A 277398-nucleotide genomic window follows, 5' to 3' on the forward strand; every position below is an offset into this window, starting at 1 on the left:
ACCCATTCAATGCCCTTTAGCAAGACTTTCAATTCACAAGGGGATCATCCCACCCTCATCAGTTTCTATTACCCCAGTCGGTTTCAGAATACTGACAGAGAAAAACAGAGGGACGATGGGGAAAATAGAGCTAATGCAATAGTATAGACGGGCATAAATATTTCTTAGTGCTGAAGGCTCTGCTGAGGGCATTTATAAAATATTTAGAAATGAAACTTCCTTTGTAGATGGGGTAGGTCACCTGGGGTTCAAAATGAAAGCAAAAGAATCTGGCAACAGTTAAAACTTTTTGAAAATCTTTCTTCTCCAAAGTTTTAAGGGAAGTTTAAACTAATCATGCCCACAGTTAGGTGGGCAACTTATAAGTAACTCTAAGAAAATCCCTCATTATTTTTAATTTTGCTTTACTAGAACATATTAAAGGAATTGAGAATCGAGAAGAAAGTGAGTTATTATGGAAAATATTTCCCCTCAGTCCTTAAAATCACTGGGTTTGGGTTATTAACTTAGAAGTTCTACTATAATCAAGTTTTTCATCAGAAGAGAAGCAATTTTAGCCACTGAAATCTAAGCGGCCTTTCTTCAATGCTACCCAGCAGGAAAGAAAAAAACGAAAAAGAGAAGAGCCCTCTTGCGTTTGAAAAGTTATTAGTCTTAAATGAAAGATACAGTATTACCTTCCAAAAACAAGAGTAAAGGCTGACTAGTTCATGAAACCCAGGGTTGAGGTTTCCAAGGCCCTTTTATTAGGGGAACTTCCCCTTTATAGCACAAGAGTTCACATGTGTATTGACAACAATCAGATGAGTTCCTAAAAATTATGGGGAAAAAGGGAAAAACAAAACAGATGCAATTTGTATACACATATACTGAACATAATTAAAAGAATTTATAAAATGGTCACCTTTCTTACAGAATAAATGCAGACTGAATTATGAATGCACCTCCAGGTTTAAGTTGTTTGAGTTGTTTTTGTTTCATTTTCCAGTAATAAATAAATAAAATTTGTTCTAAGTTTTAGATCCGCCTGGGTCACAGCAGGACCTTGAGTCATTACTGGGCTTTCTTCCCCTGGTCACTCCTGTGCGTAGCATTTGTATGTACAGGGGTTACCGATTTCACTGGCCCATCAGGGTGTATGCCATCTTTTCGGGGTGGCATGCGCTCATTAATTCGGTCCAGACCTCGGGCTTCTTCAAAACTCCGGATCTTGTGCTGAAGCGAAAACCCTCTGATGGCTACAGAAAAACAGGAAAAGGGGATGGGGAGTGCTCAATTAGGCAGCAAAGTAACAAGCTTAAAAAAGTTTCTTAGCACACAGCAACTTCCTAGGGAAAAATAGAAAGGTGGCAAAGGAGCACGTGTCTGGTGAAGGTAAAAGCAATATTTGATTGAATCAGCCTTGTCTGAAGCTACTGACTGCTTCTTTAAGGCAACCAAATGGTGGCTGAAACTGTAAAAATAGTTTTCATAAAAGTTCAGTATAAGTTATCATGGCAAAAATATACCTGACAAAAAGCTAACATGTTCTTATTTAGTCCCAATATATTTAAGTTTCTTATGGGCCAGAAACATGCTCGATGCTAGGAAAAAGGCAACACTAGGATAATAGAACAAGTTAAACACAGAGTAGTTGCTTTAAGTACAAACACCACATTAACCACACAAAAGTAATAAAAGAGCTAATCATTTTGTTTAGGACAGCATTTCATCTTGCACAACCAGGAGCTGTAAGTTAGAAACCGTCAAAATAGCTTCTAGATATTTTCCTTCTGATTCAACTTTTTTTTTTTTTTTGGTGGCTGGTTGGTTAGGGGATCTGAACCCTTGGCCTTGGTGTTACTAGTATCAAGTCTGATTCAACTTTTATAGAATCAAGGAAAGGCATTCCCAGTTTGAACCACCCTACTTAATAAAAATTAAATTTATAACAGATTTATTAATTACAATGGTTTTTATCCACAAATTCACAGGTAATATTACTTAAAATATGTTTCCACAGAAACAAAGATAATTTGGTTTGACTCCCTTAGGGCAACCTCAGAAATGAATCAAACTAAATTCCAGTCAACTTTCGCCTCTGCTTTTGATATCCCTTAGTAATTAGATAAAGAGGCTGACCTGTCTGAATCTCTTGTAATCAAACGGATGTCTCTTGTATATGGAAGGGATATAGGATTAAAGCCACTTGATTCTCATGACCAGTTGCTTAAGCTTCGGCCATTGCATTAAAACTGAGCCCAGAAAGGACTTTAGTTGTGGTGAAGGTCACTTAAATTAATACAAGTACAGGACACAAAGAAACACTTGCTTTGTGAACACGCCTAGAAATATCTATTCCTTTTCTCACTGTTACAGTTCTGGTGATGCAATAACAAAATATTTGAAATGTTTATAAAGCTTTTGAAACTAGTAGACAGACACATGATCACATCTATCACAGCAACATGGCCATACCTTCCCGGGCCTCTACTGCTTCTACTGTGGCTGTAAGAGGGCAGCAGCGGTGGCATGCAAAAATGAAGACAGAAAAAGAGTGAGTAATCCACCCGCAGTGCTGCCAGTACAGACATCCCAGGGTCCCCCTGCTAGCCTATCCCTTCCATAATAAAAGCTGACTAGTCAAAGAAGCAAGAGGATTATTGCAAGAAACTAAATCAGGAGGGGTGTCTGTGGATATGAAGTGGGGAGGATTAACAAGAAACTAAATTGGGGGGGAATATGAGGTGGGGAGAGTTTCTAATATTTTTAGCTTTTTAAGTGGTGTAGGCACATTGCTCTCTTCATTTTAAACAGCAAACTGATAGTTTATGTCTTGACATACACATATCAAAATAGCTTGTCAAATTAAATAACATCACCCCCATTCTTTAGTTTGTAATAGCTCAGACAGTATTAAGTGAGCTGCTGCTGGGTCCTATTCAAAAAGCAAATTTAAAACTACTTACTGTTCTCAAGCAACTTATGTGGGGTCCCTCTGTATTTTAAATTACTTGATAAAAAAGAGTGACTTTTGAATAGGAGACTGATATTTGGAAGGAGAGAAAAATGGGTTACAAGTAAGGGGTCATTTCTTGTTCAGGGAAAAGACATTGAACTACTCAATTCCCAGTGCAAATTCATGTACCCATCTGGAATTAGAGATACGGCAGAGGCAAAAGTTTCTAACCCATACGGCAGCTTCCATTCAGTGTTCAAGAGAGCAAGCTAATTACCGTACTAAGAAAGCCCTCTTCTCCCTTAGAGATGAAAAAGGAAGCAATTTAAAAATTAGTTCCAATAGGTAAACTTCCTTGCATCTTCTTTCTCACACGGTAAAACCCCTAATATATGAAAAGGTTATAGGCTGTAGGAATAAAGATCCTGTTAGCAGAACCCTGTCAGTTCCTCCAATACCAATTTTCTAAAAGAAGGCAGGGAAGAATAATGGACAGTAACAGTTTGCTGTTCCCAAGGCTTTACATATCAGTAAGAGTGGAGAATATGAAAAAAATTGCAAAGTTAACTTCCTAACACAATGTTAAAAATGGATATTTGGAATCAACTTATCAAGTGCTTATTTTGTCAACCATATGTAGGCATGTGTTAAAGCAACATCACACCCTCTCTAATCTTAAATAGAGCAAATACACTTCACAAGAAAACTATAGTGCCTTCTAACAGTACATCACTGATGCACTGATAGAAGTTGGAGAACAAAGCTTTGCCTGAAAGTGCTGGTCTAATTAGAGATTAAAAACTACGTGGTGAAACGTGTACTAGTATTACCTTGTTTGGGGCCCTTTTTATTTTATATTGCTTTTTGCACTGGGTATTAAGATAGCAACCTGCATTGAGGAACATTATAAGAAACAGTCATATAAAACTAACTGAACAATTTTTTTCTTTTTAACGTCTTTACTGAAATATAACTCACATATACCATAAAATTCACTTGTTTCAAGTATACAAGCCAACAACTTTAATATAGAGTTGTGCAACCATCACCACAATCTGTGTTTAGAATATTCTCATCACCCCAAAGAAGAATCCCCTAATCATTAGCAGTCACTTCCCATTTCCCTCTCTCCCCTTTCCCCTGAGCCCTAGTCAGCCATGAATCTACTTTCTGTCTCTATAGATTTGCCTGTTCTAGACATTTCAGGTGAATGGAGTCATATAATACCTAGTCTGAATTCTTTCATTTAGCACAGGTTTCAAAGTTCACTCATGCTGAAGCATGTACCTGTACACTTCATTCCTTTTCATGGCTGAAGAGTATTCCATTGCATAAACCACATTTTGTTTATCCAGTTGATGAATATTTGGGTTGTTTCCACTTTTTGGCTATTATGAAGAATGCCATTTGTGTACAAATTTTTGTGTGGACATATTTTCATTTCTCTGGGGGTAAATAACTACGACTGAAATTGCTGAGTTGTATGGTAACTCTACATTTAATTGTTTAAACAACTGCTAGAATGTTTTCCAAAGCAGCTGCACCATTTTATATTCGCTCCAGCAGTAGTGTATCAGGGTCCCAATTTCTCCACATTCTCAACATTCTCATCAACATTTCTTCCTTTTTTTTTTTTTTTTTTTTGTGGCAGCTGGCAGTATGAGGAACCGAATCCTTGACCTTGGTGTTACACGGCTGCCCTCTAACCAACTGGCTTAACCAGCCAGCATAACACCTCTTATTAATTGTCTTTTTTAACACAGCCATCCTAGTGGGTATAAAATGGTATCGCGTTGCAGTTTTGATTTGCATTTCCTGAATGTGTAATGATGTTGAACATCTTTTCATTTGCCATTTGTATGTCTTCATTGGGAAAATGTCAATTCAAATTCTTTACCCATTTTTAAATTGTATTGTCTTTTTTATCACTCAGTTGTAGGAATCCTTTATATTTTCTGGATACCAGTTCCTTACAAGATATATGATTTGCAAATATTTTCATCCATTCTGTGGGTTGTCTTTTCACTTCCTTGATGTGGCACAAAAGTATTTAATTTTGATGTAGTCCAGTCTATAACTGATCTTTATCTTATTGTCTTTGTGAATCTTGCTTTGTTCTTGGCTTTCCTCTTTATTTTTGCTACCGGGAAATTTGGAGTCAAATTTATGGCTTACTATTGGCTTTACTTTTGTTCTCCTTTGTGCTCCAATTTCCAAGCATATTTATTTTACTTCACTGTGTTTTATGTATACTGTACCTCACTCAAATCCTTCTTGGAATAAGGTGGGACATAAATAAATGTACGTTATAAGGCCATATGGGATATTGTTGGTTGAAAACTCTCCAAGTAAAGTTATAAGAACAATAAAAGGTCTTTTTTAGCTAATGCTCCAGTTTTCTAATGAACCTGTGGAACTGAGGCCCTGATGTGAAGAGCACAAAATAAACTCACTTCCTGTCAATCTATAAGGGAGAATAAGAAGCTCAAAAAGTTGGCTCCAACTTTAATTTTGTTTGTCTCACACATTCCTAAAGATTTCTATCAATTTCAGAAGTGTCAATAAATAGTCCTATATTGATTAAAGCATTCATACTCAAATCAAGAATAAAGAGAAACTGGATACATTGGAACTGAGTCCAAGAATTATTAACAAACAAATTCCCAAATAATAAGTCTGTGAAATTCTCTCATTTACCTATCCCTGATTTGCAAATTTGCTCTTCCAAGGTCTAGAACAACAGAAAATTTTCAAAACTTTTCAAGTAAGGATGCTATAGAACATTCCTGTTTTTCTTTATTCATGTTTCTTCCTATCACTCTAAAATACCCTTGTCAGAGATGTTCTCAGAATATCTCACATGACTAATTACCAAGCAAAGCAATGATGAAAATGTATTTTGCTTACCAAAAAAACTGCACATTTATTTGAGGGAAAAAAAAATCCTCAATCTGAAATACCTTATTGTTTCTTTTCATGAAATTAAAGAATTAAGAAAATAAACTGCATACATCCAAGGAGAAAATGTCCAGTCTTCCTAAACTAGTCTAGCTAAACTCTAATATTTCAGTATTCAATTTTAAAGAGGAAAAATTCTTCAATTCCATAAAAAGAAAAAAAAAATAGATTTGTTCCTATTAGTCAAAAGCAGTGAAATTTCCAGAAAAGGAAAAATACTCCAGTAAGTGGCAGGATGACAAGAAAAAAAACAAACAAAACTTAAGTTTAAGATATTAATACTTCAACTCGTTTTCATGACCAGAATTAGTCACCAACGATGTGATCTCCTGTCTCTTCCCCTATTTGACCAGATCTGTGTTTATTCCGATAAATATCAACCATTTCATTCCAGGATTCCATAAAGCCCTCTCCTTAGAAGTCAGCTCCCTGATAATTTTTAGAACTGAAACTCTGACAAGGTGACGGTGGAACTGCAGTAGAATATGGCCTCAGGCAAACTCCATCTCTGATTGAGATACTAACCCCCACACTTGTTTTCATTAAGGTATAAAATATACATTGGGCATATCGTGTACACAAATCTGAAGTGTACAGCTCAATACATTTTTATATACATCTACATGTGTATAACTACTACCTAGATAGTGATACAGAACATTCCCAACACTCCAGAAGTTCTCTGTGCCTCTTCTGGGTCAATACTATCCCACCAGAGGAAGCACCATTCTGACTTCCATTATCACTGATTAGTCTGCCTGTTCTTAAACAACATACAAATCAGACTGTCTGTACTCTTTTGTGTCTGGCTTTTTTAGCTTACCATAACATCTGTGAGATTCAACCATGTTGTTGCACGTATCCATAATATGTTATTTTTCCACTGCTGAGGAGTATTCTATTGTATAAATAGAACTCAATTTATTTATCTATTCTACTACCAACAGACATTTAGGTTGTCTCCAGTTTTGGACTATTATGAATAAAGCTACAGTGAACATTCTTATGCACATCCTTTGGTGGACATACTAATTTCTCTTGGATATATACCAGGCGTAGAATTGCTGGGTGATATCGGGTAGGCATATGTTTAGCTTTATTGCTAACAGTTTGCCAAAGTGGTTGAATCAGTTTATAAGCCCACCAGTAATGTATCTAGTTCTAGTTCTCCACAAACACACCAATACTTGGTATTGTTAGACTTTCTAATTTTAGCTATTCTAAGGCGTATGAAGTGGTACCTCACTGTGGTTTTAATATCCATTTCCCAGATGAATAGCTATAACTATATTAAGCATCTTTTCATATGCTTACTGGCCATTTTGAGAGCTTGTTTGGAGGTTCTAGCAGGGGAGCGCAGCTACTTGTATACCCTTGACCAAAGAACGGTCCTCTCCTCTATCGGGGAAGGTTGTCCTCTTCGACCCAAGCCCGCAGCTTCGGGAGGGACGCACATGGAGTGGTGAGGGAGGAAGGGGACACCCGCCTAGCCAGCCAGATCAGCCGAATCAACTCTGGCGATCAATGGGGTGACAGATGTCGCAGCCAGATCGCCCTCACATCCATTATTGGCCATTCTGAAGTGCCTGTTAAAATCATTTATTTATCTATCTATTTACGGCAGCTGGCTGGTATGGGGATCCAAAACCATGAGTTTGGTGTTATAAGGTTGCACACTAACCAATTGAGCTAACTGGCCAGGTCATTAACCATTTTTATAATTTCCTTTTTAATTTGTAGTTCTTTGTGTATTTTTTTTTGTGACCGGTAAGGGGATCACAACCCTTGGTGTGGTGTCGCCCGCACCGCACTCAGCCAGTGAGCGCACCGGCCATTCCTATATAGGATCCGAACTCGCGGCAGGAGCGCCTCTGCGCTCCCAGTGCCGCACTCTCCCGAGTGAGCCACGGGGTCAGCCCGATTCTTTGTGTATTCTGACTAAAGTCCTTTGTGAGAAATATGTATTGCAAAAATCTCCCAGTTTGTGGCTTGCCTTTTCTATTAATTATATATTTTAATAAAGAGAATTTCTTAATTTTAATGAAATTCAATTTATTAATTTTTTTTCTTGTAAGGTTAGTACTTTTTGTATCCTACTTAAGAACTCTTTGCCTACCCCAATGTCTACTCTCCATACTTTCTCCTAGGACCTTTACTGTTTTACCTTTTACATTTACATTATAAACCATTTTGAGTTGTGTGTATAGAGGGAAGTAAAGGTCAAGATTCATTTTTCCCCCAGATGGATATCCAATTGCTTTAGTACCATTTACTGAAAGAAACCCCAATTTTTAACTTTACTGTGGCCACTGGGTAATGGGAGCACACCATCTGTGAGAAGAGCATTCTCATACTCACCCGTCTCAATAGTCTGCTTTCCTCCTGAGAGGACACCAAGAGGGAGTGTACCTGTAGGAGTCAGGCCCTTGAGAGTCAGCACACTCTCGCTCTCTTCCCTGCAAAGGAAGTTCAAAGCCCTGGGTTAATGCCAGGGAGTCCACCATTCAGCAATTCAAAGATTCTTTAAGGAAATCAAGAAAAAAAGCATAGAGAGGGAAGACAGGTTTTCCTACCTCTGACCCCTTCCCTGACTCAAAAAAAGGGATTTTTTTTTTGTAAATATTCCAATTTTCAAAAATCGCCCAGTTCTTGTTTTTCAATTAGAGGCACTGAATAGCCAGGCACTGTACTGTTGGCCATACATTATCCCATTTAATCCACTTAACAACCTTGTGAGGTAGGTCCTATTTTTATCTCTATTTTATAGACAAGGAAACTGAGGCACAGAGATTAAACACAAGATCAGATCACACAGTTAAAAAGAAGTAAATCCAGAATTTGAACACAGGCAATCTGTCTCGAAAATCCACTCTAAACCGTAACATTCACCATATCTAAGCCAGTACCAAATGAATGTTTGCAGGATATGTTTAATCACTATAAGATGTGGGTCTGATTCAATGTGCACTCAGTTTGAGGACTTGTAGTTCCAATACCAAATTCTAATTCTGAAAAAACTGTTCTGAAATCAACTTTTAACTTATTCTCAAAATGCCTTTATCCCACACTGTAATGACAGATTTCTCCTTACCGAAGAATTGAGAAGACCCGTGCCATCTTCCCAATGGCTCTGATTTTATTCTTGATGATCTCCTTACGAACTGTAGTGCTTCCTTCAAGAATACGAAGAATACAAAGAAGTAAGTTAAAGGAATGTGTTAACAGGTTGGCTTTAAAAAATGCAGGATGAAGTGACTTTCTTATTTAAGTTACAGAAACTGTTGTATCAAAAAAAGAAATCAAGGCCTAAGTTTGTTTAAACAAACAAAAATCCCAGTAAGTTCTAAGGAGCAAGAAAAAAACCCAGAAGAGAAAAAGATGAAGTAAAAAATGGAGGAGCCACCAAAAAGACAGACTGGATGGATCTACGAGAGGTAGAAAATTATTTGTGGTTCTGAAATGTAGTACACAGTGAAGAATGAAACACACACACATAAACAAACCTCACAAAGACAGTTGCTACAGCAAAGATCTCTTTTGAGAGTGCTGAGGGCCACCTTAGGGTGCAGGATTTGACTTGCCAAATGGCAAGTGATCATGTGAGCATTTGTCTTCTGCATGTAAACACAATGTCCAGCTAGCTCTCCTGAACTTAGTGAGGGCTGCTTTCATTCTGTAATCTTCACTTACAACAGTAGGTTATTTCCTCACAGTACTATTTGACAACTGTGCAGTACGAATTACAAGGATGGGTAATGTATTTTAAAAAGCAACATCAAAAAAATTAATGTAAGACTTTATGGCTTTTTCTCAACTAAGATTCAGGAAATAGCCCACACATGAGAAGCCAAGGTCCAGGCATGCACCAGGTGACAACATTCAAAAGTCAGAAAAAGAAACACGGTCTCTCCTTCCTCACCTCCAGCTCTCAACATCCTGCCAGATCATGCAGCAGGTCCAGAGAAAACATATACATTAAAACTGAAAGGGAGAATGGAGAGCCTGTCTGAAATTATTCAACTACCAATTAAAAATGTCTAACCAAAACATTATGGTGGGACAGACAGCGAGTATTAAGCTCTTAGCACATTTCAGTCAGATACCTTTCTGATAGCTTGAAATGTAGTGATCTTCGGGGAGAAGAGACACCAAGAAACAAGGAGATGAAGATAGAAATATGAGAAGAGAAATTTAAGTTTACATGGAAGAGAGAAAAAAAAAAAACAAAGTGAAATGCAATGAGAGAAGCAGGCTATTTATCCTTATCAGCTCATAAGAGACATCCTTGGTATCATGACAGAACATTAAATTACAGATTTCGTCAGCAGTTTCTTCCATTTCTTAAAGGTTTATAGTTTTACATTAATTCACATCTATTATTATCCAACATTTCCTATCCCAACAACTCATGAAAATAACATTAGACAGAGAAAAAGATATCATTTGGGGAAAAAATGATGCTGAAAACAAAGAACAAAAACAACGCACAGAACAGTTTACAAATCTCTTAATAAGAACATTACGTTTCTGTTTAATCGATTCAATACCTTCTCTTATCTTTCAGGGGATATTATAGTTCTCCTTTTTAAGGTTTTAAACGTTCCTCAGAATTTCAAGTTTATTCAAGTTGGTTTTTGCTGTTTTTACTGATGATGTTTGTCTCTTAGAGATCTTCCTTAGGTGTCTGATAATCCTGGGTGTATATTCATGATTAAGAGTGAGGAACTAAAAAGCTTTCAGAGTTGGTGGATGGAGATTGTCAACTTTCAGCTTTACACTGAGTGATCAGGATGGGCCTTTTTTAAGGAACTGAGTATGCGTATTGTCACTGAATTCATCTGTTTTGGGCAAGGTACTGATGTCCTCAATTATATCCCCATTCCAGAAAGCCGTTGGTTTACACTGTTTAGAGATTAGCCTCCAGACTTGGAGAGGAGGCAGCTGCCCAGTGGCAACCAGGACTTTAACTGTCTTTCAAACAGCTTCCACCCAGTCTACTTATGTTAGCTCACAATCCCTTCCCCGCCGACTCCCTCCCCCTTCCCACAGTTCCCACTTCTAGCAACTGATGCTGCCAATTCCTTTATTTTTTGAGGCTCCTGTGCTGGAATTCAGCATTCCCTATTGCTAAGCTGGGCTTCAGCTCTTCAGCTTTCCTCAATCAGGTAAGTCAATAAAACTAACACATTTGTGTTTCAGTTTACAAAAATGCCTACCAAAATTTCCCCATTTTTGTAAGTGTATAAATTTTTTTTTCACTTCTTTTTACTACAAAGTGTGATAAACACACAGAAAAGTACATAAAAACAAATGTATAAGTCAATGATTTATTAAAAAATAAACACCCATATAACCACCACTCAGGTCAATAAGCAGAATATTGCCAGTATCCCAGAAGCCTCTCTTAGATCCCTCTTAATATATCCTTATAGTCTCTCTCCTCCCCAAAGAAAATCATTCTCTTGACTTCCACTGAAATCATTTTCTTGCTGTTCTTTATAGTTTTACCATGCAAGCATGTATCCACATGCACTATAGTTTTCATTGTTTTTGAATTTTATGAAATTGAAATAATCGAGCATGTACTTTTTTGGTCTGGCTTCTTTTGCTCAACATTATGCTTGCAAGATTATCCATGTTTTTCCTGTTGCTATTAACTATGGCATATTCATGTTTTAAAATTTATTGGTATAAATTTATTCTCTTGTTTTCTTCTTAATGTCTATAGGATTTATAGTGATGTCTCCTTTTTCAGTGCTGGCATTGGTTATTTTGTCTCCTCTTTTTTACTTAATCCTATCAGGGGTTTACCAATTTTATTTGCCTTTTCAAAAGCACATATTTTGGTTTTGCTGATCCTTTATATTGCATTTTATTTGCTGTGTTCTTAATACCACACTTAACTTTTTATTTCATTCTTTTTCTATTTATTTAGGTTTAAAGTGCTATTTATACTTTGTTAACTTCTTGAGATGAGTGCTGATTTTCTGCCTTTCTTCTTTTCCAATGTATGCATTAAGGCTATAAATATTCCTCTAAGCATGCCTTTAGATGCATCCCACAAGTTTTAATATGTACTGCTTTTTATTTCCACTCAGTTCAAAATATTTTCTAATTTTCAATGTGGTTTGTTACTTGACCCATGGGTTAAGTATATTTTAAAATTTCCTAAAATAAGAAGGCACTCTACTTATCTTTTTGTTATTGATTTATATTGTAATTTCATATAATCATAGAGCACAGTTGTTATGATTTTAATCCTTTGACACCCCAAACTTGCCTTTAGCCCAGGATATAATCAATTTTTGTAGATATTCATATATATTTGAAAAGGAGGTATACTCCACACTAGTTGGGTGCAGTGCTGTTTATATGTCCATTAGGTCAAGTTCATTAATTGCGTTGGTCTAATCTTCCCGATTTTGTTTGCTTATTCTATCAATTACCATGAACTATTTATTAAATTCTTGCACTACCATTGTGGATCTATTTCTCATGGTACTTCTATCAACTTTCACTTTACATATTATGAAGGCATGATATTAATTGCACACAAACTTAAAGTTGTTAAATCTTTATTTTTCAGGTTTACTTTATGTAATATTAATCTATCTATATGAGCTTTTCTTTGGTTAATGTTTGCATCATATATTTACTCATGTCCTTTTACTTTCAAACTTTCTGTATATGTATGCCTTAGATCTGTCTGTTATAAAACATCATAAAGTTTTTTTATCCTACCTATCTACCTTTTATCCATTTACATTTAATAATATTGCTAATATAGTTACTATCATTGTTTATTAGATCTGTCCTATGATATGTACTGTCCTTCCTTTCTTGCCTTGTTCTGGATCATCTTTCATCATTCCATTTCTTTCCTATATCTTAAAAGTTACATAATTGAAACTTTTCTTACAGGATATCCTCGTGATTACAACATGCATCTCTTATCAAAGTATGATGTTAATGGGTACTTCCATTTGTTCCCAGATAATGTACAGCCCTCACACCTTTTAACTCTACTTATCCCATTATTATTGTCATATATTTTGATTCTTTTAAATCCAGCAAAACATTATTATTATTGTTCAATAAAATCTACATTCATTTGATTTACCCAGATATTTTCTGCTATTTTTACTTTTTATTCCTTCCTGAATCTCTAAGCTTCCCTGTGGTATTTTCCTCATGTTTCAATAATATCCTTTAGAATTTCACTTAGTGTGTGTTTCCTGATAATTCTATTAGTTAAAATTTTAAGGGGTGGTGCATAAAAAATGCTACGTCACCTTCATTCTTGAAGGGTATTTCTGCTAAGTATAAAAGTCTAAGTTATCAGTTATTGTCTTTCAGCACTTTGAATATGTTACTCCATTGTTTCCTGTTTCCATTGCTTCCATGAAGAATCAACTGTCAGTTTAACTGTTCTCTTTTGAAAGTAATCTCTTTTTTTGTGTGGCTGCTTTAAGATTTCTTTCATTGTCTTTTGTCTTAAGCACTTTTACTATGATGTACTTAGGTGTGTTTTCTTTGTATTTATTCTGCTTTGTGTTTATAGGACTTCTTCAATCTATGACTTGTTGTCTTACCAGTTTTAGAAAATTTTTATCCATTATCTTTTCAAATAGTGCTTCTATCTCATTCTCTCTCTCTCTCCTCTTCTCTGGGATTCCAAACACACATGAGGTAGGCCTAGTCATTGTATCCTCTATGTCTCTTACACTTTTGTGTGTGTGTGTGTATTTACCTTTTTTCTCTTTATGCTTCACTCTAGATCTATCTTCCAGTTCACTTATTCTATGTTTAGCTTTACTGAATCTGCTATTAATTCTTTTGTTGAGCTTTTTAATTTGTTATTTTATTTTTCAGTCCCAGAACTTTCTTTTGGTGCTTTATCAAATCTGCTATATCCCCTTTTATAATTCACGGTTCTCTGCCAAAATTCTCAGTCTAGTCTCTTAGGTTCTTGAACATAGTAAGCATAGTTTTGTTTTGTTTTTTTAGCAGTTATTTGTTTGTTTGTTTGTGTTTTGGAAGGGCAGCTGGCCAGATATAGGAATCCAAACTCATGACCTTGGTGTTATATGCTCTAACCAACTGAGCTAACAGGCCAGCATTAGCATAGTTATTTTAGAGTCTGATCTGATAAAAGCAATATCTGGAGAACCTGGGGGTCTGTTTTTATTTTTTGCTATTTCTGATGGTTCTCATTCATGTTGTTATATCTCTTCATATGCCTGGTTATTTTTATTTTTGGTTGTGAGCAACATATTATATTTGAAAGACTGCCAAAATCATTTAAGTTCCTACATGATGTTATCTTAGTCTAGAGAGTTTGCTTTTTTTTGGTGGCTGGCTGGTATGGGGATCCCAAGAGAGGTTTGCTTTTGTGAGGTGCCTGGGACAACCTTATTTAAGTTTCAGAGATTAAAATGATGTAAAGGTAGGCTATATTCCCTTCCAGAGCTATTTCTAGCTTACCCTTACTCTTACACAGATATAACCTCTGAGGGTCCCAAACCAATGAACAGAAGCTTCCTAGTATTCACATCATCTCTGGCAACTCTGAACCCCAATTTTTTTTAGCTTAGCCACACAAGGCTATCAAGAGGGCTGCTCAACCTCTTAGCCCTCTCTTTTGAAATTCACGGATGTCCTCTGCAGAGAAATGGCCCCAAATGTTGATCTCACCTCTCAAGATTTCTGCCTTGTTCCAGGTCTCAATCTGGTAATTCTTTACTATTTTGTTAGCTTTCTGATGCCTTTAAAGCACATTCAAAAAATGTTTATTCTAGCTTTTCTAGTTGTCTTAACAGTCAGGGTTGATCTAACCTATCTAGTCTGTCATTGTTGAAGCAGAAATCCTGGATTTATGTAGCTGAAGAAAAAAAAAAACTAAACTTTTATGGAGGTTTTAGGAGAGAATGGAATTAGAAGTGTCTTCAATTTACCATCTTAACCTAAAAGATCCTTTTTTGTTTCTTTTTGGGGAAAAAAAAAATACCAAACATATATCAGCTTATATCAACACACCATGGAAAAAAAATAGAAATGAAAGAATTCTATCCATTTACTTTTGCACTTAACAATATCTAACAGATTTTCCATATCAGCTCCTTTAGCCCTACTTAATTATTTTTTTAAAAAAAATAGATGCACTTCATATCATTCAATTTAATCTACCTCAAAAAATATTTACCTACCATGCTTATCACACTATACTTGGTTTTAGGTCTATAATGGTGAGCAACAACCAATTTTGTCCCAGAACTCAGAGAGTTTACAGTTGAGTGAGGCTACTGTAATGATATAAGTAAATGTACAACTCTAACAAATGCTAAGGAGAAGCACCTGGTGATACAATACAAGAGAGCATAAAAGGGCACAGGATCTAGTCAGAAAGGTTAGAAATGTCTTCCATAAGGAAGTAACAATAAACTGAATAGGAGCAAGCTAGAAGACAAGAGAAGAAAGGAGGCTTGCATAAGATAAGTAATATTCTAGGTAGAAAATCTACCATATGGATATATCACAATTGATTTACCCAGCTCTCCAATAAGGGAAATTTAGATTTTTTTGAACATTTTGCTATTAGCGACAATACTTCAATAAATATTCCCATATAAATTTTTTGGCATATTTTTGTAAGTATATCCTAATGGTAATCAAGAATTATTTGTTAACATATATTATTACCTGTTTTCATAATAATTTCCATTTCCATTTAGATTTAAATATAAATTTTACTATATCTGTTCCTTATATATTTCATTTTACTCTAACTTAAATTCTTTATTTTATTTTATTTCTACTTGGCTGCACTAATTCCTCAATAAGAACTGGTTCCTTGTAGTGATCTCTTGTTTTATAAATAAAAGTGCTCATAAGCTATGTTCTATCTGCTCTTGACCTTCAATGTGTAATCTGAAGCACAAATATGTATAGAATCTCCTTTAGACTCCCAAAGTGAGCTAGGCTTTCCCCACTAGGAAGATAGTTTATCCTAACAGTTAAGTGAGTCACCTAATAGCACAGAGCCTGGAGAGAATGAGACAGTCAGAGGTTTGTGCTCAGATGATTACAATCTTTCCAGAATCTCCTGCATTCTCAGACAAGTTAGGACCTACATTTAAAATCAAACCTCCCCCAACACACTAGGAAAAAAATACTTGGCTACATATATAACAAAATGTTACTACATAAAGATCCCTCATACACCAATAAGGAAAAAAAAAAACATGCACATAACCCAGCAGAAAAATGGATAGAAGATATGAATTGACACGTCACAAAAGAAAAATAAACATGGCAAATAAACACAAGAAAAAAAGTTCTTTAGTCATCATAAAAGTACAAATTAAAATGAAAACAAACATCAGACTATAACAATTATAATAAAACAGTACTGGGGAGAGTACTGTGAACTATGCACCACACACACAATCAGTAAACTGGTACAGCCTTTCTAGAGGCTATCTGTATCAAATTTAAAATTTTAAGCACTAATCAACACAGTTATTCAATTTCTAGAAATTCATCCTATGGAAATAATAAAAAATGTTATTCTTCATTTTCTAATATTGTTTAATTTTCTTTTATAATATATATCCCCTTTTGACTTATATGTATTCATTGTTTGTCTTCCCTACACTAGAATATAAGCTTATTGAGAGCAAGGACCTAAACAATACTTGGCATGTATCGGGAACATAATAAGTACCGGTTGTTGACAGAATGTACAAAGATTTATCTACATGAATTTTCAAAATAGTAGGGGGTTTAAAAGCAAAACTTAGAAAAAATTCAATATGCAACAGCATGGGATTGGTTAAAATGAAGAATGACCAACATAGACAACTATGTAACCGTCAGAAATTAGTCTACAAAAAAAAGCCACAAAAAAACCCAGTAAATGTTTATGATACCATTACATGATCTCATCTTTGTTAAGAAGAAAAAAAGAGGAAAAAACATGCGCAAAAGATAAAAGCTAACAACACATCAAGATGTTAACAGTGGATATCTATGAGATGGTAGGATTATGGGTCACTTTTTTTTCTTATTTATGGTTCCCTGTATTTTTCAAATTTTATTTTTCTACAATGAAAACAATTCTTTTTTGATAATACAGAGAAAATTATTCAAAATAAGCTAAAACCAAAACAAAAACTTCTCCTTAGTTTCTAGTTCAAATAAGGAAAAGCTTACCTTCTGCTTCATCATCTGAAATCAGTTCATCATCAGAGCATATGTTGAGAATGTTAACCAGCATCTCTGTGACTATATGATAAGACAAAATAATCCAAACTTTACACAATAAGGTACTGTCTCTAAAATAATGCATTTATCTAAATAAACATACATGTTAAATAATCATAGACAAAATTATTTATCACTATATATTAAGAATAGTGATAAAGAGTAGTAGTAAATGAAGATCTGTAGGTTTAAAAAGAATTTGAGTAGATTACTTGCTCCAGTAAAAGTATGGAGACTGAAGATTCTGTTGCATAATTATTTGATTTTATTACAATGCTGTTCAGAACCTTTTCCTCACCAATATGCACATAAACAAATTTATTCCCATTTTACAAACAAATTAAACCAACAGACCTATGTCCAACAGGCTTATTTTATATTTGCATGGCTTACTTGTGTAGTTGTACAAATAAAATTCTAAGAACAATAAATCCGGTTTAAATCTCTTTAACACTCAAGAAATCATTTGAAGGAAAGGTACAGTGACTACGTTATTTTAATATCATAGTAGGACAGCTACTTAAAACTGATATTTAGAATAAGAAAACCATAATAGACTAGAACTAAAATTTAAGAGCCAATTAAGTGCCATTTAAGAATCTTTGTAGAGAACAAAATGATTAAGATTTGTAATAATGAACATGCTAATTACCCTGATTTGGTCATTACACATTGTATATATGAATTGAATTCAACAATGTACCCTACAACTATGTATAATCAATACGTTTCAATTAAAAAAAATCTTTATAGAGAACAAACAAAACTAGAAAACATTCCTGACAGGGGCCGGCCCATGGCACACTCAGGAGAGTATGGTGCTGATAACACCAAGGCCACGGGTTCGGATCCTATATAGGGATGGCCGGTTGGCTCACTAGCTGAGCGTGGTGTTGACAACACCAAGCCAAGGGTTGAGATCCCCTTACCGGTCATCTTTTGAAAAAAAAAAAAAGAAAGAAAGAAAGCATTCCTGATAACTTTAAGAAAGAAAAATATCTCTGAACCATTAGGGGCTCATGCAAATACAAAGATGTGCTCAGTTACTAGTCAAGACAACTGACAATCCAGATGCTTTAGTTCTCTTACCTTTTTCTCCAACAAAGGGCAAAGACCATGTAAAAACATCCATAAAGTTGGGAAGCCAGTAGGGGTGTGGGGAACAGTTAAACTGCCTTATATTCATGACATTATTTTCATATTTCAGCACAGCAGCTAAAAAGGAAAAAGTGAGAAACCCTGGCATAGAGGAACATGACATGGCAACTGGTATGCTTTGTACACCTACTATACAAAATTCAGAAACTACTACACAATTCAGGAACTTACTTTCCACTTGAAAATTCAGGACTAGGTGAAGGGCAGATGGAAAACTTTAAAGCATTTATATAGTTAATTCTCTTAAAAATTATACCAAAGAACAAAGTTACCTGAAGAAATTACATAATAAAAGTACAAAAGAAACTGAGCTCTGAAACTTCAAAGAGTTACTGCAGAGTAACTATCTATAGAAACCTCAGGTTTCCACATGGGAAAAATTTCCCTACAATTTCCTTTTATAGGCTAAATGGTTACAATCACAACTCTCCTTTGAGGGCAAATATTACTGATTAAATGGATACAGCCTGTTTTGCTAAGTCATTGCCAGATTTAAAATTTTAATAAGCTCTCTGAGTAATAGCAGTAATCAATTCATAGTGGGGGATACAAATGGTAAATAGCAGTAATCAATTCATAGTGGGGGATTCAAATAGTAAACGTGAGTAATTCACAATTAATGTTAAAAAGTAGATTAAATCATCTCTGCAAACAATATAACAAATTTAAAAGACATCTATCTCTTTTACTCACAGTGAGTATATTGCCAGTACGCTATAAATGTTTAATATTAACCAGTTCATATAGTTGTACACATACTTTTATGCTAAATTAATTTTTCTTTATATTTTTAAAAGTTTTAAAATCTAATTCCTTGGTCTTCATCACCAGAAATGTTGTTTGTACTATTGTCTTAATTATTCTTACTGCGGTCATAAAACTGAATAAGGTATAACAGTTATCTACAAACAACAGATATAGGTCATATCGTGGCTCCTGTTCCTTTGTTATAGGATAGCCTAATCTTCTCAATTTTAAGTGTCAAAAATGTACACCATAGAGTATAAAGAAAATACATGAAAACAGAATTTGTTGCTCTTAAAAACTGGCTACAATGTACATGTCCCACTATTTTCATGTATACATATTTTATTTAGGGTAGGTGAATACATCTTTATTCAACAATTCCCTCAATCTATACAGGAAAAAGAAGTGGGAAGTGGGTTTCAACAATGGATAATTAGAGACAAGAGCTTGAAAAACTGCTTTTGGGTATGTTCTCGGTGAACGGAAAAAAACAGGAATAAGAATCTTTAAAAATCATGACTTGAAGGTCTTTCATGCAACCAGGGGAACTAAGAAATACCTGTAGGTACCAGTAAGTCTAAAGAATATGCAAGAAAGAAAAGCAACAGTAGAAGAAAGGGAAGAAAAGGGCAATAGAGTTGCCTTTTTCAAGAAAAGAGGTACTTGTATGGGGAGTAATTGAATACCACCAGGGAGTGTTTCAGAGGCCACATTTTCTGCCTTTTTCCTAAAAAAATGCTTAAGAAACAATGAAGGGAAATAAAATTATTTTGAAATAAAGTTTCCAATTATGTCAAAGCTGACAGAAAACTCAGGTAGAATGAACTGTAACTTAAAAAGTTTATTAAAGGAATAATCAAAAACAAAACCAGATTACAACAGGATGAAAAAATGAGCTGGCAGTAAGCTGTACACTGGTTGCTGATTTAGGTGGCTTAGCAACCTGATAAATCCATTGGGCAACCAATAGATGCTCTTAATAATGAAGTTTAAAAAGGGGATGAGAAGGGAAGGTCTTCATTATAAATAAGAGGCCTAGGGCCACTAAGGGTCCTTGAACATGTTTAACAACAAAAGCAGTGCATACTATTGATAAGGGAGGAAGCAAGAATAATACTAAGTTGCTCGTATATTGGAAATATTAGGAAAAAGGAAATAAGAAAGAATGGACTTAGGGAGAAGCAGAGCACTGTATTATAGCTATGGCTTAAGAGAAGAATGACAAGAAGTAAAGCAAACAAACAAACAAATCATAAAGCCAGGAGAGAACTTAAGTCAAAGAAATCCTTTTTAAAAATGAACAAGTCACTGAAGGGCACACTGAAATGACTGACCCAAATCAGATTTAAATGAGATGTGCCGGTCCATAGTTTACTTTTTTTTTTTATTTTTTGGCGGCTGGCCAGTACAGGGATCAAGCCCTGGACCCTGGTTTTGTCAGCACCACGCACTAATCAACTGAGCTAACCAGCCCATAGTTTACTTTTAATAGAGTAAATACCAAATATATTGTGGACCTCTTTGAAACTTCTCTCCCCCACCTGTACATGCAAGGTGTGACTATAAAGTAATGAGACTTAAGAAACTGCCAACTGCAAACACACCAGACCTTATATATCAGATGAGTATGGTCCTTTGATGTTATCACATCAGGCACAGCAACAGTAAAATGTTAAAGTATTACAGCAGTTTATACTTTCAACAACGCTTTAATATTCATTTTCATTATTCCAACTTATCTTCAACAACTCTATATGACAGGTATTTTACAGATAAACTGAGGCTCAGAGATGTTAAGTATCTTGTTAAATGTGACACACTTAAAAATGAAGCAGGTCTAGACTAGGAATTCTGACTCCTAGCTTAGTGCTCTTTTCAACACAACTTGCTGCCTTACCATATAATTAATCCAAAGATACTGCCATTACTCAAAACATTTTTGGAACTCCTCCTTTGGAATTGCCTCTAGAGCCACTGTATAGGCAACACGAGAAAAACCAGTCTCATTACCTTATAATCATACCTTGTTTCTGACCCCAAATGGTTATCATCTACCTTGATCACTCACCTTATTTATCAGTCTTGACTCCGAATGACTTTTGGCTGTCCAAAAATCAAATCCACCCTCAAAGGACGATGATTTCCCATCATTGAGGATAATCAAAAGAATGTGTCGCAGACTCTGAAGGCAATGCCAAAAGAGGAGTTCCAAAAATGTTTTTGAACAATGACAGCATTGTTGGAATACACGGATAGCCTCCTAAAGCAACTGCTTTAAAGGGACAGTACTCATTTGGATATATTTGTTCTGGCATGTTTGTTAAAACAGTCCTATTATTTTATAGTCATACTTTATAAACAATAAAACAGTTACAGAGACACGAAGAAGGATGAGTGATATAAAAGTTTTAAATTTAAAAAAAGACTTTAACAGGATGAAGTCTTAGAAGTAGAATTTCTGGAACAAAAGGCATGTGCATATCCAATCCTCTTTTTTTATATGGGAAACTGAGGTTTAGAAAGATTACATGACTTACACAAAGTCACACTGTTAGTTTCTAACAGAGTTTGGACTAAAGTAAAGATTTTTTCTAACTTTTTGTAACTATTTACTCTACTGGTAATGTATCCCAAGAAGAGCAAAAACAGCTTAATAAATCACAAACAATAAAACTCTGAATGGTGACCTTTTTTTGAGAAACTGTTATAAGCAAATTAAATTCACCAAAACCAATAATTTATGCTAACTGTCCTAACATGAACCTAAAGTAATTTATTCTTTTATACTTTGATTCAGTAGTACAAATCAGACCTCTTATGATCATTATTATAGTCACAAAGAGCCCAATAAATCCTTAGGAGATGAAGACTGAGCAACAACACAAATTTTAAATTTCTTGGCCTTGTTTCAATTAAGACCTCCTTTTTTCTTATTTAAAACTTATATTTCAAAATAATGTACACACACACAGATAATTAAACTACAGTTCACATTTACTCACAAATTGAAACTCAAATATTGCTGGACTCCTTTACCTTTATTGTTATAGACATCTAGGTAATTGGGGGCAGAGAAAATTGTAATAAGTGATGGAAAGCCTGTTATTTGGCTCTTCCTGTACATTCGATACCTGGAAGAGAGATGACAGCCTGTCTGTTTTGATATTAAAAGTAAAAACAATGCAGTGATATTTGGTACAGTTTTAATATAACTTACCCAGCATCCTGGGCTTCGTGGGCTCTGATTATTGATAATAAATTATTGTTCTGCAAAAATTCACAAACTGCAGGGTAACTGAAAAAGAAAATTCGAAAACACAAATCCAAAAAAAGGTAAACACAAATCCAGAATTAAAAATTTATTTTCAAACAGGAGGAAGGAAAAAAGTCAAGATGACACGAGTTGATTTTGTTTCAAGATTACTGGTATTACACACCACTGAAATTTTATTAATAGCTTAGTAATCATCAATCTGTTGTTCCACTTCACTAACATACCTCATTACAGATCTAACATCAAGATAACAGACAATCATAGAATAGAAAGAGCCCCCCTTCTTTTAATTTTTTTCTTAACCCATAACAATAATAATACAACACCAAAACTTTTCTTGGTATCTTGACATAAAAAAGTACTATAGTAGTGTATGTGTGTGTGTGTGTGTACAGTAGCTGCTAAAAACTGAACACATAATTTTCTTCAGCCATCAAATTATCAAATTGTTAGAAAAGCAAAAGAACCTATTTACAGCTTCCCAGATAATATCAATACCATAACAATATTATGCAGTAATATTTCAGGAGTAGATATAAATATTCTAGTCAACCATATTCTAATAAAAGGAATGATATTTGCATATACTCCTAAAATATTCTTTTAGTACTATTACCTTTATGAATGAGAAATACCTGATAGGAAGAACCAGAGAATGCAAAATTAGCCTGGAACTATCCAGGAGTTAATTATCCAGTTTATGCTTATTAGAAAAAAATTACTTTTAAAATAGATTGCAGTGATGTTAGCAAGATGAAAGAAGATCCCCAGCCCTTGTCCCCCTACAACAATTATGCAGCCATCCACAGATATAAGTGCCTTCATTAAAGCCTTGGGACAAAGGTAGGAGGTTGAGAAACCTTAGTGGATCCCAAGACTAAGGAGGGCCACTTTGAGAAGGCAAGCCCACATACCCTGGTCCCAGCTACAGACCCAGAAGCAGCTCATCCCTTGTTGACATGGCTCCAGTCCCACTTGTCTTCAATCCTGCCACCAGCCCTATCCACCTAGGGACCTGGGAGGAGCCACATCCATAGGCTCCCTTGGTAACAGATCTGCCAACTGGACCCAACTGTGGACCCAAAGCAGCACTTTGACCTGGCTCCAGCTCCACTCCGTGGCAGTCCAGTGGCAGTCCTGCCTTCCCAGAGACCTGGTAAAAGCCACACCTGTCCAGACCTGTGGTGATAGGGCTGTTGACTGGACCCAAATGCAGACCTGAACCAGACCTGTGACCCAGCTCAAGTCTCACTCTATGAGTTCCAGAGGCAGTCCCCTCCACCCATGACAGGAGACTCACCTACACATGCTCCCAGTAGCATGCCTGCCAACCATGGACCCTACTGCAGCCCTGTGACCCAGCTCCAGCCCTGCTCAACCACAATCTCATAGGCAATCCCATCAGTTCAGGGACCCAGCAGGAGAAGGTATTAACTTGATGAAACCAGTCTGTAAGGACTGAAAGAGGTTCTGCTCCTTCAAATGCACAGACACAAATGCAAGGCTACGTGGATAATGAAGAATCAGGCAAACATGACACCACCAAATAATAAAGCTCCGGTAACTGACCCTAAAGAAATGGAGATCCATGAACTATATGACAAAGAATTAAAAATAATCATCTTAAAGAAGCTCAATGAGCTACTACAGAACACAAATAAACAACTAAATGAAATCAGAGAAACAATGTATGAACAAACCGAGATGTTTAATAAAGAAACAGAAACTGTAATAAAGAACCAAACAGAAACTTTGGAGCTGAAAAATACAATGACTGAACTAAAAATTTCAACTTAGAGCTTCAGCAGCAGACTCAGTTTTGCACAAGAAAAGAAGAAGAAAGTTAGCTCAAAGAAAGGTCATTTGAAATTATCGAGTTAGAGAAACAAAAAGAAAAAAGAATAAAAAAAGAGTGTAGCTCGTATACAAGCCTTATGGGACAACATCAAGCAAAATAATATTAGCATTATGGGAGTTCAAGAAGGAGAAGAGGTCAAAGATTCATATCTCTGTACTGGCAAGCTGCCGGAAAAAAAAAAAAAGAAGAAGAAGAGAGGGACAGAAAGCTTATTCATTACTGATTATTTATTGAGAAATCCCCAAATCTAGGGAGGGAAATAGACATCTCAATTCATAAGTCCAAAGGTCTCCAAATAAGTTAAACCCAAAGAGCTCTACACAAAGATGCATTATAATTATTTTGTCTTTTTGTGACTGGCCGCACCACGCTCAGCCAGTGAGCGCACTGGCCATCCTTATATAGGATCTGAACCTGCGGTGGGAGCACTGCTGCGCTCCCAGCGCCGCACTCTCCCGAGTGCGCCACGGGGTCGGCCCAAGATGCATTATAATTAAATTATCAAAAACAAAGAATTTTGAAAACAGCAAGAGAAAAGGAAATTGTCATATATAAGGGAGCTCCCATAAGATGATCAGGGGATTTCTCAACCAAAACCTTGAAGGCCAGGAGACAGAAAAACAATATATTCAAAGTACTAAAAGAAAAAAACCTGCCAACCAAGAATACTTTACCTGGGAAAACTGTCCTTTAAGAATGAAGGAGAGATAAAGACTTTGCCAGACAGACAAAAACTGAGTGAGTTTGTCACCACTATACCTGCTTTATGATAACTGCTAAAGGTAGTTCTTCAAGTTGAAACAAAAAGATGCTCAAAAACAACACAAAAGCATATGAAAGTATAAATCTCATTGCTAAAGGTAAATATAATGACAAACAGAATACTGCAGTACTGCAACAGTGGTACATAAATCACTTTTAAAAGTAGTATAAAACTTATTTACTTAGAAAAGCAATAAGAATAACTATAGCCACAGATATCTGTTAATGGAAACACATTATAGAAAGAAGTTAAATCTGACATTAATTACATTAAATGTGTGTGTGAGAAGGGAGTAAAGTGTAGAGTTTCTGTATGTGATTGAAGTTATATTCCTCTCAGCTTAAGATAAACTGCTATAACCATAAAAATGTTTGATACAAACCCCATGTTAATATATATATAATATATATATATATGTATACACACACACACACAGTATATGCACACAAGATAAAGAGAAAAGAACCAAAATGCACCACTATAAAAATCGTCAAACCACAAAGAAAGGCAAGAGTAAAAGAGAGGAACAGGAGAACCATAAAATAGAAAATAATTAACAAAATGGCAGTTGTAAGCCTTTAGCAATTAATAATTACTTTAACTCCCCAATCAAAAGACATAAAGTGACTAAATGGATTAAAAAAACAAAAACAAAAAACCCCCCCCACAAGACATAACTAAATGCTATCTACAAGAGACTCACTTTAGATTTAAGGATACACATAAGCTGAAAGAGAAGGGGTAGAGAAAGATATTCCACGCAAATGGTAACCAAAACACATCAGGGATACCTATACTTCCATAAGACAAAATAGATATTTTCACAAGACACAAAAAAAGTCATTATATAATGATAAAAGGGTCAATTCAACAGGAAGATATAAAAATTATATATGCACCAACATCAAAGCACCCAAATATATAAAGCAAACAATGACACATCTGAAGGGAGAAACAGACAACAATACAATAATAGTAGGAGACTTTTATACCCCATTCTCTATAATGGATAAATATCCAAACAGAAATCATTAAGCAAACAGCACAACATTTTTATGGTTATAGCAGTTCATCTTAAGCTGAGAAGAACATAACTTCAATCACATGCAGAAACTCTATACTTTACTCCCTCCTCACATATGCATTTAATGTAGTTAATGTCAGATTTAACTTCTTTCTATAGTGTGTTTCCATTAACATATTTCTGTGGTTATATTCTTATTGCTTTTCTAAGTAAATAAGTTTTATACTAGTTTTAAAAGTGATTTATGTGCCACCATCACAGTATTACAGTATTCTGTTTGTCATTATACTTACCATTAGTGAAAGTATAAATCTCATTGCTAAAGATCAAACGGACCTAACAGACATACACAGAACTTTCCAACCAACAGCAAAAGAACAAGATGCCCCTCAACTAATGATGGGGTTATGTCCTGATAAACCCAACATAAACTTAAAATATCATAAGTCAAAAATGCATTTAATAACCTATTCTACTGAACATTATAGCTTAGCCTAGCCTACCTAAAACATGCTCAGAACACTGACGTTAGCCTATAGTTGGCCAAAATCATCTAATGCATAGCCTATTTTACAATAAAGTGCTGAATATCTCATGTAATTTACTGAATACTGTACTAAAAGTGAAAAACAGAATGGTTTTATCACTTTCACACCATTGTAAAGTCAAAAAATCATAAGTCTAATGATCGTTAAGTGGGGACCATCTGTATAATTCTTCCCAAGTGCACATGGAACATTCTCCAGGATAGGTCAAATGTTTGGTCACAAAACAAGTCTTAACAAACTTAAGAAGATTTAAACCATTCCAAATATCTTTTGCTACCACTATGGAATAAAACTAGAAATCAATAATAATAAGAAAACAAGAAAATCCACAAATACCTAGAAACTATATAACATACTCTTGAACAACCTCTGGGCCAAAGAGGAAATCACAATGGAATTTTTAAAATATCTAAAGATAAACAAAAACTAAAATACAACATACCAAAACATAGGAGATGCAGCAAAAGCTGTACTAAGTGAGAAGTTTATAGTAATAAATGTCTATGTTAAAAAAAAAAAGATCTTATATAAACAACTTAACTTTCTACCTCAAGATACTCTAGAACAAACTAAGCCCGAAGTTAACAGAAGGAGGGAAATGATAAAGGTTAGAGCAGAAATAAATCAAATAGAGAAAAGAAAAACAATAGAAAAAATTCAACAGAACTAAGAGCTGGTATTGAAAAAATAAAAGCAAAATTGGTAAAACCTTAGCTAGACTAACTAAGAAAAAAAGAGAGAAGACTCATATAAATAAAATCAAAAGTAGGGCTGGCTAGGCCAGCCCGTGGCTCACTCGGGGGGGTGTGGTGCTGATAACACCAAGGCCACGGGTTCGGATCCCATATAGGGATGGCCAGTTAGCTCACTGGGAGAGCATGGTGCCTACAACACCAAGTCAAGGGTTAAGATCCCCTTACCGGTCATCTTTTTTGAAAAAAAAAATAGGGCTGGCCAGTTAGCTCAGCTTGTTAGAGTGCAACCTTATAATACCAAGGTCATGGTTCAGATCCCTGTACTGGCCAGTTGCCTAAATGAATAAATAAATAAAATCAAAAATGAAAACAAAAAACAAACAAACAAAAAATGACATTACAATAAATGCCTCAGAATAAAAAGGATTATAAATGACTAGTACAGATCAATATCCCTGATGAACACAGATACAAAACTCCTTAATTAAATACTAGGAAACCAAATTCAACAACATATTCAACACCATGTGTTCATGATTAAACACCATGATTAAATGGGATTTACCCCTGAGGTGCAAAGATGGTTCAATACATGCAAATCACCTTATAACACCAAGGTCATGGGTTTAGATCCTGGTACTGGCCAACTGCCAAACACACACACACACACACACACACACACACACACATGCAAATCAACTACTGTGATAAACCGTATTAACAGAATGAAAGATAGAAACTACATGACCATCTCAATAGATGCAAAAAAGCATTTGACAAAATTCAGCATTCACTCATGACAAAAACTCTCCACAAAATAGGTGTAGAAGGAACTACCTCAACACAATAAAGACCACATATGAAAAACCCACAGTTGACATCATAATTAAAGGGGAAAAACTGAAAGATTTTCCTCTAAGATCCACTTCCATTCAACATAGTACTGGAATTACTATGCCAGAGCACTTAGACAAGAAAAGGAATAAAAGGCATTCAAATCAGAAAGGAAGAAGCAAAATCATCTCTTTTTGCAGACAACATGATCATACGTGTAGATCAACAAAAAAAGCTGTTATAACTAATAAACAAATTCAGTAGAGTTGCAGGATACAAAATCAACATACAAAAATCAGTGTGTTTTTATACACAAACAACAAACTATCTGAAAAAGAAATTAAGAAAATAATCCCATTTACAATAGCACAAAAAGGATAAAATACTTGGGAATAAACTAAACTAAAGAGGTGAAAGATTTGTACACAAAAAATTATAAAACTTTGATGAAGGAAATTGAAGCAAACACAAAGAAATAGAAGACATCCTGTGTTCATGGACTGAAGAATTAATATTGTCAACATGTCCATACTACCCCAAATCATCTACAGATTCAATGCAATCCCTATCAAAATCCCAATGACATTCTTCACAGAAATAGAAACCACATCCTAAAATTCACATGGAACTATAAGACACCAAGAAGCCAAAGCAATCTTCATCAAGAAGGACAAAGCTGGAGGCATCACATTTCCTGATTTCCAAGTATATTACAAAGCTACAATAATCAAACTAGTATGATTCTGCCATAAAAACCATCATAGACCAATAGAATAGACTAGAGAACCCATAACTAAATCTACATTTTTACAGTCAATTGATCTTCAACAAGGGTACCATGAACACACAATGGGAAAATGATACTTTTCAATAAATGGTGCTCAGAAAACTGGATATTCACATGAAGAATGAAATTTGACTATTCTCACACCATATACAAAACAACTCAAAATGGATTAAAGACTTAAATGTAAGACCTGAAATAGTAAAACAACTAAAAGAAAACAAAGGGAAAAGCTTCTTGACATTGGTCTAGGCAATGATTTTTTTGGATATGCCTCCAAAAGTACAGGCAACAAAAGCAAAAATAGACAAAGGTGCTGCATCAAACTAAAAGGCTTCTGCACAGTAAAAGAAACAATCAACAGAATGAAAAGGCAACCTATGAAATGGGAGAAAATATTTGCAAACTATGTATCTGATAAGGGGTTCACTGCCAAAATATATAAGGAACTCAAAAAACTAAAAGCAAAAATCCCTAAAAAACCTGATTAAAAACTGGGCAAAGGACCTGAACAGACGTTTCTCAAAAGAAGACACACAAATAACCAACCAGTATATGAAAAATTGCCCAACATCACTAATCATCAGAGAAATGCAAAAACCACAATGAGATATCAACTCATACCTGTTAGAGTAGATATTATTAAAAAGACAAAAGAAAAATGTTTGGTGAGGATGTGGAGAAAAGGGAAACCTTGTGTACTATTGGTAAGAATGTAAGTTAGTACAGCCATTACAGAAAAAGTATGAAGATTCCTCAAAAAATTAAAAATAGAATATGATCCAGTAAATCCTACTTCTGGGTATATATCCAAAGGAAATGAAATCAGTTTCTCAAAGAGATATCTGAACTCCCATATTCACCGCAACATTATTCACAATAATGGAATATTCAGCCTTAAAAGAAGGAAATCCTAGCATGTGCAACATTGATGAACCTAGAGGACATTATGCAAAGTAAAATAAGCCAGACACTGAGAGATACAAACTGTATATGACCTCAGTTATATGTAGAATCTAAAATAATTGAACTCATGGAAGCACAGAGTAGAATCATGTTAGCTTGGGTTGGGGAAAATGGGGAAATGTTAGCCAAAAGGTACAAAGTTTCAGTTATACAAGATGAATAAGTTCTGGCAATCTAATGTATACATGGTGATTATAGTTAACAAATGCTGTACTGTATACTTGAAATTTGCTAAGAGGGTAGATCTTAAGTATTCTCACGACATACACAAAAAATATGCTAACTATGTGAAGTGATGAATGTGTTAATTAGGTTGATTATGGTGATCGCTTCACAATGTATATGTGCATCAAAATATCCAGTTGTACACCTTAAATGCAAGAGTACTTCAAAAAGTTCATGGAAAAATAGAATTAAAACATAACATGAATTTTTCCATTAACTTTGAAGACCACTCATACATATAATTTCTATCTGTCAATCATACTTCAATAAAGCTAAAAAATAAAATAAGCTGTATACTAACATGGTATCGAATTAAAAGATAGAAAAGGGTATACAATGAAATACTTCCTTCGTACCCCTGTCTTCCAGCTACCCTGAAAGCCACCAATGTTCTTGATTTCCTCGGTACACTTTCAGAGATGTTCCATTCATTTTCTAGCAATTATACACACACACATCTACACCCCTTTTCTCCTCCTTTTTTTAGAAATGTTAGCAGATGTTACACATAGTTCTGTACTATGTCTTTTTTTTTCAGTTTATAATAGTGATTACTACATATCAGCACATAAAGAATTGTTTTTTTTTTTTTTCTTTTTTTTTTTTGTCTTTTTCGTGACCAGCACTCAGCCAGTGAGCACACTGGTCATTCCTATATGGGATCCGAACCCGCGGCGGGAGAGTCGCCGCGCTCCCAGCGCAGCACTCTACCAAGTGCGCCACGGGCTCGGCCCTTTTTTTTTCATTTTAAAAAAAAAAAAAACCTGCCTCATAGTATTCTATTGTCTGGATGTACCATAATTTATCTATCCAGTCTTCTACTGAACATTCAGGTTACCTCCAATCTTTTATCATAAATAATTCAGCAACCGTTTATATACATTTCATACATTTGCAAGTAGTGATGAGTCTCATTCACAGTAGCTATGTTCTATAACGTTGCTAGGAAAACTGAAATTAGTGAATAATAAATCATTACATAGGAGAAATACAGGATTAGGTTCCTGTGAGCCTCTGGTCATAACATTTTCATCAACCAGTTAATACATAACCTTGTTTCAGATGTGCTTTTGTGTAAATACACTTAATGTACAGTCATGCACTGCATAATGACATTTTGGTCAAGTACAGACTGAATATACAATGGTCGTCCCATAAGATAATAGCTATACCATAGAGCCTAAGTGTGTAGTGGGCTATATCATCTAGGTTTCTGTAAGTACACTCTATAATGTTCACATGACGAAATCGCCTAAGGATACAGTTCTCAGAATGTGCCCCCATCATTAAACTACGCATGACTGCATACTGTTGATTCATTAACATTAACAGACAACACTATCATACATCATGCCTGAACAAAGCTTATATCTAATACAGTACACACATATTTTCTCTGTAAGGCACACCACGACCTTTTTGTGCTTAGGAACACTAGACAGCACTTTAGGACTACACTTTGGGGCCATTTTAAACAGCGAAACCACTAACAAAAAGCACAAAAACATAAAAAACATTACACTAAATAGACCACAAAAAGAATACTTGAGACTTGAAACAAGAAGACAGAGCATCATCACCTTGTCCAACATGCTGAGAACATGTGTGTGGGCGACTCAAATTTTTTGTTGCTCTGTACAGTGCATATCTGTGAATGATTGTGAAAGATCTGTGAGTATTGATTTGGAGATTACAAATAAATCTTAGTGAACAGGGGAATTCACAAATATGGAATCTGCAAATAATGAGGATCAACTGTATACCTACAGGATTAGGTGTTAGAAGTAGAATATCTGGATCAGAGGCCATGTGCATTTATAATTGAGAGAGATTGCCAAATTGACCTCCAAAGAAATTGTTCATTTTCTGCCAACATTAAATAAGTACGATGCTCTTTATTTTAAGCGAAAGAACGTAAAAGAAGTAAAAGTTAAATGATTTCACTATATCAGTCACTGGGAAAGTTGTCAGGGAGGAATGAAAAAAGGTTGTTTAGAAGAATGCTAAAACTAACAGCAAAATAGAAGCTCTTTTGTGTGTGTGTATTTCATTTAATGAATGCATTATCTTACCCAATTAACAGAAATTTTTAGTGGACTAAATATATGTATTATTTCTCATAATAAAATATTGGGATTAAAAATAATTTAGATTTCAAACTTTCCTATATCTTCCTATTTTTAAGTGGCAAACCACAATGAAAGCTCACATGTAAGATTTAAAACAGCCAACTTCCAGGAAATGTCCTGGGCTTAGTTCACAATGTCCTGTTCTTTTTATATCTTTGTCCACACCAGTTGTTCCAAAAGCTGGAAAGCTTTTAAAAACATAGCAGGATTCCCCTGTCTAAGACCTACTAAATCAGAATCTCTGGGGAAAGAGCCAAGAAATCTTTATTCTTTTTTTTTTTTTTTGGCGGCTGGCCCAGTACAGGGATCTGAACCCTTGATCTTGATGTTATAACACTGTTCCCTAACCAAGTGAGCTAATCGGCCAGTCAGAAATCTTTATTCTTAAAAAAGTATATAGGGCTGTTTGGTTAGTTCACGTGGGGAGAGTGTGGGGCTGATAATACCAAGGTCAAGGATTTTAATCCTTATACCAGCCAGCCACCCGGAAAAAAATAAGTATGCAGATGATATTTAGGAACAAATAATCTAGATCACTCAGAGTCAGACAACAATATCAAAGTGTTGCAAGATGTCCAATCATATTTGGTTTATTATCAGATAGGAGATGCTCGGTTCCCCTGGGATCAGGTTTCTGGCCACTCCCCTGGGACCCAAACCACTCTTTTAGGACCCAAGCTCCAGCCCTGAGTCCTAAGCTACAGGTAGACTGTAACATCTATTTCTGGCACCAGCATATGGAGATTGAGAAGTTAGAGGGCAGACTTATGCAAATCCAGTGGCTGAGCATGCTCAGTAGAGAAGAGTTTATCCAGAGTTACATAATCCTAATGGCTGAGCATGCTCAGTAAAGTGGAAGGTACCCTTTAAATGACCTTCCACTGGAGGCATTAGAGAGCACAGAATATGTTTGAATATATTCAGTGCATGTGGTAGAGTTGGACCAATGAGCATGCTCTAAAGGAGATCAACTGAGCATGTGCAAGACTAGGTGACATAACTGGGAACCACCCCCTTAACTGAATATTCATTAGATATCATGAATATGTATTAGACAGCAAAACTATAGAAGTTGAATCCCAGCAAAAGGTGGGGCTGCTGCTCACTCTCCTAGATCCAGCCTGCACTTCACCTAAGGTGTGTATTTCTTTCTTTTGGTATCAAACTTGCCTTTGGCAGGCTGCTGTTCACTCTAGAACCAGCTTGAACTTTGTCTGTGAATGTACATTTCTTACTTTTGTATTAAACTTGGTGTAGGCCCTGCTCAGTCTCTGGAGGTAGGTTGCACTTTCTCTGTGAAGTCTGTATCTCTTATTTGTTACATTAAACCTGTTCTCACCTTCTACTGTGATTCTGCTTTTGAATTCTTTCTTGTGGGAGTAAAGAACCTAGTAAGAGGACAGGGTGGGTTGAGGCCAGCTATCAGACCTACCCAGACCCTCTCCTCCAGTATAAATTACACTTCCTAGGGAATAATACCTAACAAAATATAAAAAACAAAACAATCAAGCAAACAAGAGGTTTCTGCTTTTTATTAATTGAAAAATTAAACAAAAGTCCCTATACTACACATGTTAGAAATATAAAATGCTTAAAAATAATTTGATAAGGGCTGGCTAGACAGCTCAGTTGGTTAAGAGCACAGTGCTGATAACAACAAGGTCAAGGGTTTGGATCCCCATATCAGCCAGCCACACACACAAAAAAACTTTGATAAAATGTATTGCAGTTTCCTTTCATAATTTTCACTTTGAGGATTAGCTTACCTGTAAAAATAAGAGCATCCTCGGACAGTGTTGTGGGTATAGTGCTCTAAGGTCTTTTCATTGCCATAATCCTCTGAGGGATCAGACCAAAGCAAGTCACACACTGGCCCAAAGGCGGGAGGTTCAGTAAACCTGTCTAACTAGAAGACATGCAAAAGTCAAAAGGAAAAAAATCAGGAAAGCAAAATGGCTCTTAGAAATTGGTATGAATCAAATACCCCCTTCCACCCACAAGAATATATTAGGAAAGAAGGCAGTAAGCCCCTAAAGGAATTTCCTGAAAGAAAAGGAACATTTAACAAATTTAGATGTACAATTTTTTATTATTTTTCTGTAATAAATTTTTGTAAATATCTCTGTCATCTTACCACACTGTAGAAAAGGACCCCCTTACATCCTCATCTTAAAGCAGAATTCGTTTAATTCAAATGTGAGATCAACTGTTAGGTCCCTGGAACTGAAAACCTGACTTCTAGAAAGCCCCCACCCTTCTGTTTCATTTCTCTAAGTTTCATTCCTCTAAATTTCTATCTCCCTAAGTCTCTGTTCCCAGGAGCAGGTTGAGCAGGCTGCACCCAGAGTGTAACATTGTAACTACTTCCCCTAGCTAGCTCAAGGTTTCTGTCTCCCCAAGTCTCCTTTCCCATGAACAGGCTGTGTCCATAAACACTGTGACCGTCTTCCTAGGCCAGGCCAGATGCCAATCTTAACCCTATAAAAGAAGACACCCAACTGCCTCTCAGTGCTGACGTCATTTTTCAGCTTAGCCCAGCAGGTCCACCTGCTGCTTGCTAATAAAATCTTTTCTTCCTTTACCTAGCTAGCATCTCCTTCTTCAGCGACCTTACATCAACCACTATAGAGATATACTATTTCAGAACGACTATGTAAAGTTAATTTCAATTGTCTAGGTGAGCCGATATTACCATGAGATCAGGAAAGTTTCATGATGGTTCTATTTATTGTTTACCTCATTCCAATGTAGATTTCTTTATTTTAAAGAATGTTAGTTTTATTTTGTAAAGGGCTTTTATCCTTTCCATTTTATGCAGTGGAAGCATTTCAATATAAGTAATTAACTTAAGCCCTTAGTCACTGCTGCTTTAGTGAAAATTATAAAAACCAAAAGAAAACAACTAGAATAGCTGAGTGCCAAGAAGAGGACTTCTACTAAGTGAAAGGGGAGCTTTTCATTTCTACAATTGATCTGGAATTGTAAAATTCAAGATTACTTTGTAAAAGAGAAATTCTAGTTATTTAAAAATCCAAGGGCCGAGCCCGTGGTGCACTCGGGAGAGTGCGGCCCTGGGAGCGCGGCGACGCTTCCACCGCGGGTTCAGATCCTATATGGGAATGGCCGGTGCACTCACTGGCTGAGTACCGGTCACAAAAAAGACAAAAAAAAAAAAAAAAAAAAAAATCCAATAAAGCAGCAGAAAAGGCATATCCTCTTATACTGAGGACACTTACTTTAATTCAGAGAAAACAGCTTTATGAAAGAAAAATCTTTAGTTTCAATAACTTTTCAGTAAAAGAAAAGAAGATTATCAAATAGAATAATATAAGTAAAAAAAGACTGGTCATCTTTTTTCAATCATGAAGATACAGCATCTTGGAAGTGATAATCACCCCATAAGGCAAGTGCAGCAATTAAACTATACTATACCGTCTAAAATGTCAAAGTCAATGAATTTCAGAGCTGGCATCCATTCCAACTTCCTCATTTCACAGAGAAGAAAACATGACTAAGAGGTTAAATGATTTGGTCAAGGTTACACAATTAATGGCAGGACTGGGATTAGAACCTTGGTTTCTTTCCTTCCACACTGTGACACAATTTAAGATTTCAAAGCTATACTTTAAGAATGTTGGTAAAAGCACAGATTTCGTAAAAAATCACAGAAAATTTCTGGTAGATACCCATCAAAATGTTAACAGTAGTTATTTTACAATGCTGAGATCACAGGCAATTTCCACTGTCTTACTTTTGATTATCTGTATTTAAATATTTTGGCTAGAGGCTTCCAAAAAAAAAAAAAAATTCGGCTAAAGAGCTGGCCAGTTAGCTAAGTTGGTTAGAGTACAATGTCATAACACCAAGGTCAAAGGTTCAGATCCCTGTACCAGCCAGCCACCAAAAAAAAAAAAAAAATTTTTTTTTTAAATTTTCAGTTAAAGATATATTGGTTGGCTGCAATAAAAAAAAACAAAAATTTAAAAACATATTCTATGAGAATAATAAAAAATTACTTACTTTCCTAATGTCATCTAAAGAAGTAATTTCAGGTGACATTCCTCCATGAACACAGAGAAACTGCTGGTTTAAGAGGGCAGCAAGAGGAAGACAGTCAAATGTATCCATACACGCATCATACACCTGTTCAGAATATTTGATTCGACCTACCAAAAAACAGAAACAGTCAAAGGAAGAAAAGCTAAAAAGCATCATATATGAAAATGGAGATAGGCCAGAAGAATATGAAGCTATTTCAAAGCCATTTATTTCAGGCAAACTTGAAAACACAGTCATCTTCGTAAAACCTTGCTATAACCAACCGAGCATAATCATCTTTATAAAAATATTTTTGAGCTCTCTCAATGTGGTCTTGTACTCACAGGCTGCCCTGCCATTTTCCATCATGAGTAGAAGCAGCCTGCACCAGATGCTGCTGTCCGAGAATTGTGAGCCAAATAAACCTTTTTTCTTCATAAAAAACCAAACATTTTTCAAAAGTCGTGGATAAAGGGTTAACAAACCCCCCTGCTTCTCTAAAGACAAGTGCATGCCTTGGATTAACTTTGTAGCACTGTTGCCTGGAAACCTGATAAAGTGTTATTAGGCAACATTGCTGATGATAAAAATTACCCAACTATCTGGCAGGAAGCTATAGCTTCGGGCTCCTCTGAGGGCGGTGACTCAAAACTGTTATGTCCCTTGGGGGACCCTAGAAGATATGCCAATAAAGCTTTTACAAGAGATATTTGTGTCTGTGATGCATGAGGCTTCTAAACTACGTGGCTCCCTAATCTGCCCAATGTGAATTTGTTTCCTTGCACCTGAGCTGTGACTTAGGCAGGGAGATAGATGAGCCAAAAGAGGCAGAAAGCCTCTGGACTTGCTGTCTGCACTCCTGTGAGCACTACTCCACTGAAAACAAATACTTGGTGCTGCCCTTCCTAACCTGCATCCCTTTAAGTAGATGGATGCCAAGTATGGCCCCTGGTAGTCTTCTGAGTCTAAATATTTTATTGGGTCTTTAAAGATCCCCTGGGGGTGCTGAAGATATAACTGGAAACTGGAGTTTTCTTTTCTGTTTTTTTTTTGGCAGCTGGCCAGTACAGGGATCTGAACCTGTGATCTTGGTGTTATGAGGCTGTGTGCTCTATCCAACTGAGCAAACAGGCCAGTCCTGGAAGCTGGCGTTTTAAAAGACATCAATAAAATGTCAATAATCTTTTTGCTCATGATTTTTAAGGTCTATAAGCAAATTCTATTGATTCTATTTTACGTAAAAATGTTTGGCTTAATTGTACTTTGATGTGGTTGTCAAGTTGGGGCTACCGAACAAAGAACTACTCCAGTGGGTAGAAGGTGGGGTCTCCACAATTCTCTAGGAAAGAAAGGCCATGAAATAATAGATGGGAAATTGGAAGATGGGCTTTAGTTTAAGCAAAAAGGAACATTTTCTTCTTCTTTGGCCTTGGGTTTCTAGTCAAGCTTGGGGTATGTGTTCATAGAGAAGGCAGGCAGCTCTACAGAACTGGGAGCTCCTTTTACTCTTCCAAGGTTCTGTGAAGATGAAATGGCCTTCAGGACCAAGACAACAAAGCTGTATCTAGTGAGTCAGATTATCTAGTTGGTAATTATTTATTTTCTTTTTTGTAATCTCCAAGCTTTTAGAAAAGACATGTTTCAGTAACAGAACCTGGGCTTGGCAAGGCTTCAGGGAATAAACTGAAGGATGATGGGTCCAGATTTGGGCCAAAGTGCAGTATAAGAGTGGCAGGAATGATCAGAGAGATATCCCTAAGGGGAAGGTGTAAACCACTGGCCCACACTTGAGATTATAAGGCCTTCCATTCCTGAATGTGAAGATTCTCCTTTTATTGCCAATACTGGGTGATCAGGGTTTGAGTTTATTAAGAGAATCTGTGGTTTCCTTTGAAACTTTCAGAGCATTTTGTATTACATGATAGCAGTTAAGATCATCAATTTCACAACATATGCTAACTTTATTATGACCTCAGAGTTAACAAGAGCCAAGTCTTATGTATCTTTGTATCTCCTTACAGTTATATCCTTATATTCTGCTTTGTATTAAAACACTATAAATTTTGGCTATTTCAAAAGTAAATCCAGCACTGGTCATAAAGTCTGTTGGAAGCAAAAAACAAACCAAAAAATAAAAATAAAACTTTAATTTGTGGCCAGTGATTGACCTTTTCTCCTGAAAATCCTAGGAGCCAGAGTTCCCTCTGTTGCCAATTTATTAAGAAATTCCTTTATAAATACATTCAGGAATTTAAATTACTTACTAACTCGTGCTCCATCTTACATTGATAAAATGCCTTTCAATCCTAAGAATGACTCAAAAGAATTCCTTAGCCTACTTCCAAAAAGGACGCCAACTCTGGAAAAAGATGGCAAGTAATGTAGTATATTAAGACATTTTGTAAATTAAAACATTAATAAGACAAAATTTTCAATAAAATTCTTTGAAAACAAATTTGAGGTCAAAAATCAAACTGAGCAAAAAGAAGCTCATGTTATATTAATATGTGAGTAAATTGGTTACAAAATGTTACCATTTTTATTTTTTCAAAGTATATGAATCTGCATATATAATTACCTACATTTAATTTTCTGAGGGGTTGGATTAAAGCTGGTATCTACATCGTCTTCTTTACATAGTTTAGCGGCATTTTCTTAATTTTCTATGATGAATATATCATCTTTATATAATAATATTTATTATTATATTACCTTTATTATTAAAATTTGTTTAAGGCTTACAATGTGCTGGTCAGTGAGCTAAGTGTTTGACACAACATGGTGGTCAAGGGAATGGAGTCTGGAACCTGACTGCCTCAGTTTGAACCTCAGCTCCACCACTTATTACCTATGGGAACTTGGACAAATTTCTTATCCCTCTATGCCTTGGTTTCCTCATCAACAAGGGTATTTCAAAAAGTTCATGGAAAGATTTGTATTACCTTTTAATTCTATATTTCCACGAACTTTTCGAAGTACCCTCGTATAAAATGGGTATAATAATAATACCTACCTAGAATTCAGCGTTGCTGTGAGGATTAAATAAATTCAAATATGTAAAATGTGTTGAATAATGTCTAGCACATAGTAGGTACTTTGTGTGAACTGATAAAATTATTTAATCCTCACAGAAACACTATGAAGTAGGTAGTATTACTATCTTCATTTAAAAGCTAGGGAAATTGGGCTTACTTACTCAAAATCGCAAGCTAGTAAGTGGCAGAACTGGAACTTAAACCTGTTCATGCTCTTAACCACTCTCTAATACTCCTCCTAATCATTATTTTTAAATAAAATATTTACTAGGAGAATCTAAATAGCCAAATATTTAATTTTCAAACACTGATCTGCTGATTCAATTGCTTTATTTTCATGACAAATTTTAAGATCCCATAAAACAATTATTTCTATAAGGATGAGAAAATACACCACAGACATCAGATCACACTGATATAAGTTTTGGTTTTTGCCTTTTTTTTTTTTTTTTTTGGCTGCTGGTGGATACGGGATCTGAATGCTTGATCTTGGTGTTATCAATATCATGCTCTAAGCAACTGAGCTAACTGGCCAACCCAAGTTTTGACTAGTATCAATATTACAATGTTAATAAAACAAAACTTTCAACAAAATTCTTTGAAAACAAATTTGAGAATCAGCATTATTTCTAAGGAACCACAACCTGGTCTAGCCATTGATTATATACATGTGTCAATTTGCGTTGGTTTTCATTAAAAAAAAAAAATAGGTAATACATTTACATGTTCCAAAATTAAATAGCTACAAAAGGGTATACAGTGCCTCCTATCCCCTGTCAATATTACTAGTCTCCTGGGTGTCTTTAAAAAGAGAGCCTATGTGTACACATGCATATATATGTATTTATTCTCTTTTCACAACCTCCTTTTATTTTTTACATAAATGGAGTATATATACACTATTCTGCACTTGCTTTTTGTACTTAATAACATATTTTGGAGATCATGGCACGTTTATATAAAGAACAAAAGAAGTTAAGAATATGCCATTTAAAAGCAAAAAAAAAAAAAAAAAAAGAATATGTCACCCCAAAATATGCCACTCTGGCACATTGACTATTTTGTGTTAAAGGCACTTGAAAAACAGCAGGTGTAAGAAGTTCACTCTGACCTTCATGTTGTTACATGTTTCCCACATGAAAAATGCCCTCCCTATACAAGAGGGAAAATAACATTATCATCAAGGATGGGAAGCTGAGGCCAAGAAAATTCTGTACAGACTTTAATAAAATTCCTCTTATCTTCTAGCATCCCCATATATTTTAGTTACTTTTTCACAACTTACTACTCTTTGTCCAATTCAGTATATAAGTGTTTAACTATAACTGAGTCTTTGGGTCTTCATTTCTTTATTATAAGGGCTCCTGTGTCATGTAAACTTGTATTAAATAAATCTGTATGCTTTTCTCCTGTTGATCTGTCTTATATCAATTTAATTCTCAGACCTAGCCAAAAAGCCTTAAGAGGGCAAAGATAAATTTTGTCTCCCCTGCAAGAGCTTTGCAATTATTTTTTTTTAACATCTGCGTAATATTTCACTTCATGGATGTACCACATTCTAATGAGACCAATCTTTTGCTACTATAAATAATGCCGCAATGAACAATGACAAACAATATTTGTTTATTTAGAAAAAATCAACTTGTCCTAACAATACTAAATTATAGGAGTTTCTGGAATGTCAGTAAGCTGTTTAACTACATATCAAAAACTGGCTCATAGAAATAAGAAATTAAGGGCCAGCCCGCTCCCTTGGGAGAGTGTGGTGCTGATTACACAAAGGCCATGGGTTCAGGTCCCTATATAGATAGGGATGGCCGGTTGCTCACTTGGGAGAGCATGGTGCTGACAACACCAAGTCAAGGGTTAAGATCCCCTTACCAGTCATCTTTAAAAAAAAAAAAAGAAACAAGAAATTAGTTTACTTTAGAAACCTGGACCCAGAGCTACAAGATGGAGTCATAAAAACACTAGGTTTCTTGCTTTTCAAGTATATAACAATAAGGAAATATTTTGCAAAGACAAATTCACAGTTACACTTTGCTACTAAAATTATCTCCAGATTTGAACAAAGATGAGAATATTAAAAAAACAAAAATCTCTGCATTATAAAGCAATTTAAGAATTGATATTATGTAAAACATTAACAAGATCGCAGCTGCACAATCTGGAACTAAGTACCACTTAGCAGTAATTAGAAGGTGCTGATTCTAAAAGCCACAGTGGCCCTTTAAGAGAGATCGGTTTATCGGTAAAAATACCCATTACCCATGCGAAGCAGCATATATGCTCTTTCCTTATATAAGATTAAACTTTAAAATTTGTACTTGAATTTGTGTGTTTGTTCCAAGATTTATTTACATTTCAGATGTAATGATGGTATGAAACAGAAATATCTTGGGAGACAGGAGAAAAAGCAATCGGGTTTAACTACAGATAAAACATGTGAAAAGCAAATAAGAAGCTCAGATAAGAAATTCTCTGCAAAATGACACATTTAAAAATATTTCCTAAACCTATTGTTCCATCTTCCGAAAACAGCCTGAACCAATTATACTTGTCAAAAAAATAATGCTGATAAAATAGAGGAAGAATTAGATAAAATGTCATCTAAACAAAACTGAACCTTAATTCAGAACAGAAGCATCCACAGGCAGCTTTCTTCACTATTTATCTACTCCTAAATAATAAAAAGAGCTCACTTTTATCAAGCAGGGCTCTTTTTATTCAGGGCTTTTGTTAACTGCTTTATATGCATTATTTAATTTTTCCAGGTAAGAAAAAGAGGTGTTTATTAACTAAACCAATATTTGATTTAGAAAACAGTGCAAAACATTTCAAATTTTTAAAGTATTTGGTAAAGTGGTTCCCAAATAACAAACAGTAGAAACTTTCCAAAGACTGTGAAGCAGACATTTTTAACCAACAGCATGCTGCAGAATTACTAGTAGTACCTTAAAAAGCCTATTAACTGTTTGGGCCCCAATTGGGTAATTTTTAAATTACCAGTTAAAAAAAAACAAAAAAACTATAAAAGTAGTACATAGTGATGGTGAAAAATAATTCGAACAGTACTAGAGAAGATATAAAATTAAAAGCATAAGTCCTCCTGATCCAACTCCCCAGAGGTAATCACTGCTAACGATTTCTTCTGTATATTATATTTTTTTAATTTACAAAGTAGGTCACAGTATACATGCTCTACAAATGGCTTCTCTCACCTAACAATATATCTGAGCATCCCTACACATACATATCAGATCCACCTTGGTCTTTCAATAGCTGCCCAGTATTTCATTTTTTAAAAATGTATTATCACTTAATCAGTCCCTTATTGACATTTAGATTGTCTTTTGTTGTTGTTATTACAATTTAATACTGCAATGAATATTCTTAAACATCCATATTTATTATCTTTTTGTGAGTATATCTGTGTGATAGGCAGAATTTTAAAATGACCTGCAATGGCCTACACCTTTGTATAAACTCCCCTTTGAGGGGCTGGAAACTGTGAATATGATGAGACTCCCATAATTATGTTCCATTATATGGTAAAAGGGAGATTATCCTGGGTGGGCCTGACCTAATCAGGTGGGCCTTTTAAAAGTAGAGGGTTTTCTCCATCTGGCTGATCTCAGAAGAGGAAGTCAGAGAGATGCATTTGGGTTGGCCTGGAAGAAAGCAAACATCCATGTTGGGAACTACTCATGGGGGTCACATGTCAAGGAACTGCAAGCAGTCTCTAGAAGCTGAGAATCATCCCTGGCCAACAGCTAACAGGAAAATGGGGACCTTAATCCTACAACTGCAAGGACTCCCAACAGCTATGACCTTGGAAAAAGACCCCAAGCCCCAGATGAGAATGGCAGCCTTCGCAACACCTTGATTTCAGCTCAGTGAGACCCTGAGCAGAGAATCCAGCCACACTGTGGCTGGGCTTCTGACGTACAGGATAATAAACGTGCTCTTTTAAGCCACTAAATTTGTGGTAATTTGTTAGGCAGCATTAAAAACAAATACAATCTGCAAAATAAATTCCTACAAGTCAAACTACTCAATCAAGGGGATGTACACTTAAAATTTTTATAGGTATTGCAAAACTGCCCTTCGAATACTTTACACCAATTTAAACACCCAACCATAGCAGATCTAATTTTTTAAAAACTTCCTGGTAATTATCTGCTGATTCAAGTGTTTATTCCAGTAAGTATCCAAGGGCTGGAATGATCTGCTATCTTGCCTAATTGTAGCTGACTTTTCTGTCAGAGGGATTTTTTAAAAGTCTTCATACTCTAAAATTTCTTTTAGTAACAATGACTTCCCCTTGCAGACTCTGCTAGGAGGGAATACAACTATCATCTCGGAAGTAGGAACCTACTGATAACAAGAATTAATATGAGCATATGAAACACTATCAAATTGTGATCTACATCTGTAGTAAAGGGATTTGTGGGGGTTGAGTAAGATTTGAGTCTCTGAAAACAAATTTAAAAGTTTTTTTTTTTTTTTTTTTTTTTTACTTTGAATATCTTGGGGTGGGAATAAAACTTTAAAGATTTTATAATATATTCCTCCAAGATAATAATCTGATGAGAAATCTGAATCAAAGGATCAGGATATGCCATGGATCAAGTACCATGATCAAAACATCAGCTATATAAACACTGAAGTGTTTTTACATATTCAGGATTATTTGGGGAAAGGGGTAGATTTTAGAGCCAGACAAGACACAAGAGATTAATATTAGCTTCCTTATTTTGTAGTGAATATGTAAAAATTTTAGAAATCAAAATAGGTATAATTCTGCTTTTATTTCAGTATTTTCCTTTTATTACACAAATACAAAATTCCTTGAAGTATATATTGATATATATATATATTTGAAGGGCCAATTGGAGTATGTATCAAAAGTCTTTAGAATGCGCATGCCCTCTAACCTAGTAATTCTCTTCTGAAAGTTCATTCTGAAGATACGAATCATACATTCAAATTAATTCAAGCAATATTTATTAAGCATATCTTATGAGCAACTAGATACTGTTTTGGTGTTGGAAAAACAACAGTGAACACAACATGTCCTCACTGTCATGGAGCTTACATTCTGGTGGGAGAGAAAAACAGGAAACAAATAAATACATAAAAATCTCAGGTGGTGATAAATACTATTTTTTTAAAAAAGCAGGATATGAGGGTAAAATTATGAGGTTTTAATTTAGAAAAGCAACCAGAGAAGAAAATCTCTGAAGAAATGACATGAACAAAGTAGGCTGTAGACCTTATAAACAGAGAGATATCTGGGAAAAAAAGAAATAAATGCACATGCCCTGGGGCATGAGCTCTCAAACATCCCAAAGTAGTCACTATCATACCAAATAGTAGTTAAGAGCCAATTATATGGACCTTGATTTTGGTCAAAGAAATTTGTGAATTTGTTGTTTTTTAAATCAGCTAGTAAAAGGTTGACTTTCAAAAAAATTCTACCTTTTCATTAAACTTTTTTTACTATTACAGTAGTATTTATAGTTGGAAACAATCTAAATGTCCTACAGTTGCTACTAAATTGGTTCCAAACATAATAGTGCATTCATAAGATGAAATACTTAAAAAACATTAAAAGAACATTTTAAAATCATGTTTCCAAAAATATTGAATGATATGAAAAAAACACTATTATGTTAAGTGAAAAGAGCAATTTATTAAACAGTACATATAAGATGAGCCCAATTTTAGTTTAAACATATATACAGATAAATATATATACTTGAACTATTTCATAATAGGTTTTATATACACAGAAACATTCAAGACTATATACCAAATAGTGAGATACTAGTGATTATCTCTAAATGGTGTAATTATGGATAATTTTATCTATTTTGGACTTCTTTATGTTTTTCAAATACCCCAGATTTATTATTTTATCAACATGTGTTGAATCCAAAAGTTATTTTCAAAATAAATGTCCTAAAAGGTGAAATATTAGTTCTTACCAGGGGGTGGTGGAGAATAGAACAGGAAGGATTTGAGTTCCATTAGTTTCTTTTTTCTTTATATTTGATTCACTTTGGGACAGGCTAAAAGGATAACTAACAGGTTCAGGAGAAATAAGATTATACTTACATTCCTGTTTGAAGGTGAAATAGTCTGTAAGATGTCTGCATTCATGATTTCCTCGAAGCAGAAACAATGTTTTGGGATGATTAATCTTTAAACTCCATAAATACAGCACACACTACAAGACAAATTCAAGGGTAAAATTTTCTTTGTGACCGTGACAATGCATAAAGATATTTTACATAAATTCAAATGACATAAATACAAACTCAAATGATAATAATGACATATCTCATTGCTATTCCCAAGTTGAAATATGAAACCTTCCAGCTTTTAAATGTGATGTGTTTGTTGCCCTAGAATTTGACAGAGTACAGAGAGTAGCCTTCATAGAAAACTCTCCTTAATTCTGCTCCCATGTTCTATCTAAATATCTGGAACTCTCTGAGTACCTAGATTCTGGTCAAAGAAATTGATAAGTTGTTGTTTGTTTTTAAAATCAGCTAGTAACATGTCGACTTTAAAAAATTTTTTACTTTTATGGTAAACTCTGACAAAGCTACCCACACACATATGTATCTTAGTCCTAAAACTTTTATTTTATATAATGGAGAAACAGTAGAGGCATTTCCAGGAACAAGGCAAGAATGTTCACTCTCTCTGCTACTATTCAGCATTGCAGTAGAGCCAATGGATTAGAGAAAAGAAATCAATTAGAGGCTTAAGAATGGGTAAAGAAAAAATAAAATGATCTTTATTTGCAGATGGTATATTATGATGGTATACCTAAAAAAAAAATCAACAATAAAACCAATTCAAATAATTAGGGTGATTAGAGGGGGGAGGGAAAGGGGGATGGGAGGGATTGGACAAGGGGCATAAAGAATAATTACAATTTGTAACAATATATATGCTAGTAATATTGATTTGATCAACATATCTCAATGTTGAACCCCCAAAATATGTATAATCAATTTTGATTCAATAAAAATTTAAAAAAACTAATTCAAATAAAAGAATTTAGTAAAGTAGCAGGATATAAAATTGACATATAAAATCAATAGCCTTTTATATACAAACAATAAACAGGATACCATGGTAGGGAAACCCCATTTATAATAGCATCAAAGAAGCCTAAATACATAGTAATAAATTTAAAAGTGCAAAATCTATACACGGAAAATGTTAAAACACTCCTGAAAGACACAAAAGTAGACATGAACTAATGGAAAGACATCCCCTGTTCTTGGATAGGATGACTTAAAATTAAAACATTCTGATTCTCCAATTTAATTTATAAAATCATTGAAATTCCAATAAAAATACCAACAAACTATTTTATAGAGTTAGACAAGCTGATACTAAAATTTACATGAAAAAATTAACATGCAAGGATAGCCAGAAAAACACTGAAAAAGAGAAACTACAAGAGCAGACTAGCCCTACTAGATATTAAAATATACTATAAAGTTTCTATAATCAAAACCATGATACTAGCACATATATAGATAAATATACCAGTAGAATATATTAGCATTATAATATTATTATATAATATAATATTACCATTATATTAACAATATAATATATTACCATTATATTAATATTATATAATATTACCATTATATTAATATTATATAATATTAATATTAATATTAAAAAATCCAAGTGTAAGAGCCCACCACAGCAAATAGTCATAGATAATTAGCCTTAGAGAGAGGCACTTTGTAGAATACAGCTTCAAGCAGAATGCTAGCCATATAGAAGTTTTTTTGTAACCTTGGCCCACAAATAGGTCATGAGAAAATGCTGCAGAACTCAGTGAATGCTTGGGAAAAGACAATAGGAGCTAATCAGTAACTTGCAGAACTAACCAATCCTCCTTTGGAGTCACAGCTGTCCAGGAACAAGACAGCATCCAGCTTGTGGAAGCCAGATAATGCCTGCAACTCAAGAACGAGTTGAAGAGTTACAAGACTGACCATGAAATAACAAAAGCACAGTCTTCAAGATTGCACGTAGCAGCCCCTCAATGGGAATAACCTCCCCCCATTTCTCATACTTTTCAAATTAAAAACCCTGCTGATGTTCCTGAGCCTTTGAGATAGTTCAGCCTAGCTAACTCCTAGACTGCACTTCCTGAATAAAGCCTCCAAACCTTGCATCAACATCGGACTCCCAAGTCCTTTGACACTGGCAAGAGGGCAGCCAGCCAAACTTGTTGCCTGTAACAGCTTGTCAAGCCAGCCAGCAGAGTGTGGGCCCCCAGGCAGTCTGGGCTTTCCCCAGATTCCAACAGTTGGAGCAATTGGCTGTGGAAGTGCGCTAAGGCTGATACAACCACGCTTCTGCGGGACTGCCTTGTGTTGTTTGGGGATACTGCTGCTCTTGGCAATCAGGCCCTGTGGCAGAGATTTCGGGACTTCCCCAAGCAGTCACCAGGACCTTTTGTCCTGGGGATTCTCCCTAATTCTCAGACGCAGCACTGGCTGCCGGTTTCACTTTATCAGTGAAGGAGGAAGCCTTAGGAAAGGACTGACAAGTCCCAAAGTCACATAATTCTGTAACTGGTGTGCACACTGGGGGTCCTCTGTCTGCTCCGTCTGTTAGATCTGTGGCCATAGGCATGAGATAAGACTTTCAGGGACCTCTACTGACCGGGAACATTCCACCTGAGTACTCTGCCGGAAGTCCTCTGTCTGTGCCATCTGTTAGAAAAAGGTACCACTGGTGCAGGACAGGACTTTTGTGAAATTAATCAACCTTTTGCTTGGTGAAGCACTTCAATTAGGGTGTATGAGTGAGCTACCTGTGTGTCTATTTTCTGTCCTATGTTGTCCACTCTGCCTGCTCTTAATGCTACTATTTGGGAGGAATTCAGACCCTCTCCTCCCCGATGTGTGTTAACTTTGAGAACTCTTAGATGACCTTTGGTCCCCTTTAAAACTCTCCAAGCCCATTGTGGGTTTGTCTTTGGGATAGTTAACTGTCTTTGGGAATTGTGTCACACTTCTTGGGAAGATTTTGCTGTCTTAGTACTTTTGCAACAAAAGATCTAGTAATTGGGCAGTCAGTGCTAAATCTGTTAGAATAATGGCTTTTCTTTTTTTTTGCAATGCTGCCTGGCCGATGTATGTGTTAGATTCCAAAGTTTTGTATTTGTTAAAATGGGTAATGACTCCTCCATGTCCCTGCTGGATGCATCCTATAGAAATGGCCCAAGTTTCTCTTGGCAAGCTTAAGAAACAGAAACTAGGGTCCAGAAGGCTATAATTGGCTAAGTCTCTGGACAAAATTTGTATATCTGTGTGTACTTGCTGACTTTCCTGCAAGTGTTAAAACAAAAGCTCACTCTTTACGGCATTTCAGCCAAGATAAGGAAGAAAAGGAACCGATTACTTGAAAATTCAAGGCGACTTGGAAATTATACCCTAAACTCACTTGAAACTGAAACTGAAGCCAGGGAGAAAGGATATAAGGTCTTTTCTTTGAAAATCAGGCTTATATGAAAATTGCTCTACCTAAGATCTGGTCCACAGCCTTTATAAGATTACCTGTCAGGACAAATAAAGTTTAGCTATGTGAACAGGCTCCATTTTGTCTGAAGCATAACTTGGATTCAATTGTCTTTTATTAACTGGTGAGTTTATATTACTACCTCATGACTAAAATGAAAGCTATAAAAATGTATGTATATAGGTGCATTTACACATATATACATGTAATTATGCTGTACATTGTATCTACATAGTAAACTCTGGCATAATCAGCAAGAAATGCCTTTTTAGTTTATATGACTTAAATAAATCTTTAATAAATAAACTGGTTTTAAATTGATTGATAAAATTAAAATAGAAATGTCTTCAGAATTGTCAACATACATTTTTGCCTGGGTTACTGGTCAGACAGAATTACAACTGACATTTATGTTTATATTTTCTTGTTAATTTCTTATGCTTACCAAGAGCCACATCTTCCCCCAAAGTAAAACAAATACTTTATCATTTAGTCGTGGTCTATCCTTTGCCTTCTTCATGTCAACTAAAATTTTAATTTGCCAGTTAAACAGCAGATATTCCTAGAGCAACCAAAACAACAAATCAAGATCCAGAAAAATGTTATCTACTAGAGATGAACATTCAACAAAAAGATACAGAAAACACACCTGCATGCATGCATACATGTGCACGCACACACTAAAAGGCCAAAGCAATAATTTTTATATCAAATGAAACTGAAAGGAAAAAACTTCATACAGAACAAAGGATACTATTCACTGGTTAAAGGCACAACAGATCATGAAGACAAAGTCAATTCTCAATATTCACAGTAGCCAAGTTCTATAACGTTGTTAGGAAAACTGAATTAGCAAATAACTGAACCATTGCTCCTAGGAGAAATACAAGGTTAGGTTCCTGTAAGCTTCTGTCACAACATTTTTGTCAACTGTTCACTACATAATCTTGTTTTATGTGTGCTTCTATTTAAAGACTCCTTATTTAATACAGTTGGCCCCTGAACAACACAGGGGTTAGGGGCGCTGACACTGCACAGTAGAAAATCCACATAACTTTTGACTCCCACAAAACTTATCTACCTAACTTATACTTATGTACTTTGAGTGCTTTTCCGCCTCCCCTCTTAGGGCACCAAACTATGGGTATGAAGGGTGGGGGTAGGGTGGCCTACTTGGCTTAGGTATGTCATGAATGCATTTTTTCCAATATATTTATTGGAAAATTTTCCAATATATTTATTGAAAAAAATCCACATATAAGTGGACTTGTGCAGTTCAAATCCATGTTGTTCAAGGGTTCACTGTATATGCTGATTCATTAAAACTGAGCTCATGGCCAACAACGCTATCACTCATGTCTGAACAATGCTTATCTAGCACACACATTTTCTCCGTGAGGCACATCGTGGCTTTCTGTGCTTAGGAATACTAAACAGCACTTCAACACTACACCTGAGGAAACAGTAAAATCACTAACAAAAAGCATAAAAATGCAAAAAATGTGGCATTAAATAAACCATGAAAAGGATACTTGTTTATAATACAAGAACTAAAAAAAGAAGGCAGAGTGTCACCTGGGAAAATGTACATTGAAAGACTCCAGTTTTTCACTGCTCTGCACATGTACAAGAATGATAGCAAAAGCACTGCCAGTATTGATTTTGGGGTTACAAATAAATTTTAGCAAGGAAGCATATTCATACAGAATCTGACTGTATATGCAAATCAAAAAATATAGATATCTCACATAGAGTCTCAAAACACAAGCAACAACTGAGATTCCTATGGTGAGAAACACATGAATCAACAATTGTAGTTGGAGACTTCGACACAATCTTGAAAGTAACTGATAGTTCAAGGAGACAAAAAATAATCAGAGTTATAGAGAATGATTCTATGAATAGAGAATATACATTATTTTCAAGTACATATGGAACAGTCACAAAAATCTACTCTGTAGTGCATCACAAAAGGAGTATCAAATAAATTTCAAAGAATAAACATTATTCGGATCATGTTCTCCAATCGAATTTCGAATTTCGTTAAATTAGAAATCAGTAACAAAAGGGCCGACCCTGTGGCTCACTTGGGAGAGTGAGGCGCTGGGAGCGCAGCGGTGCTGGGAGCGCCGAGGCCGCGGGTTCGGATCCTATATAGGACTGGCCAGTGCGCTCACTGGCTGAGCGCGATGCAGGCGACACCAAGCCAAGGGTTACGATCCCCTTACCGGTCACAAAAAAAAAAAAAAAAAAAAGAAGAAGAAATCAGTAACAAAATACTAGCTCTTAAAAAAAACTCACAGGACTGGAAACAAAAAGCATACTACTTTATTATCCTAGGGTTAAATAAAGAGAATTCTTAAAATATAAACTGCTGAATGATACTAAATACAATACAAGTGAACATCTGTGGGACCCAGATAAAGCAGCACTTAAAGGGCAATATATAATGATAAGTACATTTATTTTTTAAGAAATAGATAGGCAAATATGCTTGTATATGTTTAATCTATCTCTGAAAAGTTGTATAAGAAACTCCAAACAGTGATTGTAAGAGTTGAACGGCTAACATATGAGATGCTCAATTTCATTAAGAAATATTAACAAAAACAATAAGATTACCATTGTATTAATAAATATTAGAAAATGAGATAAAATCAAATTCTAGAGGAAGGGATATGAAGCAATGTGAACTCTTAGGTGTTACTGGTAAGAATACAGACTGGTACAGCCATTCTGAAGAGTCATCTGGCATCAAGCATGAATGCATACACCCCTTTTCCTAACAATCTCACTCTTGTTAACAAACCACAGAGAAACTAAAACATGAGTCCATAAGTGGATTTATATGAGGGTGTTCATGACAGCAGTGTTCACTGCAGAAAGAAATTAGAGGCAACCTAGGTATCCACTGATGAGAATACAGAACCAAAATGTCATAGATATACTCATATACTATGGAATACTACACAGCATGCAGAAAATGATGAACTAGAGGCACACATAGCAACCTGGATAGATCTTAAAAACACAGTGGTAAGTGGGAAAAAAATCAACAGAAACAGAGTTATAGCAGTAGTTCTGAAAGTATAGTCACATTCATATCAAAGGGTGGTGCAGCAGGACCACCTGGCAACATGTAAAAAATATAGATTGTCAGGCTCTACCCCAGACCTAATAAATTGAAACTGAGGTGGGGCCCAGCAACCTGAGTTTGCACAAGACTTCCAGGTAATTATGATGTATGCTAAAGTTTGAGGACCACTGAACATGATCTGAGGAGCTTAATTAATTCAACTGAGATTTTCCCCCCTTTCCAGAAAGGAAAGACTTCAAAATCCTGAATCCAAATGCTCCTTGTTAGTTCATTTCTATTGCTTATAACAAAACACAAAGAACTGGGTAATTTGTAAGAAAATGAAATTTATTGCTCACAGTTTTGGAAGCTGGGAAGACCAAAGTCCAGGGAATACATCTGGTGAGGGTCTTGCTGGTGACAACAGTGACCCAGGGGTCTCCCATGGCAGAAAATGGTGGAGCAGAGAGAGAGAGAGATTCTCACATGCTCTCCTTTTAAAGACCCCAGAATCATGCCCCTGACCACCTATTAATCCATTCACTACATCATGGTCCTACATTGTAATAATCTCTTCAAGGCCCCAACTTTCAATTACCATAATAGGATTTCCCAACCTCTTTACATTGTCACAGTGGGGACTGTTTTGGGGGGACATTCAATCCAAGGCACTTCTCAATATGCCTAATATAAGGACCAACATCATTTGTCCATATTACTGGATTAGATTACTAACTGGTCTCCCTGCATCCACTTTTGGGTTCCAACGGTTAATTCACCACATAACAGCCACAGTAATTATTTTAAATCATAAATGTGAATATGTCACTCCCCTGTTCAAAAAAAGAAAAATCCTCCTATGTCTTTCTACCACATTCAGAATAAAATCCAAATTCTCTGCTATGGTTTATAAGGCCTGGCATCATCTAACCTCTGCTTATCTGCTACATCTCCTACATCCTCCCCTTTCACATTATTCTGTCTACCTGGCTAGCCTTGTTACTATTTCTGGACTGCCCTGGGCTTGCTCCTGCCTCTGAGCTTTTATATTGGTTGTGTCCTCTGCCTGGAATGTACTTTCCCCTGATCTATGCATAGCTTGTTTCCACAGGTCACTCAAGTTTCCGTTCAAATGTTACCTCCTCAGAAAGGCATGCCCTGATCACTCTATCTAAACTAGCTGCTCATGTTCTCCTTTAGCCCATTACTTTGGTTTGATTTTCACAGCTAGTAAACAAATATACGGTGCTGTCCCTCTCACTAGAAAATACAGTGAAGGACTTTGCTTTGCTTGTTCATCTCCATATTCCCAGTATAAATTCTGAAAAATGAAATTGTTGGATCACAGTATACATACCTTTTATTTGAGATGGACATCACAAAACAACCATTATAAAACTTAAATATATAGACACATACAAACATACCTACTGGGCTTTTTTCTTTTGGGGGATTGAATTTCATCATCAATATATAAATTTACACAAAATGTTCCAAGGAAAAACTACATTAAATCTATATATAAATTTAGAAAGCACTTTCTCTTTGCAATATTTACCTTTCCCAACCAAGAACGTAATATATATTTTTATTTATTTGGGTCTTTATTTCTACCTTATGAACAGACCAACTCACCTTTTTGAAGTAATGAGATATACAAAAGTACAATCCATAGCCACAATAAAACGTAATTGGTCTTGGCCTCTAATTTCAAGTTTTATTTCCTTATTTTATACATCAGGATGCAACTATACAATTGTCTTTTATAATTCAATTGCAAGATCATGATTATCAGAAGATTTGTTTAGTCAATTACTTCTCCACTTCCATGTGAACAGAATTTTTACTCCACATAAAAATCATTTCTGTGTGTCAACAACTTTTTATTACTTGGTCATCTGATAACATTTTCTCTTTGGTGGCTCCTGTACATGTAGCACAACATATCCTATGCAGAAAACATCCCCTTTAATACTTTCTTTTCTCATAAAAATCAATAAAGGAAACTAAAATTTAGCTTCCGCTACCATGGAGGAAGCACCTTATAAAGGGTATAAATAAAGAAGGAACATCAAAAGGCTCAAAGAAAAGTGAAATTTTACTATTCTGTTTTATCAGTGACATTTGGATCAGTCTGTGGTATATTAATTAAAGCCCACTCTGCTTCAGATTAATGCTCACTCTCATCATGCCTTGATTTTCTTATACAGGTTGAAGGTAAAAAAAAATCAGTATATAAAAAGAAAATAAAATGAAAAAAGATTCTGTAAAAAGCAATTTGGCAATACATACAAAAGTCTTAAAAAATGTTTAACTCTTTGGTCCAGTTACTTCACTTATAAGAATCTGATCTAAGGAAATATCAGAAATGCCATCAAAGATGTATTCAATAAAAAAGAATGAAATTCTCCCATTTGCAACATGGAGGAGCTTGGAGAAACTTACGCTGAGTGAAATAAGCAAAGCACGGAGGGATAAATATCGCATGTACTCACTTATAAGTGGGAGCTAAGAGAGAAAGAAGAAAGGAAAGTCAGTCCACAGTGGAGCGTGGACTTGCACAGGGAGAGAACATACCTTGGGACACAAAGTGGAGTGGGGGGTAAGGGGGAGGGGGAGGAAGGTTGGGAATAATTGGGTGGGGTACAAAAACAATTTGTGGTAATGCACATGCTGCCAGTAAGGATCTGGCCTTCTCATCTTGGGCATGAGGGGTGACAATCAGCTTTGTATCTCAAGAATATTCATAAGCAATAATTTTTTTAAAAGATATATTAAAAAAGATGTTAACTTCAGCAATATACAGAACAGAAATAATTGGAAAACCACCTTGTACCACTTACAGTACAAGTAATACAAAATCCAATTAATTGTTGCACAAGCCATAAATACATTTAAATTTCTCAAAAAACAAGAAGTCTGGAGATGAGATGTCTAGGTTTGGTGTACCAGCTCAACACTGTCACCAAGAAACTAGGCCCTCTCTACCTCTTTGATCTGTGATTCACAGCAGGTCAGCTTTTCATCCTTCATCATACCACCACCTCATAGTCACAAAATGGCAGCTACAGTACACACATCCACATTTAAAGTGATATGGTGGAATGCGGATGTGAAAACCTTCACCTTATAAGGGTCTTTTCATCCAGAAAGAATGTTTCCAAAAACCAAAGCAAAATAAGCAATACCCAGTAGAGTTCCCCTCATATATTACTGGGCAAAAGAAGATACCATGTTTGCCCCCAAACCAATCACTGGTGACAGGAAATGTATTGCCTTGATTAGTTCAGACAAACCACAATTCATTCTATAGGGCAGGGATAAGGGCCTTCCTTCTCTGAGATCAAAAGTTCTCCTGCAACCCCAATCTCATTTATCTGAATAAAATAGGAATTTTGTTAATAAGGAAGAAGGAGGGAAAAGGTAGGCTAACAGTACCTGCTACAAACCTATTTATAAAACAGTAGAGGAATAGTGAAATATATTATGGTATTTACACCATTATCTACACTTTTGCAGAAGTTTTAATCATAAAGAAAAATACTTTTAAAACAATGTTTAGTGAGAAAAGAAGATTTAAAAAGAAATACACAAAATGATCCCAATTATCTTTAAAAACAAAATATGGGGCCAGCCCCATGGCTCACTCAGGAGAGTGCGGCGCTGGTAGCAACGAGGCAGTGGGTTCAGATCCTATATAGGGATGGCTGGTGCGCTCACTGGCTAAGCGTGGTGCAGACCACACCATGCCAGGGGTTGTGATCCCCTTATCACTCAAAAAAATATATATATATATGCACAAACGTAAAAGAAGAAAAATGACTGCAAGGAAATATACTAAAATGTGATTATCTAATTTGTAGAAAGTCTCTGTTTTCTTAGATTCTACATTTCCCAATTTTTCTATAAAAAATAAACTATTTATAACAAAAAAATTTAATAAGATTCCATGACCTTATTTTCATCTATTTGATAAAAACATCACATTCATGGTTATTAAGGACATTGATAAAAATTATTTTTCAAGTGTATACTTGCATCATGTTGGACTAAGGTGTAGCCTATAGAAGTTTATAATATCAGTGATTTATAAAGAAATGACTTTATATATATCCCACAGTTCAATTTTAAAAGTGGTATAAAATAACATTGTCACCTGAGAGTTTTGATTCATCTCAAGTTATTACAGAAAAACCCTTTAAGTTAGCAAACATCAAACAACAGGATAAAACCAAGTACAAACTACGATTTATTAATATTCATTTGTTCAACAAATATTAATTGAGCCTCTACTAGCGTCAGGCACCATGCTAGGCCCTAATATGATGAATACTGCTGATAATTAAATAAGCACTTTCTGTACTATACTGAAAGATCTACTCATAAGTTTATCTTTTCTATTAGACTGTCAACTCCCACCGAGAGCATGAATCTTATCCTTGATTTTATTCTCATACTCTGCCATAAAGTTGGCACTCAGGAAACTTTGTTGATGAGTGAGGAAAAAAATGCATAACAAAATATTCCAAATATGGTATATGTGTACAAAAAGCACTGTAGATTTTTTGTATGTGCTTTATTGAATGTATTAATGAAATAAAACTATTTTTAAATGATTTTTAAATTATATGAGTTAACAATCAGAAGATAGTTTGGTGTGATATTTCTTTTTTTATTTAGTTTTTTATTTTTGTTTTCTTTTTTTTTTAAAGATGACTGGTAAGGGGATCTTAACCCTTGACTTGGTATTGTCAGCACCACACTCTCCCAAGTGAGCCACGGGCCAGCCCTTATTTTTCTTTGGTTTGCTTTTATTTATATTTATCTTTAAAAAGTTGTTTCATTAAATAAAATGACTAAATAAAAAGGAGGAATTGTTAAAGGGACATGGAAATCAACTATACTGTATATGGATAAATTAAAATTTTAAAAAAGGATTTCATAACAACAACAACAAAAATTCAGTAAATTCTTTATTTTTCTCTTCAGCCTCTAAAACCTCCTCATGTTAGCAAACACACAAAGAAATAAACATTCAATTTGTCTTTCAAACATCTGTACTTTTACTTACTGTCAAAATGGATGAGAACACCAGTAGGGAAGTTTTTCAATGATACTGTCAGAAGGGAAATGAGCAGAAGGGAAAAGGCGCTTATTTTTCCAGTTTATACTAACTTTTGTTCTTGCATTTGGCACTAAATGAATTTTAGGCACTAGCAGACAACACTGAACTTTTCTGATTGATGAATTTATATTGCCTATCTACAAAAAGAGTAAAAGCTATTTATTTTGTTAAATTTTCCTGCTTCAGGTGAGATAGTTGACCCGCATGTGGGAGTGATGCTGCATGAACAATAAACCTTAGTCACAAGAAACACACTTAGTATAGTGAGGGAAAGGCAGGACTAAAGACAGCAAAAACAGCAGGCAGACTCAATTTCTCACCTCATGCTTATTCTGGGGCACATTACAAATATGATTACTCACACTATTTCGAAAGTTATTTCTCTTTTATTTGCCAAGCATGTAGAGTTGAATCAATGGACATTAAATATGAACATGCTGTGGTTCCACTCTACTCAAGTCCTTGCATTAGGTTCTAAAACAGTTTTATCTTTTACACATAAAAGCTTATATTTGTTTTTTTTTTTTTTTGTCGTTTTTTCGTGACCGGCACTCAGCCAGTGAGTGCACCGGTCAGTCCTATATAGGATCCGAACCCGCGGCGGGAGCGTCGCCGCGCTCCCAGCGCAGCACTCTACCAAGTGCGCCACGGGCTCGGCCCCTTATATTTGTTTTTAATTCCAACCATGTTCCTATCATTTAATTTTCAAAATATATAAAAGTAAGTTATGAGTTTTCATTAACTGCAATTCATGTTTTCCCTTCGATGTACATTTATTAAACTTACTATGTGCAACAGTACCAGAAATTATTCCTACAGTAAGCTAAGTGCTTGCTTATTTACCATTGGCAGTTAATCTAAGAGTTAATTGTAGCTTAGCAGTTTATGGTCTTATAATTAAGGTCAGCTAATCCAAACCTTATTTAGTGTGAATAGTAACTTATGTCATTTATATATAGCCTATAAATTATCTTTAAAGAAGAAAGGCTAACGAGCATTTAATTTACTTGCAAAGCTGGGTTAATATAGCCTTCTACCTGTTAGATTTTCCATGGTTGAAAAAAAAGAAATAGATTTTTCATGTTAATTAAAACATTTCTCTGTTATTATTATTATTATTATTATTATTATTATTTTTGGCAGCAGGCCAGTAAGGGGATCTGAGACCTTGACCTTGGTGTTATAAAGCCACACTCTAACCAACAGAGCTAACTCACCAGCCCTTCTCTGTTATTTTAATTGTTGAAAGTAACAAAGTATATCAATTCTACCAGTGTTCTCATTTTAATTTCTTCTACTGAAGAATGAAAAGTAAATCTTTTTATAAAGACAATATGGTAGTTCCAACATATCCAGTTTAATTTTTACCTCTATACTGAAATAGCCTCTGTCCACATAGTCACCCAGAAAGAGGTAGCGTGTATTACTAGGTGATCCTCCAACTTCAAACAACTTCATCAGGTCAAAGAATTGTCCATGAATGTCACCACACACTAGGAAAAAAAAGGTATAAGGTGAGATGAGAAATTATGTCTTAGAAGAAAAAGGTCATTATACCAACAGGGATCACAGTTTAACTTTGAACTTAAATTACTTTAGCTTTTGATTGGATTGCTACATAATTGTAGGCAATCTATTGATACTAAATGGCCATACTGGAAATATTAGACATTTAAAATTATATTTCTTCAATGAACAAAATATCCTAAACAATCCTAAGGCTGTCTCATAATTCCTAGAAAAATTATCACACATTTTAGTTGGTTATTTGCAATCATTTCTCAAAATTAGCTCAGATCTAAGTGCCATCATGCAAATACTTTTCATACCTGTGATTGGAGCATCCACTTCTATCATTGTCTTCTCTTGTCTCAGGATGGCAGCCCCATCATTGATTATTTTTAAGGCTACTTCCTCCTCCACCCGTCCTTCCTTTACCAAATGGTTTTTCAAAACATCAGTTTTAGGTTTCCCATTCTCAAATACTTGCTTCAAAGTAAGCCGTTGGCTTGGAGGAAAGGGGACAGCTAGAAAGAGAAAAAAAGATAGTTTAAAATACTTAAATGTGTACAGAACAATCATGAACACACTCTTGTATATGACAAATTAAACCTAATAAATTGCCATGATTTCAGATCCACAGGGCCAGATATATGTGGGGAAAAAATTTCCAACATACTGTATATCATAAATAATCAATTCTAACAAAAGGTCACAGTTAAAGTTACAGTCATTTGAAAGACATGTACATGTGTATATAAATTATAATGTTTTATATAAAAACATGACAGACTTGAAGCTGATTCAAGGAACAAGCTAATAGTGAAACAAGGGACTAAATGATATGAATATCTTTAACATTCTATCTATAGAAAAGGTGTTAAAAATGAAATTGTGGTTAAAGAAAATGGAAGAAAAGAAAGCACAACACTAAAGTGGCATTTATTTCTTCCACAGAACTGACCTAATAAAACCATATGTTTTAGAAGTCTGACTTTAGTTCCTGATCGAGGAATCATGGATGTATACTTTATTATTAAAAGTTGGATGCTTAAGGGGCCGAGCCCGTGGCACACTCGGGAGAGTGCGGCGCTGGGAGCGCGGCGACGCTCCCGCTGCAGGTTCGGATCCTATATAGGAATGGCCGGTGCACTCACTGGCTGAGTACCGGTCAAGAAACAGACCAAAAAAAAAAAAAAAAAAAAAAAAGGTGGATGCTTAATGTACTTTATTACTGATAACAACAAGAACACTACTAATAGGATGGAGCTACGTCTGATAATAATTTGCTGTAGTAACAGCATAAACTTGAGAAGAACAGATATGAGAAGTACAGTTATGTTTTCTAATCTGGAAATGTTAACAACTACCTTTAATTTACACTGGATACAAAGTTTATATGTATATAAGAGAGGACTTCAAAAAATTTGTGGAAAAATGAAATTAAAAAATAAAAACAAAAATATGAATTTTATTTGTCAACATAAGCTCCAACAAGTTTAAGACATTTTTGTGAAGCAATGATACTAGCCCTTTAGTCCATCCCTAAATAACTGAAAGTACTGGGAATTTAACCAGGTCGATGCAGTTTTTTTTACATTATTAACTGAAGAAAAATGAGACAGAGCTGAGCCAGGAAGACTAAGAATTATGATTGATTTGGGACAACATGCACAACGGAAAGTTCCAGAAGAGTCCTGAGTTTTTAGGTTAGGGCAAATAAAAGCAATATCCTTCAAATCAGGGAAAAAGAATCTCCAACTTTAAAGGAGTGGGTCCCACCTCCCTCTAGTTGCTCCTAGTTATGTTCAGAAGCCTTACAATTCCATCTCCCTTCTTTTACGAGATAGTCCTATACACACTACAGTTGAGGTTGATTCATAGTAGAGTGGGAACAGCAACAACCCTGAGAAGGCTAAAGGAAATGCACCTAAGTTCAGTCATGAAAGGAAATGGCAGGAAACTTCAAATTAAACTTTAAATCACCATTTTCTTAAAATGTGCCCCAGACAGAGTTACCATACATCCTTGTGTGCCTATTGAGATATTTCCAGTTTATTTCTTTTGTCCCAATTAAATTATTAATAGTGCCTCCTTTTACTCTCAAGTATCCTGATTTAAATGACCTATCCAGGAACAACAGTCATCAGGATCAACAGAGATATTTGTTTAACATGTATATTATTGGGCCCCAGACATGTAGAATGAGAATCTTTGGGGATCTGTTCAGGAATCTGCATTTGTAACAAATTCCCCATATAATTCTTGTGCACAGTAAAATGTGTGTTAAGAGTGAAGCAGGGCTAGTCAGTTGGCTCATTTGATTAGAGCACAGCCTTGTAATATCAAGGTCAAGGGTTCAGATCCCCATACTGGCCAGCTGCCAAAAAATAAATAAATAATAAAAGAGTCCTTCACACACACACACACACACACACACACACACACACACACACAAGAGTGAAGCAGAAAAGTAGTTAAAGTAGTTAAAGGCAATTCTAAGTAAAAACACAGCTAATCTCAAATAACCAGCAACATCACTCACCAGCCATCACTTGGTTATGTTTTATTAGTCTTCACTTCCTTTCCCCTAGTCTCTACTGTTCAAATCCAAAAAAAACCTCAAGAAAGTACTGTAGTTTATAAGCCCCTGAATTATCACATTTCTGGATAAGTAACTTTTAGTTCATAGCTTTTTCGTTGTTGTTTTTAACTCTGTGCTGGAGTTCTGAGACCTTTTAATCCCTCTGTTCACCCTACTTTCTGGTTGGTAAGAGTTGTAGTTTATAAAATAACAAACTTGTATTAAATATGAAGGGAGAACTGCCCCACCCAAACAATGATATAATACAACCAATAAAACACTAAATTGGTGTTTCACTTCATTCCACTCAATTGTCTGCTCAACTGTTACTTCTTTAGAGATCTCTTCCCTGACCATTTTATCTAAACAAAACAGAAACTTACCCCTTCCCTCACCGCTGTCCAGAAGAACAGGTTTGGTTCTTTATCAATTTCTAAATAAACACTTTGAAGTACTTATTTACTATAAGTACTTATAGATTATATGCACGGTCACTGTTGAGACATATAGAAACTAAGTCTGAACCAGATAAAAATTGTTGAATTCTAAAATTATGCTACCAAATGTTCATTTCAGACATAGTAGACTCCTGCTCAACCTTTGATCCTAAAATTCTTTACTACTCAAATTATGCTCTAGGGATCAACAGTACCAAAGTCTAAATACAGAATATCTAGCCGTAGCTCAGACCTACTAAAATCAGAATCTGCGTTTTATTTTAACAAGATCTCCTGGTGCAAATTAGGTCTAAGGAGCACTACTATGATTTGCTGATTCTTAACCCTAATCACCCATTAGAACAACCAAGGGAGCTTTTGAAAATATAATGCCCTCATTCCATTTTTAGAAATTCTGATCCAATAGGTTTTAGATCAGTGACCCAGAAATTGGTATTTCTAAAAAGCTTCCCAGGTGATTCTAATGTAGAGATTATTGCTCTAATTTATCATTTAATTTATCTAATTTAATTGTTGCTCTAACTTAATCACGATAAATGCAATTTCCCCCCTAATTTCTTATGATTCTAAATTCTTATATTTTTCTCAACTCATTCCTTCTTAAACTCTAGATCTGCACTGATAGTTATCAGTCACATGTGGCAATTTAAATTTAAATTAATTAAAATTAAATAAAATTTAAAGTTTAGTTCCTCAGTCACAGTAGGCATGTCAAGTGCTCAATAGCCTCAAGTACCTAGTAACTACCATACTGATGAGTGCAAATACAGAACACTTCCTTTACTGCAGAAAGTTCTAAAAGTTTCTTGGGCAGAAAACAGCCATCTTTGGGTTAACTAAAACCAAGCAGAAAGTTTCAGTTAGCCGTTACCTCATGAACTGATAATCATCGATTCTTTGAGGATAGCAGAGGAATTGAGAAACTGACCATATGGCTGAAACTGCCCAGAGATGAAATCATGCCCCAAAAGGATCCTTCTGAAAAGTTTATTCCTGTTTATCTCCCGTTACACCGTCTTATGTTGACTTACTTTAGATGTTGTGCATCTAAAATTAAAAACTGAAACTAAGTTTTCTTGCTTTTCTTACCTTTCCTAATCAACTGCAAACAAAGGAATTCCAAGGGAAAGGCAAAATACCCTAGCTGACTATTAACTCATCTTCTTGCTTAAAGAAAAATTGCATCCAATCCACATTAGTTAGAGGTACAAGTCAGGTATTTCTATGTTCCAGTGATGCTTGACTGAGGTTACTGTCTTTGAACTCTCCCTAAGAGATAAAGGTTCCAACCCTGAAGTAACAGCAAGGGTTTGAAGCTGACCAGTCCACCAACTGCAGACGCCATTACGCCAAAGGACCTAGTCCATCATGGGACCCTGATATCTGACTCAGACACTGCTGATCCCATGACCAGCCTCCCCCTTTGCCTGTAGGACAAAAACTTTACCTCACTTTCCTGCCTCCTCCCCTTTATAAACCTCATCAGAAAGGATGCGGGCATCAGAAGGCGGGGTGATTTTAGCCTGGTCATCCCCCAGATGCTGGTATCTGAATAAAGCTTCCAATCCTTGCACCAACTTTTAGACTTTTCAGTTATTTGTTTGGTGCGAGACGGCAAGCCAAGCCTGTTGTCAGTAACAGTTCTATTAGACAGCACTGCTCAAAAAACACAACAGCATTAAAAAGTTAATCTGGGCTGGCCGGTTAGCTCAGTTGGTTAGCGTGCAGTGTTATAACACCAAGAACAAGGCTTCGGATCCCCATACCAGCCTGCTGTCAATAAATAAACAAATAAATAAACAAACAAACAAACAAATAAATAAATAGAAACTTAATGTGAGCAAGGTTAATTAGTATAGGGAGTCAAAAAATAAGAGAGTAAAAGCACTATTCAAATAGTAAACTAAAGTATAAGACTGTATAAACAGTTAAGATTAATGAAGCTCAAGAATGATCTAGGAGTAAGGGAGTACTGAGGGCTGAATGCAGACAAAAAGTTGGCACTTTAACCATCTGTGCTCTGGGCAATCTGTGCAATGGTGTTTTCTTTTAGTCCTCCAAAACCAAACAGGTTTAAAGAGAAAAGTTTTTAAGAAATTTGAAACTAGTTTTAAAAGTTAGAAAATCGAGGGGTGGGATCCCCTACATTTCCATTAGCACCACATATTAAACTAAAAGTACATAGCTACATGCTAAGCATAACTGCATTAATAAAGCTAAGGGCAGCAAAACATACCACCAGATAAGCTTTCCAATTTGCGCTATTATGAATGAAGGTGCTATGAACATTCTTCTACTTGCCTTTTGGTGGACATAAGCATTCCTTTCTTTTGGTTATATGCCCAGGAATGGGACTGAAAGATTATGGGATGGGCATGGGTTTTGCCAAACAGTTCACAAAGTGATTATTCCATTTTACACTCATGCCAGTGAGTTATGAGGGTTCCAGTTACTCCATACTCTTACCAACACTTGATATTGCTCATCTGTTAAATTTTGTTAGGAATACCTACTGGTATCTCTTTATGATTCTGACTTGCACTTCTCTGCTGAGTAGTGATGTTGTGCATCTTTCCACTTGTTTATTAGCCATTTAGGTATCTTCTTTTGGGACATGCCTGTTCAATTCTTTTATCCATTTAAAACATGTAATATCTTTTTTTCATCGATTGAGAAAAGTTTTTACATATTCTGGGTACATGTCCTTTATCACATATACAGACTCTTTTGTTCTTAATCATCTTTATTTACATAAGCATACAATTCAATGAGTTTTGACAGTCATTATAACAGAACCAATTGTATAGCAATTCTTTAAACTTTCTTTTTGAAAATACAGACGCTCAGGGCTGATACATTAGCTCAGTTGGTTAGAGCACGGCACTGATAACACCAAGGTCCAGGTTTCAATCCCCTTACGAGTCGGCTGCCTATATATATATATATATATATATATATATATATATATATATATACACACGTATATATATGTATATATACGTATATATACACGTATATATGTGTATATATATGTATATATATATGTATATATATATAAACTATTCTTTAGGGAAATAATATCATAATTTCTTTAGGGGAATAATAAGATCATAATTTACATAATTTTCTTACTATTGGTTAGACTATTTTTTAAAAATTTATTTACTATTAAAAATTATACTGCAGTGAACATCCATGTATATATGTCTTTGTCCAAATCTTTGATTATTTCCCTATGACAGGTTTCTAAAAGTTATATGTATTAATTATCTATTGCTGTGTAACAAATTACCCAAAACTTTTAGTGGCTTAAAACAATAATAATTTATTATCTCTCATAGACTCTGTGGGTCATGAATTCCGGCAGGACACAGTAGGGCTGGCTTGTCTCTGCTCCACAACTTCTGGGGCCTCAGCTGGATACTTGACAGCCCGGGGCTGGAATCATCTGAAAACTAGCTAGCTTGCTCTCTCACTCGCTCACTCAATCACTCAATCACTCATACAGTGGTTAATGCTGGCTACAGGCTGAGACTTAGCTCAGATTTTTGATGAGAATAACTGCATGTGGCCAATTCATGTGACTGCGTTCGAAGGACAAGCATCCCAAGAGAAAAGGGTGAGGAGGAAGCTGTATCCTTTTTATATCATAGCCTCAGAAGTCACATCACATCATTTCTACCACAATCAATTGGCTGGAGCAGTCACAAGCCTGCCCAGCTTCAAGGGAGAGGAAATAGGTTCCACCTATTGATGGGGAGTGGTAAAATTCTGTGAGAGCATGTGAGACTAAAAATATCGCCATGGCTACTTCTTGAAAATAGAATATGTCATACTTTCTCTATTTAAAAGGGGGAAGCCAAGTCACCAATGCCTCCAACAATACCTTTAAATAAGAGCCCATTTTAAATGGGCCACCCTATATTTTCCAAGCCATTACCAAATGAGAATGTCTATTCAATTGCAGGCAAAACATTAAAGGAGATATATTCCCAAATGTTTCAGTAATTTAGGATGCCACGTTAGAAGCTGTACAAATATTTTCTCTAGTTTGCTAGCTGTTTTTTTAATTTTTTTATTTGTTTTATTTTTTTATTTTTTTAATTTTATTTTGTCGATATACATTGTGGCTGATTATTGCTCCCCATCACCAAAACCTCCCTCCCTTCTCCCTCCTCCCCTCCCCCCAACAATGTCCTTTCTGTTTGCTTGTCGTATCAACTTCAAATAATTGTGGTTGTTATATCTTCTCCCCCCCCCCCAGTTTGTGTGTGTGTGTGTGTGTGTGTGTGTGTGTGTGAATTTATATATTAATTTTTAGCTCCCACCAATAAGTGAGAACATGTGGTATTTCTCTTTCTGTGCCTGACTTGTTTCACTTAATATAATTCTCTCAAGGTCCATCCATGTTGTTGCAAATGGCAGTATTTCATTCGTTTTTATAGCTGAGTAGTATTCCATTGTGTAGATATACCACATTTTCCGTATCCACTCATCTGATGATGGGCATTTGGGCTGGTTCCAACTCTTGGCTATTGTAAAGAGTGCTGCGATGAACACTGGGGAACAGGTATACCTTCGACTTGATGATTTCCATTCCTCTGGGTATATTCCCAACAGTGGGATAGCTGGGTCGTATAGTAGATCTATCTGCAATTGTTTGAGGAACCTCCATACCATTTCCCATAGAGGCTGCACCATTTTGCAGTCCCACCAACAATGTATGAGAGTTCCTTTTTCTCCGCAGCCTCGCCAGCATTTATCGTTCATAGTCTTTTGGATTTTAGCCATCCTAACTGGGGTTAGATGGTATCTCAATGTGCTTTTGATTTGCATTTCCCGGATGCTGAGTGATGTTGAGCATTTTTTCATATGTCTGTTGGCCATTTGTATATCTTCCTTAGAGAAATGCCTACTTAGCTCTTTTGCCCATTTTTTAATTGGGTTGCTTGTTTTCTTCTTGTAAAGTTGTTTGAGTTCCTTATATATTCTGGATATTAATCCTTTGTCAGATGTATGTTTTGCAAATATTTTCTCCCACTCTGTTGGTTGTCTTTTAACTCTTTTAATTGTTTCTTTTGCTGTGCAGAAGCTTTTTAGTTTGATATAATCCCATTTGTTTATTTTTCTTTTGGTTGCCCGTGCTTTTGGGGTCGTATTCATGAAGTCTGTGTCCAGTCCTATTTCCTGAAGTGTTTCTCCTATGTTTTCTTTAAGAAGTTTTATTGTTTCAGGGTGTATATTTAAATCCTTAATCCATTTTGAGTTGATTTTAGTATACGGTGAGAGGTACGGATCTAGTTTCATTCTCCTGCATATGGATATCCAGTTATCCCAGCACCATTTGCTGAAGAGGCAGTCCCTTCCCCAGTGAATAGGCTTGGTGCCTTTGTCAAAGATCAGAAGGCAGTAAATGTGTGGGTTGATTTCTGGATTCTCTATTCTATCCCATTGATCAGTGTGTCTGTTTTTATGCCAGTACCATACTGTTTTGGTTATTATAGCTTTGTAGTATAGCTTAAAGTCAGGTAGTGTTATGCCTCCAGCTTTATTTTTTTTGCTCAGCATTGCTTTGGCTATGCGTGGTCTTTTATTGTTCCATATAAATGTCTGAATAGTTTTTTCCATTTCTGAGAAAAATGTCTTTGGAATTTTGATGGAGATTGCATTGAATTTGTATATCACTTTGGGTAGTATGGACATTTTCACTATGTTGATTCTTCCAATCCAAGAGCATGGGATATCTTTCCATCTTCTTGTATCCTCTCTAATTTCTCTCAGCAGTGGTTTGTAGTTCTCATTATAGAGATTTTTCACCTCCTTGGTTAACTCAATTCCTAAGTATTTTATTTTTTTGGTGGCTATTGTAAGTGGGCAGGCTTTCTTGATTTCTCGTTCTGCATGTTCACTATTGGAGAAAAGAAATGCTACTGATTTTTGTGTGTTGATTTTGTATCCTGCTACTGTGCTGAAATCATTTATCAATTCCAAGAGTTTTTTTGTAGAGGTTTTAGGCTGTTCGATATATAGGATCATGTCATCTGCAAACAGGGACAGTTTGACTTCATCTTTTCCAATCTGGATGCCCTTTATTTCCTTCTCTTCTCTGATTGCTCTGGCTAGTACTTCCAACACTATGTTGAAAAGGAGTTTCAGTAATTTAGGATGCCACGTTAGAAGCTGTACAAATATTTTCTCTAGTTTGCTAGCTGTTTTTTTTAAAAAAGAAACAAAAACTTCATGATTCTTCCTTCTAAATATCAACAGAAGGGATAAAAATAAACTACTGATGAAAAGCATACATTTTTTTAAATGTTTGATTCAAAATAAAATGTCAAGCTTCCAGTTTAAAATGACAAACAAACAACTGCTGATTCAATATCTCTTAATATCTGCTATGGTCTGAATGTTTGTGTCCCCCCACAAATTAATATGTTGAAACCTAATCCCTGATGTAGTAATTTTTTTTTTTTTTTAAGATGACCGGTAAAGGGATCTTAACCCTGACTTGGTGTTGTGAGCACCACACTCTCCCACATGAGCTAACCGGCCATCCCTATATAGGGATCCAAACCCGTGACCTTGGGGTTATCAGCACCACACTCCCAAGTGAGCCACGGGCTGGCCCTGATGTGGTAGTATTAAGAGGTGGGGCCTTTGGGGGATGATTAGATCATAAAGATTCTTCCCTTCATGAATGGGATTAGTATCTTTATGAGGACACATAAAAGGTACCACCTATGAGGAACAGGCTCTCACCAGACACTGAATCTACTGGCACATTGATTATAGACTTTTCAGCCTCTTTTCAGAACTGTAAGAAATAAATTTCTGTTGTTTATAAATTACCCAGTCTAAAGTTTTTTTTATAGCATCCCAAATGGTTTGCTTGTTTCTGGGTTGTTGGGGGTTTTTTTCTGGTTTTTTGTTTGTTTTTTGGCAGCTGGCCAGTAATGGGGACCTGAACCCTTGACCTTCATGTTACAAAGCTGCGCTGCAACCAACTGAGCTAACCGGCCAGCTCTTATAACATCCCAAATGGACTAAGACAACATCTAACCAAAATACACATGAAAATAAGGCACAGAACAAAATGAAAACTCTCACCATAAAAACTACAAATGATTGACAAGTATTCTCAAGGAATTCACCCCAGTAATTTTACTGAATTGCTACTATGTGTTAAGCACTGTTCTATGTGTTGATAAAGAAGTTTTAATCAAAACAAATACCTTAATGCATAAGCACATACATAGATACCTCTAAAATACTAAAATGTGTTCTCATAGGTAGATATCATAATTTACTTAACAAATCTCCAATTTCTGAAAATTTCAATTACTGTAAATATTTTGCTGTTACAATATCTGAGAAAATATTTGTACAGCTTCTTATGTAGTAGATTTTAGTTTCCAAAAATGGCTGCAACAATATATATATATTTTTTTTTTTGGTGGCTGGCTCGTATAGGGATCTGAACCCTTGACCTTGTGTTACAAGGCTGTGTTCTAACCAAATGAGCTAAGCAGCTAGCCCTGCAATGATATTTCTTTTTTTTTTTTTTTTCTAAAAAGATGACCAGTAAGGGGATCTTAACCCTTGACTTGGTGTTGTCAATACCATGCTCACCCAGTGAGCAACTGGCCATCCCTACATGGGATCCGAACCCGTAGCCTTGGTGTTATCAGCACCACACTCTCCTGAGTGAGCCACAGGCTGGCCCCTGCAATGATATTTCTTATCCCACATACTGTCTGCAATCTATCTTAGTCTGTTTTGTGTTGCTATAACAGAGTATCACAGACAAGGTAATTTACAATGAATGGAAATTTTTATGGCTCACACTGCAGGCTGGGAAGTCAAAGACTGAGGGTCCCCGCATCTGGTGAGGACCTTATTGCAGCATCAAACCATGGTGGAAGGGCAAAGAAAGTGAGAAAGGGAGCAAGAGATCCTTTTATAATCGGCATTAATCCATTCATAAGAGTAGACCCCTCATGACCTAAACACTCCCATTAGGCCCCCCTTCCAACACTGTTTCACTGGAGATTAAATTTCCAACACATACTTTCTTGGAGGACAAATTGAAACTACAGCAGTCACCTTGCCTCTCTCCTATCAGGAAGTGGAGTCTAACTCCTCTGCCCTAGAATCACAGCTAACCAGATCGCAGCGAAAGTTACCTTGCAGTTTCTGCTTTGGTCTCTTGTAATGCTTGTTGAGTAGAGTAGGTGCTTCAATCAATAATCCCAGTTGAGCCAAGCTTCAAGTGATCTCAGCCTAGGCATAACTCACTTCGTTCAAGCTTAAGTAAAGACTAAAAATATCTATAGGGTATTTGCTACATGCCAAACACTGAACAGGCTCTTGGGATCATCAGTCAAAAAAAAAAATTCTGCATAGAAAGGGAAAGAATACCATCCCAAAGACTGAATGGAAGAGCAAATCATTGAAAATGACAAGATCTAGATGACATATGTATGAAACTAACAAAAACAGAAAACAAAACATGGCCTTTGTGAAATAGAAACAGAAGGCAATAATGAGATGAAAGGAAGAATTGTTGAGATAAGTAAGAATTACTAGGAAAACTAAAACCAGATTAGCAAACTTAGAACCATACTGGAGAGAAAAAAAGCAGAAATCAAACTGCTAGAATATGTAATATAGAAGACAAACTAGAGAAGCTATTTTAGAATGCAAAGGGAAGGACAAATATGAAAATGAGAGGAGATAACATACGGAGAACAGATAATGGAGAGTCAGAATAAGAGTTAATGATATTCCTGAAGAAATAGGCTAGAACAAATGCAACAGGTAAAATACTCAAAATGAATTTGAAAACTTTTCTGAGCTATAGAAAGGTCTGCTTAAATACATTCAATTGGATCGCTGTGCTTCAGAAAAAGCTAACCAAAAGACATGTTCTCACAAAATTTTTGAATTTTAAGGATAAAGAAAAAACTTAAATCACGATGGTCTACAATTTTGGTTTTTTCCTGGAATATTAGATTTCTAGCATCACTGGAATAATACATATAGATCACTGATGGGACAAGGTTGTGACCTGTAAATTTTACACATGGCTAAACAATTTATATTATGTGTGAAGGCCACAGAAAGATACTAACAGAATCAAAGGGACTCAGAAAATACATCACCAACACAGCCTTCTTGAAAGAAAATTGTCTCAACACTTATTTTAGGTAATGTTCTATTTCTTGATTTGGATGCTGGTTACACAAGTAACCATACTTACGATTTGTCAAGTTTTGTATATTGTACTTGATAATTTTTAAAAACTTTTTAATACAAAAACTCTAGCTCTGGGATTTTCTCAGTCTAACTCTGTGTCTACTCTGAGCCTCCTGTACCTGCTTCATTCATGTTTTCAGATTATGAATATAATTCAACAAAGGGCATAATGTCACCAGGAAAAAATTTTGAATTACAAATGGCCTCTTGGAGAACTTTTAAGATGAACAAGACTTTGAGAGTTATCTTAAAACAATAAAGAAACAGGATTTTGAATATCCAGGGGTCCATAATCTTTAATTAACGTGAAGAGGCTTCCAAATATAATTTGAATTCTGAAATTGCCTCGCTAAAGGACTTCTCAAATCCCAGGGCAAAAAGGAGAAAATTTATTGAAGAAAAGACTTGTTTAGGAATCCCAAGCCTCTATCAAGTAGACTATATTTTGGTGTGCCTAGGAGATGCAAAACTTGGAAAAGGAAAAATCACCCAAATATTCTGTTAACTCTGTGCTTTTTGACATACTATTAAATCATATTTTTAAAACTTCCTCTCTTTTGGAAAAAAGGTAACATTCCTATAACAATCACTGTTACTTATTGCTGTGTTTTTTAAAATATTGCCTGTAACTATATGTTTCCTTTGGATATGCATGACTTATATTTTGGGATATAATTCTCTTTGATTTTTGTCTTTCCCAAATTCATAATAATAAAACTGTTACGATATCTTTCACACCTGCATCTTTAGGTTTATACTAAATAACTATAGGTAACACAAAGCTTTGGCCTTTTATCTTATTAAATTTTTTTTAAGGATTATAGAAATTACTAGCTTTGTTTGGCATTCTCCAAGTTTTAATTAACTCAAAACTATTGTGAGGGGCCGGCCTGTGGCTCACTCGGGAGAGTGCGGTGCTGATAACACCAAGGCCACGGGTTCGGATCCTATATACGGATGGCCGGTTCGCTCACTGGCTGAGCGTGGTGCTGACAACACCAAGTCAAGGGTTAAGATCCCCTTACCGGTCATCTTTAAAAAAAAAAAAAAAAAAAACTATTGTGAGAATACTGCTTTATTAAACTTGATAAAAAAAAACTGACAAATCAATAGAAAAGTTGAGCGTTCCTAAGTTAATCATGTAAAATAAGATGTGTTAAAAATAAACGTCTCAACATTTGGGTATCTTTCAGGTTAAAGAAAACATACATTCATGTACAAAGTCTGACACAACAGCTGTCCACAAAAAGATTTTATCTCTGTGTTTAAATCAGCTTGTACTGGTGAAATTCATAATACACTTTATAGGATAAATGAAAGGAAGGCCTGGAGATTTGTGAATATTCTCCCTGTTCAAAACACATTCTTACTTCCAGGATAATCAGTGACTAAATTCTTATAAAATTGATTATGTGTTTTACTATAATAGAAGATTACACTCTCTTCCATTCAATAATGCTGGCTAATCTAATAAATTAATTAAAGCCTATAGTCTCATCATCCACAAGAAGTTTCTGCTTCTTCCTTACATTCACCTTCCTGGCTATGAGCTGAAGATGAGGAATTAAGCTTTGTAGAAGACATATCAAAAGAATTTCTGTAAGTGCTTGTATTATGCACTTATTACTGATATTACAGAAAATTAATTATGTATATTTGCTGACATCATTGCTATGGACAGACACTGTGGCTGAGTCAGGATTTACAGAACTGTTTTGGTACAGAAACAGAAGACAAGGTGAATAGACTGTTTAAGTTCAAATTCATCAGAACACCATCTCCCAGGTGCCAGAAGCAACTGATTACCATGTAGTTTGCATAATTTTGTCCTTTATTCTCTTGGCTATTTTCTTCTCCCTCCACTGTTTCAAGATTCTAGACTGTCAATAGATAGCCTTTCCTTTACTGTTAGTACTATCAAGACTTTTATCCTCGGGCTGACCAGTTAGCTCACTTGGTTAGTGTATGTAATGCTGATAACACCAAGGTCAAGGGTTCAGATCTCAATACTGGGCAGCTGCCATAAAAACCAAAAAACAAACAAAAAAAACCCAGTTTTATCCTTGACAATCACCAAATATAAGACTACTTATTCAGATACTTGCAAAGGTAAACAATCCATATCCAAACTAAAAGAAAAAAATACCTGGTTACCAAAGAAAGAGCCGAATAAACTATGGGATACATGGGACATTATTTCAAACTTTAATAATAATTCTTGTCTGAGTTTCCATCTATTGCATATGCAAAATGTGTGATCTCCAGTCTTAAATGCTGCTGTGCAGCCACTATCACACCACATGATTCAGTTAATGACCATCCAAGGAAAAGAATAAAAGGGCCTGGTACTGCAGAGGTCAAAATGTATACCATCAAAAGCCTGATAAACACTCAAAACCTATCAAACAATAGTACAAATCTTGACTGATCACCACCCCTAAATGGTAAGTCCTCCAGTTTAGCTGAACAATGATAGAAAGCAGAGACTGAGAATTAAAACACAAACCACAAATTGTTCACAAATGCTCAGAAAAATACTGGACTTGCAAAACATAAACTGAGCCAAACCAAACTATAATGTACATCACAAACCATCTAAGCTCAAACCTTTTTTTTTTTTTTTTTTTTTTATGGCTGGCTGATATAGGGCTTCGAACCCATAACCTTGGTGTTATAAGGCTGCGCTCTAACCACTGGAATAACTGGCCAGCCCTCAAACTTTTTTTAATATCGGCTCACCCAGACCCATAGGTTCCAACACCACAGACAACTGATCTAACAGTAACTCCTCAGGGACTCATGTGTACTAAAGGCAAAATCACTGACTGCTCCAGCAAGTCATCTAATTACAGACTCTAGCCAATCCCTGCCCACACTGCTAACTTTAATCCTAACATCACTCTATGGCTAACCTCAACTCCTAAACATCTTCTTTTCTAACTATTCCCTCCTTTTGAGATGTCCCACAGCTCTTCTGGTGTATGTTACCCCTTCCTACAGCAAGCTACATAAAAGTAACTTATTTTTGACCACAGATGTCTTCCTAGCGATCTTTGGTGGTGGGCTTTAGCACTCCCAATGCAGGGAACTAGTAGTTGAGAATCTGGGTAGGAATGCTTTTTGCTACATACCTTTTAAATTTTTACACCATATTACTATATTACTTAATCAAAAATAAATAAAATTAGACTTTAGAAATTCATATAATTCTACTATAAATGAATCAATCAACAGTAATACTACCAATATCCAATCTGACTAGAACTCATCCAGGAATCAGAGTATTGCTGGATGTCATCAGACAGGAAAATTCACCACCCGTGTTTACAAGACTATAGAAAATCATCCAGCAGTCAGGGATGATAATAAGCTTTATATCTAATGTGAACAAATTTTTATTATACTTTGTATTTATTAAAATTAAGTTTAGAAAAGAAAAAAATGAATTAATAAAATCAAGTTTAAAGATCTTTTAATTTATCATTAAAAATAAACCTTGGCTGGCTGGTAAGCTCACTCAGTTACAGTGTAGTGCTGATAACACTAAGGTCAAAGGTTCAAATTCCCATACCCACCAGCCACTGGAAAAAAAAAAAATTCTGCTAATTTTTAAACTACTTTCTTTACAAGTACGTAAAGATTTCTCTAAATCAAAGATACTATATACTCAATGCAAAAGAATTTTTAAAAAACTAAAGAGCACCAAAAAAAAACCCCAATAATTACCACAAAAACGTATCTGTTAGAATCCCACAAGCCAAAGGTAACCACTGTTAAAACACTGGTGTATATCTTAATATTTTAATATTTAAATACACTATTTTATAAGTTATACTGTATAGACAATATTATAGTCTCTCTTTTTAATTTGTTGGTAAACTATTAAAATTTTCTAATGCCAATAAATATTCTTCTACAATATAATTTTCAGAGTTTGCATCATAGAGATAATATAATTCTCCTAACTAATCTATTACTAAACATTGCAGTTATTCTTTTTTTTTTTTTCTATTATGAATAATGTGGCAACAAACACCTCTGTTCATACACCTATAAGTTCATATTGAAATAGGAGATGCCCAGTTTTTCTACGGTCAGGTTTCAGGTCACTCCCTTGGGTCTCAAACCACTCCTCAAACCACTTCCCTAGGACTTAAGCCCCTCCTTTGAGTCCCGAGCTACTGTTGCTTGTTGCACCTATTTTTGGCACCAACATGTAGAGACAGCAGGAGGCAGACTTATGTAATTCCAGTAGCTGAGCATGCTCAGTAGAAAGCAGTTTATCCTATGACTCACCTTCCACTGGAGGCGCGAAAGAGCACCTAGCATATTTTAAGTGTATTTGGTGGAATTTGACCAATGAGCATGCTCCAAAGAGACCAACTGAGCATTTGCAAGGATATGTTACATAACCTGTTACACAACTGGGAACCACCCCCTTAGTTGAACTGTCATTAGATAACATGAATATGTACAGATAGCCAAACTATAAAAGTAGAACCCAGGAAGAAGGTAGGGCTGCTCACTCTCTGGAGCCAGCCCACACTTTGGTTTTGATGTGTGTATTTCTTACTTTTTGTGTTAAAATTGCCTTTAGCAGGCTGATGCTCACTCTCTCAAATCAGCCTGCACTGTATTTACAAAGTGTGTATTTCTTACTTTTGTATTAAATTTGCTGCGGCTGCTGCTTGCTCTCAGGAGGCAGCCCACACTTTTCCTGTGAAGTCTGTATTTCTTATTCTTTATATTAAACCTGCTTTCATTTCCTACTGTGACTCTGCTCTTGAATTTTTTCCTGTGGCAGAGTCAGGAGGAACCTAGAAAAGGACGGGATGGGTTGAGGTCGGCTATCCGACCTCCCCGGACCTTCTCTTCCAGTATCAATATGTTCATTGGCCATTTGAATTTATCCATTTATAAATGATCTATAAACATCATATCCTTTGCTTACTTTTCTTTTCACATTCATGTAATTTGCAGTTCTTTAAATATAAAAGATGGCTAAAAGTACATCCACTTATTAAAGCTAGCAGTAACTTCTATGCTGTGTATACTGGAAATATTTTTTCCCTAAAGCACGCTTTTTAAACGAAGGCATTTCAACTCCAAACAATATTTCAAAGCAAATTTTATCCTTCTAAAGCAACTATTGATCTCAGGGAGCTTCTGTTTATTTCCTTCTTTCAGACTTTCAATTAAATTTTGCAGTAGTCTATCAACCCACAAACTCTTTTTAGCCAGTCATTTGCACAAAATCCTGTCTTAATTTTACAGAATAGCCTCTGCAACTTTTTAAAAAATAAGCCTTATTGAGGTTTATTTAGGTACAATAAACTGCATCCAATAACGTGTACAATTTGGTGAGTTTTGACACATGTATACATATGTCACACCACCACCACAATCAAAATACACAACATTTCCATCACCCCTGAAATATCCTTCCCTCTGCCCCTAGCACCAGGCAACCACTGGTCTGCCTTCTGTCACTACAGTTTATTTGCACTTTCTAGAGTTTTATATTAATAGAACTGTCCAGCATGTAGTCTTTTGTGTCTGACTTTTTCACTAAGCCTAATGATTTTGTGATTCATCTGTGCTGTTGCATGTAGCAGTAGTTTGAATCATTTTCCGCTAAGTAGTATTCCATTGTAGGATATACCACATTATGGTTATGCGTTTACCTGTTGGATATTTCCTAGTTTGGGCTACAGTGATAAAAGCTGTTATAAACATCTGTGTATAAATCCTGTTTTCTTTTCTTTTGAGTAAATACCTAGGAATGGAATACCATGGTGGTATTAGAGGTGTATAATTAACATATTAGGAAACTGCCAGATGATTTTCCAAAGTCAATTTCACATTCTCACAAGCCGTGCATGAGAATTCCAGTCACTCCACATCTTTGCCAAAACTTAGTAATTACCTTTTTGATTTCAGCCATTCTAATGGTGTGCATTAGTATCTTGCGGTTTTAAGTAGCATTCCCCCAATAGCTGATGACACTGAATATTTTCTTGTATGCTGTTGGCCATTTGCACATCTTCATTTGTGACTTGTCCGTTCAAATCTTTTGCCTATTTTTTTTATTCTGCTGGTTGTCTTACCTATTAGTGAATCATAAATTCTTTACATGTTCTGGATATAAGTCCTTTGTAAGAAATATGTAGTGTAAATATTTTCTCCCAGTCTATGGCTTGCCTTTTCATTTTCTTAATGAAATATCTTTAAAAGAACAAAAGATTTTAATTTTGATGAAGTCCAATTATCAGTGTTTATGGTTCATGCTTTTCATGACCTAAGAAAATTTTGTCTACCCTTGGTCACAAAGATTTCTCCTATATTTTCTTCTAGAAATTTATAAAAACTTCACCTCCCCAAGGTCCCACCTTCTACTACCATCACCTTGAGGTTTAGGATTTCAACATATGAATTTTGGAGGTGACACACACATTCAGACCATAGCATCAAATATCTCTAATATTTTTTCTTAATACTTAAATCAAAGTAACATGTATGACATGGGCTAGAATGAAAATAAACTGTAGTGGCCTCTTAGAAATTAAGTCTAAACAACAAATACGTAGGCATAACATACAACAAACAACATTCATACATAAGATATACTCTCATGGAAACAAAAGGATTTTATACAATTCTTGATAAACTACCTATAAGTCTGTCTCTTTAAACACACACACATGCACACACCCCAAAGTGAATGACAGTGAAGTGGTTACTAGTGGTAACCTTGAATCCACTCTAATTCTTACCCAGACATACAAAATCATTCAAAAACTTCAGGACTTCAAATATTGTTAGTAACTATTTATTGTCAGTAACAAACTATTTATAACATACTTTACACCTGGACTGCACTAAGGAATAATAAGAAACTTACAGCTCTATTTTAAAAGAGGAGATTAAAAATAATAATAAATCACTAAATTTACACTTCTGGTGTCATCTTCAATGTGAAACATACAATGCCACATGCTAAACCTGTACTCTTCTTCATAACAATACAACATATTATTCTTGTATCATTCTACTTCCAGTTGATGACCTTAATTTGATAAAAAGCAGGAAACTGAAGAAATTCACTAACCACAATTAACACTACCTTTCTCTTTTCCTAATAACAAGAGCTAGGAAAGACTGTGTAGAAACTCTTCCTATTTCTCTAAGGAACTCAGACATTTCAGCTTCATCTCTAACACCCAAGAGAGATTTACAATTCAAGTCTAACTATCAAGTCTTTTTAAAGGTTGAAAGGCTGTACATTACTAATTGAAAAACAAAACATTCATTAACTGAATAGATCTAAGTTTCTATAGCTAGCCTTCCTAGAATCCTGGATAACAGTATTTGTTACAAGTGAAGTTCTGAACTCTATAGCAGACAAAGCGCTAGAAGGGTTCTTTGAGTAACATTCAAAAATGTTAGGAAAAAACACTAGGGAAATAACTATATCCTTGTTAAATAATTAAATATTTATCTGGTACCTACTACATGTTCACAATATGTGGGTAATGTATGAAATATACAAGTTTAACACATGGACTCCACCTTGAAGAATCTTGTATTCTAGTTAAGTAGAAAAAATAATTCACATAAAACAAGACATAATATAAACACAGAACAGTTAAACAATAAATTGTGCAGCACAGACTATAAGTATGGAAGATTATTGGGGGGAAATCAATGATGGCTACAGAAATCAAGGAAGGGCATAAGGAAGTTGAGACTTGGGCAGGGTCTTTTGGAAGTTCCAAAGCCACTTCCACATTTTTAGGTATTTGTTATAGCAGCATCCCACTCTTAGTGCCAAAATGAAATAAATAGAAGGTATATTAAAAGGGAGAAAAGAGGAAATTCCAGATACATATGTAATATGTGTGTAGATATTTTAAATGAAATATTTCAAAAAATATTATATAATTCTACATAAAATGATATAGGAAAAACAAATAACACAAATACCCACATACCTACCACCTAGATTTAAAATACTGTATTTAATATCTGTTTCACATTTTTTTTAAGAACCAAAATGTTACAGATATAATAGAAGAAACCCTCTATCTCTTTTCCTTCCTCTACAGAGGTAACTAATAACTTTAAGTAGTTGTGCATCCTTCCTATGTGTATAATTTTGTTACAAATGTATCTATGCACAATAGAGTATATTTTGCATTTTTACATAAATGTTATGTATCCTTTTGCAACTTGTGATTTTATATTCAACATTGCTTTCAAGATTAATCTTTAATGGGGCCAGGGTACCCTTTTTTTCTTCAAGGGTTTTTAAAACTCCACAGATGATTCTGTTTAGTAACCAGAGCTAAGAATCATCATTCTAAGCCTATTCTTCCAAGAAGGCTTTTAGTGCTCCCAAACCTAACTTTTTAACATATGTCAGTTGCCATTAGACTACATATATTTCAATAAAAATTATTTTACAAAGCTTCCAACTCAGAAGCAAAAATCCTAATCAAACTAGGTTTGCACATGATTCAAAGCAATCCCAACTATAAAACTGAGTTTCTGGTGGTGGAAGGGGATTGGTGTGGATACAAAAGAGAAGTAACATAAGAGAAGTCTTGTGGTAATGGCACTACTAAGTATCTTGACTGTGCTGGTAGGTACATAAGCCTACATATGTGAAATTGCATAAAGTTACACACACACACACACACACACACAGAAATACATGTATAACTGGTGAAATGGAATGTATCAATGTCAATTTCTTGGTTTTCGTATAGTACTGTGGTGGTATAGGAGGTTGACACTGTGGCAAAGAGGAGCTTGGAGGAAGGAGGGTGTATGGAACTTCCCTGTATATTTCTTTGCAACATCCTGTGAATCTGTAATTATCAAAATAAAAATTAAATACATTTTAAAAACTAAGTTTCTAAACTAAAGAACACTGAAGAAATTCTACAGCCTTTTCACGGTCAAATTCAATTCAGTATACTGCTACAATATACATTCACTACATAAACAATAAGTATTTTCAGGTAAATACAGTATAAGTAAAATCTGATGCAGATCTGCGTAAACAAGAAAAGGCCTCATTGGTGATGACCACTTTAATCCTGCAGTAAGTATGAAAGATAAAAGCCTTAAAAGTTTATTGGCCTATAAGCTATTATTTTTAGATTATTATGTGGTCTTACCCTCATGGGACATTGGGATTTACCTAAATAGCTATCTCTCTTCACTACAAATAACCCTGCTTTCATTCCTATTTTAAGCCAGCAGGCCTGCCCTACTTTTGCAGACTCATTTCCTAATCTACTCACCTGCCTTTCCAATCATGATTCAGTTAGATACCACTGAAGAGGTTATATTACTGAAAGTCATATGTGCCTTTCAGATCCTTACATAACTTATTAGAACAAGTCATTTTATTTCAATGATCTGATCAAGCTCTTGGGGATCATTCATTCTGTTCTTTGATAATCACAGAACTCATTTTCAAAGTATTACCTAAGAACTGGCCCTCCTAGAACCAATTAAATAATAACCACCATCAGTGATAGTCAACAGAAACAATAACTTCTTCAGTGACATCATATGTTTTCTACAAAACAGTGCACAATAGTCAAAAATAACCAACTTGCTCCCACGGATAAACCTGGTCAGTTAACTTTGTTACTTCAGCCATTCATGAAAACCACCCTCTTTTATTTTTAAACTTCCACAAAGCTTTAGGTCACAAGAAAAAAAATACACCTAGGCATACACACAAAAAAACACAGATTAAGTTTTACCTCTTAAGGCCACTTATCACAAAGTTTAAATTTTAAAGGATTATCAATATGTACAGTGAGGGAGCAAACATTTCACCCCAGATATATAGTCTGCAGTCTAGTCATTTGCTCTTTTTCCAGTGGTATTAGTCATAGGCAACTCCATAGTTCTAATTTCGAGTTACATTTTTGGGAGGCTATTGTATGCTCTACCGTGTGAGAAAATTTTCAAGCAGTATTTAAGCTTCTAAGTATAATCAGAAACTTGCTGCATGTAGTAAGAACTTATCAAATATTTGCTTATGAATACATTTCTAAAATTCTATCTATATTACAAAAAAGGTAAATTTCGCTATTTCACTGTTTTTCTTCTTAAGCATTCTAGATTTAAATCTTTTCAAAAGCTAAGGAAACGAAGGTTGGAAAATATAAAACATAATACTCTTAAATCTTCATTTCACACATGCCACTTAAAGTGAAACATATCTGCTGTCAAATCTCACCAAGATCCAAGATTAACTTATTTAATACATAATAGCTAAAATTTATTAAGCACCCACTACAGGCACTGTGCTAAGCACTTTACATACAACATAAAAGGTAATCTTTCAATTCTGAGGTAGGTACTACCTTCCATTTTAAACTTGAAGCAAGAATAAATAACAAAGGTCACATAGCTTGCAATTAGCAGAGCCTGTGCTCTTTCCTACACTGCCTACCATAAAATAAGCTTCTTAGGCCTGCGCTTACTTAAACATTTACTAAGCACCTAACCATGCACTACGCACTGTATTCAGCATTAAGGATAGACAGTTCTTGCCCTTGAAGAGAACAGTTTAGTGTGAATAAAAGACATGAAAATAAAGAAAAATGTACAGCAATAAGATTGTTTATGGGGGCTCACAGGAGGCAATGTCTAACTTTGATGTTAGTGATGATGACAATGACAATGACAACAGCTAACATGCAGGGAGCACTTACCATGTGCCCGTCACTATACTTTGTTAAGTTTATTTAATCCTTACAGTTATACTGTAAGCTAGGTTTTATTATCCCTCTTCTACATATAGGGAAACTGAGGTAAAGCAAGGTTAAGTGATTTGTCCAAGATCATGCAGCTACTGAAAGACAGAATTTGACTCCAAAATCCATGTTCTAAAACCATTACTCTTGGGGGCTGGCCAGTTAGCTCAGTTGTTTTGAGGGCAGTGTTATAACACCAAGGTCAAGGGTTCATATCCCCATGCCAGCCAGTCGCCAAAAAAAAAAAAAAGAGAAAACCATTACTCTTCTAGCAGAGAAGAAAAATCTTCTCAGAAATCCTCTTGGCTAAATCTTGAAAGATAAATATACAGGGACTAATGAAGTTGAGGGACAAGATTCCACACAGAAGTAATGCAAAGAGCCCATTCATGGATAAAAAATATTTTAGGGACTATAAGTAGTAGTAACATAGGTTGGGAATGGGGATGTAACATGAGGAGAAGGAAGCGGAACACAAGGTTAGAAAGACTTACTATGTAGGGTATTGATCATCAACAAAGTTAGTTTATCCCACATGCAGGAAGTGCTCATGAAGGATTTTTTAAGCACAAGAATTATGCAGCATGGAGAGTAAACAGCCCTAGCAAGAGGCTACTACAATTGTACAAGCAAGAGGTGAGAGAGGAGGATGAAGCATAAGATTATGTAGAAATCAAAAGTCCATAGTCTTTAGTCTGGTGGGACTGGACATGCAGTAAAAGGGAGAAGAAAAAGTCTGGCCTGACTCCCAGCCTCGTCTTCTGAACCAATGGCTGGCTAAATGGGTAACAGGGATGGGACACTAACTTAGGAAATCCTTTCTTTCTCCTCATTAGTGTGTTTAATATTTATTTTACCTTTTCTACCTCCTTTTTTTTTCACTTTCATTTCTCTAATAAAATAAAAACATGGCCGTTTCACTTTCCACATCATCTATTTGTATAATGTTCAAATTTTGTGTAATTTTGGATTAGGTTTATAAGCCTATTAGTTTTTGGAATTTTTTTAAAACACATGGCCATCAAAATAATCTTGTTGGGCTGGCCACTTAGCTCAGCTGGTTAGAGCGCAGTCTTGTAACACCAAGGTCAAGGGTTCAGATCCCCAAACTGGCCAGCTGCCAAAAAAAGCAAACAAACAAACAAACAAATAATCTTGCAGTTTTCTTAATGGAATCACTGTCAACTGCCCCAGCAGTTTTCAGCTATCCTTCATTTCCTCCTTTTCTTCATTTTCCCTCTTTCAATTCTCTGGCACTTCTGGTTTACCGATCTTCTCTCCACTTCTTTCTCACATATACCTTGTTTCTCCATCCTTACTTCTGTGTGTTTTCCCAAGCCCCATCATACAGGTGAAACAGCTTCTTTTTCTGCTAAACAAATTGCCTCCACTTCACATCAGCTATAATATACATTAAAACTCATTTTTTTCTTGTTAGCTTCCCCTCATTATAGAATCTTCGAACACAATGATATCCTTTCCCAAGCCTAGTTGTGTTGAGGCATTTCTTAATTGCACTTTTTTTCCTCACCCCAACTTTATACTTTGAAAAACTGAAATCTATAAGTGAAAGAATAGTAAAATGAATACTCATACATTCTTACCTAGATTCACCATAGTGAACATTTTGCCACTTTTGTTTTCTCTCCCTACAAATACATATTTTTTTTGAACCATTTGAAAGCAAACTGAAGACATCATGACATTTCAATGTAAATAGTTCATCAGTATTCCTAAGAATAAGATCGTGCTCCTGTATAACCACAATACCATATCATTACAACCAACATTTAACATTTAGCAATGTTAATCATTTAATATTGGTATAATATTGTCTAACTTATACTGCATATTCAAATTTCCCCAGTTGTCCCAAAATGTCCTCTATAGCTTTTTATTTTTCCAATCCAGTTTTGACACTGTACTTGATTGTCATTTCTTTTTCATCTAGAAGAGTCCCCCTGCCTTTTTCTGTTTGTTTGTTTGTTTTTCATGACTTTGACATTTTTGAAGAGTTCAGGCCAACTATCTTTTAAGAGTCCCATTCTGGATTTGTCTGATTGTCTACTATAACTAGATTCATGTTAAACACTTTTAGTAAGAATATTACATAGGTAATTCTTGAATAAATTCTTAAATTATCTCTCTGTGTTTATTTCATTTAGAGTGTCTCTTGGGCTTTCACTGTCTAGACACTGTACAAAAAACATCATGAATTGCTAGCATTCAAAAAATCTAATCATGATCATCAAAGATACACATGGTCTTGGCCAGCTAATCTGGCATATCTTTCTGTCACCCAATTTAGAGATCCTGGTTACCAAGTTATGCCCTCTTCTAACAATAAACAAAGACTCAAGAAACTAAAAGATTTCAGGATAATCTAGTTTGCCAATAAAACAAAACTGAATACAGGGAACTAAAAGTTCTCTGCATGCATCAGAATAATTAGATAGATTATAAAGATAAGTGAGATACCACTTAGGTTGGTTTGAAATTTTTAGACCTCAGTTTCAAAATTTAAAATGCAGCTAAATTTTAACACTAAAACCTTAAAACAGTATTATATTTGATTAATGATTATACCACCAAAAAAAAAAAAAAAAAGAATTACATCAAAGAATGGTAATGATTTGTAAGATACCCCTTTATTTCCATTAGTCATTTAGCAATTAAGTAGCAGTAAAGCTCCAAAATGACTACAAATGCCAGAATTAGCTGAATAATTTTCTCTCTCATAGATCAATGTCTAAAAATTAGCTTTTTCTAAAAATATCACCTTAAAGGAAAGATATTCTGTTCCTATTAACAAATACTGCTTAGGAAAATGTCTTTAACTAATTCTTTATTTCCCTTTATGTAATGTGTCCTTAGCATTTCTCTCTCAAATGATCCCATAACATTGTGGGGGTTTTTTTCCTTTACAATAAAATGTTACAGTATGTTACTTTACAAAGGAAAGCTTTATCATCAAATGTCTGAAATAAACAAAGCTTTGATCACAAATAATAACATATAGGTAAGAAAGAATACCTTATCCCTGCTCAAAAAAGAATTGTGTTTAAATTAAGATGTCCTTTCAGAGGCTTGAGACTTCCACGGAGAGGTATGAATCTCAAATAGCATCAACTTTTTTTTTTTTTTTAAAGGATGACTGGTAAGGGGATATTAACCCTTGGCTTGGTATTGTCAGCACCACGCTCTGCCAGTGAGCGAACCGACCATCCCTATATAGGATCGGAACCTGTGGCCTTGGTGTTATCAGCACCGCACTCTCCCGAGTGAGCCATGGGCCAGCCATACAAATAGCATCAACTTCTAATGTTTCAAAAGTTTGAAGCCTGTTAAGTACAATGGTAAACTAAGCCTGACAAATCCAGCTACTGCTGATAAATCCAGCAGATATATACTTTAAGACTTAATCACATTGAAAATTTATACTTGAAAATGTTCCTTCTGGATTTGAACTGTATCAAATGATTAGTGTACGCCCCACTGAAGATATAAAGAACTAAAATATGAACATAAGCACTTTCCAACAATTTTCATGCTGATTAGAACCATCATTCAAGTATTTAGGTAGAATTACAATATTTATGTTAAAAATAATATGAAATATTTGTAAAACAAAATCTTTATTGTGTACGATCCATTTTCCTTTGAATTCAAAATATACCAGCAGATGGAAATACAAGAAAGTATTAAAAATAGTTGTTTCTGAAGTTGTTTCTGGAAGGAATATATGAAATCTTTGTTTTCTTCCTTTTTCTGCCTTTCAAATTTTATAATTAGCAGGGTTAAGCTTATATTTAAGAAAAAAAAATTTATTAAACCCTCAATAAATCCATTCTCATGAAACAAAAAAGGGAGAGAGGGGGCAAGAGCTGTGGGAAAAAATGAAGTACAGGTACCAGAGACTGAAATGGGGTTCAGGGTATACTTGTAGAAATGTCAATTTTTGTCCACCCTACTCTTAAAATCTTTTAAGAAGGCTATAGCCACACTATTCCCAGTGCCAGGATATCAAAGAACCAGTAGCTATCTATGTGTGCTACAAATTGTACAGTCTCTGTGAATATACGGTGTATTTGAATTCCAAGAGAATGGGAGAAATGTATCAGCATCTCACTGAAAAGAAGTCCGACTTTTCTGTTAAATCCTGTTCGGCCACCAAATAAGAAATTTAGACAACGTGTTCTCCATATCTGTCATATAATTCCTACCGAAATTTCCTTGTTTCTAAAAAGATTCAGTCAGTCCAGAGGAATAAAGTGCTTTTATAAAAATCATTGTCAAAGAAAAAAACCTTCTTCAGACAGCCAAAGAAACTTGGAAACTGGTGGGGGGGTAGGAGAGGGATCAAGCTGAAAGAATTTCACAATGCAATCATCTGAGTTTCGAGTTCTCTCCTCCATATTCCAGTAGTGATGTCCCACTGCATATGGACTGCTCTAGAGGCTCACAGAAAAGTTTCAAAGCAAAGAAGTTCGGATCCCAAAACCAGCCATCCGCAAATCAATCAAGCTATCAATCAATCAAAGAAGAAACAAACGAGCACCTATTAGGGTACCTTGAAGATGGCAGTCAATAAACATTTAATGATGTGGTGCTGATAACACCAACGTCAAGGGTTCCCATTCCCTTACTGGCCGGCCACCAAAAAAAGCCAAAAACAAAACATATTTAATGAATGAGTGAAATCATAAGAGTTTTTAAACATAAAATAAACACTTTCACCTGCTAGAGAAGAAATCAGCTGCCAGAGAAGTACTAGACAGAACTGTGTTGGTCTCTTCACATTGTTACCAATGGGATGCCACCCAGATATCCTTTTTATTGCAGAATGGATATTTTCCTGACTAAAAACGGTTTCCTAACTTGTGTTATAATTTCACATACTTTCTAATTCTGATATTTTTCAAATGTTAACGATATCTCTACTAACCACTTATGTAGTAAGCAATCTATTATCAAACTATCATGTTTCATGATACTACCGTAAGTTTTTCACATGTCATTTGCAAGACCCAGACTTGACAAGAAAGGTACTATTAACCCTATTTTACAGATGAGCAAAAAAAGGTTAAGTAGAAAGATAAGGTGGGAAGAAAAAAGGCATGGTCACAAATCAGCTCCAGCAGCAGGAGTAAAACCTAGGTTGTCTAACCGTGTCATTCTTTTTCAGTTTGGGAAAGCTGCTGTTTAAAGGACACAAAAAATGAGGGTACTTCAAAAAGTTGATGGAAAGATTAGTATTATCTTTTAATTCTACTTTTCCATGAACTTCCTGAAGTACCGGAGTATGAATCACGCCTGTCCACCCACTCTTCTCCAAGATTTGTTCAAAGAAAACAATAAAGCAGACTTTAAAGTTTACAGGAAATGACAGAACCAAAAATAACTGAGGTGTGGTATCACCTCTGAAAAAGCTTTTGAGCTGTGAATAAATGCAGACAACTCTGACCAGACAAAATCGCATCAGACCAGGATTCAGTACCCAATACAATGGACCTTGGCTATGTACACATTGTAACCTTATTTTCTTAAAAGAAATTTCAACTGTTTCGAACTCTGGAAAACCCAGAAAAAAAGCAACATAGGTCACCAAGAAGCCAAAATTGCTGTGTTCAAGTTCTTATGCTTAAGTGCTTATATGAGATAAATCCACACATCCTCAGGGCCTGAAGTCATGTTTCATTTATTTAAGAGTAGTCGTAAAAGTACGCAACAAACAGTAATTTGTAATTTTGCTAAAGAACAAATTCGCATCATGCAGACTATGAAAGTGGTGTTCACTTTATAAACATGTCTAGTAATAAACCAGCACCTACATTTTAACAGTGTTTTGTTTTACTTCTATAAATAAATAAGTACTTTACTTCTATACTTAAAGGTATGAGAAGGTCATTTCAATATTTCTTGTATATCTTATGGCCTGTTATGCTGGAAATGATATGGTGCAATGGTGATCAGATTTTGAGATTCCTGAAGGTCTGAGTGAGGGCTGCCACGAAGCTTCACTCAGATCCTATTTATTTTGACTTGACACACAGTTCTGGTTTATCTGGTTTCCCTGCCTACTTCGGCTTAGAAGTGGCGGATTAGAAGACAGTAAGGACATATTCTGACAGAGAACAGTACTGGAGAGATAAACTAAAAACAGACAAAACAATAAAATGGTATAGCAGTAAGGGGTCATTTCTGTATAAGAGGCAAGTGCCAACACTCTTATACAGGGGAAAGCACCGGCCATATTAACACTACAGTACAGAAATAAATGTACACAATCATGACCTTGATTCATCAAAAAAGGTTATGTTTATTATATTCTGAATCTTAGGAGAGGTTATATACTCCTTATGGGTTATACAGGAGTACTATGAAGACTTACACTAAGATGGTCAAAATAATTTAGCTGTTAAAGAGATAATGTCAGTTATATGAACAATTCACTTAAATCCCTAATGATACAAATCTCAAAAATCCCATTATATTTACTAAATATTACGTAGTATACATTATCAATATTTATGATGCTGATGTTTCTAGGGGGAAAAAAAGAGCCTAAGTTACATGCTAAAATTTTTCCCCCTCCCTGAACATTCAATCTAGGCTCATCCCCTTCAAAAAATGTATTCTTGTCACCAATCTTAGTTTCCTTCCTCCTTCTAATACCAAAATGAAAAAGAAAAGTATTTTAATAGTTTTCCTCACTACAATGCTAAGCCATTCATCTAGAGGCCACTAACATCACTGGTCTAAGTATATTTCCTTCTTATTATCAAAACAGCGCTTTCAAACCGATTGTTAATACTTGAGAGAGAGAAGGGCTGTGCCTAAGTCTTAACCGCTGAACAAAAGCAGCACATAAATTAGTGGTTATGTTTAACCGGTCTTATTAGTTTACGGGCAGAAACAATAGAAGATTAGAAAAGAGCACTTTATGTTTTGTTCTTATAACAACAAAAATCTAATACAGGAGTACATCTGAATCAGGCAACATTATTCTCCAAATGTCTACAGCCAACGAGAAAATAAAAGACCAACATCATGTCAAGAGCTCCGTAAATCCCTTTCAAACCTCATAAAATAGATTTATTTCCATTTATTTCACCCTATTAAGTTTCTTTTAGTAACAGCAGTGATTTGCGAGGACCTAGCGAAAGTGGGCCAAAAGGAACATGGTATATGTCCTCAAAAAGGGTGGTATGGGGGAGAGTGTCAAGAAAGATCTGATCCTAAAGAAAGATCTGACTTGGAAGAGTCTACTCGATTCCCTCCCTACCCACACCATCCGAGATGGCTTCTCCAGATTAGAGACCAGCAAAGTGGGATCGTTTCTTTAAGAACAAAACGATGGGGATCCAGACCCTTTAGGGGTGGTGAAAGAAGTCGCCCCCACCCTGCTGGAAGTCAACCCTCCTGGAGGTTAATCCACCGATCTCCACCCAACTACCGGTCTAGGCACTACAGGAGATGCCGGGGTCCCCCTGGGGGATGCAGCTCCCTGGGAGATGCCCGTCCTCACCTCTCCCACACCCCTGCCGGAGCTCCTCGGGGGTGGTCGCAGCCTGGGCCCCAGCCTCCCTCCTACCCGCCCGCCCTCCCGAGCCGTCGCCCGGGGCCGTTTCCCGCAGGGCGCGGAGGGCCCGGCCTGCTCGGTACCTTTGATGGCGCGTTCGGTAGTGGAGAAGTGGTAGCGCTTCCCGGACATGGTCCCCTCGGCCTCCTCCCGGCTCCCGGAGACTGCCGGACGGGCTCCTCCGCTCGGCCGCCGCCTCCTTCTCCAGCGGCCTCAGCGACCCGGGGCCGTCAGCCCGCCCCGCCCGGCCCCGGCTCCTCAGGGCGGCCCAAGCACCAGAGGCCGCGACGGCGCCAGTCCCCGACTCCACCGACAGGATGCGGGCCCACCAGCCGGCCGCTCCCCCCTGAGACAGCAGCGGGGAACACGGCGTCCGGAGCGACCGTAAAAGCGGCTGAGGGAGGCGACCACGGCGGCCGCGGTTGTTCGCGGCCAGGCCCGCGTGCGCGCACGCGTGTCCCCCCCGCGCGCGCTTCCAACTTCCCCGCGGCCCCGCGCGCCGCCGCCGCTGCGCCGAGACCCAACGCGCGGCCCCGCAGCCCAGCCGGCCGGACCCCAGCCTTCCGCCCCCGGGCGCTCGCGGTCCTGAGGCTTTAGCCTTCCCCCGAGGCCGTGGGCCCGCGCCGCCGCCCTCCCCTCCGCCTCTGGGTCACTGCTCCCGACAGTCCCTTTTGCCTTCTCTCAGCCGCCTCTGCCCAGGCCTGTAGCGCGGGAGGGCCCGGCGAGGCAGCCGCCATCTTGAGGCCCGGCCGGGCGACCTCGCGGCTGCTCGGTGCAGCCCTACCCTCCCCGCCGCTCTCGGCCTGGGGCCACCTTGCAGAGAGCCCCTGTCCTCCCAGATCTTCCCCACGGGAGGCCTCCCTCCTTACTCCTGGGTCCCTCAGCCACTTTGTCTCTAGGAGTCCTTATGAATTCCACCACGCCCCTCCAGAGCTTACCTCCCTCATCCACAAAACCCAAACCTTGAAACCCTCTAATTTAATCTTTCATATTTGTTGAGTACTGTTAGTATAGTAAGAAGGACATGCGCGTCCATCCTAGTTCCAATCCAGTAGTTGAGGGGTCTCAGTTTCTGTGCTAGCCCCCCATTTCCCTTCTACATCCTAGAAAAGGAAGCCCCCCCACCCACCCACTCCTGGGACCCCCTGGGCCAGACTTCTTCTGTGAAAGGAAGTGATCATAAGCCCTGTGTGTCACCTGCCTAGCTAGAAGCTCCCTTCTTCCCTGTTGACACAGCGACACAGTACCTGCCTATTATGGAACACCATGGGCGAGTATCTATGGAGTCTTAACCTATTTCATCTCTAGGTTAAAAATTGACCTTTATCTCTCCTTACACTGTAAGCCTAGAATCGAAACTATCTTGCTATAACTCACTTTGCTCACCAAGTGTAATACCTGGCAAAGTCAAAAGTATTTGGACCAACTATGGAATATCGAAACTGATATTCAAGGAAGCATGTGCAAGTTATAGGCACACCAGTCTTAACAGTTACCACAATGGCCGATAAGTAGTCACATGTGGCTATATAAATTGAAATAAATTTAAATAACTCAGTTCCTCTAGTGTACTAACCACATATCAAGTGCTCAGAGCTGTGTGTGGCTGGTGGCTACCTTATTGGACATCGTAGAATAGGACATTTCCGTCATCATAGAATGTTCTATTGGACAGCTAGCTCCTAGCTAAAAGATTACAGGGGTTAAGCCTAAGTCTCCATTAATATAGATTTATGTACTAGGAGGAGGTCTGGGGATATACACTGGAATAAGACTTAATTATCCCTTGGAGTTTTGACTGCAGGCCTTTCATAGTAACCACAGGAGGCAGGAGCACTTTAGAGCTGAACAGAATTTGGTTCTGTTTTCATACATCTTGACTTCAGACTACCTGCAAGAGAATTGTTCAGATATCCTGAGGAAGTTCTTCATTTAAGAAGTAATCAAGGGTGTCAGGTTCAGCGAGGTGGAGAAAAGGGAGAGAGAGACAGGCGCCATTTCAGCCAAGAGGCTTTATTCCACCAACGTGGAGGGGAGACAGAGTCGGATCGGTTCCCCCGAACAAAGGAAAGCAGGGATTTATAAGCCTTTGAGGGTTCTGGCAGAATAATGGGCAATTTTGAAATCAGTGGTATGCAAAGTGACACAGCCCTTGTGATCTGCTAACATCTGGTTGGTTAGGGCATAGACTTATAATTAGTGTTGCCATTATATCGGTGCAAAGTGTTTCGGCCTGAAGCTGGCTAATGCAGCCCACAAGACACTCCTTTGATGATAATGGTCATGTTGCCCCTTCCCAGGAGAGGAATTTCGCTGACCATTTTCCAGAGCAGAAAAGGGAAAGAGAGGGGGAGAAGGGGGGAAATTTGCTTAACCTGGCTGTGCTGATGTTAAGCTAGCCATGAGGCCTAATCAAGGGATGGCTGGTTTGCTCAGTTGGTTAGAGCACAGCCTTGTAACATCAAGGTCACAAGTTCGGATTGCTGAATCAGCCAGCCACCAAAAATAAAGTAATCAGAACTCCATACTTCTGTCAAATCATATCTCTAAAGGTCAGATGCACCTAAAAGAACGTAAACAGGAGGGCTGGCTGGTTAGCTCACTCGGTAGAGCAGTTAGGGCTACTAACACAAAGGTCAAGAGTTTGAATCTCTGTATAGGCTGGCTACAAAAAAACCCAAAAAACAAAACCATAAACAGGATACCTGAAAATATGTGAAGGGATGGATTATTCAATAATAGTAGTGGAAAAGTCAACGGTTTGGATCTCAAGTTGGAGCCACCCCCATAACATCAAAATAAATGTAAACCTGGTTTAAAGAGTTCCATGTAGTTCAGTCTGGTCTCACAGCGAGCTCTGGAGCATGAGTTGTACCAGAAAGTTATTCTCACCTGTTGGTCAGCCATTGCCCCTAGTATTGGTATACGGGTGATAATTCAACCTAAGGCAATTCTCTGGAGAAGCGGCAGCAGTCAGCAGCCAGAGGAGTATCCGTGCCTAGTGAAGTTGATCTGGGCAGAGTGCCCCACCATCTAGTACAGGTGGGGATATTATTATTATTCCTATGTTACAAAAGAGGAAACCAAAGCCTGGGGAGGTGAAGGAATTTACCAATGCCCACAGCTGAAAGTGATGGCATCAAGGTCTGTTGGAGCCACTGTGGGTATCACTGGTTGCTAGAAATCATAGGCCTTTGCTCCCAGGCCACTGGGCCTCTCAGAAATGTAGGAGAAAAGGCAGACAGAGTCTGAGCTCTTATTTAAACAAAGGACTGCCAGGAACTTGCTGGATGGCAGAGCTACTGAGTAAATCTTATTGGAAAGGGGTAAAGATGTGAAGGGCCAGGGATGCAGGTAGCTTACATTTACTTTGATAAAGCCAAGCTACAGAACAATGTCTGGATTCTGGAAATTCAAGTGTACCCATGCTTGGGGACCCAACACCCCACATTCCATGTGGTGCTGTAGAAAAGGCTCAGGCACTGCAGCTCTCCTGACAATGATGGTGTTTATTAAGCTGCCTACCAGCTGTGTGACTTTGGGCAAGTTACAAGTCTCTGTGTATAGTTTCCTTATCTGTAAAATGGGGATGACTGTAGTACTTACTATATGGAGTTGTAGTGAGGATTAAATGCATTAGTATTTGTAAAGCATTTAGAACCATGCCCGGCACATAGTAAGCACTTCATTTGGTTTGTTAAACAAACAACAAAAAAAGCAAACAAGAATTTGTTGAATGAACAAATGAATGAGTAAGTGAAAGAATGAAAGGCCTGACAGACCTGTGTTCAAGTCCCAGCACTGCCATGTATATGCTATGCAGCCTAAACCCTTGGTACTCAAAGTATAGAACTGTCCCGGAAGCAGACTCTCAGGCCACAGCCCAGACCTAATGCCTCAAAATCTGCATTCTAGCAAGATGCCCAGGTGATATGTATGCAGATTGAAGTAGGAGACAGCAAGCCTCGTATCCAAAGCTGCTCCTAACAGTTCCCCTCACTTCCTGTCTCTGTGCCATGGAAGAGGGAGTTAGATGGATTTCTCAGGAAGGACACTTTCTGCATAAGCTGAGACCATCAGAAGCCTTCACCTCTCCCCTTGTGCCTTGCTTTCACATCCTCTCAGTTGAGGGTTTCAAAAGGCTTCATATTGTTTGGAACAGACACAGCCATGAGCAGGGGACATGGCTTGCTCTCTATGGGACTCCACTGCACGTGGTCCATAGAGAACCAGCTATTCTCAGGCATAAAGACTGGGAGTGAAAGGAGCTAACCCCCTGGCTCATTAGCCTCTTAACTGGTCCTTAAGTCTTTGGTCTTGACCCCCCCCAATCCATTCTCCACGTTGACCTCAGAGTCAGCTTTCTAGGACAAATCTGACATGGACTCTGCTCGTCTCCCTTCAGTAGCTCCAACTGCCCTTGAGATCAAGTTTAAGCCCCTTAGCCTGGCCCACCAGCTCCTTCCCAGCCTGACTTTAACCCATCTCTCCAGCCTCTCTCCCTCCATGACCTCTGAGACCTTTCAGGCCGGCCACATGAAGTCACTTGCTATGCTTTCAGGACTGTGGCCCTCCAAGGAAGGATAGGATTTGAAGAACAAGGAGGAGGGGAGGTGTCTGTCCTAGGCTGGGCAAAGCTGTACAGAGGCACAGGGTTGGGGCATGGTAGGTGTGGTCAGAACTCCAGACATTTGGATGTGTGGTCCTTATTGTCTGCAACACCCATCCTTCTCTACTTCCGACTGAAAACCTCAGCCATATCTTTAAGATCCAGTCCTGTTATAATCACTTCTCTGAAGCCTTTCTTAATCCATCCAAGTAGATGTAAAGGCTCCTTCCTTTGTGGACCAGGAGCATCTTGTGAACAGGTCAGCAACACCTAATGAATGGCAGAGTATCATTTACATGTGGCTGTTTTCCCCACCTAGACTATTGAGGCAAGGACTATATCCTCAGTCTCTATCTTGGTCCTTTTATATTCTGGGTGCTCAGTAAATGTTTGCTGAATTAGTACATCATCTCCTTTTCTTACGTGTAATAATTAAGTATGCCCCAGTAGACTGAGATTGACTCAAAGGATGACTGGAAAATCTTTGAGGTTGACTCAAAGGGCAAATGGAATATCTAAGAGGCCAAGGCCTAAGGATTCATATGGATCAACATCATTACATTACAGACAAGGAAAATGAGCCCAGAGATGGTAAGCAACTTACCCACTGTCACACAGGCAAATGAAACTAGAACTTGACCCAACTCTGCTCTTGGCCTTTTTATCTTTTCTTTTCAATATTTAAATGTGTTTTTAAAAAGTAACATATACCTATGGTTTAAAAAAATTAAATACTGTAAAAGTATGAACAGAAAAATTAAATTTTCACTCCTTTCCTTGATCCTCAGTCCCCCAGTTACCATCTTATAAGCAGTTCATTGCTATTCAAATATATGTATACATTTACGTACAAGAGTACTTTAAAAAGTTCATGGGAAGCACAGCCTTGTAACACCAAGGTCAAGGGTTCAGTTCCCCGTATTAGCCAGCCACCAAGAAAAAAAAAAATCATGGAAAGACTTATCTCTTAATTCTATTTTTCTATGAACTTTCTGAAGTACCTTCAAACACATACACTCCTACATTCGATGAATATATATTTACATGTATGATATTCAACACCTTTTACTTACACTAACAGTAACAAACATAGACCAGAGTTTTTCAAACTATGGATTGTGAGGCATTAATAGGTTATAAAATCTATTGGTTTGATCACTATAGGTGCAATCTTGTTTGCTTTATTTTGTAATCAAACAGAATGAAATCGAATGGATCAGAGTACGTCTTACATGGAGAGATCAAGTATTGTTTCAATAAAGTTTGTTTCAGTTTTTAAAAAATCAAGCTCAGGGGAAACGATAAAGAAACAATGAAAAAAATAAAAAATAAAATAAAAACTAAAAAATCCAGCTCCAGCTGGCTGGTTAGGTTAGTTGGTTAGAGAGTGGTGCTATAACACCAAAGTCAAGGGTTTATATCCCTGTACTGGCCAGCCACCAATAAATAAATAAATAAATAAATAAAAAATAAAAAATCAAGTTTATTGAGGTATATTTTACATATAATAAAATTTACCATTTGTAAGTGTAAAAAAAAAAAAAAAAAAACCAGTATATGTAAAATATAAAAGAAAAAATCTAGAAGAAAATGAAGAAGTTATCCTACTTAGATAATTGTGGTAATTCTAGCACTAATAGATGCCAATAGATGCTGACACCCCTCCCCCAGTGTGTGTATGTGTCAGGTCAAAACTAACTCAGTGAATTCAGATAAGGACTTTCTAACTACAAAAGTAATGAAAGGAATCACAGAAGAGTGCTGTGTTTGACTTCTTGAAAAAGATAATTAAAAGGCAGAAAATCAGGAAAATATTTGCATCTCATATTTCAGGGTAAAGAACTTTCCCTGTTCAATAAAAGAGCTCTATAACACAAGTAGGGGCAAAGACCATGAACATACAATTCATGAAATGATAAAATATAAGGCACTAAGAATCAAAAACTGTTCAACCTCATTAGTAATAAAATACAAATAAAATAACAAAAACACAAATTAAAACAAAATGCCATTTTTCCCGTAGCAAATTGGAAAATAGTTTTAGAATATTGGTTGAATTGTAAACTAGCACAACTTTTCTCGAAAGGGATTTGACAGTATCAATAAAATAAAATGTATGCATGGCCAGTGAAAAAGATTGTCAACATCATTAGTCATTAGGGAATGCAAAATAAACCATATTGAAATACAACTTCACTAGCCTACTAGAATAGCTAAAATTAAAGACTGTCAATAACAAATGTTGACAAGGATGGAAGCAAGTGGAACTCTCATACATAGCTGGTGGGAGAGCCTTTACATCTACCTGGATGGATTAAGAAAGGATTCAGAGAGGTGATTATAACAGGACTGGATCTTAAAGATATGGCTGAGGTTGTCAGAAGTAGAGAAGGATGGGTGTTGCAGACAGTAAGAACCACACATCCAAAGGTGTGGAATCCTGACCACATCCACCAGGCCCCAACCTCATGCCTCTGTACAGCTTTGCCCAGCTGAGGGCAAACTACAACTACTTTGGAAAACAGTTTGGAAGTTTCTTATAAATTTAAAAACAATCAACTCTATGACCCAGTAATTCTACTCCTACATATTTTACCCAACATTAATAATTATCCATACCAATAATTATCCAATAATTATCCATGGAATACTGCTCAGCTAATAAAAGAGAAATAATTACTGATACAGGCAGCAATATGGACAAAATCACAAAAACATTATGTTGGGCAAAAGTAGCAAGATAGAAAATAGTACATGCTATATGATATTGGATGAAACATGTATTTGGGAAATATATTTTATATTAGAATGATATTTGATAACATGAGTATAGCTTCAGGAGATACAGAAAAGTGAAAAAGCTAAAATATAACCATATATAGGATAGTCCTCATTTTGTTAACAAGCAAACATGCACAAAATAAGACTCCAAGAAAATATTAATTTATTCATTCATTCATTCAACCAGTATTAACTAGGTGTGGACTGTATGCCAGGCACTGTGATGGGTGCTAGGGATAGTAATAAATCAAAACTGACATACTCTCACTGAGCATAATCTGATGAGGAAAAAAATGTTAACAGTAGCCATCTCTTGGTGGTGTGAGAAAAAATAATTTTTGTGTCTTTCCAATATTTCTATTCTTCAAAATTTTCTAAAGTATTACTATTTAAATACATGAAAAAATTTTTAAAGTGCTCTTTTATTTTAAAGGCCTATTTCCAGGTGAATTAAACATTGATTTGTGAGACTTGCTCAATGACTTCTCCGATTAAAACAAAACATCTGGAGCCACTCAATGAGAATATAAAAACAAAAGTCTAATTAAGCTCCCTTCGCAAGCGATTTTTTCTATAATGAATAACGTAACTTCATTGGTTGTGTGGTGGTGTCTTGGGATTCATCACAGCAACAAGTGCAGAGCTCTATTTCATCCAGCTTGTAGACCTATCCACCTGACCACTTATCTAACTGGTGAATTTGGCATCTCTTTCCTTTTACTTTTTGCATGGTCAGAAGTGACATACATATTTGAAATAACCAAGGTTCATGTTTAACTGGCATTTCTACTAATTTCTTCAAATCTAGGTTTCCATCTTACAGGGCTTGAGAGATTTGGTATATTCCTTATGAAACTCCCTAAGCATTTCTACATCTTAATTAATGACCAGCCTCCTTTGAGGCTTAATTATGAATGCTTTTAATTTAACAAAAGCACAGGGGATCCTTGTTTCCACTGTTGTGAAAAGTAATCTGGCTGTAGTTTCTATTTATATGAAGCCATTAAAATTAAACTTCTGTGTTAAATGTAGGCAAGAGAACTGTAAATTATTTTTTAAATGAGTAAAATGAGCATTTCTAAAATAGCTGCACAGAACAAAAGGTATTTTATAGTGTATAATCTCCCATTTTATATAAAAATCACCACATACATGCTTTTATTATAACACATATTGTATGGACATCATATCTTATATTTTATTCGTATCTTCCTATGAGTACATTTGGTTTTCATTAAATTACCTTGGCATGGACCCCTCCCCCCACTGTCTTGAGGTCTATAAAAATTAGCAAGTCCAGATAAGAATATATATATTTTTGTAATTAGTAAAACATGGCCCAAGGCAACATCCTACCAATAGTAGCCTGATATCAAATTAATAAATTTTTTTTTTTTTTAAAGATGACTGATAAGGGGATCTCTCCCCTTGGCTTGGTGTTGTCAGCACCACGCTCAGCCAGTGAGCTAACCGGCCATCCCTATATAGGATCCAAACCCGTGGCTTTGGTGTTATCAGCACCACACTCTCCAGAGTGAGCCACGGGCCAGCCCAAATTAATATATTTCTTTAGATACTTGTAAGTAAAACATGCTAATGAAAGCTTTGCTGACTGGTAGGAAAAGTATATTTATAGGTTGATATTCAGGCCATTTCTTGGGTAGTGTGCAAACCCCTGAATGGTGTGTTATCCCACAGTCTTCCTGGGAGAACTCAATACTCTAAGAACGGTGACAAGGTTGGGAACCCCAAAGCTGCCATCATTTCCTATTACTGGTGTCTGCCTCATTATAGAGCAGTAGAAAATCATGGCAAGTCACTACAGAATATAATCCACTGTAGGAGAATAGAATTTAATACCTCTCTCACACCTGGGCTCCAGCATTCCACAGGTAAGACGCCACAGGTAAAGGGCACTGACATTCATCAAGTTGACTTGGCGAAAAATAAAGAATTGGGGATCCCTTTCCCTCACACAATGTATCCTGTCAATTTACTCCCCCTACAGCCCATTCTTCTATGCAGCAGATCTTTCTAAACAGAGCAATGATATTTGTCATTTCTGTGCTTAAAACCCTCAAATGTCTCCTCCTTTCCCAATGTGGTGGTTTAACTCCTGTCAACTTCTCTGAGCTCAGGTCCAATCTCTTCCCCCACATCCGCTACAGTTCAGACAGACTGGCCTTGTTCACGTTGTATATACTACATGTTACACACATGAGGACTGGCCTCAAACAGACCAGGCTTATTTCTGTCCTAGAGCTCTTGCATTTGCTTGCCCTTTTGCTTGGAACATTCTCCTAGATTCGCAAAGCTGTGGCTCAGCTCAAATGTCATCCGCTCTGAGCCTTTTCCTGACCACCATAGCTAAAGCTACACCTGTCCACCTGTTCTCCACCCCTTTACCCTATGTTAATTTACCTGTACCATGTTTTTGTTTTTGTCTCCTCCAACTCATTAAGAGGAGGACCTTTGTCTGTCTTGTTCACTGCTATGTCTGCTGTAACTGGCACAAAGTGGGAGCCCAAGAATTTGTTGGATGAATTAATATCATCTTACTCTTGTCTGGAGCAGAAGTTCTTAACCTGGGACATGGGTTTCAAGAGATCAATCCCTTCTCTGCCTCCTCTCTCCATCCTGCTCCCAACTGTAAGGTTTTGAGTATATTTATATGTGCTTTAGGGTGTGTATGAAAAATGTGTGGGAAAACATATTTTTCAGAATCTCAAAGGAATCCAAACAACAAACTGTTAACTGCTACTAGTAGTTTTAATTTATAAAGCACTTTCTCTTACATTTAGTTCTCATTATGCTTATAGAGACAGGTAGTACAGAAATTATTATTTCTACTTGATAGGTGAAGACATTGAGATGGAGAGGGGCTAAACTTACTATTAGTGATCACAGAGATAGTCAGTGATGGAATTGACACAAATCCATTCTTTTGGACTCAAAAAACTGCTTTCTGCTGAAAACAAAGACAGACTCTAGAACACTGGGGAAGCAGGTTTGCATTGGTCCTTGTTTATCCTCATTTGCTTCAAAAATCACCAAGCTTAAACACTCTCCCAAGGACTTTCTCATTTAAACTAGTTTATGAGGCTGAATTAAGTTTTTTAGTGAAAAAATATTACCATCAGCTGTATCAAGGCGGTCTTCCCATGCAGTCAGCCTGTTTTTAAACAAGATGTTAAAGTAATATATGAACCAAGGAACATAAAATAATCTTCTACTAAGCTAAGCATAGCATAATTAGAAAACAGATTTGTGGGAATAAATGTACCTTAAAGCCAGATGATGATGTTGAGACCTTTATGTTTAGATGGAACCCTTTTAGTTAGAACATATAATTGAACCATCTATACTGAAAAATCAATTTAATCTAATTTTTTAAAAAAACCAGCTTTCCAAGAAAAATCTAAATTCCTTCTCTCTCTCCTGTTTGCCCCATTTTCAAGAGAAGAGGGAAAAAACCCTACGTTATTTGGAGAGTTACTGTAATGCTTAAACTGTGTGAATTTGGCAGCAGAAGATATTTCTTCTCAAGGCAACCAGACATCAGCATCAGAAGAGCTTGTTTTATTAACCTCAAGTTATAGGGAAACATGACACTTGAAAGAATCTCCTACTCTGGGAGGATACTCAAGATCAAAAAGATGTTTTTTCTTCTTTACTAGCATCTATAATTAAAGACCTAATCCTTTAAGCAAAGACATATCCCCTCTGTTGAATTAGTTTCCCTTCTTAAAACTCACAGGTTGACATCATGTTCTTGGGAGGAATCTCCAATTAACTAGCTTGGGTGTCATTCTCAGATTTTTGACACACTTGAAACATTAGCCAAATGCAGGAGGAATATATTTTAAGAGAGCATTTCATTTAGAATTACTTTATCAAAAGATTCCTTGTCAAGGCCTCCACTGTGAATCTCCTAATGGCTTTGTGTTACATGTCTATAGTTGTGAAAATCTGGGGATAATTGCATAAATTTATTCTTAGGCAAGCTCAGTGTTACGAAGAACTGTAAGCAAACCACAGATACAGAAAAAACATAACAGGGCCTAGTAGAAGAAAGAACCACTTCTTGGCTTATGATTGCCAGGTTAGAACACTCTTGGGTTATTCCTTAACTATAATTGATGCTACCATCTCAGAATCCCACCCACTGCCAAAGTCAAAGATTGCTGTTATACAGGAAGGACAGTCTCTTTTAATTCCCTTCTTTCATTTAAAATAAACCCTGGACACAAATCTGGCAAGAAGGGGTTGTGATGTTGGAAAGAAAAATGTTTTTTGGCTGGCAGCTCTTAACATACTTAGCTGAAGGCTGATAAGGACCTTTGGATCATTCCCAACAGCTGATGTTTTCCACTATATATATATATATATATATATGTCATCTGAAAGAGCCACCTATCATGAGTGAAATGCAATTCAGTTTATTCCAGAAGGATGAAAGGGATTCACTTCTGCTGGAATTGGAACCTACCATTCTTCAGAAATCTAGGTATTTCACACTAGATTATGAAGAGTACAAAATCTTTAAAAACAGATGGGCATTTTGTTTTTCCACAGATCAAAAACTCTGTGCCTATATTAGTGTCTATTATTTCTTGAAATGGATTTTGCTCAAATCAGGTCTAAGCAGCACTGAATGGTAAATAAGAGTGTGCAGAAGGAATAAGATAGGAGAAAAGAGCACTAATACATAGCACCTTTTAAATTTTAGTGTGTTTCACCTTCCACAAAAAATATCCTAAATGGCTTAGCTGGTTAAGAGTATTACAAAGAGATGGCTACAGGCAAGGTTTTAATCTTCTTAGTGGCCTGTTTATTTTGCTTAGCTCTGTTCTGTGTGGGCACAGATTCATCTCTCTCAAACTTGGGTTTCTAAATAAAGGTAGACCAGGTGACAAGGCATGAACAAAACCATCACCAGTGAGAGGAAAACATAACTGGAAACTGCTTCTAATGGAAAAGGAGCATTTATGCAAACATAGACCTTAAAGGCATTTCCTTTGGTCTTTTCATTCATTCTTTCTGTGTGGCAGGTGCTGAGATCACAGAAAGAAACCAGATACAGCCTCTACCCAGAAGGAATTTGGTGTAAAAAGAATAGTGATGACAATGCAAGTCCTGTAACTGAGCTATGCAGAGAGACACCCAACACAATCTGGGAAGGCAGGAGGGAGGGTGGGCAGAAAAGGATTTCCAGAGAATGCGAGAGAAGCTGAAGGACAGAGTGAATGTCACCTTGAACAAATTCAGCAAATGGTGGAGTAGCTAGGTAATGCAAATTAAAAGACCAACATGCCACTTAAAAAAGAAAGGTAACTCAGTTGGTTAGAGTGTGGTGCTGATAACACCAAGGTCCAGGGTTTGATCCCTGTACCACCCAGCTGCCAAAAAATAAAATAAAAATAAAATAAAATAATAAAATATAATAGGGAAAGTAGAATGGAATAGGAGATCTAAAATAAGTAATACATAATAGAAAAATAAGTAAATAAATAATTTTTTTTTGGAAAAGTGGGAAGGACTGTGCAATAAGCATTTGGGAATCTCTAATGTATGTAAGATCAAATCAACTTTTACCTTACTACTCATTTCTGTGGTCAAAGAAAAACAACAGATCTTTGACCCCGTAACTAAACTGGAATGAAAATAGGTTTAGAATTTTAAGCCTCTGTAAAATAAATTATCTTTAAAAAAAAATTTTTTTTAAGTCTCATGACAGAGCACTTTCCCCCATAAGATATATAAGAGATGTGATTTAAATGAACTCAACCAGCTGTACAAGTTTCAAATTGTGGATTTACACAAGAGAAAACAGGGTGATAGAAAGCTCCTCTTAGGAAACACCACAGTTCTTTTATCAGGCAATATCAGTGAAGTCACAGCCTCCATAAAAGAGAAACTAATTATTTTTAAAATGAGCATATTATGACATATAATCCCATAGTCAAAATGTAAGCTGGATCTACTGAAAACAAAGCTTTGTAAGTCGCGAGACACCACTGCCACCCTGTGTTAAACAGCCTTCATTGCATTCATGTTATTGCCGCAAAAGATCACAGGTGGGATTCTCCACAATTACAGAATATAGCTTTATTTATAGAATCTTACAAACAAACATTTACAGTCCACATAAGTTATTTTATTTTTGAATTTCTTCTCATAACACCTGAGTTATTTTTAAAAATACTGTGATGGAATTGCAGAACTGTAAAGGGAAATACGAACAATAGAAACCTAAACTCTCTCTTTTGCAAAAATCTGACTTTTTTTTTCCCAAGCAGATTTCCAGCGTATTACCATCTCTTTGGAAGAGGACTTACTAAAAACAGGTATTAGGCTACCCAAACAGAGAGACCTTCTTTCTTAAACACAGGGTGAAGGACCATGAGGAATATCCCCAAGTTGACACCAGACACAAAATACCTTTGGAGGCAAGGACAGAAGGCAACCCACACGTCAGGGGCCAGGAGAGAAGTAGCAGAAGCCCTGTCCCTGGCTGACCAATCCTGCCTGTGACATATACTTTCCTTGCTAACGTGAACAGGAGCTGATCCTTCCAGAAGAAGAGAGGTTCAAGATGCTACTGCCAGGGGTAAAAAAGTCCTCAAGACAACTTGCTAATCCTTAGACTTCTAATATGTACAAATGCTTAAAACAGCAAGTTCAACACTTAAAAGTCAAAAAGAAATTGCCACATTTCCAACTCATGAGGCAAATCTGTTGCCAAGGGCAACTTACAATCAGTCGGACAATGAGCGTCTCCACCCCTCCTAAGCTCCAACTAGGACTGGCCTCGGCACCAACTACAGGTTCAAGATTTCCCTTTGAGGCAGCCATCTATTAAAGGAGAGTTCTTAATATAGGTGTGCATGAAAAGGGAAAGCACTCTACTATTTCCTACCTTATTTTTCAATTTGTTAAATATTATATTTTTGAGCGCCTCCCCTAAACTAGAAACCCACTAACTCTAATTTCATATTCTACTCCAAGACAGAGGGTATTTTTAAGGAATGACAGGATCTATAGGGAATGCTAAAATTATAAATTTAATACATCAATGTGAGCTAGCTAAAGCAAAATCTTCCAGAAACTTAAATTATGAGTGTTATTTTCTGCTAGCTCCTGAAAGCAGTTAGAGAAAAACAAAACAGAGAAGATAAAGAATCGCTTTAAAACAATAACCACAATAATAATGATAATATAAAAAGTTAGATTCCAACATTCTAATATTCAATTGGTTCTTTGGTAAAACTGGACCATAATCCTACCAGGAGTCAGTCCTGATATTTAATCTAGAGTCTTGATCATTGAAGTTTCCCTCCTTCGTCAGCCTATTCTCAAATCTATCAAAGTCAACAGGCAAGATAAGGAGGAAGTATCACCAGCAGTTTTCCCACTCAGGTTCTTTTCAAGATTATTCCTGGCTTGAGGGATGTTTCCCAAGAATAAGAAACAAAATAGATGCTGTTTTTAATTACTGTTAGTGGACAGTTTTTCTGTGTAAGAACAGAAAAACTCAGCTACTGGCAATGAACCAGTACTCGTCAGTTATGCAAATGAATCAGTTTGAAAATACCGCCCCTGGGCTGTGACTGTGGGCACCGTTAAGAAAGGCTTCTGGAGAGACTGGCTCCCCACAGTGGCTAAAGAATCTCACATTATCAATATGATAATAATAAATCAATTCACCTAGTGAACCTGGAGATTGAGCTCCCCTCGAAGCCAGAGTTCTGGGGTGAGGGCTCCACAGTGCCTGAGGCTGGTCTACAATTTCACAGACAAGTATATCCATCCATTCATTTTCTGGAGAGAATTAAAACAATGCATACTCAATTCAATACAGGGTTTAAACTTTTTGGTTTGGGGTGAGGGAGACAGCAGGAACCTCTCTGCAGCATAATCATTAGGGCCTCCGTTCTGCAAACATCTGCAGTGCCCCAACGCAAGTTTTTGACCTTATATTTCAGAGTCCCCTATTACTCATACTTTTATTTATGTAATTAGCAAATCTGAAATTTTGCCTGCACTGATCCCATTTCTGATTCCCCTTGTCTAAGTAGAACATAAACTGCCCTCCAGTCCTATAAGTCAACTTGACACTCTGCAGAAGTCTTGTCCACAGGAGCTAGGTTTGCACAGTCTCCCCTCTCGTCTAATACAAACTTCTTCAATGTGCTCAGAATGTGCTTCTAGGGAGTCTCTTAGAAGATGGCAGTGGGGAAGGGGAGGTGGAAATCACAGCAAAACCTATTGTTTTCTTGCAGATCTCCTGACTCTCCATTCTGTCAGTGTTAACATGAAAGAAGAAGAGGTCCAGGCAACTGAACCTCCAGAGTAGCTCACCTGGACAGCCAGGAAACATCAGGTGTGGCCACAGAATCAATATCCAGCATCCCAGCAGGAACAAATGAGCACCAGGACAAGACACACCTCATGGGTTCTACTTCCCTGCTCCCTCGGGATGATCCTTGCCTGTACTCTTGCTCTGCTCCTCTGTTCTGACTTCTAGTTCTCTTTGAAAGAAGTCATAGGCAACTGAACAGACTTTGAGAAAATAGGAAGGGTTCCTGTCTCCTGTCTCTTCTCGGTAAGAAAAGGTGAACCTATTTCAAAATGGGCCAGCTTGAGGTCCAGGGTTCACATGTTGATTCATGGGCCCCAAACTATGGATTCACCACCTGATATTTCTAACCACTGGTTATCTATTTGCATTACAGGGTAATGAATTCAAAATCTTTCAGCACTGGTTCCAAGAGAAAGAAAAAAGTTAGTCTTGTCTTGTAAGCTGCATTCAGGATCCAGGGTCACTGAGAAAACAGGGAGAGGTGAGGGTGAGAGGCACTACCTAGAGTCTGGTTACCAGGGTAGCTTATTCCTAAGGCAGAGCATCTTAAAAACAGCTGACATCTGAATGCAGGAATACAGTCTGTGTCCGTTTTTAACAGAACTGCCTCTTCCATGGTGCTTTGTGGATGCCGAGTCCTTGGGCTAGAGACAGGGCAGCCCAGCGCCCGACTTCCAGTGCCACTGGCTCTTGGCAGGGCCCTACCCGATCTGGATCTGTCCTGAATACATAGTGAGGACCAGCATGATGGTGAATCCGGTCAAGAGGCCCAGGTTCTGGATAACAAAGGGGATCAAGACGCTGCCCTTCCTTTCATCCTCCTGGCAGACCTCGTTCATCTCGGGAAACTGAGAAAGAAGAAAATAATTCCTTTCTTAATCTTGCAAGTCCAGGGCAATTCTGTGGTCGAGATATATATCAAATTGGTTGACAAAGAAAATTAACAACAATAGCAGCTAGAACTTGAATGTAAGAGCCTTACTTCCAAGGTTTACAACTATCTACTTACTATGTAGGTAAACAAAGTACTAAATATGCATGCAGCCCTGGATGTGTTTAGATGCTGGCTAAAAATAAATGCACCCTGATAAAAAATAATCTTCTTATTGTGGACTTTGAAAACACTTGAAAATATCTTTTTGCTACCAAATTGTTGTCACCTCTTTGGGAAATTGAGCATCTGTGTAAGGGGACAGAGAATGGAGCTACAACATGGCTATGATGTAAGGCCTCCTGCTGCTTGGCCAGCAAGCCAGGCCGAGGCAGGCCAGACAACTATGAGACCGTCAGGTAATGCCAAAAAAATCCTACCCATGAAGCAGGCTCCCCACAAGAAAGGAGAGAATCTAAAATGTTTCCATGGAATAAGGCTGGATCAAGGTGGTCAGTCTTATCACCTCATCAAAAACATTATTTTCGAAGGATATGAAAAAAGAATTCATGTGAACAGGTCAAAGACCATGTCATGCCAACAAGAAAAGGAAATCAACATCATTAGTTACACAAAAGATGCAACAGATCAGATATTTCACTAGTAAATTCAAACTACCTAAATGGTTAGCAAGAACAGTACAACGTACACTTTTACACACTGCTGATAACATACAAAGGTTAAGCTCTTTTAGAAGGCAACTTGGCAATACATATTAAAAGCCTAAAACCATGTGTCTGCCTTTTGAGGCAGCAATTCTAGTTCTGGAGTTAATATCTCATGTAATAATACCAGCCATTGAAAAGGATGTTTTCAAAGAATATGCAACATGGAAAAATGTCTATGATATATTAAGTAAAAAAAGAAATCAGGACATAAAATTGTATAGTCAGTGTGATTATAGTTATTTAAAAACAGATAAACACAATGTATTGAGATAAAAAAGAAACAAACCAAAGTGTTCATTATAATTGTTGTTTTGGGAGTAGAATGATTATGGAAAATTTTCTTTCCTTTCTTCCCTCTCACCCTCCTTCCTTCTTTTTATTTAATCTATATAAATCTATAATATTTAAGTAAAGACCCTAGTTTGAGTATGATCATTTTCTTTAATGACATATGCTAAGAGAAACATAAACTTTTCCTCCTTTAAAATCTAATGCCCCCCTAAAAACCACTGAATTGGATACCTTAAATAGGGGAATTGTGTGTTATGTGAAAGATATCTCAATAAAGCTATTATTAAAAAGAAACAAACTACCTAACGTTCCCTTAGCCATCCTCCCATCCAACAAATTTAATAATCTGGCTCAATTTTGCCTACATGGCATAAACTGTGGAAGGCTTACCATATCAGCCAGAGAAATATATAAGAACATGCCTCCAGCCAGTGCGAAGATCCAGTTGGCAGAAAAGTGGCTGCCAGCCAGGATGCCAAAGGCTAAACCCACGTAGCAGCAGCAGGCAGAGAGGAAGTTGAAGAAGAGAGCCTGCTGGATACTCATTCCAGCGTTGAGCAGGATGACGAAGTCTCCTGCAGGAGACAGAAACACTGATGACGTCAGACTGCTTAAACTATGGACAAAGTCTGGGAGAAAATCAACACAGCCCTGGACTAGAGACTGAAGTGACAAGACTCAGGCACCTTCATCTTCCTGAGCAGGAGCTGCCTCTACCTGCCAAACTTGTCATGCACTTCCAGCCTACAGGCTGAAAATAATTCATAGGATTTTTAAACTACATGATCAACTAACAATGGCCCCCTTTCTCTTTTGATGGATGGCGAAATAGGAGGAACTTCCTTCCTCATGAGTATAATGGATGGCACTTTTAGGAAACAAAATTGAGATGGAGAGAAGTTAAGTAATTTACACAAAGTCATAAGCCAATAAATGGCAAAGCCAGGATTTGACCTTGAGTCGTCTCTGAGCCCCAGAGCCCTGGCTTGTTACACTCTCTCCCTGATAAAACTAAGTACCTCCTAACGCCTGGCTCATCTACTTCCTCCACCTGCCAGCCTTGGGAAGATTAACAGGATAGAAGAGATAACCTTTACTGAGCACTTAGAATAGTGTGTGGCACATGGTAAGTCCTTTGCACCATTTGTTTCCCTTTAATCCTCACAATAATTCCATAAGGGAGGTACTATTATCAACCCCACTGCATAGGTGAGGAAACTGAGCCACAGCACATAAGGCTAAAGTGAAACGAACATCCCTGTTAACAAATAGTGGTTTGGGGCTGGCTGGTTGCTCATTCGGTAGAGTCAGTGTTGATAAAAAAAAAAGTGGTTAGATTTCGCACAGCTTAGGAAGTGTGTTAATTAATTATGATAAGCATTGTGAAGTGGGGGGGAGATGACAGAGTGGCAAGGAATCAGCCACATAAAGGGTGCCTGCACCAGTAACTGAGGCAGCACAGTGGAACGGGGCATGTGCGCTTACCTAACTCGTGGGGGAACTCCTCACAGAGGATGGCCACTGAGGTGCTGATGCCTTGGAAAACAGACACAGTGAAGGAAGCACCGATGGCCAGGCCATCGATGAAATTGTGAAGGCCGTCGCTCAGGGTGATCATCCAGGCCAGGGTGCCAATGTCAGAGTAGCGGACACCCTTTAGCCAGTAACAGGCGCTTTGGGAAGCTTGCAGGTCCTACAAGAAAGCACATTGCCACGGACCACAGAGTCAAAGTGTGCAGTACGCCTTAAAGGCAGGCCTGAGTCGACAAGGCCATCCCCTCCTAAAGGCTCCCACCAAGCAGCTGATGGCCCACTGACCTGCACAGACAGTGAGCCCACAACGACCTTCTCATCTGCCACAGGGGCCTTGCCATCCAGCTCACTGTTGCAGTGTTGAGGAATCATGTGGTCCAGATCCCCATTCTGCAGCTTCTCCATCACCCCCTCCTCCTGGTCCTTCTCGGAAGGAAGCGTCTCAGAGGCAAAATGGTTATGTCCATGATGATGCTGGAGGGGTGAAAGAAAGGGGGTCAGCATGACACTTACCAAAACCACAAACCTAACTGAGTGCCTACTCAGGGTAAGTGCTCCAAACACTGGGAAGACCTCATTCCTCCCATCAGAAAAAACACAAGCAGGTAACACGTGCAGAAACGTAGGAAAAGCTGTTGGTGTTAAACACCAAAGGACTCGGTGCTGGCAGACGATCATCCCAGTGAGGTGGCCACTGCTCAAAGTATTTAGAGCTCCTCCTTTGCAATGGCTGATTTTGTTCAATTCAGTAACTAGGGAATAACTATACGCCAGGCACTAAAGATAACTTTTTGGAACTACGCTACAATAATCAGTCCTATTTCATTGAGGTCATACTTTATACATGATGAATGTATACTACCATGCCCCTCTCCCACGTGTAAAGATATAAATAGTTATTAAGGAAATAATCTAGAACAAAACAAAAGAGGTAAAGTGCTTAGTAAAAGGCACATTGGCCAGATCTAGTTTCTGATCTGGCCTCACCCCCAGCTGATGTCCTCACAAGGGGAAGTAGGATTATCTCATGAATTTTGTGGTTTTTAATCCATGGCGGGAGGTTTTTAATCCACTGTAGGGAGTTTACAAAACATATCAACATTTTCAAAGATGGGTGCTTTCCTTAGAAGAACGTTTTACCAACAACCAGGCCTCACCTCATTTTTCTGCTTAAGAAGCATCTTCAAGATCTTCTCTGTGAAAAAGAAAAGATAAAAGCCCCCGAACACTACTGCAGACTTGGAGACATAATAATCTTCCAGAGGATTGAAACCAAAAGCCTGTGGACCCAGGAAAACAAAATGAGTTTAAGGAAAGAAAAAAAAAAAAAGCTGGTTCCCTCTCAGCTTATAACTACCTCCTTGACTCAGACATACTGGAGTAAGTGCCACCCACCTACTCTCTAGCAAAATCTAATCCTTGATGCTTCCCTGATGTCACATTACCAGACCTGGAAGGTTCTAATTTATTTTCTAATGCAAAAGACAGATCATCATCAGAATTTTAATCTCAGGAAGGTTAATGAGGACTCTGTCATAATTTCTCTTGGTGCTTTACATCAAAAGCATACTCTGTCAGCAAATTCCATATTTAAGGAGAAGACACTTGTGTTTATTTTCATGTTATCTAGTGTCCCTGGCTGATCTGCCTGTAAACACAGAGGGTGTAATTACACTTTCTAAAATGGGAAACCCATTCTCTGGTTTAAGAGTAAGAATTGCAGCCTCTTCCTGACCACAGGCCTCCCAGTGACCACAAAGCCAAGAAAGCAGACTGTTGCTGCAGGCGACAGTTTGGGGGGTTTTGAGTTCTTTCTAAAAACTTCACTTATTAAAGAGGGTTGGGGGAATCCACTGGGAAGAGGACAGGAGTAAAAATAGAATTCTGTTCTAAGTTAAGCTCCTGATTGATAGCGGGATCTGACCTGCTCCTCTATCTTCTGACAGGAATAAACTCCAGCCCTCTCATGAATAGGTCAAAGATAAAAGTGATCATAACCATAAGGAACTCTGGGCTATTTAAAAGGTAAGTGTTTTCCCTTTATGTTTTAAAGGGACCAAATTCAATCACTACCCCCTAGTGTAGTTTTCTAAGAGACACAAAGGCCAAGTTCTAGGGTAGACACAACACATTTAGGTCGATTTTCCAGGAGAGTCAGATCATCTTAGGGAAAACCAAAGTGTAAACAGGTAACTAAATCCTCTCCACAAAAAGCCATGAAGGATGGCAGAATACAAAAGCATGGCTTTAGGAATCATACAACCTGGAGGCTAGGCTCAGGGATATGTGCTTCTGCGCAGGCCAGATTCCAAAGGGCAAAATACTACTTGTACTATAGACATCACAGAGCTGATCTAAGATCAACTAGGAGAACACAAAACAGCATTTTGGAAAACACAAAATATTGTGAGAAGCATGTGCAGTCATCTTTTTGCTTCAATTAAGGCTTTGTCCAGGTCCATCAGACCACCTACAATGAACTGACTCATGCTTATTGTAATTAACGGTCTATGGAAGAGATTACACCAAATCAGATGAAACATCTCCAAGGTGATGCCAAACTTTACAAACACTAAGCTCTCCCTTCCTTTGCGGTGAATATCTTACTAACGTAGGCAAAGGGCAAAGGTACCGTCAATGTATGCAAAACTAGACTTTGTTTTATTTGGATTACCTTTGCCCCAAAACTCCCTACTGAGGAGAACTGATCTTTTTATTGAGACTGATGGATTCTGTTGGAGTGTTTTCTACTTCTCTATGCCAAAAGCCCCAATTTAAGAGCCCTGATATGATCTAGCTACACTCTTTATCTTTTAACTCCATAGTACTTTCCAGGCTCCAGGCACTAGATATTTCACGAATATTAGCTTCACGACAATACTGACCTCACAACAACATCTAGAGGTCAGTCCTACTGATTTCCCTATTTTACACATGGGGAAACAGAAATACAGAGAAGTGAGTGGCTTGGCCAAGGTTACACAATGTACAGATGGGAGAGCTGAGATCTGAACGCAGCCCTTCAACCTCTGCTATTGCTGCCTCTGCTAGCTCCTGCCTAAGTCCTAGCTTCACTTTCCAAAAGGGAAGGACCCCAGGGTCTCCTCTCTATGCCTTCCATCTAAGTGGAGGGGCATCCCACTGTGCCTGCTGTCCCCCCTGCCGGAGACTGGCATGCTCCTTCCTGCTCAGAATGCCCTGGCTTGTCATACCTCGGGGATGAGCTGGAAGAGGGCGTTGGAGTAGAGGGTTCCAATCGCTAGAGCTATGAAGTAGAGCAGCAGCCTCTTGTAAAAAGTCTTCTTCATGAAGGGCACCACGCTTGCCCCCATGAGCGAGCAGAGGGAGATGACGGTCACACAGAGGAGACCGTATCCCCACACTGCCATTGGGAGGGAGGGCCAGCCCCACCCAAGTCAGGAAGAAGGGCCAGTGCCCCATGGCACGGCAGCCACCATTTAGGGGAAAGAAGGTGGAGAGGGCGGGGCGGGGGCAACAAGGAAAGTTTTGGTGGATATTAACAAGGGGGAGAAAAAAAGGAAAATCAGAGAGAGACAAGTAGGGAGGGAGAGAGAAACAGAAAATTTATTAGTGATTTCAGTCTGATGAAATTTCCTTCAATCAGTTCAGAAGAAATGAAGAGGAATTCACGGTGGCCTTTGAACCTTGTGACTACCGCCCCTGCTGCCCTTGGTGGCTCCAGTCACACCTACCAGCCAGGGTGACTGGCGGGGTGGGGTGCTGCCTTGTCCCACCTCTGAGGTGTGTGCTCAGGCCTGTCACAGAGGCTGCCCAAGACAGACTTTGGACTCGAGGGCTGGCTCTCTTTTACAGTAAACAAAAGTGGAAAGAGACTGATCATCATGTCACTGTGTTTGCTTCCATACATCCCATCCACATTGTGTAGGCACACGGGACACTACCTGGACACAGATTGGTTTGTGCAAGACACAACAAAGTCAGATGTACAGGGCAGAAGGGACAAAGAACCTTTAAGACCTGATGCCTGTAAAATTTCTTAATTTCTCAGTTTTTGTTTGTTTGTTTGTTTCCATTTGCTTTCTGAGGGATTCAATCATATAGAACAGAGTTCCAGGATAAACCCGGTCATAAAAAATATTTCCTTTAGCATTTCCCAGTGTGCCACACTTTGGGCTATGGTCCAGGCCCAAAAGAGGGCAGGACAGAACTGTGCCAGGATGAGACACCCCCCAGCGAGCCACAGGGGCGGAGCGGGTATGATTATGGCATTTCCGTTCAAACAGGCACCGAGGCATTTTCCTTTCGAATCTTTACAAGATTAATAAATTCAATTTCTGGAGCTGAAAAAATAGCCCAAGATGAGGTCTCCCCTGAGAAGTGCTTGCTAGATCCACGCGGGATTCTGCGACAGCATCAAGATGGTGAGCCTTTGGCCAGATTTCTTCTCTCACTAAGAAGAAGAAGTGCAAGGCCTGGCTTCCCACCTGCTGTCTTTTCTGCATTAGTCTTTTGATTAGGAAAGGCTGGAAGCCACTGTCATGGTTCTTTTACATGAAAGGCAGCTTCCTCCATTCCCAAAGGGGTTTGACCCATGTCTGCACATTATCATGCCCATACAGCAGCGTCCTTGCCTGGGCTGAAAAGGTGGGCAGACTGTCACCTTGGGTCTTATTGTTATAGCTCCTCAGTGATAACAGTTAAAAACCAAATTAACAAACATATCAAAACAGTCAAGTAAGGGTACCAGGATGTCAGTCTTCTCAGGACAAAGTCAAGATGCAAGGCAGGAAGGATTGAGTGCCCCTTTCATTTATTTTGTATTTTTAATTTTGTTTGTTCTTGTTCAGTAGTCTTTGTTCCATGTTTGTTCTCTATGCTACCAATTATGGCCTGCTTAAAAATAAGTATCACTCACTTTTTAGGCCAATTGTACGTATCAGTTGGTAACCTCTTTTCCTTCCACCTCATTCCAGATGGATAATCTCTTGGTCCCCACACCTGAGTCCTGCCAGGCTTCTCCTTAGAACACAAGGCGTGTGTAACACCAAGGGCCTGGGCAGCACCCCCATGCTATGGCTCTCCTACAAATGGGGCATAGGAAAGGAGACTGACAGATGCCCAGCAGGGAGGGCAAATGCTAAGAGCCTTGCATCTGACATCCACTGAAGAGGCTGGAGGCAAACCTGGGTGCCCAGAGGAGTGAGAGAAGGCCCCTGAGATCCAGAGTTAGAAGTCACTTGTGGCCCGAGATAGGAGGGATAGGTCCATTTTTCAGGTGGCGGTTGTCAGATGCCTCAGGGTGCAGGGTGGGGGTAAACATCAGCCAGAGGGGGGCTTGGCTATGGCGCCCTGGGAAAGAGGACGTGCACGTGTCTGTTCTACTGCACCTCTGGAATGAGCTGGAAGAGCGCGTTAGAGAACAGCGTTCCAATGGACAGGGCGATGAAGTAAGTGAGCACACGTCTGAAAAACGGTTTCTCCATGCACGGCAGCACGAGGACTCCCAGGAGAGAGGCCAGGTTAATCAGCGAAACGCTGAGGAAACCAAAGCCCCACACTGGAGGAACAAGAGCAGATGGAGGGCCTCTGTTACTGAGGGTGGGGGCACTCTGAATTCAGGGTGATCGGGCAGACAGAGATCCACCTGCATCAGTAAACAGCTGTTGAGTCCATCTCTTACTGGGTTCTGTGGAGAAGCCTAAGAAAAATACATCAAAGTTGCTATCCAAAAGCAGTTTACCTTTTCAGTGGAGAAGCTGCAAACACCACAAAGGGGTAAATATCATATAAGTCAAACAACAACAACAGGAAACACTAGGAGACATAACACAGGCAGCACACACTGGGTACCAGGAAGCACGGAGCACACACCAGCACTACAGGGTTCCAGAAGGCCAGCAGGGGCCTCAGGAGCTGTGCACACTCACAGACCATGGCGAGTCCCCTGTGGCTACAGCAGAGCGGGCCAAAAGCAGACTCTGTGAGGTCTTCAAGGTTAAACTGAAAAACCAAAGCAGTGGTCCCCTTATGGTTTAACAAAAACCAAAACGAATAGTGGAAGGCTGGCCGGTTAGTGCAGTTGTCAGAGCACCGCCTGGTAACACCAAGGTCAAGGGTTTGGATTCCTGTACCAGCCAGCCACAGGAAAAAAAAAAAAAAAAAAGAAAGTAAACAAAAAAGGCATCCACAGGCTGGTCAAACAGTCCAACACTGTGCAAACTCCCCAGCCACACTGCCTGGGAGTCTGACAATGTGCTAGGAGTCTGGTGCATACTAAATGTATCAGTACAGACATCACTCCCAGCAAGCAGATGTCGGCTTGGCACGGCCCCGCAGCTCACGGGAGAGCAGGCTGCGGCCTGCCTCGCCTGGCTTACCTTCGATTGTGCTCGGCCTCCCCTCCTCTGTCTGCTCGTTCTCCTCGTTCTCCTGGTTCTCAGAGGTGCAGGCCCGGGAATCCAGCTGCTGGAGGATGGTGGGGCAGAACTCCTGGAACTCACTCCTCCCAATGTGTGACTCATTGCTGAAATTGTGCACAGCGAAGAGCTCTCCAGAATTAAAGCACTGAAACGGGGGAGGGGCAGAGAGCCTCTGAGAACCCAAGGTCATGCCTTGCCCAGGAAAGCCACAACCCACTTAGCTTTCCAAGAGGAAAAGAGAAGACAGAGGATGTCCAAATTTCAGGGAATTTGTAGATTCATCTCTAAGAATGAGAGCAAGGTAGTCCCTCAACTTGAAAAACTGATAAGTAATCTTAGAGATCAGCCACCCACAAAGCACACCTGTCTGTGTGACAAACAGCTGCCTGAGAAATTTTAGGAACCAGATTCCAATCATTGTGACCAAGGTGTGCATACCTGAAGATACAAGCTTCATCTAGATACCAAATCTGGCTGCATATCGCAATAGTCCAGGGAGCTATTATATTAAACTGCAGATTCCAGATGCTTCTCAGTACTGGCAGGTAGAGAGGTGGGGCTCCTCAGAAATTACAGATGACCCAATCAGACCAACAGTGGGGAGTATTAGTCCCCTCAATCATACAGTACTGTCTTCATCTTGAAGGATGTGTTGACAGAGGTTAGGGAAGGAAAATCTAAAGATTCAAAGCCAGCATGGAGCAAGCATGGGCTGGCCAGCGGAAACCTTGGGAGGTATCAGTTAAATGGTTCTCAGGCAACGTTCCTGTGAAACACTGCTGTTTTACTTCTCATTATACTTTATACACGTCGGTCCTTTTCCGAGTTTGGATTTACTAAGAGTCAGCCTCTGGGTGTGCTAACAAGATGAGTTTCTGAGTCTATAAAGCTGAGGGCTGGACTCCGGTGACCCCAGGATACTCCCTGCTGCAGCTCTGGCAGGCCCTGAGACCCTGGTGGAGGTCCTTGGGGGTCCAGCTGCAGCACTGACTCCAACACTGACCATGCTTGGGGGGTTCTGCACCGGCGCCACATGGTACAGTGTCCACTTTCTCTCTCCAAACTCTACTCACCCTTCAAATTGTAGCTCCAGGACACCTCGTCCAGGAAGCTTCCTCGATGATGCCAGCATGCACTCATCTCCCCCTCTCATCTCTGAATCCCACAATTACTGTCCAGCTCACCAAGTGTGATGCTTTATTTTAGTACTAGCTGACTTTGTCCTCTGCTGGTTGAGCTCCACATCCTGACAGTAAACTCCTTGAATATGACTCATTTTTCTCTATTTCTCACAACACTCAGTGCAGGGAACAAAGTAGATATATAAAGACTTTGTTGGGTGGCTTATATTTGGCTGCCACAAATAGCCTCAGACTCTGATTAGTCAAGATAATATGGAAGAAAGAACAGAGAACCAGGAACCAAAAGACCCGGGTTCTAGTTGTGAACCCTCTGGGAACTCACTGGGGACCCTCAGTGTTCTATCCTATAAAGAAGAGAATTCCACCTGCATCTAGACAGACTACAAGGCTCCCCTGGGATAGGATGCAAAGGGCTTTGTAAACTGTAAACTCTATTAGAAATGCTGTCCTGGGAGCTGCAGCTTACCAGCAGTTCTAGGTGATGCAAACACAGCTCTGAGGAAGAGTCTGGGCGGGTGAGAACCCCACTTCACAGCTACCTTTTTTTAAGGGCTTCAAAACACCATGGCAGGTGGCCCGGAGGCACTGCTGGAGACTGAGGATTTGCTGATCCAGACAATGAGTGAAAATAACTGACCTGTCTACTCTGTCATCAAGACCTGCCTGCCCCCCTCACCTATACCAGGCTGCTTCGCCACCCTGTGCCTGACTAGACAGGGACACGAAGCAGAGCTGTGGACATGGAAGGGAGCCCTACCGTTGAGAGGTTCCTCAGTCCCTGTGTGGGCTGGGTGGCGTTATACCTGCCCACTCCCACATCCAGGTGGTTGAGCAGGGCCTTAAGCTGCTGCAGAGTGAGGCTGTCACCCTCGCTGTAGCGGTGCATGAGATCCTGCAGGAACGAGGCAGCGCTGATGATGGGCATGCCTGGGGATGAGGCACAGGCCTCGGGGACAGCTCTCCATAAGCTGAGCAGGGCCAGCAGGAAGCAGCTATGGAAGGCGGGGCACGGCAGCTTCATGGTGACCAAATAAGCCTGCAAAAGCAAAGAGGCATGTGAAGGCGAGGGCTTCTTCCACGCCCCCCGTCTGTCAGCAACGGCGCCAGACCCCAGACACGAGAGGCCTCTCCTCCAACTCTGAAGGTGGTCGGTATCGACATCCGACTCTTCTCTCATTCCTCTGCCCAACCTTTGAGAAAAACCCTTCTTTTCAAAGGATAGAATAAAAATTGATAAAAAGGACACATTAAAGAGGTTTGGCTAAATTAAAAAATAAACAGGGATGTGGTTATGATTGTTTAAAAGGTCATCTTTTAGAGATACTGAAATAATCATGGATTAAATGATCTTATCTGGGATTTGCTTCAAAATAGTAAAGGAGGGGTATGTTCACGGGGGCGAGACAGCACTCGCCATTGTTGAAACTAAGCCCCAGGTTGATGGGACCACAGACTCTTCTGTCTACTTTTGTACATGTTTGAAACTCTACAAAATAAAATGTTATTAGAAAATAAATATTACAAATAAAAGAGGAAAAAATACAGACTGGCAAAAATATACACCATCAAAGATGACAAAAGTTTATTTCTATACTGTATAAATTAGTAAACAAACATGAAAAACACTCAGCTTCTCTACGATACTGAGAATACAAATTTAAAACTTGGCTGATATCATTTTGCTACTTATTAAAATAGCAAAATAGATTTTTCAGATATAACACGTCTTGTTAGTGAAGCTAAACAACAGAATAAGATACCACCCATGATTGAATTAATAGTTATAATAAAAATATTTAAATCCTTCAAATTAACAATTTTGCTTCTAGAACTTACCCTAATAGAAGTAATCCAAAAATAAAAAGGCTATATGCAAAAAGATGTGTTATGAACAAGTAAATTAAATCAATTTCATGGAGTTATTAAGAAGCTATAAAAAATGAGAGTCTTGGGTATAATGTTAAGAAAAAAAACCAACAACAACAGAACAATTAAGTAGCAGGATTAAGAAATGAGAAGGAAGACAGAAAAACAAAAGGTGAAGGTAGCAGACCGCTGATGATTTTTTCTTTGTAAATCGTTCCCCTTAGCATGGTTAAATATCAGGAGAGGGAAACAAGCCTCCTTCCTCCAGACCAGGGAGAATTCCATTGCAGGGGTCGCCTATCCCCAGTAGCTGGGGCTCCTGCACGAGTCCTCCCAGCACATCCCTCTACCTCTGGGTCTCTGCTCGTGGGGGGCAGGCTTGCCTGAATCCTGGCTCTGCCACCAACCAGCTGCGTCATCTCGGGCAAGTTGTTTAACCGGAGTCAACACTCTAGAATCACCCAGCACAGCAATGCAGCCTAGCACAGCCTTCAGCATCAGGCTGGCTTGACGTTACGCATGGCTGCTTACCAGGTCAGTGGCCATGGGCCAGTAATAGCCTCTCTCTAACTCAGTTTTCTCACCTATAGAGTTGGTGGTGCCCATCTCATTGGATTACTGAGATACACACACACACACTCACACACACACACGTGTGTGTGTGTGTGTGTGTATGTATGTATATATTTTTTATGGGCACAGGGACAGGGATCTGAACCCTTGACCTTGGTGTTAAAAGGCTGTGCTCTAACCATCTGAGCAAACCGGCCAGCCCTTCATTGGATTACTGTGAGGACTTAATGGCATCAGCTATGGCAAGGTCCCCGCTGAGTGCCTGAACTCAATAAAATGTGGCTACAGTTAGTAGGAGACTTACAATTACCACAGTTCCCAACTCCGACTCTCCCTCTGCCCAAACATTAAGCTGCTAGTGGCACTGTCAGGAAAACACTATGGCTAAATTTACTCTCCACTGAAACTCCCAATTTCTACCAATAAACACCCCAAATCCAGGCTTAAGATGCTCTGAAGAGCTGTGAGGGGGAATGTCTTGGGTATTTATGCCTTAGAGGCCAGACTAGCACAAAACAGTTCCCACGTCAGCTCTTATTTCTCAGATTTATCTGCAGCAACTTCAAAATACTGAAAAACACAAACAGAAAACCACTTCAAGTATGGGAGACCCAGGGTCATTTTGGCAGCTCTACCTGGATGGGCATTCATGTAGAAGTGAACCTTTACGACATATCTGCTCCTTGCCAACCCAGTGGCCCCTGCCCCTTCAGCATGGCTTCTCTGACAGCCTGGAGAGCTAGAGAAGAGCCATTTTTTCTCAGGTGACCTTTTCTCTCCCCTACCCCCCAGCACAGAGACTCTCTCCTCTAGGAAAGATCCTGCTTTGGGACACAGTGTCCTGGCTTTGGAGCCCACACCAGTCCCCACAGGATGGGTAGATTCAGCAAGCAGAGCCCTCCTGCCTGGCCCAGTACTTGAGACATGAACTCACCCCACAAAGGGTTAGGGGAGAGTCTACCACAACTAAAGAGCAGTACAATGTCTTGGTCCAGGAAACAGCTGCTGCTACGAACACACATCTTGTCCACCTCAGACACGATCGTGCCTAGGACGATACTTCAAATCCACGTGGCCCTGGCCTTTTGGCAGACATGTAAAGGGAGCTTTCTGCTCCAGTGGAGATTTTTTTTTCCTTTACTACAAGTTATTCTTAGGGGTAAAAAAAGTTTATGAAAGATCCTTTGGAAGAAAAAGAGAAGAGAAGAAGAAATCATACACAGCTCTTGACGTAGCCGGGATGGGGAGGCCGGGCAGGGGTCCTCCCTGCACAGCCCCTGCTGCCAGGGGAAACCCTGTCCCATGCTCCATGCATGGGTCCAGAGGAGCCACTCGAGGCCTCCCAGGGAGCTGAGCCAGCTGCCCTCAAGTAAGGAGGGCACCTTCCAGCAGTAGCAGCAGGTGGGGCAGGGTAAGAAGAGAAGACGGAAAGACAAAGACTGGAGTGTGCTGGTGGCTCGGAGGACCAGGTTCTTCCCACTAAAGAGACGCTGGGGCTCCTTTGTTCCCTTGGCACAGGTTAGAGAAGTAAGTTATTTTAGTGCCTCAGGGATGTCTCCAAAGTGCCAACCCTCCCAGGGGAAAATGAAAGACACAGGAGAAAGTCAATAAGAAACATTTGTTCTGGAACCTTCTGCAGAAGTGTAGAAATTCTTTTACCATCGGAGGCTCCTAAATTGAAATTCCACCTACTGTCACCCCTTCACTTGGTCCAGAGTGTCTCACCCTAGAAGCAGCCTGTCTGCTCTGTGGACGTACTTTATGATTATATTTACCACACTGCTTCTTTCTATGCCTACTCCGCTCTTGGAGAGCAGCAAACTTGTGCCACTCTCTGAGGGGCTTGGTCAGAGGCTGGGCACTGATGTGAAAAGGCTGGGCAACAGAAACCTGCAGGGCCTGCGGCTGCCAGGCCCCCAAACACTCCCGCCCTTCCCTGCCCACCAGCTGGCCAGATAGCCCACCACTCCAGGCACAGAAACAAAACATGAAAACAAAGATCAAGTGCTCCAGAGACAAATTTGGCCAAGACACCAAGATGTGGATTTGTAACCATACCCCCTTATGCCTACTCCATGTCCCCTTAAAGTATGGGCTGGAGGGAGCACAGTACATTGCAAGAGTAAAACTCAAGCTGGGGTCTTCACTGCCGGCCCAAGGGTAGCAGTCAGTTTGGGGGCAAGTCTGAACTGGGGTTGTTTACAAAGCATTTTACTTAAAATTGAAAAAAGTTGGATTGTCCACATGAAAGAAAGACCATGGGGAAGGAAGGGTGGGTCAGAGGTGTAGCAGGTGGGGGAAGTAGAAGAAACTATACTGATAGATGTTATGTTCCCCAGAGCTCTCGGTTCCACTACTGACTGGCCTTAGTAAATCATCTTCAGCTTTTCCCCCAACTGTCTTCTCGTCACCTGAAATTCAAAGGATGTAAAACAAGATGTCTGGTTCCTCTCGGGGACAGAGAGGCAGGGGAGTCTGTGGGTGCCTGTGGTCTCAGCACATCATGCAGGGTTATGAGCATCAATGACCCAACCAACTACTAAACGGCAGCTTCCACCATCGTCCTGGGGTTCTCTCCCAGTGAGCAGCTCATTTCTGCAGAAGACTTTATAGTAGACTAGGCTTTCTCCAGGCTCCCACCCTCGCCCATTCTAGGGTTGTGAACTGTCAGCCTGATAGAAATGAATCTGCTAGAGGTTAACTATTAAAATGGGCAACACATAATCAAGCAGCTCTGGGTGGGTCAAGGGACATTTTTGAGCCTCGACTAGGGAAGGCATAGGAAAATCCTGAAACTTGCAGACAAAAGACAAAAGCCAGGCCTCAGGGTGGATGGTGAAGGTCTTCTGGAATCAAAAAACCCAGTATTTGTATTTAGTACCTTGGGTGCTAGTAACCAGGGCAGGACCACCGGCGAGGAGTCAGAAGTCCAATTTACAGTGAGACTCCAAGCAAGTCATTGATCCCACCAAGGCTGTTTCCTTTGTTTTTCTTCTTCTTCCAATTCCTCTTCCTCTTCAATTGCGGAGCAGTGGGGAAAGCTATAGGGAAACAGAAAAAGTAAAACTAGAACAAGAGCAATAGGCTGGCTCTCTTGGAGGGAAAGAAGGGTTCCAAGGTCACATACTGAACTGAGGAAATGATCCGATTCCAGTGAGAATTCCTCTCCTTCCAACGCAAGTGGAATACACCTCCCAAACACATGGGCTGAACCCCACTACAGGGACTGCCAACAAAATCCCAGAGGAAAGGGAGATCCCTCTCCCCCACCTCACCTCCACACTTACCACCCATCAGGCCACAGGCAACAGCATACACACACCCAGCCCTTAGCACTGCTGTGGTTGAGGTGGGGAACAAATCCGCCTCAACCTGGTGGGAGGAAAGTTACATTCTTATTTCAAATTCAGCAAAACATTCAAGCAGAACAGCACTAGCACGAAGAGGATGAAAAGAAACTGCAGGCAAACCCACCCAAAGGCAAAAATGTCAACCTAAAGTAAAATGTAACTCCAGGGAAAGCCAATGCCTTACAATTGCTTTGCACTGTAGAATAACTTAATTAGGATGTTAATTCAACAAAACAAGAGCTCAAAGATGAGAATGGAAAACAAAATGAGATAAAAGGAGATGCAGGCTTACTAAAAAAAGGGGGAACAAAACAACATTACGGAAGAACTAATAAATAAATTATAAGAATAGAGAACAAAATTCTGCCAGTAATTTAAAATAGAAATACCGACAAAGGCAAGTTTGAAACAACCACAGTGAATGCAAATGGAAAAGACAAATTAAAGCAAAGAGTAAGACAAAGATACAGCATATGGATAATTGGTGTCCCCCCCCAAAGAAAAGAAGCCAAGATTAGAATGGAAGATACGTTCAAAGATAACATGAGATTTCCCCGAAATGAAATGAAAAACAGAATTTGAAGCCTGAAATAAAGCACTGTATGAGGTATCTTCAAAAAGTTCTTGGAAAGATTCATATTAACTTTTTTTTTTTTTTTTTTTTTTTGCAGCCCCTTCACCCAGACCCTGGCTTCCCATATTAACTTTTAATTCAACTTTTCTATGACCTTTTTGAAGTACCCTCATATTACACAAATGTTCAATACTGAGACATTGCCTCATTCAGCTATGAACTTTAAAGACAAGACTTTTCAATTTTTCTTGAAAAGAGCTTATGAAAATTGTGAAACACACTAAAACTCCTCTTAAGTGGTAGAAAATGCAGACTGGCCTCATCTTCCCCTATAACAACATTCAGTAATAGAAGAGAATGCAAGAAAGTCACATAATTCTGAAAGAAAGAAGATATGAACCGAGAATATTATCCTCAGCCAAGATACCATACAAATTTGGTAAAGACAACAGAGAGAAATTCTTGAGCATGGAAGAAGTCAGAGAATACAGTCTCCTTCCTAAGGGGAGAAAATGACCTAATAATGAAATACACCTAATTAATACAGAAATATAAAATAAAGAGATCAGAAATACAGAAACCATGATAAGTGGATTGGTGGTAAGCATTAAAACCCTTTAAGTAAGAAATAATAAAAAATCATGGGGATTATGGCTATAAGACAAAATCTAAATGTTATAAAAATGGGCTATTTAATAATATAATTAACACAATCAGGACATAAAAAAAGGAGACGAGAAAAAATGTGCAAATTCTAATGTCCTTATTTTGCATTGCAAAGAGTCAACTGTCTAAATGGAAACAAGTAATCATACATATGACTCACTGCACCTTTCTTTTGGTCCTGGGGGTCTCAGAAGGCAGGAGTAGCCTCTGCCAGGAATCCCTCAGGGAGCAGGGCCTCGTGCAGCCCTGCCAAGAGAGTGCAGTAAGGTGAATTGCTCAAAGCATGCCTTGAGCTAGGGGCTGCCACCTGGGGAGGTGGTCAACCACAGACCAATCACAAAGTTCTGGGGCTTAGCGCACACACTAAGCAACTTTATTGGGTAAATGCATGTCTTACATATGTTTTAGCCAGCTGTAAACCCCTCCCCTACCTCCCCATCTCCAAGGCAACTCAATAGGAAGTCTGTGGTTTGCGGTTAAGCTTGCGAATTTTTGCTGACCCAGTCTTTTTGCATTTCTGCTGTCAGTCTACATCCTGGAGAGCAAGAGTGCCTCCATCTTTAACAGGTGATCTCCTTCATTTTCCCCCAACTCACAAGCCATTTTCTTGACTTTATTGGACTCTTTTAGTAAATTATCTCTTTTGTGAAAAGCACATTTCTTTAAAGCTTAATAATTCACTTTATTTTACTGCAGTTTCTTTTTCTTTTGTTACATTCAGAGAAATTTTAATACTTTTATGGTTTTTTTTTCTTTTATATTATTATTATTATTTTTTTTTTTTTTTTTGTCTTTTTCATGACCGGCACTCAGCCAGTGAGTGCACCGGCCAGTCCTATATAGGATCCGAACATGTGGCGGGAGCGTCGCCGCGCTCCCAGCGCCGCACTCACCCGAGTGCACCACGGGGGCTTGGCTTTTTAGTTTGATATAATCCCATTTGTTTATTTTTCCTTTGGTTGCCCGTGCTTTTGGGGTCGTATTCATGAAGTCTGTGTCCAGTCCTATTTCCTGAAGTGTTTCTCCTATGTTTTCTTTAAGAAGTTTTATTGTTTCAGGGTGTATATTTAATTCTTTAATCCATTTTGAATTGAGTTTAGTGTATGGTGAAAGGTATGGGTCTAGTTTCATTCTCCTGCATATGGATATCCAGTTCTCCCAGCACCATTTGCTAAAGAGGTAGTCTCTTCCCCAGTGTATAGGCTTGGTGCTTTTGTCAAAGATCAGATGGCTGTAGGTGTGTGGGTTGATTTCTGGATTCTCTATTCTGTTCCATTGATCAGTGTGTCTGTTTTTATGCCAGTACCATATTGTTTTGGTTGTTATAGCTTTGTAGTATAGTTTAAAGTCAGGTAGTGTTATGCCTCCAGTTTTATTTTTTTTACTCAGCGTTGCTTTGGCTATGCGTGGTCTTTTGTTATTCCATATAAATGTCTGGATAGCTCTTTCCATTTCTGAGTAAAATGTCATTGGAATTTTGATGGAGATTGCATTGAATTTGTATATCACTTTGGGTAGTATGGACATTTTCACTATGTTGATTCTTCCAGTCCAAGAGCATGGGATATCTTTCCATCTTCTTGTATCCTCTCTAATTTCTCTCAGCAGTGGTTTGTAGTTCTCATTATAGAGGTTTTTCACCTCCTTGGTTATCTCAATTCCTAAGTATTTTATTTTTTTGGTGGCTATTGTAAGTGGGCAGGCTTTCTTGATTTCTCGTTCTGCATGTTCACTATTGGAGAATAGAAATGCTACTGATTTTTGTGTGTTGATTTTGTATCCTGCTACTGTGCTGAAATCATTTATCACCTCCAAGAGTTTTTTTGTAGAGGCTTTAGGCTGATCGATATATAGGATCATGTCATCTGCAAACAGGGACAGTTTGACTTCATCTTTTCCAATCTGGATGCCCTTTATTTCCTTCTCTTCTGATTGCTCTGGCTAGTACTTCCAACACTATGTTGAATAGGAGTGGTGAGAGTGGGCATCCTTGTCTAGTTCCTGTTCTTAAAGGAAAAGCTTTCAGCTTTTCCCCATTTAGGATGATATTGGCAGTGGGTTTATCATATATGGCTTTGATTATGTTGAGATACTTTCCCTCTATACCTAACTTATAGAGGGTCTTTGTCATGAATGAGTGTTGAATTTTATCAAATGCTTTTTCAGCATCTATAGAGATGATCATATGGTCCTTGTGTTTGATTTTATTAATATGGTGTATCACATTTATTGATTTGCGTATGTTGAACCAACCTTGCATCCCTGGGATGAATCCCACTTGATCGTGATGAATAATTTTACTTATGTGTTGCTGTATTCTGTTTGCTAGTATTTTATTGAGGATTTTTGCATCTATATTCATCAAGGATATCGGCCTGTAGTTTTCTTTTTTGGTTATATTTTTACCTGGTTTTGGTATCAGGATGATGTTTGCTTCATAGAATGAGTTTGGGAGATTTGCGTCTGTTTCAATCTTTTGGGATAGTTTGTAAAGAATCGGTGTCAATTCCTCTTTGAATGTTTAGTAAAATTCTGCTGTGAATCCATCTGGTCCTGGGCTTTTCTTTGTTGGGAGCTTTCTGATAACAGCTTCAATCTCCTTTACTGTTATTGGTCTGTTCAGATTTTCTACGTCTTCATGGCTCAGTTTTGGGAGCTTGTGTGTGTCCAGAAATTTATCCATTTCCTCCAGATTTTCAAACTTGTTGGCATATAATTGTTTATAGTAGTCCCGAATGATTCCTTGTATTTCAGATGAATCAGTTGTAATATCACCTTTTTCATCTCTAATTTTTGTTATTTGAATCTTCTCTCTTCTTTTTTTTGTTAGCCATGGTAATGGTTTGTCAATTTTATTTATCTTTAAAAAAAAACAACTTTTTGATTCTTTGATCTTTTGTATTGTTTTTTGGGTTTCAATTTCATTAAGTTCTGCTCTGATCTTAATGATTTCTTTCCGTCTGCTAACTTTAGGTTTGGATTGTTCTTGTTTTTCTAGATCTTTAAGCTGAAGTGTTAGGTTGTTCACTTGCCATCTTTCCATTCTTCTGAGGTGAGCATTTAATGCAATAAATTTCCCCCTTAATACTGCTTTTGCAGTATCCCACAGGTTTTGGTATGATGTATCATTATTTTCATTAGTTTCAATAAATTTTTTGATTTCCTGCTTCATTTCTTCTTGGACCCATATGTCATTAAGTAGAATGCTGTTTAATTTCCATGTGTTCGTATAGTTTCCAGAATTTCGTTTGTTATTGATTTCTAGTTTTAATCCATTATGGTCTGAGAAAATACATGGGATAATTCCAATTTTTTTGAATTTGTTGAGACTTGATTTGTGACCTAATATGTGATCTATCCTGGAGAATGACCCATGTGCTGATGAGAAGAATGAATATTCTGAGGTTGTTGGATGGAATGTTCTGTCGATATCTGCCATGTCCAATTGGTCTAGAGTATTGTTTAGATCTTGTGTTTCTCTGCTGATTCTCTGCCTAGATGATCTGTCCAATATTGACAGTGGGTGTTCAGGTCCCCTGCTATTATGGTATTAGTGTCTATTTCCCTCTTTAGGTCTAATAGAGTTTGTTCTATAAATCTGGCTGCTCCAACATTGGGTGCGTACATATTTATGATTGTTATGTCTTCTTGATGGATCAGTCCTTTTATCATTATGTAGTGTCCCTCATTGTCTCTTTTTATGGTTTTTAGTTTAAAGTCTACTTTGTCAGATATAAGAATAGCTACTCCAGCTCGTTTTTCTTTTCTGTTTGCATGGTAAATATTTTTCCATCCTTTCACTCTTAGTCTATGTGAGTCTTTATGAGTGAGGTAGGTCTCTTGAAGGCAGCATATAGTTGGGTCCTCCTTTTTAATCCAGTCAGCCAGTCTGTGTCTTTTGATTGGGGAATTTAAGCCTTTTACATTAAGAGTTGTTATTGAAAACTGTTGACTTATTCCTAGCATTTTATTGATTGTTGTTTGGTTGTCTTAGGTGTCTTTTGTTCCTTGTTTCTGATTTACTGTTTGTTTTCTGTGTTTGTTGGTTTCTTAGGTTGTAGATAGCCTTTTTGTTTGTTTGTTTTCTCTTCATGAATGCCATTTTTATTATACTAGTGGGTTTAGATTTTTCTTGGGTTTTTATGGCAGTGGTAGTTATTTTTCAGAAACCAAACCCAGTACTCCCTTGAGAATTTCTTGTAAGGGTGGTCGTGTGGTAGTAAACTCCCGCAGTTTTTGTTTCTCTGAGAAATATACTATTTGCCCTTCATTTCAGAAGGATAGCCTTGCAGGGTAGAGTATTCTTGGCTGACAATCTCTGTCTTTTGGTATTTTGAATATATCATCCCATTCCTTTCTGGCTTTTAGGGTTTGTGATGAAAAGTCTGGTGTTAGCCTGATTGGGGCTCCCTTATAGGTGATTTGACGCTTCTCTCTTGCAGCTTTTAAGATTTTCTCTGTCTTTGAGTTTTGCCAATTTGACTATAACATGTCTTGGAGAAGACCTTTTTGGGTTGAATACGTTTGGAGATTGTTGAGCTTCCTGGATCTGAAGATCTGTTATTTTTCCTATACCTGGGAAGTTTTCTGCCACTATTTTGTTGAATATGTTTTCAATGCAATCTCCTTTTTCCTCCCCTTCTGGAATACCCATGACTCGGATATTTGAGCGCTTAACGTTGTCTGATATCTCTCTCAGATTTTCTTCAATGCTTTTGATTCTTTTTTCTTTTTTTTTTTTTGTCTGCTTGTGTTATTTCAAACAGCCCATCTTCAAGTACAGAAGTTCTCTCTTCAACTTCCACAAGCCTGCTGATTAAACTCTCTGCTGTGTTTTTTATTCCGCTGAATAACTTCTTCAGTTCAGAAAGTTCTGCTACATTTTTTTTCAGGACATTGATTTCCTTGTATATTTCCTCTTTCAGGTCCTGTATACTTTTCCTCGTTTCATCATGATGTCTAGCTGAGTTTTCTTGTATCTCATTCAGTTTCCTTAGAATTATCACTCGAAATTCCTTGTCAGTCATTTCAAGGGCTTCTTGTTCTATAGGATCTAGAGCTTGAGATTTATTATCTTTGGGTGGTGTACTTTATTGATTTTTCGTATTTCTGGTATCTTTTCTTTGATGTTTATTCATTGTGGCAGGGGGTTTCACAGTCCACAGGTTTGACACTATTGACTGACTAAGATGTTGCTGTGGTTGCCAATTTGGTATGGCTACCTCAGTGACTACTCACTTGGCCACTAGTGCCTTGCATGTGTGGTTGCCTCGGGTCTTGGGCCTCTCCGGGGAGCCACCTCTCTGGTCAGCTTGGACTCTGCCGGGCTGCTGGGTGATAGGGCGGTACCACAGGGTGTTGCTCCTGCCGCCACCGCTGCCACCGCTCCCGCCACTGCCACCGGCACCACTGCTGCTGGCTCTGCTGCCACCGGCTCCGCTGCTGCCAGCTCCACTGCCACTGCTTCCCCTGCTCCCGCTCTCGCTGCTGCTACCGCTGGTGCCGCTTCCCCTGCTGCTGCTGCTGGTGTCGCTACCGCTGGTGCCACTTACGCTGCTGCCGCCAGCTCCTCTGCTGGCTGCTGCCGCCGCCGCCGCTGCCGCTACTGCTGCTGTTGAGGGCACTGCTGCCGCTCCTGCCGCTGCCGCCGGCTCCTCCGCTGCTGCCGTTGCCGCTGGCTCTGCTGCTGCCGCTGCCACTTCCGCGGGCAGGCGCAGAGTCGCGCGGTCACCGACTGCAAGCGGCGGCGGCTCCAACCTTTCTAGGGGCCCGCTCTGGGGTTGGGCTTGGGCAAGTCGCTACCTGTTCTTCTTTCCAAGTAGGCATTGTGATTTCTTCCAGACCTTGGGGCCCCCGAGTCTTGAGTTTCCACCGCTGCCATTGCCTTCATACTGCCATCTTGCCCAATTTTAATACTTTTATATAGGAGTATATACATCTATTTCTATCTGTTTATCTGTGAGTTTGCATTGAGGAATATCTGGAGTAATGTTCACCTAATTTTAATGATGGCTATTTCTGAGTGGTAGGATTTAGAATGTTTTTTGTTTATTTGTTTGTTTATTTTTATTTTTAAAATTATTTTTAAATTTTTTCCTTATTTTTTATTTAAATTCAACCCATTGACATGTCCCAGTCAGTGGCAGGGGTACAGCAATAAGAAAATATTAGTGACTGTTTTTAAATCAAAGAGTTAGGAAGAACTTTCTAAGTATGGCACAAAACCTAGAACCCACTGATGCAATCAATACATCTGACTACAAAAACTGCCAAGTGTTCTACAAATACTTAAGTTAGCATACTCTCAATAATCATGGTCAAACTAACAGTCATCTGTGTAAGTTCCTGTATATGCAATCAGTAGTCTTGCAGCTTGGTACCCAAGTAAATACTGTCCTAGAAGCTTCTCTGGGATACAAAGAGCTTTGAGAAAAATTATCCAGCCCGTGGCCCTCCCCACACACTAAATGAACATTGTTGGAGAGGCCATTCTCTGCTGGGACAAACTGTCCTAGGCTGAAACCTTTGCCCAAGTAAAGAGCACGTATTACAGATTGCAAACCAACCTTTACTTGGCCAAACAGCCTAGGGACTCAATTGGCCCATTCTTGTCCTGCCTCCTTCTGCCCATCACCTAATCGCTCTCCCACATACCCTAAAAGGATGTGTTCTCTTCTTCCAGCTCCCAAACCCAGCAGCTTAGCCTCAAACTTTGGCACAGCCAAAGGCCACCCAGGGTGGGAGATTTCCCAGACAGTGCAGGAGGGCTGTGGGTGGCGAGGGAGCAGTGGAGCCTTAAGGCAGTGCCCATGTACTCTCCCCATGAACAGCTGCTGGGCAGGGCAGGATTGGAAAACTTTAAAAAAAAATCAGTGGCGACCCAGAAGCAGGGAACAAAATCAGAGTCAGCAGCCTGCTGCTCATCGACCAATATTTACTGATCCCCACTGTGTGTGTCGGCACCCGTGGGAGGAGGTGGTGAGGGCAAAGACATGGCCAGGCTTGGCAGCCAGCAGACAGACAGAAGATGGCTTATTTCGCCCCTGAGTGACAGCCAGGACTAGGGGTTGGAGCCAGGAGGGAAGGAGTGCATTTGCCAGGCTCCCCGGCTCCATGCCAGCCCATCCCAGCTGGAGCCAGAGCCTGGGCTGGACAAAGCAAAGACAACTTCCAAAACTAATGGAGTCAGGCAGGCAGCAGCCGATAGGGAGAGGGCTCACAAGAGCCAGCCAGGGCTCCCCCACCCAGGCCATCCCCACCAGAGGCCAGGGCAAGAGTCACCCCTGTTCTCCTCATTTATCTATCAACATTTCCCAGACATTCAATTGCAAAATTCAGGCCTGTTGTCCTGTGAAATTCACTCCTGTTTGTCAGACCATGGGGACTGGCATGTGGCTTAGGAAACACAGCACTCACATCCACCACTTGCATCACCAAAACTCCCCAATTTGTTATCCAAGGTTAAATAAATAAATAAAAAGCATGATCTAGTGGCTCAGCCATCAGGCACCATAACACATCACACGGACCTGGGTTCAAATTTCAGGCCTGCTAACTCACCATGTGTCTCCAGCAAAAATTAAACTAAAACCACCAAGTTCAAAAGGACACTCTGATAAGTAAGAGAACTTAACACAGCACAGCACTTCAGCCAGTCCCTTCCAGTCCCCTGTCTTCTGAGTTCTCAGGAGAGAACTCACCTAGACCTGCATTCTGCTTATTCTCAGAGGTCAGCTCAATTACTTCTTCTTCCAGGAAGCCTCTGTCAACCACTCTTTTAATACTTTAGGAATCCTAACTATTTTGTCTCCAAGGGAGCCTCCCCAACTAGATTTTTGTTCCTTGAAGTCAGGGGAGGTCCTCGCCACTATTACTTCTATGTGCCCCAGCCCTCCCCAGTGCCTGGTACAGTGCTGGACACACAGGGGCTAGAAGCAGAGAATTTCTGCTGGAAGAAGAGAAGTTTAACCTCCCTTCTTACTGATGTCTGTCTGCATTGCCCCTACAGCATGATGAAGAACAGGGAGCTCAGCACCTCCTTTCACACACATTCTATCTGCCTGGGGCTTCCAGACCAAGTTTAACCCAGACCATCTGAAGTCAGCTGTCCCCACCACATACAACTCTTTTCTCTAAATAACTCCCTTACCTTGAATTTCATTTATATTAACTGAATAGAAAGCTGGCTTATACCTACTGGACTTTTAAAACTCAGATGAAGAGTTCACTCATACAATGAATATTCATTGCCTACTGCTTACATGCTAGGAATTACGCTAGGTCCTGGTGATGCAAAGGATTCACCTAGCACCTGCCCTCACACAGCAGGGAAAGCAAACAATTCCATGAGTAACTTACCAGAACAATGATGACAGGGTGATGTGTAGACCAGGGTTCACTTAAGCAATTAAAGCAGAAAGGAACTTTGTACAGGACATTAAACGGTTTAGAGACTCATTGGCAGAGCTGAAGTAACAGACACTAGGCTGAGCTCCCAGGAACTACTCCCCAAAATCATACTGCAGAACTGGGCAGCCAAGGAGCTGCTGCCTCTGCTGCCATCAGGTAGTTATGGCAGAAAAAAGCTGCCTGCTCTGGGATTATGCCACCCCTGCCATGATCCACACCAGCAAAATGGATGTCCCAGGGTCCATCCTGAGGAAAGGGCTGTCTAACCTCCTTCCACATTTTCCACCTCTTTACACATTAAGGACTGAGTGCATCTATCGGTGACATCTAAATCACACCGAGAATCCACACCATCCCCCACAGAGTAGGGTGGGGCTGTGCATAGGAAGCCAAGGAGAACACAGCAGGGCAAGCAAATCTAGTGTGAGAGGTCAGGGAAGGCTCCCCAAAGGAACAGCATTTTAGCTGAGACCTGCAGGACATGCAAAAGTGAGCCAGGTAGGGATGGGTGGGAAACATTCCAGATAGATGCAGCTACATTTGGAGACTTGGGGAAGGTGGCACATCTACTAAGAACTTAAGAGTCCAGTGTGGCTAGGGTGTACATGAGGGGATGTGACAGGGGAGAGAAGAATGAGCTGCAGAGGTGGCAGGGACAGCTGTGTAAGTCACACTAAGGTGGCTAGACTTTATTCACAGGGCAGTGGGAACCACAACTGTCCAGGTGAGAGAACACAGCATCTAGTGTGGTCTGAAGAGCAAGGCTTCTTCCTCCATGGGATGCTCCCCCTCTTCTCTTGAGGAATTGAATAGGCTCCTCTTTAGAGGCTACAAGCAGATAAACAGGCCCCTCCACCGTCCTCACCACCAAACTGTATGTATCAGCCTGAGTTAGAAAAACCGAGCCTACCCCCACCACCTTCTAAATGGGGTTGTGACCTGTCTGCTTAAGTCTCTTGCTGAGCAGTAGGGTCATTTATAAATGCTAACCCCAACTCTCTGGCAACAGCATTCTGTGGGCAAAATGTGCCGCCAAAGGCCTCTCACAAGACACAAATCTCCCTTCCTCTCCAAATAGGTAAGAGGAGTCCTTGAGCCCCAGGCTCCCTCTGGGAGATGAGGTGGGCCAGGCCCTTCCCAGACAGTGAGCCTTTGGGTTCTACTGGGGTTAATTCTATCTTATGGTAACTCAGCTACCACCGCAGAGACAGGCTTGGCTCCCCTAGAACAGCACATCTCCACTAGAAGCCAGGCTCCAGGCAGCTCCACTGCTCGGCCTGCAGTCAAGACTATCTGCCCCACCAGCCTGCCCACCCTTAGGTCCTCCTGCCCCACTACCTCTTCCTTTACAACCTCCCATTCTTTAAGCCAGCATAAGCCCCCGACTCCCCCTCAACGACTCTGGCCATGCCAGTCTCTACAGCTGAGATGCCCTGCTGTGTGTGGTCATTTCTCTTGGACAGTGGTTCTCAAAGTGTAGTCCCTGAAACAGCAATATCACCATCACCATCATCCGGGAACTCACTGGAAGTGCAAATTCTCAGCCCCTTCCCCAAACTAAAAAAATTAGAAACTTTGGGGGTAGGGCCCAGCAATTTTTTTTTTCTTGACAGTATGGGATCCGAAACCTTGGTCTTGGTGTTATAACACTTAGCTCTAACCAACTGAGCTAACCAGCCAGCCCCAGTTTGGGTTTTAATAAGTGCTCCAGGTGATCATGACACATCCCAAAGTCTGAGGACTGCTACTCTCAGAGGAAGAGCCAGAGTGTTCATTTGACTTCCAGATTTCTTAACCCAAGGCGGTAAGGAGAGCTGCTGTCTGCTGCCCACGCCTTCCTGCCCAGCACACGGTCCTCCCGCATTGTTTGCTCACAAGTGTATGACCAGGGACCCCGCAGGAAGGCAGGGCCTGCATCTTGGACTTTTGATTTCTCAGTAAGGCAAATGCTTATCAACAGATTAATAAATGAGCCCAGTTTTCATGGGAAACAGGATTTTTTTGGGGGGAGAAGAAATAAAAAGCCCATATTTCCAAATTGGGTGAGAACAGTAGCAGTCGTGGGGAGATTGAGTAATTCCATTCATGAATCATAATTCCTCCACTCTCCCTCCCACTGTCCAAACCTCCCACACAGCACATTCTCTGGCCCAAGGTCACAGACAGCCACCATACAATTATGGAGGCAAAAAGCCTCCCCATATCCTCCCCACAGGGCTTGCTGTGCACCAGGACATCCTGCTTCTTAAGATCCCAGGCTCCCAAATGGGCCGCTCGGTCCCTCTCCTCCAGTCCATTCCTGCCCCACGCTCATCACATCACCCCTGCTCAAGTAAAGACCACTCACTACTGCCTCTACCCAGTAACACATTGGAGCTCCTCTGCCTACTAGTCAGGGGTCTCCCAACTAGGCTCCTGCCTGGGCCCTGGGTTCCATCCTGAATGTTCCACCTTCCTACCTCCTTCACCCCTGCACCTTCCTGCCTCCACACCTTCCTACAGGACAGGATGTCCTATGAAGGTCTGTCAGAAAGCTGAACTCAGTCTGCGCATGTTTCATGCACTGCATGTAATAAGACAGGACACACTGCAGGAAAAACGCCATCTCTGTCCCACCCCATGCTGGAAGCATCTTCAGGGTCACACTGTCTGAGAATGACAGTCCTCACATTTAAAGTTGACTGTTTTAGGTGTTTCCTAGGGAGTATGTAAATGCAAACGCGTATGTAAACAGACATGACCTTGCTGTCCCTGGAGATCAGAAGGGCTGAGACCGACTTCACTGCAGATGCATTATTTAGGGCCATGGGGTCAAGTGTCTTCTCAAAGCTCCCTGTCAAAGGTGCAAAGAGCAGGAGGACCCTGGCCCTCTGCCCAGCCAGAGCTCTAGAGAGAGGCTGTCAGATTCCAGAGCAAAGGCAACCAGGTTTCTGGTTCATGTCACACACAGACACGGTGATGAGGGCCAGCAGAAGACCCACCCAGACAAATCTCCCAATCCTCAGGTTACAAAAACCTCAAGGCTGACATCGGCGGTCTCCAAGTACTAAGGTACAAAAGACCAAACACACGAAAAATCACAGCATAATTGCTTGTGCATATATTTCCACTCCCCTACCTCCTACCAACTGCTTGCCTATTAAAAAGGGATCAACATTCTAACCAGACTTAAAGGCTTACTCCTCCAGCCAACACTAACCTCAAGGAGCAATCGGATTGCCACACAGAAAGGGTTCCTACCTTTGGCTTGCAACTCAGACCTGCTCAGTGAGAGTCATTCTTCCAAAGTACAGATCTGATCACAGCACCTTCTTTGCTTTAATCCCTCCAATGTCTTCCCAGGACAAGTGGAATCAAATTTAAACTCCTTTTCCTGTCCTGTAAGTCACCTGGCCCGTGTCTATCCCACTGACTGTATGACTGACCCCTTTCTCCCTAGGCTCCAGCCACCCAGGCCTTCTTCTGTCCCTTGAACAAACCAGACTCATTTGGACCGCAGAGATTTACATCTGCTGCTCCCTCTGCCTAGAATGTTCTTCCCCTGGAAGAAGTCTCAGTTCAAATGTCACCTCTTCAGTGTGAACGGACACCTTGCAAAAAAAAGCCCACTCCCAGTCATTCAGAACCCTAACACCCTGTTTCATTTTCCTCTTAGCACATATCATTACCTAAAGAAGTCTTTTTTCTTTTTATGTATTTATTACCCGTCTCCTCCTACTAGACTGTAAACTTCCCAAGGGTAGAAACTTGGGCTCTATTTTATTCGCAGAGCCTAGACGAAGGAGTGCCTGGCACCTCGTGAGTCCCCAAAGAACATCTGCAGAAAGAATGTGTCACTTTCCCTCTATTGCCCGTTTACACAGTGAGGCACATTTTCGAATTTTACTGCACTCTGGTCTCTATGCCCAGGTGAACTATAAGCATCCTTTAGAGGTAGGGACCTCTCTCCTGCAGGACTGCTTCAACAGAGCTGAAGACCCCAGAAAACCAGAGAAGTTGGTCTGAAGTAGAAATATAAAACACAAGGTGGAAAAGTTTTTTTAAAAAACATAACATGGGGTGGGGGAGAGGTAGACATAGGCAGGCATCCTCCCTTCCCACATTCCCGAAAACAAAGGTGCCAGGGACAGTGACCATCTGATAATCCCACCAAAAACAACAGTTTCACTTTTCCCTGGGGCAGGGGAAGAAAAAAGAAAACCCACAAGTACAGACTGTTTCCAGAATTTCTCAGCTGCTCACGGAAACTCTGAGTTTCACTCCCACTACGCACAACCTCTCTCCCTGTGCCAACCACGCATATCCTGAAATGCCAGAGGAGGGGGCTGGCGAGTGGCTGCCAAGGAGAGGGAGTGGTGTGAGCGTAGCCAAGGTCACAGCCACAGTCTGGCCGACGGGACTGAGTAGGCACAGCATGGCTACCCACGATCAAGGCCTCTGCCATGGGAGGAACCTCCAATGTCTGCTGGATGTCAGAGGGAGGAGCGGGAATGGGGACGCAGAATCTGCTCCAAGGGCTGGACAGGCTGCCCCACAGGGCGCTTTGGTCGGCAGCTGTACTTTTTGGTCAGTTCTTGTACTTTTTGCACCTTTCTGGGAAAGGAGATGGAAACAACCATGGCTTGCTGCCCCTGGAAACTATTCAGGGACCTGGGAACTCACTCAGCCTGTCACATGGAAAGAATCCAACACAGGGAAAATGGTCAGCATGGAAATATAGACAGGCCAGTCATGTCATGTGGGCCTGGGATGGCGGAGCACAGGACATACCGTCAGTGAGCAGGAGGAGGGAAGAACGGAGGCAGGGAGGAATCCCAGGGCCCTGAGCCTCGGCCTCTCCAGCCTTCCTGAAGGTCATCGTGGCTCCACCTGGCCCCAAGCCTCATGTACTCCCTTGTTCTAAGGAAACAAGAGACCCTGGGGGCTGGCCAGGGAGCCCTCTGGCTTCCAGGAAAGGACGGGGAGTACCCAACAGTTCGGCCAGCTCCCCACGTCTTACGGGGCTCTCTTGAATAGCACGGGGATATCTTGACTAGCAGGACACCCTCCCACACACCCCCACCCCGCTTTCTCCCACACAAGCACACACTTTTGGGCTTCCAGCAAAATAAGTGAAAGAATCCCAGCTGGTGCAGGCCTGCCACTCTCCTGTCCCTTTGGGAGGGCAGCCCAGAATCCCTGGGGAGTGGGGAGGCACTCGGGTGAGCTGGCTGCCTCCTCTCTCTGCACCACCTACCCACGGGCACAGGGAAAGGCCCTAAGAGGTAAAAGGGGATATTCCTGGAATAAGATCCAGGGACAAACCGGCTTGGTAGGGGCCAGTACCTGCCCCCAGGGGCTACAATCAACAAGATTTATTTAGAACTTACTATACAATTTGCTAAACTACCCTCCTGAAGATTTAACTAACTTCATATTCCTCCTACTGTGTTTGAGTGACTACTTCATTGAATTCTCACCAACCTTGATATTAAAATATTACTCTATCTTTGCCAGTTTGATAGATTAAGAATTACTTATTCGGGCTGGCTGGTTAGCTCAGTTGGTTAGAGTGTGGTTCTGGCAACACCAAGGTCCGGGGTTCGATCCCAGTACCAGCCAGCAGCCAAAAAAAAAAAAAACCTCATAATTCTTCTAATTTGCATTTCTTTGATTATCAGTGTGGCTAAACACGTTTTTAGGTTTATTAACATATATTTCTTCTTTTACAAACTGCCCATTACTCTTCTTTGCCCATTTATGCTGATACATTCATTTTTTTCTTATTGGTTTATGCAAGAGTTCACTGTATGGTAAAAATATTAACCTTTGGTCACATGTTACAAATATTCTTTCTAATTAGTTACTTGACTTGCCTTTTAGTTTTGTTAACTGGTATTACTGACACAATTTTTAAACAGAGATCAAGTCAAACATATCACATTTTTCCTTTAAAGTTTTTGCTTTTAGTAGCATGCTTGGAAAATCTTTTCCCACCCTGAAATTACAGACATGTGCACATGAGTTTTTTTGCATTTCAAAAATTTAAATCTTCAGTCCATCTAGAACTTAGTACAGAACAGCATGAGAAAGAAACCTAACTTTATTTTTTCTAAATAGCCAGTTATCCCAGTATTTTTTAGTATATAATTTATGTCCCTTGTAAACCTCAATTGTAGAGTCTGTGAAAGGAAAGAAATAATCAGAGGTCACAGGTGGCTGCTCTAGCCAACATAATGCAGCCGCCCAGCTGCGCATGCTGTCTTTTTCTCTTCCTCCTTCCCCCCCACACACGCGCGCACACACACACACACACACAAAAAAAAAAAAGAGAGAGAGAGAGAGAGAGAAGAGCCTGGGTCTCTCCAGGCATCACTAAGCAGGAACATCAGCCTCAGACCAATTCTCTGGATGTTTTCATGCCATCTGCCCCAAGCAGCATTGGTTAGACTCTGTTATTTGCATCTGAGCACCCATGTAAATTGTACACCATCTTTTCCTCCTTAATTTTATAATAATCACAATAAGAACTGCAGGGGTTGGGTGGCCGGTTAGCTCAGTTGGTTGGAATGCAGCCTTGTAACACCAAGGGCATGGGTTCAGATCCCCATACTGGGTCCTGGCCAGCTGCCAAAATAAACAACTGCTGGGAATTGTTGTTGTCTGCTGGGCACTTTGCTAAGCAATTTGTTTGCATTATTTCACTTAATCTTCTCAATAACCTTATTAAGAAAGAGTCTATAGTACTTCCCTCATTATAAGTAGTATCATCAATGACAGCTTTTCAGAGTAGGAAAAAAAAAACTATATTAAATGTACACACCAATGAGCCACCTCCCTATTGCAGAAACATTAAAACAACAACAAAAAAGCATCTTAAAATTGAGGAAATATGGCATCATCCAATTTTACAGATGGGGACACTGAGGCTAAGAGTGGGAGAAGAACTTGCTGAAAAACCCACTACGATTAGTAAGAAACAGTGTCTTTACTGTTAGCTAAATTCCTGCACATATTGAGGTCTCTGGACATTTCTCTTCTGCTCCGTCAATGTCACATTTTATTTTTTCTTTAAGATTATTTTTTTTCTGGTAAAGTAAGTCCAATTTTGCGACCTTTTCTTTTTTAAATTGTTCTTGGCTGTTTCTATACACTTTTTCTTTCAGGTAAACATTTAATTTTTTAATTTTTATTTTTTGGTGGCTGACTGGGTACAGGGCAGATAAACATTTTAAATCATCTTGTCAGACCCCAATACTTCACACTTTGGAAATTCATCCTATGGAAATTATCTTGAATGGGGTAAATACTTAGCTCTAAAGAGTTTATCAAACAACAAATATTTATCAAGTGCCAACTGTTCCAGGCACAAGGAATGCAGCAATGAACAAAACAGACAAAAACCCCTAACCTCATGGAGCTGACGTTCTTGCAATGCTCATAACAGTGAAAAATCGGTGCTGGCCGGTTAGCTCACTTGGGAGAGCACAGTGCTGATAACACCAATGTGAAAGGTTCAGTCCCCATACCAGCCAGCTGCCAAAAAAAAAAAAAAAAGTGAAAAATTCCAAGCAATCTAATGGTAACTTCTGCTATCTTCTTTTTATTCACCTATAATGAACATATGTTACCTTAAGAAGAAAGTTTATTTTATTGTTGTTGGGTTGTTGTCGGTGTTGTTTTTTTTTTGACGGCTGGCAGTACAGGGATCTGAACCAGTGATTTTGGTGTTATAAGGCTGTGCTGTTACCAACTGAGCTAACCAGCCAGCCTGAAAGTTAATTTTAGACAGAGTCCATTTAAGAAATGGGAAAGGCTTAATGCTGACCAAAGACTGGGCTTTTTCCCCCTTTTTAAAGATCTTCACTTGGAGGTAGATTCTAGTCCTAACCTACTCTGGGCTGGCCTCCATCTGTGCCTGGGTCCCTAGGGCCTCACCTCGGTTCCTCTGAATCAGAGCTTTCTGGGTGAGACCCAGGCATCTGCACATCTAGTTCTGACGGATCAATCTCTGGTCCAGGGCACTGGCCTAACATTTCAGGACCAGATAATGACATCCTTTCCAGCTACCACATTCTATGATTTACCTGAACTCTTTGAACTGTTTTCCCTCTGCATCAGATGGGTACCACCATCTCTGCCCTGCCCATCCTGCAAGGACAATGTCACACTCAACAAGAGCTCTTCGTACAGAGGCAAGTTGCTTGTACCACAAAGTGTCTGGATCCCAAGAACGTGGGGCCTCTGAAGCCAGCTTTATATCCACTTGGTTTTCAGATCTCTGTCAACACAGGAGCAGGCAGCCTCAGGCTGGGCCCTGGCCTCAACAGCATCCAGGCCTGCTTTCTGTCTTAGGTCTAAAAATAAAAAGGGGGGGGGGTGGCAGTTAGCTCAGTTAACCTTGTAACACCAAGGTCAAGATCAAGGGTTCACTTCCAAGGTCAAGGTTTCAGTTCCCCTGACCAGTCAGCCATTTGAATAAACAGATTAATAGATAGATAGATCAAAAAATAAAAATTAGGCTGTCCAGTTAGCTCAATCAGGAGAGCATGGTACTGATAACACCATGGTCAAGGGTTTGGATCCCCATACCAGCCAACTGCCAAAATCTTTTTTAAAAATATAAATAAATAAAAATAAATCTTTTTCTTTCACTGTTCTGTGAACCAGAGTTCACAAAGGACATTTTCCCCCATCTTGAGTATAGTGGGCTGAATAGTATCCCCAAAATTCATGACCACCTGGAATCTCAGAACATGAACTTATTTGGAGATAGGTTCTTTGCAGACAAAATCAGCTAAGGATCTCAAGATGAAATCCTCCTGGACTTAGGATGGGTCCTAACTGCAATGACCCATGTCTGTATAAGGAAGGCTTGGACATGCAGACACACAGAGGGGAAGGCCATGTGAAGACACAGGCAGAGATTGGAGTGATGCTGCCACGAGCCAAGGGGTGCCAGGAACCAGGAGGAGCTGGAAAAAGGAAAAGAAAGATTCTTCCCTAGAGCTGTTGGAGGGAACACGGATGATAAATATGAGCCATCACTCCTATGATTACGTTACTTTATCTGGCAAAAGGGATTTTGCAGATATCAGTGGACCAAATCAGTTGACCTTAAGATAGGGAAGTTATCCTGCCCAGGCCAGAACTAATCAGATGAGCGCTTAAAAGGGACAGGCTCCTCCTGGCAAGAGATTTGAAGCATTAGGAGGATTCAGCGTGGGAGAGAGGCTGTGTGGACAGCTTTGGAGATGGAGGCGGCCACATGGCAAGGACATGGAGGGGGGCCTGTAGCAACCAAGAGCAGCCCCTGGCTGGCAGCTAGACAAGAAAAAAGGGATGGAGGGTGAGTCCTACAGCCACAAGGAGCCAAATTCTGTCACAACCATGTGAGCTTGGCAGAGAACCCCCAACTCCAGATGAGAACCCCAGCTGACACCTTGCTTTTAGCCTTGTGGCAGAAACCTTCAGCAAAGAAGCCAGGCAGGCAACACCCAGACTTCTGACCTAAAGAACTGTGAAATGACGAATGGGTGTTGTTTTAATTCACTCAGTGTGTCATACGAACCTGCTCTTACAGACAGGCAGACCTCCAGTCCCTGAAGCAGTGAAGTGGCAAACTGTGGTCACAGGTGCAGAGCCAGGCTGTGCCAGGTCTCTGCGCTCCTTCCTATTCCATTTACTTCCCATTAACCCATTCTACTGACAATGTAAATTACCTACCAAGAGCAGCAGGTATTGTGGAAATGAGTGGTGGTTGTTTCTGACCTTAGACAAGGCAGACTTGTTAGCTTCTAACATTAGGGTACAGGATGTTCTCATCTCACAAAGAATTCTGAAACTAGGAACTGAAGGGGAATATTGTGTAAGACAGATGGAATTGGCAGGAAAGTAGCAAACCATAGAGAAGGCGAGTGTAATCATGCGGGTGAAGATCTCAGACGGTGACTCAGAAGGTAAGACACTGATCGAGCGTCCAGTATGCCCCAGTGAAGACCTGGGTATAGAATCGATCACACGTTAATCAGGGATGCACCTCTGCCTCCACTGTTATCACCTAAAAGTTGAACTGAGTCAAATAAATCTACAGTCCACACATGGAAATTTATGCAGATCAGTGCCATAACAACAGCAGCAAAACAGTTAAAAAATAGCCTACAACCCAATTAAGAGAATGATTGAGAGGGTTTTACTGTTGGAGAAAGAAGTTATAAATATGAAAAGGGAAAAACTAAAATATAATGAATCTTGTGGTGGTAGATTGGAATAAGAGGTATTGGTTTAAACTCATGTTTAAAAATATATATATACAGAAAGATACTGAAATATAGATGTGTGTGTGTGCATGGCTTAGATTTCCTAGCTTTGTCTGCTAAGAGGGCCTAGAAAGAATGATAGCCCATAGCAGTGAGCACACCCTGCAACCAGATCTTGGTTTCTAAACACCATTCTCCAATAAAGAGAACCAGGGGTTCCTTGGAAAAGTGGTTGATTCCTGGGCTGGGGCAGGAAAGTTACAAGATGAGCCTGGAATATCTTGTGGTACCATAAATTAAGGAAATGATCAAAAAAAGATAGGAGTTTACCAGAAGAACAGAGGGAATCAGTTGAAGGAGCTCCTAAAATAGCCAAAGCTGAAACAATTAATGACAGTGTTAGATTTTAACCCACAGAATAAAATCTGGTATAACCAAACACATAAATAAATGGGGAAGGGCCAGCTCATCCTTACAACATAATTCCAACAAGTAAATGTTAAATGTAAAAGGAAAAGAGGGAAATAGAGAATCACTAGGCAAACACTATGGTAATCCTTATGCAGGCAAGATCCACAGATGGGTGCTAAAATTAGGGGATGAAAGTACGAGAAACAGGATTTGCATAGTCACAAAGTATCTCCTGAAATTACCTAGGGGATAGAAAGATACTAACTTTCCGGTGTGGAAATGCAGCAGACACCAACTCAACACATGATTCAAGGACGCATCACCAGTAACATGACACACTGATGGGACGAATTCCTCCGTATGAGGCTCTGAAACGGACGCAACACCATTTTTGTGTGTTCTTGCCCAAAATGTATGGCCTCACTCTAACAAGAAGGATGGAGGAACTGTTACAGATGGGAAGAGACTAAGGAGAAATAACAACTAAATGCAATGTGAGATCATAGATCAGATGCTGGGACAGAAAAAGGACATTAGTGAAAATATTGGTGACATTTAAATAAGGCCTGCAGTGTAGTTAATAATATTGCACCCATGTTGATTTCTTGCTCTTGATAACTGTTCCTACGGTGTGAGGAACATACAGGAACTCTTTGCTGTATTTTTACAACTCTCCTGTACATCTAAAATTAGTTCAAAATAAAATGTCTAAAATAAAAGGAAATGGCTGAGTAAATTATGACATAGCCAGAAGAAAGACTAAATGCTTAGGGAGAAATCTTGATGCCAAAGTAAGAGAGGAATAGATCCCCATTGTATCATGCAAGGAAAAAAAAAAAAAAACCCAAAATACCACAAACAAACAAACAAAAATGGCTCTAAGAAAATATGCCAATATATTCACAGCAACTGTCTCAGGGCAGTGGGATTGCAGATGTCCTCCCCTCCCCTCCCCATTTCTTTACAATAACATGCATTCTTTTTGATAATCAGAAGAAAATGCAGTTTACAAAAGTAGCAAAAAATTGCCTGGGGGATTCTGTGGAATATAGGCCACAGTCGCTGATAAAGGGAAGAGCAAAATTTTTGAAGGGCTCTGGGGTCTAAGACACCAATCTTCTCCAATCACTCTGAGACGTTTCCATATAAAAAACTTACTGCTGTATCGGCAGCCCTCGGTCTTGGGGTCCAGCCTACGAGCCTAGCCTGCTCTCCTGGAGCAACTCCACGGCCGCAAGTCCATGTCCTCTGCACCCGTCTGCTCGCTGAAACCTTCTGCCTCCTTCTGGAGCCCCCAGAAGCATAGAACACCCTCCTTTCCAGTTGCCTTAACACAACCCTTCAAAGTGACTATGCTGACCATCCCTGTTCACCAGGACTCCACTCTCTGTCCCTTCTTTCTAGCTTTCAAAACTTGGCTCAATTCCATCTCCAGGAAGCTTTCCTGACCATTCCTGCCCCAATCCTTCCTCTGGCCCCTTAGTACCTCGTCTGTTTCACTCACGGGAGCTCAACAAATGCCACAAGACCTTCCACACAGACTCAGCTCTTCTCCACACACACTTTACAAGCATCCTCGGAATGGAGACAGTATTTTGCCTGTCTTCATGGAGGAGAATCTCACTTAGCCAACCTCCACTGGGCTGACCAAGCCCCTCCAGGCCTCACTGAGGATTCACTTGCCAAGAGTCAGCTGTGCTTATTCTAAACCTCTTTACAGTAGTTCTATTTGTTCCATGATTATGGTTTATCTAAATAGCAACTGAGATATGAATGCAGAAAAGGTTCTGATCTCTATGAAAATTAAAGTGATCTAGAACAGCAATTCTGAAATTACAGTCTTAGATGATATCTGGGGTCCCTGAGGTAAGAATTATTTTTATTATAATATTAAGACATTGAAAGCTTTTGCACTCTCATTTTTCAGAGGCTATATGAAGTGTGATGAATGTGTGCCTGTGCAGTCCTGAATTTTATAGAAATTTCTAAGGTAGAAGTTTAGGGTATAAATATATGTTTTCAGAGATTAACTCAGTTTGTTCTCAGGACTTTTATCTAAGTTCTTGCCAGTAAATTTAAGTTAGATCTACTATAATCTCTGTTATCTCATGATCATCCAAAAAACCGTTATTCTGAAATCCTGTAGATTTGCAAAAGTATGTATAAAAACAATGCCATTCTTTAGATAACTTCTTTTATTTTGGAAAACATAGCTTTTTAAATAAAATATGCTTTTATAATGTTAACATGTATTGGCCTTATTTTTTTGTTTTAAATAAATAACTTCTTAAATTTCTCAGTTTTGATTTTTAATACAATAAATATTTATATATCCACATAAACAAAAACAATATTAAGGGGTCCTAAGATCAAAAAGTATGAAAACTACTAATCTAGAAAGCCTTGTTACAAATGGTAAAAATAATTACAATAAAATTAGGTGTGTGCATAAAAGAAGTACGATTCTAAACGCAGACTGGTTTGCAAATGTCTATTAAGTTTTTAATTTTTTTTTAAATAAATGCTAATTAACAGGTGTATTTAATCTTTTACCCAACAATCTCACTACACAGAATTTACTCTATTTTCTTTTTTGTTGGGGGGGGGGGTTGCTGGGCAGTACAGGGATTGAAACCTGGACCCTGGTGTTACTGGCACCACGCTCTAATCAACCGAGCTAACCAGCCAGCCCTACAGAGGTTATTCTGTAGTAATACCCATGTGGGAAATGCCATTTGTACAAAGTTATTCCTTGCAGGATTGAATGTAACAATGACGGGAAAATACTGAAAGCAACCCAAGGTGGTAGTTGTGGGGGTGTGAGGGGGTGATATGTGTTGGTTAAAAAAAATGAAGGTACTTCCATATTACGGAATACACAACTATGATAAAAGAATGCTAAAAGCATGCTATATGCCAATATGAAAAGATCTAATATGAGGGTACTTGAAAAAGTTCATAAAAAGATTTGAATTATCTTTTAATTCTACAATTCCACAAACTTTCTGAAGTTCCTTAATACAGTTGCTAGGTAAGAAAAGCAAGGAGCTGAACGACGTCTTAAATGCTACCTTGTGGCACTTACTAAAGCCAGGGGGGTAGAGACAGGGCTTTGTTTTGTCTTTTACTGTTTGATTTTTGAACTGTATAAATATAGAGCCAAAGACTAATGAAAAACATTTGATAAAATAAAGGCAACAGGAAATCAGAGGTGATCTATTTAAGTGTGATTTTTATATACAAACAATTTGCAAGTCTACTTAGGGGATCTACAGATTCAAAGAAAAGGCCTTGATCCTAAACCAAAGTTTTAGTGCATAAAAATACATACACATTTTTTAAGACAAAATAAATTATTTAAAACATGTATTTTTTAAATTCCCAACCTTTAACTGATGTTTTTTATTATCTAATACTGAGTGCACTGACTAGGAGAGCCACTAGGGACTCAATAATACATTTAGGAGTCACCTTCTCATTCCACCAAACCCCAGGATTCTCCTGAGCCTGCTGCTGGAGAAAGAAGGTCAGGAGGCCTGAGAACAGTCAGATCTCAGGTTGCCAAGGCAGGGAATTTGGTTTCCCACGGCTGGGCATGCCAGGCTGATTCTGTGGCTGCCCGGCCTCCTGTGGCCTCCTGTCCTTGTGCAGGTTGGAGGGCCCAGCAGGGAGCTCTGCCTCCCAATCTTAGCTGGGCCCAACCAGAGACACTCTCTGGGAGGCTTGATGGCCCAAGTAAGGGAGGGGACAAGGCAGACGGGGCTCAGAGACATTGTGATGAGGCTGTCCTGCTGCCCCTTGGGAGGACCTGAAGCCCGAGCTGGCAGCAGTCCCAAGTTAGCAGACTCTGGACTCCTTATCTCCTGGCATTCTGACAGCCCGCCAGCCTCGAGGTCACAGAAGTCCCACTGCAGACATCTACCGGGTCCTGGAGGGGGCCCCAGCAACAGGCTGCTTTCTCACCCACTCCCCACCTCCTATGTCTCCACGGAGTCTGAAAAGAGAAATAAATAGAAGACTGCTCCAGGAGAAACTTCTATCACAGAGGTAAAGACCACCTCTCTAGCCCCCAATAAGCATAGGGACAAAGGAAAAGACTCGGACCATCAACAATTTCCTCATCACATTTAGCAATAAAAATAGTCAAGTCTCTTGACCACTAGCAAGCAATGTGACTTTGGAACACCAGTTAACCTCTCTGGATCCAGTTTCTTTCACTGTAAAACTAAGGGGCTAGACTTGAAGATTGCCAAAGTCCCTCCAGTGAATATCCTATCATTCTGTGGTTCTGCAAAAATGGCTAACTGCTACTTTCTCCAGGAGTCAAATGTGAAGAGGCTATTATTCTGGCAGGTCCTGATGCCTAGGCACATACAATCCATTTGCAGCATGACTACTTGGACCCCAAGATGCCATAAATATTGGACAACGGATTAGGGTTCCTCCTGGAAGAGTGTGGGGTGTGAGCAGGTAAAGAAAGAGGAAGAAGGTGGGAAGGGTTTGAAAACAAGTCCCATGACTGATATGTACCACACACATCTGCGCACGCACACACAGGCAAAGGTGTTTTCTGGCTACAGAGGAATAAATCACAGTAGCTACCCAAAATAAAGGTGAAAAAAAGCTCTTTTCCCCAAGATTGCCCAGTGAATCTGTGGGACCATCCCCCGCAGGCCACAGAAAAGCAGCCTACTCAGAAGAGCAGGGAAATTTCATCCATGTTGCTATAAAGGAGATGAATCTACCTTGACTGGGCTCACACCATTCCTACGACGTACGTATCAGCTACCAGGACCCCTAATTAATCCATTTCATCCCACAAAGATGATGATGACGATGACAAGGAGCCCTTCACTATGTTCCAGGCACAATCACAACATCCCACAAGGCAGTAAGAACAGACCCACAGAGGTTAGGAAATTTCTCACTGCTGGAGAGTGATGGGCCAGGATTTGAACAGACACTTCTAGCTCAAAAGCCCTGAATTCTGCTACAGTACATCATCTCTACTAAAGCACTCCCTTCTCTGAACTTAACTGTACACAGCAATGTTACCACCTCATTCTTCATCTAAGGATGCTGTTTCTCGCCAACAAGAGTCTGAGCTCGAAGGGCAGGAGCCGGGCCTTCTGCGTGCACCTGCCACAGCAGCCGGCATAGACCAGAGGCTGTACTTATGTGCTTTGGCAGTCACAGAGCTCTGTACCTCATAGAGCCCACAATTCATACTCTTCTTCTTGCTTAAATGACAAGGCCCATAACGAAACGCACCCACCCATCCCCTTCGACTCTGTACTGACTGGCTGCACTGTCTCAATACTGGTTCTTATCTCTCCCTCGGCCCTGCCCTCTCCAAGTTCCCAGAGGCCAGGTGAATAACAAAAGCTAGAACAAGCAGGAAGAAGCCTTCTGGCCTGGTCCTTCGACAGTACACAGGGTCTCCCCCCTTCCTGTTTGGCGCCCATTAGTCAACCGCACCATCCACCGGTTTATCTCCCAACTACCACGCAGCTGATGAACAGCTACCCCTCTGAGCCTGCTACAGGAGATGGACTAAGTGGCTTCTAGGTGCCAGCTACTAAAAGTCACGATTCTGTACATCCCTTCTCTTGCTTCATCAAGAAGGAAAGTTCCTGTTTGGGGGGCTTGCGTTTTAAGAGGTAAGGATTACAGAATTGTATATACCGTCAATACGAGATTATTCTGACCTGACCCCTTCTCAAGGTCACTAAGCAACTTAGGAGCCAAGAGGGGACAGAGGCCAGTCCCCCCGACATTCTAAGATCACCACTGCCCAGCAGCAACATGCCTATCCCAATGGCCTGGGGATCAGGGGTAAGAACGACTAAAGATACAAATCCAAAGCCAGAGTTGCTCCAAGAAGAAGAGCCAGGTCCAAGCTGCTCCTGCCACCACCCTACCATTTAGGCCACAGGAAAGCACTCAGCCCCTCACCAGATCATGCTCCGAGTCCTCTTGGACACGCACGCCATTTAACTGTTTGGAGAAATCACTCTTTTGGGAACACAGGCCCAGGCAGCCACTAGATCCTCAAAACTGAACCCACAACCCTGAGTTGAGGAAACGTTCCTGGCTTAACTGGACCTCGGCATCACAAGGTGACACTGCTTGGATGGCTACTATGTCCCGCTGCCCTAATCCACCAAGAGGGGGCAGCCTGAACCAGAGCACCTAACTTGGTCAGTACGGACCAAAAATAGCCAAAAAACCATCCTCGCGGGTAAGCCACGTTGGAGTTGAGCTCAGTGTGTCCTTTGTCATTCTGAGGCTGCAGCTACCGGTCAGCCGGAGGATGTGGGGCATTTACCTTCAGCCGGGAGCTGGTCTGGCGAGGAGATGGGGACACAACTCCTGGAAAGCAAAGTCCAGACACAAACGCCCCATTGGGGCCGCGCATCGATCTGCCATCTACTCCCTACTGCTTCTGTGCCCCGTGCCACCGGCGCAGGAAGCCTAGTCTCCGCCTCTCCGTGCGCCTCTTCACGCTCTGAGCACCCTTGTCTGACTCACACATCCCGCGCTCTCCAGCCCAAGGGACCGCGGCTGTGACCTTCCCCCTCGCCATCGTGGCAGCAGAGGCAGGTGCCGCCTCCTCGCAGGCGTCCGTGCCCGGGAGGCTCCCCGGTTTCGCCCGAGGCTTCGGAACCGCAGCCCAGCTCCCGGTCCTCCGCACAGCGGGTCCCCCGCCCCCACCCGGTGCCCCCTGGCCTGCCCATCCCGCGTCCCGCGCGGCCCCGCCGCCCGCCCAGAGCCCTCACCTGCAGCTCTCGAGCACAGCACCAGGCGCCGCGCGGCCTCAGCGCCAGGCCGGAGGCGGCGGGCGGCGGGGAGCAGCGCAGTCCGTCGGTCCCGCGAGCAGCGCGCGCCGAGCCCCTTCCCTGCGTCCAGCCCGGCGCGGTGCGCATGCCCGGCTATATAAGCCGCCGCGTCAGCCGCGCGCCCCGCCCCCCGCCCCCTCCCCCGGCTGCCACGTGGGCCGCCCCGCCGAGCTGCGGGAGCCAGCGCGCGGCCGGGGACAGCGCCAGCAGGCGCTCGCGGCCAGGGCTCCGAGGCGAGCGAGCTCGGCCTCAGCTGCCAGCTCTTCCGCGAGTTCCAGTCTTGACTCACGGAGGCCCACCGGCTCCTCCTTCTTCTGGAAACCCCCCAGTCGTCCCTTTCCCCACTTACAGGAATCTTTCACAACCTGATCTCCATCCCTACAATCCTGGGACTGAGAGTGCCACTCACTTCCGATTAGTCTAAAAAGCTTCTTTCTTTCCTCTCGAATCCTGAAATTAGAAGGGTCACCCCCCATAGACGATGTTTCTTCTGAATATTTCCACCAGCCAAAAGAACCGAAATTTCCTGATATTAGATTCACTCTTCAAACTAGATATCGCGCCACTTCCCCACGATAATTACACTCCTAAAGAGCCATGTCTGTTGGGGCTGGCCAGTTGCTCAGCTGGTTAAAGCGCGGTGTTATAACGCCAAAGTCAAGGGTTTGGATCCCTTTACTGGCCAGCCGCCAAAAACAAAACAAAAAAAACAACCCATGCCTGTTAACCCAAAGCTAGGAAAAATGTTAAGTTTTGTGAGGCTGTCCTCGAGTCTCTTTCGATCTGGGTTATGCCTACTGAGATGGATATCAGGGCTTGGATATGCAAATTTCTTGAGAAAATAAACCATCCATTAAACTTCCATTGTTCTGTTCTGCTGGACATTAGGATTACTTCCTCTACAGTTACACCAGCTGCCACCTGGGTCTAGGGGGCCCAACGGAAGGGCTTTCTAGCAGAACTGTAGCCAATTTACCCACGCTCCTGTTCTAGCACGACCTTGCCCAGCCGGCACTAGCTGTCTCTGAATTAGTGTTGCGAAAGGGGACAACATCCCACTCCATGCAAGTCTTGGGAAGAGCACCCCCATGATGGCTGTGCGAAGGAGGAAAGGAAAGCAGACAACCCCTGCAGCAGGTGGCAGGAAGGATCCGGTGGTCAACGGCAGCTTACCCTTCAGGGCTGGATAGAGAGAAAGAAACCGCTGAGGCTAGGGCTGAGCAGACCAGATTCTTCATGTCACTCTTGAAGAGACTAACTGGGCCCTGGGTTTTTCTAAAATTCAGTTATCCTCACCCTGTAATTACAGTGCCCTAGTGGGTAAGGGTGGAGTGGTGACATTTCTCTCATTTACTCTCCAAGTGATTTCAAAGTAACGATATCTCTTGCAGAATTTCCCTCAGAGCCCCTTCATCTTTGTATTATCCCTTTATATGCAAGTTTCTTGGTTAAACTCAGTGTTTTTCAGGCTCTGTGTCACCCATTTGGGACTCTAATCCCACCTGCAATGGGCTGTCAGAAATGACCCAGTCCCTGCCATGCCTTTCCTTGAAGCACTGGAAAAGAAATGAGAAGCCCACCCAGAGATAAAGTGAAACGAGCATGCTTCAAACACACAGAGCTCTGAATAGTATGAAACCAGTGAATACATATCCCAAAGGAGTGTTCATGTCTTCTTAAAACCAAGGTCCAAGAGCAACCCCATGGCTTTTCCAGGAAAGGTGTCACTAGGACACGCAGGAGAATAAGGCACCTGTCTGAGGGTCTGTTCACAGTGCAGAGCAGGGAGGCAGGGCAGGAAGACACCCACCACAGGCCTATCACGGCCTTCTCACTTGTTTGCAAGCAGACTAAGGGAACAGCTGCCAAAGTCCACCTGGTCAACCAAAGCTGATAAGCTATCAGTGTCCATTAGGGGAATATAATTAATTATTAACACAGCACAAAATCAAAAGGCCTTAATTCTCTGTATCCACCTGCACACAAAGTTCTTTTAGGTATACCCTCACTAAATTCCACCTGGTCACTGAGTAGTAGTCTCTCCTGCCCACTGCCAGTTTAGGGTCCACATAATCACTTCTTTCCACTTAATATGCCCTTTTTCCCTATTCTTACTACATTTCCACTTGTCAAAATTCTAATTTTTCAAAGTCCCCTCCCTTCAGCAAGCTTCTTGATTCTTCTGGAGTATATTTGATCTACCCTTTCAAACTCTGACTGTAACTAACCTATACTAAAAAATACTAAACACTGCCAACTTCAGGATAAATAACAATACAGCAAACAAAAATTTCACAAAATGTCCTTAGTACATGCAATGCACTGATATATTATAGTTCAATTTTTTAAAAATTGCCACTAAATTGATTTCATGACCATTATTGGGTTGTGATTCACAAAATTAAAACATATATGGTTTATGGTACTTACATGTTTCCCTTAAAATTATTTCATTCCTATTTCTAACCTTATTAGACCTTAAATCTGCCTTGCACATAACAGATTCTCAATAAATATCTGTTGGATGAATGAATGGCCCAGCTCACTACAAGTTCAATGCTGGGCAATATTTAAGGGAACTAAGCACAAAAATGACATTTTTGTTGCTGCGATTTCCCTCTGACAAGATACCATAGCTACCTGACAACAGATATGTAGACAGATTTCCCATAGCTCAGGTGAGTGGAACAACTTTGGGAAAGAAGCCAGAAATATGAGATTGTGCATAGCGTGGAGCTAGAGACCGAGAAAATCAAAGCCCTGCGGGGTAGTTTGTGTTGACACGGAAGCAACTTGATCAGTAGGTTGGGGCCAAGACCCCTCTTCCACTCCCCAGCTGTTGGGCCAGCTCAAGACCAAGCTGGGTTTGGCTGAAGGGAGACTATAAGTTTTTTTACAGCTTGTCAAGGGATCAATGACCAGATTTCTCTGATTGTTTCTTGGGGAAAAATGAATTTTCTATGTTTTGGCCTGGCTTAAATGCAAGAGGATTGGAGGGAATGTGAAGATTCTGTTCAACCCCAAATCATGTCAGAGGACACGTGCACACCACACACTCGTTCAGCCAAGAGTTAGAATATCTTTAGAAGCCACAATTGTTAATTATTTGTGTTATCATCTGATGGTTTCAGCAGACAAAAAAGACAATTGTAAATAACACTTAGTTCCATATCAAGTAATCTATAGGAATTTGCCCATTTTATCTAACTTGTCTAATTTGTTGGTATAGAATTGTTCATAATATTCTTACATTCCTTTTTTTTTTTTTTTTTTTTTCCTGTAAGGTTGGTAGTAATGTCCCCTCTTTCAATCCTGATTTTAGTAATCTGAGTCTTCTTTTTTTCTTGGCCAGTCTAGCTAAAGGTTTGCCCGTTTTGTTAATTTTTTCAAAGAACCAACTTATGGCTTTATTGATTTTCTCTATTTTTTGCTCTTTATTTCATTCATTTCTGCTCAGATCTTTATTTTAAAAATATTTTTGTCCTCACCTTTGAATGAATATTATGCTGGGAACAGAATTCCAAGTTGACAGTTGGGTTCTTAAGTTATTCCTTTTGTTTTAAGGCATGTATTGTGGTTCATGAATAGTCTGCTGGTAGTTTTGACTTCCTTTCTTTGTAAGCAATCTATTTCTGGTTGTTTTTAAGATTCTGTCTACAGTTTCACTATAAACAGGTGTTCTATAGTTTCACTACAGTATATCTAGCAGTGGATTTGCTTTTCTTTACCCTAAATGAATTTCTTCAATTACATAATTTTTATGTCTTTAATTCTGGAAAATTCTGTCTTTATAACTTCCGTTTTGTCTGTCACCCATTCTATTTTAATCTTCAGGAATTTCTCTTAGACAAATGATGGACCTTCTTGTTCTCTCCTCTTTTCTTCCATAGGTCCTCTCTCTGTTACAATCCAATTTACTGTATTGGTGCCTGCATGGTTCTGGAGCTTTCACCAGTCCGGGCCAATCTTTATGTTAATTTTTCAGCTTGTGCTAATTTTTCAGCATGCCAGTAATAAAAACTAAGACTACACACACCTGTATATGGCCCAGGCTTGAAGATTTCTCCTGGACACCTTCTTAATCCCTGTCCATATGCCCGATCAAATAGCAAGTTTGTCCTTGCCACTACTCTAGGATAGCAGGGATTTTCTAGTCCCCTTCCAGGTTCCAGCTCTCATCCAGCAGACTTAACTCTAGCAATCCTGCACCTTACAGGGTCTGAGGCTGCATCTCTTGTCCTTACCTGAAAGAAAAAACCTCAGGGCTCCTGCCCCTGTACTTTGTCCATACCCCTGGGGCCTGTGCTGGCATAAACTATTACCACTCTGGCTTCCCTTTCTCGTACCAGGATATTAGACCTGCTCCCTCCCTCCCGCTCCCCCTCTTCTTTCCTTCCCCTCCTTCCATTTCTTTGTCAGAATGGTCAGCTCAGTCTGCCATGTTGCCAGAAGTGTCCCTGTTTTCCTCATTTTTAAAAAAGGCTCTATTTTTTAGAGTTTTAGGTTCACAGCAAAATTGAGCAGAAAGTATAGAGACTTCCCATATACTCCCAGCCCTCACATACACACATCCTTCCCCACTATCAGCATCCCACCCAGAGTGGCACATTGTTACATCCAACAAGCCTACATTGACATATCATTATCACTCAAAATCTATGGTTTACGTTAGGGTTCACTCTTGGTGGTGTACATTCTATGGGTTTTTAAAAATTCATAATTATGTATCCACCCTTACAGTATCATAGTGAATAGTTTCACTGCCCTAAAATCCTCTGTACTCCACCTATTCGTCCACCTTTTTCCACAACTCCTGATCCTTTTACTGTCTCCATAGTCTCGCCTTTTGCACAATGTCATATGTTGGAATCATACAGATTCAGGTTGGTTTCTTTCATTTAGTACAGTAATACACATTTAAGTTCCTCTATGTCTTTTCTTTTCTTTTTTTTTTGGTTGCTGGCCAGTATGGAGATCCAAACCCTTGACCTTGGTGTTGTAACACTGCACTCTAATCAACTGAGCTAACTGGCCAGCTCCCTTCATGTCTTTTCATGAAGTCATAGCTCATTTCTCTTTAGAGCTGAATAATATTCTACTGTCCAGATGAACGATAGTTTATCCATTCAGCTACTGAAGGGCATATTGCTTGCTTCCAAGTTTTTGGCAGTTATAAAGAAAGCTGCTATGAACATCCATGTGCAGGATTTTATGTGCACACAAGTTTTTGCCTTCTTTGGGCAAACACCAAGGAGCATAACTACTGCATCTTAGGTAAGATAATGTTTACTTTTGTAATTAGCTGCCAGACTATCTTCCAAAGTGGCTGTACCATTTTGCAGTCCCACTACCAATGAATGAAAGTTCCTGTGTCTCTACATCCTCATCAGCCTTTGGCATTGTCAGTATTTGGATTCTGGCCAATCTAACAGGTGTGTAGAGATATCTCTTGTTTTAATTTGCAGTTCCCAGAGGACATATAACATTGGACATCTTTTCACGTGCTATTTCCCATATGTACATCACCTTTGGTTAAGTGTCTGTTCAGGTCTGTTGCCCATTTTTTAATTGTGTTGTTAGTTTTCTTATTCTTAAGTTTTAAGAGTTCTTTGTATATTTTGGATAACATTACTTTATCAGATACGTGTTTTGCAAATATTTTCTCCCAGGCTGTGGCTTGTCTTCTCGTTCTCCAGCTTTTCCTCGTTTTTTTTAAAAAATAAAGTAAGTCCAGACAGGAAAAGTTACTAAGAAACTCACATAAAGGGCCGGCCCGTGGCTCACTCGGTAGAGTGCGGTGCTGATAGCGCCAAGGCCCCGGGTTCGGATCCCATATACGGATGGCCAGTTCGCTCACTGGCTGAGCGTGGTGCTGACAACACCAAGTCAAGGGTTAAGATCCCCTTACCGGTCATCTTTTAGAAAAAAAAAAAAAAAAAAAAAAAGAAACTCACATAAAGATAGCCATACAGCCCAAAAGAGAAAATAGGATCTTCTCCAGGAATCCCAAATCTCTGAGAAATTAATTTCAGGGCCAAATTTTAATGTTTTCAATATAAAGAGCTAATCATTTCTAAAATTCTTTCTTTTTTCACACCATTCAACAAAATGCTGCCCAAGTACAAACAGTCCTGTAACATTGTATAGAAATTAGGTTCTTTCTAGAATGAGTTCAAGAAGCACCACATCATTTAAGAATGGATTTTCTAAATAAATATAAAAAACTGCAGTGTTCTTAAGGGATGTAGTGGTGAAGCAAGCAGCCAAGGTGCTTTGGGAAGGTATTTTTAAGGGTTATAGACGCACTGTAAAGTACAGTCATACGCCACATAATGTTTCGGTCAACAACTGACTGCATATGCAAACAGTGGTCCCATAAGATCATAACACCATTTTTTATTGTACCTTTTCTATGTTTAGATACACAAATACTTACCCTCATGTTACAACTGCCTACAGTATTCAGTACAGTAACATGCTGTACAGGTTTGCAGCCTAGGAGCCATAGGCTATACCATATAGCCTAGGTGTATAGTGGGCTATACAGTGTAGGTTTGTGTAAGTGCACTCTGTGATATTCACACAACGATGAAATTGACTAATGACCCATCTCTCAAAACATATCCCCATTGTTAGGTGACACATGACTGCATATGTAAAGAAGGGCAAGCATTAAGAGTGTGGGTGATGGGAAGGCTAGGAAGCTGGCTCTCCGGCTCTCAGGCTGATAGGAACTGTCTGATGGGAAAAGAAATCTAATAAACAAGCAAGACACACACACACACACGCACGCACGCACGCACGCACGCACGCACGCACGCACACACACACACACCACACTCTCTCTCTTTCTCCCTCTCTCTCTCGCTCTCTCTCTCGTCTGTCCCAGAAGTGAGACTGCTAGTACCTTTTCCAATAAGTCTTACTGCCCAGCCCATAAGAAAATCATCTGGGTACCAATGCTGGAGTAGCACCCTGTGTGCAGAGCAATAAATGAATGACTCTAAGAAGCACTGCGGTCTCTGAAGGACAAGAACTGTATCAATATAATAAGTAAGTCACATTATTTTAAAACAACTACACATTTATACAAATTTTCTTTTTATTTCACACCCCATGACCCAACCATTTGGCACTAATAAAACCAAAAAACAAGGCAAGAAAACTAGGAATAAAAAGTGAAGAAATTTTTGTATTATATTCAAGTATTTGTTCTGATTATCTAAGAGAAAGAGAGTATTAGGAAATCCAACTTCAAAAGAGAAATTCAAAATGCTGCTAAAGATAATTAGAAAACTAATCTGTTAAGCCAGAGACCAGTGATTCAATTTGTTTGAGTCCATCATTTTAAAATTTCAGGTCTTAGCCTCACCCTGTGAGTCCCACACTCCAAACAAAACCAGAAATACACTTAAAGGCCAACAACCCTCATCTCTCCTCAACCTCTGCTGGTGCTGCAACTAACTAAAAATTCTCTTGCTTTTCTTCTTCTAAGGAGTTTTAAGCTAAAGTTTCTCTTCTCACACACTGTTCTTATAAAATGGTATTTGTTACCTTGTCCCCTCCCTGCCATCACCAAAAAAAAAAAAAAAAAAAAACAAATTTGAAAAAGTTAAATAAGACTGGCTTTTAAAATCCAGTAAAGCAAGATAAGATAGAATTAAGCCTGAAGGGATTAGAAGATGATTTTAAAATAGGGGGAGAGGGAAAAAAAACCCACAGAAAAACAGTGCTTCCCCCAAACACTAAAATCCACAGGCATGGTTGACAACTTTCTAAACTGTAACATCTGGACTTTGGTAGGAGTGTCACGTTTTCCAAAGCTGACTTCTGAAAATATTAACCTGGATTCAGAAAAATTCCTAGCAAAGTGAGCCAACAGCCGGGAAGAGGTTGTTATGCAAGAAAGATGAGTAATTCCATTTATAAACATATATAAACAGAAATGAAGGCCACACACCTGGAAGAAAGATTCAATAAAAACTCACAACCCATCCTGAAGCTTCCTAGCTGCTGAATTTTTTTCCCCGTGTTCTGATTGTTACTTCAAAAACTGAGACTAAGGCACTGGCTGGTTAGCTCAGTTGGTTAGAGTGTGGTGCTGATAATGCCAAGGTCCAGGGTCTGATCCTTGTTCTGGCCAGCCACCCTGCCAAAAAAAACAAACCTGAAACTTACTGAAGATCAGTTACAAAGAGCAAAGGGTGGGTGCGTGGGTGTGTGTATGTATTTGGGTGGGAGGGGAGAAATCAACATGTTATACAGTGTAACATAACTAAAAGATACAGAAAAAACCTCAACTGGACTCTCTCAAGAGGCCAAGGAATAACTGAAAGCCATTTTCAAATCCGACTCAGGTCATAGGTATCATAAACTTAATCCCCAGAGAAGATTAAGTCAGCAAGGACCTGACTATACCACAAGCTGGTTTTATGACACGTCTTCATACCTACCAGCAATAGCAATATCTATTTGAAAAATTTTGCTTCACAGGCCTTTCTATTACCTTTCCCAGTTGGCCAAATAAAGTACCTCTCTACTTTAAGAATCTTGTGATGACTTCATTCATTATCACCTCTGGCGCCAGAAATGAGAACTGCTTAGTAAGCATGGTTTATAGGTGTAATCACTACTTCTGCAGGTTTGCACAGCTCATGTTAGCTTGGGAGGCTCTTAGTGGTTCCCCAATACTCAACCATTCCATCTGCACAGGAGCATGCTACCGCCAGCTGCTCTAAAAGGCAGCACAGCATTTCTAGCTGATACTTAGAAATTTGCTCTTGGTGATACCACGTCTAAAAGAAAAAAAGAAGAAAAATAGAAATCTTATTCTACAGAATTGGAGAACGAGAAAACGCCAACACAAAAGTCCACTTCAGTCTGTTGGTTCTCGAAGAGTCACGGCTGAGTCCAAAAGTCTGACCCTTCCTCACCAGCTGACAGGCAGGCTGTGCACTCACAGGAAGAACAAGTTCTCACACAGCTGGATGGCTGGCTCGTGATGCAAGATTTGTCCTGACAGGAAAGCTAGCTTGTGGGCATACTTGCAAGGAGCTGGAACTCTAATGGTACCAGGCCAATTCCAGTACATGTGGCACAGTTTGAAAGTCAACCTGTAGGCCAAGAAGCAAATAAGATCCTTATCACCCTCCGCCTTCAACCTGGGGACATAACGCACAGTGTACTCTCCAGCAAATTGAAAAACTGAGCAAGACACGATGCAGCTTTTTGGAGTCATTGTTTTTAAGCAGAATGTTTCTCTTTCTGCTATTTGTAAGTCAGAGGACATGGGTAAATCCCCACACCATAAGCATCTCCCTATTTTTATATCACAACAAGAAAAACACCACAAAAGGAACATCTCTTTCATCCATAAGAAAAGGCTACAGAAGCTTAAGTATGCCAGCAGAGTATCTGTACAGTCTGAACTCAAGACACTGAGTCTCAAATCTGGCTCTATATCATAATCATCGGGAGCGGTTTTTAAAAATACAAATGTCTCAGAATGCTTGTGGATGAAGCCTGGCATCAGTATTTTGTTAAAGCTCCTCAAGTAATTTTCATTCCTCAGAAAGATACCATTATTGTCAAAGTCATATCTGGGTGTGAGCAGGGAGCCCACCTTAGCGAGCTGGCCAGAATGACTTAAGAGCGAGACAGGGTACGTAACTGATTGGGCTCACCTCTGCATGTGATCAGGGCTCAGGTTTGCGGTGTTGAGAACACAGACATAATGTGTAGGAATGCCACAGCCCTGCCGTACGTGATGGGCAACAAGGTAGAAATCCACCCTAAGGAAAAAGCACGAATTAATGATATGGTTGAATTTGGCCACATAGAGCTGAAAAGGATCTGGGAGATCATTCTAGTTCCTTCACCAAAGGCTCAAAAGAGTCAAACGACTAGATCTAAGATACACAGGGACCAAATCAGGATTAGAACCCAGGTCTATTGACTTAACAGGCTATTTAAAAATGGTGCTATGGCTGGCCAGTTAGCTCACTTGGTTAGAATGGCAGTGTTGATAACCTAAAGGTCCAGAGGTCCAGGGTTAGATCCCTGTTACTCAGCAGTCGCCAATAATAATAATAATAATAATAACAATAATAATAATGATCATGGTAGATACTCCCTTATCTGTGTGTAGAAGGTTCAGCATGCATTATCTTAGGAAAAGAATTTATCAATATGTTACACATAAGAGGTAAAAGCTTTGTTGCTGCTGCTGCTGCTATTAGTTTTTTAAAGCTTTATTTTTTTAACCATACAATCTCTGAGGATTGCATTCCACACCTCCCAAGCAACCTCCCCATTCCAATACCCAGGAAACAGATAACCTCTCCACCCTTTCTTCCTCAAATACCATGTTTTTTGCCCACTTACCACTCACAACTCGTTATTGTATGATCTACCACTGTCCCAGGGGAAGGAGTCACAAAGTGCTCAGTGGCAGCCAGGTACAGACTGGTGCTGACTTTCTTCTGAACTACAAATACCACCATCTTGGGCTGATAATTCTCAAAAGTTTCAAAACATTTCTGTAGTTGAGGAATCTCATAGTTGGCAACTGTCTTTAGTTGGCCATCAGACACTCCATCACGGTACACCACGATCTTCTCTGGTAGACAGTGGTTCACCTGCAACAACACTCTGGGTGAGGTGACTCATGGGCCTTGGGGCTGAGGGCCACAGTCAGTGAGAGGCGCACTCAAACTATACCACCTGTACACATGGCAGTAGATCCCTTTGACAGTTGGCCCGAAAACTACTGTGTCTGAAAGGCAGCAGAAAAGTTTCTAATCATTTCTAGACTTCCTTGGGATGGTACAACAGGCCTGGCACAGCAAAGGTGTTATAAAACATGAAAGCAAAATAAGCAAGTTATGAGTCACATACATACATACAGTTTATCTTCAAACAGTGTGACCAACGTTAAAGGAATGGTAGAAAAATTATGGACCAAGTCAATCTTTTTTCTACTTGGATTTAACACTAATGACTGTCTAGGCAAAGAACAAGGTGAAGTGTTAGAGAAATTCCAACATATGACCACACATGCCACAGATCCACCATTCCCACATTTCTTACATACTGGGTAACATCCAAAGTTGCTGATAAGTGAGAGGGTCCTTTACTAAATGTGAGGGATCTTCAAAAGATTCACAGAAAGATTCATATTATAATTCCATTTTTCCAGGAACTTTTTGAAGTACCCTCATACTATCCTACAATCTGGTATAGTGTGAAACATTTTTACTGTAACTAAGTAATTAGCAAACAGCCACGGGAACTGTCCATGGATCCAAGTCAAATTAAATGCTGGCTTGAATCAGTCTGAAGAATATTTTTCCCATTAGGGAATATAATTATGCTCTAGTTATGTTTGACTTCAATAGTTCAAGAGAGTTGGCTGGCCGGTTAGCTCAGTTGGTTAGAGTGCAGTGTTGGTAACATCAAGATCAAGGGTTAGGTTCCCTGTACTAGCCACTTGCAAAAAAAAAAAAAAGTTCAAAAGATTAAGTTCAGTTCTGCTTTAAACTAGAAGTGCTTTGCTTTAACACAGTTTTGATTCTAGCTGAGTGTGGTTCATTCCAGATTTTTATTCACAATTACCCTCAAAGACCTAAATTATGAATTAGGTTTAAAGATGAATTTAGTGAGAGATAAGGCACATCAAAAAATAAATAAAATAAATATGAATTAAATATGTATGTACTGCCCTTTATAGGTTACTCTACATGTAAATTTGATATCAAAGAACCTTTGTAAAAAATAACCACCTAGAATCTTTTTGAAGTTTAAGTTCAGAGTTTCAAATATTTTATAAATGCCCCCTTTTTTTCTGAGAAACATCAAGTACTATACTTACAAACATGTTAATTCATCTTTATAACCTAAGATTAAAATGATTGCTCCAGTTAATAGTACTTTTTCTTAGCTGTCTAGCATCTGTTCCTTTTTTGGTAATAGCACTGTAATCTCCTCCTGCCTCCAAAAGAATACAGTCTAGTGGGACTATTAATCCAGGTGCCTTGCCCTAACCCAGGGTTCCTCAACTACTGACACCTGAGGCTGGATAATTCTTCACTGTGGGGGGCTTTCCTGTGTGCTATAGCTTCGATGTTTAGCAGCATCTCTGGCCCCTACCCATTAGATGACAGTAGCAATTTCTCCCAGTTATAACCCAAAATGTCTCTAGACATAGCCCACTGGGAGGACAAAATTGCCCCTGGTTGAGAACCATTGCACTAAGCAAAGGACATGGAGATGACTCAAGCCATGCCAACAGATGCTCCTCCCTTGCTCTCAGTCTTGAGCAGAAAATGAAAAATAGTTGGGAGTTTGGTCCCTCAGTGGCAGTGCCTCTTCAGGCCCCTGCTGCAGAAACACCAGGGGCTGGCCTGGCTCTTGTCCATCTCCCAGCTTGAGACTCAACCTTCTCACCAATCCTCTGGATCTTGCCAATTCCCATTCTGTTCAAGTTAGCATGTTTCTGTTACTTCCCCAAAACCCCTAAATGATACGCTGTGCTAAAAAGGTAGATAAAACAGGAGATTAAATCTGAGAGAAACGTTCACTTTACAGATGAGGAAACAGAAAGTACGCTGGATGTGGGGTCAGGACTTGGAACTAAGTCTGATTCTGCTGCTCCTTAGCTACGAATTCGAAGACTCAGTTTCCTCAGCTGAACAATGGAGGAAAAAAATGACCTCACCTTCTTCTCAGGGGTAACAGGGATAAAGTTGAGGGAACTTCAAAAAATTCATGGAAAAACAGAATTAAAAGATAATACGAACATCAAGGTCAAGGGCTCAGATCCCTACACTGGCCAGCTGCCAAAAAAAAGAAAGAGAGAGAAAGAGAGAAAGAGAGAGAATACAAATCTTCCCATAAACTTTTTGAAGTACCTGCATATATACATATAGAAGGTGTACACAAAAACTGAGACCGAGCAAGATGGATACACTGATACAGATGCTCCTCAACTTACAGTGGGGCTGTGTCCTGATAAACCCATCGTAAGTCATAAATACTATAAATCAAAAATGCATTTAATACCCCCATAAACCTATCATAAACCCATCGTAAAGTTGAAAAATTGTTAAGTTGAACCATCACAGGTCAAGGACCGTCAATATTCTAAAGCACAGAGAAGGGACATAATGAAATCAATGAAGTGAAAAACAGAAATCAAATTCTGCTAAAGCATTCACAGACACCACCTCTTTCAACATGCACCAACCAAGCACTGTGAGGCAACTCAGTCCTATGTAAGCTTCACACAGAACTGAAAGACATGGTTCCAGTTGTCAAGGAGCTGAAAAATCTAGAAATAATCAACAATTTTCTAGGTCATCTAGTCTATTCTCCTCATTTCATAAATTATAAGACTATGGTCTAAGGAGGGGTCAGGATCTAAGACAAATCACAAGATGGAAACGTAACTGTGAAATGATGTTATAAAACCACTTGAGAACTCCGTCAATACGTGAAACAGTAAGTGAGGCGTCCCCTGGAAGCAGGTCTGTGCACAGTCATCTCGATAGTTAGTCCCAGCACTGAGGACAGTGGCAATAGTCGAGTAGGCAATACACGTTTGCTGAATGTTTGAGATTTTTTTTTCACATGTGGTTCCATTCAGTCATGGAACACATATTTAATGCCCACTACATACGACCCGCTGTGCTTGTCTCAGAAAATTAAAAAATTATTTTGATACCACCCAAATCATCATGGACCTCAAATTAGAACTGGGGAGAAATACAGATAAAGCAAATTCCCTCAATACATTATAAATAGCATAATAAAGGTATCAGTACAATGCTATGGGAACAAAGGAATGTAACAGGTTTGTTCCCTGGAGGGAGAAGCATGTCAGAAGAGGGTGTAATGAAAGAATGAGCAGAAAATTTGGGCAGCAAAGAAGAAAAGGCCTAGATTGTGACTAGACAAGAGGTAAAGTAAACGAGTGGAAACCAACTTATTTGATCAGTCCCACTTTTAAAAGATTACTCTGGCACCAAAGCACAAAACAGATTGAAGAATAAGAAGAATGAATATTAGGAGATCACTCCTACTTTAGGATGTTAAAAGACACAGAAAACCTTCATTCCCAGGGTAACACCAGAAAAATAAAAATAACATAACAATTATTTATGGGACTACTTAAGACCAGCAGATGCAAGAAAGCCTTCATAAACCGACTTTATCAGGGTGAGGAGCCTTCACAGGTGAGCAGGGAACCTCTGAAACTTCCCAGGGGCAAATGCCAGGAGTATGGGCAGGAGGAAGGGGAGGGCTAAGCAGGTCAAGAAGAGACCAGACAAGCTATTGGCAATGATGGGTGCAGGAAAAGTAGGCTGGAGTCTGGAAGATCCCCCAAAACAATAATTACTGGCTCAAGATAGCTCTCCACCCCAACCTCCTCCCAATTCTGCTGGGAAAAGGCAAGTGAAGTTGGAACTTAAAAGCAGAAAGAACTCACACAGTCTCACATATTCCACAGGTGCCTGGAACTTCTGATTGCAAAGGTGATACCCTGGCCCACTCCCTTCCTGCCCTAGGGTCAAACACAGGTCAAAAACAGTCTAGGCCCTCAGCAGCCTCTGCCACATCAGCAGCAACACAGCAACAGGGGTTGCATTAACCAAAGCTGAGTTCAACATTCTTAAAGCTCAGGCCAAATATCAGATCAACTCAATAGGTGGTGACTAATCATTCATGAGAGATAAAGCAGAGGTAAGTGTCAAGAATACAGCTTGTTTTGATTTTCACACCAGAGGGGAAGGAAACACTGATGCTGGGACTCACACATTAGGCCTGAGTGGCCCATGAGACATCCAAGTAGAGAGGCCAAGTAAGCAGTTGGATATGTGGTCCAGGAGCTCAGATGCACGGTATGGGCTTCAGTGGGGATTCCCAGCACGTGCTCTGGGGAAACCCATCTTGCTCCTCTGCCCCCAAGGATTCATTTTCAGGGAGTCCACAAGGTCAAAATTGTTTTTATAATATTACCACCACCTTACTTGCCTTTCTTATATTCTCTGTTTCACAAATATACGATAGAATTTTCCAGAGAGTAAATGATGTGTGATATCACAACACACTAAATGCAGAAGAATATCTATCCAACTTTACTAATCCAGAAATTTCAGAAATCCACTGTTCTCTGGGTCTACAGCTGGTGCTTCATTTGTTTCCTGCGTTGGTGTCATGTTTCTCTGTTCTTTCTTGATCTTTGCGTCTTTACATTGATGACTTGGCATTTGAGGAGACTGCTACCTCTTAGTTCTATAGGTGTTCTTGGAGGTGTCAGACCTTTACTGGTTAATATCAGAGCTTTGTCTCTGGTCTGTGGTTTTGGTTAATTCCAGAACTGGGGGAACTTCCTGTGGGGACCAGCACTTGAGCCCTGTGGTTGAGCTAAGTTGCTGCTTTGATGCTGATTCTCTGGGGAAGGCTTTTTGTGCAGACCAGATTTTATCTGATGGCCTTTTAATCACTTCTAGGTCTTGTTAGGTCAGATACACCTGGGCTGTGTGGAAATTCTGGCTCGGAACTGAGTCTTCCCAGCAAACTGTGCCCCCTGCAGTTCTATCTCCCTGACCAGTCTCCACTGAGTGGGCCTGTGCCAATCAGAAAGCAGATCACCTGCCGACACTGCACCCCAGTGTTCTCCTGGTGGGCCAGACTCCCTCCTGCACTCTAAATGCTTCTTGTGCAGTAGGCTGTGTGTGGGTCCCTCGCAATGACTCAAGGGCCTTTGGTTAGCTCCTTTCTCTGGTCAGCTGCATCTCCTTGCTCCTATGTGGGTCCACAGGAGCCCTGTCAGTGGTCTTGCTGGCCTCGGGGCTGGTATGGTGCACTCCAAGGCCCTCTTCTCCCCTGCACACTCCAGGCAACTTCATGCAAAGGGCTCAGCTGAGGCTTTTACTGGTTCCTGCTCCGTGTGCTGCAGCTTCTTCCCACCTCTCACAGGGCTGGCCCTGACATGGCTGGGGCTTGAAACAGCCAGAGCAGTTTCTTCTTCCTCTCGCCACGGCTTCTCCCTCCTTCATGAACTCTGCAGGTCTCTCCACCTCTTCTCCTGAGCTCCAGCAGTCCCAGGTTGGCAGTTTTTGCTTTTTAATTGTTGTAAATTGGTCAATTGTGGGAGAGAGTGACACTGGGGATCGTCCTTTCTGCCAACTTGATGACATCACCCCTGAAGCTATTTTCTCCTGGCAGTGTTTGCTAATTCCACAAAAGTACCTAAAAAGCTATGAGGTTGAGGAGTGCTTTTTATTTTGAAAAGCTTTATTGAGATACAATTCAGTATACCATAAAAATCACCCTTTTAAAGTACACAATTCAAAGGTTTTTACATTCTTCGTAATTTTGAAACTATCACCACTAATTTTAGAATATATTCATCATCCTAAAAGGAAATCCCATATCCATTAGCAGTCACTCCCTACTGCCTCCCCCTCCAACTTCTAGAACCCAGTAATGTACTTTCTGTCTCAATGGATTGGCCTACACTGAACAAATAAAATCATATAATACGCAGTCTTCTGTGTCTAAATAATTTCAATTAGCATAACGTCTTCACGGTTCACCCATGTTGTAGCAGTCTCAGGCCTTCATTCCTTTTTTTGCAGAATATTCCATTGCATGGATATAATCCTATTTTGTTTGTCCGTTATCAGTTCACAGACATTTGGATTGTTTTCATTTCTGACCAAAATGAATAATGCTGCTATGAACATTTGTGTACAAGTTTCTATGTGGACGTATGTTTTCAATTTTGGGGGGTACTAGCACATACCTAGAACCAGAATTGCTGGGGCATATGGTAAATCTATGTTTAACTTTTTAAGAAACTGCCAGAGTTCTTTGTATATTTTGGATAACAGTCCTTTATCATATATGTGCTTTACACATATTTTCTCCCAGTTGGTGGCTTATCTTTTCCTTCTCTTAACAGTGTCTTTCTTAGAGCAGATGTTTTTAATTGTAATAAAGTCCACCTTACCAATTTTTTCTTTCATGGATTTGTGCTTTTGCTATTGTATCTAAATAGTAATGGCTGGCTGATTAGCTCAGTTGGTTAGAGCGCTGCTTTGTAACAACCATGGTCAAGGGTTTGGTTCCTCTTGCCGGCCAGCTGCCAAAAATAAATAAATAAATCCACATTGAGCAAGCATGATTTTCAAACAAGCTTCACTTCTCTGAGGTGTCCTGACAATGTAAAAAAAAAAAAAAAAAGTAATCACCAAGGCCACTTAGATTTTCTCCTGTTATCTTCTAGAAGTTTTATACTTTTACATGTAAAGTATACGTCTACAATCTGAGTTAAGTTTTATGAAATGTATAAGGCCTGCGTATAAATTTATTTTTTTGCATGTGGATGGCCAGTTGTTCCAGCACCTTTTGTTGAAAAGACTCATTTTTCCATTGAATTGCCTTGGCTTCTTTATCAAAGATCACTTGACTATACTTGTGTGGATTATTTCTGGGCTCTCTACTCTGTTCTATTGATCTATTTGTCTGTTCTTTCATAAATACCACACAACCTTGATTGCTCTGTGATAAGTCTTTTAAGTTGGGCAGAATCAGTCCTCTAACTTTCTTCTTCAGTACTGTTTTGGCTATCCTGTGTCTTTTGCCTCTCTATACAAACCTTAGAATGAGTTTGTTGATATCCAGAAAACAATTTGCTGGGATTTTGATTGGGATTGCTTTGAATCTATTAATCAGAGTTGGGAAGAAATGGCATCTTTCTCACAATTAACTATGATTGTAGCTGTAGATTTTGGTTTGTTTGTTTATGGCAGCTGGCCAGTATGGAGATCTGAACCCTTGACCTTGGTGTTATGACACTGTGCTCTAATCAACTGAGCTAACACTGAGCCCTGCTGTTGATTTTTTGTAGATCTTTTATCAAGTTGATGACGCTGCCCTCTATTCCTAGTTTGCTGGAAGTTTTGTTTTATTTTTAAATAATGAGTGGTTGTCAAATGCTTTTCTTGCATCTACTGAATTTACCATAGGATTTTTCTTCTTTAGCCTGTTCATGCAATGGATTACATTAAGTGATTTTTAAATGTTGAGCCAGCCTTGCATAACTGGAATAAAACACACTTGGTGGCTGTATGAGTTCCCTGCGGCTGCTGTAACAAACTACCACAAAGTAGGTGACTCAAAACAATAGAAATTTATTCTCTCACAGTTCTGGAGGTTAGAAGTCCAAAATCAAGGTATCAGCAGGGCCATGCTTCCTCCAATGCCACTATGGAAGCATCCTTCCTTGCCTCTTCTAGTTCCTGGTGGTTGCTGGCAATCCTTGGTGTTTCAGGCTTGCAGCTGCATCACTCCAATCTCTCCCTTCGTCTTCATGTGGCCTTCACCCCTGTATATGTGGGTCTCTGCATCTTCACATGGTGTTCTCCCTGTCTCTGTGTCCAAATTTCTAGTCATTGGATTAGGGCCCATTACAATCCAGTCTTACCTCATCATAACTTGATTACGTCTGCCAAAACCCTACTTCCAAATAAGGTCACATTCACAGGTTCCAGGTGAACTATGCATTTGGAGAGGCATTATTCAACTTAATAAAGTCATGGTGTAATTCTCTTTACACACTGTTAGATTTGCTTTGCTAATATTTTGTTGAGGATTTGCATCTATGCTCCTAAGAAATATTGGTCTGTAGTTTTCCTTTCTTGTAATGTCTTTATCTGGTTTAGTGTGAAGTGGTATCTCATTGTGTTTTGATTTCCATTTCCCTAATGACTAATGATATTTAGTGGGTTGCCTTTTTCTCCTTGAGTTATAAGAGTTCTTTATATATTTTGGACACTAGACTCTTAGAAGATGTATCAGATGAATGATTTCCAATTTATGGGTTATCTCTTAACTTTCTTGATAGTGTCCTTTGTAGCATAAAAGTCTTTAATTTTGATGAAGTCCAATTTATCTATTTTTCCTTTGGCTGCTTGTGCTTTCAGTGTCATATCTAATAAACTGTTGCCTGAAATATGGCATATCTATGTTATTGTATAGAGTTTTATAGTTTTACATCTTACATGTAGATCTTTGATCCATTTGGAGTTAATTTTTGTATATTGTATGAGGTAGAGAATTTCATTCTTTTTTTTGGGGGGGGGCAGCTGGCCAGTATGGGGATCCAAATCCTTGATCCTGGTGTTACCAGCACCATGCTCTCCCAATTGAGCTAAACGGCCAGCCCGAGAACTTCATTCTTTTGCATTTGCATATCCAGTAGTCCCTGCACAAAGAATAGTTGAAAAGACTATTTTTTCCCCCAGTGAATGGCCTAGTTGAAAACCAGCTGGCCACAGACACATGGGTTTATTTCTGGACTCTCATTTTTACTCTGTGGATCTTTAAGTCTGTCTCTATGCCACTACCATACTGTCTTGTTTACTCTAGCTTTGTAGTAAGTTTTTAAATCAAAAAGTGTGAGACCTTCAACTTTGTTCTTTTTCAAGACAACAGTGACTATTCTGGGTCTTTTGCATTTCTATATAAATTGAAAATCAGCTTGTCCGTTCCTGCAAAAAAATAATTTTACTTTTGAAATGGAATTTGTTGCATCTGTAGATGCAAATTTATGCACATCCGACGAGATTTATAATTACTGCTTTACACGGTTGTTTCTTAAAGAAAAATTACTAACAAAAATACATTACTGTTGTCTTAAATTTATCTCTGTAGTTACCTTTCCTGGTGACACTTATTCCTTCATGTGGATTCAAGTTACTGACCAGTGTAATTTCATTTCAACCTAAAGAACTCCCTTTGGTATTTCTTGTAGGACAGATCTGCTAATGACAAATTCTTCCAGTTTTTCCCTATCTGGGAATCTTTTAATCTCCCCTTTGTTTTTTAAAAACATTGATACATAGTTCACGTACCATAAAATTCACCTTAAAAAAAATTATTTATTTAGGCAACTGGCTGGTACAGGGATCTGAACCCTTGACCTTGGTGTTAAAATACCGCACTCTAACCAAAAGAGCTAACCAGTCAGCCAAATCCATCATTTTAAAGTGTACAATTCAGTAGTTTTTAGTATATTCACAAAGTTGTGTACCTATCAACAGTATCTAATTCTATATTTTAATCCCAAAGATTAAAGAGAAGATTTAGGTTTGTTTCTTCCAAGTGCCTGGGGTATTAGCACTCTGACAAACTGGGGAACACTAGTACTCTGGGTCATCATCTTTAATTTGAGGAACTGACATAATTCAAAGGTGAGCTGTAGTTTACTATAAGGGCCTATACACCTCTCATTTTCCATTATTCTTACTGTGTCACATCTTTAGGACGCCAATCCAAAATGACAGAGGTTCTCTAGTGTCATCCACCCTTAGTGGGTTCTAGACTCTAATCACTGTCCACCTAGGAAACTGCTAGACTGTCAAAAGCTCTCCTCATAAAGTACCTCTTGAATGACATAATAAGGACTTCCAAAAATCTGTTCCTTCATAAAAGCAGCAGGAACACTGTCAAAAATGTTCATAATCAATTTTTTTTAGATCTGTGGAAACTAACCACAGGCTTGCAGCATTTATTCAAGAAAATTGGCTAATCTGGGTAAGAACAGCGAGCTCTGTAGTGTTTTCACTTGCTCCACAGCCTTCCCCTTTCTCCAGCTCTGTAGCACTGTGACACCTGTACCTTGCCACCATGGTAACTGTGAAAGTCACCCAGCACTCACTGCAGGGGCAGAAGAGATTTGAGGCTTTTAAAGAAATCTCTGTCTAGTCATTGGATGATCACTAAGCTAACTAAGTAGAGACTTCAGTGGCTTGACACAGTTCAGATTACAGAGATTACAGATGTAGACCAGAAAAATCACTCAACTAACAGTAACAACAAAAGTCCCTGAGAGTGGAGCTCTGATTTGCAGAGCTGCCACATTATATTTTTTAAAATGTATAGCTTTCAACAAAGAATTATGAGGTATGCTGAGAAATAGGATAGCATGACCCACCTGCATGAAACAAAACCCCAAAAACAGTCAATAGAAACTGTCCTAGAGAAAGCTCAGATGTTGGTCTTACTACACAAAGATATGAAATCAGCTATTTTAAATACTGTTCAAAGAACTAAAAGAAACCATGCCTTACAACTATTGACGAGTAGATAGAAATAATAGGAAAGAATCAAATGGAAATTCTGGAGTGGATATGTATAATAATTGAAATGAAAAATTCATTAGAGGGCTTTAACAGCAGATTTGAGCAGGCAGGAGAAATAATCAGCAAACCAGAAAATATGTCAGTTGAGATTATATCCAGTGTGAAGAAGAAAAAGAAAAATGAGCACAGCTTTTGAGACCTGTGAGACACCATCAAGCATACCAACATATAAATATTCACAGTCTCAGAAGGAGAGGAGAATAGGATATCTGAAGAAATACTGGACAAAAATTCCCCAAATTTGATGAAAAACATTAACTGACACATCCAAGAATCCCAAGGAACACCAAGTAGGATAAACTCAAACTTGACCCACAACATGAGCTCTTCCATGAGTCTCCAGCCTGCTGGCTCACCTTGTAGATTTTGTGTGTGTGTGTTGCTGGCTGGTATGGGGATCTGAACCCTTGGCCTTGGTGTTGTTACAAGGCTGTTCTCTAACCAATTGAACTAACCAGCCAGCCCTCACCCTGCAGATATTGAACTTGCCAGTCTCCATAATCATGTGAGCCAATCCTTAAAATAAATCTCTTTTACAGCCACACACACACAAGCATACACACACACACACACATCCCCTATTGGTTCAGTTTCTCTGGAGAACCCTGACTAATAAAGAATTACCACAAAAGGGCCGAGCCCGTGGCGCACTCGGGAGAGTGCAGCACTGGGAGCGTGGCGACGCTCCCGCCGCGGGTTCGTATCCTACATGGGAATGGCCGGTGTCCTCACTGGCTGAGTGCCAGTCACGAAAAAGACAAAAAAAAAAAAAAAAAGAATTACCACAAAGAAAGCAGGAGAGAATAGAACTATACAAGAACAAAATTCTTGTATAGTATTAAAATTAATTTGGCATTTATCTGAACAAGATTATTATAAGTTAATATGCAGAAAAAGCATCTGATAAAATCGGACCCACTTTCATTATAAAACCTCTCAGCAAATTAGGAATAGAAAGAAACTTCCTTAACACGATAAAGATAATTTATTTAAAAAACCCACAGGTGACATCATACACAATGGTGAAGAACTGAAAGCTTTTCCCCTAAGATTAGGAAAAAAACAAGAATGCCTAATTTCCAGAATTTTCAGAAAAAATGACTATATCTCATAAACAAATCTAGCAAAGCTGCAGGATACAAGATTAACACACAAATGCCAGCTGTGTTTCTATACACCAGCAACAAATAAGCCAAAAATGAAATTAAGAAAACTATTCCATTTACCATAGTATCCAAAAGAATAAAATACCTAGGAATAAATTTAACCAAGGAGGGTTGGCCAGTTAGCTCAATCAGTTAGAGCATGGTGCTGATAACACCAAGGTCCAGGGTTTGATCCTTGTACCAGCCAGCTGCCAAAAAATTCCACTTAACCAAGGAAGTGAAGGATTTGTGTATGGAAACTATAAAACACTGCTAGCTAAAAGAAAATGATGGTGGCCAGCATCACAAGGACACAACAAAAATAGAAAACTACAGCCAATATCCCTGATTAACATAGATGCAAAAATCTTCAACAAGATACTAGCAAACTGAATCCAACAGCACATCAAAAAGAGTATACAATAAGATCAAGTGGAATTTATCCCAGGGATGCAAGGACAGTTCAACTTACACAAGTTAATGAACATGATATATCACATCAACAAAATGAAGGACAAAAACCATTCAATCATCACAATTGATGCAGAAAAAGAATTTGATAAAATTCAACATCCCTTCATGATAAAAATTCTCAACAAATTGGTATAGAAGGAACATACCACAATACAATAAAGACCATATATAACAAACCCACAGCTAACATCATACTGAATGGGGAAAAGTTGAAAGCTTTTCTTCTAAGAACTGAAACAAAACAAGGATGTCCACTTTTACCACTCCTTATCTAACACCATACTGAAAGTTTTAGCCCAAGCAATTAGGCAAGGAAAAGAAATGAAAGGCATCTAAATTGGTAAAGAGGAAGTCAAATTGTCCCTGTTTGTAGATGACATGATCTTACATACAGAGAAACCTAAAGACTCCTCCCAAAAACTCATAGAACTGATAAACAAATTCAATAAAGTTGTGGGCTACAAAATCAACGTACAAAAATCAGTACTGTTTCTATATACCAACAATGAACTATCTGAAAATGAAATCAAAAAGCAATTCTATTTACAGTAGCTACAAAAAAATAAAATACCTCTGAATAAATTTAACCAAGGAGGTGAAAGATTTCTACAATAAAACTACAAAACACTGATGAAAGAAATTAGAGGACACAAAAACATGAAAACACATCCTGTACTCATGGTCTAAAAGAATTAATATAGTCAAAATGACCATAAGCATATTACACAAAGAAATCTACAGATTCAGTGCAATCCCTATCAAGATACCAATGACACTCTTCACAGAAGTAGAAAAAAAATCCTAAAATTCATATGGAACCACAAAAGACCCTAAACAGCCAAAGCAATTCTGAGCAAAAAGAACAAAGCTGGAGGCATCACACTGCCTAACTTCAAAATATACTAAAAAGCCACAGTAATCAAAACTGAATGGTACTGGTATAAAAACAGACATATAGATCAATGGGACAGAATAGGGAATCCAAAATTAAATCCACATATTTACACAGCCAACTGATTTTCAACAAAGGTGCTAAGAACATACAATGGCAAAAGGACATTTTCAATAAACAGTACTGGGTAAACTGGATATCCACACGCAGAAGAATAAAACTAGACCCCTATCTCTTACCATAGAGAAAAACTGATTAAAAATGGATTAAAGACTTACATGTAAGACCCAAAACTACACAACTACCAAAAGAAAACAGGGGAAATACTTTGACATTGGTCTGGGAAAATATTTTTATGGATAATGCTTCAAAAGCATAGGCAACAAAACAAAAATAGGGAAATGAGATTATATCAAGCTGAAAAGCTTCTGCACAAGAAAGGAAACAATCAACAGAGTGAAAAGGCAACTTGCAGAGTGGGACAAAATATTTGCAAACTATTCATCCGACAAGGGATTAATAGCAAATAACTTACCTGCAAAAAACCAAATAGCCAAATTTAGAAGTGGGCATAGTACGTGAATAAACATTTCTGAAAAGATGACATACAAAATGGCCAACAAATACACAAAAAGTGCTCAACATCACTAATCATTAGGGAGATGCAAATCAAAACTACAATGTGATATCATCACTCCCCAGTTAGAATGGCTATTATCAAAAAGAAAAAAAAATAATAAGTGCTGGCAAGGAAAGGGAATTCTCACACATAGTTACTGGGAATGTAAATTAGTACAATCATTATGGAAAACAGTATGAAGGTTCCTCAAAAAACTAAAAATAGGACTATCATATGACCCAGCAATCCCACTACTGGAAAAACATCCAAAGGAAAGAAAATCAGTATGTCAAAGAGATATCTGCACTCATGTTTATTGCAGCACCATTAACAAACATCCAACATACAGAATCAACCTAAGTGTCTGTTGACAGAAGAATGGATAAAGAAAATGTGGCATATATACACAATGGAATCCCAGTCAGATGTGAGAAAGAATAAAAAATCCTGTCATTTGCAGCAACATGGATGAGGCTAGAGGACATACTTTTAAGTGAAATAAGTCAGGCACAGAAAGATAAATACCACATGTTCTCACTCACCTGTGGGAGCTAAAAAAGTTTAACTCATAGAAGGAGAGAGTAAAACTGGTTACTAGAGGCTGGGAAGGGTTGGGTGGTAGTGATAGGGAGATGCTGGTTAATGAATACAAACTTACAGGCAGAATGAACAAGTTCTAGTGTTCTATAGCACTGTTAGGAGACTACAATAATAATGTATTGTATATTTTCGAATAGCTGAAGAGAGGGTTTCAAATTCCCAACACAAAGAAATGACAAATGTTTTATGTGATGTTAATTACCCTGATTTGATCATTATACATTGTATACACATACTGAAATATCACTCTGTACCTCATAAAAATGTACAATTATTATGTGTCAATTGAAAAAAAATTAAAGACCTAAATAAATGGAAAGACATCCTGTGTCCATACACTGGAAGACTTAATATTATTATTAATACTCTGCAAAGCAATTAAGACAATACTCTGCAAAGCAATCTACAATCTACAATCCCTATCAAAATTCCAATGGCCTTTTCTACAGAAACAGAAAAGCCTATCCTCAAATTCATATGAAATTACAAGTGTCCCTGAATTACCAAAACAATATCAAAAAATAAAAAAAATTGGAAGACTCACACTTTCCAATTTCAAAACTTACTACAAAGCAACAGTAATCAAAAACAATGTAGTACTGGCAAAAGGAGAGACATACAGACTAATGGAATATAATTAAGAGTCCAGAGATAAACCCAAACATCTGTGGCCAATTGATTTTTGACAAGGGTGCCAAGACAACTCAATAGAGAAAGAATAGTCTCTTCAACAAATGTGCTGGTACAAGCAGATACATACCCACATGTAAAAGAATAAAGTTGGAGTTGGCCAATTAGCTTACTTGGTTAGAACATGGTGCTAATAACACCAAGTCAAAGATTCAGATCCCAATAAAGGCCAGCCAACCAAAAAATAAAGTTGGACCCCTACCTCACTCTGTATACAAAATGTAACTCTAAATGTATCAATGACCTAAATGTAAGAGCTAAAACTATACAACCATTAGAGAAAAACACAGGGGTAAATCTTTATGACCTCAGATTTAGCAACGGATTCTTAGATTTAACACCAAAAGCATAAGAAACAAAAGACAAAACAGATAAGTTGAACTTCATCAAAATTTAAAACTTTTATGGACTTCTGGTCAAGATGGCAGAATAGACAGTCCCCAGCGTTACTCTCCCACAAATCAACTAATTTACAACAATTAAAAAGCAATGACAGCCAAGCTAGGGCTGCTAGAGCTTAGGGGAAAAGGAGGAGAGACCTGTATGAAGGCCAGAGAAGCCATGATGAGAGAAATAAAAAACTGCTCTGACCATTTCGAGCCCCAGCTGCTTCCAGGCTGAAGCTGCTGAGCACACAGGTTAGGAGCTTGCAAAAGCTGCAGCTGTGCCCTCAGGATGAAGTTGCATGGAGAGGCAGCAGCAGAGAAGAGGGCCTTGATGGCTTCCAGGCCAGTAAGACCACTAATAGGGTTCCTGTGGACTCACATAGGAGCAAGGAGTCACAACGACTAAAAAAAAGAAGCCACTCAGAGACTGGTGAGTCATCGCAAGGGACCGGCGTACACATCCCATGGGAAGTGTTTGCAGCATAGGCAGTGGGGGAGATGGGCCCACCAGGAGAATACTGAGACACAGCAAGGACAGTTGATCTATCCCTCAGTCAGCATAGGACCACTCAGAGGAGACTGGTCAGGAATATAGAATTGCATGGGTGCAGTTTGATGAAAAGACTCAGGCCCAGACCAGTGTTTCTACACAACCCAGGTGCATTGCATTTCACTAAACCCAGAAGTCCTATAAAGTCAACCATTAAAACTTGAGCTGCACAAAAAGCTTTCCTCAGGGAATCAACAGCAAAGCAGCAATTTAGCTCAACCACAGAGCTCAAGTACTGGTCCCAACAGGAAGTTCCCCCACTTTAGAAGTAAGCAAAGGACAACAAATTAGTTCCAACACAGAGTTTAAATGGTGGGAACAGCAAATAATCCAACACAGAACTGAAAGAAAAAACAGTATCCACAACCAGAGAAAAAGTTTAATATTAACTAGTAAAGGTCTCATTTCACCAAAGAACACCTACAACACCTAGAAGGACTGGAAGTCCCCTGTGATACCAAGTCAGAAAGGGGTGACAACCAGGCATACCACCAGTGCCATGGGGCCTGCCTAGGGTCTGGAGGCATGGATCCAGGGACTGGACGCCCCACCCACAACCAGGCACACTGCCATTGCCACCACCAACTAGGTAAGGAGCATGCCAAAAACATCACCTCCATGTAGGTGGCCCACCACAGCCACCACAATAACCATAGCTGCTGCGAAAGTGGCTAGATACTGACACCACTGTGCAGATGGTCCACCAGCCCTGGAGTGCACTGACACAAGAAGAGTCACCAGCAGAGACCAAAAAAAGAAAAGGATGTCTTTCTCCACAAACCTCATTCCAAAGTGACAGAAGAAGCATTTTCTCTATGATAATATTGAGGGACCTGAACACACCTCTCAATATTGGACAGATTGTCTATGCAACAAATCAACAGAGTAACCATTACTCTTTCAGAAGGACAGAAGAAATCTAGGCTAATTACTCTTTCAGAAGGACAGAAGAAATCTAGGCTAATTAGAAGGGGTGGGGAGATGGAGAGGGGGATGGGGAGAGATTGGACAAGGGGCATTAAGAATAAGTACAATTTGTAACAATATATATGCTAGTAATATTGATTTGATCTACATATGTCAATGCTGAATGCCAAAAATATGTATAATCAATTTTGATTCAATAAAAAAAAAAAAAAAACATGCAAGCTAGAAGACAATGGAATAACTTTAGTGCTAAAAGGGGGTAAAAAAAAAACCCTCAACCCAAGATCCTATATCCAGTGGAAATATATTTCAAAATGAAGGAGAAATAAAGCCTTTCTCAGACAAAAACTTGGAATTCATTGCCAGAAGACCTACTCTACAAGAATATTAAAAGGATCCCCATACCAGCCAGCCACCCCCCCAAAAAATTATATATATATGTATATGTGTGTGTGTATGTATATATATATACATATATATATATGTATATATATATAAAAATAAGTTTTTCAGGCAGAAGGAATAGATATCAGACAGCAACCTGGATCTACACCATGCAATTAAGAGCACTGGAAATGGAATGAGTGAAAATAAAATAATTTTTTAAATTAAAAAAAAATAATAAAATAAATATATAAAACATTTATGAATCAGAGAACATTATCAAGTTAATGAAATGACAACGTACAGATGTGGGGGGGGCAGAATATGAGCAAATCATTTATCAGATAAGAGTTCAGCATCTAGAAGATATACATTTATAAAACCTCCTACAATTCAATAACAAAAAGATAAAATAGCTCAAATAAAAAATGGGCAAAGGACTTCAATAGACATTTCTCCAAAGAAGATAAACAAATGGCCAACAAGCATATAAAAGATGTTCTACATCATTGGTCATTAAGAAAGACGAATCAAAACCACAATGAGATGCCACTTCACAATGGCTATAATGAAAACAGAAAACAGCAAGTGTTGGGCAATGAAGAGGAGAAGCTGGACCCTTGTTCGCTGCTGAGAGGAATGCAAAATGGTGCAGCCAACTGTGGAGAACAGCCTGGTGGTTCCTCAAAAAGTCAACCATAGAATTACCATACAACCCAACAATTTCATTACCAGGCAATACGAGGGTACTTCAAAGAGTTCATGGAAAAATACAATTAAAAGATAATGTGAATCTTTCCATGAACTTTTTGAAGTACCCTCATATACCCAAAAGAACTAAAAACAGACAAACAAATACATGTTAGGTGAGTTCATAGCAGCATTATTCACAATACTCAAAAGGTGAGAACAGCTCAAATGTCCATCAACAAATAAATGGATAAACATATTGTGGAATAAACATATAATGGAGTATTAGTTAGCCATAAAAATAAAGTATTGATACATGCCACAACACGGATAAACCCTGAAAGAAGCCAGACACAAAAGGTCACAGATTTTATAATTATTATATATGATATATCTAAAATAGGTAAATCCATGGAGACAGAAAGCAGATTAGACATTACCAGGGAGTAGAGGGAGGGGTGAATGGGGGAATTGTTACTTAATGGGTATAGGGTGCTTTTTTGGGGTGATAAAAAAAGTTTTTTGTTTTTTTTTTCGTGACCGGTAAGGGGATCGTAACCCTTGGCTTGGTGTTGTCCACACCGCGCTCAGCCAGTGAGCACACCGGTCATCCCTCTATAGGATCCGAATCCGCAGCCTCGGTGCTCCCAGCACCGCCGCGCTCCCAGCGCCGCACTCTCCCAAGTGAGCCACAAGGTCAGCCCATAAAAAAAGTTTTTAAAGTAGACACAACTGGTGGTTATACAATACAGTATTATATATAAACTAAACACAACTAAATTGTATGTTTTAAAACAATTAATTGTTGGAGGAAAATGAAGGCAATCACCTGTTAAAGATGGAAGCACTCTTTCTCTCCAGGATGTAGACTGACAGCAGAAATGCAAAAAGACTGGGTCAGCAAAAATTCGCAAGGCTTAACGGCAAACCACAGACTTCCTTTTGATTTGCCTTGGAGACAGGGAGGTATGGGAGGGGTTTACAGCTGGCTAAAATAGATATAAGGCACACTTTTACCCAATAAAGTTGCTTAGTGCATGCAACTAGAACTTTGTGTCTGGTCTCTGGTTGACAACCTCCCCAGGCGGCAGCCCCTAGCTCAAGGCATGTTTTGAGCAATTCACCTTACTGCACTCTCTTGGCAGGGCTGCGTGCAGCCCTGCTCCCTGAGAGACTCCTGGCAGAGGCTATGTGTAGTCCTGCCTCCTGAGACCCCCAGGACCAAGAGAAAGGTGCAAATTGCATGTTATTTTATTTCCCCTCAAGTTAAAAAAAAGAAAGCAGGATATGTTTATGCCCATCAGAAGAACCTCTTTCCAGGATGGGATGGTGGCTGGAAGCCAGGAGTGGATATTCTGGGGTACTCACCTGAGGTGGACACCATCTGACAAAACAGGTTCACAGTGAATGAAGCTATGCTGCTTGGTGGTCAAGATAACCACTAGTTCTGTACCTATATAATCCTACTCTATATGGGTAAAACTGAGGGAGAGATAACTTGCCAGACTAGTGGAGCCAGAAATCTAGACCAGCAAAGTGGCCAAACCTAACGTGCCTTCCAAAGTATAAAAGGAGAGAAGGAAGACTGGTAACTGAGGGTAAAGGAATGAATAAATGGTTATGAGATGAGAGAAATCCAATACTATATTGGTACCCTGAGAGAGGCTTATAGAGCTATATTGTCAGTTAGCTCAACTAAACCAGATGCCTGAAGGGGTAAAAGCCATGTTGCTGAGAACACTCCTGCTTGTGGAACCTGACAATGTCAAACGAAAGCCTACATACCTAAGTGGCACAACTCTGGGAGACATTCTGGCCATACAATATGATGATGAACTGAACTAATTATTCATGGCTGAGGAGAACTCTAGAAATGTGCCAATATTTTTGACTCTTTATTTCAGCTTATATCAACTATCAACACTAATCTTATTTGTAATATTCTACTAACTCATGTAAACAAGTCTTATGATAATACTGATATTGATAAGCTGATAATCAACTGTATTAAGAAACTGAGTTAAAGCCCCCACAGGATATAATACTGATGGAAAAATGACTGGCCCGAGGAAGAACTGGATTTAGCTAACCATAAGCTAACTGCTATGCTAAAGTTCTGCACAAGTTTATCATAAGATACAAAGGATGGTAAATCAAGAGTGAAAAGAATAATCAAATTAATACAAAAATTTGAAAATGTATTAGCTATTAGCCAGATTAGTTATTTCTTTAAACCTATCCCTACCCACACTGGCTCTTCCAAATTTCTGGCATAATTATAATGATACTACTCCCATGTCTGCTGTATAAATGGAGATAAATGAAATATAAATGCATATAAATGATATTAAATTTCATTGATATGCCATATAAATGAATATAAATGAAATTAATATTTACTAGAAGGGAAGGTAAAGTTAAGGAAGCCACAAGAAACCAGAATGAGAGATAAATACGAAAAATAGGAGATAAAAAAATTAGAGGACATAAATCTAGAACATTGGTAAAAACAAATAGAAATGGATGAGAGGAAATCATTAAAGAAATAATAAAAGAAAGTTTCATGGAACCACAGGCTTACTTCCAGATTGAATGTATCCAGTAAATACCCAGCACAATGAATGAGAAAATACCCATACAAAGTAATGGAGTTTGGATGTGTTGTCCCCTCCAAACCTCATGTGGAAATTTGATCCCCAATGTGGCAGAATTGGAAACTGACTGAGTCATGGGGGCGGATCCCTTATGAATGGATTAACGCTTTCCCTGGGGGAGGGGGAGTAATGAGTGAGTTCTCGCTCTTTTAGTTCCCACAAGAGCTTATTGTTTATAGGACCCTGGCACCTCTTGCTTCTCTCTCTTGCTTCCTCTCCCGCCATGTGATCTGCTTCTACCTGCCAGCTGTCTGCCACTTTTCCGCCATGAGTAGAAGCAGCCTGAGGCCTGTGCCAGATGCAGCTGTCCCACAATTATAAGCCAAATAAACCTCTGTTCTTTATAAATAACCCAGTCTAAGGTATTCTGTTATAGCAACACAAAACGGACTAAAACACAAAGGCATATAATTACATTTCAGCATGCCAGGGATAAACAGAAGTGGGAAAAAAAAAAAGGTCATACACAAAGAATTAGAAATAAGTTGAAGCTTGTTAACAATACTAAAATTCAGAATAAAGCAATGCCCTCAAAATTCTGAGCAAAAATGACTGCCAACCCAGAATTCTATATATAAACTGTCAATCAACAGTGTGAATAAACATAAAATTAGACAGTTAAAATTCTTCAGATTTTGTCAGAAGCAACTGAAGAGTCATTCAAAAACAATGAAATTAGCAATTAAATAAACCAAGAAGGATAAAGACATCCAGCACAGGAAAGAGACAAAAGTAATTTCCCAAATGGTGAAAGGAAATCCCAGGTCACAGATAAGCATGAGGCCTCATGAGAATTTAGGTCAGATTGCTACAGGATAATGAAGTGGTCTAGGAAAGGAGATCTCCAAGAAAAAAAGGAAATTATAGATTACTAGGTGTGTTTGAAGTTAGTAAGAAAAGTTTTAGAGGTCTCTTGTTGAATTTGAGAGAAGAATTAGTGATAAATATAAAGAAAACTAAGGAAAGAAAAGCAAGGCAATTACTAACTCCAGAAATAAACCAAAAAGTTGTAAAAGAAAGAAACTGTAATCATAATATACTATGTGACTCAGCTGTAATAATATTATAATTACTAAAAAATGATTTAACCAGACTTTGTAATATAATTATATTGGGTGACATGAGGTATGAGATGGGGGTGGCAATGGTACCAGTATTATGATATCTAAATCCTCACTTTCCATAGTAGGAAGACAATAGCTAATGTCTCAAATAGAAAGAGCAAAATATATATATATTATTTAGGAGTATGAATATGTATGCCAGAATAAAAAAGCTAAAATAGGTGAAAATTGTTGCCTCTAGGAAGGTGAACATGAGAGTGGGAAGGAATAGGTTGGGAAACCTGTTTTTTTTAATATGCTTTTTAATACTGTTGTGGGTTGAATTATATTCCCCCGAAAACTTATGTTCAAGTACTAACCTCGAGTACCTGTGAATGTGACCTTATTTGGAAATTGGCTCTTTGCAGATATAATCTAGTTAAGATGTGGTCACACTGGATTAGGGTGGGCCCTAAATTCAATGACTGGAATCCTTCTAAGGATAAAGAGCTACAGGGACCCAGAACAGACACAGACACACAGGCAAAGAAGTCTGTGTAACCACAGAGATTGAGATTGGTACAATGTAGCTGCAAAGCCAAAGAATATCAAGGGCTGCTGGCCACCACCAGAAGCTAGGAAGAATTAAGGAGGATCCTTCCCTAGATCCTTCAGAGGAACATGGCCCTGGTGACACCTTGATTTTAGACTTCTAGCCTCCAGAGCTGTGAGGGAATAAATTTCTCTTATTTAAGCCACCCAGTTTGTGATCATTTGTTACAGCAGCTCTAGGAAAATAGTACAGATACTGTTTGATATTTAAAACTATATAAATATATATAAATACACACAAACTTTTGACGAAAACAAAATTTTTTTTCTTTTTTTTTTCTTTAGGTTCTCTCATGAAGTTGCACAATTATTTTTTAAAGAACAAAAATTGTCTACTCCCCCACCTCTACTTCCCCTCCCATGATTTCTCTTAATCTACTACAATCAGGATTCCATCCCCAGACCTCCCTCCATGTTGAAAGATTCAACATTACTCTTCTGTTATAGTCTTATCTAGACTTATCATCAATAACTGAAAGAGCTGACCACTCCCTTCCTTTTATAATACTTTCTTCTATTGGCTTCTGTGATATCACACTCTCCTTGTTTTTCTTCCTCCTCACTGACTCCTTTTTTTAACTCCTACCTGTGGGCTCTTCCTTATCTGCTCAATCTCTAAACATTTGAATGCCTATGTTATAGCTTGCCTTTTCTTCTTTCTATGAACTCTCTCTGGGTGATACATCTACACCAATGGCTCTAACTCCCATTTGCATGCAGATGGCTTCCAATCTTGACCTCTAGCTCTGACCTCTCCCCAGAATTCCACACTGCCCTACTTCATAGCTCCACAGAGATATCAAATATGTATATCAAACTTAACAAAATCGAGGGCTGGCCAGTTGGCTTAGCTGGTTAGAGAACAGTCTTGTGACACCAAGGTTGCAGGTTAGGATCCCTGTACCGACCAACCACCAGAAGAAATTTTTTAAAAACTTAACAAAATCAGAACAGAAACTCTTGCTTTTCTTTTCTGTCTTCCTTTTTCTCAGAAAATGGCACTAACAACTCAAGCCAAACATGTAGAAATCTGTTCTTCTTGCATTCTTCTCCCACTCACATCTATACCATCAGGAAGTACTGGCACCTGTACTGCAAAAACAGACCCCAATTCAAGCTTTCTTTCCATCTCCCTTCATTCAAGCTACCATCTCTTGCCTGAACTCAAAAACAGAATAAAACCTAAATTTACAGAAGATAACATAACTTGACCACTTCTCCCTTTTGTTTACAATAATTCCTGACTTTTTTCAGTCCCCTGAACATACCAAACCAACCAAGCTTATCTCTACCTTAAAGCCATTAAGCTGATAGTCATTCCCTTTGCCTGAAAGTCTATCTTCCATATCACTTTTTTTTTTTTCCTGACCAGTAAGGGGATCGCAACCCTCGGCACAGTGTGGTCCACACCATGCTCAGCCAGTGAGTGCACAGCCATCCCTATATAGGATATGAACCCGCGGCCTCCACGCTACCAGTGCCGCACTCTCCCGAGTGAGCCACGGGGCCGGCCCTTCCATATCACTTTTTAAATCTACCAAACACAACATTTTAGAACCTATACTCACCATTTTTAAATCTAATACTTACAACATTACTATATAATATACAGGCAACTACATAAACAAGAAAACAATCTCCCCCAGTAGAGTGTAAGCTCCATGAGGGCTGGGGCCTGATCTGTTTTATCACTGTTTCTCCAGTGTCTAGAACAGTGTCTGGTACATTGTAACCACTCAATAAGTAGCTATCTAATGAATAAATACATACTGTATGTTCCAAAAAAAGGAAGAGCTAGTGGTAAAGCAACACTTGAAGATTCAACTGGCTGTAAGGAGGAAATAATGCAGATACTTGGCTCTCAGATATGAGCGCAATCACAGCTTGAGATGCTTTTAAGAAAAGTGTATTCATCAAGGAAAAGCCTGGTAACAGAAAAAGGAAAAGAAAGAAATCAACTGTTCAAGAAAACGGATGAAGATATTTGGAAAAACTTTAATACTAAATATGAGTCCAGAGAACAAATGAAGGATTTATTTATTTATTTATTTATTTATTTTTTGTCTTTTTCGTGACCGGCACTCAGCCAGTGAGTGCACTGGCCATTCCTATATAGGATCCGAACCCGCGGCGGGAGCGTCGCCGCGCTCCCAGCGCTGCACTCTCCCGAGTGCGCCACGGGCTTGGCCCCAAATGAAGAATTTAGAATGCAGAAGATGGGGTCTCAACTAGCATGCACTGACCTAAATGGGGATGAAAATGTGTAGGAATATAACTATGTGGAGGTGTTGGAACTTCCTAAGGGAAGATAAAATTGGGGAGTCTAAAGATAGTTGGAACCTTAAAACCCAAGAGTAAATTTGTTTTGAGGCCACTGAGGAATCAGATGAAGGTCCAGGAGAGACACAATCAAAATAGTTTAAATACAAAGATTACTTCTGCTAGGTGCAAGGCAGCTGAGAAAATGGCAAAAGCTGCCATAGGACTAGGACGATAGTCAGGACTTGGGTTAAATGAAACCTTTTGATTCAGAGAATATTTAGATGATGAGTTTTATTCTAGATTTAGAATAAACACAGATTTATTTTCTCTTTGACCTGGTTCAATAGGGTTCAATAAATATCACTTCAGTTCATAGTCCAGGTAAAGAAACAAAAACTAAAACAAACTGTTATTTGACTTAGAACAGAGCTGTGGAACTACAAATTCAATGTTACCCACCAAGCAGAGCATCAACTATGTACAAGGGATTGTAAGGGATAGAAAAGCAATCAAGACAGCTCCTGTGCTTGCAGCAGGTTACGCCTGTTTGCCAAAAACAGCCACAGCAATATCCCCAGTCCTGCATGTTCTTCCAGAATCTTGCCACCCTTCCAGAGGTAGAATCTATTTCCATCTCCTTGAACTGGGATGGACTTTGTGACTACCTGACAAATAGAATGCAGCAGAAGTGTCTTCCATGGCTAAGCAATAAGAGGCAACATGACTTCTACCTGGCTCTTACATACTTGTAATGTTCACACTTTGAATCCAGTCACCATGCTGTGAGGAAGCCCAACCCATGTGTAAAAAATATGACAAGGGCTGGCCAGTTAGCTCAATTGGTTAGAGTGCGGTATTATAACACCAAGGTCAAGGGTTTGGATCCCTGTACCAGCCAGCCACCAAAAAAACCAGCAACAAAAAAATGAACAACACATGATGAGGTCCACGTAGAGAAGAAATGGAGCCCACTGCACTCTGTCCAAGTTCCTGACCGTGACCATAACATGCCCATTGTATGCCACTAAATTTAAGGGTATTTTATTACACAATCATCAATAATCAAATAGTGGTCAAGTAATTTACAATCTAGTAGGAGCAATAAATAAGGATACAAATAACTAATGTAAGGCAGGATGTGATGATTACTACACAGAATATAAACAAAGGACCTTGGGAGAGGAGCATAAAGAAATAATACCAGGTAAGGGATGCAGCAGTGAGAGAAAAATAGAGAAAGCTTCACAGAGATAGCCTTTGAGCTAGAAGACATATAGAGCTTTAAAGGAAAACAACAACAAAAAGAAAAAAAGAAGGTCTGGTAGAACTTGTTGACAAAGTAAGACATCAAAAGGACCTTCTTAGAGACAAAAATTCAATTTTCTTTTTCTTTACACATAATCCCTAATACCTGAACAGAACCAAACTATTTTCAGGACACTGTAGGAAACAATATTCTATAAAGAGACAAGGTGGAGTTCTACAGATTGACTTTGATCATACGAATTATTAAATTCTTGCTGTTTAACTTCTATGCAAAGGTTAGGGTCTAACTCTGACCCTAAGAAATAAAAGCCACTTATCAGTGTTTCCTTTGATGTACTGGCCAAGACAAAAATCAGTGCCTTGCTTGCTCACTGTTCCTGACCCAATATCAGCTTAATGACAGCAATTCTCTATGCTTAGCCGTCTTTGGAGTTCTAGGGGTGACTTACAGGGAGGTATTTGTCTTAAACCAAAATGAAAAGAGCCAGAGCCTAATGACAGTCATAAAAGCCTGAGTAAATTCATAAGCTGCTTTAATTGCCGAAATTTACTCCCTACTTCCCTGATAAGGGCATGAAAATTATATCTACAGGCATCAGGCTGACAACCTGGGAAATAATTATTACTTACCAAACCAAATCAAAGCATTTAGCTCTCCAAGCTGGTCTGTACAAGTAGAATCTTGAAAGAAGTAACTTTGAGCTGCTTGTTCAGCAATGACTACTCAAGAGATTCACCTTCGATTTGGGATCCCTCCCACATCAGACTTCCTGTTAAAGTGTTCAGGTAAGGAGTCCTTGAAAACCCAGAAACTTTAGAATTTGTTCTCCTCACCTCATAAAACTTTTTTAAGGAGCCCACCAAGCACAGCTTCAGGCTATCCACAATCTCCTGGTGAGGCATCTGGAATATCACTCGTGAATACCATTTTGTGAAGGTGCTGGGGAAGGGGTCGGTAAAGAGAGAGACAGAGAGAGAAAGATGAGCAAACAGAGGAAGGCCTGCAGCTGGGGTGTCAGCACACACACCTTCTCTATGAATCAACCCACAGCAAATATCTATAAATGCATTCAGGTTACACATAAGAACAGGTAGTGATATGGGGAAAAGATGTGTATTTAAGCCATATACAGAATGCAAAATTATATATATAAATGCAGATATTTGCTACAAAACTGCTTCCAGTAGAAAAAAACTTAACCTAGATATCCATCAACAGAGGACTTAGTTAAAAAAAAAAAAGTAGTGATATAGCATATAATATATCCTGTACAGCAGTTATAAAGAATTGATTAAGATTTATTTGTATTGATATGGGAAAATGTCCAAAATACACAGTTTAAGTGCATAAAACAAGCTGAGGAACAGTATGCATAATAATATCCCATGTGTAAATAAATAAAAATGTGTTTGTGTATATCACATATATGTGTTAATATATGCATAAAAGAGAATCTGAAAGTGTATATACATGAAACCTTTGGTGGTGGTTAATAAAAGATGGACCACTGAGGAACTTTCACTTTCTAATTTCTGTAGCTATTTGGAATGAGCATGCCTTATTTTTACAATCAGAACAAACAAACAAATAAACAAAAAATGCCTCTTTTCTGGTGGAAAAAAGCCAAAAACAACAAGGCACAGATCCCTTCCTTGAAGGAGGTGGCCCTGCAGCAGGGGAGCAAACTTGGACCTGTGACAAATTTGATAAATAGGCTGTATAAACCAGCATCATAGGAAGATAGAGGAAGATGGAATTTATAACTCTTTATATTATAATATGTAATACTGAAAAAAATATTTGCTGGATTTATAATAAGATTAGGCATCAAAATGAGGTAATCTGAGTAGTACTTACAGATTGATGCTTGCAACGAAGCCAACCACGGAGCGCATGCCTCTGCTGGGGTCGTGGTAAACATCCATCCCGATCACCATTAATTGTTTCTAGGTTGGAAAATAAAAACAAAAAGCAAATCCAAAACCCAAGCAATCCATCGCTCCACTTTTACTTATTATCTGAACCCCATACTGTTTCCACGTGAAAATAAATTCTGGGAAAGGAAGAGAAAGACTACAACCAACTTGACACTTTTTTTTTTAAAGATGACCGGTAAGGGGATCTTAACCCTTGACTTGGTGTTGTCAGCACCACGCTCTCCCAAGTGAGCTAACTGGCCATCCCTATACAGTGATCCGAACCCATGGCCTTGGTGTTATCAGCACCAAACACTCTCAAGTGAGCCACAGGCCAGCTATAACTTGACACTTTTTAAACACAATGAACAAAGCCAGAGATCTAGACCAGGGATTGGCACACTTTTCCTGTAAAAGGACTAAAGACTAAATATCTTAGGCTTTGTGAGCCATATGGTCTCTGCAGGGTCTATTTGAATCTGCCTTTCTAACACAAAAGCAGCCATAGACAGCACATAAAGGAGTGTGGCTATGTTCTAGCAAAACTGTATTTAAGGACACTGAAAACTGAATTTCATGTAATTTGCATGTATCATGAGATATTGGTTTTTTATATTTTTCACCATTTAAAAATGTAAAAACCATTCTTAGCTCATGGTCTATCCAAAAACAGGCAGCAAGCCATTTAGACTACTGAGTAAGCATTGAGAGTAGGAAGCATAATCAGCTGAGGAAAACTAGGAAAATAGCTAGGTGGGATTCCCTGGAGAGCTGAACTGAATAAAGACATATCTCAGCATCACTCACCAGAGGGATATCCACTCCCCAGAGCTCACCACCCAATTTACAGTTAATCTGAAGTAGAATTTTCTGGGCCACACTCCGAAGCCTGGTGGGCTGACCAATGGTTCGAACATTGATGACCTATAATGAAGAGACCAAAAGGTATGGGAAAAAGCAAAACACTATCAACCTCACAGAAAATATGAACAAGTCTATAGTAAATACTACATTTGTTTAAGAAACTTGAGTTAGCAGACATTATGTTTTGCATTAATAGCTCTAATGCTAGGGTTTCTAGGCATGCATGTACATGGTGCACGCACGCACGCGCGCGCGCACAAACACACACACACACACACACACACTCCACCCACCCACACACAGAACAAAAAAACAACAAAAGGACACTTTCAAGAGGATCTCATGCAGAGTGGAATTTTTTTTTTCTCAACTCCCACAGGAAAAATAGCTTTCCCCTTTGAGAGTGAAGCCTGTACTCTCAGAACCTAGTCATGTGAAACCACCTGGCAACGCAACCTCCAAACAGGCAAAACTGCTCATCTGGGAACACAACGACAGCATTTATAAAGAGCTCTCAGCAGATTTTGCCAGGTTACTCTAATCAGAAGAAACTTTCACCAGAAGGCTCTAGATGTACTGGCGTCTAATAACTATTTTAGTCTTTGCGAACACACATACCCCTCTTTTCGAGTCTCAGGAGAGGCTAGAGGTGTTGTCTGTGCCTCTCGCCTCAACTCCAGCTCACCTGGGAGGGCACTGGGGACTGCACACAGCACAGCTTCTTGATGGCCCCATAGAGATCATCTCGTGTGCCTGTGACGATGCAAACAACCATCTGTATCTTTCCCTGGAAGGAGACAGAATATACATAAGTCAAGCTATGGAATTCCCTGGGGACTCTTATGGGACTCTTAGCCAGGCACAGTCTGGGTCTGCAAAGTCACAGGATCTTTAAGGTAGGCAGGGAACTGGAAGAAAGAGGGTGGACATTCCAACCAGAAAAAGCTCCTTGAATCTGAATTAGGATTTGTTTGGCTTAGGGCTACTCTGCATAGACAGGTAATATGCTACTATTAACTAGAGATACCCCTGACTACCAAAGCCTTAAATAATATTAGGAGACTTTAGGTGCCTTGAAAAGGACCAGGCTTGAAAATATGCAAGGGTTACCTTCCTTACTGCTTTCAATTCCCTGTAATGTTTTTTACAGCTCTCTTTAACTAAGCAACTTATTACATTCATACCACAGACCTTTAATTGAGGAAACATGGAATGCAGTACTACGTGAAAGGGTTCAGAGCCAAATGCAAAGCGAATGAAGCTAGTGCCAAATCCATAAGGAGCTATTCCTAACTCTCTGCTTAAAAGATACAGGGATATAGCCAGCAACATATCTTGTTAGTATCCTCCATCCCTCACTGCTTAGGGGATCCAGTATTGAAAACAGAGGATCTTTCAAAGTCTGTTCAAAGGAACACTCAAGTGAAACAAAGTTGCCAACCCTTTATGCCAGAAATGGCTACAAGTGGTAATCAGTAGCAGACTGCTCCAAATCAAGATTGGTGTTAGGTTAAAACTCCTCAGAAGACACATATTCCAGCAAATACATCAAAGAATTTCCACAGTTGTACAGAGCACAGGTTGTACAGAGTCTATGGGCTAGATACAACACACAGACGTGTTTTTCAGTCTCTGCAATGATTTATAAGTTTGTTTAACATTTAAACAGAGAGAGGTGCACACATACACAAATCTAGATTTTTGTCTTCTATCAAAAAACAAATTAAAAATCAATTTGGCAATACTGGGCTTCTATCTCCAATCATAGGGATTACCCTCTTTAGTTTCTTATAGTCCCCACCTGGCCCACTTCACTCACTTATGTTACTTATCTGGCCCCTGTAGATATATGAGTTTGTGATTCCTTACAAAAAGACTAATAAAACAGAATGCCCTAAGGATGTCAGAATGATAGCATGACCAATATGAGATAAATATGGCAAACATTATGAATGGAACTCAAACCCATGCTACATGAAACAGAGTTGTGAAGTATGGGGCGGGGCAGATGAATGTATTAAGCTGGGTTATTCTTTTGAAAACACAGCAGAACTTATCAATGGTTAGGCCTGAGGGAGGCTATGGTAGAGTATGATAGGCATGGGAAATCGGGAGGAAATCACAAAGAGAACGCACGAAAGGGAACATGAGTGTGCTAGCATGAATGATATACCAAGAGTGACAGATCAAAAGAATATGGGGATGCCAAGACAATCCAATTCTACGATTGACTGATTGACTGATCCCATCAGGACATTCAATGCACCAACACAGTCTTAAATTCAAGTGCTAATTACTGCCTCAAACCTTTCCTCTGCTTTTGTTCTCTCCCTAATCTTCTTCCTCTACTTTATTTATAAACTGTTAAGAACCAAACATGGAGCTAGCCGGTTAGTTCAGTTTGTTAGAGCATAGTGGCCTTGTAATACCAAGGTGAAGGGTTCGATTCACCTTACTGGACAGTCGCCAAGAAAAAAACAAAAAAACAGAAAGCGCTGAGCAACAGAGTTGTGAGTGCTGTGACATGCTCAGCTCCAGTGTTCCTGATCAGTTATCAGCACCAAGTTGAGGGGCCAGTTGCCAAGTTCATCGCCTGAGCAATTCAAATCTTGAGCCAAAGCACTGACAGCTCAGAACTGAACGGTGCAAGATGGCACCTGGCTCAAGTAGTTGCTTTCGGTACATAACATGTTCTACAGATAATGCACTAAAGTTAAGTCAGCTATTCTCTCAGTCAATTACATGAGAAAAATAAGCCTAGTGTGAGTGAGGATGCCAACACAGAACGAGAGAAGCAAAATTAACCAAAGGGCATAAAGGACGCTTTCTCAGTTCAGGATTCCATATGCACACGAGTAAGACATAGGTTCCTGGACATTGTCAACAGCAGACTGATAACCAAGGTAATTTAAAGTCAAGTATTTTACAACAGAAATCCTATAAATCTACTCAAATTAAAATAATGTATTACCTCAACTCCCAGCTTGGACTGAATGGTTCTGACATAGGTCTCTGTTCGGTCATCCTTGAGTTCAACCCAGGCGGGCGGGCTCATGCGCATGCCAATGGGACCAGCTACCTTCTCTAACATGTTAACCAGTTCTCGGGCCTGATCCATTGCTCTCTTTGGGTAAAAGAGTGCCCAGAAATGCATGGGGATCTAGGAATAAACACAAGGTATTTTTAGTACTTCTCTCAACTTAAACATTCCAAACTCATACTCAGGAGATTTTATTCTACAGAAAAAATTACTTTTCACTCCCTCTGCTTGAGTCCTGTGTTATCTAATTCCTGTTATTAACATGGATGTATGTGATAAGTAAACTGTGGCACATTCTCACAATGTAATAAAACACAGCAATGAGAATGGAAGATCTACAACCACACTTAACAATATGGATAAAACTTACCAATACAAGGTTGAAGAACAGAAGCCACACATAAAAGAACATATACTCTATGATTCCATATATTTTTTAAGTACAAGAACAGTTGAATCTATGCTGTTAGAAGTCAGGATAGTGGTTATTCTTGGTATGTAGGGGAGTGAAAGATAGGTAGTAACTGGGAGAATGGAGTGGGGATTCTGGGACACTAGTAAAGTTCTGTTTCCTAACTCTTGGTGTTGATCACACAGGTCTATTTAACTTGTGAAAATTCATCAAGCTATATATTTATAAGTGTGCTTTTAAAATATATTTCAATTGCAAGTTTTAAAGTCAGATGTATTTTACTTTATTTTATTTCTTAATTTATGTATTTTAAACATGGCTACAAACACCAGGTTGGTCAAAAATATTTAGAAATAATTATATACCATTTTGTTCTTTGATGCAAATGCCTAATATATAAGTTGCCTTAGGGGTACTGTTTTAATTTAATATGACTTTTCTCCTGCACAAAAACATCCTCCAGGAACCCCCAGGGGAAAAGAGAAAGGAACAAAGAAGAAAGAAGAGAGAGTGGGGTAACAGGCTGGTGCTATATGAATTACCTTAGCAACTTATTTCCTTTTATAAGTCTTGTGGTTGGGTAAAGGGCTTACCTCTAACAACTCATCAACTGCTCTGTTTGAAGGACCCCTGTTTAGTAGATAATTCAGAATGGGACGTTGATTGATACTTTCTCTCAAAGAGAGGACACTAGATCACTCCTGCTTCCTAACTTGCACACTTTTGGGAAAACTGGTTCTCTCTTCACCACTTTAAAAATCACTTACAGTCAAGATGGAAGGGTCTCTGGTTACTTCTTTAACCCAGTTTAGCTCCTGAGACGTGATAAATGAAGTATTTCTTAAGTTAATTCTTTCCATTGGTAGAACACGTCCTTCAATCTAAACAGAAAATAAAGTATCTATGACATGAGCCATCTACAAACACTATTTAAGGAAACACTGATACTGTTCTCTTTGAGGCCTGGTATGTATGCTCCACCAAATAGACTTGTCCTTATTATATCTTCTGAGAATGGCTTAAAAATGAAACTTCTAGTAGCGAAAGTCCAGATCAATAAAAACCTGGACGTAGGGCTGGCCGGTTAGCTCAGTTGGTTAGAGCGTGGTGTTGATAACACAAAGGTCAAGGGTCTGGATCCCCCTACCAGCCAGAGCTGAAAAAAACACAAAAAACAAAAACACCCTGGATATATGCAGGTAAAATTCTTACAGGTACTGCTCTTTCATTAGTGAAGCTTCCACATGGTATACCAAGAAAGGGATTCAAAAACGTCTCTGCAGAAGCAGAGAATGAAGAAAAATAATCTTTGAAAATATTTTAAGGGAAAAATTGAAAGGAGATAATTACAGGCAAAATTTCTTAATGAGGCTGAATATAAACTATTTTACTTTATACCAGGGAAAAGCTAACAGGAAAAAGGCAGAAATATAATGAAAGAATAAATTAAAATTAGGAATAATAAAGCAATTTAGATCTAAATGTCCAAAAATAGAAAGATAACTAAGCTGTCTACAGCCATACCACCCTGAATGTGCCCAATCTCATCTGATCTCAGAAGATTACTAAATGAGGGCCAGCCCGTGGCTCACTTGGGAGAGTGTGGTGCTGATTACACCAAGGCCACAGGTTCGGATCCTTATATAGGGATGGCTGGTTAGCTCACTTGGGAGAGCGTGGTGCTACCACCACCAAGTCAAGGGTTAAGATCCCCTCACCAGTCATCATTTAAAAAAGAGAGAAAAAAAAAAAATGATTACTAAACTGATGATACATCAATATGATGGACTACTTTGTAATATAACCCTGTTTTGCAAAAAGAAATAGTAAAGTATGCATCATAAAAACTGAATGAATCCAAACTTAGTAGTGATTAAATGAGGGAGAAGTGTAATTATGAAGAACATTTACTTTTTAGCAGACCTCTACTGTCTGCTTTTTAAAAAAAATAACATTTTGTCTATAATCAAAAAAGTTTTTAATTATTTTTCTTAATATGTTAAAAGTATATATTATAAAGAATAAAGATATCCCTATTAGCAACGGTATAAGAATCATTCTTTTTATCCTCATGAGAGTAAAAAACTGTTGAACCTTTCTAGAGGGCAACTGGCAATATACGATAAAAGTACTAAAACATAAATGTCCCCTAATTATTTCACCTTTATAAATTTTACCTAAGAAAATAATAACATGTGCAAAGATTTAGTTACAAGGATGTTCACTGCATTACTATTTATAACAGGAAAATACTAAACTCAATTTGAATGTAAAAAGAGTAGAAAATTGTTAACAAAAAGTATCAGGCAGCCACTAAAAATATTTAGAAAAATATCAAATGACACGGAAAAACATTTAAAATATATTGAAGAAAAAACGAAACACCTGAATACATATTGTGTGTGTGTGTATGTGTATGACTTATGGATATTTTCCAAACTGTTAACAGACGTTATTTTGATGTAGCAAGATTTTCTACTTTGGCTTATATTTTCTAAACATTCAAATAATATCTAATAACATGAGAACATGATCAAGATACAATATTAAATGAAAAAAGATGCAAACCATATATAGCACAATCAAAATTTAATAAGGAAAGACATTCTCACAGAAAATAATTTTAGGGGAAGTAAATACATTGAAAATATAATCTTTTACATGTGTCTAAAATAAATCACTGAAATATTGTCTTCCTTGGGCGATACAATTATTGGTGGTTTTATTTCCTTCTTTATATTTTCTAATGTTTCCACATTTTCTTTCTTTCTTTTTGGCAGCTGGCCGGTACACCAAACCCTTGACCTTGGTGTTTATAACACAGCACTCTAACCAACTGAGCTAACCGGCCAGCCCACATTTTCTTTACTGAGTATTACTTTTTAAACTTTTATCTTAGACATTGCAATTGTACATACTTATGTGGTACAATCTGATATTTTGATACATATAAATGTTGTATAATAATCAGGTCAGGGTAGTTAATATATGAATCACCTCATGCATTTATCATTTCTTTGTGGTGAAAACATTCAAAAGCATCTCCTCTAGCTATTATATAATATACAAAACTTCCCGTTAATCCTCCTGTGCAACAGAACATCAGAATTTACTCCTCCTATCTAATTATAACTCCGTACTCATTGGCCAGCCTCTAAAAATATGGAACGCTTCACAAATATGCGTGTCATTCTTGCATAGGGGCCATGCTAATCCTCCTGGCAACTACCCAATTTTGGTATATGTACACTGAAGCCAGCACAACCATGCATAACTTTTATAATCAGGAAAAAAAGAAAGAGTCAATTCGGAGCACAAGAGAACTAGAGAAAAGGTAAAATTAATTATTTTGGTATAATCTCAAAAGAAATGTGAAAAGTAGTAATAACTGAAATTTATCAAATGCTTTGTGCCAGATATTATGCTAAAGATTTTATTATTTAATTCTTTTAACTCAATCATTATCTCATATTACAGATAAGGAAGCTAAAGAGATGTTAATGAATTTGCTCAAAGTAACCAAGAAGGAACATGGTAGAGCTGAGATTCAAAGCCAGAAAAGCTGACACCAAAGCCCAAGCATGTCACCACTACACTATGGATCATGCCTGCACTAAATTCAAAACAGCTGGCCAGGCAAACTTCAGGTGAAGGACCACGAGAAAATTAGATCATACAAGCTGGAGACTCTCTTATGCCTATGGCAAAAATGACATAGTATACTCAAAGAAAAACAAATTAATTATTGAAATAGAAAAAAATTTTGATAAAAAAATAACAGAAAGAAAAAGGAAAACGATATATAGGATGTCAAAAATAATTTGGGTTAGAAAACTGAAAATAAGGTAAATTTTAAGTCAATACTCTTTTTGCTATCTATTTGACTGGAAATTAATAGCTCAGATCCCTGGGAAATACAGAACCATAAAAGATACTAGCAAATTAACTCAAGGAAATTCAAGTACCATGACTGGAACGAAAAAAAGAATAAAGCAAAACTCCAAAATAAAGACAAAATAGGAAGTTATCACATCTTACAGGCTCTAAAATCCTCAGCTGTTTCCCTCCCATCACATCTCTGCTTTACCTTATGTACATCCTTTTGCAGACTGAGCCCCCAACGTGTCAGTTCATTGCTGGCTGTCTCATTCTTTGAAATTCTCTGTAGCAAGTATTCCAAAGCACCATGGTGCTGTTTGGGGCTCAGGTTGATTTGCTGGGTCAAATCCTAAATAGAATTAAAATGGACACCAAGGTCAAAGGTTTGGATCCCCGAAGGGCCGGCCCATGGCTCACTTGGCAGAGTGCGGTGCTAATAACACCAAGGCCACAGGTTCGGATCTTATGTAGGGATGGCCAGTTAGCTCACTGGCTGAGCATGGTGCTGACAATACCAAGCCAAGGGTTAAGATCCCCTTACCGGTCATCTTTAAAAAAAAGGTTCGGATCCCTGAATCAGCCGGCCACCAAACACAAGAACAAAACAAAAAAAGAATTAAAATGGAAATAAGGAGATAAGTTATTACTTTCTCCAATATGAGATTAAATAAACCCCAGTATGTCTAAAATATTTCCATAAGAAAACTCCCTCCCATGATAATCATTCGAAAATTTCAAAATCTCCAAGGACTTCAATAAATGTCTCTCAGGAACGTGACTGATGTCAAAAATTTAATAACAAAAGTAAGAATTTTAAATGTTATTGGCTCTTCCTCCCTTACAACATCTGAATTTTATCTCTCAAATTTCTTAATTTAAAATTCCTAAAAGATTCTACAAAACAGGAGGAAAAAGGGCTTGAGATTACACCTATTCAAAATTTGGGAAAAACACAGAAAAAATGTCTTGTGCCAGGCATCCAGCCAAACACAATAAAATGGAAAACCATATTCAGTCTTACAGTTCATGTCATACTATACTGATTTAGTGTCACCATAACGCACTTTTTTGCTAGAACTTACCATAGCGTTTGACCCATAATAGGTGCTTATTTATTTATTTATTTTTTGGCGGCTGGCCAGTATGTGGATATGAACCCTTGACCCTGATGTTATCAACATCGTGATCTAACAACTGAGCTAACCAGTCAGCCCTACTTGCTAAATATTTATTGTTGACTAACATCTAACAGGAGTGTTTGAAGATTCTGAAACACACAAGTTAGTTCTTTACTTCTTCTTCTGAGACTAATGGGTTGTACAGTTACTGTTCCCTGCAAGGCAGTCACTGGGGTCAATAAGTGGACGGTGCTATATAAATAGCTCTGTGATCATAAAGTCATTAGGTAACTAGGTAAGGAAGGGAAAGCAGAAGTATCAGAAGGGAAACATGAAAGATATCTCTTACAGGAATTTTGAGCTTTGCTTCAGGCTCTTTGTGATGTTACTAAGAATTATATGTGGCACTTGGGTCCAAGACAGACAAGGACTGGAAAGCGGGGCAGCAGAGAGTAGCTCAAGTGTAGACATCCCCAGGAGTCACAGACAGAGTGTGGAGAGTCAGCACTAAGCGTCTGGGCTCACGCTGCTTGGGTGCAAGCTGCTGTACCCATCTCTGCTCCCCAGCTACTGCCTATGGGGAGCTGAGCCCAACATGCCAGTCCACTCAGAAACCCACAAATAAACTTCTGCCTTCATATTCTGACTGCTGACTTTTTGCTTCATCATCCCCTCCTTGCCTTCAAATAAACTGAAAGTTTATAGAAACATTATAGTAATTTAGTGCTCTCAAAGAACCTCAGTTATGGCCATTTGACCAGTTTACAATCATCCATCTGATGGGTGAGGATGAAGACAGAGTTGTTTCTTCTGACCTCATAATCCAGCACCTCTACTGTTCCAATGACCTTTAAAAGGAAGCTCTGATATGCTTTTTCATATCGTGTGTGGGAAGGCACATGGATCATGTTTTACTAGAGGAAAACTGGAGTGTGGACGAATGGACTTGCAGATAACAATGCAAGCCAGTGTCAGAGCCAGAACCTGGCTTGGCTTTAGCTCAAACTGCTATCTAAAAAGTCACTGTGCAAAGCAGGCATTTCCTGCTGACAACGGCAGGACTCCAACCTTCATGGCTCTGAAGTCCTTCTTCATCTTCTCCGGGATTCCGGTCATGAAGGAAAGCTCAGGCAGCAGCAGGATTTCACCTTTTAGCAGCTTTGAAGAGAGAAGAGAGAGTGAAAATAAGGCAGTGAAAGAGAATTGTACTCCCCGACCTATATAAGACATGCCATGGCCCAGGGCTGGTCCTGCAGTAATATAATGTACACACAAAGGATCATAAAACACCAGAGAAGAAGGTGGTGAAACACTACAAGTATTTTACCCTTTTCCCCCTCACTCACAATGCATATACCCTGCTATATTAGGTAAAGGGGAAAATACTGAAATTATTAAAAGGAGAGGAAAAACGAGAAAAACAAAAATATTTCTGTCTCTCTTGGGCCTCAAGACAATGGTAGGACAATACATCCTTCCAAGCTGTGTGCCTCAATTTCATGTCATCCTGCTGATCCCCAGTCTTCACATTTCAAACAGGGGAGTCAGATGACAAGACACTTTCCTCTGTCCCCACCCTTGTTAAAAATAAATGTCTATACCTTCCCTAATGGATCCAGAGTTTTAATCTTCATTCACAGGAAATTCTCCTTATTCCTTTAACCTAAATTGCTCATGTAGATATTTAGCCCTTCCTTGTGAGGACTTCAAAAGCAACTCCTACCAGTGTGAAGTGGCACCTCTGGCTAGCAGAGACAGATAAAACCCAGCATGGTGTCCCCAACCACACTCCAATCACTGCGCCACGGCTCCTGCAGAGCCGCAAGGAAGACTTAAAGTGGCTGATAGGATGAAGAACTTGAGCTGGAAGTATAAGCCTGACACCCCCACTCACCGTCCCACGGTTATTCTGCCTCTCACTGGGCCTGTGGATCAGCAGTGGCTGGTCCTCTTCCTTAACTGTGATCCCATAGTTTTTGCTAGGGCAGGATAGAGGCAGGAAAAAATTTCAGAAGCAGCATCACTACTCTTACAGCAACATAATCTGAGTGTCTATGCCAGGATTGAGGAATGCAATTTGCATAATACTCTTGTGTCAAGGATCCATCGGAAACTGATCATAATATATTTATAACTGGAAAAAGGAGGCTCAAGTTCCATTGCAATTACAGGAGAAAGAAATAAGTCTAAAAGTCCAAGAAAGAATTTGTTAAAAGCTGCATCAGGCTAAGGGCTTAGGCAATAGAAAGTTGAAATGATAGTCAAATGATTAATAGGTCAAATTTAATCTTTGCAATTAGACTTCTAGCAAAATCAGCTAAAGAAATATAACTCAAAGCCCTAAGGTTAACTTTTGTGGTAACTTCCAAAAGTACTAAAAGAAATGAAACTATAAGGGTAGCATATTCAGGTCAAATCCCATAAAAGAGCTAATTCAATCTTAGACACATTACCAATTCAAGTATTTTAAAAGTTTCAAGCTGTATGCTATTACAGAACTCAATATCCTCCAGAGAATAGTAGACCACATCCCACCCCCACCTGTAGGCCCAAACCCAGTCTCTGCTTTCTACCTGTAGTATTCCAAGAATGTGATCTCCTTCCCATCAGACATTGTGAAGCTATCTTTTGCAGTCTTATTCCAATCCACATCATCAATACGATACGTACGATTGTTGTATCGGGTGATAACAATATTGCCAACCAGAAGCTTTGTACACTCATCCTGGAAGTTTTCTTTGTTCTGCTGATACATGACATGCCTTTGGAAAGAGGCAAAAGACTTTTAGATCACATTTGTATACATAGAGAAACGTGAAAAAGATAAGGGAATCAAATAAGTAATTTAGGGGTCTGAACCCTTGACCTTGGGGTTATCAGTACCATGCTTTCCTGACTGAGTTATATGTATTCTTTAAAATAAAGTACTTTTATCATCAAAACAATTATTATTTTGTATCATCATTACTGGAATACACTCTCAAGAGGCACAATAAAAGCATTCTTTAAACTATATTCGCCATTTCCTAGCTGAAAGAAGAAATTACTATGCAAGTACCTGGTTAAAACAGGCACTGGTTAAGATACTGAAGATGGAGAGATGAAAAGACCAACAACAGACAACATACTCTCCAGAAACCTTTGCAACAGTACAGGAACAAGGCAATACAGGAAACTCAGGGACACCATGTGCAGAGACACCCAGGGTATGTATCAAGGAAAGCTTACAGAGGTGGCTGACACTTGGAGGGGGAATCTGCCAGGCAAAAATGGCTGGGCAGTGCCGGTCAGTTAGCTCAGCTGGTTAGAGCAAGGTGCTGGTAATACCAAGGTACAGGGTTTGACCCCTATACCAGCCAGCTACCCCAAATTTTAACAAAATAAAATATAAAATGGCAGGGGCAGGAGGATGGGCAACACTCCAGGCTGAGGAAGGTATGTAGGGGACAACCAGGGATCTGGGATGAGGGATGGGGAGGAGGCAGAAGAGGGGCAGAAAATGGTAAGCCATAGGTTGAAGGTGGGTAGGAGCCAGATATGAATTCCCTTGTAAATCAAGGATCAGACTCAGACTTTTTTCTGTGGGCTGGTGTCACCCAGGGTATATTTCTCAGGATCAGCAGTCCCGTGAGAGGCTGTGAGGCAGTGAAACAGTTTCACCATCCAAAAGTTGAGGCCATCCTACATGTTATAACTCCTTACCAGAGAAGCACAACACACACTACCACATCGGGCTCTGAAAAGTGCTGAAGTAGAGACACGTTTAGCTTTACTGACTTCCAGTTTATTTAACCACAGAAACCTCCACGCCATTTAACTTTGTACCTCACTGAACATCTATTACCATTCTGGGAAATTACTATTCTGCAGGACTTGCCTTAAGAAAGATCACAACAAGTGATGAAAAACCATCAGAGCCTTGGAGTTATTCACTGACTATAGACTCTGGAGCCAAAACGCCTACATTCAAATCTTGCTCTGCCACTTACTAGACTGTGAGACTTTGAGCAAGTTACTTAGCCTCAGTTTCCTCACGTGAAAGTGGGGTTACTAAAAGCACCTAACTCATAATGTTGCTGAAAAAACGAAATGACGTTATATATATAAAGCACTCAGAACTGTGCCTACCACAGGTAACAGAACTGAGTGTTTGCAAATATCATCATCACCATTATTGTCATCAGGGCTTAATACATACCAGATGCAGTTATGTTATGTGTCTGATGTTAAGTGAATGGATTACTAGAATGAGCAGCAAGGCCCACATAAATGTGTGGCCTTATTCTGTCTGTCTGAATACAGAGGAGAGGTTGCTAATGACAGTGCACAATATACATATGTAATTATGAAAGTCAAAAACAACTACTAGCATAGAATCTTTATTTAAACAATTTTCAAGTTGTAACTTATTTTCATAACCCTTATAACAATTCTCAATTTTCTTTCACCAAATCCCTTTCCCCTCATTATTGCCTTCTGCATCAAAAGGGGGTGGGAGGTGGGGGGAAGGAGGAGACAGACAAGAAAATGCTAAAAGGGCTTGAGTCTCAAGAAATAAAGAAGATAGGCCCATATACTGTTATTCCGATATCCACTCTTGGAGAGTAGACAAAAATGAATGACTTTAAACTGCACATATTTTACTTGGAATCCAAAAAAATGTAAGTGGGGTTTTTGGCAAAATGTCATTTGCTTAAACATTTCATATATTTTTCATGCAAGGAATGCCAAAACACAAAAATAAACCAAGTGGCAAGTCTTTTTTCTAAGTGGTGAGATTACGGGTAACATTTTAGTTTTTGGATTTCTTTGCATTTTTAAAAGTTTCTATAATAAACATATATATATATATGTAAATTTTGAAATAACAAAATTATCAAAACAGACATCATTGGGAGTTATTGTATCATGGGTACAGAGTTTCTGTTTGAGATGAAAAAGCCCTGGAAATGGATACTGATGATGGTGCACAACATCGTGAATGCACTCAGTGCCCAAGTGTGCAATGAAAATGGTAGAAATCGTAAGCTTTACACTAAAATGGTGAATTTTATGTTATCAACATAACATAACCTAAAAATTGAGCATGATGAAAAATACCTCGATTTTGTTTGGGTGTTTCTGGCAGCTGGCCGGTACAGGGGTCGAACATTGAACCTTGTTACCAGAACCACGCTCTAACCAACTGAGCTAACCCACCAGCCCCCACGAAAAAAATCTCAATTTTAAAAATTTAAAAATCATACCTCATTGGCAAAACTATTTTTTCAAAAATGGTTAAATTAAGCAGATGGTACTTATCAAAACACTTTCTAAATCAGTCATGAGCTATAATCAGTTCATTTTCTTGACAGTAATTGTAAGTATTAAAATTATGATACAGAACACACAAGGTAAAAAAATAAATGCTATTATTTAGACACGCATCACATAGAGAGGCAGTAGGAGGCAAAACTACTTTTTTTAAATGAGGTTTGAGATTTTATTCCAGATCTTTTTAGAAATTTTGGCTTCCCATTTGCATCGTTTGGATCATCAATGTATATGGTTTTATGTTTAGTGTTCAACTTACCACTGTGTATAAAATATGTGCAACACTGTAGAAAAATAAAAGTATTTTTTACTCAAACCCTTCAACTATGTTAATGGTTGCACAATTCTATTTCACTAACTGAAGGGTACCTTAATTACTGGTATATTACTTTCTGAGTAATAGTTTTATTGTTTCACTCTTACAAATAATAATAAGCAATTTACAATTGCTTCTTTAAGACCGATTCCCTGCAAGTGGAATTACAAGATTAACAGGTTAAAACTTTAAGGTTCTTAAGATCCAGAGACTACCTGCATTAGATTTTTTCTTTCTTTTTTTTTTTGGCTGCTGACTGGTATGGGGATATGAACCCTTGACCTTAGTGTTTAAAACACAGTGCTCTAACCAACTGGGCTAACCAGCCAGCCCAATTTTTTTTTTTAATTTCTTACTTTGAAATAATTATAAAATCACAGGAAGCTGCAAATTTTGTGCCTAAAATCCCATGTACAAAACAAACACTGGTACAATATCATTAACTAGAATACAGATCTTATTCTGTTTTCACTGTTTTTTTTTACATACATTGATGTGTGTGTGTGGATGTGGATGCAGGTCCACACAGGGTTTTTTGGTAATTGTTCTATTGTATTACTAATGATTGTTGTTAATCTCTTACTGTGCCTTATTTATTTATTTACTTTTTGCAGCTGGCTGGTACAGGGATTGAGCCCTGGACCTTGGTGATATCAGCACCATGCTCTAACCAACTAAACTAACCAGCTGGCCATCTATGCAGTTTTATCTCATTTAGAGTTTTGTGCAGTTACCACAAGCAGATAGAGAACTGCTTCATGTCACCACCAAGGAACTATTTCACGCTATCCCTTGGCTGACTGGGAAAATACATATGCTCAGGAGAGAGACAAGAAATCTGAGCTGGGAGTTAAAGTCCAGACAGACAGGAGAACTACGCATAACACTGAAGGCATTCTTCAGTCTACACACAGATCCATCAGCACAGATGGAAACCGTACGGGCTCAGGGGGTTTGAGCGTAACCTCTACTCAGATCATTACTTGAACTACTAAACTCTGCAGACAAAGGGGTGGTCCCTAAGAAGGCAAGTTAAAATATGATAATGAGAAAAGAAAAACTGAGTAGAGACATCAGCAGCTGCACACCACAGAGGCAACACAGTCCAAAGTCTAAGTATGCACAAATTTGTTAAAAAAAAAAAAAAATCTCAGAAAAATAAAACAGAATCCAGACTTGCTACAATGGATTATCTGAAATGTCTAGTTTTCAAATACAAATTATTAGATATGCAAATAAACAGGCAAATGTGAATAATAATCATCGACCACATATTGTATGATTTCATTGTATGAAATGTCTAGGATAGGCTAATCCATAGAGATATAAAGTAGGTCAGTAGTTGCCTGGGGTTGAGGGCAATGTGGGGATTGAGGGGGAATGTCTAAGGAGTGTGGTATTTCTTTCTGGGGTAAAGGAAATGTTCTAAATCAATTATACTGGTAGATAACATAACTCTGTGAATACTCTAAAAGCCAACTGCATAGTATGTGGATTGCATCTCAATAAAGCTGTTTTAAAAAATGACATAAAGTCATTCTCAGATAAACAAAAATAATATGTTGCTGAAAGACCTGCTCTACAAGAAATACTAAAGGAAGTTCTTCTAAAAGGAAATGACACCAGATGGTACTCAGATCTACAGGGAGGAAGAACAGTGAAAATTATATCTATGTGGGTAAATATAAAAGACTGTATATATGTTTTCTTCTCCTAGTTTCTTTACAACTTATAAAATTGTATTAAGCAATAATTAAAACACTGTATTATTGGATTTATAACATATAGAGATGTAATATATCAGAAAACAGTAGCACAAAGAAGGGGAAAAGGTATGGAACCATCATGGAGCCAAGTTTCTGTATTTTACTGGAAATAAATCAGCATAAACCTGAGTAGATTATGACACATGAAGGCTACATACTAAAATCCTTAGAATGAATACACACACAATTCAAAAGAGGAATTAAAATGGTACAATGGTAAAATATTGTCTCTAATCACATCAGAATAAGACTAGAAACTAGGGCCGAGCCCGTGGCGCACTCGGGAGAGTGCGGCGCTGGGAGCGCGGCAACGCTCCCACCGCGGGTTCAGATCCTATATAGGAATGGCCGGTGCACTCACTGGCTGAGTGCCGGTCACGAAAACAACAACAACAACAACAACAAAAAAAAAAGACTAGAAATTAAAAAGAAAGAAAAATGGGAAATATACAAATATTTGGAAGTTACAACAAACTAAATTACTCAAGGATCAAAGAAGCAAGCACAACAGAAATTAGAAAATAACTTGAATTGAAAGAAAATGAAACACCAGTCTATCAAGAAATCAGGGGCTATAGTTTATGCAGGGCTCAAAAAGAATTTTATAGCTTTATTTTTGGTTTTTTATTTTGTTTTGGGTTTTTTTGGTGGCTGGCTGGTACAGGGATCAAACCATAGACCCTGGTGTTATCAGCACCACACTCTAACCAACTGAGCTAACTGGCCAGCCAGTATAGCTTTAAACTATATGAGAAAGAAGCAAAGAGCTTACACATATGATCAAGTAACTCTTCACAAAGGGGTCAAGGTAAATCAGTAGGAAAGGATAGTCTTTTCAAAAAATAGTTTTGTGATAATTAGATATTCATATGTAACAAAATGAACTTAGACCATTACCTCACATCGCCCACAAAAGTTAACATAAAATGGATCCAAGATCCAAATACATAAGAGCTAAAACTATAAAAAAGGAATACAGAAAAATCTTTGCGGCTTTGAATTAGGCAATGATTTCTCAGATATAACACCAAAAACACAATCCATGTGAGAAAAAACTGATAAATTAGACTTTATCAAAAATTGGGCTGACTCATTTGTTTAGAGAGTGGCCTTTTCATGGGTTTGGATCCCCTAACCAGCCAGCAGCAAAAACGAGAAAAAAAAAAAATTAAAAGATGGCATTAATAAAAATTAAAAGACAAGTTACAGACTGTGAGAAAATATATGCAAATCACAAATCTGATAAAGGATTTATATCTCTTATATAAAAAGAATTCTTAAGCTGGATGGTTGGCTCAGTTGGTTAGAGTATGGTGCTGATAACACCAATGTCCAGGGCTTAATCCCTGTGCCAAAAAAAAAAAAAAAAGAATTCTTGCAAAACTCAGTAAAAAGATGACAAACCCAAATTTTTAAAGATAAGCAAAAGATTTGGACAAACAATTCACCAAAGCAGATAAATGAATGGCAAGTAAGCACAGGAAAAAATGTTCAACATCATTGGTCATTAGGAAAATGCAAACTAAAACCACAACTGGATGCCACTATACACCAATTAGAATTAAAAAGACTGACTATACCAAATGTTGGCAAGAATGTGGGACAACCTAAATTCTCTCTCACTACTGGTGGGAATGTAAAAATGGTACAGTCACTTTGGAAAAATTTTTGATAAAGCTAAACGTACTCCTACCATATTACTTGTCAGTCCACTCCCAGGTATCTACTAAACAAGAGAAATGAAAATATATGTCCACACAAAGACTTGTACACTGATATTTACAGCAGCTTTATTTCTAATAGCCAACAACTATTATGAACTTGGAAACAACAGGTGAATAAAGAAATTATGGTATATCCATATAATGGAAAACTACTCAACAAAGAAAAGGAATCAACTTTTGATCCATACAACAACATGGATGATCTCAAAATAATCATACTGAGTGAAAGAAGCCAGACTGAAAAACAAAAAACAAGAACAGGTACATAATGATAGTTGCTGAATTTACTTCGTTATTCCAGGATTTATAGTTGAATAGGTCTTTGTCATTAGCCTTAGGTCTTTATATAAGGCAGTCAGGCCTAGTTGGCTCAGAAGTACATTCCTTGGCATATTAGACCCAGGTCTTCGTATGAGGTCATTAGGGCTTGGGTTTTGAATGTAGATACACCATTTGAAAATATTTTTGCCATTAGCTTGATTATTGTCCATTTGCTTGCTTTGCCTTTGTTGTTATGTATATGTATAAAGTCATCTTTTATGTATTTTGTTTAGTCCTAGATTGTCTTGTTTCTGCTCAATGCACAAGGGAGTGTTCTTTAGGAAAGAAGCCAGATAAGTCCTCAAACCAGTCCAAGCCACTACCAGGGGATATGTTAGGCCAGCAATCAAATGGTAAAAATTTGGTCAAACTTCATGAAGGCATTCCTTCATCTTCGCATTTGTGAAAGGTCATTTTGTTTATTTAGTCCATATTCCAGGGTCACTGATACTTGAGTCACTGATACTATGGCTCCTTCTTACCTGTGGCTGGAATCTGAGACATGGTTCACACACACATTCTTGGATGACCTTAGTGCTTCTCTTTCTTGTTTGCCATGGGTTTCTGTATGTCAAGATCTCAACCCTCCCTTGGAAGAATTTCTGCTTCCTACATAAAGGTACACTATAATCCTAACTCTTGCACTCTCCTTGATACATGGCAAAAAAGTTTTGACTTCAAATTACCATGGCCAAAGTGCAGCACACAGAACATTCTCTAGTACAGACCAACCATATGATAGACTATAAAACAAACCTCAGTACATAAGGGTAAAGCTCCATGATCTCATATTTGGGAATGAATTTTTATATATGAGACCAAATGCACAGGTAACAAAAGAAAAAATGGATGACTAGGTCTTCATCAAAATTAAAAACTTTTGTTCTTCAAAAACACTATGAAGAAAGGAAAAAGGCAACCCATATAATGAGAGAAAATATTTCCACATCATATATATCATAAGGGATTTGGATCTAGAATATATAAAGAACTCTTACAACTCAATAAGAAGACCAGGGGCTGGCTGGTTAGCTCAGTTGGTTACAGTACAGCCTCATAACACCAAAGTCATGGGGTTCAGATCCCCATGGCAGCCAGCCACCAAAAAAAAAGAAAAAAGAAAAACAAGATGGCAACAAACCAATTTAAAAATGGGCAAAGGATCTAAATAGACATTTCTCTAAAGAAGACACATGAATGGCCAATAGTTGTATGAAAAGATGCTTGACATCATTAGTCATAAGGGAAATGCAAACCAAAATCACAATGAGACACAACTTCACACCCACCAAGATGGTTAGAATAAAAAACACAGATAATAAGTGTTGGCGAAGATGCAGACAAATTGGAACCCTCATACACTGCTGGTGGGAATGTAAAATGGTTATACCATTTTACAGCTTTTGTAAACAATTTGGCAGTTCCTTAGATGGTTAAACATAGAACATATGATCCAGCAATTCCAATCCTACATATCTACACAAGAGAAATGACAACCTATGTCCAAACAAAAATTTGTACATGAAGGCCAATAGCAGCATTATTCATAATAGCCAAAAGGTGAAAACAACCCAAATGTCCATGAACCGATGAATGGATAAACAAAATATGGTATATATATCCATGCAGTGGTATATTATTTAGCCATAAAAGGAATGAAATACTGATACACGCTATGACGTGTATGAATCTTGAAAACATTACGCTAACTGAAAGAATATTATACATACATGATTCCATTTATATGAAATATTCACAGTAGACAGAAAGTAAATTAGTGGTTGCCTAGAAATCGGGAAGTGATGGCTAAGAAGTGTGGGGTTTCTTCTTGAGGTGATAAAAATATTCTGAAACTAACTGTAGTGACGGATATACAACTCTGTGACTGTACTAAAAGACAATGACTTGTACACTTTAAATGGGCAGACTGTACAGTGTGTGAATCATATCTCAATAAAGCTGTTAGAAATGACACACACATATATTCATATATTACCTTACTTATATTTGTTTATATATATGTACTTATAGATTCATTATCTCACAGTTGCTGTGGTTCAGTTCGAGTGTGGCTTAGCTGGATGCTTCTGGTTCAGTCTCTCACAAGGTTGCAAGCAAGGTTTCAGCCCGGACTCTAGTCACCTCAGGCTCAAGGATGGAGGATCTGCTTCTAAGCTCACTTTGGGGGGCCACTCCTCAGGGATGTCCTACAACATGCCAGCTGGGTTCCCCCAGGGTGACTGATCCAAGGGACAGTGAGAGAGAGCACCAAAGACAGCAGAGAGTTACCACCAAGAACAATGCTCTCACCACATGTGCTCCCTGGACTTTGGACTTTCAGCCTCTGAAACTGTAAGAAATAAATTCTATTTGTTCATAAATTATGCAGTTTCAGGTATTCTGTTACAAGCAACAGAAAATGAACTAATATACTAGTCATTGGAGACATGTCTGTAAATCCATCCCACACTCAAGGGAAGAGGATTACACAAGGGCCAAGCAGTATAAATACTGGGAAATGACAAAGATTCTCTCCTTGACCAAACTCTAATTAGGTTCTTCTCAATCTTATCCCAACCAAGCTCTGACTTTTGGGCTTCCATGTTCATCTCCACATTGTCCAATTTTAGCAAGAATCCTACTAAGTCAGTTCATCCAGGATCCCCCACCCCTGATATATGATCACCCAACATATCTGATCAAATTCCTCATCCTCCACCATCCCCCAGGTGAGATCTGATTACCGTGGCCTGCCTGCAGCAAGAATCCTGTTAGGTGGATTCAGCCAGTATCCCCCCTGACCTCTGATCTTTCCTGTTAGTAATTTTCCATCCACTGATCCCCACCCAAATTCTTGGCTATAAATCCCCACTTCACCTTGTTGTAATCAGAGTTGGGCCCAATTTATCTCCCCTACTGCAAAATCCCATTGCAGGGTCCCAATATCTATTGGGATGGTCCTGAATAAAGTCTGCCTTACCATTCTTTAACAAGTGTGATTAATAATGTTTTCTTTAACAGAAACCACACTAGATATGTTATAGCAAAACTTCTGAAAACCAAAGACAAAAATTTTAAAAAAGAATTAAGAAGACAACAGTAACACTGGCAGTTGATTTGTCAGTGGAAACAATGTAAGCCAGAAGATAACAAAATATTTTCAAAGTGCTGAAAGAAATAACTGCCAAACCCAGAATTCTAAGTTAAAGGAAAGATAAAAGACACTTAGATAAAAACTGAAAGATTTTGTCACTAGCAGATTCTGCACAAAAGGACACACTACAGGGAATTCTTCAGGCAAAAGGAAAATCATCCCAGATAGAATCTTAAGAGATGCCGGAAAGAATAAAGAACAAATAATATTTCAGAAGACTGGGGTAAAGAAAAACTCCCAAAGCTTCCAAAAGGGCAGGAAGGAGTGAGAGGAGACATACAAAGACTCTGGAATCAGAAATCAAAATGGCTTTAGATCTTTCAACAGCAAATCTAAAAGCAATGACAAGAGAGCAATGCCTTCAAAATTCTGAGGAAAACGTACCTCTAACCTAGAATTTGTTACCCAATCAAACTAAAGTAAACTAAAAACATTTTCAAAGATGTAAGGTCTGAAAATCATTTCCCCCAATGTAGAGTTCCTCAGGAAAGTACTGGAGGATAAACTCTACAACAAAATAAGGGAGTAAACCGAGAAAGCAGCAGTCATCGGATCTGAGATACAGGAGACTCCCCATCGAAGGGGAAGGGGAGTCCACGACAGTGGGGGTTCAGCCAGCCCAGAGAGCAACCAGGCAAACTGAAGGCAAGTGGGATTTAATAGACATTTCTAAGATGGTATTAAATTCCAGGGAATAGATCATTAAATCTTATTGAGAACTTAATAGCGACATATGAAATATAACCTTATTTGATAAACCTTAGTTGGCTCGCTACCTTTTAGGAGTACGTAAACCACTCCTGGGCGAAAAGACTGAGGTCATCCTATGTCCAGGAAAATAATCGCTCTTTTGTGGTTTCCAGTGATACGTAAGAACACAAAGGGCACCGGATGGAAGAATGCCAGGCCCACAACAGTTGAAGGGTACGTGGGAGGACTGAGACTGCAGAGCTCCCCTGACTGCCTTGGGCATGCTCTGTGGGGCTGAGCACTCAGAAACCGCAGCTGCAGTAAGACCAGGGTCACAGACATATCAGCATCTGTGTGTGATATAATGAGGTGATGCCTGACACAGGACTTCTGACTGTCTTGGAGGAAAGGGGCTCAAAGCTAGATCTAATTTGATTTAGACCACCCAAGAAATTTGGGGCAAGGGGAAAGGAAGATGAAATTGACAAAATACCTAGTGTTTGAATCTGTAGTGAGGAGAGTACACAAGTGGGTGTGAATTTGAATCATGGTAAGTACATATAAAATTCTGTACTTAGAAAATGTAAAAAAAAAAAAAAAAAAAAAAAAATCTTTACATCCAAGATAACCAATTGTACAGGAAACAGGAAACAAAAATAATCATAGTATACAATACATAGCTCACCTACACGTAGCTTTTGCGTAAACACAAACACTCACCATTCACTAAAATCTTAATAAAAATAACATAAATTTCAATAAATGGAAAGACATGCCATATATCTAAATAGGAAGATTCACTGAACATTCTCCATGGTCAATGCCAATCAAAATGCCAACTGACTTTTCTCTTATTTTCACTAAATTATTCAAAGGATCACACTAAAGAGTAAATGGGGGCCGGCCCGTGGCTCACTCGGGAGAGTGCGGTGCTGATAACACCAAGGCCCCAGGTTCGGATCCCATATACAGATGGCCGGTTCGCTCACTGGCTGATGAGCATGGTGCTGACAACACCAAGTCAAGGGTTAAGATCCCCTTACCGGTCATCTTTTAAAAAAAAAAAAGAGTAAATGGGTGGCATTCATTATGAAAATTCTGAAAACAGAATTCTCTGACAAATATTAAAACATAATAAAATTAAAGTATTTAAAACAGTACCACATTGGCTTGGACCAGTGGATCAAAATGAAATGTTCAGAAATAAATCCAAGTATTTTAGCACAAGATAAAGGCAGTGATTAACTCCGTGGAGGAAAATAATGTCTTTCAGGAAGTTGTGTAACAGGCTGGTCTGAAGGGCGTCTGTCATCTCTGTTGATTGTTCAGTCAGTTGCAGATCAAACTCCTTGTTCTACTTTTTCCCCCTTCTCACTACTGCACTTGATTAATCTAAAATTTTTTTAAATTTTAAAAATAAACTGTGTAATAGCATTAAGACAACTATGATGATCCCAACATCATACCAAGATAAATTCCAGAGGGTTTAAAACATTGATAAAAATAAATAAATTATAAAATAAGAAGACCTTTCTAAGCAGAAAAGCAAAAGCAGAAAACTATAAAGAAAGAAACAGTGGATTTGAAGACATATACTTTTATTTAATAAGTATTCTTGAACACTCACTACATGCTAGGCAATAAACTAGGTCTGGGTGCACAATGTGAGAAAAAAACACAAGGACTCTGCTACAGAGGGGCTTATAGTCTAGGAGAAAGAGAATCAACAATTGCAAAGTCTGAGCCATTCTCAACTTCACTCTTCCTCTCACATCCCATGTCTAGTCAGGAAGCTGACCAACTGCTACTTTCAAAAGGTATCCACAGGGCTGGCCCGTGGCTCACTCAGGAGAGTGCGGTGCTGATAACACCAAGGCCACGGGTTCGGATCCCATATACGGATGGCCGGTTTGCTCACTGGCTGAGCGTGGTGCTGACAACACCAAGTCAAGGGTTAAGATCCCCTTACCGGTCATCTTAAAAAAAAAAAAAAAAAAAAAAAAAGAAAAAAGAAAAAAGATATCCTCAATCTGTCTACCTGTCTACACCTGCACCGCTACCATCCTCATCTCTCAACTGGATTGCAACAGCCTCCTAACTGGTCACCTTACCTCTGACCTCATTCTACCAAACCTATCCCTCCAGTTTTAATTTAAGTGAGACCCTGCCACTTCTAGGCTGAGAGACCTACATGTCACCCAGTACAAGTTAAAATCTTCACAATGGCCTTACAAAGCCATACATAACAAGCTCCTCCATCTAGTCCATCTTCTACCACTCTTAGCTCATGCACTCGGCTTGAGGCGTGCATATCTCTATCTTAAGGTCTTTATGCCAGCTGTCCCTCTGCCAAGAACTCTCTTCTCCCATACATTCAGCTGGCTAACTCCCTCGCCCCTTTCAAGCGTTTGCTCAAATGAACTTGACCACTCTATGTAAAAATGCAACTCCCCACCCCAGCCCCAGCCCAGTACTCCTGATCTCCCCTACCCTGTGCTCACTCTTTTCACTTCTAACCACTATACGATCACGGCGAGCTACCAAGGACCTCTTTTCACTTCTAATACACTGTACAATTTATTTACTATGTTTATTGTTTATTGGTTATCTCACCTGACTACAAGCTAAGCTCCATGAGGGAAGAAATCTTGTTTTGTTAGTTGATATATCCCAAGACTCCGGGACATAACTGGAGTTCAGGAACTACATACTAAAACAATGAGTGAATGTATCAGAGAAGCCAAGATTTCTAAGCCTGGGAGCACAGTGGTTGTCCAAAGCTGGTGGGGAAAATAAACTGAATAAATCTTCTAGAGGGTAATCTGTCTATTCATATTTAAATGTTATATTATATATTAAAAGCCTTTAAAATGTTCAGCCCTTCCATTAACTAATTCCACTTCTAAGTATATAGCCTAAAAAAATCAGAGATGCACGCAGACTTACATATAAGACGAGATTTCATGCTACCAATAAAAATATCTATATTTACTACAGTAACACATACATTGTATGTTATTAAACAAAAACTCAAGATGTGTATCTATCAAATCAAATCTTCTTAATAATAGATTTAAATAAAATTCCTCCTGGGGATAATTGGGGGACTAATTGGGTGGAGGACACGGGATATAATCACAATTTATGGTAATGCACATGCTGCTAGTATGGATCTGGCCATCACATCTTAGGCACAAGTGGTGACAATTTGCTTTGTACCCCATGAATATTCATAACCAATTAAAAATACAAATAAAAATAATAAATAAATAAATAAATAAATAAAGTTCCTCCTCAAAGCACAGCAGATGTCTATTCAGATGCCTAACTCTGTAGGAATTAGAGAAAAGAGCACATCCATTCAGTTCTCCTCAGCTTTTCTACAATTAAAAAGCCAAGCAGAACAATGTCGTCTGTATTATTACCAGCTACTACTAAACTTTCCAGAAAATCGTCAGCATATTAAAGGTAGATCCCATCATTCACTCACATGACATCCAGCACAGAATCGTTCCGAATGACTTTATGGGAGACATCAGCTAGCAGGAAAAGCCCTCCATCTGTCCTCCGGATGCTAGCTGCATAGCCTGGCCAGATCTGCAATCTGGAGAGAGATGTGATCTTTACCCCAGGGTTCTAAAAGAAATACAGATACTTCCATGCCCTCTTTTGATAAAATACTTTGAGCTGATACTGCCCTTCCGTAATAACAGTGAGAAAGCTCCAGGAAACAAATTAAATTAAATCAAATTAAATTAAACTGCAAATTTACTAAATAACCAAATTAAGGAAGAGATTTAACTGATAAGTTGTATTCACTACTATAAAATACTGCTCAGATGTTTGTCTTAAATATAATGGTCGTAATGAAAAATGTTTTTCCAGAACATTCAAAAGTGAGGGAGGGGGAAAAAAACCACTAACCTGTGTTGCTGTAGTATCATAGCATTTGTAGGGTCATAGAAGTTTCTCCCCACAAGCTTCATATCTAAAAGTTTCATTACCCTAAAATAAAGAGCAAGAATGGGTTTTCTAATAGAAGAATAATAAAATTGGGCTCCACTACTCTGAGCTCTATTTTCCTTTGCAAGTCTAAAGGGTCAGAAATATTCATGCTGTTAACACAATATAGCTTTTATGTTGAGAACAATCTTTCTAAAAGAAAAAGAAAAATTACCAGAGCATTTATCTTTGATTATGCACAACTGACTGAAATCTTTCCTACTTACTCACTAGCCAAACATCAAGTTGATTTCCCAGGCTCAATTTTCACCATTTACTAAAAAGAACATAAGAGAGCCACTTTCTAAGTTTGTGAGTAACAGTCTGGCAAAGGGAGCTATTTTTGTTCTTGGCAGTTCAGCTAACTAGGTAGAAATTAGGTTCTGTGTTTCATTAAGTAAGAGGTACAAAGGTACTTCAAAAAGTTTATGGAAAAATAGAATTAAAACATAATACAAATCTTTCCATGAACTTTTTGAAGTACTCTTGTAGTTTAGGAATAACAGTGTATGAAAATTAGGAAGTCTCAAAAGAAGTTAAATAATTTTGAGCTATCTGTAATCCAAAAATTCAAGGGACTGAAAAATTCCTCCCAGTAACTATTTTTGCACAGTACCTCTTTAAGTAGCCCCCTCACTAACAACACCACTAAATATATACTATAAACATCTGTTTTTAAAGTTCCTGAATGAATCCAAAGGAACCTATTCTCCTAGCTAGCTACCTCCAAACCTAATTTCACATACCCAAATCTGGCCCATCACTTGTGAGATAATTTTTAAGTAATTTAGCCTCAATATAATCCATTTATTATTAAATGCTCCCAAACCCATCTATGTATACCCTGTAGTGTAATACCATCCAAGCTTCCTGAAGAGCACTACTGCAAATACAAGACTGGAGTTAAAGGAAAATAAGGCTTCCGCTGTTTTCTTACCGACGGAAAACAACATTGTAGAAGGGAATGCACAAGTCAGAACAGGGCTCCAGGATCTTTGTCAACTGAATCTTAATGCAGATCGCGGCACCATCAGTTTTCCTTTGACTTTTTAAATCAAGAACCTAGCAAATAAATATACACAAGTAAAAAGAAATGACAAATCTACCAAGTCCTATGGTTTCCCACCACTCAAAACACCAGAGCACTCTTAGGTTTCATCCGAAAGTACATTTCCTATTGTGTCTCACTTGTTGAAGCTTGATAGGCAGATAGAGAATAGATCCATCAAAAGCAGTGACGTTTCCGGTGACAGCTTGATGGTCCTTCAACATGCCAAACCTCATGCTTTTGCACTCCACATTGGGGCTAGAAAATTTAATAAAGAGGGTTTTAAAACAGCAATCTTTTTTTCCCTTTTTTTTTGGCAGCTGGCCGGTAAGGGGATCTGAACCCCTGACTTTGGCATTACTGGCACCACGCTCAAACAGCCATCTTTATCACAGCTGTGCAACAGGTGTGTTAGAGAAGCACTCATTTGTGACTGCTGCTCCACCTAGTGGTCATAGTAAAAAATTACATATCTGACTAAAAACAGAACTTTGACTTAAGGATACCCACTCACAGCAGAAACATTAGAAAATATAGGTAAAGCAAAAGAAAATAAAAACAACGCATAATACCGCCACTGGAGGACAACCTCCTTAACATGTCAGTGTATATTCTTGCAGACTTTAAGGTCAGGGGATCAGAAAATTTTTTATGTAAAGGGCCAGATAGTAAATACTTTGGACTTTGCTGCCCTGTAGCACGAAAGCAGTCATCAACAATATGTAAACAAATGAGCATGGCTATGTGTCAATAAAACTTTATTACAAAAACAAGCAGTGGACAGGGTTGACCTTTGGACCAACCGTCATTTGCCAAGCCCTGCTCTAGAGTATTCAGAGATACACACTCTAAAACAAAATAAAAGTATAAAAAACAGGATTTTACTGTAACCATTTTTTACTTATGGCAATTTCAACTTTTTATTGATTCACTGTCAAAAGTCTTACAGTTTTGAAAAACTCCAGTAGCTACTTTACACAGATGGTCCTATTCTATCACAGTAACAAACAACCTTGTTCTACAACTGCAAAGTTTAAACAAATCCAAGGCTAAAAAGGGTCAAGGATGTTCAAGCACATGAAGAAAGATAAAAGAAAAAAAAAAAATCAAGTGGTAATACAATACAGCTGTCCCAAAACTAAACACTCACATGCTAACATCACATTCCTTCCAAAATCCATACCTGCATACTTAAGAGATGAGTTCTAAGCACAATATTTCAGTTTGTCTTCCTAGACCCCCTTCACATACTACAAGGAAGCTAAAGGATGGCCAGTCTACTGTAATACATCTATGTGCTCAGGATTCTCTCAATGACCTGGCAGCACCTTCACATTGTGGCTCCAAAGATCCATGTCTATAATCTCGAAACCTATCAACCCACATCTTCTCCATGGCCAGTCGATGGAGACAGACCTGTTAGGGCTGCTATACCCCTTTCTGCTTCGTTAACATCTGTCAATCCACTTTCAGAGAAAGGAGTCTCCCTCTCTTCAATGTTCATCTCCTCCTCTTACGTTCCACAATAATCCTGTTTCCTAAGGTTCAATTTCACCCTCTTTTCTCTTTTCCTTCACCTGTCCTGTGTGTTCAGCTCTGCTTTCTTACCTCATAAAAACCACTAAAGCAATCCTACCCTCTTTAATTATCATTCCACTTCCCAATCCTTACAAACTTTTTAAATGAGTGGCCAATTCATTGTCTACTTCTCATGGTCTATGCTCCTCCTATTCCTTTAATCTCCTAGTTTTTTCTCTATAACTCAAACAAAGCTACTAGAAGATCACCAAGGGGGCCCTCAAAAGCAAATACAATAACTTTTTTTCCTGTGGCCAATGTCAACCCCTCCTCCTTATTCAAATGGATCCTTCCTTTGGTGTTTATAACATGTCCTGAGGGTATTTTTCCCCTATCTTTTCCTTTCTTCTTTCTTTCACTCCACTTCCTCCTCTTGTACAACCAACTGGTAGCTGTCCTTCAAAAATTCAGACTTCCTAGTACAGACATTTTGGAAAACAGTATGGAGGTTCCTCAAAAACTAAAAATAGAACGACCATATGATTCAGTGATCCCACTTCTCAGTATGTATCCAAAGGAATTGAAATTAGTATGTTGAAGAGATATCTGCACTCCCATGTTCATTTTAGCATTATTCACAACCACCAAGACATGGAGACAATAAGTGTCTATCATGGATGAATGGACAAAGAAAATATGGTGTACATACACAATGGAATACAGTACAGCTTTTAGAAAGAAGGAAGTCCTGTCATTTGCAACATCATGGATGAACATTGAGGAAATTATGTTAAGTGAAATAAGCCAAGCACAGAAAGATAAATACTTCATGATCTTACCTATGTGTGGAATTTTAAAAAGTTGAATGCACAGAATCAGAAAGTAGAACGGTGGTTACAGGAGTAGGGGGAGAATGTTGGTCTTAAGCGTACAAAGTTTCAGTTAGGAGGAGTAAGTTTTAGTGATCTGTTACACAGTATGGTGACCACAGTTAATAATAATGGACTGCATATTTCGAAATTGCTAAAAGAAATTTTAAATGTTCTCACCACAAAAAATAATAAGTAGGTGAAGTGGTGAATATGTTAATTAGCTTGATTTAATCTTTCTATAATGTGTACATGTATCAAAACATCACAATGTATCCCATAAATACACAACTGTTATTTTTTACAATTGTTATTTTTCAATTAAAACAATTTAACTTCCATATTCTCATTTTCTTCACAGATATTTCAGAACACTCATTTTCATAATTCCAGCTAATAACTTCCTGTTAATGACTCCCCTAAGATCTTAAAAGAGAACACAAACTAATAGGAGTTCTTAATTTTAGAAAAAATATGATGAATCCTAAAGTTATTGATATAAAATATGAGTAATTTTCTCTGATTTTCTCACTCTCAAATTTAATCCTAGACTGGGGCTGGCCAGTAGGTCACTTGGGAGAGCATGGTGTTGATACCACCAAGGGTTTGGATTCCCATACTGGCCAGCCACCAAACAAACAAACCAACAAAAAACCCTAGACTGTCACTGTGGAGATGTCAAATGTTGGTATAATGACTCATGCAGGGGAAGATCCAGGTTTTGTGGGGTGTGTATCTTACACCATTTGGGGGGGAAGGAACCTTTAAGAAAAGGAATACAAAATCACATATACAAAATAAGTTAAAAGGTCATGGAAAGGGCAAATGCAAGTAAAAGGCCTGAACCTAAGCTTCATTAATTTCACATTAAATCCACTTCTAGCCTCACACATAAACCCACACCTACTAAATTAAAATCTGAATTGGTAAGATAGCTAAATACACACATAATCATAAAATGTTAACCTTAAACTTCCTGAAAGGATCTGAGTACATGCATTATTGCATGGGAGATTCATCAAGAATCATAAAGAAAAATATTCAGTTATCTCAGGGGAACTATTTCATTACTGCCTTCTAAGAAGTGAACGATACAGAGAGAGAAGCTGTGAATACCTGAAAGTCACATGATATTGATAAACTGCTTCATTATGACACTGTATTTTGATGAGGTTCAGTCCCAAAGATTGAGGTGTTCCTTTTGATCCCTGCTTCACCAAAAGCTCTCTGGAAAATAAAAATAAAAACAAAAGCACCAACATATACTAAAAACAAAGCAACCAACCAACTCACACCCAAAAAAAAAAAAAAAAAAAAAAAAAGACTGGGGTAAGTATTTTTTCACACTTTGCTTAGAGATACACAAACCAAGAACCAAGACATACAAAAGCAAGCTTTGAAGGCTAGAAAAGAAATTCTTAACAATGTCTAATTAGAGATGCAAGGTCACCCTATCTGTTCTAGTAATAACATCACTGGAATAAAGTAGGCCAGCTAAGAACACAAGATTTAGTTCCAAAAGAGAAAGATGAAGTGCCATAATATTTTTCCTAAATGATTTTTTCTTATTTTCAACATGACAAAGAATAGTCTGTGTGAATTAAGAAGGAAAAAAACGCCACGACGCCACTCTCTGGTATGTGCTATATATTCACTGTTAAACCCATTTCACTTCATCAAGAATTGTCCCACCTCTTTGTCAATCTCCCACCAGCAAAAACTAAATGAAACAACCTGCAGTACCTATCACCAAGGAGGACTCTAGACACGGTGTTCACAATACCACACACCAGCCAAAACATAGAGGTTCATTAGGCACCTCCTCCTCCTGTCACTACTAAGCAGAGAAGGATGCCCCTGACTTACTTTTCCTTGTGCTCTGCAGTCAGGACCAGAGGATGATCTGGAGAGTGGAGAGAGGACTGGGGCAGAGGTGGTGATGACAGCCGCGGGTGATTCCGGAAAGTGAGGCTGGATGCACTGGGAGGCTTGTCCACTCCTCTGCCTATACCCCCAGCTGCTCTTCCTAATGGTAATAAAGAAGCTTCTGAACTTCCTCTTCCAAGCATTCTGGAATGTTGAAAAGACAGGCGAATCAGGGCTCTCTTAATCACGCTTCTATTTATGCCTCATCTTTTTTTTTTAAAATAAAAGATGGCCAGTAAGGGGATCTTATCCCTTGACTTCGTGTTGTCAGCACCATGCTTTCCCAAGTGAGCTAACCGGCCATCCCTATATAGGGATCTGAACCCATGGCCTTGGTGTTGTCAGCACCACACTCTCCCAAGTGAGCCATGGGCCAGCCCTGCCCCCTCCCGATTATTCCCCCAAGTCTACATTACCTTGTTGGAGGAGACAGCAAAAGGGACACAAGCACAGCCTTGGGATTCCCTCAAAGTCCAATATGCCAACATGACTCATTCACCAACTGCTATCAATACTGACTCTCAGAACTGTCTTCAGCAGAATTGTGGGGAAAGCTCGACTCACCCAGATTAATGAACTACGATCAGGGTAACTTGTTAAGAAGACAAATTTAGTTGACCCACCCAGGGGAGAACTACTTTTACCCTCTTCCAATGACTGACTAGATCAGCAGCTGCTAACTACTCTTGGAAAATTTCCAACCAGGCATTGCTTGTTTGTGAGATAACACAACCTTCTTAAAGTTTCTCTTTGGCCCTATAGACATATTCCATCTGAAGTCAATGGCTACGAGAGAAGGAAATTTTACCCACCTCTTCCAACCAACAAGGGCCTCTGCCACCTTGCTGTCCCCAGCTGCCAATACTGAAGGATCCGGAAAAGCAGGACGAGGTTCTTCTCTGTCCCTGCGCCCCATATTAGCAGACAACCCTCGACCTAAAATGCCTCTACCTGAATGAAAGAACCAAACCCCAGCTGTAACTGAGTCGAACATGTTTTAAAGTACAGTTATTTTTCTGAAGATAAACTGTTCCCTTTTAAAAATGAAGCAATCATACATACGACCACAATTTCTCAAGTTAGTTTTTGACATACCTAAAGGAGGTACTTCTCGTGTTAGAGGGGTTTGGGACACTGTCTCGAGACCCAGGCCTCGAAACATGGAGACCAAACCCACAGATTCCTGTGGAAAATCAAAAAATAAAGTTACTCTAAAATGTAATTTATAACTCCAGAAACAATGGTTTTCTTAAAGTCCTGGTAAATAATAAAATAATTTTCTTCATATTGTATAAATGTTATAGAAATAAGAGATAAAAATATTTTATAGAAATTTTTTTTAAATGCCCATAACCATGTCCTATTAAGTTTTTAAGCATAAATAGTTACTATTAAAAGTCCATGATTTGAGGTACAGTATAATAAAATGCAACAGAAAAGAATAACCTTTCCATTTGTCTTATTTATTTCCTGTATACCCTAGGTAAGAGAGCATAAGTGTACTTAAATTTTCAAAAAAGCTAGGTCATTTAAGGGTATCAGAGGTTTGGGGTTTGTTTAACATCCAACAAAACCTGCTACTATCTTCTTACAGAAGTCTTGAAAGTTTAGTCTTGTTATACCAGTTAGAGCTGCCACATGAATAAAAGCCACACACAAACTCAAGCAATTCATCTGAGAAAACATACAAGATTATTGTCAAAAATTTTTCTTCTTTCAAAACATTACAGTTGACACTGTCAACTTAAAGTTACCATAACCGCATTACTGAACTCTTCCTATACTTGCTAACTTTTTATCTTTGACATATATTAATTACAGACAAATACTGTTCTTAAAGTTACTGTGCAGTTTATAATTAAGAGATTAAGAATGCACACATGTGTAAGTGTTCACACAGCAGTAGCAATGACTGAAGATCCCATTCCAGGGTGACAGAAGAAGCATCTGCTTTATGATAATATTGGGGGACCTGAACACACCTTTCAGCATTGGATAGATCACCTAGGCAATAAATCAACAGGGTAACCATTACTCTTTCAGAGGGAGGGAAGAAATCTAGGGTTATCAGTGGTGGGAGGGGGGAGGGAGGGGGGATAGGAAGAGATTGGACAAGGGGCATAAAGAATAAGTAGAATTTGTAACAAGACACATACTAGTAATATTGATTTGATCAACACATGTCAACATTCAATCCCCAAAATATGCATAATCAATTATGATTCAATTTTTAAAAAGGGGGAAAAAAAAGATTAAAAATGCACACATGTGTAAGTGTTCGCACAGCAGTAGCAATGGTTGAAGATCTTTTTCTTTAAAATTTGAGCAAAGAGGGCCGAGCCCGTGGCGCACTCGGGAGAGTGCAGCGCTGGGAGCGCAGCAACGCTCCCGCCGCAGGTTCGGATCCTATATAGGAATGACCGGTGCACTCACTGGCTGAGTGCCGGTCACGAAAAAGACAAAAAAAAAAAAAAAAAAAAAGATTTAAGCAAAGAGCCTTCTGAAAAGAACTCTAAAAATCACTACCTCAGAAGCAAAAGTTGCTACTAAATACCACAGAGCCAAACCCAGGGTGAAAATCTAAACACTCAGAAAAGAGCAAAAGGTTGTATCTTTAAACCTATCAATTGTGGGTGGATGGATGGATGGACATAAAGCACTTACCCAAGTCCATCTAGTGTTCATTATAAGGCATTTTTGCTAGATTTGCAACTCTAGGATTTTAAGTATGTGCCCAGAAGATACAGCTACATATTGTCAGCACCACACTCAGCCAGTGAGCGAACCAGCCATCCCTATATGGGATACGAACCCGTGGCCTTGGCGTTATCAGCACCGCACTCTCCCGAGTGAGCCACAGGCCGGCCCCTTACAACTACATATTGAAGGGGAAAAAAAACCCTAAAACTTTATTTTTGTATAGGCCTTCACAGTTTTCTTCTTTTTTGAAATTATTACTTGCTGTGATCACAGGGTAAGCTGTACACAATTATGTATCCAGGTGTGGTCTTACCCTTCGCGTTGGCCCATTCTGTGTGCTTGGTTCCTCTGGCTTTCCAAATACATAGCCTCTGCCTGCAGGTCCTGCACTGCCCAGGGCTGAGTCCAAAGGTTTAGGAGCTTGTGGCCAACAGCCTGGCATCCGAACACATTGAGATGGGTAGCCAGGAGAAGGGCCCCTAAATGGCGGTCGGATGGGATCCATCGAAAGTCTGTAGAGGACACAGATGTTGATCCTGTTCTGATTAACTACCTGCCAGCATTTTTAAAAGATTAAAGATTCAGAATTGTTTTCTTTTTCCTTCAAGACAAACTCACAAAGCATTAAAAAATTACTTTGAGTCAGACCAGTGATACCATCTTCTGTAACACACTCACTTTAAAAGCTTCTATGTGAGCCTGTAATATTCTAAACATCCTCCATCTGCAATACTGCAGAGGTCCAAGCTCTCCTTGAACTTACATATATTTTCTACTGAAACAGCCTCTCAGAGAACTCAGCCCTATAAGTTAACTGCCTGTTATAGAAGAAAGCAATTTTCATGTTATGAATATGATTTTGGTTTATAAACACGTTTACAGTGAACATAACCATATCATAAAATTATACTTTCCAGTTGGTTAAAGTGCAGTGTTACAATACCAAGATCAAGGGTTTGGATCCCTGTAGCGGCCAGCCATCAAAAAAAAAAAAAAAAAAAGATAAAATTATACTGTCAGTAAATATTTATGGGTTTGCTTTGTTATTGGCTTCTCTTTTTTATGCTGGAGTCCTAATTTTCTCCCAGTCTAGAATCACATTAAACTCATCTCCTTCGGGCCGGCCCGTGGCTCACTCAGGAGAGTGCGGTGTTGAGAATACCAAGGCCCCGGGTTCGGATCCCATATAGGGATGGCCGGTTAGCTCGCTGGCTGAGCGTGGTGCTAACAACACCAATTCAAGGGTTAAGATCCCCTTACCGGTCATCTTTTAAAAAAAAAAAAAAAAAAAACTCATCTCCTTGTTCTCTTCAGTTGCTTCTCTGAATCTTTATCCAATTCCTTTAAAACTCTTCTTTCAAACTTCATCAGAATTGAGGTCTCTAGGGTACAGAGCCTTCCTACTTTGAGCCTACAATACCTGGTGAATCTCACAGGTCACATTTAACATCCTTTTTTCCCCCAGGAAACGAGGGATGAGACTCTCTCCCTCACTTCCCCAATCTAAGGTCCACCAGGCCTCTTCAAAATCACTTTATAAACTACAGATTTCAGGACTCCCTCTTTAAGGAGCGCCTTTCATTGTCCTGATTTGCCTCTGATCCCTGAAGAATCTTTCTTAACTGGAAAGTAAGCCTCTTAACTTTTGAAAACCTGTCTTAAGTATTAGCTACAGAGTAGGGAAATCAGGCCATGTATAAAAAGACCAGCACATAATTCCTAAGTCAACAGTATGGGTGGAAATAGTTCAAGAACCTGCAAAACTTTCTAAATTAAACTACCGTCTTTTACACTATAAAGGTAGGATTAAGTTCTCCCCTTTAATTGCTAAAGCCCCCTTTTTCAGTTAGCTGGTACTCTGTTCACACCTCCCCAACACCACCCGAAGAATCCAGAACAATCAGTCGCCTAACTGGTACATACTGAGAGGTGCTGTAACACCTACCAATTACAGGATTTCTGGAATCCTCTTTCTCCACCCTTCCTTCAACCCCATCATGACTTCTATAGATGCAGGTACCTCCTCCAGAAAGCCCTCCCTTAACATAGATGTCCTCCTTTGAACAGTTAGCAGATACCTGGCTGACTTAAAGGAGTGGGAAGGGTCCCAGGGCAGGCTAGGCCTCCTCCTCCTCCACCTCTCCCAGTGCGCGCTCTGCGCTGGGGCAGCAGGACCGGGGCCTAACCCGAAGCCAGGACCCTGAAGGCAAGTCCCACCCTCTCCACCCGAGAAAAGTACCTTTCCCAAAACTAACAGCTCTCCTACGCGCCTGCCCACTATTTCCGTCCAAATAACACGCCCACTCACCCTCCTAGGGCCTCAACCTTCCCACCTTTTCGAGGTCCTGCGTTCTTCCCACACACCCAACTTCAAATAACGACTTCCTGCCCCCGCCCCACCCAAGCGCCCACAGCAACTTGCGCCCCTTCTTTGGGCAGGGTGGGGAGGGGGGCGGACCGGGGGGAGCCGGGAGGGCCTCCTCACCACTCCGTGCCTGAGCAAATGCCCACCCCAGCCTGCACCAGACGGGCTCTGGCTGTCCAGGTTTGAGCCCCGTCCTCACACCTGGGCGGGAAATTCGTCCGGCTCTGCTAGGCCTGAGGAGAACACCTCGCTCAACCCGCAGGCCCACAAAGGACTCACATGCTCCAGGCTCCAACTTCCGGCCCAGGGGGGGGGGGGCGGGGGCTCAGCGGCTGAGCCCACTGGCCGAACGACATGGCACTCACAAGATCCAGCCTTTTCATTGGCTCCTGTGCAAAAAAGAGACTCGCCCTGTCCGGTGGCCTCACTCTACAGAGTTCATCCGGAGTAGGTGTTAGAAGCTGTAAATGAAAGTAAGCGTTAAGATGTGTTAAGTTTTTGAGATCTTGACTCCCTTCCTGAGGGCAACTCCTGTAAACAGGTTCAGCTTACACGCTCATGTTGACGTTGACTTGCCCCATCCCTTCCACTTAGAAGATATAGGCATATAGGTGGTAAACAGGAAACATTAAGTTTGAATTCGCATTCAAACACCTAATTATGGAATGTCTGCACATCACTTTCCTTACATATAAAATAGGGATAAAAGCATCCATTCATAGGGTCGTAGGGAAATGTACAAACATTAATGAGATAATGTATGTAAAATACTTAGCACAAGGAGAAAATGACCAGCAATAAATGTTGCCTTTTATTATTTATTGATGTCTAAAAATGTGAGCCAAGAAGAGCTTTCGTCAAACTATATAAAATTATTAGCGGTTAATCCTCCAATTACAGAATATTTTCACCCAAAGAAAGATTTCTCTCCCTTTCCCAACCATTCTGGCAAATAACCCCAGGTTTTATGAGGTGGTTGGGGTCAAGTTTCTGGAAGCTTTGGCTGATGCTGTAGAGATGTCCAAATAGGACTAGAGAAGGATCGACCTTACCTTTCCCAGGATATCCCATGCCTTATTTTAATCCATACATTCAAGGACTGTCCTCTCCTTCCTGAATGAGTATAGAATCTGAAAACAATTGGAGCAGGGTGATTTCCAAGGCAGGAATCTAATTGGCAGTATGCCCCTTCGCTGACCGTAGACATTGTTTAACATAAGAGTTCAACATTGTAACTTCCTCTACTGCACAACCATCATAACTTAAAATTTTACGGTGTTATGTTACAGACAGAATTCTCTACTGCTACAGACAGAATTGGAATTCTCTACTGCCTACGCAAACATTTAGATGCAAGTGCACTCAACATCAGTTATACAAACTGTTCTGTAACCTTGATGAAATCCCAGCTCCCTGTCCTTTTAGGAATTCCAACCAAACCTTGCATCAAAAATTCATCTGACACACATGAAAAAATATTTTAGGGGCAGGATCAGCAAATCTTCTAGTTGAAGTAACACAACAGTAATTCTCACGATTTTCTGAACAAGTCTGTTTTGGAATCGAAACCAAGAGCACCATATAAGGGTATACATATTGGGTTCCCTAGATTTCTATATCCTGTTCATGCAAGAGTAGGCAACATCTGTACAGTATTTCTAGCCAATCCATACATCATGAATATTACTTATCTCACTAAAGGAAAATCTATGTAGTCTCAGTGTTGATTTGAGATAAAGATGGCTGAAACTTTTTGAAATGCAGGCCTCTGTTTGAATCTTTCAAAAGCTAATCAACCTCTCCTGGAGTTTATATTCCCTATCAGGGTGCATCAATTGTTAATCAACCATCCCTAAGATATCAATAAAAACAGAACACACAATATTTTCACCATAAAAAAATAATAAGTATGTGAGGTGGTGGATATGTTTAATTAGTTTGCTTTAATCGTTCCACAGTGTAAAAATATATCAAAACATCACATTGTACTCCATAAATATATACAATTATTTGTCATTAAAAAGAAAAGAGGGGTTGGCTGTTTAGCTCAGATGGTTGGAGCATGGTGTTATAACACCAAGGTCAAAAGTTTGGATCCCCACACTGCAGCCACCAAAAAAAAAAAAAAGAAGAAAGAAAAATAGCACACACATATCACTGTCTAAGATAAAGTATTTTGACTTAAATTACAGATGACTTTTTTTAGAACTAGTTATTTTATTAAATATTAATTAATACAAAAGGATTAATTACTAAAGGATTTCAAAAGGATTTCATCATTGTTGCCTCTAAAGCATGCACTTGTTTTGTTTTCCACACCTAACATGTGAGAATACCTATCCAACTTATCTAATTTTAATCTTAACGGGCACCCCTGCCTATTTAAAAAAAAACAGGAGTGGGGCGGGGTGAAGTAGTAATTTACAGCAGCTTCAAAATAACAGTTTAACCTTAATTCTGCATGAACTGTTAACTTCAGGATTGATAGTGCATTGGGAAGTTTACATATTCACATTGCTGTTGATTGAATTGTGTTTCCCAAAGTCTGTGTATTAGAAACTTAACCCTCCCTGTGACAGTGTTAAGAGGGTGGGGAATCCTATTATGGTAATTGAAAGGTGGGGCCTTGAAGAAGTGATTAGATTGTGAGGACCATGCCCAAGTAAATGGATTAATCCACTGATGGTTTAACGGTGGTAATGGGAGTGATTCTGAGGGCTTTAAAAGGACTGAAGAGTTAGCTCTCTCTCTGCTCCTCCATTTCCACCATGTTGACACCCTGTGTTGCTGTAAAACCACCACCTAAGAAGGCCCTCACCAGATGTGTTCCCAGGACTTTGGACTTCCCAGCCTCTGAAACTGGAAGCACTAAATATCGTTTCTTTATAAATTACCCAGTTCCAGGTATTTCTGTTATAAGTATCAGAAACAGACTAAACCATACATTATCTAGATAGGTTTGATGTCAGAGGTAGAACCCGGGGGGGGGGGGGGCGGGCAATAGTCAGTCTCAACCTACCCAGTCCTCTTACCAGGTTCTTGACTCTGCCACAGGAAAGAATTCAAGGGCAGAGTCACAGTAGACAGTGAGAACAAATTTTTTTTTTTTTTTTTTTTTTTTTTTTTTTTTTTTTTTTAATTTTATTTTGTCGATATACATTGTAGCTGATTAATGCTCCCCATCACCAAAACCTCCCTCCCTTCTCCCTCCCCCCCTCCCCCCCAACCATGTCCTTTCTGTTTGTTTGTTGTATCAACTTCAAATAATTGTGGTTGTTATATCTTCTTACCCCCCCCCCCGTTTGTGTGTGTATGTGTGTATGTGTGTGTGTGAATTTATATATTAATTGTTAGCTCCCACCAATAAGTGAGAACATGTGGTATTTCTCTTTCTGTGCCTGACTTGTTTCACTTAATATAATTCTCTCGAGGTCCATCCATGTTGTTGCAAATGGCAGTATTTCATTCGTTTTTATAGCTGAGTAGTATTCCATTGTGTAGATGTACCACATTTCAGTGAGAACAAATTTAATGTAACAGATAAGAAATACATAGTGGCATAGCTCCAGAGACCGAGCAGGGCCCACACCAAGTTTAACACAAAAGTAAGTTCAGTACAGATATCAAGTCTAACACAAAAGCAAGGAAACCATACTGAATGTTCAGTACAAAGTGCAGGATGGCTCAAAAGAATGAGCAGCCACTTGCTAAAAGAAAGTTTGATAGAAAGTAAAGTATACACACCTCAGCCAGCAAAGTGCGGGTTGCCTCCAGTAAAGTGAGCAACAACCCCACCTTTGCCTGGGATTCGGCTTCTATAGTTTCTCTATCTAATGGATATTCAATTAAGGGGATGGCTCCCAGTTATGTAACATTTCGTCTTGCACATGCTTAGTCTCTTCCTGGAGCATGTTCATTGGTCAGACCCTATCACATGCACCAGGCATACTCAAGAATATTCTGGGCCGACCCTGTGGCACACTCGGGAGAGTGCGGCGCTGGGAGCGCAGCAGTGCTCCCGCCGCGGGTTCGGATCCTATATACAGATGGCTGGTGCGCTCACTGGCTGAGCGCGGTGCGGCCGGTCACAAAAAAGCCAAAAAAAAAAAAGAATATTCTGTGCTCTCTGTTGAGCATGCCCAGCCACTAGATTTGCATAAGCCAGTCCCTTGTGGTCTCATTTTTCCTGTGTTGGTGCTGAAAGTAGGTCTAACTGGCAAGAGTAACTTTCCTCCAGGTGAAAGTTCACAGGAGGGGATCTGAGACCTCAGGGAGTGGCTGGAAACCCAGAGGCATGTCCTGAAACCTGAACCCAGGGAAACTGAGCAACTCCTATATCAGGTTTGCTGTACCATATATAACACAAAAATTATATTCCTGTTATTGGAAAAGATAAAAGTCCTATTCTCTGCTCATTTTACCCTCCGGAATCAAACCAAATTCTATTTATTCTCAACTTTTGGGAGGGCAGAGGGGAGTAGGGAAAGAGCTCTTATCTAAGCTGACTGAAGAGTAAACACTTTAAAAAATACTTAAGGGCCCTCTATCTGATACTGTATCACTGAACTTTAAGTGGTACTTGTGTATTCACTGCCCTCACCAATTCTTTGATTTCATAGTGAGCACCAAGGATCTTAGTAACAACCTCTCATATTCTGCTTTCATATGAATCATGTCCAGATGACATTTTTTTTTTTAACTCAGAAAAGCTTTTTTAAAGCAAAAAAGTTATAACAACAAATTCTGGGGCTGGCTGGTTAGCTCACTTGGTTTCAGCATGGTGCTGATAACACCAGGCACCAAGGTCAGGAGTTTGGATTCCCTCCACTGGCCAGTTGCCAAAAAAAATTTTTTTTTCTTTTCTTTTTTTTTTTTTTGTGACTGGCTGGTATAGGGATCAAAAACCTGGACATGACAACAAATCTGTCTACCTGGCCCTGCCCAGGGTTCTAACACTCAGGATCAAGAAGTCCCCGTAACTACATACAATCTGGATTTTCCTAGGCAGTCATGACTGAATATTCTGGTCCTTTGTCCCCATAAGTACTTCCATTCTGACAATGTGTTCTGATTTGTTGTTGTTGTTGTTCAGAAAACAAGATCACCAGAGCCACAGAAACATTAAGGGCAAGATAAGGGGGAAATTACATTACCTGTGTCACCCAAAAACTATATAGGGAGGGCTTTATTTAAAGTAGACCTATTTCTTTCTACCTCTGGGTTCCTGGCAGAGGTAAATACAAATCCTCCCAAGAGAAATACACCCTAAATCTCCCCCACAAAAAGTGTCAACAAATGCGGTCACGAGAAAAAAATAAGTCTCAAAATGCATTTGGCTCAATAAGAGAGGACAAACAACCCAATGAAAAAATGCATAAAAGATATGAATGGACCTTTCACCAAAGAAAATATACAAATGGCTAAAATTCACATGAAAAGTTACTCGACACCACTTTTCATTAGAGAAATGCAAATTAAAATCATGAGATATCATTTCACAACCACTAGAATAGCCATAATAAATAAAACAGATAATAACTGTGATGGTTAATTTTATGTGTCAACTTGACTGGGCCACAGGGTGCCCAAATATTTGGTCAAACATTATTCTGGGTTTTTCTGTGAGGGTATTTTCAGATGAGATTAATATATAAATTGGTAGGCTGAGTAAAACAGATCGCCCTCCCTAATGTGGCTGGGCCTCATCCAATCAGTTGAAGGCCTGACGAGAACAAAAAGACTGATCCTCCCCCAAGTGAGAGAATTCCTTCTGCTTGACTGCCTTCAAACTCAAACAAAACACTGGCTCTTCCTAGATCTCAAGTCTGCCAGCCTTTGGACTGAAATTACACTATTGGCTGTACTGGTACTCAGGCCTTCAGACTTGTATTGGAACTGTATCATTGACTCTTCTGGGACTACAGCTTATCAACTCACCCTACAGATCTTTGGACTTGTCAGTCTCCAGAATCACATGAGCCAATTTCTCATAATATATCTCTTTATACCTACATCTATATCTATATATCCTACTGGTTCTGTTTCTATGGAGAACCCTAACACAGATTATCGTATAGTGAAGTGAGGTGCTGCTATAACAAATACCAAAAACTGTGGAAGTGGCTTTGGAGCTGGGTGATGATGGACACAGGTGTTGATCTAAAGAAAGAAACGGAGACAAAAACATATAAAAATAGTTTATTTGGGCCAGTTAAAGATTGCATCCCAGATTCAAGTTGCCCCAAATATGTGCTCTGTGAGGCAGCAGTTACAGACAGACTTTTAAAGGGGAAAAGGAAAATTTAAAGGGGGCAGCTCCAAAGTTATTTGCCAAGAACTTACATTGGTTCACTACAATAACATAAGATACTAATTGGCTATACATTGTTTTTTGACTCATAAAGTCTAGGAACATCACAACTGAGAAAGAGGAAGGGTCACACTGTACAACTTGCGATAACATTTGGGTAATTTATACCTGTTGGTGGTGGCAGCTAGTCCGGATACATTGCTAAAGCATGCCTTTTAGCAATCATCCTGGATATAGGTGTGGGGGTGTGGCTGAGACCCCATGCTCATATCTCTCTAGGCCTGATAAGTTTAGCAGACCTCACATTCCTCAGATTTCTTTGAGCCACTTTTCTGAGAAGCTAGAAGAGTGTTGAGGTACATGCTAGAAAAATCCTAGATTGCCTCGAACAAACTGTAGAAATATGGATGCAAAAGGTGCTCTGGTGGGGCCGGCCTGTGGCTCACTCGGGAGAGTGCGGTGCTGATAACACCAAGGCCACGGGTTCAGATCCATATAGGGATGGCCGGTTTGCTCACTTGGGAGAGCGTGGTGCTGACAACACCAAGTCAAGGGTTAAGATCCCCTTACCAGTCATCTTTAAAAAAAAAAAAAAAAAAAAAAAGGTGCTCTGGTAAAGTCTCAAATAGAAATAAGGAACATGTCACTGGAAACTGGAGGAAAGGTAATCCTTGTCACAAAGTGGCAAAGAACTTCGCTGAATTGTGTTACAGTGTTTAGTGGAAGGTAGAACTTAACAAGCCATAAACTTGGATATTTAGCAGACAAGATTTCTAAGCAAAGTGCTGTAGGTGTGGCCTGGCCTCCCTTACTGCTTACAGTAAAATGCAAGAGGATAGACATAAATTGAAGAAATTATTAAGTGAAAAGGAACCAGAACTTGAAGATTTGGGAAAGTCTCACATGTCCATATTGGAAAAAAATGAGAAAGCTTGTTCTGGAGAGAACACAAAGGGTATGGCTGAACAATCACTCTGTAAGGTGATTACCCATGGAGTGAACCAGCCATCTCAGCAGACACCAGGAATAGTGGTGGGATTATACCAGTAGACACTTGCCAGTCTGGACCAAAGGGAACAGAGACAGGATGAAATAAAGAAGGACTTTCAGAATTCTGGGATTCTATGGGACATGACAATAGAGCTACTTACCACAAACATGTTTATCCCTCAAGAAAAGGAAAGAATGACCCCAAAGGTGATTCAGAAATCAGCAGGGCTGCCACTCTCACCACAGGCCCAGGGATAAGGCTGTTTCCATCTCAGTGAGCCAGGATGCCCCTTCCCAGTGCCTTAAGGACAGAGCCACTGCAAAGAGCTGCTGCAAAGAGCCACATAGACCTGGAAGGTAAGGGTGAGCCACCACCTAGGTCTGTTAGCCACCACCACAACTGCCCCCAAAAACCTGGAGGGTAGAGTACTGATCCAAAGAGGATTACTCTTGGGGCCGGCCCGTGGCTCACTCGGGAGAGTGCGGTGCTGATAACACCAAGGCCCCGGGTTCGGATCCCATATACAGATGGCCGGTTCGCTCACTGGCTGAGCGTGGTGCTGACAACACCAAGTCAAGGGTTAAGATCCCCTTACCGGCCATCTTTTAAAAAAAAAACAAAAAAACAAACAAAAAAAACAAAGAGGATTATTCTTGAGACTTGAGTCAGTGGAATTTGCCTTGCTAGGTTTTAGACTTCCATGGCACCAATCACCCCTTTCTACTTTCCAATTTCTCCCTTTGGGAATGGGAATATCTATCCCAAGCTGTCCTATCACTGCATTTTGGAAGCACATAACTTGTTCAATTTCACAGCTTCACAGCTGGAGAGAAATTTTGACTCAAGTCTCACCCATGCCTGATTTACATAATATTTAGATGAGACTTTTAGACTTGGAATTGATGCTGGAATGAGTTAAGATTTTGGGGACTTGTTGGGATGGGTGACTGTGAGGACATGAATTTTGTAGGGCCACAGCAAAGAATGTTATGGACTGAATTATGTCATTCCCCCACTCAATTCATATGTTGAAGCCCTAAATCCCAATGTGATTGTATTTGGAGATAGGTCCTGTAGGGAGGTAAATAAAGTTAAATGAGGTCATAAGAGTGGGACCCTAATCTTACAGAACTGGTGTCTTTATAAGAAAAGGAAGAGACACCAGAGATCTATCTTTCTTTCCACACAAGCACAGAGAAAGGCTATGTGAGGACAGAGGGAGAGAGCAGCCATCTACAAGGCAGGAAGAGAGTCCTCACCAGAGACCCAGTTTGCCAGCACCTTTATCATGAAATTGTAGCATCCAGACTATGAGAAAATAAATGTCTGCTGTTTAAGCCACCCAGTCTATGGTATTTTGTTATGGCAGCCTAGCAGACTAAGACAACAAATGTAAGCAAGGATATGGTAAAATTGGAACCTTAATACATTGCTGGTGGGAATATAAAATGGTACGGCCTCTTTGGAAAACATTTGGCAGCTTCTCAAAAAGTTAAACAAAAAATTATGGTAGAAACCAAAAATTCTTCTTTTTGGGAACTACCTAAATAAAAACATACGTCCACACAAAAACCTGCATGCAAATGTTCATAGTAGAATTATTGAAAACGGCCCCAAACTGAAAACAATCTAAATGTCTATCACCTGGTGGTTAAACAAGATTTAGCATATAAATAAAACAGATGGATTCAGCAATAAAAGGAATGAACTACTATTCTATGGCACGAATAAACCTCACAAACATGTTGCATGAAAGAAGCCAGACCGAAGAGACCACATATAATGATTCTGTTTATGTGAAATGTCTAGAAAAGACAAATATACAGAGACAGAATGTGGACTAGTAGTTGCCTGGAGCTAGGAGTGGGAATGAGGAATAACTGTCCATGGGCATGAGCAATCTCATTAGGATGATGAAAATGCTCTTAACTGATTTATGCTGATGCTTGCATCACTCATTAAATTTACTAAAAATTATTAAATAGGATAAATTGTATTATATATAAAATATACCTTAATAAAGGTATTTTTAAAAAAACACATTAGGAAACAGGCAGAAACTACAATAAACAGAACCAGATCCACAAAGATTTCAAAAAATAGGGCTGGCCAGATAGCTGGTTAGAGCGAATCCTTGTAACACCAAGGTCAAAGGTTTGGATCCCCATACTGGCCAGCACCAAAGAGAAGATTTCAAAAAATAGAATAACTGGACACAGAACATAAATAAATACCTATAACATGTTTTAAGAAATAAATGTGGCAGTTGAAACAATGAGTAAAGAGCAAACACCGTCAATCTGCAAAGGCAGATTTGAAAAAGAACCAAAATAGGTTTTCTAAAAATGAGTTATATAATTGAAATGAAACACTCAGAGGAAGAAAATATAAAGAGGAACTAACACGAGAGAATAGACATGACTGAAGAGAGACATCATAAATTAGAAGATAAATCTGAAGTATTTACCCAGAATGTAGCACAGAGACAAAGAGATGGAAAATATGAGAGGCTGAGAAACGGGACACCAGAGTTAGAAAGTCTACTAGAGTTTGAGGAGAAGATGACATGGAGAAGAGAGCAAAGACAATATTCAAAGAGTTAATGGCTGAGAACTTTTCAGATTTGATGAAAGACACAAATCTTTAGATTTAGGAAGCCCAGAGAAGTAAAAAGGAATCTACACTTAGCATATTATAGTTGTACTGCAGAATACCAAAGCCAAAGAAAAGATTTTAAAAAGCAGCGATAGAGAAAAAAGTTAGTGTGAATGTTAACAAATTGTATAAAGAGTTAATATTAGAAAACACACACACCAACTTAATTTGCATTAAGGCTGAGTCCCCAGTGTACCCTTTTGACTAGGTAGCCACCACAGGGTGAACAAACTGGGGTTGCCATTAGGAGAAAGAAAGAAACATTATGCCTAGTAGGGAATCCCAAATTTTCCAAATAGGTCTATATAACACCACACCTTCTCATCCTGATTAGTACCCAGGGAATGACAAAAAGGGAATGATCCCTTTCTAACAGTCATATTCAGTGACCAAACTGCCTTACTGTGTATACACCAGGAACAAGAAATGGAGGTAGAGCCAGAAATTGTTTTGATTTTTGAGAAGGCTATTCCAATGCTTGACAATACCAGCTGCCTGTGGATGGTGGGTGGTCTGAAAGACCACTATCTTGAGTGGTTGGAGAGCCTGTTGTGATAAAAAATGTATCACTGTTAGACTGCACTGTTGGAGAGCCTGTTGTGATAAAAAGTGTATCATTCTTCCACAAAGCTGAAAATATGATAAAGATTAGTTTTGAGGGCAATGGGGTGGGCAGAATCAGATTACTGGACTGGGGTGGAAACACCATAACCTGAGAAAGAGTCAACAGTAGTGAGCCAGCAGCCCCAAGAGGGGATCAAAGGTTGGATGGACTCACTTGCCTTACCCTGTGCAGTGTTCGCTGAGACACAAACAGTTCAACTTTTACTAGGAGCTGCAAGTCTGGCATGCAGTATTAGCTCATGCATGTGACACATAGAGCCTGTTACTGGCTGCCCAGTCTATGGTGGTGGGGTGTTGCCATGTCTGGTAGAACAAGAGCACCAAAGGTGGTAGTCTGGCCAGGGCAGGCTCAATCCACATTTTGGTTCCAGTGGTCTTCAGAGAGTGGTCCCTCACCCTGGGCTCCTACATGAATGACTGGGAGGGGTCAATCAGTAGTTGCGATTTGTTTCCATGGTCCATTGTCCCAAAAAGGGAAATCTTTAATCTGCCCGTGTGTAGTTTTCCAAGTGGCAGACCAAACAGCTAGGCCATTGTCAACAGCCTAAGAGTCAGTAAAAGTAGAACAAGGTTCATCAAGGAGCATGGGCCAGAGCTATGAGAGTGGCCAAGTTCTGCTGATGGAATGGGGGTGACCAAACCCTTTTCCGTTCCCCATGGCTGGCGTGGAGGCTGAGCAGCCATGCAGCCCAGTGTGAACCACTGGTTTCAGCTCAGCCAAGCCACCAGTGAGCGAGGCCCAGGCACTGAGGGGAACATCTGTGAACTGGGAGCCCCACTGAGCTGGTGGCTTTGCTTTATGCTGTGGAGTAGAGGATGAACTTTCTCCCAAAAGGATAGCTAGCCACCTTTTTTTTTTTTTTCATGTAAAGTCAAAATACCACTAGGGCCAGGCCAGCTGTAACCATTTCTATCTGACAAGAGTGTCTTGTTGGGCCCTTCCCACACTGTTAGTTGTTGAGTCTGAGTTAATCCACCCCAAAATGAGAGTATCAGTCACAAGGCCTTTATGGGTGTGTGTTCTGACACACTTTGTCAGGTGTTCAGTTTTGACAAGATCCCAAGAGCAGACTAAGAGCTATTTTTCAAAGGGGTGTGTACCTCTCAGCCACCTCAGGGAAGCAACAAATCCAAAACTCCCCCAGGGTGTCTTCTGCGCGGAAGCTCCCCATCTTTGCCACGTGCTCCAATCAGTAAAATGACCAATCAGAGAGACTTTTAGCTCAAAGGAGTGGGAAATTAGGCTTGCAGGGTCCCAAAGTACTAGCACTTCTGTACATGCAGCAATTCCCAATTGATGTAATCCCCTTGGCATCTGTGATCAAGCATTCATAGTATGTTCATGTAAAACGCAAGTGCCAGCTGTACACCCAGCAGAGGAAGCCACAAGTACAGACAGTATATTGAATCGGCTCAAAGCCCTACCCACAAGGTCAGTCAGATCCCTTCTTCTCTCTGGAAAAGTGAGGGACATGCTTCCCCTGGGAGAAAGCTAGGAGACACTCCAGCCACATATGTTATATCTCTTGCGTTTGCTCAGAAATGAGGTCATCAGTTCTTCAGCACATACAGCCTTCACACCATAGTCATGCCTTCATTCTTGCCACCAACATTGATTTGGTGCCTATAACGTTGTTAAAAGACAAAATTACAATTTAAAGATCTCAATTGGCTTTATTTACGGTTCTAGAACTGGGTGACACTTCACTGCATAAAATAGAATAAGTGTTCCAATGAATGGAGCAGAGAAGGTGGGCTTTATAGACAGAAAAGGGCTACAGAAAGCAGAAAAAAAGAACAAAAAGTGGATCAGTCATTTCAAAGTTACTTTCCTTGTATGGCGGCAACAAGGAGACAGAACAGTGGAAAAACGAATGATTGTTTAACATCAGGTTACATCAGGTTAAGGATCAAAACAGAGGGAACTTCATTATCATGCTGACTGAGGATCGAAACTGGCCTGTTGGGGAAATCTCTCTCCTGATTTCTCAGGTCAGATAACTTAGTTTTTTGGTGACGTGGAACCCCAGCATGAGTGACTCCATTCTGACTTTTAGTCTGGTCTGTTGGGGCCTAGTGCAGGAGCTTAGTCCAAAAACAATGACCTATACTTTTGATTTAACAATGTGCAAGGAAGTTTTTTTAAGTCCTAGGGGCATAGTCATGAGCAAAACCATCTCTACTCTAAGGCTTGTGTTCTAAGGGGAAAGCGAGTTCTACGCAGGGGGGGAAGTAATGCAAAAGTCCTAAGCTGAAGCCTTCCTGCTGTGAGAAAGCAGCAAGGCCTGCATGATCAAGTGGGAGAGCCTAGGAGAGGGGGACATGAGGTCACACGAGGCCTGGGAGGGTCTTCTAGAATGAACAGCCTGATAGGGTGTGGGAGTGGTGATGGTGTAGAAGCTCACTGGGCATTTTAAAGGGAAGAAAAGGGAGTAGAGAGGGGGACTGAGTAGGGAGGGACTCGGGTGAAAAATTACAAAGGGTTGGTCAGTGTCAATGCAATTAAGACCAGCTGCGTCTGCTAGCTGGCAACTATTATTATTAGGATATTACTATTATCATCATTAGAATTCTACCCTCCCAGATACTGGGAGACAGAGGCCCTATCCTTCCTGATAATTACATTTCAAGGGAATGGCTTTCAGGTCCTTAAGAAAGACATTCCTGAGTCTTAGGAGATACAAATACATCTCAAAGGGATGAGGAAGGATTCACAATTGTAAGCCTTTTTAAGTAAATGTTCTAAGAAAGGGACATCAGGGACCTCTGTCAGGTGTTGGCTAGAATAAGCAGTAAATTCTTTTGACAGCACTGTTCTTTTTCAAACAGCAACTCAAAAGGGGCTGAGTTGTCCCAGGGAAATGGCTTTAGGCTGCCAGAAGCCACGCTAAACTTTGATCAGGTCAGTGCAGGGGTTTGAATGGAGTGTTCAAGTTTGTTTGTGGTTCTCAGAACCAGTATCCAAGATTGCAACTGAGTGACATTACCTTTTTGTTTGTTTTTTGGCAGCTGGCTGGTATGGGGATCTGAACCCTTGGCCTTGGTGTTATAACACTGCACTCTAATCAACTGAGCTAACTAGCCAGCCCCCTCACATTATCTCATATCTCTGTTAAGCTATAAGTTCCATTCCTCCCTTATAATTTGTTGAAGAAAGTGGGTCACTTTTCCTGTAGACACAGTCTGCATTTTGCAGTCTGCATTCTCATAGGTTATTTTATCATATTTTTATTTTTTGGGGGGCAGCTGGTAGATACAGGGAACCGAACCTTTAACCTTGCTGTTACTTTGTCTTTGTATTTCCCAAAAACTAGTAGTAGTGAGGGCTGAGTTGCCTACTAGACATACAAGAGATAGTGAGTAGGCAGTTGGATATAAGTGAGAGATAGGAGAGAGGTCTAAGCTGGAGACAATAAATAAGACATAGAGTTTAAAGCCATGATTCTGGATGAGATCGCTGATAGAATAAGGGTAGACATACTGGAGAAATGTTCTAAGGCCTGAGCCCTGGCACTGCCATGTTTACAGCTGGGGCATGAGGAGGTACCAGGAAAGGAGATGAAGTACACATCCAGCAAATTAAGAGGGAACAGTGAGGACAGGAACCCCAAAGCTGAGAAAAGAAGGCATTTAAAGAAGGGGTGATCAACCATGTCAAATGTGACTAACAGATTCAGTAAAATGAGGATTGAAGTTTAGCACTGGGTTTGGCAAAGATGTCACCAGTGGCCTTGACAAGAGCTGGTTGGGTGAAGTAGTGAAAGACTGATTGGAATAGGCTCAAGAGAGAACGGGATGACAGGAAGTAGGGACAGGGGGCAAGAGACTCTTTCAGAAAGTGCTGCGGCAAAGGAGAGCAGGGAAAAGAGGTGGAAACTGCAGGCGAACATGACCCTGAGGGAAGATTTGTTTCCAAGCTGGTCTACAACAGCATATTTGTGTCCTGTGGGGCTAATCTAATAGAGGGGGACTGACGGTAGGGGATTGGGGGGAGGTGGGGAAAGCATTTGCTGGACTGGACAAGAGGGGATGAGATCTAGTGGGCCAGTGAAAGGTCTGGTCTCTCTGGGAGAGGAGCACAGACTGTTCACCCATACGAACAGGAGGTGAGACCGAGCCCCAGGCACAGACACAAAAGGAGCAGCAGATGCGGTACTGCGGACATGTGGCACTCTGACTACTTGTACTCGTATTTTCTTAATGCCATCAGAAGTAGTGTCGCCAGCTGAGAGAAAAGGGGAGAGGTGTTGGAGGTTTGAGAACAAAGGAAAAGGTATTAAATAATACTTTCTGGGAAGAGGGAAACTAAATGGATAAGAAAAACGCAGTAGATTATTGGTCTTAAAGTGAGACCACTCAGCTTGGTGGTGGGTTTCCCTCCAGCCAGCTTTAACCCCTTAGGGCAGATGCAGAGTAGGCAGAGATTTAGATGGACTCAAAATTGGGGTTTTGAGTATGATGGGAGAGTGGGCAAGGAAACAGAGAGTGGGTGCAAGGAAGTGGCTATGACGACAGCACAGGACATCAAGGTTGGCAGTTGTACACTGGAAGCGCTCCTCTGTCCCAACTGGGACAGGTAGTTGTTCAGTCATTCTTAAAGTCAATTAAATAGAAGTGACAGAGGCTGCTGGTTGCTCCTCAGTATCCGCTGTCTCCTTCTGTAACATTAAGCCTCAGCTTTTAGAGGAGTACAAGGTCTTTCAATATAAAGACCACATTTCTCAGTCTCCTTTGAGGCTGGGGTGAACATGTCACTATGTTCTGCACGATGGTATGGAATCAGAAGCGCTATGGGGCAGTGCCATGGTTTGGGTGATGGTGTGTCCTCCAAAACTTATGCTGAAGCTTAATCCCCAAAGCAACAGTACTAAGAGGTTGGAGCTTCAGGAGGTGATCAGGCCATGAGAACTCCAACCTCAGGGATGGGATTAATGCCCTCACAAAAGGGCTTGAGGGGTGAGTTCGTCCCTCTTCTACCTTCCACCATGTGAGGATGCAGCAGTAAAACATTCTTGAGGCAGAGAGAGCAGCCTTCACCAGACACCAAAACTGAGGCACCTTGGTCTTGGACTTCCCAGTCTCAAGAACTGTGAGAAATAAATTTCCATTCTTTATAAATTACCCACTCTGATATTCTGTTACAGCAGCCAAAACGGACTAAGACAGGCAGCTCCCAAGAACTTTCCTTAAATGAAACGTGATACATACCCTCTGTCACTCGGCATGGAAGGGGGAGCACGGACCTTTCATTCATCTGGTGGCCTGGGACAGAGATGCAATGACTGGAGCCCTGGTCTTCAACTGAGAACATAAGGATAAGGGCCACACCCTGGAGATCATGGGAAGATAAGTTGAAAAGAACCTGAGGCCTTCAGGGTTTTGTGGAGTACAGGTACCATCCCAGCTCAGACTGCATCTTTACATGTTTACAAGAAAGACAAAATTTCTATTTGTTTTCAAGACACAGTGGTATCTGTAGAGAAAAAAAAAAAATCTATTTTTAAGCCATTTTTATCTTGGGTCTCTATTTCTCACAGTTGAATTTAATCTTAACTGATATTTTGGGAAAATTTTTAATGAAGAAACGTCCATCTTAAATATTTTAACTTAATATACATAAGTGGACATTCACTGGTGTAGGACAAGTCCTTTTCTTTGAGTCTGGTCCACTGACAGGTATTCAATGGAGGCTACACAAACCCACAGTGTACCACTAAGATCAGTTTCGTGTTCTCTAAAAGAACTTCTCTGCAAGAACTTGTGACACAATCTGAGGCAGAATTCTCCTGGAAGTTTATAATTTTCCCCACCTTTACACTGATCCTGCATATTTAACTCCACAGTATTTTTTCAGTGACCCTTTATTGAGTCTTTCCAAAGCACTTACTGTGTCTCCAGAGAAAAAAGAACTTTCTTGTAGCACTCATGTTTCATCGGTTTACATAGTATTTAATTAAAATTATGTAAGAATTTACCAAATTTTCAACAGAAACAACTTCTTTTAGCTCTCATATTTTACTAGTTTATACGATAGTTAAATTATGTAATTACAAGAGAACACAACTGGCAAAAATAAGCTGGGGAAAAACACAACTGGCTTCTGGAAAGCACATGTTCAGCTGTGGGCACTGTCCTCTTGGCATCCCAACCCCTGCTGATGAAGAGAAAGTTACTATCTACCCAGGGGGTCAGTGAAGTTCAGGTCAGGTCTCCAGGCTGAGAATTTTTTTTTTTTTACACATATAGTTTAAAAATAGAACCTTGATGATACACTTAACTTTACAAAAACACTGCTGATGGGCACTCAATAGGTACAAACATTCTGGAGAGTGCTATCCATCAAAACCCTTAAAAATGTCACAGAATTTGACTCAGCAAAGCTATTTTAAATAAAGAATCTTAAGGAAATAATTGAGGATGTTGGCAACAATTTAACAAAATTATTTATCACATCATTTTTTTAAGAGGTAAAAAACAGAAAAAACCTTAGAATCCAGAAATAGGGGATTGTTTGCATGCATTTTTACAGTTCAAAGATGGATTCTAATACAGACATTAAAGTCGAACTACGTAAGAGACACTTCCAAAAGAATTCTTATGATCTTGCCCTGGTGAAAGGTTTGAGAGTCATACTGGGTATGTTTTCATTTGGGATGTACTGTTTTGAGAAACTCAATCATAGAGAACTCTCTGTTGGCAGCATGACACGGTCCCAGGAAGCTTTCATTTGAATTTCAGACCCTTACACCACGGGTGGTGAATGTGGCTGGGCAGCACTGGACATCCACTTCACTCCCACTACTTTTTAAAGTGCCAGCCTGCATCGCAGGGCCGAGAAAACGAAATACTGACAACTCCCCAAGTCTCTTATTCATATCCAGGGTTCTGTATAGGAATTAGGTTCGATCAATTGGGATTTAAAAGCCAGAGTAAAAGCCAAGCCATCTTCGCACCGTGTTGGCTGTTTTCTGCAGCCAAAGCTGTGAGTCAGCTTGCTTCTTGCCTCTCTCACACTCCACACCCAATCTATCAGCAGGTCACACTGGTTTTACCTTCAAAATGAGAATCTAGACTCTAACCAGTTCCCACACCTTCACTCTTACTACCCAAGCCCAAGCCACTATCACCTGTGGCCTGAACAACTGTACCAGCCCTGCCTCCCCACACTTCTACAGAGCAGCTCAAGCAAGGCTAGTGAAACCCAAGAAACACAGCTCACCACTGCACTTTAAGGATAAAGCCACAGTCTTCACCTTGGCCTAACAGCCCTGGATGACAGGGCCCCCATCCCCACCTCTCTTCTCCTGCTACTCCCTCTGCCCAGAAACACTCTGCACCCCCGCTGACCCTCTGGTTCACCTCCTCAAATGCCTTCTCAATGAGGCTGCCCTATGTATTGAAACATGTCCCTCACCACCCAGGCTCCCCTCCCCCAATGTCTTTTAAAATTCCCAAACCCCTGTCACCTTCTAACAAGCTGTGTAATTACATCCTCCTTACGCTTACTGTCTTTCCCCCCCAACTAGGATGCAAATCCCACGAGGACACAGGCCATTCCATTTTGCCACAGATGTATCCTAAACTCCTACCACCATGCCTAGCACACAGCAGGTGCTGTTTCTTCAGGTGTGCCGGAGTCCACTTTTTGGCTTTGTGAGTCTCCAGAGGCAGTGGAGGCTGTTGGGACTTACCGATCCTTGGATTACAGCTATGGGAGTGTTCTGGAACTCAACAGAGCTCCCCATTCTCCACTGTCCTGATGACAGCAGAGGTCTGTAGCTCTCTCAGTAGATCAGTTCTATCGTATTCATTCCTGGAGACCTTCCAAGGAGCCTATTCGTGCTTTTTTCCTGTATTAAATATTTCTGCTTAGAATACCTAGAATGATTTCTATTTGTCCACTGAACCCTGGAAAATACACAAAATAAGGTCACCAGGCCAATGATAATCAAGACTGCATTTTTTTCTGACTAGGTCTTAAACATAAATGAGCCAAATGGAAAAGTCCAACTTCTGACTCAGCTTTTGGGGAGATGGACCAGTGATTTTGCTGATGGAAGGGAACAGAAGAAATGCTTTAGAAGAGCTGTCAGAAGTTGACTATCCAGAGACATTACCAGAGCTGGCACCCTATCTCCATTTTTTTCAGATGACACCCGAGACCCAACTGTACTCCAGCCCCCGTGCTCCATCAGCAGAAATTTGGTGGAGACCTGTGCAGCCGAACCACAGTGCAGGAGGAACTGTTAATACCAGATACATCACGAGCTACAGCCGTCTTAGGATGAGAAATGCCTCCACTGTGGAGGCATCCTGTGCTGGGATCAGGGGTGGAGCACAGGGTAGACAGGCTGCAGAGGCCGTGCACCATACCTAAGAAATAAGCCTCTTCCTTTAAAGGAGCCTAGTGTTGAGCACTCAATTCTGCTGGACCACATGGGTAGGTCTAAAAAGATTAAAAGATGCTACCTTAATTCTCTTAACTAGCTCAGAAGTATCTGCAACACAAGATCCTCCTTAACATGGAAGAACTGTATATACTTTTCAGTGAGACAGAGCACATGATAAAACAGCATATAATTTATGCCATTATATATACCACACTTTGGAATCTTAATATGCACTAAAGTATTAAAACTGGTTTGGTTATCAGCACCAAAACTAACCAGCTGAGCTAACCGGCCAGCCCAAAACTGGTAGTAGAATAACTTACAAAATTCTACCTAGATGTACTTTATGATTTTACTACAATATAGTATTTTTTTTAGCATGGTGATAGCCATTATGGATTGCCCACCTGCCACTCCAGTGTCTTCTCTACTAACAAAACCCCATTTCACAGGCCACAACAATGTGCCTAATGCCAGGGGACATGTGGTCTACCAGTGCCTGGTGCAAGGGTGGGTATGCAGCCCAGTTCTATCAACAGAAACGGGCCAATCTGCTGGGGCTTATTCTGAATATTCTGAAGGATATTCCCCCTGATAGAGAATGAGGAGCAAGCTACTTTACTGCTGTCCCCTTTGCTTCCTGCTTTGGCTTTAAACACCATCACCTGAAGAAATGATGCTCAGAACTGTAGCAGACATTCTACAACACTGAGGGTGGCAGAGCTGATGGATGGAAGAAAACCTTGATGACATTTTGGCTGCTGCCCAACTCTGGAGCCATCCATCTCCAGATCTCTTAGCTACACGAGCTAACCATCCTCATTGCTTAAGCCACCATCAGTCTAGTTTTCTGTATTTGTGCTGATCACATCCTGTTATAGGCACTTATCTGTCTGGCACCAAATAAGTGCATCATGTTCACTCTCATTTAAAAGCAACCCTATAAAAAAGCTTCTGTTATCTCACCCTTATGGAAAACAAAATAAAGACTGAGCTTAGGAAGGATAAGAGACTCCCCCATTACTGGTGGAGCTAGATTCAAAGCCAACCCTGATTCTAAAGCCCATATTCTTGTCACTTCATCATGCAGCTAAAAAAATGGACAAGCCTATCATGCTCTCCTTCTGTACCTAACAAAATGTATATACACAGATGCAGGTAGAAATATATTTGCATCAATTTGCACCTATGTATGAATTTGCCTTTGGGCTCTTCTCCCATTATTTGCACATATTTGTTGGTAGAAATGTATGCTTCAGAGGCTTGGCTAAGAAAGCAGACTTGCCTCGTCTTTTTTTCCACACTTCAATTGATGACATCTAATTTAGGCATCAGGGATCTAGAGCCAGGCTGCTAAGACTTTGATATGGAGTCATAAGGTTCAGTCTCCAAAATATCTCAAATGGTGACATGAACGTGAGAGCAGTACAGGCTCTTCTTCAGCCCTTCTTGGGAGAGTCAAAGAACTAAAGACTGCAAAATACCAAGCACTTAACAGCACAAGCCCATTGAGTCAGTCCAAAAAAGCAGAAGAGTGTTTCTGAACCAAAGAAATAGAACAGAAAAAGATTACAACAGAGACCCACTGGCACGGCACCAGCTATTTAGAAGAAGAAAGCGCTGGAGCCCAGAGCTAATCAAAGCTCAGTCTTAGACCAAACAGGACTTCCACGGCACATGGTTCCAAGGAGCCCTTTCTGCTCCAGTCCTCTATAATGAGAAGAGAGAATACTGACCAACAGAGCTAATGGGAGCTTTTAGCTCCAGAAGAGGCAATGTGATCACGAAATACTCAATCCCTCCTTTTAGCTGCTTGATGGGCTGCTTGAGGGACGCTGTAAGAAAAGCCCCAGTAAGCTAAATAAATACCAGACTCGAGGAACCTACAGAAGGAGAGTGAGACTAAAGAAAGACATACCCAAAACCTCTGGGGCCACCAGAAGTTGGGATGAGGCAGTTCTTACTGAGCCTCTGTGGTTCATCCCTGTTCGAGGCAATAGGCTAAGATGCCAGCCAAGGGTGGCTGCACCATCCGTGTCTTAACAACCACAGAACAGTGCTGCATGAGACTCCTCTAACCTGCAGATGCCTCCCCAGCTGAACCAAGGGGGACACACGCCAGCCCTGCTGACAAGGGAAGAGGAAGAGAAGCTGTTCTTCCAGGGACTATACAGAGTGCGCTGACCTGGCAAGGGAACAAGACCCAAGACCACAGACCCAGAAGCTCGATGGCGAGTGTGGCCAGCTGGGGCTGGGACCCACACTAAGCAGGTGGACCAGGGGATGCTAGGACAGAGACACAGATGGGCCTCTCGCAGTCATAACTTTTCACGTGGGAGGCCATCTGTCAAGAGTCAAAGAGGCCGTTATTCAATAAATCTCTAACTTCTATCTTACCAAGGGTTTGTTTCTTTTTAGCAATATTTGACTTATGTGGTGATAATTCTCTGCTAGTGGCCACAGGTTTCTTTTGAGAAATATTTAAATGGAAGCTAGAAGAGTACTGGCTACTTATTGCAGGGGTGAGGGTGGGATCAGGGGTGGAGCACAGGGTGGACAAGCTGCAGAGGCCACGCTCTGCCCCGTGCACCATACCTAAGAAATAAGCCTCTTTCTTTAAAGAGCCTAGTGTCAAGCACTCAATTCTACTGGACCACATGGGTAGGTCTGGGGTCTTGGGGAAGTGAATATTGGGCCCACCATGTCATCCAAAGGCACCTGAAGGTGCTGGGAGGAGTCTCTGACTCCTCCCCTCTAACAGTGTCCAGAGCTAGTAACTCACACTGGAAGCACATGGCTAAGAGTAGCCAGGAGAAGCAGGAGCAGAAGAACCTGACCCTGTACACACAGAGCCACAGGGTTGGAGGGGAAGAGATGCACAATAAGAACGAAGGGACAAAAGTGGGAAAGTGACCAGCTCTAGTTGCTTCTGAGACACTCCTGAAATCTCTGTTTTGTTTGAAGACAGACTCAAGCAAAGGAAAGGGATACTAAGGTTTATTGAGTGCCTACTGGGTACACATCTAGCCTTGTGCACGTTTTCATTCCCAATATCCCATATAATCCTCACACCAACCCTGAGGTAGGTACTATCCCCACTTTTGTCAGATGAGGACTATGAGGTTCAGAAAGGTTAGGTAGTTTGTCCAAGGACTCAGAACTGGGAGCCAACGAATGGGGATGGAGTCCTCAGTCTCCCCCAAGCCCTGTTCTCTTACGCTGCCCCAGGAGGAAGGAGGCACAAGCAAAAGCAGCAGCCCTTACACCTCTGGCCACCATGGGTGACGGTCACCAGGAGAAGGGGCCTGCGCTTCCCCACAGACCCTCCCTCCCCACCTTGGGAGGATGCAGGCAGTTGAAGAGATTAAGACATAAATATAAAAATAAATAACAGGGACAAGTCTCCAGCAGCGATGATGCCACATCCATGCTGTGGGAAGGTCATTGTACCATTCACAGCTGCTGTGGGAGGCAGCTGCGTGGGTCCTGGTGGCGGGGGAACTGGGACAACGGCTGCCAAAGGCTGGAGTGAGTGGGCTAAGCAGGCCCCTTCTGGGTTGCACAGAATTGAGAATATCCAGAGCAGGCAGCAGCCATGGGCACAGTCACCATCCTCCTCCATCTGCTCATTTTACCGGTGTTTGTGATCCAAGAGGGATTCAAAATTGGGGGAACATACGAGCTTGTGCTTCACATGTCCTAGGACTGTCATCTCCCCTGTCCTACTGTCTCCAAGGCCCACGGACACCAGCTCCTGCCAATCAACAGAGACAGCAATGAGAACCACCATCACATGCCCCAGCATTCAGTCCTATGCATCTGAAGGTGACACTCCCAAAGGTCCCTCTCCCTTACTCAGCATGGGTTCCTCAACACTCCTCCACCCCTTAAAGAGCCTCCCTCTGACCCTCCAAGGCTCTCACCTGCAGGAAAGAGCAGGCAGTTCCCATGGTCACATCCAGAGTCACCTTGCCCAGGAGGAGCTGCACCCTTCCTGACTTGCGGATGAGCAGCTTGCCAACCTGACCCTCCGTCAGGTCAGCCAGGGTGCAAACATTCTCTGCCAGTCTGGCTTCCTGTGGAGATAATCAGGGGGTGGAAACTGAGCAACGAGCGTTTCCCCTGACCTTTCACGAATAGACCCCATTACACCTCCCAGAGAAAGGCATCAGTAGCAAAGGTCAGAACGAACCCGCCAAAGAGGGCCTTTTCCCGGAGCTGTCTGCCATTGGTTGAAAACAAAACCCCCACCAAATAAACAAATGGACCAAATATCGATAACCACTGAAGCTGAGTGATGGTACCTGGCAGTTGACGCTCTCTCATTTGTATATGCTCAAAACTTTCCATTGTAAAAAGTAAATACACACACACAAGTGGGGTTGGAAGTACAAATCCCCAAGGTCTCTGCAGCTACTAAGGACAAACACCCATTATTCTCACATTGTGGCTTGGGTGGCACGCCTTTGCTTCCTCCTGCAGGTCACTGTTTCCCTTCCTGGTCCCAGCACCCTGGAATTGTCACAGGACCCAGTCCCGAGCATACCCGGTCTTTCTCCTGCTTTATAACCACCATCTGTCCATCCTCGCCCTGCACCTCTGTCTTGATGGGCTTGATATCCTGAGTGGGCGGCTGGCCAGGGAGGGTGTCCGGCAGCTGGAGGAAGAACAGTTCTTCCTCCTTGGTGAGGCTCAGCTCCCTGAGCAGCTCTGCCACAGACATGTCCTTCGGGAGGGCCGGGGTCTTCCTGGCTGCTTTAGTTGGAACCGCCTTCATCTTGGCCTCCTCCTCATCTCGTGGTTCCTCTTTCACTGCCCAGGATGATACAAATGGAAGGGCCATTGAGTGGCCACCCTCTATGCCAGCTCATTGTTCCCAGCCCTTTGCCCCCGTTTGTTCCACTGTCACTAAGCCAGGAAGCTGGAGGCAGACCCTGGTTACGGAGAGGTGCAAGAGACAGCATATTCAAGAACTGCGTGACCTCTCTGAAAAGGGATATCTTAGGCTGGGTCCACTGATCCATGTCAACACGTGACTCCACCCAGAGGAAGAAGTCAGCGTCATTATTCAGCTCAAGTATTTTTCAGCTGGAGTGGGAGAGGACCCGCTCATGGGCAGCAGTCTTGGAGGCTCCTGCAAGGGAGTCCTGGGGGGCAGTCATGAAAGACATGAGAAGTTAACTGACATGGAATACCTTTCACAGCAGGGACATCCACCTCCATGTCTTCTTCCTTGGCACCAGCCAGCCAAGGCTTAACATCTGGTTCTTCATTCTCTTCCTTAAAAAGCCACCCCGAGTGAGCCAGCGGCAGCTGCACAGGCATGTTTCGAATGTCATTCCTCAGCCCAGGATCATCGATGAACTGCCAAAAAGTTGGGAGGAGCGGTCACACAACCTGCCAGCACACGTACCTGGATCACCATCCACCTTAGTCTTTTTCTAACCAAATATCCTTGCTGTTACTAGGATTCCATGACATCAGGGAGCTGCCCCTGACCTGGCTCCCCCAAAGCCCTTTTCCACAGCCACAAGGAAGCCCCATTCCCCAGCCCCCTGGGACCTACATCATCCTTCTCCAGCATGCGCAGGATCTGTTTTGTTTCTTCATCTGTCTCCCTCTTCTCTTTTTTGATGTTGATGATGTGAGAGGGTCCCACGTCTGACACATCCACTGTCTTATCCCAGCTCCCTGTGGGAAATCACCCAGTTCACTAGGGATAACTGAGGAAGAGGCCAAAAGCAAAGAAAACTAAGCTGGGAGCAGGAGAATGCCACTGCTCCTACCCTTCTATTGGGCAGTCTGAACTACAACCCACTAATGATTTCTTCCTTATACCTTTTTTCTTCATCATTTCAGCTGGGCCCTGCTCAAAGATGGAGTGGGACTGGATCACTTCTGGGCGGCCCCGGCCTCGCCCATGCCCCTCTCGCTGTCGGTCTCTATCCCTTTCACGTTTCTCCTTCTTGACAGTTACTTCTTCCTTGGGTCTGGAAAACAGAATGGATCAAAGGAAATAACTCAGCCTGAGGAAACTGGCCTTATTCTCCCACACCACTTTGCTCCAACTGAGCAGGGAGTTTATGAGCCAACAACCTTCCTTGATAAGGCAGGATCCTCAGTCTGCTTTACTTTAACCTTCCTGTCCAAAAAATGTAAAAAAAAAAAATTTTTTTTTTTTTTTTTTTTTTTTTGCATTAATTGAAAGCAAGAAGGATGCAATGCAGAGGGACTTAAGGGAAAGTGTGAGACATCTTTGTTTAAACTAGTGGCTCTCAACTCTGGCTGTAAAAGAGAATTAATCCATTCCACTGCAAAGAAATTAAATCACAATTTCTAGAGATAAATCCCAGGCATCAGTTTTTTTTTTTTTAAAACTTGCACATTAAAATCACCTGGGAGCCAGGGTTGAAAGTCACTAGTGAAAAGAACTAAAGACACAAATTTAAGTTTCTGAGTCACACACCTAGTTACTCCCCAAAAGCCCCAAATTCAGAGCAAATACTCAGAAGGCCTAGCTACTTACTCTTCCTTGATCTTCCGGCTGATAATATTTGGAGTGAAGGTTTTCTGAAAGTAAAATACAGGAGTCACTAATTTGGTAAGTTCCAACCTCAAAGGAGAAAGGAAAATAAAAACTCCCAAAGGCATCTTCTATAGACCAAGACCACTATGGCTGTCTTCCGCACAGTCCACGCTGTTGTCAGAGTTTCACAGAGAGAGCCACGTGCCCAAAAAGGAGGAATGTCATGCCATGGTGGCAGTGGAGTTACACATAGAAGAATGGGGCACAAAAAACCATTTTAACATGTAGCAGCCTCAGCATCTACTCTCTAAAAGGAGAGCCTCTGGGACTTCTAACAGCAAAGGCACTCACCTAACCTCACTTCTTGTCTTCAAAATGCTATAGGAACTAGTCAGTATCACAAGGAAACAGCTCTAGCAGCAAGTCTTAAGTAGGGACAAGAGGTCCGCCAGCACTCACTAACAGATGATACAGTTAAACTGTCACCAGAATTTTCCAAGGCAAAGGTAAATCTTTTTAAACTGGCAGCTTTATGCTTCCATCATCCTGGCCCCCCTTATGCCTTTCAAGGCCACTCTTCACATCTACAGTCATACATAATTGGAGATGACACACAGCCTCTAATGCCATGCCTAGGATTCATTATACCGTAAGTCAGAAGCTTGCACACTGGGATCCGTGAAGAATTCTGAACCCTCTGAGACTGCAAGCATAATCTATGCCTACCTGTCTTTCTTAAAGGTGTCCAAAACACACAATAAAAGTAAATAAGCACTGTTCAAGTTGCTTTTTTTCTGGCTGGCCGGTACGGGAATGGATCCCTGGTCCCTAGTGTTATGAGCACCACGCTCTGACCGGCTGAGTTAATCCGCCAGCCCTCAAGATGCTTTTGAACGCCTTTAATTAATTAGGATTCTCTGTCCTTCAACCACCTCTGACAACCATCTCACCATCTTGTATCCAGTACCTAGATTTAAAGGTAGGAGAGGCTCCCTAGAACTGTTAGGGTGTAAACACGAGTCTGGTGACCAAGATTCAAAACCAGGCCTGGCACACAGTAGACCCTACACGAACATTCGTGGAATCCCAGAGGCCTGGAATTCAAAGTAGTTTGGTTTCTTTGGAAACGCGCCGTCGGGTACCTTCTTGACTCCCCCGAGGGTGAGGTCCCTGGAGCGGATGGAGGGAAGGCGGCCTGGCGTAAGAGCGGGAGCTGGCCGCCGCCCGATAAGCCCCCTGGCCCCAGTGAGGAGGGGCCGGGGTCCTGCCGGAGTGCTGGGCTCGTCCGCAGCGTTTCCTTCCGACATGTTGCCTGGAAAAGAATGGGCAACCAAGTCACTCGAGGGGGCGGGCACGCGGACTCTGGGAGGAACCCCACCCACGTGGCCTCCCGCCCCATCAGTGCGTCTCTCCCGTTGCGTCTCAGGTCCTCCCCCTCCCACGTGGCGAGACTGCCCGGACCACCTCAGCGAGAGCCTTAGGCTCGCGACCTGCCACGTCCCCAAGCACCCCGGCCAGGCACGCGGCAGGGACGCACCCTGGCTACGGCTCCACACCACGCGTCACGATTTCACCTCCGGCGCGACCCGCCGCCGGCCCCCGGTCTCCGCGCCGGGCGGAAGTCTGCGTGGCAGCGCCCGGGCGCCGCCATCTTGCCGCAGGGCGGAAGTGACGTTGTAGAGGTGGGGCTGGGCCACAGTATTTATTAGGCGGCGCCTCACTCCACTCCGCCTTCTCTTCCCGGTTCTTCCCGGAGTCGGGAAAAGCTGGGTTGAGAGGGCGAAAAAGGCTGAGGGGGCCGGCCTGGGCTACGCTACGTTGCGGCGTTCGGGGACCTTGGCCCCGGGCGTGGGGTGGAGGCGCCGAGCGTGGTCAGGGGCTTCAGCCATGCTGCAGTGTGCGGATGCGCCGCGGCGGAGCCTGGGAGAGCAGTAGGGTCGCGGCTGGGGATGGGGCGAGGGTCGCGGGGCAAAGAGCGAGACGCGGACTCAGAATCGGAGAGCCCTGGGCCAGGCTGAGCCCCGGCTGCGGGCTCTCCACGGTGACCTTGGAGTGGTCACTGTACCTCGGGGCAACGTCCTCGCCCCCTTCCCTGGACTCCTGACGGGGTCCTGGAGTGGGACCCTGGGGGCAGCCCTGGAGCAGCGGCACCGGACCAAGCGGTGCCGCCTGATCGCACCCGTCTTGGACTCACGTCCGTGCGGGCGCTCGAGTGCGTGCGCTCTTGGTCAAAGCCTGGGAGGAATCTGGAAACGAAGTTTGCTCTATTAATGGAGGAACGCACTTAGAGAACTTTGTTAACTCCGACGTTTGTAATTTAACATAAAAGATGTCCTTTAATGTTATCCTCCCCCCACCCAACCCATATTAAAAACCTTGTAATAATATTACCAAGGTGTCGAGGAAAGGAAACCATTTCTGCTAGAGTTCCACCTAGAGTACTACTATTAAAATTTTTGTAATATATCCAGTCTCCACAACTATCCTATTGTACCACATTTTCTAGTCTTTTTGTTGCTGCATCAAATGACTGCGTAATTTTTGGGTGGCTATATCGTGATGTACCTCTTTCCCAGTGTGGACAACTTAGATCATTTCTTTTCCCTGTTGTAAATAACACTGTGCTGAACATCTGGTGTATTCAACGTTTTTTCTTCTTTTGGATTATATCCCTAGGACAGATTTCCGGACCTGGAATAACTCGCCAAAAGAATATGTACTTTTTTTAAAAAAATAATTTTTTTAATTTTGAGATTATTATAGACAACCGTGCAGTTGTAAGAAGTAACGCAGAGAGATCCCAAGTACATTTTATTCAGCTTCCTCGATAGTACTATCCTGCAAAACTATACTACAACATCACAACCAGAATACTGACATTGAAACAGTTAAGACGCAAGACATTTCCATCACCAGGAGGATCCCTCTAGTTGTCCTTGTATAGGCACACCTCCCTCCATCCCCTCCTCCTACCACTAATCTGTTCTCCATTTCTATAATTTTGTTATTTCAAAATTGTTATATAAATGGAATGATACAGTATGTGACTTCTTGGGATTGCTTTTTTTACTCAGCATAATTCCCTGGAATTTATTTAAGCTGTTGTGTGTATCAATACTTTGTTCCTTTTTATTGCTGAATATCCATGGTTGGTTTAACCATTTACCCTTTGAAGGACATCTGGTTTGTTTCCCGTTTTGGCTATTATGAATAATAGCTGCTGTGAACATACATGTACAGGTTTTTGTGTAAACGTTATTTTTATTTCTCTGGGACAGTTGCCCATGAGTGCAATTGTTGGGTTGTGTCATAGTTATATGCTTAGTTTTATAGGAGACTGCCAAAGTATTTTCCACAGGGGTTGTACCATTTTGAACATGAAAATTTTAGGGTTCTTTATATCACCTAATTGCTTTCAAAAAGGGTTGTGCTAAAATGCATCACCACTAAGAACATAGATATAAGAATAAAAAATATATAGAGAGAATATAGTATATAAGAATATGTATAATATTTTGCCACATCCTTTTGAGTATTGGCTCTAGCTTTTTTGCCAATTTAATAATATATTAATATTTTGAGGGCTGGCCTGTGTCTCACTCAGGAGAGTGCGGTGCTGATAACACCAAAGCCACGGGTTCGGGTCCTGTATAGGGATGGCTGGTTCGCTCACTGGCTGAGTGTGGTGCTGACAACACCAAGACAAGGGTTAAGATCCCCTTACCGGTCATCGTAAAAAAATAATAATAAAAAATCAAAATAATAATAATATATTAATGTTTTGTATGTGGGTTTCTAACCAGACCTTTTAAAACTTTTTTTCTCCATATTGGTTTTACAATAATCAAACCAAACTGAACCAACACCCTTCCTGTCCCCTGCAGAACTACAAACAGAGGCCTTTAGCTTCTGACTGAAGAACGAGATGAAACTGCTTTGATTGCGTTCTCTGGGCTTTAAGGTTCACTAGCCTTTTAGCATCTTCTAATTTTTTGCTTTGTTTTGTTTGCAAAGATACTTATTCATTGTAGGAAATTTGGAAAATTTTAAAAAGCGTAAGAAGAGAATTTAAATCATCCATTGTTATCCCATAAACTGTTTTGTACATTTGAAGTTGTTTTTCTATGCATTTAGATTTTTAAAACTTGGGATATTTTACATACGGTTTTATAATCTGCTTTTTACTCTTAACAATAGACTATAAACATTTTTCTGAGTTAAACATTTTTCTAAATTATGATTTTTTAATCGCAAAATAGTACTCCACGTTATTGCTTTGCACCATAATTTATTTAACCAATTTCTTTTTTGGAATGTTTATTGAATTTCCATAGCATTTTTCTCCCCCTAAAGGACAAGAGAAGTCTTACATCAGGCCTTCTACCTTTGACATTTTTCGGTTATTTCCTAACAATGGTTATTGTAATTTCCCTTCAGGAATATCTTCAATCTTCTCTCCAATTAAGCTAATATACTTTCAGCACCATTCTGCTTTCTTTGTTTACTTGCTTCCACACCTCTCTCTTCATTTTCTTCCAGAGAGTGTTCATTCTTGCATCTAGTCTCAAAGGAAACTTGTGAATGATTGCTGGCCGAACTCCTTATAATGGATGTGATTCTAGCAGATTTTAATTTGTTATTTGTATTAGTCCATTTCTGTTGCTTATAACAAAATACCTGGAACTGGGTACCTTGTAAGAAAGAAAATAAAACTTATTGCTTACAATTTGTGAGGCTGGAAAGTCCGAAGTCCATCTGGTGGTGGCGATAGTTACCCAGTCTCATATTGCTAGATTGCGGAAGCAGAGAGAGCAAGAGAGTTACTTTCTCATTCATTCTCTGTTTTTAAAGCCCTCAGAACTATGCCCCTGACCACCATTTTTAATCCATTCACTACAGCATGGTACTTGAATTTAATCACCTCTTCAAGACTCCACCTTTCAATTACCATAATAGGATTTCCCACCCTCTTAACAGTCATAGTGGAGGCCAAGTTTCTAATACATGAAACTTGGGGGACACAATTTAAGCTTCAGTAAGTTTGGCTCGTACATAATTCAATCCACTATATTATTAATGACATTTAATTGCATTTTATTTTCACAAATTTTATAGCAAAGACAATTATCTCATTCTCTTCTGATAAATAACTTAATGAAACTAATAATCAAACTTTAAGAACAAATATTGTTTTGGGGGTCTAAATGCATGTTTTGGAAGGTATAAACAGTTTCTGTCAAAAGCTTGTTCCTGTGAATTCTTGACGGGCATTGAAAAGATGAAATGAATAAGGAATGGTTTTGAATATGTATCAATAGTATAAAAGGAATGTGAGGTATGAGAATACTATCCAGGTTCAAGCTGCTACATGTTCTCTATGTGTAACTTATCCTAATTTATTTGCATCATTTTGCAGGCCATTCCTCCTCATCATGTTGACCTCTAAACATTGGAGAGCTCTAGGATTCTGTCTTCAGAATTCTTCTTTTTCTCCATACTTACTCTCTTGGCAGTGATCCAGTTTTTTGGCTTCAAACAATATACTGTGTGCTGATGGTTCCTAGATATTTACCTCCAATCCAGACCTCTCAACTCCAGATGCATGTCTCCACCGATTCCACACCTCCACTTGGATGTCTGCTAGGTATCTCAAACTTCCACATCCAAACTTTTGATCTTCCTCCTCAAAACTACTCCTCCAAAATGATCCCTATCTCAGTAAATGGCAACTGCATCCCTCTAGTTATTCAGGTTAAAAATCTTGGAGTTCTTCTGGATGCCTCCCTTTCTCTCACACACTACGTGTAACATGCCAAGTCTTCCAGATATATCCAGAGTCTTACTACTCACCACCTCCACTGACATACCAGCCTGGTCCAGGTCACTGTCATTTTTTGCTGTGGTTATGTGATTATTATAATGGCCTCCTATAACTGTTCTCCTTCCCCCAACCCTCCACTCCCTAGTCTAGTTTAAACATAGTGTAATTGACATATTTCACATCAGGTCACATCTCTGCTCTAAACTTCCCAATGGCTTCCCATTTCATAATAAAAAACCAAGGTTTTAGAATGGCCTATGTTTGCCTACCCTTCACTCACTGCTCCAGCTGCGCTGGCCCTGTGCTGTTTCTGGAACATATTTGGTATGCTCCTGCTTCAGGACCTCTGCACCTGCTGCCTGGAATGCGCCCCCCCAGCCCCCATATATCTTCATGGCTCCCTCCCTCTCTTCAGTTGGGTTTTTTAATCCTGAAGTCACCTTTTCAGAAAGGCTTTCTCTGATGGCCCTATTTAAAAACTCCCCACTCTCCCATGACATTCTTTATCTTTATTTACTGACTTATTTTTCTCTATGGCATTCATTACCACCTAATAAACTATAGAGTTTGTTTATTTACTTACTTGTCTGTCTTCCCACTACCAGAATGTAAGCCCTATAAAAGCAGAGATTTTTTTTGTCCTCTCCACCCACCACCCACCTCAGTATCATCATTGTCTGAAACAGTGCCTGATACATAATAAGCAACCAATAATTTTTTAAGTGGATGAATGAATTCCAGTTTGTGGCGAGACCAATTAACATAGACGTGTATTAGAAAAATATGGGTGGATTGTTTCAGGAGGTAATTTAACTTTGGCACCACTGATGTAAAAACTATCTTTGAGTTGTATATGTCTTCTCTATAGGTTCTTCTGTAAGTAAGTCTTTTCTCAGAATAAGTGTGGCAAATATTGAGTGGGTAGCTTCCATCATGGCAGTAGCATGTATTCAGTGTGCCATGCCATGCTCAGTGGTATTCCATATTTCCTGCGTTATGTTCGTCTGCTTGTGTTAACTTACTGACCATTCCAATGCCATCGCTCTGTGAGTCCTTCCACGTCTCAATTCACTTAATATTCTCTTTCATCACAGTTCTCCATCTTTTTCTCTTGAAATTTCTTTTGCCCTTTCAACATTTCGTTAGAGTCTCTTCTATAATTTTACAGAGTCCTTAAATATAATTCAGCATTTTTCCATGTCTTAAAATGGTTAAAAATTTAAGTTTTTTAAAAAGCTAAAAAAAACCTTATTCTATTCTTTAGTTGAGTAAGTGCTCAGAAATGTGTCCAATTTCTTTTTCTTTTTCTTTCTTTTTTTTTTTTGGTGGCTGGCTGGAATGGGGATCCGAACCCTTGACCTCGGTGTTACAAGGCTGTGCTCTGACTGAGCTAACCGGACAACTGTGTCCAGTTTTCAGAATCACTTTAATGCTCTTCTTTATTAAGTTTAAAGTAGATGACTGGTAAGGGTTGTAGGATGTCTAAACATAATTTCAAAAAGATAAAAGAAATAAGCCCTGAAAAACCCATACAGTACTTATAAACAGTCCTTACCCCTCCTGCCATTGTAAACACATGTAAATGAGCCAGGAGATCCTTATCAACTATCTGGACATATCCGCATTTGCATTTATTGACCCCACTGGAACACCACACTTAGTTCAGCCATGGGGAAATACACATAAACATTGGGAGTCTATAAAGTGCATAAGCAAAATTAACACTGTAAAAATTTTTTCTACTTACAGCTTCTTCCTCTATTATATCAGACTGTATATTGGCTATGCATCCTTCTACCATGAAGAATATGGCCTTTGTACTAATTCCTGAATTCGAATACTAGTTTTACCACTTATAAGCTGAGTCTCCTCCACCATCTGCCTTTTTGAAATGGAATTGCAGAATCTACCTTTCAAGGTTGTTGTGAGGCTCCCATGCCTGGCACTGTATCTTGGTGCTTAATGAATGCTTTTATTTTTATTGTAGTGATAGCTTAGATATAATTTTTTTATGCTGCACAGTAAAATTTATTTTCATTTTTAGCTGAAGAATATTAAAATAAAATCCATTCATTTATCTAACAAATTTATAAACCCCAAGATTTCAGTATGTCTATTGAATAATAATAAGATAAGAAAAAAAGTTGTAACCCATTTATCCCAATGGTTCCATCTAGTCCACCCAATGATTATAGCAAATGTGAACTAAATATAGATATAGTACAAACAAAAAACCCAAACAAAAGAAAAAAGAAAAAAAGAAAAAGAAACAACAGCAACAAAATTTGCAACTAGACTGGAAGACAACATCGACCATATCTGAACATGGACCTGCCAGCTTTGTAAATGTTAATGAATAATAGTCTGGATTGTGTAGTCACTGTTACTGGAATAACATTCGTTTGCTGTTAGTATGCCTATGTTAAAACAAATTAGCTAGATGATGAGTGAATATCAAAATCACCATGTGGATTCTCTGTGCTGAAGTCTTACCCAGCCTGAAATCCACTGGCCTCGAAATTAGTGAGAGAATTTCTGGATTGGAATAATGCTCCTATGGACTTCGGAAGCACGTGGAAAAATGTTTCCCATCACGTAATTGCATTTGATTTGCAGGGTAGAGTATGCTCCTTTCTCCATAACCCATGGAAGACAGAAGTGAGGGTTTTTGCTGTTGTTCAGTGTTGGAGGCTGGGAAGTCCACAGTCCAGAGGGTACATCTGGTGAGGGCCTTCTTCTGGGTGGTGACTCTCTACAGAGACGCAGGGTGTCACATAGTGAACATGGCAAGAGGTCTAGACATAATGTTTAGTATGGAAGCTTCTATGTATTCACAAAACTAGGGAGAATAGCTTACTGGATCTCAAAGTACCCAGCTTCAGCAATTACCCACTCTTGTTTCATCTCTACCATACCCGCTCGCCACTGTCAGATTATTTTGAAACAAATCACAGATATCATGTCATTCATCCAAAAATGTTACAATATGTATCTCTAAAGGATAAGGACTCATTTTAAGAAATAACCAGAACATCATTATCAGAGATAATTCCTAAATATTTTCAAATATCCAGTTAGTATTCAAATTTCTCCTATTGTCAAATGGAGTTGTTGTTGGTTTTTGGGGTTTTTTTTGGCAGTTGGCAGGTACAGGGATTGAACCCTGGACCTTGGTGATATCAGCACCATGCTCTAACCAACTGAGCTAACCAGCCAGTCCCTGGAGTTTTTTTTTAATAACTTGTTTAAATCAGTATCTAAATAAGGTCCACACCATTTAATATTTTATTGAAAATATAATTAAGGTATGGGATTTTTTTCTGTAAGGATGTTTATTGCAGTGTTGCTTAGAATAGAGAAAAAGACAAATAATCCTGCAAGAGTAGGGGACTGGCTCCAACAAAAGGGTGTATGACCTGGCAGTAGAACACCAGACAGTAACTTAAAACAATACTGTAGAAAGACTATGTGATGAGCAGAAAAGTTATTGATAAGTGAAAAAAGCCGGTTGTAAAACAGTATTTATACTTTTATTCCATTTTAATAATAAATTACATACATATATCATATGGAAATTTCTTAATGGTGGGGAAAAGAGTGATTTTAATTCTCTCTTAAATTTTAAAATGAAATGTTCTCATCTTTCTACAGTGATCATGTATTACTTGCAAAATAAAAGGTTATTAAAAATAAAAGCACAGCAGAAATCATCTTGGCAGTTGTTTGTTGGGCTTCATACAGAGTTAGTTATGCTTGGCACACCACACTTCGTCTTACTACGTGTTTTCTCTCATGATCTGTAGAGACGTCTTCTGAGACAAGAAGAGACAGAAGCCCTGGAAGGGCTGTGCCCTCACCTGACGCCAGTGCATGGCTCCACAAAGGGGCATTGAGACAGCTATTGTTCGCTGCTGGGGACACATGATCTCATGCAGTCTCCGCACACCATCCCGGGAAGGTGGGAGGCAGAGATGGTGCTGGGACTAGTGTTCCTCTTATAGAAGGGAAACCAAATCACAGAGGACCTGCCTCCTTCCTTACGCTCCCCCTCAGGTTGGTCCCAGGGATGGGGTTTTAGTCCGGATGTCTGGAGCTGGCCATACCCATGAGGTTACGCCTCGCATCTCTTCTGGGTTTCCACACCTCGGTGTGGGTGTGTGAGGGACGGGCCCCAGCCATGTTTGGCCCAGGGAGTGCTTAATCCAGCTTCAGTGTCACACTCCACCCCGCATTCTGTGGTTCAGGATCTGACCAAACTCGTTCAGGTTCTCACACCCATTTAAGGCAGGATTAGCTTTTGCTTGTATTCTGTGAACTCACTTTCTGTCCATTGTCACCTCCTCTGACCTTTGCTGCCAATGCCTGCAGCCCCTTAGTCCCTCTTGGCAAGTGTCCCTTATGTCAGCTCATGCTTTCTCCTGCTCTCTGAGGCCCTCCCCCAGGGACTGCATGGCGTCTGCTGCCACTGTCCCCTCTTGGTTGTGCTCTATCTGGGCTTGGGAGCTGGCTGCTCTTCCTTCTTTGAATCCCTTCCTCTATGCTGCAGTTCAGCTGGATACTCCTTGTTCTATAATTGTGTCATTGAAATGTCCCTTTCTTCCCTCCTAAAAGACTGTGGGCTCCTTGCAGGCAGACACCGTCAATAATGATGGGAATGAAAACAGCTCTGACGGGTGCCAAACCCAGAGCTAAGCAATTTACATAATTATCTCATTCCATGATGACAATTATCCTGTGTTATTATCCTACTTGACCGATGAAGAAACCAAGCCTCTGAGAGGGTGAGTCACTTGCCCAAGGTCACCCAGCGTGAAGTGATGGTGCGGGAATTTTCACCCTGTCTGACTGCAAAGCCGCGCTTGTCACCACAACACAATCCTTTTGTCACTGTTTGCTGCTTGATTCACATTTCCTGAGTTTGTCACAGTGTCATCCTCAGGGTCCTCATTTCTTGGCGGTGGAAAAGCCTCCCACTGGTAGGTGAGCAGTTATTTTGATCTCTGGCTGCAGTGCTCAGGGCTGGGCTTCCAGAGGGTTGTTGGGCTGAGAACACTCCAGGTTCTGTGTGTTCCTTCCTGCCTTGCCTCTGTCCACCCTTCATTGCTCGACACCTTCTCTCTCCTGTCCCTTTCCTTGGGGACACGTAGGCAGCCAGAGGATTCTGGACAATTGGGACAATCCAGCCGCTGGACAGTCGGGATGCCTGGGGCTGCAGGCCTGATATCTCTTGACAGAATAGGTAAGAAAATGGAGCCATGGATCAGCAAAACTCCCTCCCCACCCCCCCACGCCCCAGGAGAGAACCCAAACTGAAGACAGAGCCCCCCCTGGCCCACACACCCCATCTGGTCCCTTCCCCTACACGGCCTCCCTACCCTTCCCCCAATCAGAATCCTTGTTTAGGGGCCCAAGCCCTTGAGCTAAGCTCCACCCCTCTCCCAGCATCCTAAAGTTTGGGGGCTGCATTGAAGTCAGAGATTTCCAAGTAAGACTGTGTTGGAGGGACATCTGAGGGCAGCTGGTCCTGGAAGAACAGGGGAAAGGTAGCAGCTGCCACTGCCACTGTCTCCAAGGACATCCGTGTAGCTCCCGGGGAGACCCTCTGCCCTTTCCTCCTCCCTCCAGCCCAGACGAGCAGGGACCAAGCTCGCTTATTATCACCTGACGCTGTGCAGCCGCAGATCCCATTGGTGGAGCCAGATTCAGTCTGGCTCTCTCATTCTTTCTCGCCTTCTCTGCCTCTCTCTCCTCCACGCTGCTTTGATTTCGCTATTGCCTCTCTCTTCTCGCACTCGGCTGGGGACAGCATCTCACCGGGGCAGCAGCTCACACTGCAGAGCCAGACAGGAGCTGCCCGTGGGGCATGGAAGCAGCCTCCTTGGCAGCCGGGAAACGAGCGAGTGTGCGCCGCTGCCTGTGACCCAGGCGTCCTGCCGGCTGCTGTCCCCTGTCTGGGAAGCTCATCCACGCAGAGGTCTCCCCCTTCCCTCCCTGCCAGGTCTTCCTCTGCAGGGCTCACTGGAGCCAGGTGAGTGTCCTTCCTCCCCAGAGCACCCTGTTGTCAGAGGCTAGGAGTTGGGGTCCTGCCACCGCCTGCGTGCCCGCCTGGATCTCCAGGCCCCAAGACCTTGCCCCCTTCCCCCAGGCCCTTGGCAAAGGGGCTAACAGCTGGATCCAGTCTCGGGGCTCCATAGTTAGTCACCCTGTGAGCATTCTGCTACAGTCAGCAATGCCAACAGGGACAAGGGTGAGGGGAAGCTTTCCCTCTGGCATGAGGGTGCCTTTTCTGAATGGGCATGGAGAAGGGGCACCAGTGTGCACAATGTGTATGCATGCCTGCGAGGAGGCTGGAGGCTTGCCTGCGTAGATGGGTCTGTCTGTGTGCAGTTCTGCTCACCTGTGGGTTTTGACTGGCATGTGGCATATCTGGGAACATATCTTTCTTGCACACATGAGGTACATGTGTGTGGGGGGCACTTATCTGAGTAGCCTGTAGGTATACGTGGGTGGGGACATGGGGAGGCAGTACACTCAGGGTGGCCGTATCACTTATCATGTGTGTGGGAGTACACGATGGGGAGGTTCAGCTCCAGAGCAGGACAGGGCAGACTCATGTAGGTGAGCAAACCTGTTGGCATGTGAGGGATCAGAGCTGGCAGACTGCGGCCAGAGGCAAACGCATCTTCAAAGTCTGTGTCTTTGAACCTGGAGAAGACTCGAGAGAGAACACCAGAACGCGGGTGGGGGTTGACATGTGTGCGAATGCACATGTGTGCGCAGGCAACTGTGTGGGCTGCTAGACTTCTTATGGAGGTGGCACACATGCATGCTGGTGCCCGTGGTGTCCTCTTTTCCCCAAATATGGCTTGTGAGAAGGTGTGCGTGCATGTGTGTGTGCGTGAGCCCGTGGACATGAACAGGTGTGGGTTTGCATGGAGGCACAGCTGCGGAGGGAAAATTGTGGGGCGTCCTTAGAATGTGGAGTGGGCGAGAGGGGCCTGAATATGTAGGTGTGTGTGTGAAGGTGTCTGGGGGGGGGTGGCTCGCGTGGGTGGCATGCTTGGTGCATGCATGTATGTACATGCATGCGTATGTGTGGGTGTGCATGTGCTTGTCTCGGGGTGGATTCTCACAGGAGAGTGGGTGTTTCTGGGCATTGCCTCAACCTGTCCCTTGTACCCTGCCCTTCTCCCATCACCTGGGTGCAGAGAAGCTGGGTCACACACGCCTTTGGTCCACCCTGGCTTTCTGTTCTCCCAGCGTCACCTGCTGCCACTCTCCCAAGCTAGGGTGGGGAGGTCATCTTAGCTCTCCCAGAACTGTGGAGAGGAAGGAATGAGAAGCTGCCCAGGTCCTGGAAACTCCAACCAGCAAACACAGCTGTCCCATCTCTGGGAAGACTGAGGAGACGGGGTATCGAGGCAAGAACAGGTGTCTGTGCATGGAGTGGCATAGGCTGCATCAATGTGGGTGGGTGGGGCGGGCTCCTCAGGCCCTCTCGGGTGGGAGTGTTCTGTGTCTGTGTTCGTGTGCGTGGGTGCATGTGTGTGTGCGCATGTGAGGGGCACACGTGTCTTCCTGGGAGCTTCCCACAGGGAGCCCAGGAGATGGTAACTCCTCAGTGTTCCACACCTGTCCCTGTGAATTACAAACTGGTTTATTTTCATAGGGTTGTTTCCAGACACCCAATGCCATCTGTTTTGTCTTGGGGTGGACCTGGTAGCACCCCATGCTATTTGCCATAGGATTTCTTGTGCACAAAGCCACTGGCATTTGGCTCTATGGTGGGAGGCTAAGAGGAAGCAGGACCCAAATGACACCCTGGGGCAGGTCAGGGCTGTCACCCACAGCCTTCACCCTGCACCTGCCACCCAGGCAGCCCACAGGTTAATTTAGAGGTGCCAGTATCTGCAGCAGCCTTAACTGACAGCAAAGAGTGGGCTGGATCTTCTGGAAGCTATAAATAAAAGTACCTGCTTTTGCAGGCACAAGGTGCCCTCACCCCTAGCTTCTGGGAAAGAAGAGGAGAAAAAGAGGGAAGAAAGGAAAGAGGAGGTGACACTTGGACAACAGAGGTGTGCTGGGAGCTGGGCTTGGGGAAGGACTTGGGAAAGCATGAGACCGAATGCCCCTGGAGAAAGTCCCACATGCATCTGCGTTCTCATTCCCAACAAGGCTCCTCCCTCGCCCCCTTCCACACCCCATAGCCTGGAGCTCACAAGAGCCGGGCCAAAGTCAAGACTGGAGTGAGCTCTTCCTAACAAATGCACAAGAGGGTGTGATGGTGGTGTGGTCCTTTCCTATCTGGAAGAGCACCAGACAGAAGTTTAGAACCAAAAGAGTGGGAGAGGGAGGTGAGAGAAAATGCAATTGCTTGAAAGGAAAATATAGAAGGAGGAAAGATAAGTAGCGGAAACACCACATGCATCTACTTCTGCACACATGCTGTGCACGTGCCATGCATGTGCCACACACATGCACGCACCTACAAGGGGACGCAGCTTTAGCTTAATGATAAAGAGCCTGGGCTCCAGAGTCCAAATCATCTGCTTGCTGTGTGGCCTTGGCCATGTTAGTACCCTCAACCTCAGTTGCCTCATCTGTAAAATGGGGATAATAATAGTACCTGCTGTGAACCTTGCATTAGATAATGTTTGTGAAATTATCAGCACATGGCCAGCCCCCAACAGATGTCAGTATTAAAACTAATTACTCAAAAGAGTCAAATGAGATCAGCTTGTAGGCCACAGCCCCTGCTGTCCCCTCCCACCATGAATATATCATGTACACCTGCATGGCACTTGTCCTCCCAGCCCTGAGCCGTGGTGACGCTCAAGCCCTGAGCCGTGGTGACGCTCACTGAGTCACCCCCAGAGAGTAGCGAGGCCTGAGCCCAAGGAGCCAGGCCCCCGTGGACTCTTGGCTGCCACTGTGGCCACATGCTTCAATCCTCGCACCTCAGCTCCCCAGCAGGTGCTTCCTATCTCTCCTCCGCCTGTCACCCAATCTCGCCACCCCCACCCCTTTTTCTTTTCATGCCTGCTGGCTGAGGGCCCCCGCCCTCCTCAGCTCCATCTGCTGCAAATCTGTCCCCGCCCGGCACTTGCAGCATCCCCACTGCCTCTGCCACCTGTCAGGTGCCGTCTGCTCTGCAGACCCCCCGTCCCAGGAGAATGGAAAGCCCCCCTGAGGGCACCCCACCCCATGGTCGGTCCTTCCCCTCCCCATGCAATTGTTCTGATTGGGTGCATTTGACAGGTCCTTGAGGCTCTACCTCACAAGGGATGATGGGAGCAGGATGTTCCAGAAAGCTCCATGGTGGGGAGGGAGATGCTGATCCTTCCCCGCCCCCTCAGTCCCCACAGGAGCCAAACCAGCGGGGAGCATGGAGCTGCTGTCCACCCCCCACAGCATTGAGATCAACAACATCACCTGCGATTCCTTCCGCATCTCCTGGGCCATGGAGGATAGTGACCTGGAGAGGGTCACCCACTACTTCATTGACCTCAACAAGAAGGAGAACAAGAACTCCAACAAGTTCAAGCACCGGGTGAGTAGGGCTGCCCCAGGTGTCCCTCCCCAGCCCTTGCCCTTGAAGGTCAATGAAATGCTGGAGGTGATGGTTTGCAGTCAGAGGACTGGCTAATATCCGGACTTTTCTTACTGTGCCATCCTGGAAAAATTACTTGACCTCTCTGAGCCCAAGTTCCTTCACTGGCGAAAAGGGAATAATAATGTCAATTCTCATAGGGTTGTTGGGAGGATTCAGTGAGTCATGTTTGCGTGGTGCTTGGCACGGTGCCTAGCACAGAGAGATCATTGTTATCAGTGCCATGACTGAGACTTTAGGCACGGCACAGAGCCCGGCCAGGTGGGGCTGCAGACGTCACACGTGGGGATGACGTCTAGGTTCTGATAAAGCCCCGGCCGTGGGGACCAGCCTTGTTGACTGGGCAGGCAACATGGGCCTTGGGCGAGGTGGGACCCTTCTGCTGGGTGCTGGGTGATGCCCCTCCACCCCCGCCTGCCAGCCCACTGTTGGCTTGGTTTAGAGAAGGAATCTGAACATCCTTGGCGGGTGTGGCCCTTCCCTGGGTTAAAAGGCGGTGTGGGGGTGGGTGGGAGGAGGCCTCCCATGCTCCCCAGCTGGCAGAGGCAGGGGAGAGTGGGGCGGGACAAGCTGCTCTCCGGACACCAGCATCAGGGTGGGTTGCTCAGCTTCTCCCACCCTCTGGAACTGGCCCTCCTGATCTGGGTGTCTTTTGGCAGACCAGTTGCCACGGTGACGTGAGAGCTCACCACCACCCCCTTAACCCTCCCCTCCAAAGAAGAAGGCATATTTTCCCTTCCTCTCTGGCTTCTCAGCATTCGCCGTTGCCGTGGAGACGGCACTGCAGTGTGCAGAGCTCTCGATGTCTCCCTCAGAACGGAGGTCTTGCCGCCCTCAACTTCACGGGCCTCCTCCCCAGTGGCCATTCCCCTCAGTTCCCAAGAGAACGTGGCATCAGTGGGGTTTCAGGAGGGGTGGAGACTGTAGAGTGTCTCTGTGGCCTTCCCAAGGGCCACTGCTTGTATCTGCAGGAAAATGGTGGCAGGGGCTGGAGCCACTGTATCCCCGAGACTCTGGCCTGCCTCAGAAGGCCATTTGGGGAGTGGAAATTCTGGGGGAATGACAACACTGGGTGTGACCCCCAGTTTGACTCTGGGATCTCTGTCTGTATCCCATTTCTCAGGATGTCCCCACCAAGCTTGTGGCCAAGGCGGTGGCCCTGCCCATGACAGTGAGAGGCCACTGGTTCCTGAGCCCCCGCACGGAGTACAGCGTGGCAGTGCAGACAGCTGTGAAGCAGAGCGATGGGGAGTACCTGGTGTCAGGCTGGAGTGAGACGGTCGAGTTCTGCACTGGGGGTGAGGTCCTGCTGTGACAGCCCTGTCCTGCTGGTTTTGGCACATCTGGCTTAGCTGTTGTCAGGACGGGGCTCCATCTTAATCCAGAAAATACTGTGAACACCAGCTGGACATAGGGAGACACACGGGGGGGTGACCCTCCCCTGCCCTCTGGAGTATGCTCCTTTCTCTAATGCAGACACAGAGACAGACACCACTAATCATGCTGGCAATGCCATTTCCATAAAGGGATGGAATTACCTTTCTGGCTTGGTGCAAGCATATTTTTTAAAATTGTGGTAACATACATACCACATAAAATTTCCATCTTGACCATTTTTAAGAGCATAGTTCAGTAGTGTAAAGTATATTCACACTGTTGTGCAAGCAAATCTCCAGAACTCTTCCATCCTGCAAAACCAAAAATCTATACTCATTAAACAAGTCCCCATTCTCCCCTCCTATCAGCCTCTGGCACCCACCACTCTACTTTCTGTCTCTGTGAATTGGACTCCTCTAGGTATGTAGCCGTGGAATGACATAAGTGGAATCCTACATTATTTGTCCTTTGGCATCTGGCTTATTTCACTTTGCATAATATCGTCATGGACCGTACGTGTGGTTGCATATGTCAGAATCTCCTTCCCTTTGTTTTTTTTGGCAGATGGCTGGTACAGGGACTGAATCCTGAGCCTTGCTGTTATCAGCACCACGCTCTAGCCAGTTGAGCTAACCAGCCAGCCCTTGATAGTCCTTCCTTTTTAAGGTTGGATAATATTCCATTGTATTGACATACCTCATTTGTTTATCAATTGATGGATAAGCACCAATCACATTTTGCTTATCCTGATTTCCACTTAGCCTGGGAAAGTGGTTTCTATCCAATGGCCCTTCAAGCTCTCTTAGCAGAACTGAACTTGCAAACTCCAGCATGAACAAACACCAGGTGTATGTGCACCTGGCCACTGACGACCCAGGATCCTCCCCACAATCTTCCATTCTTTTGGTGTCCATGGTGAGAACTCCTCCAGATCTCTCTCTGTTACAGGAAGAGGCAGGGAACGTTCCCAGTCCTGGGCCCCCCAGGGCTGCTGGCTCCAGCCTCTGCCAAGGTCCATGCTCTGGTGTCCTTGAGCTGCCGTTGCCTTTTGGGTGGTGCTTTTTCTTAGTTCTGCTGCAAAACCCCACTCTCTGGAGGCACTCCTCTGTGAGGGAAAAGCTTCTTGGTTTACCCCTAAGAACTCTATATAGTAGGCATTTAATTCACACTGGGGAGTTGGGGGTGGCTCCAATCCAGTCCACACTCCTCTTGCCAAATCAAGCACCCTGGCCAGGGACGCACTAGCAAGGAGGAAAGGGGACCTTTACCTATTTTGTCCCAAGGTACTGTATAAGCTAGTAGCATCCCTGCCTGGCCCCAGCGCCACAGACCCAGGCCAGGGAGGTTCAATTTTACTACCTGTCTGCAGCCTTCCCTGTCTCTCCTGGGACGCTCAAGCAGAGAGCCATTACCCTAGCCCCTGGTCTGCCTAAACAGTCATGTCTGTGAGGCTCAGGACACTCCCCCAGGCTCTTCATGAGCCCCCACCTGTGATTACAACCGACTTCCTTGTGGGTGCTGTGGGCAGCCTCCTGCCTGCTGGGTTGGATGAACTCTCCCCAAAAGGCCTCAGATTCTCCCCTCTTGAGTCCTTTTGCCTGTTGGTCCTCTTCTTCCACAAGGATGGCTTGGGATTACATCCCCTGGGGCCCCCGGTGTGATGACTGGACAGCTTCTGCCCTTTTCTGACCTGGGGGAACCCTGAGCCTCTGGTAATGAGGGTGCGGAGGTGATGAGGACAGCCAGCATGCAGCTCTCCATGTTCCCAGCAGGGGCCAGCTGGCCTGTTCCCATCTGAGTCCAAGTCCAGAGACTGTCTGGTCTCTGTTGCTGCAGAGGTTGGCTGGCAGGCACAGGGTGGGGTGGGGGAGAGGAAGAGGTTGTAATCCTTCAGCGCTCAGCTCACCTCGCCCGTGTGGACTCTTGCAGATTATGCCAAGGAGCACCTGGCCCAGCTTCAGGAGAAGGCCGAGCAGATCGCAGGCCGCATGCTCCGCTTCTCCGTCTTTTACCGCAACCATCACAAGGAATACTTCCAGCATGCCAGGTACCGCCAGCACAGGCTCCCGGCCGGGCGCACCAGGCCTCTCCTTCCTCTCCCAGCTCTTCCTGCTCCTTCCCTGGCTATCTGAGGTCACCCCTACCTGTTGGCTGCCAGACCCTCCTCCCCATGCCTGCACATCACCAGGCGGGCTCTGAAGTGACTGGTACTTTGGGGTTGGGCTCAGGGAAGGTCAAGGGCTCTAGGGAGGGGCCCACCAGGCAGAGCCCGGTGCTGACAAGCCTGGGGAATGAAATCCTGGGCTTGACTCCCTCCCTGAAACAGTTCCTTTCACTGGGTCAACCACCACAGGTCAGCTGCCTCTCTGATTCAGGCCTGGGTCCAAAGGAGAGGTGCCAAGAATAGCACAAAACAAGAGAGTTCTGAGCAATAAGGGTTCTGGGGAGCATCTGACTCGATGGCTTTCAAACTGGGTGCTAAGGAGCCTGGGGGTTCTAGGGAGACATCTTGGGGTGCTGCTGAGGGACTCAGGGGGATCAGAGGATGGAGTTAGGTGGGCCCCACATGTGTTGTCCAGCCAGCACAGCTTCAATTTTATTTGCCAATGACCTGCCTATGTATAATTTCCATTGGAGAAAAAAAGAGAGGGGTTCTGCAGTTCAAACATTTTTGAAAATTGATGATCTGATAGAACACCCTTAGCCTACATAAGAAACTGAGGCCTGCAGGGGAAGTGGGCCATCCAGTTGAGCCAGCAAGTCACTGGTCACTCAGGAAAGCCAGGGCCAGGCAAGAGTCGGGAAGGGCCAGGGGTTGTCCACCCTCCCCCATGTCAGCTGCCACCACTCCAACTCCATGTCCTTCTAAGGCTAGGCCAGGGCAAGCTGCCACTATTATTGCCTTTGTCATTACTGTCAGCCGGGTGGGCTGTTTTGACCCTACCCCAGGACAGTAAGGACCTCAGGGGTCTTTGGTGTTTGTATTAAGGAACAGAGACCAAGTCTGGGCTCCTTTATCAGCGAGAAAGAGAAAGACAGAGGCAACCATGTGTGCCAGGCACTTTACTAGTTTCCAGGATATAAAAACAAGGGCACCAACAACCCTTTTGAGAAGCTCAGAGTCTCACTAGGGAGACAGGACAGGAAGGTTTAGTGTAATAAGTACGTGTAGCTGTTTAGCAAAATTCATACGTCCTGTGCTGGGACGTGAAGGACGGTTAGGGGTTCGCCAAGCCAGATGGAGAAAGGTGGGGAGGGCAGTCCAGACAGAGGGAAGAGCACTGAAAAGGTGCAGAGGCAGGAAGGAGAGGCCTGGCTGGAGAATGTCTCCTGCAGTTGTGGGGGGTGGCAGGTGGTGGGCCATGACAACATACAAGGGGCCTTGCTAATCATGCAATCCCCATCAAAGGGTTTTTGAGCTGGGGAGTGACAGGTTCAGATCTCCTCTGCGTGAAGGAGTGGGCTGAATGAGCCCATCTCCAGGGCCCTCCCTGCTCTTGCATTCTGGAATGCTCTATTTGTGGCTAGTGGAGGCGGCTGTTGGTGGGAGAGCTGGGAGCTGGGATGGCTCACTCCCTTCTCGACCATACACAGCAGCCAAGCCTCAGCCCAGCTAAGTGGCGGCATTTTCTCTTTCCTCTGGCATCTCTCCCTGGGGCGGGCAGGACCCACTGCGGGAACATGCTGCAGCCCTACCTGAAGGACAGCAGCGGCAGCCATGGCTCCCCTACCAGCGGCATGCTCCATGGTGTCTTCTTCAGCTGCAACACTGAGTTCAACACGGGCCAGCCCCCGCAGGACTCCCCCTATGGCCGCTGGCGCTTCCAGATCCCCGCCCAGCGCCTCTTCAACCCCAGCACCAACCTCTACTTTGCGGACTTCTACTGTATGTACACGGCCTACCACTACGCCATCCTGGTGCTGGCGCCTAAGGGCTCCCTGGGGGACCGCTTCTGCCGTGACCGCCTGCCCCTCCTGGACATTGCCTGCAACAAGTTCCTGACCTGCAGCGTGGAGGACGGGGAGCTGGTCTTCCGCCATGCCCAGGACCTCATCCTGGAGATCATCTACACTGAGCCTGTCGACCTGTCCCTGGGCACCCTGGGGGAGATCAGTGGGCACCAGCTCATGAGTCTGTCCACTGCCGATGCCAAGAAAGACCCCAGCTGCAAGACCTGCAACATCAGTGTGGGCCGCTAGGGACTCCTGGGGAGCTGGGGGGCTGGGGAGAGATGACAAGAAGGGCAGAGATGGGTGGCTGAGGTTCAGGGAGCTGGCTTCTCTCCCCTGCCCCCTACTCCCTCCACTCCATCTGTCTGTCCCTCCCCACACCCCTTGGCATTGGGGGCAATAGCTGGTGGTCCTCTTGGTAAGTGTGGCCCACCCCAGGCCTGGGGGGCTCGGAGAAGCTTCTTAGCCTCAGTAGGTTGGTGGGTGGGTTGGATTTCTGGAGAACTCCCCTTTCCTCTGGTTTTCCTGTCCTGCTGTTCTTTGCCCCATCCAGGCCCCCATCTCCCAGAGGACCATCTGCCCACCTCCTGGGCTCTCCCAGGGAAGCCTCTCTGGGCCATGTGTCGCTTGGCTGCCTCCAGAGGAGATGCGGAGAGTGGTGGGGCATGCCCTCCAGAGCTCCACTCACCCCACTCAGGGCCAACCACAGAATGCCCCTCCCCACTGAGCTGGGCCTCGGGGGCTTCCCACTCCAGGCCCTGACTCCTTCCCTTTATAAATAGTCTCCTGCATTGCTCTGACCCCTGGCTGCTCCTTGCCCCAAAGAACCCTCTTTCTGCATGGGAGAGCTGTCCCTTCCTTTCTCCACTGGCCCACTTGGGACACTCCTCCTGCTGTCTAGAAAGGGACACTCTTTTTTCCTCTTGGCTTTGGGGCTCTGGGCTGTCAGGGTTTTTCCTTTCTCTTATCTGGACATGATACATACCCCAGCATACTTTCTCTTTTATTCAGAGTGCTGGGGCCTGGAACAGCAGCCCCTGGGGTCGAGGAGGGGGAAGGAGACCCCTGAGACCCAGAGGTGCCCCTTCCCCAGCTGGGAGTGGGCCGCCTCCTACCCCACTGGGGCCTGGCGTGGAACTGGAGAACAGAGGGCTTCCTGCAGAGCCCCGGCGCCCCACCTGGCCGTGTGCTTTGCTCTCCCGCTCTACCATGGTGCCATGCCTGTACTGTGCGTGCACGTGAACTGGACTGTAGATTCTTGGCCAGTCCACCTCCCGCCTGCCCCCCGCACGGTCTGCTCTCCCAGCTACCCCGCTGGCTGGGAGCCCCTCTCCTGGGGAGTTCTGGTGGTGTCTTCCCTGGGCCTTTCTGCGATTTTACCTGGTTCCTGCTGTTGTGTGGGTCACAAGATGATGGTGATGGTGGACTCCCTGAGACAAGTGTAGCAGGTGGAGAGCTGGGGGAGGAGCCAATGGGGGCAGCTAGCTTTTGGGGGAACAACGGAGCTGACATCAGACGGGGGAGACAGACACCCCCATGGTGACTCCCGGAGATGACAGATGATGGACAGTAGCTGGATTTCTGTGATGAAGGATGGAAGGGGCTGGTGGGTCAAGAAGGCCATACCTCGGTGAGGGGCAGGTGGGCAGCAGGTCACCTCTTTTGTAGCCAGGGGGAGTGGCATGGTCAGCTGTCTCTTTGGGCTGGGTCAGGAGGTCAGGGGCTCTGGGATGCCTGGAGAAGGAGAGGATATGGGCCCCCAGGCCCTTCCCCCTATGCTGACAGCATTGCTGTCAGGGTGGCTGCTGCCCTCCCCTGGCCCCATGTCCTCTCTGGGCTGGGGCACACCTGCCTGTGCTGCGCTTGCGATGTGCATCAATAAAGCACCATGGCCTGAGCCCCGCCTGTCCGAGTCCATTCAGGCCTCTAAACTACTGTAGGCTGCATGGCTTATAAACAACAGAAATTTTTCTCTCACAGTTTTGGAGACTGAGAAGTCCAAGATCAAGGTGACAGTAGTTCCAGTGTCTGGTGAGGGCCTGCTTCCTGGCTTAGCCTTTTCATTGTGTCCTCACATGGTGGAAGGGACGAACAAGCTCACTAATCCCGTTCACGAGGACTCCACTCTCATGATTGAATTGTCTTGCAAAGGCCCCATCTCCTAACACTATCATCTTGGGGCTTAGGGTTTCAACATATGACTTTTGGATGAGAGGAGACATATTCACACCATAGCATGGCCTCTCTCTGGGCCCTGGGAGGGGTGGGGTGGGGAAGCTGTGAAATCCTCAAAGGAACTCCTATGGGGATACCCCCAGGACAGGCTACCTGGAATCATCTCCAAGGAAGTGCCTAAATCCCACTGTGAGAGGCAGCCTCAGAATGCAGAACCACATCTCCAGCTTGGAAGGGACTTTGGAGGTCCTTTGGTCCCACCTGGTGCTTCCCATATGGGGAAACTGAGGCCTCCTATGGAAGGACCTGCAGCAATCTGGAGGCCTGACGGAGGCCCCCTGGCCTGCCGCAGCAGCGTGACATTGCTTCAGACCCAGATTCCACTGAATTTCCCTTTCTCAGGAGCCCGAGTGTCCCCTCCCCCAGCAGGGCTCCTTGTTTACAGATCTGAGTCACCTCTGCCTCTGTTATTATGAACTCATTGAATGGTCCTCTGATGGAGCAGAAAATCTCCAGAAAAGTCAACGGCTCCTCACCGACACTGCCTGACTCAGGGCCAAACTAACACATGTCACCCAGAACTTGGGGCACAGCCTCTTTGGGATAGGAAGGACAGCTGAAGGGCAGAGGACCTCTTCCTTAGGGCCTACTATGTGCCAGGCAGTGTTTCCACGCACATCAGCTCCTTTAGTCTTCACAATGGCCCTGGGCAGTATGATTTCCACTTAACAAATGAAGAAACTGAGGCACAAAGAAGGCTCGCCTGTGTCTTACAGCCATAGGTGATAGTGCCCAGGATTTGACTCAGAAACTGGAATCTTCCCACTTGACCACCTTGTATATGCCAGGGGCCACCAGGGTAGGGCCCATCTCAGATATTCTGGCCCTCCTGGGGTTCTCGTCCACATCTCTTCTGGCTAGCCAAGGCCATGCCTAGTTCCAGAATAACGCCAGGGGGGGCTGTGGAGTCACAAATGCCAGGGAGGCTTATTTGAAAGGAGTAGTGGGCATGATGTGGAGTCCAGAATTCCAGGGATGGGGAGTGCCTCCAGGTTCTGCCCTCCTGCCTCTGGACAGGCCTGGACAGGGCTGCCCCCATCCCAACGGAGAGGCTCTCAAGAGTCCTTAAGAGGGGCAAGCTTCAATCTTCCTTTTGTGAACCCTTTTGGGTTTCTTGGGAGGGGGGATTGGCTCCCAGAATCCTCTTAGTGGGGGATGAGAGCAGTGAACAGAGGTGAGGGGAGTGTTAAAAGGGGCCATGCAGGTCCCTCCAGAGAGCCTGCTTCCCCTTCCGCCATCCAGATGGCCACTCCCTGGCACATGGCCAGCCCTGGGCTGCTTGAAGCACCCACCTGACCAAGCTGGGTCAGGGTGCCCGCCAGAGTCTGCCCTAGGGTCCTTTTTGGCCCGGGGTCTGATCTGACCTGGTGGAAGGGGAGAGGTATACATGGGAGTGCGCACACACACGCACACATACGCACACACCCTCCCTGGGCTGGATTTAGAGGACAGCCTAGGAGGCCAAGATAGCTCCAAGGTCAGAGACAGCCCTGGACTGTAGCTGCCACTGTGCAGCTGAAGGGCCCTGAGTTAGCTCTGCCTCCAGTGCAGGCAGGGGCGGGGAACGAGGCTGTAGAGGGGAGGCTCTGGGTTACAGGTGGGGTGCTCTCACCCCCCGACTCATGCACAGCTTACATTCCCCTCTGTGCAGATGTGCACCCTTGCTTCCCCGTCCATTTCTTTCCTCCTGGGCCAGCTCCTCCATCCCTGCTGCCCTCCATAAAGCGGTGGAAGTGGGGAGCCAGCTCTGAGGACCCTCACAGTTTTGTCTGGCTTTGGTATGCATCTCTTCTCCATGTTAGGAGAAGAGGTGGCTGGGATCCCAAAGAAAGGGACAAGGAGGGACCATTCCCTGAAATGGAGGGAGGCCTTCAGGAAGCTGAGCTGAGGTGATTGGCCATAAAACAGCTTGGCCACAGCATCTGGAGCAGATTGGAACCAGATGTTCCTGGGATGGAGGAGGGGGAGGGGAGGGAGTGGGAATGGAGGGGGCTGGGACAGCGGGCTGGGTTGGGGGGGGCTCATGCTCCTCTGGGGAAAACATCTGGCTACCCTCTCCCCAAGTCTCCCAGTCAGGCACTACTATTTGTGCGAAATGGAGCAGCAAATCTTTTCACAGATTCTAGAATCAGTCTCGTGCATAGGGACAGTCAAGCACAGGGTGGGATGTAGGAGGTGCCCAGAAAGGCTGCCAGCTAGCCAGAAATATGTCCCCTGCTGCCCCATAAGCACCTCCTTGCAGTGGGTTAAACATTGCTTCCTCTGGCAGGAGTCGTTCTGCACCAAGCTCCTAATGCCTGGCTGGAAACCAGCATACCCAGAAGTTTCCTTTTAGCGTAGGAATAGAGTAGTCCAGTACTAGAAAAGTGTCTGGCAGTGAAAAGGAAAAGCAGACTTTCTATTTGCTAGGCACAGTGACAGGCTCTCTTCAAAGTTATCTCATCCCTTCTCCCCAACCATGAAAGGTGTTATTACTGTCCCACGTGCATAGATGAAGAGACTGAGGTTTAGGGGGGCAGGGCTGGGCACTTTCCATATTTTACATTCAAAAAAGCCAACAATTGGCCCCAAAGCCCCCAACCCTCTGTGGAGGGTCCCAGTTATATCAGTTGTCTGGCCCCAGCACTCTGCCTTCCTTGGAGACTAGACATGGATTTTCTCGTCTGCCTCTGGCCACAGTAGGAAGGGTTCTGGGGACAGGGGATAGGTGTGGGGCAGCTGGGTGATATTATAGAGCTAAGCATGGCAAGCCAGGCCTCCTGCTGTTCTCTGTGCCGAGGGCTAGAGAGGTGCTCCTGGAGGGAGAAGTCCAAAGCTCCAGGACATGCTTATCCTGACCTGGTTACCGGGGCTGGGAGCCAGAGTCGGGGGCACCTCTGTCCTAGCCCCTCCACTGCTAGTAATGCCCACAGGACCCAGGGGGAACCCATGAGACCCCAGGACCTCAGGGGCTTGGAGATAGCTAGAGGAGCAAGTGTGCCTGTCGCTACCATGGAGTCACCTGAGCTAGAGTCAGTCTGGTCTACAGCCCTGAAGCAGACAGTAGGGGAAGGTGGGTTAGGCCACTGACTGACTAAATTCTGAAATGTGTATCAGTGGCCCGCAGCCAGCTCCTGAGCAGCTTCCACTAGCCCCTTCTCCTCTGCCCTCCTCCTTCCCCTCCCTCTCTACCCCCTTCTCCATCAAAGCCTGCCCATCACTCAGGCTTTGGGTTGCTGCTGCCTGACTGCAAGCACTTGGGGGTGGACATCTGGGCATCTAGACAGGCCAATCTCCCCGCTTCTTGGCTGACCATGACAGAGGACCTTGCATTGCTGTGTGGACCTTCTCTGTGGTCTTCAAGATCTGCATCCAGTCCATGGGTGGTGTGGGAGCTCACACTATGGCTCTGGCCTGGGCACAAAACCCTCCTGCACTGCTTTGGTGTGGGTAGGGGTCTCCAAGATGCTCTGTGTCTTTCACTATTGGCACCAAACTTCCCCTGCTGGGCCCACGCTGGAGCTGAGGTGCTGGAACCCCCCAGCTGCCTCTGAAGATGGGCCCACGGAAGGCCAGGAGTGGCTGGCCCTGAGTGGTAGAGGAGTCTGAGTCTGGTTGGCTGCTAGAGGCTTGGGACATGTGCCCAAGGTGGCTACATGGGTCGATCCTGAGCCTGCCTCTAGCTGTTCATGAGGACCCTGTTTGGAGTGGAGGGTGGGGTATGTCTCTGTGGGCTGAGACACACGACCCTCAGTCTGAACAGGTTGATTTTTGTCTCCTTTGGGTATGTGGCTTGTGAGTGGGGATTGTGGTCATCTGAGCTTCAGAAGATCCTGGAGGGCTAATGAGGAATGCCGCAGCCACTGACTGACTGCAAGCTCTGCGGTGGAGCAGTGTCTACATGAGATGCTCAGGTGGCTCCAACCATGTGGGGGTCTTTCCATTCTGCTCACAGCCCTCCAGGCTATCCTGAGCATCCTTATCAGGGGAGAAGGAAGCAAGGAGAGGTGGCTGTGACATTACAGCCTGTGACATCACTAGAGCAATAAGCAGTAACCCCTCTGGGCATGTCCCACTCCCTCGCAGGGCTCCAGGCCCACACCTGTGGTCAGGCGTGGAGGCGATGGCTGCAGCCTGGCTTCCTGGAAGAAGAGGGCCCTGCATGCACATCAGATACCAGCAGTGTGTCTGGTTTCCATTACTGCTTTCTGCTGAAAGGTCAGTATAGGGTCCACATTGCTGTGCCATTCACTGCGGTGGTTGCCTCCCCTGGAGTCCAGATAGCATCTGGCACAGCATCTGCACCTGCACTATCGCTTGGGGGAGCTTGGGGCCAGTAAAAGACTTACAGTCCACTAAAGGCTCTCAAGGAGCCCCAGAGGTTGGAGCAAAATCTGGGAGCCGCTAGCCCAGGCCTAAGAGCCGGGTCCTCTTTCTTTCCCTGTGAGGTCCAGAGAAAGGGGTGGGAGAGCCTCCTTGGAAGGCAAGGAGCAGGGGTGTGGTTTCTCTCCTCTTGCCGTCTGGGCGACACAGGTCTGGGCCTCGATGCTGGCTTGGGACGGAGGGGGTGATGGCGGGGGCGGGGGGAGCTCAATAAGACACAGCCTTGTGTTGCCCAGGGAGAGGGGCCAGGGCTGGAATGTTTGCTCTCTGTCCAGCGTCTGGCTCTTGTCCTCTACGAGAAGAGGACCCCCAGGGGCCAGCACTCGGTGGCTGACTGTCAGGAAGGCAGGTACTGGGGGCCAACTAGGGGACGTACCCTAGCTGATGGGG

The 277398-nt window shown here is 40.6% G+C and overlaps 5 protein-coding genes and 1 non-coding gene across 18 annotated transcripts; 1 reads left to right on the forward strand and 5 right to left on the reverse strand.

Annotated features, from left to right (window-relative positions):
• Positions 1–723: 723 nt before the first annotated feature.
• PPP3CC (protein phosphatase 3 catalytic subunit gamma) lies at positions 724–89648 on the reverse strand. 5 transcript variants are annotated; one of them, XM_063084876.1, is made up of 17 exons: positions 89251–89648; positions 58837–59034; positions 58376–58500; positions 49252–49368; positions 47165–47233; positions 45357–45468; positions 36184–36329; positions 33930–34069; positions 22281–22358; positions 22100–22194; positions 18248–18373; positions 17108–17179; positions 10000–10026; positions 8988–9069; positions 8255–8352; positions 2458–2487; positions 724–1238 (listed from the first exon to the last, which is right to left on the reverse strand). In XM_063084876.1, the coding sequence occupies exons 1-17, from the start codon at positions 89297–89299 to the stop codon at positions 1054–1056; spliced, it is 1749 nt and encodes a 582-aa protein (XP_062940946.1). In that variant the 5' UTR covers positions 89300–89648; the 3' UTR covers positions 724–1053. The 5 variants fall into 5 exon arrangements, with proteins under 5 accessions (XP_062940946.1, XP_062940943.1, XP_062940949.1 ...); XM_063084873.1 differs by having other exon boundaries at positions 47165–47239; XM_063084879.1 differs by lacking the exon at positions 47165–47233.
• A 13002-nt stretch (positions 89649–102650) lies between these two features.
• Positions 102651–148870, reverse strand: SLC39A14 (solute carrier family 39 member 14). Of its 8 annotated transcripts, XM_063086442.1 has the most exons (12): positions 148752–148836; positions 138714–138838; positions 121206–121365; positions 116643–116921; positions 114702–114888; positions 113969–114022; positions 111555–111724; positions 109500–109622; positions 108628–108816; positions 108295–108502; positions 107200–107384; positions 102651–105767 (listed from the first exon to the last, which is right to left on the reverse strand). In XM_063086442.1, the coding sequence occupies exons 4-12, from the start codon at positions 116904–116906 to the stop codon at positions 105621–105623; spliced, it is 1527 nt and encodes a 508-aa protein (XP_062942512.1). In that variant the 5' UTR covers positions 116907–116921; positions 121206–121365; positions 138714–138838; positions 148752–148836; the 3' UTR covers positions 102651–105620. The 8 variants fall into 8 exon arrangements, with proteins under 8 accessions (XP_062942512.1, XP_062942511.1, XP_062942514.1 ...); XM_063086441.1 differs by lacking the exon at positions 138714–138838 and having other exon boundaries at positions 148752–148839; XM_063086444.1 differs by lacking the exon at positions 121206–121365.
• Positions 148871–157767: 8897 nt separating this feature from the next.
• PIWIL2 (piwi like RNA-mediated gene silencing 2) lies at positions 157768–222296 on the reverse strand. Of its 2 annotated transcripts, XM_063087088.1 has the most exons (22): positions 222105–222296; positions 220187–220274; positions 219904–220042; positions 219032–219235; positions 218282–218392; positions 214919–215036; positions 214668–214792; positions 213653–213733; positions 213219–213332; positions 199018–199206; positions 198339–198423; positions 197513–197602; positions 195535–195675; positions 192215–192328; positions 190967–191155; positions 188681–188782; positions 187939–188055; positions 187073–187161; positions 186049–186154; positions 159195–159448; positions 158495–158602; positions 157768–157924 (listed from the first exon to the last, which is right to left on the reverse strand). In XM_063087088.1, exons 1-22 carry the CDS (start codon positions 222294–222296, stop codon positions 157768–157770), a joined length of 2913 nt encoding a protein of 970 aa, XP_062943158.1. The 2 variants fall into 2 exon arrangements, with proteins under 2 accessions (XP_062943158.1, XP_062943159.1); XM_063087089.1 differs by lacking the exon at positions 158495–158602.
• On the reverse strand, positions 194604–194709 carry LOC134371337 (U6 spliceosomal RNA). The gene has a single exon (XR_010022773.1). It is a non-coding gene; the product is annotated as a U6 spliceosomal RNA (small nuclear RNA).
• Positions 222297–246107: 23811 nt separating the features above from the next.
• POLR3D (RNA polymerase III subunit D) lies at positions 246108–251303 on the reverse strand. The gene is made up of 9 exons (XM_063085426.1): positions 251190–251303; positions 250795–250964; positions 249653–249696; positions 248965–249116; positions 248693–248817; positions 248322–248490; positions 247673–247938; positions 247050–247202; positions 246108–246880 (listed from the first exon to the last, which is right to left on the reverse strand). Exons 2-9 carry the CDS (start codon positions 250957–250959, stop codon positions 246758–246760), a joined length of 1197 nt encoding a protein of 398 aa, XP_062941496.1. The 5' UTR covers positions 250960–250964; positions 251190–251303; the 3' UTR covers positions 246108–246757.
• Positions 251304–261339: 10036 nt separating this feature from the next.
• PHYHIP (phytanoyl-CoA 2-hydroxylase interacting protein) lies at positions 261340–270853 on the forward strand. Its single transcript, XM_063087906.1, has 5 exons — positions 261340–261501; positions 264830–265023; positions 266207–266381; positions 268390–268507; positions 270126–270853. The coding sequence occupies exons 2-5, from the start codon at positions 264859–264861 to the stop codon at positions 270658–270660; spliced, it is 993 nt and encodes a 330-aa protein (XP_062943976.1). The 5' UTR covers positions 261340–261501; positions 264830–264858; the 3' UTR covers positions 270661–270853.
• Positions 270854–277398: the final 6545 nt, after the last annotated feature.

Source organism: Cynocephalus volans, chromosome 2 (assembly GCF_027409185.1).
Source record: "Cynocephalus volans isolate mCynVol1 chromosome 2, mCynVol1.pri, whole genome shotgun sequence".
Taxonomy (NCBI): domain Eukaryota; kingdom Metazoa; phylum Chordata; class Mammalia; order Dermoptera; family Cynocephalidae; genus Cynocephalus; species Cynocephalus volans.

Excerpts from the sequence above, each read along its gene's own strand:
- SLC39A14 (XM_063086447.1), bottom strand. The coding sequence starts at position 116,906 with ATGAAGCTGCCGTGCCCCGCCTTCCATAGCTGCTTCCTGCTGGCCCTG. Across the intron at positions 111,725-113,968 it reads ACAGCTGTTTACTGATGCAG|TGTGGGGATACGGTCTCCTC; the intron begins GTGGATCTCTGT and ends TCCCAATGGCAG. Across the intron at positions 105,768-107,199 it reads ATATTTCTCTGGCTGATATG|TTTCCCGAGATGAACGAGGT; the intron begins GTAAGCCTTCCA and ends CTTCTTTCTCAG.
- POLR3D (XM_063085426.1), bottom strand. The coding sequence starts at position 250,959 with ATGTCGGAAGGAAACGCTGCGGACGAGCCCAGCACTCCGGCAGGACCC. Across the intron at positions 249,117-249,652 it reads AGCCGGAAGATCAAGGAAGA|ACCCAAGGAAGAAGTAACTG; the intron begins GTAAGTAGCTAG and ends TCTGTTTTCCAG. Across the intron at positions 246,881-247,049 it reads CTGCCTGCTCTTTCCTGCAG|GAGCTGGTGTCCGTGGGCCT; the intron begins GTGAGAGCCTTG and ends GTTGATTGGCAG.
- PIWIL2 (XM_063087088.1), bottom strand. The coding sequence starts at position 222,296 with ATGGATCCCATCCGACCGCCATTTAGGGGCCCTTCTCCTGGCTACCCA. Across the intron at positions 215,037-218,281 it reads CAATATCATGTGACTTTCAG|CCCCAATGTGGAGTGCAAAA; the intron begins GTATTCACAGCT and ends TAAATTTTCTAG. Across the intron at positions 191,156-192,214 it reads GAGACCCTTCCATCTTGACT|ATCCCCATGCATTTCTGGGC; the intron begins GTAAGTGATTTT and ends GTTTATTCCTAG.
- PPP3CC (XM_063084873.1), bottom strand. The coding sequence starts at position 89,299 with ATGTCCGGGAAGCGCTACCACTTCTCCACTACCGAACGCGCCATCAAA. Across the intron at positions 9,070-9,999 it reads CATTTCAAGCTATCAGAAAG|GAAGCACTACAGTTCGTAAG; the intron begins GTATCTGACTGA and ends GTATTCTTGAAG. Across the intron at positions 8,353-8,987 it reads CGGGTCTTCTCAATTCTTCG|GGAAGAGAGCGAGAGTGTGC; the intron begins GTAAGGAGAAAT and ends CTTCCTTTGCAG.
- PHYHIP (XM_063087906.1), top strand. The coding sequence starts at position 264,859 with ATGGAGCTGCTGTCCACCCCCCACAGCATTGAGATCAACAACATCACC. Across the intron at positions 265,024-266,206 it reads CCAACAAGTTCAAGCACCGG|GATGTCCCCACCAAGCTTGT; the intron begins GTGAGTAGGGCT and ends CCCATTTCTCAG. Across the intron at positions 266,382-268,389 it reads GGTCGAGTTCTGCACTGGGG|ATTATGCCAAGGAGCACCTG; the intron begins GTGAGGTCCTGC and ends GGACTCTTGCAG.